General features: G+C 42.9%; 4 protein-coding genes, 1 long non-coding RNA gene and 1 other non-coding gene across 7 annotated transcripts; 3 read left to right on the top strand and 3 right to left on the bottom strand.

Annotated features, from left to right (window-relative positions):
• Nucleotides 1-2,353: 2,353 nt before the first annotated feature.
• LOC117516545 (beta-crystallin A1-like) lies at nt 2,354-5,552 on the bottom strand. Its single transcript, XM_034177421.1, has 6 exons — nt 5,504-5,552; nt 5,068-5,138; nt 3,398-3,516; nt 3,159-3,300; nt 2,938-3,080; nt 2,354-2,839 (listed from the first exon to the last, which is right to left on the bottom strand). Exons 2-6 carry the CDS (start codon nt 5,104-5,106, stop codon nt 2,692-2,694), a joined length of 591 nt encoding a protein of 196 aa, XP_034033312.1. The 5' UTR covers nt 5,107-5,138; nt 5,504-5,552; the 3' UTR covers nt 2,354-2,691.
• Nucleotides 5,553-24,472: 18,920 nt separating this feature from the next.
• LOC117517205 (protein unc-119 homolog A-like) lies at nt 24,473-96,006 on the top strand. Of its 2 annotated transcripts, XM_034178145.1 has the most exons (6): nt 24,473-24,572; nt 24,666-24,904; nt 86,693-86,806; nt 93,248-93,347; nt 94,250-94,422; nt 95,843-96,006. In XM_034178145.1, exons 2-6 carry the CDS (start codon nt 24,781-24,783, stop codon nt 95,953-95,955), a joined length of 624 nt encoding a protein of 207 aa, XP_034034036.1. In that variant the 5' UTR covers nt 24,473-24,572; nt 24,666-24,780; the 3' UTR covers nt 95,956-96,006. The 2 variants fall into 2 exon arrangements, with proteins under 2 accessions (XP_034034036.1, XP_034034035.1); XM_034178144.1 differs by lacking the exon at nt 24,473-24,572 and having other exon boundaries at nt 24,598-24,904.
• Nucleotides 96,007-96,215: 209 nt separating this feature from the next.
• Nucleotides 96,216-115,823, top strand: LOC117517204. The gene is made up of 3 exons (XR_004562679.1): nt 96,216-96,234; nt 106,293-106,298; nt 115,744-115,823. It is a non-coding gene; the product is annotated as an uncharacterized LOC117517204 (long non-coding RNA).
• A 47-nt stretch (nt 115,824-115,870) lies between these two features.
• Nucleotides 115,871-162,526, bottom strand: slc13a2 (solute carrier family 13 member 2). The gene is made up of 12 exons (XM_034178143.1): nt 162,404-162,526; nt 150,255-150,383; nt 146,383-146,519; nt 144,989-145,311; nt 129,392-129,569; nt 129,174-129,296; nt 127,311-127,520; nt 124,186-124,286; nt 123,877-123,992; nt 116,620-116,781; nt 116,399-116,536; nt 115,871-116,035 (listed from the first exon to the last, which is right to left on the bottom strand). Exons 1-12 carry the CDS (start codon nt 162,509-162,511, stop codon nt 115,904-115,906), a joined length of 1,857 nt encoding a protein of 618 aa, XP_034034034.1. The 5' UTR covers nt 162,512-162,526; the 3' UTR covers nt 115,871-115,903.
• Nucleotides 162,527-202,149: 39,623 nt separating this feature from the next.
• On the top strand, nt 202,150-221,812 carry vtnb (vitronectin b). The gene is made up of 8 exons (XM_034178142.1): nt 202,150-202,430; nt 204,919-205,035; nt 211,570-211,779; nt 214,091-214,230; nt 214,492-214,648; nt 220,510-220,668; nt 220,840-221,172; nt 221,330-221,812. The coding sequence occupies exons 1-8, from the start codon at nt 202,370-202,372 to the stop codon at nt 221,464-221,466; spliced, it is 1,314 nt and encodes a 437-aa protein (XP_034034033.1). The 5' UTR covers nt 202,150-202,369; the 3' UTR covers nt 221,467-221,812.
• A 3,313-nt stretch (nt 221,813-225,125) lies between these two features.
• On the bottom strand, nt 225,126-225,199 carry trnat-agu. The gene has a single exon. It is a non-coding gene; the product is annotated as a tRNA-Thr (tRNA).
• Nucleotides 225,200-241,615: the final 16,416 nt, after the last annotated feature.

Raw genomic sequence — 241,615 nt, 5'->3', positions numbered from 1 at the left:
GTTTGTAAGAGTAGAATGGGAGGCAGAGCCTTCAGCTTTCAGGCTCCTCTCCTGTGGAACCAGCTCCCAATTCAGATCAGGGAGACAGACACCCTCTCTACTTTTAAGATTAGGCTTAAAACTTTCCTTTTTGCTAAAGCTTATAGTTAGGGCTGGATCAGGTGACCCTGAACCATCCCTTAGTTATGCTGCTATAGACGTAGACTGCTGGGGGGTTCCCATGATGCACTGTTTCTTTTTCTTTTTGCTCTGTATGCACCACTCTGCATTTAATCATTAGTGATCGATCTCTGCTCCCCTCCACAGCATGTCTTTTTCCTGGTTCTCTCCCTCAGCCCCAACCAGTCCCAGCAGAAGACTGCCCCTCCCTGAGCCTGGTTCTGCTGGAGGTTTCTTCCTGTTAAAAGGGAGTTTTTCCTTCCCACTGTAGCCAAGTGCTTGCTCACAGGGGGTCGTTTTGACTGTTGGGGTTTTACATAATTATTGTATGGCCTTGCCTTACAATATAAAGCGCCTTGGGGCAACTGTTTGTTGTGATTTGGCGCTATATAAAAAAAAATTGATTGATTGATTGATGAGAGAAAATCCAAAATAAATTCAAAGTTGTGCACCCAATTCTTGTTTGTTAGTCATTCATGACATATACTGTACAATCAATCCACTGTGGCAAAAGAACAGTTCAAAAACATAATTAAAAGACCCAAATTACTATGACATTCATGCTCATGACGAATGTATGTAAACTTCAGCCCAAACCTGTATATGACACCTGAATGGATCTGTGTCATTTGAAATTTGACTTAAAATTAGAAAGGTGTTTCTTGTCAGAATCAGAAGCCAAAGGCAGACGGCAGAGTCGACTCTGTCTCTGACCAGTAGCTTGTTCCGGCTGGCAGGCAGTTCTCTGACACGCAACTGAGCTAACACAACTAAAAGCCACTCAAATGTGCAAAATGGATGGGAGAAAAATGCACGGTAGTGATGTCACCCATACAGTGGGACAAAGAATGAATGTCATGTGACATAGAATCTGTTAATCAAATTACAAGGGTATATTTAGGTGTTATATAAAACAGTTCACTGAAACTGAGTTTTTAACCATAATATCAGCCACAAATAATAATAAAAAAATCCCCTTGATTAGGTCCTATTATTGTCATTCCTGCATTGGACTTGTGGCCAGATGACTAATTTTTGTGGCAGGGATCGCGGTGGGATTCAAACAATGGACTGCTCGCACTCGAGACCAAGACTCTACCTGGTAGACTCTACCAGGTCAGCCAAAGGGGAATTCCTCGCTAGCCAAGCTAGCAGGAACATCTTTTCAATCTGGACTTCACCTCGCTACAGACTGATAAGTTATTCGCGCAGGTGCAAACAGAAAATAAAAAGACAAAAATTTCCTGTATATTTGTATTGTCAATTGTGTCAGTAGCATGTCCAAAGCAGAGGGTCACCCCTTTGAGTCTGGTCTGCTTGAGTTTTCTTCCTCAATATCATCAGAGGGAGTTTTTCCTTACCACTGTGGCCTGTGTGCTTGCTCTAGAGCAGGGGTGCCCAAGTTCGGTCCTCAAGATCTACCGTCCTGACACTCTTAGTTGTCTCCCTGCTCCAACACACCTGAATCCAATGAAAGGCTCATTAAAAGCCTGCTAACAAGTCTTTCATTGGATTCAGGTGTGTTGGAGCAGGGAGACAACTAAGAGTGTCAGGACGGTAGATCTCGAGGGCCGAACTTGGGCACCCCTGCTCTAGGGGTTGGTAAGGTTAGACCATACTTGTGCAAAGTGCCTCGAGGCAGCTTTGTTGTGATTTGGTGCTATATAAATGAAATAAATTGAAACTGAAATGAAAAAAACACACACACACACAAAAAAAACCTGGACGCTACACCATCATCTCCCGCAGACGGATGGATGTCAGGAGGAGGGAAAGAGAGCAGCTCTTGTGGCTGATCTTGTTGTCTAGGCTAAGGACAGCATAGACTGTTTCTCTCACCTATGGTTGTTGCACAGTAACACACACACACATGTTCAGTACTTCATGTGGTCCATATTATATTTGTCAGTAAAGGAGGATTTTTTTAAACATGGGTCAAATGACAAAATAGGTAACACAAGTGTGTGTATTTCTAAGTCTCATTCACACATTTTCCCAAGGATTCAGCTGAAACAAAAGACCATTTTGCAGGTTAATCAGACAGTGCCACATGGTGGTAGAGTGTCAGTACAAAAGACGAAGACATCGTTGACCCATCATTTTATGACTCTTTTATTTCTCATTGTCTTTATTCATCGTCTTGAACACAGGCATTCATGGATATCGCAGTAACAGCAAGACCGGTGATCATGTCATTGTAGAAGACAATGACAATGATGATGACAGTGATGCCATCAAAAATCAAGATGAAAAAGACCGAAAACTTTCAGGTTGTTCAAAAATTTGCTGACAAACCAGCTTCATTTATTCTCTCACTTCTGCCATTCCTATTTTCTGTCTTTCATACATCTTTGCTTTTTGTTGTGATGTTTCTTTAAAAATAATAATTAAAACAAAAACTGAGTGAAAAACTGACACCAGAAAGCACCTGAAGTCCGGGAACCGGTTTTGGAGGGGAGAGGGGAAGAGAAGGAAGGATGGAAGTGCAGGAGGAAAGAAGAGGAGGAGAAGAATGAGGGAATCGCTTCCGTCTCAGTGCTGGATCCTCCTGATGGACTGAATCTGGGGAGTTTGGGAGTGGGAGCCAAACTCACGGTAACACTTGTACTCTCCTCCGTGACAGTCACACTCCATGATGTACTGGTGGCCGCGGTAACCGGGGTACTGATAGCACACAAAGCTGCAGGGACAAGCAGGAAAAAAAGCCAAGTCTGTCCGATTGAAAAAATCGGAATATAGGTGGAGGAACTGCAAGAAATGTCATGCTGACAGACTTACGCTCCACTCTGAATATGCATGGATCCGACCTCATTGTTCATCCAGCCCATGGCCTGCAGGGAGGGGTAGTCATCACACAGCTCGAACTGATGGCCCGTCATGTTCTCCATCTCAAAGATGGTCATACGGGAGTCTTTGTGGTTCTGCGACAAGAAGAGATGGGCTTGTCATTTAAGATCTGGTGATGGTGAGGTGAGTTATCTGTTGTATGTGGAACCTACAGCGCACAAGATAGGCCTGAAGGAGATCATCCTCTCAATTCGGTAGGAGTTGCTGCCGCTGTAGGCCTCAAAGCGAGGGTAGTCTCCGTTTTCGAGCACAAACTGCTGGCCGCAGTAGCTGGAGTGCTCATAGCCCACCCAGCTTCAAGCAGAAAAAAGTGAAGGAAAATCACAGTTTAAGTTTAAGAGATGGAAAAATTGAACTTTGACATATGTGAAAATGCTGTCTGAATACATACGCTCCACACTCCACCTTCAGGGAGCGGATGTTTTCCATTCCACACTCCATGATGTTCTGGCAGCAGCTGGTGAACTCCATACGCCTTCCCTGGAAGTACTCCTGATCATACACAGTGATCTGGAAAATAAATGAGAAGAATAATTACATAGAGTACAGTGGAACTCTAGAATTGTCAACATGTTTTTGATATTGTGACGGAATGACTTATTTTTGTGGCAGGGATGGTGGTGGGATTCAAACACCAGATTGCTCGCACTTGAGACCAAGACTCTACCAGGTCAGCCAAAGGGGAATTCCCACGCTAGGCAAGCTAGAAGGAACATCTTTTCAATCCGGACTTCACTTTGCTACAATATTAAGATGCTTCAATGTAAATGTAGGGTTGTAGATTTGATTCCTCGACAGACAGAACAACACTTATCTCACTTGCATTACCGCTACCAATGCACCTTTGAGCAAGGTCCTTACGTTACAATATAAAAAGTTTATTGTCCACAATGTGGAAATTTGCCTTTGGTTTCACCATAAAAATATGTTGTAAAATGCCTTATGTCATCACAGCAAACAACCATAAAAATATATTTAAATAAAAGCTCATACATCCTTTATACATACCTATAAATACGATTAAATATTTAATTAAAACCTAATTCACAGTATCTTTACATGGCAACTCCTGACATGGCAACTACTGGTTATGATGCATCAAATTACATTGAGCATCTGCTTTAGATGGGAGAAAAACAGCCTAGTTTATTTTTATTTTTTTAATATTATTACAAGTAAATTGGCCATAAGGGCAAAGGCCATAACTATAAGTTGATTTGTGGCTGTCAGCCCATCATATTTTCACCAAAAGTTAACTTCTCAAATGCATAAACAGTCGAGACCTTGTCGCACATTTGAGCAGCTTTTGTCGCCATCTAGTGGGCGACGTACATTTCCTACTTGAAACCCAAAATTCTAATAAAAGAAAAGAAAAGAAAAGAAAAGGCTGTTAGATAAATGATAAATGTTAGAAATGCATGGGTTTTTGGCAGACCTCCCAGTATTAATGTATAACAATTTCAATTTTGAGGGTTTTACAGATAGTGAGTTTTAGAATGCAGAATATTTTGCCTCACGGACAACAATTTCTGTTGGCAAACACAACTTACACTTTTGAAAAATGTAATGTTTGGCTTTTTTTCTTCAGTTGTATTTTAGTTTTCTCAGAAGAAACAAATTAATCATCAAGTTACAGCTTAATTTTCAAATTAAAAAAGAAAACAGCTTGATTCTTTGTTCAGTACACAACATAAAGTCAAATAAAAGCACACTGAGATTACTTGAAGAATGTCAAAATCAATTACCCAACAATATAAGAGACGTTTCCAAATAAAGCAAACTTGAGTTTTACTTCAACATTTCCACAGAGAAACCCTTTAGTTTTCCAACTTTTTCAAGTAAACTCAGCATGTTAAAATGTACAGTGCATTCGCAGATAATCACACAACAATAAAATGATTATAAAAGTACAATTAAATAAAATGTCATTTTAAAAAATGCAGGAAAACATCATGTATTTTTCAAGGACAATTGTTTGATTTCTTTATATTAATATATAAATATTACACATTTAGCAGTTCTGCTCGTGCACAGAATGCAGTTAAGTCTGTCAGTCCTCACCTTCCATGGGCCCATGGGCATGGGGTTTGTCAGAGCCATTTTTTTATTATTTTTTTTCCTTTCAGCAGTACCTGTAGAGACAAAGAGTTATCATGTGGTGGAACACAAAAAAACAACACAAAATCTCACTTCACATGTCCAAGTAAGCAACATTTCACTTTTCTGTGAGATGCACTGTTTGTGATGTTTTACACTTTTGGCACAAGGCACATGCTGTCAATCACTCTTAAAGATTATTATACATTTAACCTCAAAGTGTCAAACACCTTTTCCCATTTCTGATCCTGATAAAACAGTTTGAAATTCTCTCAGTAATTTGCATAAACAAGGTGCACCAACTTCACACTGACTGAACTGTTTTGCAATTTGTATAATTGGCCAGTAAAGCAGCCACACACACTTTTGGATTTGGTATTTGTTAACTACTTTGACCTACCCAAACCAGAGAGCTGTGTATCGCAGGGTTCCACTGAATGGTCTGCAGGCACGGCGTGCTTGGGGGTATATATACACGCTCGGGTGTCAGGGGCCAGGGTTAGGCATGCCTGGGTTCCTGTCAGCACTTTGCTTTGGACTCCATTGTTTAGTTGTGTGAGCCACAGAGGTGTTAACACACAGAGCTACACAAAGAGGCCAAGCAGCAACACGGTAGTGATGTTCGATACCGTCGATTTCCTTTCCGATCCGATACTGAGTAAAATTCAGGCTGGTATCGGTGCAAATACACTTAATGTGTGTGATTAAAAAAAAGTAGTGTATTTCAAATCATAGCTTCATAAAGAATTACTTTGTCTTTGCATTCATCAAACATCTTTACAAGATGAGTCTCTGGCAGGTTTTTTCTTCCTGAGAGTTTATATTTTGGGTCAAGAGCTCTCACAAATCCTTGGAAACTTTGTTCTTCTACTATGGACAGGCTGGAGATCCTTTGCAATCATCTTTCCCAGACATCTTGAGAGTTTCGCTGCACTTGGGGAATCATGTTCAAAAGATAGAAGATCACAGGGTAAAACAGATGAGTGTTTAATCTTATTTAGATTCAACTATGTATGTAATCTCTCAAAATAGTGTACAATAAGGGGATACAAACACTCCCTGTTTTATAATACTGGGTGACTCAAACTGAAATTGCCAGTAGAATATTTAATTAAGTAAATAAATGCCACAATAACTGACACCACCGCGTGTCATTTAGACATAACCTCAAAAATTGAGTTACTTTCCACTGTGTTCCTGTTAATGATATACGTTAACTCAAATAACTGAAGTATCAAAAGTATCGATATTGTGATATGAGAATCAATTTTAGAGCATAAAGATCTGGTATCGGCGGTATAGATAGTTCAATATCGATGTGCACATCACTACAACATGGTATTACCCACAGTTCACTGGTAGTAGTGTAACTACCTGTAGCTAGAAGAACCCAAACCTTTAGATCTGTTGATGCTGTAGCTTTTATGGAATTAATTTGTGAAATCTTGTGGACTCCATCAATCTGACAGAATGACTTGATTCAGTCAGTGTGTGTCCTGCTAACTGGAGTAAACAAGCAAGAAAGACTGTAAGAACAAGTGGGATCTTGCTGAGCACATCACTTACAGACCCTCTTTAATATGCAGTATTGCTGGAAAACAACAGTAGCATCAGTGATCAGCAACATGGCTTCATAAATCACATGCAAACAAAAATCATGGCTTCATAAATCACATGCAAACAAAAATCCTCCTTTATGTGTCTCAGACCAAATGGTCCGCCCCTAAAAATTGGTTTGCCCTGCCTCCACTGTGCATGCGTCATTTTGGAGCTCAGCAGCTCGTCTGAGATGGAGTCTCTTCACCCAAAATGATCAAATGGATTAATGGGATTATTAACCATCAGATGACAAAGTAAAACCTCTTAAATCATTCTAAAATCAGTTTTAAGCAGAAACTAGGCTGTTTCAAGCAGAAACGAGGCAATACTCTGTGACACTTGAAATGACCAACGCACAGTGAATACATCAGCTAGCAGCTATTGTAGCTGCAGCGCACTGATTGTTTCCTCTGGCCTTTATGATGAAATAATGCCGAATTTATGTGGAAATGATTGTTGTACAAAAGCTTCAGATATCTGTCGCTGAGATAGATGATGACTGGAGTGCATCAGAAATGAGGTGATAATCTGTATACCGCGGTCGGCGACACCGGCCTGCATACTCTCACCACATGAGCCATTGTTATGCACCAGGATACACTGCACCTGTAGGATTTCATAAAGATACTTAATAACAGTCAGGGAGCTGTTGTTTAGCCTGTAGAGGTCTGTGCGTCCTTCCAGGGATATGCCTCCCCAGACCATCACTGACCCACCACCAAACCGGTCATGCTGAATGATGTTGCATGGAGCATAACATTAATCATGGCATCTCCAGACCCTTTCATGCCTGTCACATGTGCTCAGGTTGAACCTGCTCTCATCTGTGAATGTCACACAGTCTGTTTGTGTTGTTTGGTCAGAGATATTCACACCAGTGGCCTGCTGGAGGTCATATTTTAGGGTTGTGGCAGTGCTGGCAGTGATCAAAGTTATACGCAGTTTTGTCTTTTCTGCATTCTGCCACAAGTAGGTGCTTTTATTTTTACACACCCACAAACAGAGATGTGGTGGAAGACATCAAACGCACTACACTTTTCACTCATGTTAACAGCAACATGACACTTAACCAAACTGACTAAAACCAATTGAACTACAAAAACGCAATGAATCAGTAACACTAATAACACTGTTAAACTAACCAAAACCATAATAACAACATTTAAAACCTCAAACTCCCATGGTGCATTGGAGCACAACATCCATTGTTCACTGTTGTTAGTTAATATCGTTAATTTCTCCAGAAATATTAGTCCTATCAACTTTCCGTTTTCGCAGCATTCATCTTTCACCTAAAATACATAACCATACCAAATGGAAAACATCAGCTCTGCCCAGTTTCTCGGTGATCGAAGCCATACACACACACACACACACACACACAGGTCACTTGCACTTTATATATATATATATATATATATATATATATATATATATATATATATATATATATATATATATATATTTAAAAATTCAGATCTGAGTCAGTACAGATACGTTTTGAGAAAATAACTCAGGTAAACATTATAGGCACTTGAGTAAAAGTGACAAAGTCTTTTATATTAATCAAAAGAAATTTTCTGATATAAAATACAAATATTGTAAACAACAAGTGCAAGTAATTTCTCTTCAGCAATAATTGATACATAGCAGAACAGGGTCGGGTCATCAGTGGGCCGGCGTGCTCTTCTCTCCTTTAGCTGCTCTGAACAATGAACATTTATGAAAGGCTTACTGAGGTCAGCACATTACCCAGACTCCATGTCTGTGGGGTGCACATGTATGTAGGTGTGTGTTTGTCTCATTTCAAGCCCCAAAGTGTGGTTACAAACAGTTTGTGACACATGGACATACTGTCCTACAGACAGAAATGTTTCCTGTGAGTAACTCAAAGTGAATTTATTCAGATCAGAAAATGAAAAAGGATGCCGTGTGTGCACGTGTATGTGTGTTTCTGCTGATTATAGCAGCAGCTCTGAGGTGACAAAGGGAGAGGCAAACTCAGCAGGCTGATGTGAAGAGACTGAAGTGACCATTTAGTCAAAATGCAGTTGGATACCACAAGCTGTAACCTTACAAATCCTCTGTGTATTCTAGATGTGTTAAATTAGCATCAGCGGCACATCATTCCACACAAACACACACACTTAACCACCTCATAATAAGTCACTTTAAATGTTTAATTATCTGGGCCCTTGTCAGTTTAAGAAATGAGGTAGTTTTACTTTCTTCATTGACGCTGTTGCCAGTTGTAATGAGAAAACATTGATCTTTATTCAGAAAAATACTATGTAAATAACAAAATGAATTCTTTTAAAACCACTTGTGATATATCTGTTCTATTTTTGTCTTTATGTCTGTAAGACATAAAGACATGGATGACCTCTAATTTCCTGCTTTTAAACTCAGATAAAACTGAAGTTATTGTACTTGGCCCCACAAATCTTAGAAACATGGTGTCTAACCAGATCCTTACTCTGGATGGCATTACCCTGACCTCTAGTAATACTGTGAGAAATCTTGGAGTCATTTTTGATCAGGATATGTCCTTCAATGCGCATATTAAGCAAATATGTAGGACTACTTTTTTGCATTTGCGCAATATCTCTAAAATTAGAAAGGTCTTGTCTCAGAGTGATGCTGAAAAACTACTTCATGCATTTATTTCTTCTAGGCTGGACTACTGTAATTCATTATTATCAGGTTGTCCTATAAGTTCCCTGAAAAGCCTTCAGTTAATTCAAAATGATGCAGCTAGAGTACTGACGGGGACTAGAAGGAGAGAGCATATCTCACCCATATTGGCCTCTCTTCATTGGCTTCCTGTTAATTCTAGAATACAATTTAAAATTCTTCTTCTTACTTATAAGGTTTTGAATAATCAGGTCCCATCTTATCTTAGGGACCTCATAGTACCATATCACCCCAATAGAGCGCTTCGCTCTCAGACTGCAGGCTTACTTGTAGTTCCTAGGGTTTGTAAAAGTAGAATGGGAGGCAGAGCCTTCAGCTTTCAGGCTCCTCTCCTCTGGAACCAGCTCCCAATTCGGATTAGGGAGACAGACACCCTCTCTACTTTTAAGATTATGCTTAAAACTTTCCTTTTTGAGTTCCCATGATGCACCCAGTGTTTCTTTTTATTCACCTCTTTTTGCTCTGTATGCACCACTCTGCTTTTAATCATTAGTAATTGATCTCTGCTCTCTTCCACAGCATGTATTTTTCCTGATTCTCTCCCCTGAGCCCCAACCAGTCCCAGCAGAAGACTGCCCCTCCCTGAGCCTGGTTCTGCTGGAGGTTTCTTCCTGTTAAAAGGGAGTTTTTCCTTCCCACTGTCGCCAAGTGCTTGCTCATAGGGGGTCGTTTTGACTGATGGGGTTTTTCTGTAATTATTGTATGGCTTTTGCCTTACAATATAAAGCGCCTTGGGGCAACTGTTTGTTGTGATTTGGCGCTATATAAATAAAATAGATTTGATTTGATTTGATTTCCATGTTCAGTCTCAAAGGAAATACACTCGTCTTCTATTGCAGTGAAAGTAGATTGCCTCTAGGGTGCAACATCTTCACAAAAACCTGAGAATCTAAATCAGGGATCACCAACTCTCCTCCTGGAGATCACCTGCACTGCATGCATCCGTCCATCTAAATACTAGTACAAATATTTAGCATATAGTTTGTATCACTTTGTACATAAATCCCAACTATTACTCTTGCATATACAAGAAGTACATGAGCGAGTTGTAGGGACGCATCTCAGACACACTACAACACAGCCATCTTACCTGTCCTCTGGCCCAGGTGTTTACAGATGGCACATAAACTGCAAAAAATTCTATTAAATTTCTATTTTTGCAATGACACAATTTTCTCTCCTTCACTTTTCCATCCTGATGTATATCTGTACAATGCCACAGGTCCTCGGACGATGCTACTGATTTTTATTATATGCCTGCCATTGTTGGGGTTTTTCTGACTGCCTGAAACCCACCCAATAGTTTTATGTGGTGAACGAACTCAATAAGTGACAGGAGACAGACTTAAAAAAACAACAACAAAAAACAGATGTTGTATTGAGAGGTGCCTGCACTGAGAAGAGAGTCAACTAAGGCAGCGCTGGGGTCTTGCAGCAGAGGAATGTCACATGCACCGTCTGCCACAGAAGTGCCCCCATCTTAGGGCTGAGCTGTTGTTATTCCTGCAATCGACCGCCCCCAGGTGGGCGGTCTTGCCCTGCTGTTCTGTATCAGTGGGACTATGTGATTGGCTGCACACTGGTGCATCGGTGTGGTAAGCGGTTGACATGATCGTGTTGTTTGTTCAAGCAGCATATGTTATTTCAAAACTTTGTGATGAACTTGTTTGTGTCAGTGTGATAAGCAATAATGGAACGTTCCATTAGGCACCTCCATGTTTGTCCCAGACAGATATGAAGCACTTGTTTTTATCAGTTAGACTGCATGCAAAGCAGCTAGGTTAAATCCAGTTTATAACATTAAGTGATCTGAGGACATTTGGGTGAGCGTCATGGAACATTCCGACACCATCTTTGAATTTTCCCCAGAGATTCTTTATCTTTGGTTACCAGGCTCCAGATGCATCATGGGATATGTAACGTAGTTGGTTTGCACACAATGGAAGTAGTAGATCACCCTGATTCCATTCAACTACTACTAAATACATACTGTACCTTCGGACATCCTATGGATTGTGATGACGATGTTATACGCAGGTATGCATATTCAAATGTAGCCCATGCGTACGGTACCTGCTGTAACAAAAGCTGGTTCGTCAAGTCTGCTGTTTCCTAACTCTTGATTGGATGAACACACCGGACTGAGCTAATTAGCAGGAGGTGGAGCAGGGAGAGTTGCAAAACATGCCGGGCAAGTGATCTCCAGAAACAGGGTTGGTGACGCCTGATTTAAATGTTATGCTCACACACTGATCGTTGATGTCAAAATAATTGTACGCTCAAAAAGGTGAATGAGATGGACTGTACTTTAGATTTACTTTTTGGTTTCAGTTTATTTCAAATATATGCCTTTTGTAAGTTTTACACGACACCTAAAAAGATCCTTGTTATCTGACAGATTGTATGTCATGTGGCATTGATTATTTGTCCCATTGTATAGGAAAATAGTATGTATAGTAGTATGATTACTAGTATAGTATAGTACAGTATAGTGTGTATGATTTAAAATTTTTGCTTCACTGAGCGACTCCTCTCCCTTTGCTAGCCGCAATCCTTGACACATAAATTTCACAGCATGGTAGGGTTTGTTTGGGTGAATGACAACAATCTCAGCGAGGTGACTGACAGCATAGGTTCTTATAACACACAGAAACAAATCCAGTATGCCATAAGCTGATTAGATGTTTATGCAGTATTTTCCGGGACATCTTGTTGTGGCAGTCTCTCGATGGTGAGGAAGATTATCTCTTGACTGATTCCCGGAAGGGATGGTGGACCCATGGTGAGAGTATACAGGCCAATTTGGATTGACCATGTTGGGTGGAGGTACATTTTGATTATGTTTCTAATAAATGCTTTAACCTCCTACCACCCACCTCATTTTGGCTTGTCAGTATCTCACAAATAAAATAAAAGTGAAATTTCCCATCGATGGGATATACAGGCTTAGAAGGGGTTTTAAATGGGACAATAAATCTGAAAAATCTTCAACTTAAACCTGGCAGTGTAGACCTCACAGCAGTGATTACTGTTCAGTGTAACTTGAATTAAGACTGCATGGTCACCAACAAAGAACATCCGCTCCTCCCCTGCATCTCCCAGTGCCCCCCTCTTTTCTGTCCCCCCAAGCAAGAACATTATGAGCAATCCCATTGTTGCAAAACTGAAAAAAGTCGCCAGATTTGTTGCTAGTCGCTAGATAGTATTTATAGTAGGGAAGGTAAAAAAAAATGTTGCTAACTCTAGTGACAACATTGCTACAATTGTCAACAGTGAGACAAAGGTAGGATGTGAGGATGCAAATTCAAAATTAGGACAGTTAACTTAAGGCTTTTCATGACCCACATTGGTTCATTAATATGCTATTCCTGCACAGCAAAACTTTGAAGCCACAAATACTTAATTAATAGTTTAAAGATTTGATTTTTTTTCTATTAAGTATAATCTCTTTGTAATCACCCATATTTTAACTAGTGACTGCAGTTTATTTACATTTGTTCCTCAGTAACTGTAACAGATTACAATGACATTTATTTCATGATTTAACTCCTACATGTAAGTAGTTACTCCCCAACACTGGTAACAGTTTGATGGAACCTGTAGTGCAAATGGCAAGGTGGGGTCAAAAATCACACTTAACTTTTTCACAAGAGTGAGTCAGTGAAGCATCTATCAAAACTATTCATAGATAACAATGATATCTGTGATTTTCTATATCTAATTCAGAGGAACTACATAAAGCCCCCCCCGACCCACAAAAAAAAGAAAAAAAAAAAAGAAGAAGAAGAAACGGAGCAGGTCACGGCCTCACTACATCTAAAATCTGGGTTTGAAGAACAGGGCTAGCTGCCAGTGCCCCCTTCTTTTCTGTCCCCCCAAGCAAGAACATTATGAGCAATCCCATTGTTGCAAAACTGAAAAAAGTCGCCAGATTTGTTGCTAGTCGCTAGATAGTATTTATAGTAGGGAAGGTAAAAAAAAATGTTGCTAACTCTAGTGACAACATTGCTACAATTGTCAACAGTGAGACAAAGGTAGGATGTGAGGATGCAAATTCAAAATTAGGACAGTTAACTTAAGGCTTTTCATGACCCACATTGGTTCATTAATATGCTATTCCTGCACAGCAAAACTTTGAAGCCACAAATACTTAATTAATAGTTTAAAGATTTGATTTTTTTTCTATTAAGTATAATCTCTTTGTAATCACCCATATTTTAACTAGTGACTGCAGTTTATTTACATTTGTTCCTCAGTAACTGTAACAGATTACAATGACATTTATTTCATGATTTAACTCCTACATGTAAGTAGTTACTCCCCAACACTGGTAACAGTTTGATGGAACCTGTAGTGCAAATGGCAAGGTGGGGTCAAAAATCACACTTAACTTTTTCACAAGAGTGAGTCAGTGAAGCATCTATCAAAACTATTCATAGATAACAATGATATCTGTGATTTTCTATATCTAATTCAGAGGAACTACATAAAGCCCCCCCCGACCCACAAAAAAAAGAAAAAAAAAAAAGAAGAAGAAGAAGAAACGGAGCAGGTCACGGCCTCACTACATCTAAAATCTGGGTTTGAAGAACAGGGCTAGCTGCCAGTGACCACCTTAGTAATATCTGTGCTTCTAATGCCTTAGGTGAAGTTATTTTCAGCCAACTGATTCTGCTCTTTTTCTCTCTGTCCAAGGCACTGACAACACCTTCGACAGATGCTGGCTCTACACCGCAGAGTGCCAGACGGACCTCAGGATGCCCTGCCTGTCACACCAATGATGGGTGAGATGAACATGGATTGAAGAGCTTGACGCAGTGGAAGACGAGCACAAGCAGCATAACAATTACTTTGTTGACCCCAATATGAACCATTTTGATGCATTCAACCTGCAGCTGCAGCCAGCTTATGCTATGCTCTCCCTGGACACCGTCAACCCAGCAGCTGAAACGTCCCTGAGCAAGGTTCTACAAGAAGCTTTCACCACCTTGGCTGCTACCTCCCTGATTCTCTATTTGTTTCCTCCATCCATAATGTTATATTTCCAATATCCTCCTCAAGGTCCTCAGTTCATCTCTCACCTCACCAATCCACAGTCCTCCTACAGCCAGAGCACACACAAGCCCTACAGTCAGGACTTTCTCAAAAGAAAGTGATACAGTGATCTTCACCCACTTTTCCAGCAATTAGCACAGTACCCTCCACCTGTGAGGAGGAGGCAGCTGCTCTTAAAGCTGCTGCAGAGAATGAAACGTGAAAAGCTCAAGAGCTTCAGGGTCAATACAATACATGCCAGGTTTGAAACAGTGGAGTTGTTCTGCACAATATGAGAAGATAGAAGCATCTGGAATGGGACCTGAACCATCCCAGATTTCTGCTACTGTACAAGACTTTTGGAAAGCTATTGCATGGATTGAGAAGTATTCAAATGCCTGTACTCTTTACTCATTTCAGAGAAATCAAACCGTAGCTGTTATCCAAGCAGTTGCTCAGCAGGTAGCAATATTACCTCACAGGAAGAAGATCTGGGGTTTTGGAAAGGCAAAATCCTCTCATTCAATACAAAGTGTGGAACAAAAACAAACTTTATTTCACCAAAAGCTTCATTACTGACATCAATTGGTAAATAATTTATTACGAGTACGTGGCCACCACAGAAAGCAATATTACACTTATTATTGACAAGATAGAAAGAACAACTCAAAATCAACAAGCAGTTAGTTAAATTAACTGCTGAGTTTTATTAAGATTTTGTGCAATGGTGCATTATGGCCATTGTACGTGTTTTACAAAGTACAGATGGGGTAATATTTCAACAAAATCATGGGTATTCTTTGAGATTAGGAAATCATAAATTTGAGAGGAAAAAATTCTAATTTATGAGAAAAAAATTCAGATATTCCCTGAGATCACAAAGTCATAAATTTATGAGAAAACAAGTCATATTTTCTGAGAGTAAAGTTGCAAATTTACAAGATAAACTGAAAACAGTGAAAGGTTTTTTTTTTTATGCCACATAAGCACATTGTGAGCATCAGTAATTCTTTTTCTCAAGTCTACACTGATTTCTTTTGATGCTTTCTCAAATGACAGCTCAAACCCCTACTGAAGGTTTTATACTGTGTATGTTCACTGGAAGACAAGCCTCGGTTTTAACTTGATTTTACAAGCTTTTGAGCATTACAAAGTCAAAGCACATCAATGCACAACAGTGGTTTGTGCTTTAGTTCAACAAAAAGACTGTCAGTTCTTAAGTGGAAAAATCATTTTGACCCTAGTTTTGGGGTTTTGCAAAATAATTTTGTATCTGTGTATAAAAAGTAAAATAATGTAAGCATCCAAAATAGAACCGGGTTGATTAGAAATGCTCAGAAAAGTTTGAAGAAAATTTAAATTTCATAGGGGCAAATAATTGTTGTGTGGGTCGCTGAAGAGGAGGTACTGCTGGCTCACCACCACCGGATGGCGCCCTGCTTGGAGTGCGGGCTTCAAGCACAAGAGGGCGCCAGAACCACTGGGAGTGACAACCGTCAATTATCATCAACACCAGCTGTCACTCATTCATCTCATCATCATCATCACCATAAAGGCCGGGCGGCGACTCCACCTCCTCGCCGAGAAATCGCCTACGATTCAAGGTAAACCTCTTGCTGTAATTATCGCGAATAATAATCTGATCTGTTTTGCAGCTGTTTTTCCTGGTGATATTCCTTATCTGGAATTTTTGGTGTTTTGGTGTGACTGCGACGACTGCGTCTCACATCCCAAAACCAATAAGTGGTAAACCGGAGCTGCACGTGTGTATGATTGGAGGTGGAGGTTCTCCCTCCAAGAAGAATCATTAATCAAGGTTGCTGGGTGTGAGGATTCACACTCACCACCTTCTGTTTCTGTCTGCCAGCAGTACCAGGGCCGACAACGGAGGACAGAGACCACCTGGGGACTCAGGGCTTGGCGGCTTCGGTGTTCTTCAGGCCGTTGGTGGTAGAAGCGGTGTGGGTCCCGGCTCTTCATTCATCCGAGGTCTCCTATCTTCGAGCCTGCCCGCAGTCCTCTTGTGTATGATTGGCAGTACCCTTGTTTATATTACGTTGTGTTCTTGTGCAACATTAAATTGTTACTCCTTCCCTTATCCATTGTCCGTTCATTAGCGCCCCCTGTTGTGGGTCCGTGTTACGACACCTTCCCAACAGGATTTCTCGGCCATTCTTCATGGATCCCGAGGGGCGTCAACCACAGCTTGAACAGCCAATGGGAGAACAGGGAGCGCAGGCGTCAGCAGGAGGCGTGGTAAGTGATCTGCAGCAAATCCTTACCGCTTTCACTGCTCAGTTACAGCTGGTAACTGAGCAAAATGCAAGCCTCAATCAGAGGATGGAGGCTCTCACCGCCAGAGTGGAAGCACGCGAGTCAAGCGTCGCTGCAGTGTCTCCTCCTGCTGGCCCGGGGCCTAATGTAGATGTTCCACTGGCCGTTCAACTACCCCCCCCACCGTCCCCTGAAGCTTACATAAGTCCTCCTGAACCGTACGGAGGCTGTGTGGAAACGTGCGCAGACTTCTTGATGCAGTGTTCGCTCGTTTTTGCACAGCGTCCAGTCATGTACGCAGCAGACGCCACCCGGGTGGCTTATGTAATTAATCTGCTTCGAGGTGAGGCACGCGCTTGGGCTACAGCGCTCTGGGAACAGCAGTCATGGCTTCTGACGTCATACGCTGGGTTTATACGGGAATTCAAACAGGTGTTTGATCATCCCAACAGAGGCGAGACTGCCTCGACCGTGCTGCTGTCACTGAGACAGGGGCGTCGGAGCGCGGCCGATTACGCTGTCGACTTCCGCATCGCGGCTGCGAGGTCGGGTTGGAATGACGTTGCGCTCCGCGCCGCCTTCATAAGCGGACTGTCTCCAGTACTGAAGGAGCATTTACTGGCTAAGGACGAACCGCAGACTTTCGACGGGCTTGTCACTCTGGTTATACGCTTAGACAACCGCTTGACTGAACACCGTCGGGAGCAGGCCGGGGGGCGTGGCCGGGCACAAGCCGTCCCTCTCTCTTCCGGGTCTGACGGGGTGACGTCGTCTTCACGCTCCATTGCCGGTGGGCTCCGTGTGGCAACAGCTCCCCCTGCTGACGAAGCTATGGACACAAGCAGGGCTAAAGTGAGATCAGATATCAAACAAAGGAGACTGGCCCGTGGGGAATGTTTTTACTGTGGCTCATGTGAACACATGTTAAAAGACTGCCCCAAACGGTCAAACACCAACGCCCGTCCATAGAAACTGGGCTAAGGGTGGGCCATAACATGTGCACGGGTAGTTCCTGCAAATCAGCACGAATCCCAGTGGTAATCCTGAGTGGGGATTTAACCCTTCACGCCCCAGCACTGGTGGACACGAGGTCCGAAGGGAATCTGTTGGATAGCAGATGGGCAAAGGAAGTGGGGCTCCCTCTAGTGGCTCTGCCTTCGCCCTTGAAGGTACGGGCACTAGATGGCACTCTACTCCCGCTAATCACACACCGGACCCAGCCTGTGACCCTGGTTGTGTCTGGGAATCATCGGGAGGAGATAGTGTTTTACGTGACACCTTCTACCTCCCGAGTGATTTTGGGTTTTCCTTGGATGGTGAAGCACAATCCCCGGATCGATTGGCCGTCTGGGGTCGTGGTGCAGTGGAGCGAAACCTGCCACCGGGAGTGTTTAGGATCCTCGGTTCCCCCCGGAATCACGGCTAAGGAGGTGGTTAAAACCCCTCCCAATCTGACGGCGGTGCCAGGGGAGTACCATGATCTGGCTGACGTCTTCAGCAAAGATCTGGCGCTCACCCTTCCACCGCACCGACCGTACGATTGTGCCATCGATTTGGTTCTGGGCAGTGAGTTCCCATCCAGTAGGCTGTACAACCTCTCACGTCCGGAACGCGAATCAATGGAAACCTACATCCGGGACTTCTTGGCCGCCGGGTTGATCCGGAACTCCACCTCCCCGATGGGTGCTGGTTTCTTTTTTGTGGGCAAGAAAGACGGCGGACTTCGTCCATGCATCGATTACAGGGGATTGAACGAGATCACGGTTCGCAATCGATACCCATTGCCCCTCTTGGATTCGGTGTTCACACCCCTGCATGGAGCCAAAATATTCACCAAACTCGATCTTAGGAATGCGTACCATCTAGTTCGGATCCGGAAGGGAGACGAATGGAAGACGGCATTTAACACCCCGTTAGGTCATTTTGAGTACCTGGTCATGCCGTTCGGCCTCACTAACGCCCCCGCGACGTTCCAAGCCTTGGTTAATGACGTCTTGCGGGACTTCCTGCACCGGTTTGTCTTCGTGTATCTGGATGATATACTCATCTTTTCCCCGGATCCTGAGACCCATGTCCGACATGTACGTCAGGTCCTACAGCGGTTGTTAGAAAACCGGCTGTTTGTGAAGGGCGAGAAGTGTGAGTTTCACCGCACTTCTCTGTCCTTCTTGGGGTTTATCATCTCCTCCAACTCCGTCGCCCCGGATCCGGCCAAGGTTGCGGCGGTGAGGGATTGGCCCCAACCAAAGAGCCGTAGGAAGCTGCAACAGTTCCTCGGCTTCGCAAACTTCTACAGGAGGTTCATTAAGGGTTACAGTCAGGTTGTTAGCCCCCTGACCGCCCTGACCTCCACTAAAGTCCCATTCACCTGGTCGGACCGGTGCGAGGCCGCGTTTAGGGAGTTGAAACGCCGGTTTTCATCTGCTCCAGTTCTGGTGCAGCCTGATCCTACTCGCCAGTTTGTAGTAGAGGTGGACGCCTCAGACTCAGGAATAGGAGCCGTGCTGTCCCAGAGCGGGGAGTCCGATAAGGTTCTCCATCCTTGTGCCTACTATTCCCGCAGGTTGACCCCCGCTGAACGGAATTATGACGTGGGCAATCGAGAACTCCTCGCAGTGAAGGAGGCTCTAGAAGAGTGGAGACACCTGTTGGAGGGGGCTACGGGGCCTTTCACGGTTTTTACGGACCACCGGAACCTGGAGTACATCCGGACCGCCAAGCGGCTGAACCCCAGGCAAGCCCGCTGGTCCCTGTTCTTTGCGCGCTTTGACTTCCGGATCACCTACCGCCCCGGGACCAAGAATCAACGATCCGATGCATTGTCCCGGGTGCACAAAGAGGAAGCCAAGGCCGGGTTGTCGGACCCCATCGACACCATCCTTCCCGAGTCCACTGTCGTGGCTACCCTCACCTGGGACGTGGAGGAGATCGTCCGGGAGGCCCAGGCAAAGAACCCGGACCCGGGAGACGGTCCGAAGAACAGACTCTACGTCCCACCAGAGGCTAGGGCTGCCGTCTTGGACTTCTGCCACGGATCCAAGCTCTCCTGTCATCCTGGAGTGCGTAGGACCGTGGCAGTAGTCCAGCAGCGCTTCTGGTGGGCGTCACTGGAAGCCGACGTCCGGGACTACGTCCAGGCCTGCACCACCTGTGCCAGGGGCAAGGCGGACCATCGCAAGACCAGGGGTCTCCTCCAACCCCTGCCTGTGCCTCATCGCCCCTGGTCCCACATCGGTCTGGACTTCGTCACGGGCCTCCTGCCGTCCCAGGGCAACACCGCCATACTAAAGATAGTGGACCGGTTCTCCAAGGCGGCCCACTTCGTGGCCCTCCCGAAGCTCCCAACGGCCCAGGAGACGGCAGACCTCCTGGTCCACCACGTCGTGCGTCTGCATGGGATACCGTCAGACATCGTCTCGGATCGTGGTCCCCAGTTTTCCTCGCAGGTCTGGAGGAGTTTTTGTAGGGAACTGGGGGCCACCGTGCGTCTCTCGTCCGGGTACCACCCACAGACGAACGGCCAGGCAGAGCGGGCGAACCAGGAACTTGAACAGGCTCTTCGTTGTGTCACCTCCGCTCACCCGGCGGCCTGGAGTAACCATCTGGCCTGGATCGAGTACGCTCACAACAGCCAAGTATCCTCTGCCACCGGCCTCTCCCCCTTTGAAGCGTGTCTGGGCTACCAGCCCCCGTTGTTCCCACTTGTGGAGGGAGAGGTCGGGGTACCCTCGGTCCAGGCCCACCTGCGGAGGTGCCGCCGGGTGTGGCGGGCCGCCCGCTCTGCCCTGTTGCAGGCCCGGACGAGGGCCAAGGCCCATGCAGACCGTCGGCGTTCCCCGGCCCCTACATACCAACCAGGGCAGGAGGTGTGGCTATCCACCAAAGATATCCCGCTCCAGGTGACATCCCACAAACTCAAGGACCGCTTCATCGGGCCGTTCCCCATCGCCAAGATCCTCAGTCCGGCCTCAGGCCTCAGCTAACACTCCCGGCTTCACTGCGGATCCATCCGGTTTTTCATGTTTCCAAACTCAAGCCATACCACACCTCGCCGCTCTGCACCCCCGGACCCGACCCACCTCCTGCCCGGATCATCGACGGGGAGCCGGCATGGACTGTTCGTCGGCTCCTGGACGTCCGTCGGATGGGTCAGGGTTTTCAGTACTTGGTGGACTGGGAGGGTTACGGACCCGAAGAACGCTCCTGGGTGAAGAGGAGCTTCATCCTGGACCCGGCCCTTCTGGTCGATTTCTACCACCGACACCCGGACAAGCCTGGTCGGGCGCCAGGAGGCGCCCGTTGAGGGGGGGGTCCTGTTGTGTGGGCCGCTGAAGAGGAGGTACTGCTGGCTCACCACCACCGGATGGCGCCCTGCTTGGAGTGCGGGCTTCAAGCACAAGAGGGCGCCAGAACCACTGGGAGTGACAACCGTCAATCATCGTCAACACCAGCTGTCACTCATTCATCTCATCATCATCATCACCATAAAGGCCGGGCGGCGACTCCACCTCCTCGCCGAGAAATCGCCTACGATTCAAGGTAAACCTCTTGCTGTAATTATCGCGAATAATAATCTGATCTGTTTTGCAGCTGTTTTTCCTGGTGATATTCCTTATCTGGAATTTTTGGTGTTTTGGTGTGACTGCGACGACTGCGTCTCACATCCCAAAACCAATAAGTGGTAAACCGGAGCTGCACGTGTGTATGATTGGAGGTGGAGGTTCTCCCTCCAAGAAGAATCATTAATCAAGGTTGCTGGGTGTGAGGATTCACACTCACCACCTTCTGTTTCTGTCTGCCAGCAGTACCAGGGCCGACAACGGAGGACAGAGACCACCTGGGGACTCAGGGCTTGGCGGCTTCGGTGTTCTTCAGGCCGTTGGTGGTAGAAGCGGTGTGGGTCCCGGCTCTTCGTTCATCCGAGGTCTCCTATCTTCGAGCCTGCCCGCAGTCCTCTTGTGTATGATTGGCAGTACCCTTGTTTATATTACGTTGTGTTCTTGTGCAACATTAAATTGTTACTCCTTCCCTTATCCATTGTCCGTTCATTAGCGCCCCCTGTTGTGGGTCCGTGTTACGACACCTTCCCAACAATAATTTTGTCTTTATCTTCATACAAATGATACTATTTGTGCCACAATAAAAAAAAAAGACATTTTGTTGTTTAAACAGCTTTTTTTGAAATATTATTGACGTATTGAAATAGATGAATTCCAATGTTCTGTTAGTGTTGGAATGAAGGAATTGATTTAACTCTACTGTGGTCTTAAAACTGTTTTTGAGTGGGATTATATGCGATCTTCACAGTGTTAATTTAGCACAGCAAAACACTGCGTTTGTTGGAAATAAATTGATAGTTATATAAAAAACCGGTCTCCTCCTCTTCCACCCCTAACCCTGCCCTGTTTAGAGATTATACTCATCTGAGAGGCCACTCCACTATGTTAAAGGTTGTTAGGTCAAGACTGAACGTCAGAAACAATTTTTTTAGCAACACAATTGTCACCTTGTGGAACATTTTAATTCGCCCAGTGTCAATGTTTTTGAAGATAGGTATGATTGGTATTATTGTGGTTTTTAGGTATTGTTATGGTATTTAGGTATTGTTATGTCATGTCATAGGTATTAAAGGCATTGCGCTGCGGTGGTTTGAATCATATTTGTCTAATAGATTACAGTTTGTTCATGTAAATGGGGAATCTTCTTCACAGACTAAAGTTAATTATGGAGTTCCACAAGGTTCTGTGCTAGGACCAATTTTATTCACTTTATACATGCTTCCCTTGGGCAGTATTATTAGACGGTATTGCTTAAATTTTCATTGTTACGCAGATGATACCCAGCTTTATCTATCCATGAAGCCAGAGGATACGCACCAATTAGCTAAACTGCAGGATTGTCTTACAGACATAAAGACATGGATGACCTCTAATTTCCTGCTTTTAAACTCAGATAAAACTGAAGTTATTGTACTTGGCCCCACAAATCTTAGAAGCATGGTGTCTAACCAGATCGTTACTCTGGATGGCATTTCCCTGATCTCTAGTAATACTGTGAGAAATCTTGGAGTTATTTTTGATCAGGATATGTCATTCAAAGCGCATATTAAACAAATATGTAGGACTGCCTTTTTGCATTTACGCAATATCTCTAAAATCAGAAAGGTCTTGTCTCAGAGTGATGCTGAAAAACTAATTCATGCATTTGTTTCCTCTAGGCTGGACTATTGTAATTCATTATTATCAGGTTGTCCTAAAAGTTCCCTAAAAAGCCTTCAGTTGGTTCAGAATGCTGCAGCTAGAGTACTGACGGGGACTAGCAGGAGAGAGCATATCTCACCCGTGTTGGCCTCCCTTCATTGGCTTCCTGTTAATGCTAGAATAGAATTTAAAATTCTTCTTCTTACTTATAAGGTTTTGAATAATCAGGTCCCATCTTATCTTAGGGACCTCATAGTACCATATTACCCCATTAGAGCGCTTCGCTCTCAGACTGCGGGCTTACTTGTAGTTCCTAGGGTTTGTAAGAGTAGAATGGGAGGCAGAGCCTTCAGCTTTCAGGCTCCTCTCCTGTGGAACCAGCTCCCAATTCAGATCAGGGAGACAGATACCCTCTCTACTTTTAAGATTAGGCTTAAAACTTTCCTTTTCGCTAAGGCTTATAGTTAGGGCTGGATCGGGTGACCCTGGACCATCCCTTGGTTATGTTGCTTTAGATGTAGACTGTGTTTCATAATTATTGTATGGCCTTGCCTTGCAATGTGGAGCGCCTTGGGGCAACTGTTTGTTGTGATTTGGCGCTATACAAGAAAAAAGTTGATTGATTGATTGATTATGGTTTTAGCTTTGGTGGTGTGATTGTATGTGGAGGTGGGCGGATCGATCCTAATATCGATACCAACGCTGGTATTGATATTGAACGATTCTTGTGTAAAAAGATCGATACTCAAGCTTTTTTTCTCTCCTGCACGCAGACTGCTGTACACGTAGATTCATCTACTACTCTCATCTACTACTACTCTACGTCTACTCTGTCTGTAAGAGCAGAGCTGCGCTGTGTCACACAACACGGAGCAGTGCACCCTTGTGGTTTGTCAGCCCTCTACCTCAGGAGATTTTGTTTTAAGTTGTGTTGAGTGATGTTTTTTTCAACAAAAATGTTAATTGTGATAATAAAGTATTTTGTTGTCACGTACACTGTTTGGCAAAATTCTATCCTTGGTCTTTTGGATCCTTTGGATCTATGAAGCTTAAGTATAAAAAAGTATCGTATCGATTTTGATATCGGCGATACTGGGCCTGTATTTACTTGGTATCGGATCAATAGCAAAATTCCCGGTATCACCCACTTCTAGTTGTATGGGCTATTGTATCAATTGCATTTTATTTTTTAAGTATTATTTTAACTTTGGATGGATGTTTTATTGTTTTAATAAAATGTTATGTTTGGAATATAATTGGTGTGCGTAAAAACGCATTTAGCGGTTGTGGCGCAGAGTTTGCGCAGAGCCGCTGTGTGTCAGCCGCACAAGGCGCTGCTTGGGGAAGCCGCTGAGACAACTGCTAATCCCCCCCCCCCCCCCCCCCCCCCCCCCCCGACGTTTGTCAACGAACCATCTGCTGCCTCTTTTCAATTTCAGCCCCTCGTACATTATTCCGACACGTCTTCTCTTGGCACTGGTGAATAGCGCCAAAGAGGCGCAGCTGCGCAGAAAAGAGCCCGCTGTCCGCGCACAGCGCCGTCAGTCGATCGGAGCCGCGGAGACAGACTGAGACTGCAGGCTGAAAGAAGAAGAAGAAGGAGCAGCAGCGGATTTAAATTAACAGACAGCGTGCATCCTTCAGCGAGGGAGGGAGGGAAGGAGGAAGGTAACTGTTTTGTATCTTGGAAGCCCTGCTTTGGAGCGGAGGGAGGAGGAGGAGCGGGAGCAGGAAGAGGAGAATGAGCTATTCTTGTACCAGCAGAGGCAACAGCCAAGACCCATCAAGCGCTAAGAAGGCTGTCGGTAATAATCCAAGCGGAAACACCGGAGGCACCGACAGCAGCGACCGAACCGGAGGAGACCAAACCGCCAGGATGAAAGTGAAGAAAGGCTGCAACGCGACCGACGTGGGAGTCCCGGTGACCACAGAGGAGGAACTGCTCGCCAGCGAGGTGATCTCACCGGAGGATGTTCTGGGTTTGCAGAAGATCACGGAGAGTAAGTTCGCAGGGGACAAAAAGACTAATGTGCTGAAATGTTGGAGCTGCTGTGGATGAGTCATCCATCACGTCATTACCGTGTCCCATAAGTCATGTATGGAGGCCCTGTCCAAACACACAGTAACATGACATCATCAGCTGTGCTTTGATGAGGTTGACATCTTAATGACGTCTTATTGGCTCTGTGACCTGTGCAGGTGAGCCTCAGCCTTTGTGTTGATCCTTCTTTATCACTTTGATGTTGTGGATTCAGACTCTTTGACCAGCACAAAATCCCAGATTTTTCTCACAGTTTAATTCATTAATGCTAAAATCTTTTATTGTTACTGTTATTATTATTAAAACATTAATAAAATATTCAGTCACCAGCAATGGTAAGGGCCCCTTCACACATAATGCAAAGTTTGGCTGAACATGGCGAAAGAGTGTGAAATAGTTTGAATTAGCGCATCATGAAACGTCGTGCTGACAGGCAGGCGTGCATGATCCCGGTGCAAGAGTTCATGCACACGATGGTGTCTTTTGTGCAGGAACACAGTGTGAGGTGCACCACATTGCGCCGATTATGTGGAATAAATAAAAAATAAAAACCAGCTGGTACCTGTGGAACCGCATCGCATGCTTATGTGGAAAAAAAACAAAAAACATCCCACCACAGGACTTGAACCCGCACCTTCCAAAAGCTCTGATTGCCAGTCAGAAACTTTACCACTGAGCTGTCCTTTAAAGCTCAGAAAATCTGCCTCATATCAGGAAAGACATAGAAGTATTACAAAAAAAAATTAAAATCACACACCATATAAAAACACCACATTTATCAAGCGAGCAATACAAATATGAGCCGTCTGTTCCTCTGATGATGACCCATGGTCACAGACACACAGTCATGAAATTATCTGAATGATAAGCAGTGTGCTCTGATCATGTCCACATCTGGTCTGGTGCATCCAGTCATCCCACGCACATGTTCTGCCCAACGCATGTCTTTTGGATGGCGCACCGCAGAGCATGCGGAACAGAGCTCACATGGGTGACGAGATGGTCGAATCGGCCGCTGCATGTTCTGATCTGACGGTCTGTTTCAACCTCGCAGGCTGTCAATGTCCGCTCCGTGCATGCGCTCGCTTGCTTTCTGCAGCTTGTTACCACAGCGATATATGTTTTTATTTATGTCCACATAAGTACAGCAATCAGACACACGCATGTCACAGTGGACAGTTGTTAGTCCATGTCTGTCCAAACACAGTAGGTGTTGTCCAGCTGGGATGTCCAAATCCACAGATCCCCACAGCTGCTTCTGTGGGAAGCCACGCCTCCTGTCAGTGGAGCGCACATACCCACATGTCAGTGTGTGTGTTTGCAAAGTCACACTCGTGGGGAACTTAGACAAATTTCACTGAGAGTACGACAGTGATTGTCTGCTGTCTGTTGTCGTGCCAAGAGTGCGAACAGCCACACATTTTCTAAGTGCCAAATGAGAGGTCTGGAATTTGGCCGACACCTGCCACGAGAGGGTTCGATGGGCTCACACAGCACACACTCTGTCTTTCAGCCGCTGGTGTGCGCAGATAGTTGTAGCAACAGGTGTACGAGGTGTTGGAAGCAGCTACGAAATTACACGGTTTGCGTACAATTCCTGCTTCATGCGTACTTAATGTGCTGTTTGACCAAATTTGCACTATGTGTGAAGGGGCCCTTAGAAAGGTTAGCAGCTGAAAAGGGAGACCATAAATTACACCAAATATTTTTAATTCTCACACTCACTCCTTTTCAACCAATTACTCCAATTAAGGGTCGCGGGGGGAGCTGGAGCCTACCCCAGCAGTAATAGGGCGTGAGGTGGTGTGTTCACCCTGGACAGGACGCCAGTCTGTCACAGGGCCACATATAGACAAACAAACACATTCACACCCACACACACACCTACAGACAAGTTAAAGTATCCAATCCACCTAACATGCATGTCTTTGGATGTGGGAGGAAGCCAAAGCACCTGGAGAGAACGGGTGAGTCCACAATGCTTTTAGCACCTTAGACCTTTGACCTCAACAGTTTTTTTAAGAACTCAGCCATTTTATTTCCTGTTAATTACATAATATTTTAATGTTAATTTCCTGTCTTAATGTATTTATAAATTGTTCATGTTCTTATCATATACATACTATTATTGTTATTATTATTATTACTTCTATTTTGTCATTTGATTTTTAAATGGACCACAGTAGAAATATGTTTTTACTTTCTTGTGTCATCCATGTATTTTTATTAATGTAATTACAATTACATTATGCACTTACGTTAAACTTACTAAATAAAATCACACACACACTCAAGCTTTTAATATACGAGGTCTGTTAGAAAAGTATTGTACCTTATTATTTTTTCAAAAACTATATGGATTTGATTCATATGTTTTTACGTCAGCCAAGCTTGAACCTTCGTGTGCATGCGTGAGTTTTTCCACGCCTGTCGGTTGCATCATTCGCCTGTGGGCAGGCTTTGAGTGAGCACTGGTCCACCCCTCTTGTCGTTGTTTCATTGCGAGGAAATGTCGGAATGATTTGGGCTTTTTTTCCATCAGAATGTTTTCAGAAACTGTTAGAGACAGGCAGCTGGAAACCATTCGAAAAATGTATCTGGCTTTCGGTGAAAATTTTATGGGCTTCACAGAGAATAAGGAGTGTTACTACAGCTTTAAGGACAGCCCACAATGGCGCACGGCGCGCCGCGCTCCGAGCCGCCATTGAGAGGCAGAAACCACCACATCATTTCTAAAGGGATGGCTGTGTGGAGCCGGGACTATCATGTGCAATTTCTCTGGTTATCACAAGAGCTGGACATCAGCCATTTTCCGGCAGATTTCACTTTTAACAAGAGATTTTGTCATGGAAAGCCGTGCGGAGGCTTCGCGCATCACGACCGATTTGCTGATGAAGCGAGACAAAGGAACACCTCCGTTTCTGAGTGCCAGAGGACAAGCCCAGCTCTCCACAATTTCTCTTATACTCACTCGACTGGTAAGCACTGAAAGCCGAGATAGGCATGTCCCAACTTGTCCTATCAACGTTCAGTTTTGGCGCCATTCATCCTTGACCCAAAATACATAAGCATATCAAACGGCAAATGTCAGCTCTCCGCAGTTTGTGTGTGATCAAAATTGCACGTATGCACGCACGCACAGCTTTTTGTCTTTTGTGCAATCTGCTGTAAGCAGGTGCTTTTAATTTGACAAATAGAGACGGTGGTGGAAGACATTAAAAGCACTACACATTTCAGTCATGGTACCAACATGACACTTAAGTCACTCATGGTAACAGCAACATAGCACTTAACTAAACTGACCAATTGAACTTCAAACACAATAAATCAATCACACTAACAACACTATTTAACACGAGCCACAATAACAACATTTAAAACCTTAAAACTCTGAACTCCCATGTTGTACTGGAGCACAATGTCCATTGTTTACTGGTTAACTAAAATTGCTTATTCCTCAAAAAATATTTGTCCTATCAGCTTTCCATTTTAGCAGTGTTCATCCTTGACCCAAAATACATAAGCATACCAAACTGCAAATGTCAGGTCTCCCTGGTTTCGCCGTGATCGAAGCCATACCCTCGCATGCACACAGAGGCCATTTGGCTTTTATAATATCCGTAGATGCAAATCATAGTGCTTCAAAATGATGTCTCATGTAGTGCTGTAAGTCTGCCCTAAAATCAGCATATAACCCTTTGAGCAGTTGAAATTCTCTTACCAAATTGATGGTTAACAGAGGGGCATATGGATAACTCACCTTATTTGTGTAATCAATCACAGCTGTACACAGGTATTAAAAAGTCCATATATTGCACAGTGTAGCAGCACAAATGGCGTACCTTTGCTGTGAACCAGCATAAACCTCTTTGTGCATAGCAAGAAGTTTACAACCACTTTGTAAATTTTGTACAAATTCTATTGGAAAACTGATAGAGTAATGGAATGGCTGCGTGGACATTTTCTAATTTATAGTCAAGGAGCTGTGCTAAGGTGGTGTAACTTTGTTGGAAAACACAACGTAAACCCATATCAGTGGCATATCAGTTATCTAAATTGGTGTTCAACATGTTTTTAGATGATGGGGTTGATATGAACGTGCACTGGCACGACCTCTGATCAAATCCAACCTCCAGCTCTTTGGTGCAGTTTGTGTTTTTCTCCTTATTTGTGTGGATATTTTGAGTGTTCCAGCTTCCTCCCACTACTGAAAAAGACACAGAGGGATTTATGGAAAGGTGTGAGAGATTCAGAGTGGCAGTGTGCTGTTAGAGGAAAGATCTACATATTACAGAACTCCTGCCTTATTGGAATTTGAAAATACTCTTGTTTACTGGCTCATCCGGTTAAAGTTTGTAGCCGTCCCCATTTTACCTTTGCTTCATCGCTTCACTGAGGAAAATAACACTGATAACATTCTGTAGCATTCAGTAGAGATGCTTTTTAATTATGGCACACCTTTAAGTCTAATTAAGCCTCTTAGAGAGAACAAGTGTGAAAGAGAACAGCCAGAGAGCTCTTACGTGCACCGGAACATCTCCAGGTATCACCAGCTCTGGTCTTAACGGACTCGTTAGCTAACAGGTGGCCAGCAGGGCATTTGACTATTTAAAGGTCACTTTAATAACTTACTGAAATGCTGTTGTTGTTGTGTTTAACTGATGTGTTTGCTACACATAATTCTAAATGTAAGACGCCACAGACAATGTAACCACTGTTTCATTTTGTTTCTTGCTTTACCCAAATGAAATTTTAACATCCACAGTTCTAAATTTAGAATTATAAATTCAAGACTTTATGAAGAATACTGGGATGTTAGATTAAGAGTGATGGACTGTTCAGCCGAGATAATGATGCTTCTGTGTCTCTGATCTTTAGTAAACCTGTCAGTCTTACACAATAAACAAGTGAAGTATGGTTGAGGTGTGACACAAGTTACAATGTGATTATGACAGCACTGTTTTGTCTTTAACAGAAGGTTGATGGTTCAAACCCAGCTTGTGGCCTTTGTATATGTTTTCATGGTAACAATGCACACTCACACTACTAAATCTAAACAGGGTTCTAAGGCTGCAAAATGTTTCCAAAATTATTTTGTAAATTACACTCAATGTGTTTGAAATCACTAATGGTGTTCCCCAGGGTTCCATTTTTGGACCTATTTTGCTTTCAGTTTTCTTAAATAATTTTAAAACATTAAAGCAAAGGTAAATTTATATGCTGATGACTCAGTGATTTCCAAACATGCTCCCTTCATAGTACAAGCTACACAAGAACATCAGACGGCATTCCAGATTTTAAAAACGGTATTAATAAATTATTATTATTATTATTATTATTATTATTATTATTATTATTATTATTATTATTATTACAGCAATTAATAATACGTTTATAATCTTCTCAAAAACTTTCCTACACTTGCTGGATAATTTTCATATTTTCATGCCCAACATTAAAACTATTTAAAGGGTGCCCTCATATAATTACTTTGGTATTTGGATAGATATCAAGCTAACATTTAATGTGACATGACTGAGTTTTTGACACCATGCAATCATAAGATTTGAGACTACAAGCCATCCAATACCCCGTAACAGTGTTCTCAAAAATAATTTTGATCAGATCATGTGGAAAACCCAAATATCTAACTAAGCTGCATGTTCATGCATGCTTCTGAGTGCCTTTCTCCGTACAGTGGAGCCATGTACCTTTGTGCAGCTAAACATATGGACTCAGATGTGACACATTCAATATCTTTGTATATGCAGACATCACTGAAGCTCTGCGAAAGTTAGACAGTGATATCAACATGGGCTAGCTTGTTAACCCTGATGTGACACGGTCAGAAAAAGTTTATAATCAGCATAACAGTGTAACTTCATCTATATTCATGATGCCAGTCTTCATTTCTTCCACCCATAAGCACACATGGACACTCTTGGTAACAAGTTAGAAAAGGTGTTATTCTGTTTTTGGTTTGGTTAAGGGTGTTATGGATAAGACGCGGATTGAGGAGCGGTCCAGTATCTGACTGAACCCAGCATGAAATAATCAGAAGCAGTTCCAAAAAGAAAACACATTTATTTTCTCCCTTTGTGCTATACATGAAATACTAAATAATTAGAGTTCTGGTGAGGTGAAAAGGCGGCGCGCTCTCTCAGCGTCTCAACAGTCGGAGTCCGAACGTTCAGGATTCAGGAGTTCTGCCAACCCCCCCCCCAGGTGACTTTCCCAGAATGTACTCTGCGAAGGAGGAACAGAGATGAGATTATTCAACACTTATTACTACGAAATATTGTTTAGAGGCAAACTTATCAGCTACACGTTTAGGTCTGGTTTCAAAACTTAGTTCAAAGAGGCTGCTGCTCACAGCTAGTGGAGGATCATTAATCCGCACGCCACTGCCGTGAGGAGCACGCCAAACAATTTCCACCAATAATTACTTATAGCTGCGTATAAACGCCAATTTACATTCACGGATAAACTTTTCAGAATATTCACCTCTGTCGTGTGCTGACAACGTTTGCCTCTCACCCTCGTCCTCCTTCACAGGCGCGATGTCAGACTCTGAAACGGCCCTCAGCGTCCCCACACAGTCGTCACAAGGTCGTATTCTCCGCAATCTTATCCAACTCACTGCTGGTTTAAATGTAGTTCTTCATCACTACATTGGTACCAGCTGGAAGTCCTCAGATCTGCATGTGAACATCACAGGTGTCGTGGATTGTCCTGATAGAGAGCCGTACGAGAATGCAACAGGTGCAGCCAATCATCGTAACAGAGGAGAGAGACTCTTCTGCAGCACATTTTCCTCAGAGAACAGCCCCAAATCACCTGGGAAGGAAAATAAACACAAAACAACCCAACCTTGTCCAGCCAAACCCCCCCAACACACAACAGTACCCCCCCCGTCAACGGGAAGCCTCCCGGCGACCGCACAAACCAGACCCAAAAACAACCCCACACCTCAAAGGCCAAAGCAGGAGGCGGACAGAGATCACAGCAGGCAGCAGAGCCGGGAAATGCAGTAGAAAGGCTGGCCGGCATCAAAACAAAAAAAACATCCCGAAACAAACCCAACACACAAAACACACAAAAAAAGGCCCCCAGCATCCCCCCCAGAGAGTACCACAAACATACCCCAGGGAAGCACACCGGGGTAAACACAAAAGAAAAACACAATACCCAACCCAACACCCCCCCCAGAGGACCGTACCATCAAACCCTGGGGAGGAACAAAAAACACACAAACCCAAAAACCCCAACAAAAACCCCCCAACACACTAGAACACAGGTCAAAGGAAAAAACAAACAACGCCCTCCCCTAACATGTGGAGCCCGACTTCCCCCAGGGGACCTCATCGTCAACCCCAGGAGCAACGACCACAGCAGGAGCCATCCAGGAATCCCCAGGCGTACACGGGAGCCTTAACGTCCTCCAGAGGACCGTCCCATCAAACCCCAGGAGACACCCCCACAACCCAGGAACCCCACCCCAGCCCACCACGGCCGGTCGGCCCCACAGTCAACCTCCCCCCCAGAGGACCGTCCCATCAAACCCCGGGGGGGAAACAGGAGGAAACAAAAACCCCAAACCCCCAGGGATTTCCAAAAACCACCCCAGGAGCAAACAAAAACTACAGAAAGCCCCATTGACCTCCCCAGCACCCCGAAAGACCCTCCAGGTCCGTCGGGAAACACGTTGTGGCAATCGGCACAGGACTACTAAGCCGGAGAAGCCAATAGGAAAAACGCAACCCAGCTCCACCCCCAAGGGCAGGGGAAAACCGGCAAGACGGCCGGTGTCGACCCCCCGACTATACTCCAGCCTACCGGGAGGGGTGGGCAGCGGAAAAGGCGTACGGCACTGATCGGCCCCACCGCTCCGACTGGAGTATATCCCCACTGCCCGACACCTCAGCAATGCCAATGGCGAATGGTCAGAGGCACGCTGAGGCTGGAGAGGAACCGGGAAACAACTAAATCTAAGAAAAGAGCCCTGGACCCCCCCAGGTGTAGAGGTCCTCATGGGAATGCCCAGCAACCAACCTGCACCACCCCACAACACCAAAGACGAATGGCCAGAAGTGTGTGAGGCTGGGGTTAGGGGACAGGGAAATAAAAACCAACAAAATAAAACGACCCATTCTGCTAACAAAAATTAAATAACTATAAACAATAAAAAAAACACACGCTTACCTGAGTCCAAACGAACTCCGACCAGCCAGCCTGTTCACCCCACCAGAACTACCTCAAGTGCTATACACAAAACCTGTTTTACAAAAACTCCCATTTATATCCCACAAAAATGTCCATAAAACACCTGGAGCCATGTTATGATGCTGTCTCCTGACGCTCGTTTCACCGGGGCAATATGGCTGTTCTGACCCTTCCAAGTTGCATTGGCTCGTCCACTAGAGGAGCTAGAGGTCCCGTCGGAGGAGTCTCAGAGGAACGAAGACGAGGCAGTCCGGACTTGTGTCGGGGAAAACCCCGAGACAAAACACCCCGCTCGGACACTCGCTCTCTCTCTCGTCAACGCTCCTTAATCCGATCGTCTAGACGAATAACCAAGGATATTAACTCACGTAAATCCTTCAGTTCGTCACGGACGGCTAGCTCGTCTTTCAGGGAGTCATTCAACCCGTCTACAAACACCCCCCTCAAAGCAGCAGCATTCCAACCAGACTGAGTGGAAAAGATTCAAAAATCCACAGAATAATCAGCTGCGCTTCGTCGCCCCTGTCGGACCACGGCATTTGTTTTCATCTCCAGGTGCTTCTGGACTTTCTCCTGAAATGGAACTGCTTCTGCCGCTGGGTCCATATTGGTTAGGCCGGAGAATTCTGTTATGGATAAGACGCGGATTGAGGAGCGGTCCAGTATCTGACTGAACCCAGCATGAAATAATCAGAAGCAGTTCCAAAAAGAAAACACATTTATTTTCTCCCTTTGTGCTATACATGAAATACTAAATAATTAGAGTTCTGTTGAGGTGAAAAGGCGACGCGCTCTCTCAGCGTCAGTCGGAGTCCGAACGTTCAGGACTCAGGAGTTCCGCCAACACCCCCCCCAGGTGACTTTCCCAGACTGTACTCTGCGAAGGAGGAACAGAGATGAGATTATTCAACACTTATTACTACGAAATATTGTTTAGAGGCAAACTTATCAGCTACACGTTTAGGTCTGGTTTCAAAACTTAGTTCAAAGAGGCTGCTGCTCACAGCTAGTGGAGGATCATTAATCCGCACGCCACTGCCGTGAGGAGCACGCCAAACAATTTCCACCAATAATTACTTATAGCTGCGTATAAACGCCAATTTACATTCACGGATAAACTTTTCAGAATATTCACCTCTGTCGTGTGCTGACAACGTTTGCCTCTCACCCTCGTCCTCCTTCACAGGCGCGATGTCAGACTCTGAAACGGCCCTCAGCGTCCCCACACGGTCGTCACAAGGTCGTATTCTCAGGCAATCTTATCCAACTTACTGCTGGTTTAAATGTAGTTCTTCATCACTACATTGGTACCAGCTGGAAGTCCTCAGATCTGCACGTGAACATCACAGGTGTCGTGGATTGTCCTGATAGAGAGCCACACGAAAATGCAACAGGTGCAGCCAATCATCGTAACAGAGGAGAGAGACTCTTCTGCAGCACATTTTCCTCAGAGAACAGCCCCAAATCACCTGGGAAGGAAAATAAACACAAAACAACCCAACCTTGTCCAGCCAAACCCCCCCAACACACAACAAAGGGTTCCTTATATAAGACGGTGTCCTTTGACAGTTCCTTGTGCATCCCAAAAAATTGCTAGGGATGCAAAACACGTTTCTGTGTAGGCACTCCAAAGTCCCTTGTGCATTTTTTCAGCACTGTAAAGACCGACTATGTTGGTCTCCTATGCCTTCACCGTGCATCCTCTTTACTTCCTCTGTACCTCCTCCATGCGACCACCGGTGACCATGGAGTCTTGTGTGTCCTCTTTGGCTCGTCTGTGCCACACTTTGGTGATCAGTGGCATTCTTTGAGTATGTATTCAGCAGAGCGTCTGCCTTCTAATAGATTCCTGAGTATTTTTTGGGTGACACTGGCATCTGCTTTATGACCATTATGCATCTGGCTCTCTCTCTCTCTCTCTCTCTCTCTCTCTCTCTCTCTCTCTATATATATATATATATATATAGTGTTCAGAATAATAGTAGTGCTATGTGACTAAAAAGATTAATCCAGGTTTTGAGTATATTTCTTATTGTTACATGGGAAACAAGGTACCAGTAGATTCAGTAGATTCTCACAAATCCAACAAGACCAAGCATTCATGATATTGTCAGATCCCGCTTTTTTAGATACACGGCACACGCTCACCCTCCGATGAGTGTGTTTGTGTACAAAACCAGCTCTCCGTCTCTGGGGTCCGACCTTCGTGTCTCCACGGGTATTACCCGGCAGGGCTGCACAAAGGCTGTTCAAGCTGGTGGCGAGGAGATTCGTCTAGCTGCTCACTGCCTCCATCCGGACGTCCACCCCGCTGAAGCTGATCTCGCACCCCGGTCGAATAGCCTCCTCTGGAAAAAGGATACGAACCGGCCACGCCTGTTAACGGCAGCTCTCCTCTTATGGATCAGGGCTCTTGGAATGTTGCTAGATTTTGAATTTAGTGACTCGTACAGCGAGTCCCCAGGATGTGTTATTTTCATTAAAGAACCAGACTAACCTTTTAGAGCCTTTTTGATGTTGTACACCCAATAAACTTTAACTTTTACACCTTAAGAAGCATCAATAATCCAATGTCCGAGCCTTAACACTTTAACTGCATGCTTGGAAATTTATTGCAGGTTTTGCAAGTGCCGACAACATAATCAAAATAGGTTATATGATGATAATTTCACAACAGTAATTCAAATATAATTAGAATAATGATCGGCAGAGATTTTTGTTTTTAATTCAATAATTCTGTCTGATCTTACTTTGACTGGGACTGGATTGACTTCTTAACAATTTTTTCTAGGAGTGAGGGAAGGAGGTTTTTGAGGTTAAAGTCCCCAGCTCGATGAACTCGATTTCCTCTTCATCAGCTGTTAGTCGTTAGCTGACCACGATCCTTGTGTGATGTTGTAATCCTTCAGGAAGTTAATCCACATAAGAGTTTATTCCTTCTTCAATCAACCAAAAGTTGATCTAATCCATTCTGGTATGCTGTGATGTTCCTTGAGAGAGAAATCGTTGAACATTCCCCACTCAGACTTAAGGCCAGTGATTATTCTCCAATGTTCTGCTACTCCGTGACTGGACGGCCTGAGTGGGAGTTGAAAACTCTCTCAAACGATCTTTATGGCTCCAATCCTCTCACTCCACGATTCCAATTGCTGCTCACAAGATGGTCAAGTCTTGTGATTTCCTCGTAGCAGGGGAGAAGTGACAACAGCACCTCTCCCTGGAAGAATAACCCCGTTTTCTGGTGTTTCACAGTTTATATATGTGCTTGACTCTTGTTGTCTTCAGATGATCTTGGTTACCATGGGGACGCTGTTGACTCAAAACCTCCTCCCTTCTCCTTCCGCGTACTGGAAATTTCTGCAGCTGCTTACCAGTAACTTATTGCTCAAGTTCCTCTTTTCTGTTAACACTTCAGCTTTTCTGAGAATTCATTCTTTAAATCATTTCTTTAGAATCACATCAATCATATTCAGTCATTTCATTACAACTCTCTTTCACATAAAAACAATTCATATGATCATATACAAACATTTTCATTCCTTATTATTCATTTCATATTTTACCAACATCTTAATCATTTGATCAGTTGTTTAACATCAGCTTTTCTTGCCCTGCTTGCGACACCTTCTTCACTTCTTCTTTTCCTCTGACTCTGCACTCTTTATGAAAAACAACTCATATAATCATTCATTTCACTTATTTGTAACATACTTTTTCTAATCAACTCTTAATTTTTAACGCATTTATACTCCATTTGATCATACTTGTCATGTTAGAATCATTCTTAGACATATTCCATCGTCTTCACCACTGAGTTCATTCCGTGGGCCTCCCCATTTGTAATGGAAAAGTCCGGTATGACCTCACTTAATTCTGTAAGGTACCAAACACTGTGCAGTTTAATCCAACAGCATGTATATTAATCCCATGGCACGTATTATATTCCAAGATGAAAACAAGCTGAAAGCAAGCTTAAAGTCATCTTTCCTGACATAATGCACACTCTTAAGGCTATGAAATCTATTAGTAAAAAAAGTAGAAAAGGGGGTGTTCACAATAATAGTAGCATCTGTTGTTGATGCTACAAACTCAAAACTATTATGTTCAAACTGCTTTTTTAGCAATCCTGTGAATCACTAAACTAGTATTTAGTTGTATAACCACAGTTTTTCATGATTTCTTCACATCTGCGAGGCATTAATTTTGTTGGTTTGGAACCAAGATTTTGCTCGTTTATTAGTGTGCTTGGGGTCATTGTCTTGTTGAAACACCCATTTCAAGGGCATGTCCTCTTCAGCATAAGGCAACATGACCTCTTCAAGTATTTTGACATATCCAAACTGATCCATGATACCTGGTATGCGATATATAGACCCAACACCATAGTAGGAGAAACATGCCCATATCATGATGCTTGCACCACCATGCTTCACTGTCTTCACTGTGAACTGTGGCTTGAATTCAGAGTATGGGGGTCATCTCACAAACTGTCTGCGGCCCTTGGACCCAAAAAGAACAATTTTACTCTCATCAGTCCACAAAATATTCCTCCATTTCTCTTTAGGCCAGTTGATGTGTTCTTTGGCAAATTGTAACCTCTTATGCACATGTCTTTAATTTAACAGAGGGACTTTGCTGGGGATTCTTGCAAATAAATTAGCTTCACACAGGCGTCTTCTAACTGTCACAGCACTTACAAGTAACTTCAGACTGTCTTTGATCATCCTGGAGCTGATCAATGGGTGAGCTTTTGCCATTCTGGTTATTCTTCTATCAATTTTGATCGTTGTTTTCCTTTTTCTTCCACACATCTCTGTTTTTTTTGTCCATTTTAAAGCATTGGAGATCATTGTAGTTGAACAGCCTATAATTTTTTGCACCTGTGTATAAGTTTTCCCCTCTCCAATCAACTTTTTAATCAAACTACACTGTTCTTCTGAACAATGTCTTGAACGTCCCATTTTCCTCAGGCTTTCAAAGAGAAAAGCATGTTCAACAGGTGCTGGCTTCATCTTTAAATAGGGGACACCTGATTCACACCTGTTTGTTCCACAAAATTAACGAACTCACTGACTGAATGCCACACTACTATTATTATTATACCTGGATGACATTCGTATGATAGCATTTCATGGCTCTGCTCAAGGTTGACTGGCACACTCCTGACCGATTGGTGAGCTCCCGTTGGAATGCCCCTGTTGCCAAAAACCCCGGCTGGTCAGCACCTGTGTGGGCACAGACAACCCCCGGCTCCTCACCGTATTGCACTCTGGGCCGGCTGCAGTTCTGCGCATGAGTCCAGTCACAGTGGCCTTGGTAATTGGAATCGGCTTATGAGCCAATTATCATCATTTGCAAGTACATCCTTGCATTTCCTGAATACTCACTCATGTCGGATTGCACCATTTGCAAGGTCGTCTAACCACGATAACACAGCCATTGTTAGTGTCATTTTCCTCATCACTTTGCGCATTCTTTTATATCCACCCATATAATTGCAAACATGTGGGTGTGTTAATTGATCATCAGTGTGTCTGTGGTGTGCACATCACTCTGATGACTTCATGTTTTCACATTATTTACGGTTTCCCAGCATCACCTCTTCATGTCGGCGGTGGAACAATCGCTGTAAGAACGTGCGTACTCCAGCCAGGATTTTAGTGTGGCGCACCGCACATTTCCATAGTTATTTCACTTTTGATACATCTGAATATTAGCGTTGAGACGGACGAATGCCGTGTTTTTGTGAGTAAGCAGCCTTTGTACATGAGGCCCCTGATGTTTTTGACTTGGTTGCGCCTGTGGATCTTTGTGCGTCTTTGTGTTTAAATCAGGCATGTGGGCAGTGATTCCTGTTTGTCGTCTTAATGTTGTGCTCACCCCACGTAATATCATAATCACTCACCCACGCTGTGCCTTATTTTGGTCTCGGAAACTCTTACTTTCCGAGGTCCCAGCGTCATGCTGGAGGCAAGGAGAGGCGTGTGTGAATCACCACAGCAACGAGGATACACACTTGAATTGCTACAGCAACAAGTAGCTTCTTCCCTTGGTTACAGCATGTTGAGCGGGCGGCTCTGTTCTCCTCCATACTTTCTTCTCCTGTGTTCTTTGCTTTTGTTTACCACATTAGTTGCACAGCTAACGAGTAGACAGCAAAAGTGGTGTCACACGCTTTCTGTATGGATAAAAGGCTGATCTTGAGCTCTTCCCTGAGAAAGCAGCCACTGAAACCTTGCTGTTCTGATTGGTCTGATGCTGTTTCCTCACTGTTTGTGTACATCCCCGAGTGGCTGTAACTGAGTCCCTCCCGTCATTCTGAATCCGACTGCATTTGATTAACATCCTGAGCTATTGTTTGAGCACTGCATTAAGCATAAATGCGTAAAAATCAGGTGTTTCACTTTGTATGGGACTTTTACCTTTTTTTTATATTTCTGGCACACTTTCACATCATGTAAAATTGCCACTAATCATTTTGTGGTCCATCCATCTGGTAATCAAAACAGGCTGCTGAGGTTAATTATGATGGACTTAATCACAGACGGTGCAGGATTTCTGCTCAGTTGACTGCTTTGATCCAGATAGATGTTTTTAACTGAATCTTAATCTCTCTCTGTGTGTGTGTGTGTGTGTGTGTGTGTGTGTGTGTGTGTGTGTGTGTGTGTGTGTGTGTGTGTGTGTGTGTGTGTGTGTGTGTGTGTGTGTGTGTGTGTGTGTGTGTGTGGCCCGTTCCAAACCAGGCAGAGTTATGCAAACTTCCCCAATAGACACCACTGTGGTTACTTTGAGTTTTCTCTTGGTTGGATGTTTTTGCACTAAGTGCTGCTGTGAGAGCCTCAGACTACATTTGATCAGACAAAAATGATAAACCCATACACTATATGTACAACCCCTGGCAAAAATTATGGAATCACCGGCCTCGGAGGATGTTCATTCAGTTGTTTAATTTTGTAGAAAAAAAAGCAGATCACAGACATGACACAAAACTAAAGTCATTTCAAATGGCAACTTTCTGGCTTTAAGAAACACTATAAGAAATCAGGAAAAAAAATTGTGGCAGTCAGTAACGGTTACTTTTTTAGACCAAGCAGAGGGAAAAAAATATGGAATCACTCAATTCAGAGGAAAAAATTATGGAATCATGAAAAACAAAAGAACACTCCAACACATCACTAGTATTTTCTTGCACCACCTCTGGCTTTTATAACAGCTTGCAGTCTCTGAGGCATGGACTTAATGAGTGACAAACAGTACTCTTCATCAATCTGGCTCCAACTGTTGTGAAAGTGTCGTGACACGGACCCACAACAGGGGGCGTTAATGAACGGACAATGGATAAGCCAAAAAGTAACAATTTAATGTTGTGAATCACACAACGATGTACAGACAATAACAATACAGTGACTGTCAATCATACACCAGGTGACGTGTGGGCAGGCTCGACGATAGAAGACGCCTGGCGAGAGAAAAGCCGGATCCACACAGCTTCCACCGCCAACGGAGCTGAAGAACACCGGAGCTGCCAAGCCCTGCGCCCCAGGTGGCCGCTGTCTTCAGCAGTCAGACCCGGTACTGCTGGCAGAGAACAGAGACAGTCCAGATGAGTGTGAGGTCGCACACTCAGTAATCCCACAGTCTGTATTTAGTAAAGGAGGGAGAACCTCCACCTCCAATCACACACTCGTGCAGCTCCTGAGATAACCACTTATCTGGGTGAGGTGTGAGGCGAAGCCGTCGCAGTCCACACCAAACGCCAACTCCGCAGACAGGGTATCCGTCCCAGGAAAACGGCTGCAAAAAGAGATCAGATTAATATTCGAATTTTAGTCAGCAGAGAAAATTACCTGATTGGTAGTTGATTTCTCGGCGGGGAGGTGGAGTTGCAGTCCGGCCTTTATGGTGGTGGTGATGAGTAGTGGATGAGTGACAGCTGGTACGGATGATGAGTGACAGCTGTCACTCCTGGTCGCTCCGACGCCCTCTCGTGCATGAAGCCCGCACTTCAAGCAGGGCGCCATCTTGTGGTGGTGGGCCAGCAGTACCTCCTCTTCAGCGGCCCACACAACACCAACTTTCTCTGATTGCTGTTGCCAGATCAGCTTTGCAGGTTGGAGCCTTGTCATGGACCATTTTCTTCAACTTCCACCAAAGATTTTCAATTGGATTAAGATCCGGACAATTTGCAGGCCATGACATTGACCCTATGTGTCTTTTTGCAAGGAATGTTTTCACAGTTTTTGCTCTATGGCAAGATGCATTATCATCTTGAAAAATGATTTCATCATCCCCAAACATCCTTTCAATTGATGGGATAAGAAAAGTGTCCAAAATATCAACATAAACTTGTGCATTTATTGATGATGTAATGACAGCCATCTCCCCAGTGCCTTTACCTGACATACAGCCCCATATCATCAATGACTGTGGAAATTTACATGTTCTCTTCAGGCAGTCATCTTTATAAATCTCATTGGAACGGCACCAAACAAAAGTTCCAGCATCATCACCTTGCCCAATGCAGATTCGAGATTCATCACTGAATATGACTTTCATCCAGTCATCCACAGTCAATCAATCAATCAATCAATCAATTTTTATATAGCGCCAAATCACAACAAACAGTTGCCCCAAGGCGCTACAATAAGGCAAGGCCATACAATAATTATGTAAAACCCCAACGGTCAAAATGACCCCCTGTGAGCAAGCACTTGGCTACAGTGGGAAGGAAAACTCCCTTTTAACAGGAAGAAACCTCCAGCAGAACCAGGCTCAGGGAGGGGCAGTCCTCTGCTGGGACTGGTTGGGGCTGAGGGAGAGAACCAGGAAAAAGACATGCTGTGGAGGGGAGCAGAGATCGATCACTAATGATTAAATGCAGAGTGGTGCATACAGAGCAAAAAGAGAAAGAAACAGTGCATCATGGGAACCCCCCAGCAGTCTACGTCTATAGCAGCATAACTAAGGGATGGTTCAGGGTCACCTGATCCAGCCCTAACTATAAGCTTTAGCAAAAAGGAAAGTTTTAAGCCTAATCTTAAAAGTAGAGAGGGTGTCTGTCTCCCTGATCTGAATTGGGAGCTGGTTCCACAGGAGAGGAGCCTGAAAGCTGAAGGCTCTGCCTCCCATTCTACTCTTACAAACCCTAGGAACTACAAGTAAGCCTGCAGTCTGAGAGCGAAGCGCTCTATTCCACGATTGCTTTTCCTTAGCCCATTGTAACCTTGTTTTTTTCTGCTTAGGTGTTAATGATGGCTTTCGTTTAGCTTTTCTGTATGCAAATCCCATTTCCTTTAGGCGGTTTCTTACAGTTCGGTCACAGACGTTGACTCCAGTTTCCTCCCATTCGTTCCTCATTTGTTTTGTTGTGCATTTTCGATTTTTGAGACATATTGCTTTAAGTTTTCTGTCTTGACGCTTTGATGTCTTCCTTGGTCTACCAGTATGTTTGCCTTTAACAACCTTCCCATGTTGTTTGTATTTGGTCCAGAGTTTAGACACAGCTGACTGTGAACAACCAACATCTTTTGCAACATTGCATGATGATTTACCCTCTTTTAAGAGTTTGATAATCCTGTCCTTTGTTTCAATTGACATCTCTCGTGTTGGAGCCATGATTCATGTCAGTCCACTTGGTGCAACAGCTCTCCAAGGTGTGATCACTCCTTTTTAGATGCAGACTAACGAGCAGATCTGATTTGATGCAGGTGTTAGTTTTGAGGATGAAAATTTACAGGGTGATTCCATAATTTATTCCTCAGAATTGAGTGATTCCATATTTTTTCCCTCTGCTTGGTCTAAAAAAGTAACCATTACTGACTGCCACAATTTTTTTTCCTGATTTCTTATAGTGTTTCTTAAAGCCAGAAAGTTGCCATTTGAAATGACTTTAGTTTTGTGTCATGTCTGTGATCTGTTTTTTTTCTACAAAATTAAACAACTGAATGAACATCCTCCGAGGCCGGTGATTCCATAATTTTTGCCAGGGATTGTATAAAATGTCTGGACAGATTATCCGTGATGTCACCCATAGATTTTCTGCAGTAGTTCTTTTGAAATTTAAATAGGGCAGCTTTATATCGTACAATCCTTAGAGTGCCTCACTCCATCTAACTCCTGGCAAACCAATAAATGGATAAAAAGGTGTAGTGTGGGCAAGACCTACATGATCTCAGAGGGATGAATGGTCAGATATACGCACCTATCATAAAGTTACCAAGCTAGCTCAGGTTAACTGGCTAGCTTATCTGAATTTGAATGACTGATAAATAAATATTTTTGGAATCTGGCCAGTGGTTCTAATAGTGTTTGGCTTGGGTGAGGATATTAAAAACTATGGTATGCATATGTCTTGCATAATCATGGCACTATCACTGTAGCTACAGTGGGAAAAATAAGTATTTGACCCTCCTGTCAGTTTTGCAGGTTTTCCCACCTACAAAGAATGGAGAGGTCTGTAATTTTTATCGTAGGTACACTTCAACTGTGAGAGACAGAATCTAAAAAAAAAACAATCCAGTAAATCACATTGTATGATTTTTAAATAATTAATTTGCATTTTATTGCATAAAATAAGTATTTGACCCCTTAGAAAAACAGAGCTTAACAATTGGTACAGAAACATTTGTCTGCCATTACAGAGGTCAGATGTTTCCTGTAGTTTTTCACCAGGTTTGCACACACTGCAGCAGGGATTTTGGTCCACTCCTCCATACAGATCTTCTCCAAATCTTTCAGGTTTGGAGTTTCAGCTCCCTCCAAAGATTTTCTATTGAGTTCAGGTCTGGAGACTGGCCAGGCCACTCCAGGACCTTGAAATGCTTCTTACAGAGCCCCTCCTTAGTTGCCCTGGCTGTGTGTTTGGGATCATTGTCATGCTGGAAGACCCAGCCATGACCCATCTTCAATGCTCTTACTGGGGGAAGGAGGTTGTTTGCCAAAATCTCGCAATACATGACCCCATCCATCCTCCCTTCAATACGGTGCAGTCGTCCTGTCCCCTTTGCAGAAGAGCACCCCCAGAGCATGATGTTTTCACCCCCATGCTTCACGGTTGGGACGGTTTTCTTGGGGTTGTTCTCATCCTCTAAACATGGTAAGTGGAGTTGATTCCAAAAAGCTCTATTTTGGTCTCATCTGACCACATGACCTTCTCCCATGCCTCCTCTGGATCATCCAGATGGTCACTGGTGAACTTCAAATGGGCCTGGACATGTGCTGGCTTGAGCAGGGGGACCTTACTGCCCTGCAGGATTTTAAACCATGACAGCATCATGTGTTACTGATGTAATCTTTGTGACTGTGGTCCCACCTCAGATTAAGATTCAGTTAAAAACATCTATCTGGATCAAAGCAGTCAACTGAGCAGAAATCCTGCACCGTCTGTGATTAAGTCCATCATAATTAATCTCAGCAGCCTGTTTTCATGACCAGATGGATGGACCACAAAATGATTAGTGGCAATTTTACATGATGTGAAAGTGTGCCAGAAATATAAAAAAAAAGGTAAAAGTCCGATATAAAGTGAAACACCTGATTTTTACGCATTTATGCTTAATGCAGTGCTCAAACAATAGCTCAGGATGTTAATCAAATGCAGTCTGATTCAGAATGACGGGAGGGACTCAGTTACAGCCACTCGGGGATGTACACAAACAGTGAGGAAACAGCATCAGACCAATCAGAACAGCAAAGTTTCAGTGGCTGCTTTCTCTGCTGTGCAACTAATGTGGTAAACAAAAGCAAAGAACACAGGAGAAGAAAGTATGGAGAACAGAGCCGCCCGCTTTTTCCCTCTGCTTGGTCTAAAAAAGTAACCGTTACTGACTGCCACAATTTTTTTTCCTGATTTCTTATAGTGTTTCTTAAAGCCAGAAAGTTGCCATTTGAAATGACTTTAGTTTTGTGTCATGTCTGTGATCTGCTTTTTTTCTACAAAATTAAACAACTGAATGAACATCCTCCGAGGCCGGTGATTCCATAATTTTTGCCAGGGGTTGTAGATATAGAGACCAAACCCCTTTTTGTAAAAAGATGTAAACTTATTTACTTCTGCTGTAAAGTCTTAGTGCTTCACACATAACATGATTGAAGCCGACTACCGCACAAAGGAGGAATTGCATGCCACTCACGAAAAATCGGAGCTGCCTCAAACGCCTCGTATATCTGTTGGCACAACATTTGCTCACACAAGCGGCCCAAAGACAGCGAATGCCCTGCGCGTGCTCATTTGATCCCTCTCTTGGCAGGTGTCGGCCAAATTCCAGGTGTCACACACGAACATCTAACACCGCTTGCCAGGCACTTAGAAAATGTGGTGCCATTTGCACTGTTAGCATGAAAATAGTGAGCACACAATCACTTTCGAGCTGTCTGTGAAAAGTGGCAAAATGCAACACGAGTGTGGCATCACCTAGCAACACACATGGGTGTAACTGTGCCGACCCCCCCCACACACACAGACGAATGGCGTGTGGAGTGTGTTGTCGAGTTGTCAGAGTCCAGTCACTTCGCCCATATGCTTTGCTGTGGGTATACAGCGCCTGTCAGCTGACCGCAGACTGTCAGCTGGACGTGAGCGTGCACACAAGGTGTCAAATTAAAACCACCAACATCAGACAGATGCAGGACTAACACATAATAATACATACATTAAATTAAAATTACAATCAATCAATCAGTCAACCAACATTTATTTGATTGATTTATTTGATTGATTGATTGATTGAAAATTACAGAACAAAGCAACAGAGTGAGCCTTTTGTTCTGTAAGAGCGTTCTCTCATCGTGCCCTTGTTCTGTGGAAGTCAGGTCCAGTCTTAAAACGCACTTATTTTCCCTTTCATATGGCTAGCATACTGGCATAGTATGTTTCTATGCTTTTTAGTCTTTTAATTCATTTTATTAGGAAACGGAGCGTGCCGCGGCCTCAACTTTATCTAAATTCTGGGTCTTTTTGTGAAGCTTAGGGCTACTGGCCGGCGATTACCTTAGTATTTCTTCTGTTTTTCTTGTTGTTTAATGCTGACAAATTATACTGGGAAGGTGATGGTCTAGTGATTAAGGCGTTGGGCTTGAGACCAGAGGATCCTCGGTTCAAATCCCAGCCTTACCGGGAAATCACTAAGGGCCCTTTGGCAAGGTCTTTAATCCCCTATTGCTCCCAGTGTGTAGTGAGCACCTTGTATGGCAGCACCCTGACATTGGGGTGAATGTGAGGTATTATTTGTAAATCGCTTTGAGCATCTGATGCAGATGGAAAAGCGCTATATAAATGCAGTCCATTTACCATTTATACTGTATTTGTTGTCTTTCTGATGCTTGATTCTGCTTTTTTCTTTTCTCTCTGTTTGAGGTGCGGCTCCATCCAGAGATGGGTGTGGTATCTGTTCCGGAAACCATCCTGTGCACCGGCAACATTTCCTGTATGTTCGTTTTGTGAATTGGTAATTTATGTCTGTAGCATGGCCCAAGCAGAGGGTCACCCCTTTGAGTCTGGTCTGCTTGAGGTTTCTTCCTCAGAGGAAGTTTTTCCTTACCACTGTTGCTCTGGGGGTTGGTAAGGTTAAACATTACTTGTGTGAAGCACCTTGAGGCAACCTTGTTATGATTTGGCACTATATAAATGAAAATAAATGAAATGAAATGTGAGCTGCGAGGTCTGGTGACAGCTGGTCAGATATCTGTGCATGCAAGTCACAGCTCAGGAACACCTGTATTGGCTTGTAGGATATTAAGTCACATAACTACAGCGTGAAGCACGGACATCGGCATGCTGTCCTTGTGTGGAAATAAATTAAAACACGTATTGCTTCAGCTGACCATTGCGGTGCACTGACGCGGCGGTCAGCGCAATATCGTGCCATGCAAAAAAAATCACTCCACAGGACGCCCCCACATTTTGTCAGTTATTGCGGTGCTTTTTTTCACTGTAATTAAAGACTTCTTCATCTTCATCGTCTCGTCTAATTTCTTCTTTTTAAATATGTTTATCTCCTTGTTGATTTTAGGTATTTTATGCTCATGTTATATGACAGCGATGGTAGTGCAGTGGTAAAGTTTCATTCTGTTAATCAGAGCTTTTATAAGTTGCAGGTTCGAATCCCACGGGTGGCATGTATTTTTTATTTGTCTTTTTCTCCACATCAGTGGCGCGATGTGGTTCCACACGTACCAGCTGGTTTTTATTTTGTATTTTTTCCACAGCATCTGCGCGATGTGGTTCCACACGTTCCAGCTGCTCGCACTGTGTTTTTGTATGCGCATGAGTGTGCACGAAACTGTCACCAGTGTGTCGTGCATGCCTGTGCGAGTGTGCGTCCCTCATGACAGCAGGTGGAATGTTTCGTGGTTCCCCATTTCGTGATTGGTTTGTGGATTTTCTTCCGGTTTCTGCGTCTTAAGTGTTATGTGTGAAGGGGCCCTTAGATTTGAACATGGGCTTCAACTGTCTTTTGGAGCAAGCCTTAAGTAGTCATTCAAGAAATTAAAAGTTTTGGCACATGTGCACTGGCTCTGCACAGCTCTCCACAATTTCTCTTATACTCACTCGACTGGTAAGGCAGTCCCAACTTGTCCTCTGACACTCCAAAACGGAGGCGTTCTTTGTCTCGCTCCATCAGCGGCTCCGTCATGACGCGTGAATCTCTTGTTAAAAGTGAAATCTGCCGGAAAATGGCTGATGTCCAGCTCTTGTGATAACCAGAGAAATTGCACACGACGGTCCCGGATCCACACAGCCATCCGTTTAGAAATGATCTGGTGGTTTCTGCCTGTCGATCGCGGCTCGGAGTGTGGCGCGCCGTGCGCCATTGTGGGCCATCCTTAAAGCGGTAGTAACACTCCTTAATCTCTGTGAAGCCCATAAAATTTTCACCGAAAGCCATGTGAATTTTCCGAATGGTTTCCAGCTGCCTGTCTCTAACAGTTTCTGAAAAAAGTCTGATGGAACAAAGCCCAAGGAAATCCTCACAATGAAAAAACGACGAGAGGGGTGGACCAGTGCTCACTCAAAGACTGCCCACAGGCGAATGACGCAACTGACAGGCGTTAAAAAACTCAGGCATGCGCACGAAGGTTCAAGCTTGGCTGACGTAAAAACATATGAATCAAATCCATATATTTTTTGCATAAAATAAAAAGGTCTGTTACTTTTTGGACAGGCCTTGTATATCAGCTATTTCTTTCTGAGATCTGACCACATTTATTTCAGTGCAGGTCTACTTTAAGGTTTACCTGTCAGTACCTCCTAAAATGAACAATTCTCTCAGCAGCAAAATAATCAGGCTGATATCAGAGGGCACAGTGTCAGAAAGAAGATACGTTGTTCTTTTTTCCCAGCGGGTCATCCTCTGGGATGAGTACGCAACCTGTCTGATTTGTACTGTGGAAAGGTAACAAAATGTTAGTGTGGATTGCACTCAATTTTTTAGTGTATCCTTAGAAACATATCACAAAAGAAGAAAACAAAAAGCCAGATGGTGCAATTTCACAAGACTGTCTTCAGAAGTCTTGTCTCTGTGTCCTAGTAGCTCAGATGTCTGCATAGTCTCTGCACTCTTGTAATTGCATTATGTGTTTTCCATGTTTCACTTTGTTATTATAGCTGCTCAGCGTCTACATTTGTGTCTGATAGGTGATCTAGTTTTTGCGCCCCCCCATCCCATATTACCCATCCACTCTAATCCTGCAGTCTAATCCTGTCAACTCCTGCTAAACCTAACTCTGGTATCACACTGCAGTTTTGATTAAAAAGAATGTGTTTAGCTCTATTTAGAACACCACAAAAGCACTATGGATATGACACCAGCTTTTCCAGATGAATCATTCAATCTGGTCTGTGTTTCCCAAAAGCAACATAAGGTGAAAATTATTTTAAACTAAAGATGCGCATTGACAGTTAGATCATTTTAAGTTTGCAATACTTTAGGTAAACGTGGCCCAGGTCACTCAGGGTGATTATGTGTCAGTGCGAGCAGAGCAGATGTTCTTTAATCACTCACCAGTGAGTTTGATCCTTGGTTACGAGAGGAGATCGACCAACATTTGCTGAGAACGTGTGAAGTTTTGACTCCCAGGGTGCAATGTTGAGAAATGTTGGTTTCTCAGAATGCAAAGATGGAGAACCACTCCCTACATTTTCTGGGTTTAACCGCCCCTCGTACCTCTACATATGGAAATGAAAGAGCAAGACAATGAACCTCTCACACTGCTCAGTTGTGAGATACATCTACCTGACTGTAGGAAAAAATCTGGTGACACCATATTGTGATATATTATGATATTCCATGTCAGTTTGTTTGTGTGATGACATTGCAAGGGCCATAAAAGAAAGAATTCTGACTCAGGATGAGACGGAAATGAGTGATCTTCTGTGGTGGCCTCTAATGAGAGTAGCCAAAGGAAGAATAAGAATGAATGAATGTCTGACATTTGAAGTTAAACCTGCTCAGAAAGTCACAGCCTGGTTTTTGTCTCATTGCAATTCCCAACTTTTAAAAATAATTTATAAATCTTTCCTGCTTCTTCTTTTGAAATTATCCCCATTTTTCCATGAGTGGTGTTGCCATGGTTAGAAGTCAGTATCCACCATGTATCTTCTGCCACTTATCCTGTTGAAAATTTGGGGGTACGAGGCAATCCCAGCATGCATTAGGTGAGAGGTGAAGTTGACAGATCAGTAGGCAACAGTTATGAGTAGGCAATGGTTATGAGTCCTCATATGAGAACAGAGACCGATTTCACAGGTAGCAGTGTCAATGTCCCAGGCTTTTAGATTTGCCTTTAAGTTGTCTTTGAGCTGTTTGCACGGCCTGCCAGGTTTAAGTTGGCCCTCTTTCAGCTGACCGTTTTGGAGTATCTTGGGTGTCCTGGAGTCTTTGCCCAGCGCAGCTGGTGCATGACTATCACGCTGTCAATATTGGGCAGTCAACATCTCACCAGGACCACTTGGTTGGAAACCTTGTCTTGTCATTTTATATTCATGACTTTCCTTAGGCATCTTTGCTGAAACTCCTCCAGCAGCTGGATGTGGTGACGGTAAGTTCTCTGGGATTTGCAGCAGAGGGTAGGGTCAGTCTGGACAATTCACTCTATTGACATTTCAAATCCCACAAAATCTCGTAAAACTTCGGAGAGCTTGCCGCTCTGCGAGATGTCATTAACATTGAGAACTGCATTGAGACGGTGTGATCAGGCTGCACTTTAACCATTGCACATGGACAACAGCATTAACATCACAACATAAAACTCTTTTTATATTGTGCTTAAAACTGTCGTGAATATGTTCTCTGGGTTTATAGACATTGTTATTGTGTTTGTTTCATGTAAACATGCGAAAATCTCAGGTTGTTCCTCCGTTATTTTTAACGGGAATTGCTGTGAGCCGTGAACGTTTCCTGTTCATGTAGTTCTGGGGGAAAGTGAAGTTTGCTCTTTAATGTCCTGCTTATTGTCCTTTACAATGCTGTTTGTGCTGTTTTCTCCATAGTAATATATATAAAATATCTGAAATTCGATTTGCGTTTATTAAATTCCTCGTAGGTTAAAAGTAGCAGACACGGATTATTTGGAATATTTGTTGTAGCAAATTTTCATTGTCTAATGCAGCAGTCTCTTATTAACGTGATGAAAGGCATAAAAATTACATTTTAGTAGTATAATATTCATTTGTAATTGTCGTCATGTGGATTCTCTATGTTGTTTTGACTACAGCGACTCTGGGATTATGGGATATCTCAATAGGGCGAATGGCTGTGTAGGTGGCGATTTTGATGGTCAGCTTAATGTCCTTGTGATTAGTCTGTTGATGAGTCTGCCAAAAGCTTGGCTTGATGTGGCAATGTGCTGTTCTGTTTCTGCATCTAGGTATCCCTTGCTGCAGACTGTGCCGCCCAAGTAACAGAACTTATCAACATGCTTGATCTTGAAGGCGGGAGGGGGGGTGGGGAGGCAGGGGATGTAGTACCTGAGTGCTGCAATGGTGTTGCTTGGTACATAGCTTCAGTTTTGCTGAGACTGACTGTCAGACCGAACCGCGTGCAGGAGGTAGCAGATTTGTCCTTTATGAACTGTACGAGCTCTATTAGAAAAGTATCCGACCTTATTATTTTTTTCAAAAACCATATGGATTTGAAACACGTGTGATTACATCAGACATGCTTGAACCCTCGTGGGCATGCGAGAGTTTTTTTCACGCCTGTAGGCTATGTCATTCGCCTGTGGGCAGTCTTTGAGTGAGGAGTGGCCCACCCTCTCGTCGATTTTTTCATTGTTTAGGAATGGCTCAGAGACTGCTGCTTTGTTTGATCAAAATTTTTTCAAAACTGTAAGGCACAACTGAGTGGACACCATTCGATAAATTCAGCTGGTTTTCGGTAAAAATTTTAACGGCTGATGAGAGATTTTGGTCTGGTAGTGTCGCCATAAGGACGGCCCACGGTGCCTGATGGCGATCTGCGCTTCGAGGCGGCAGTGTCTCGCCGTTTCAAGTTGAAAACTTCCACATTTCAGGCTCTTTTGACCCAGTAAGTCGTCAGAGAACAGAGAACTTTCAGAAGAAGTCGGCATGAGGAGTTTATTCAGACATTCCATTGTTAACGGACATTTTGTAATGAAAGAACGTGCAGGCAGAGTCGCATGTCGGGCCGGACCCGACCGCGGGGGGTTGCGACAGGAAAAACCCTCCATTGGAAACCTTAACGGGCAAGTTGGAACATGCCCAAGCTGTTAAACAATTTCTCAGTTACTCACTTGTTGAAAGCCATCAAAAGCCGCCTGAATTTTACAAATGGTTTTCAACACGGAGGTGTTTTTCCTGTCGCGGCGCAGACAGATTCGCCGAGTCGTCACGGAAACGACTCTGCGAATTTGCGCGCACGTCTTTCATTACAAAACGTCCTTAAACAGTGGAATGTCCGCATAAAGTCCTCATGCCGGCCTCTTCTGAATCTTCTCTGTTCTCTCACGACGTCCTGGGTGAATTAAGCCTTAAATTAGGATGTTTTCAGGTCGAAACTGGAAGAGCTGTGTCCCGCTCCGTGGGAAGTCCTTACACCGACAGAAACACCCCATAATCTCTCATCAGCCGTTAAACTTTTCGCCGAAAACCAGCTTAATTTCTCGAATAGTGTCCACTCGGATATTCCTCACAGGTCCATAAAAATTTTTAATAAAGCAACGCGCGCCGTCTCGAGCAGCGTGTGAAACAAAGGAATTCAGCCGAGAGGGCGGGACCACATCTCACTCAAGGCCTGCCCACAGGGAAATGACGTCACCGACACGCGTGAAAAAACTCACGCATGCGCACGAGGGTTCAAGCATGATTGGTGTAATCGCACGTCATTCAAATCCATATAGTTTTTTAAAAAAATAAAAAGGTAGGTACTTTTCTGATAGACCTCGTATGTCCTCGTGTGGGCAACAAATGAACAAGCGATCACTATTATAACTAACATCTGAACTAGATTGAAAAAACGTATGTTTACAATGAACCGGAGACTTGCCGTATTTTCCAAACTATAAGTCACACCTGTCATCTTGAAGAGGGAAAACCATACATAAGCCGCACGTTAATATAAGTAACATGTTTTTTTCTGTATTATCAGATCTGTAATTTGGGATTTTTGTGCATTGTTATCCTGTGGTTTTACTATCGGCATTTATGCATCTATTCAATCATTTCATCCATTTTCTACACCTGCTTACTCCAATCGAGGGCCACAGGGGGGCCGGAGCCTATCCCAGCACTCACTGCTTGAGCTGGGGTATACCCTGGACAGTATGCCAGTCTATCAGAGGACCACATATAGATGGACAACCACATTTAGTGTCATTGCAAAATGTTTTGCATGTGGAGAGAATGTGCACACATTTTATTATATTGTGCGCTTGTTTTATTATATTGTGTGCACGTTTTATTAGAAATGGATGTTGTCAGGGTATATCATCATGGTTTGGGTGCATAAGGATATCTAAAGAACTCCAGCTGCCCAGCATGGCATCATCTGGAGTTTAAGCACATTAAAAAGGATGCTGAGGGCGAAGCGTCTCCCCGTCGTTAGGATGACAATTTAGGTCATATTATGAAGTTCATTTTGAATGAAAGGAAAATGTCCGCACGTTTTATTAATTCAGGGGCTCAAAGGAAATACCATCATTAACACCTAAACAGAAAAAAACAAGGTTACAATGGGCTAAGGAAAAGCAGTCGTGGACTGTGGATGACTGGATGAAAGTCATATTCAGTGATGAATCTCTAATCTGCATTGGACAAGGTGATGATGCTGGAACTTTTGTTTTGTGCCGATCCAATGAGATTTAGAAAGATAACTGCCTGAAGAGAACATGTAAATTTCCAGAGTCATTGATGATATGGGGCTGCATGTCAGGTAAAGGCACTGGGGAGATGGCTGTCATTACATCATCAATAAATGCACAAGTTTACGTTGATATTTTGGACACTTTTCTTATCCCATCAATTGAAAGGATGTTTGGGGATGATGAAATCATTTTTCAAGATGATAATGCATCTTGCCATTGAGCAAAAACTGTGAAAACATTCCTTGCAAAAAGACACATAGGGTCAATGTCATGGCCTGCAAATAGTTCGGATCTTAATCCAATTGAAAATCTTTGGTGAAAGTTGAAGAAAATGGTCCATGACAAGGCTCCAACCTGCAAAGCTGATCTGGCAACAGCAATCAGAGAAAGTTGGAGCCAGATTGATGAAGAGTACTGTTTGTCACTCATTAAGTCCATGCCTCAGAGACTGCAAGCTGTTATAAAAGCCAGAGGTGGTGCAAGAAAATACTAGTGATGTGTTGGAGCGTTCTTTTGTTTTTCATGATTCCATAATTTTTTCCTCAGAATTGAGTGATTCCATATTTTTTTCCCTCTGCTTGGTCTAAAAAAAGTAACCGTTACTGACTGCCACAATTTTTTTCCTGATTTCTTATAGTGTTTCTTAAAGCCAGAAAGTTGCCATTTGAAATGACTTTAGTTTTGTGTCATGTCTGTGATCTGCTTTTTTTCTACAAAATTAAACAACTGAATGAACATCCTCCGAGGCCGGTGATTCCATAATTTTTGCCAGGGGTTGTATATCTATAGCCTGCAGCACAAGTATTTACTGGACTGTACATATCAAATTCTGCAGCGTTAACTCTGGAGCAAGAATCATTCAAAATAGTGTCAAATCAGCTATCATTACACAAATTAACTCTACTGGTGTTGGCCAGCTGGATTTGACACTAATGGAGTTGATATAATACCATGAGAAGTAGAACTGATAATGGACAACAATGAGTCAGCCTACAGGGAGGAGGTCCAGCATCTGATCAACTGGTGCCTCAATAATAACCTGGATCTGAACACTAACTAAACCTAAACAACTGATTGTGGATTTGAAGAAGTCCAAGCACACCATACACTCTGCCCTCTGCGTCAGTGGAGCGGAGGTAGAGAGAGTAGAGAGCTTCAGGTTCCTTTGAGTACACATCTTGGCTGACATCACCTGGTCTGTTAACATCTCCTGTCAGGTGGGGAAGACCCAACAGAGACTTTACTTCCTCAGGAAGTTAAAGCAGGCTCACCTCCCTCATCACCTGCTGATTAACTTTTACCAGGCAGCCATCAAGAGTCTCCTGACCTACAGTATTGTTGCGCAGTGTGGTTCATCAACCGCACTACAGAGGACAAGAAGTACCTGCAGCTAGTGGTGAGAGCAGCAGACCATACTAACCCCCCCCAGAGACATCTACACTGGCCAGATGACATTGCCTGGCAGTGTTTAACAGTGACAATAAAGATCAATTATATTCTATTCTCACTCATTCATCTTCAACCTCTTATCCGGGACCAGGTTGAGGGGTTCTATTCTATTCTGTTCTACTCTATTCTATTAGAACATTTGTGGTACCATCTCTAAAAGATAGATACAGTCTATAAAAATATAAGAGGCTTGGAGTTGGGACCATACAGCCTTGACAAGATTGAGGAAGGATGCCCCCCCAAAAAATCCAGGCTCTAGCAAACATTTGTCCTGAAGGTCCAACAGAACATCAGATAGAAATCTGATGCCTTCAGCTACTTCATCAGGTCCTTATTTGTGATCCTGATGGACCTTTAGAACATTTGGTAGGACATTTGGTAGATCCTGAGCACTGTAATCAAGGTATACACTGATCTTTGCAGATCAGTGGATACCTTGATTGCAGCACTTGAGAAGCTGAGTGAGGATCTGTAGTACCTGTGTTTCCTATTGTTCTACATCAAAATTAAGATTGAAGTACTGAATGATGTCTTGGACTCAGATATCATAAGTGCAGCATTAGCAAAAGTATTGAACTTGCAGAGACATTCACTTAACTCAACAGTGACATTCATGTCTCTGGATCTTCGGCCTTTGATATTAAGGGACACCTGGGAAGAGCTTGTGGAGTTATGAGGTCAATGAACAGAGGTCCAAGCCTTCAGGGTCCTGGTGCTTCCTGTCTTACTGTATGATTGTGAGACTTGGGCGGTAACCAGTGACCTAAGGCAACAACTAGATGTCTTTGGCACCAGGTCTCATTGCAGGATTGTTGGGTACTGCTTGAATGACTTTGCACCAAAGGAGCACTTAGGAAGACTCAGATGAGGAGCATCAGTTGTATTGTGAGGGAATGTGAGTTTTGGCATTATGGAAATGTGGTGCATTTCTCTGTGCACGATCCAACACAGCTTACCCTGGCTGTAGCAAATAGATGGTTGTTTTCTGATTTAGATGGACCAGTTGTGTGCCTGGGTGCATCCAGGCACCAGCGCATGCTCCCAGACCTGACCTGACCTGTTGTACAGCACAATAGTGTGGAACCTGTATGACATAATGTTTATTTACACAAGTGACCTGATTGGTATGTTGGCACAATTACATGTTAAGGCTCAAATCAGCTCAGCTTTATTTTGGTACTAATGTAACACTCCTGAATCTGACCTGGTACTTATAGTCCTGCGCTGCTTTGAGATGAGAGGTCAGTTGGAAAAATGTGCTGCTGCGCTTGCCAGTATTTGACAGGGGCTAAAAGCCAGCTGTGTGTGAGATTGTGTGTGAAGAACAAGTTGAACGCTAAAGCTGTTAACTCATCTAATATGTCTCCAGGCAACAAAAAAAAACCTTCCATCTGATGCAAATGCAGGAACAATGAGTATCAATCACGGGCATTAGACACAAGCATAAAACTTCATAAGGTGCCCTGACACTTGCACAACTTTGATGCGTGCACATCGTTGTGACGATCCCACCAGCTGTGTTCCCAGCTGGACACCGTGCTTTGTTCCACTGGACGCCACGTGTTGTGCGCTGGATGTTGCATATATAAAATAATTTTTCATCACGGTTTAATAGTCTGACAGAAGTTAGACTTCCAGAGCAAGAATTTTAGCTGAGGAAGCTTCTACGATTTGAAGCGAAACGTCCTCGCGTCAAGCAACCCAGTCCAGTCGAAGAGTCAAGCTTCTCTACTATGGAAACCACCTGGACACCTGAGAGCCTACACAGAAACATCACGGATTAATCCTTTTTTTCTCAGAATTGGCTGTTGAAAACGCCTCTCATCGTTTCCAGAATTACAGAGGACTGCCCCAGCAGCAGCTTTTTTTCCTCTCTCTCGTGCGCATAATGAGGTGGAGAACATATTTGGAACCATCTAAAAAGGTATTTATGTAAATGGTAAATGGGCTGCATTTATATAGCACTTTTCCATCTGCATCAGACACTCAAAGCGCTTTACAACCTGACCTGCACCCACAGGAGAGCCCATATTAGCCCAATACTCAAGTCCCTGCATTGGCTCCCTGTCTCGTTTAGGACAAATTATAAAATCCTGGTGCTTACATTTAGAGCTCTGCATGGGCAGGCTCCGGAATACATCAAGGAACTGATCCAACCGTATGTGTCCACCAGGGGCCTGAGGCCCTCCAACCTGAACCTGCTGATGGTTCCATGTACCTGTTTTAAACTCGAGGGGACAGATCTTTTAAAGCCGTGGCGCCGCGCCTTTGGAATGAGCTTCCCTGCTCCCTTTGCTCGATAGACCCGGTCGATGTTTTTAAAAAGCAACTTAAGACTCACCTTTTTAAAATTGCATTTTAGCTTGATTTTCTTTTAAATGTTTGTATGTGTTATTTTGTATTTATTGATTTTATCATGTGAAGCACTTTGTGACCCTGGTCTGTGAAAAGTGCTATATAAATAAAGTTTACTTACCTACTTTCACCCCGATGTGAGGGTGCTGCCATTCAAGGCGCTCACTACACACCAGGAGCAATAGGGGATTAAAGACTTGCCCAAAGACCCTTAGTGATTTTCCAGTCAGGCTTTGAACCGAGGATCTTCTGGTCTCAAGCCCAGTGCCTTAACCACTAGACCATCACCTCCTCCCATTATGTGTCATGCTTATATTGTAATTGCTTGGTAAAACAGTTGCATGTTCATCTCTTGTGAGCAGCTGTAAAAGTATGTTCATGACCAGTGTTGCCACAGTTACTTTGAAAAAGTAATCCAATTACTGATTACTGATTACTCGTTGAAAAAGTAACGTAGTTACTTTACTAATTACTCAATTGTAAAAGTAACTAAGTTAGATTACTAGTTACTTTTTTAGTTACTTTCCCCAGCTGTCGACAACAGCCCTCTGCCACCTCAGCATGACAATGATACTTGTTTTGCCAAAACTCACTTTATAGTCACCCTTTCTTGACTTCAATGAAAATAAATACTTGTTTTATAAAAAGTAAAATAAAGACCTCTTTCTTGACCTCATATAAACCTGTTGACAGCACTGTAACAGTAAAACTTGCAATTTCTAACCTACATCATTTCTAAATGTAACTATTAAATTCTTTCTAACATTTTTCTAACATTTAAATTCTCTCTAAACATTTTACTTGTTGAAATTATTATTATTATAAGTAGTATTAGTAGTTGTAGTAAAAAAAAGGCTTCAAAACTGGACCTTTAATCTAGGGGTGTTGTGGGGGCACATCCTTGCCCCATGCCCCCATTCCATATGGATTCGCCTCTGCTTTGGCGTTTGAGCACAAAGAATGGATAACGTTAATTTATGCAGAAAACATGACCAGATTTACAGGTAAGAAGGTTTTATTGCGTTTTCACATCATGTGGTCCTCAGAAAGAGAGTTTAGGTGCATTTAAGTGGAAACTAGTGTTAGTTGTTGACGCGTCTCGGAGGATCAGCTGTTTTTAACGAGCACATATGGAGCGGCTCAGCTCAGAATTCTAAATAAAGGAGAAAAAAGCATAAAAATGTCTTTGTAAAGCTCAGTGCAGGCGTGCTGTTGTCACCGCGCTTTAAGAGGTGAGGATGAGTCGTAGCTGCTGCAGAAAACCGTGGATGAAAAGCTCACAGCTCGCTTAAAGTGGGCAGTTCAGTCGAACCCCGACCCCCTGCCCACAGACCAAGTTTAATGCTGCTATCGACCCACAATGCAAAAATAATAATAACGCACAGTGACTTGGAGAAGTAACTTTAATCTGATTACTGATTTGGAAAGATTAACGCGTTAGATTACTCATTACTAAAAAAAGTGGTTAGATTAGAGTAACGCGTTACTAAGTAACACGTTACCGGCATCACTGTTCATGACAGATGTAACATCTCATTCTAATCGATCAGACGAGCTGCATTCTGATGCGGTACGCTGACGCAACCACTCGCACTCACACAATGTTTTTTAATTGTTTGCGTAATGTTCATTGAAGTTTACATAATTAATGTGTGATGGAGATTTTGAACATTTCAAAATTTTCTTTGCGCACATGCACAAAGCCGCACACAGGTTACAATAGTTTACAATGAGTTTGAGGCGAGTTTACTCTCATGCACGGCAGAGTGCGTGCAAGTACACAGATCAAAGTCACACAAGTGTCAGGGCACCTTTACTCACCACCTCAAAGATCCTGCCAAATCTGAGGGGATTACTGGTTAAAACTGTGTGTTCTGTACACACACAACTGTGTACATACGTGATTCCCAGCAGGAAGACATATCGAAGGAGGTGCAGTAACACCTGATATTGTCATTTGGAACAAGCAAGAGAAGACAGCAAAAATATTGATGTGACAGTCCCCAATGACTATGGCCTGAATAGAGCTGAAAGGGAGAAAATCACAAAATACCAAGACCTTAAAAATGATCTACGAATAACGTGGTCATTGAAAGAAATTGATATTATACCAGTTGTGGTGGGAGCAACAGGGCTTATGAAGAAGAACCTGAAGAAATATCTTGAGGCAATCTCTGGTCACCCAAGTGCCCATGAGGTGCAGATATCCGCAGTTAAAGGAACAGTTACCATCTTGAAGAGAGCCCTCGGATACAATGCCAGTAATGATTAATGATTAGGATGCAACTGTAGACCCCAGGTTTGGGGCCCATTGCACTCTGTAAAAAAGAAATTGAAGAGAAATTAAAAAAAAGGTGATACATTGTATAAAAAGTACACATAAAGATTTAGCCTCCCTCTGTTCGCCCATAAAACTGCACAGTTATCCCTCACATTCCACACCTGAATGTTTAAAAGGCTCATCATTAAGTTTGTTCTAGATTTTCACTCCAAAGAAAGAGAAAATGGATTGATTCAGAAAACTTGTCATCTTTCCTCTTTTATGAAAGCACAGCTCAGAAACTAAATAACAAAGGAACACAAATGACTTCATAATTAGTCACTCAATTCACTCTGAGTAACTAAAATTATATTAAGTGGTTGCAGTACTTAATTTGTAAAGTGGGAGGTCCCGGAGCGCAGAGGATGGGTGGCTCCGGTGCAGGAAAAAAAAGAAGGGCGGGGTGGGGGCTTGTGAACAATGCTGTGCGTCACACTTAAAATAAACTGCACACCCACACAAACACGTACACACACCTTCACAAATGACACTAACACCCTGCCTTTTCCTCAAAAATTACTACATTTATGTTTGCTGTCTGTCTCTGTACTTTTCTGCCACTTTTGCGCTCTTCTTCATACTTTTCCCTCGTTTCAAAAGTCACCGAACGCACTTTACCGTAATATATGTAACATATAACATACTGTTGGAAAGCACGGGTTCTTGGCTTGCTGTCAGTGTTGAAATTTTTCAGATTGAGGGCTTACATGAAAATTTACGGTAATGAGAATCAGCGGCGCACTAGTGTGAAACTTCCGTGTTTTTCCTCTGTTGTGAAAGTGTAGGAACACGGACCCACAACAGGGGGCGTAAATGAACGGGCAATGGATAAGCCAAAACAGTAACAATTTAATGTTATGACGTGCACAACGGAATACAGACAAAACAGGTTTGAAAAACAGTCAATTATACGTTGAGTGACGTGTGGGCAGGCTCGAGGATAGGAGACGTCTGTCCAGAAAAAGAGCCGGATCCCTCACGGCTTCCACCACCAACGGATCTGAAGAACACCAGAGCTGCCACGTCCTGGGTTCCCAGGTGGCCATCGTCTCCAGCTGTCAGACCTGGTACTGCCGGATAGAGAGAACAGAAACAGTGCAGGTGAGTGTGAGTTCGCACACTCAGTAATTCTTCAGTCTGTGTTCCGTCAGGAGGGAGAACCTCCACCTCCAATAACACACTCGTACAACTCCTGTGAAACCACTTATCTGGTTGGGGTGTGAGGCGAAGCCGTCGCAGTCCACACCAAACGCCAATACAGCAGATAGGAACACGTCACAGGAAAACGTCTGTAAATGAGATCAGACTCTTGTTCAGTTTAAGCAGAGAAATTACCTTTAGGGTAGCTGATTTCTCGGCGGGGAGGTGGAGTTGCAGTCCGGCCTTTATGGTGGTGGTGATGATTAGTGGATGAGTGACAGCTGGTACTGATGATGAGTGACAGCTCTCACTCCCGGTTGCTCCGACGCCCTCTCGTACTTGAAGCCCGCACTTCAAGCAGGGCGCCATCTTGTGGTGCTGGGCCAGCAGTACCTCCTCTTCAGCGACCCACACAACAGGAACCCCACTCAACGGGCGCCTCCTGGCGCCCGACCAGGCTTGTCCGGGTGTCGTCGGTAGAAATCGGCCAGGAGGGCCGGGTCCAGGATGAAGCTCCTCTTCACCCAGGAGCGTTCTTCAGGTCCATACCCCTCCCAGTCCACCAAGTACTGGAACCCCCGGCCCTTCCGACGGGCATCCAGGACCCGGCGCACGGTCCAAGCCGGCTCCCCGTCGATGATCCGGGCAGGAGGCAGCGCCGGTCCAGGGGCACAGAGTGGAGAGGTATGGCAGGGCTTAAGTCTCGACACATGAAAGACGGGGTGAATCTGCAGTGAAGCTGGCAGCTTCAGCTTCACTGCGGCCGGACTGAGGACTTTGAGGATGGTGAAAGGTCCAATGAATCTGTCTTTTAGCTTCTGGGATTCCACCTGCAGGGGGATGTCCTTTGTGGATAGCCAAACCTCCTGCCCGGGCTGGTATGCAGGGGCCGGGGAACGCCGGCGGTCTGTATGGGCCTTGGCCCTCGTACGGGCTTTGAGCAGGGCAGAGCGGGTGGTACGCCACATCCGACAGCACCTCCTCAGATGGGCCTGGACCGAGGGCACCCCGACCTCTCCCTCCACTAGCGGGAACAATGGGGGCTGGTACCCCAAACACACCTCAAACGGGGAGAGGCCGGTAGCAGATGATACTTGACTATTGTGAGCGTACTCGATCCAGGCCAGATGGATGCTCCAGGCCATCGGGTGCGCGGAGGTCATGCAGCGGAGGGCCTGCTCCAAATCCTGGTTCGTCCGCTCTGCCTGTCCGTTCGTCTGAGGATGGTACCCAGACGAGAGACTTACGGTGGCCCCCAGTTGCCTGCAGAAACTCCTCCAGACCTGAGAGGAGAACTGAGGACCATGATCTGAGATGATGTCCGATGGAATCCCATGCAGACGCACGACGTGGTGGACCAGGAGGTCTGCAGTCTCCTGGGCCCTCGGGAGCTTCGGGAGGGCCACGAAGTGGGCCGCTTTGGAGAACCGGTCCACTATCATGAAGATGGTGGTCATGCCCTGGGACCGCGGGAGGCCCGTGATGAAGTCCAGGCCGATGTGAGACCAGGGGCGATGAGGCACGAGCAAAGGCTGGAGGAGGCCTGGGGCCTTATGATGGTCAGCTTTGCCCCTGGCGCAGGTGGTGCAGGCCTGGACGTATTCCCGGACGTCGGCTTCCAGAGATGCCCACCAGAAGCTCAGCTGAACCTCCTCGTGCACCCGGGACAGGGCGTCAGATCATTGGTTCTTCGTCCCGGGGCGATAAGTGATCTGAAAGTCAAAACGCCTGAAGAACAGCGACCAGCGGGCTTGCCTGGGGTTCAGACGCTTGGCGGTCCGAATGTACTCCAGGTTCCGATGGTCCGTGAAAACCGTAAATGGCACCGAAGCTCCCTCCAACAGATGTCTCCACTCCTCAAGAGCCTCCTTCACCACAAGAAGTTCCGATTGCTGACGTCATAGTTCCTTTCAGCCGGGGTCAACCTGCGGGAAAAGTAGGCACATGGGTGGAGAACCTTGTCGGACTCCCCGCTCTGGGATAGCACGGCTCCTATCCCTGAGTCAGAGGCATCCACTTCGACTATAAACTGGTGTTTTGGATCGGGCTGCACCAGAACTGGTGCAGTCGAGAACCGGCGTTTCAACTCCCTAAACGCTTCGCACCGATCCGACCAGGTGAAGGGGACTTTACTGGAGGTCAGGGCTGTCAGGGGGCTAACTACCTGACTGTAGCCCTTGATGAACCTCCGGTAAAAATTCGCAAAACCGAGGAACTGTTGCAGTTTCCTACGGTTTGTTGGTTGGGACCAGTCTCTCACCGCTGCAACCTTGGCCGGATCAGCGGCGACGGAGTTGGAGGAGATTATGAACCCCAGGAAGGACAAAGAAGAGCGGTGGAACTCGCACTTCTTGCCCTTCACAAACAGCCGGTTCTCCAACAACCGCTGCAGGACCTGACGTACATGCTGGACATGGGTCTCAGGATCCGGGGAAAAGATGAGTATATCGTCTAGATATACGAAGACAAACCGATGCAGGAAGTCCTGCAAGACGTCATTAACCAAGGCTTGGAACGTCGCGGGCGCATTGGTGAGGCCGAACGGCATGACCAGGTATTCAAAGTGACCTAACGGGGTGTTAAATGCCGTCTTCCATTCATCTCCCTTCCGGATCCGAACCAGGTGGTACGCATTCCTAAGATCGAGTTTGGTGAATATTTGGGCTCCATGCAGGGGCGTGAACACCGAATCCAACAGGGGCAACGGGTATCGATTGCGAACCGTTATTCCGTTCAGCCCTCTGTAATCGATGCATGGACGGAGTCCGCCGTCCTTCTTACCCACAAAAAAGAAACCTGCACCCATCGGGGAGGTGGAGTTCCGGATCAACCTGGCAGCTAATGAGTCCCGGATGTAGGTCTCCATTGATTCGCTTTCTGGACGTGAGAGGTTGTACAGCCTGCTGGACAGGTACTCAACGCCCGGGATCAAATCAATGGCGCAATCATACGGTCGGTGCGGGGGAAGAGTGAGTGCCAGATCTTTGCTGAAAACGTCAGCAAGATCGTGGTACTCCTCCGGCACCGCCGTCAGATTGGGGGGGACTTTGACCTCCTCATTAGCTGTCACACCAGGCGGAACCGAGGATCCTAAACATTCCCGGTGGCAGGTTTCGCTCCACTGAGCCACAACCCCAGACGGCCAATCAATCCGGGGATTGTGCTTTATCATCCAAGGACAACCCAAAATCACACGGGAGGTGGACGGTGTTACAAAAAACACAATTTCCTCCCTGTGATTACCAGACACAACCAATGTCACGGGCTGTGTCTGGTGTGTGATTAGTGGAAGAAGGGTGCCATCTAGCGCCCGTACCTTCAAAGGTGAAGGTAGAGCCACTAGAGGGAGCCCCACCTCCCTTGCCCATCTGCTGTCCAGCAGATTCCCATCCGACCCCGTGTCTACCAGTGCTGGGGTGTGAATTTACGGATTTACGGGGTTTCCCCACGTGTGTGTTATGGTCCACCCTTAGCCCAGTTTCTAAGGACGGGCGTTGTTGTTTAACCGCTTGGGGCAGTTCCTCTGTAGGTGCTCACTCGAGCCACAGAAAAAACACTCCCTGCGGGCCAGCCTCCGTTGTCTGTTATTTGATTTAACTTTGGCCCTGCTCGTGTCCATAGCTTTGTCAGCAGGGGGAGCTGTTGCCACACGGGAGTCTCTGGCTGTGGAGCGTGGGGACAGCGGCACCCTTTTGGACCCGGAAGAGAGAGGGACGGCTCGTGCCCAGCCACACCCCCCGCCCTGCTCCCGACGATGTTCCTCTAATCGGTTATCTAATCGTATAACCAAATCAACAAGCCTATCCAAATCCCGCGGTTCATCCTTAGCCAGCAGGTGCTCCTTCAGGACCGGAGACAGTCCGTCTACGAAGGCAGCGCGGAGCGCAACGTTATTCCAGCCAGACCTCGCAGCCGTGATGCGGAAGTCGACTGCATACTCCGCTGCACTCCGACGCCCCTGTCTCATTGACAGCAGCACGTTCGAAGCAGTCTCGCCTCTATTGGGGTGATCAAAAACCTGTTTGAACTCCCTCACAAACCCAGTATATGTCATTAGAAGCCATGAATTTTGCTCCCAGAGCGCCGTAGCCCAGGCGCGTGCCTCTCCTCGAAGCAAATTTATTACATAAGCCACCCGGCTGGCATCTGACACGTACATGACGGGACGCTGTGAAAAGACGAGCGAGCACTGCATCAACAAGTCCGCGCACGTCTCGACACAGCCTCCGTACGGCTCCGGAGGGCTTATGTATGCTTCAGGGGACGGTGGGGGGGGTTCGTTGAACGAAGAGAATGTCTGTCTCTGGCACTCGATCAGCAGGAGGAGGTGTTGCAGCAGCGCCCTGAGCATGCGCTTCCACCTGGGCGGTGAGAGCCTCCATCCTCCGATTGAGAATAACGTTCTGCTCGGTAACTAAGTCCAACCGAGCAGTAAAAGCAGTTAAGATTTGCTGCAGCTCACCTAACACGCCTCCTGCTGACGCCTGTGCACCTCGCTCTTCCATTGGCTGTTCAAGCGATGGTTGACGCCCCTCAGGATCCATGACATTGGCCAAGAAATCCTGTTGTGAAAGTGTAGGAACACGGACCCACAACAGGGGGCGTAAATGAACGGGCAATGGATAAGCCAAAACAGTAACAATTTAATGTTATGACGTGCACAATGGAATACAGACAAAACAGGTTTGGAAAAACAGTCAATTATATGTTGAGTGACGTGTGGGCAGGCTCGAGGATAGGAGACGTCCGTCCAGAAAACGAGCCAGATCCCACACGGCTTCCACCACCAACGGATCTGAAGAACACCAGAGCCGCCAAGTCCTGGGTCCCCAGGTGGCCACCGTCTCCAGCTGTCAGACCTGGTACTGCCGGATAGAGAGAACAGAAACAGTGCAGGTGAGTGTGAGTTCGCACACTCAGTAATTCTTCAGTCTGTGTTCCGTCAGGAGGGAGAACCTCCACCTCCAATAACACACTCGTACAGCTCCTGTGAAACCACTTATCTGGTTGGGGTGTGAGGCGAAGCCGTCGCAGTCCACACCAAACGCCAATATAGCATATAGGAACACGTCACAGGAAAACGTCTGTAAATGAGATCAGACTCTTGTTCAGTTTAAGCAGAGAAATTACCTTTAGGGTAGCTGATTTCTCGGCAGAGAGGTGGAGTTGCAGTCCGGCCTTTATGGTGGTGGTGATGATTAGTGGATGAGTAACAGCTGGTACTGATGATGAGTGACAGCTGTCACTCCTGGTTGCTCCGACGCCCTCTCGTACTTGAAGCCCGCACTTCAAGCAGGGCGCCATCTTGTGGTGGTGGGCCAGCAGTACCTCCTCTTCAGCGGCCCACACAACATCCTCTGCATTATGACATCACAGGCTATGTTTACCGTAATACACCATATATCATTGGAAAGCCCTTGGTGTTAGCTTTACAATGCCCTTTGAATCATTCGATTGGACAAACTATGGCAGAGTTACGGTAAAAAAAAATACGCATATGGAAAATATGGCGTGGGCACCATCGCCGTAGATAAAAGGATAAATAGCTGGTGGAGCCAACGTCAGAGGTTCCGGAGCACGCGTCCGAGGTTCTGGAGCTCGCTCCGGCTTGCTCCCCCTCAAATTAAGCCCTGAGTGGTTGGATTGTCACCCTAACAATGCTTGTAATGATTTTATGAACTTATTTTTGTGTGTAATGTTAAAGACGATATTTAAAATCTGAATTTCATCTATTTTATTGCTGAAGTCACCAATACAGATTTCACAGACATTATAACTCAAAAAAGCTAGAGGGCACTCATAGAGTGCATACCTCCATCAAAGCCACCTGTTCTCCACCATAAAATTACCCACTTTCACTTGCATTTAACATCAAGCATCAAGCCTGGTTTCCTAAGAATTTAACATGCTTATAAAATTTATTATAAATTCATTGTAAAATTTCAAGATCAAGATCCATTCAGAAATTTTGGAGCTCATTGTTTACATGTCACTTGCATTCTTCTCAATCCCAGTGTTGCCAACCGAATGGTCCACCCAAAAAAATCTGTCCACCCTGCCTTCACTACACGTGTCATTTCGGAGGGTCAGCAGCATAATTTCTGTGTATCAGCAGTGATTCACTGATTATCGCCTCGTTTCTCCTTAAAACTGCACTCCAGCCATCATCTATCTCGGTGACAGATGTCTGAAGCTTTTGTGCAACAATCATTTCCACATAAATTCAGCATAAGCGTAAAAACAATAGGGTCCTTCGACAAGCTTCGCTGTTTCTTGGACCCTAACTAGCTGCCAACTAAAAGAAAAATAATTTTACTTCGTTTTACTTCATTTGTCTAAATAGTCCCAAAGCATATTGACGCATAAAGAAAGTATAGAACAGTGAATGTTGTGGCACCAACATGCCACCAGAATTTATTTTTTGCACCCTTTTGACATAATTTCCACAAATGAATTTCACTTATGGCTGCTTCACACATAGTACGAAGTTTGGATGGCATTTGGATGAAAACGGCAAAAAAGTGTGAAACAGTTCGAAATCAGTGCACCACGAAACATCGCGCCGATGGGCAGGTGTGCAGGAACCCGGTGCAAGAGTTCGTGCACATGCCGGTGTTTTTCGGGCAGGAACACATAGTGCCAGCTGCGGCACATCATGCCGATTATGTGGAGGAAATATAAAAAACCAACCAGTACGTGTGGGACCACATCGTGCCGCTTATGTGGAATATTAAAAAAAACTAAACAAAATAACAAAAAAACATACGACCCACTGGACATGAACTCACACCTTCCAAAAGCTCTGATTACCAGTCAGAGACTTTGCTACTGAGCTACAGAGCTGTTCTTTGAAAGCTGCGGGAATCTGCCTCATATCAGGAAGGACATGGAAGTATTACAAAAAAATTAAAATCACACACCATATAAAAACACCACATTTATCAAGCGAGCAATACAAATATGATCCGTCTGTTCCTCTGTAAATGACCCATGGTCACAGACATACAGTCATGAAATGCCATGAATGAGAAGCAGTTCGCTCGTCTCATTCATTTCCACATCTGCTGCCGCGTCGCCAACCAGCCGTGCACATGTCTTGTGGACGACGCGCTGCAAGATACCACATCATGTGGAACAGAGCTCATGTGGGTGACGTGACAGTGAGATCACCTGCTGCGTGTTCTGATCTGACGGTCCGTTTCAACCTGAGAGCACCCTGTCTATGTGTGCACCGTGCGCCCGCTCGCTCGCTACAGCACATCGCCACAGTGATATATGTTTTCATTTATGTCAAATTGATAACAGCAAACAGACACACACACGTCAAAGTGGGCACTTGTTTGTCCGTGTTCTTCCAAACACAGTACGTGATGTCCAGCTGGACTGTCCAGATCCACAGATTTCCACAGATGCTTCAGTGGGAGGACACACCTCCTGTCAACTCAGCACACACACCAAAGCCACACTCGTGTGGGACAAATTTCTGTTGGGAAGGCGTCGTGACACGGACCCACAACAGGGGGCGTTAATGAACGGACAGTGGATAAGCCAAAAAGTAACAATTTAATGTTGTGAATCGCACAATGAAATACAGACGACAGAGAATGTGGATCGTCAATCATACACGAGGTGACGTGTGGGCAGGCTCGAAGATAGAAGACGTCTGGCAAGAGAACAGCCGGATCCCACACAGTTTCCACCACCAACGGATCTGAAGAACACCGGAGCCGCTAAGCCCTGCGCCCCAGGTGGCCACTGTCTTCAGCAGTCAGACCCGGTACTGCTGGCAGAAACAGAAACAGTTAATGGTGGGTGTGTGAATACACACCCAGCAATCTTACAGTGCTTAATTCCTCCAGGAGGGAAAACCTCCACCTCCAGATACAGAATCACCCGTGCAGCTCCTGTCAGTCACTTCCCTGGAAGGAGTGAGAGGCGAAGACGTCGCGCTCACACTATCCAACAATCCAGCTTCAGACTGTCACCACAGGAAAACGGCTGCACACAGAACAATATTCAGTCTCAGAAAAATCACAGCAGAGAAGGTTACCTGAATGGTAGCTGATTTCTCGGCGGGGAGGTGGAGTTGCAGTCCGGCTTTTATGGAGGATGTAGTTGATGAGTGACAGCTGGTGTTGATGATGTGTGACAGCTGTCACTCCAGTAGTTCCAACGCCCTCTCGTGCTTGAAGCCCGCACTCCAAGCAGGGCGCCATCTGGTGGTGGTGAGCCAGCAGTACCTCCTTTTCAGCAGCCCACACAACAATTTCTCTGCAAGTGCGAAAGTGATTGTGTGCAGTCTGCTGTCGTACAAAGAGTGCAAGTGGCCACACATTTTCTAAGTGCCATGTGAGCGGTGTTAGATGCTCGTGCGTGTCACCTGAAATTTGACAGGGTGCGATGAGTTTGCACAACGCACATTTTGATCCCTTGTTGCAGTTTGTTGAAGTTGGTGATTTGTGGGCGAGCTTCCTGTTTTCAATAGTGTTTGACCACAGCTGAGTTAACACTGTGGAGAGCAGCATCGAAACAGTTATTAAGCTTGTTGTGGCTAGTTTATTGTCAAAAAAACAGTTTGCATGCAGGACTTTGACTGTTGACTAATTTGACTGATGTCTGTCAAATAATTCAGGTCTACAAATCTTCAGGTTTGCATGATAATTGTTGTGGTGGATGCAGTGATCCGAGGCACCAACTCATGCTCCCAGACGTTACTTGGCCTGACTTGATAAAGTCCAACATATTGTACTTTTTCATTTGAATGATCACAAACATTTGGCCTCAGTCAGTTCATAAACATCTCATAAATTTCTGGTAACTTTTATAGTACGATAGGCAGGAATGTAATGGCATTATTTTTTTTTCATGCACATCATCATATATGTGCTACCACTGTGTTAACTTTCTCAGAAATCCACCAAATGGTTCAGGAGGAGTTCTAATTACAAGGTTCATGGGGACAGACAGATGGATGTACTGAGTGATTCCTATATATCAGTGTTTCTCAAACTTTTTCAGACCAAGGACCACTTAACCAAAAAAATTAAAAATATCTCACAGACCACCTAACTCCCCAAATATCCTAAAACAATAGGTGTGCTTAAAACATCAACAGCATATTCAGAACATCACAAAACAGTTCAAATTCAAATTCTTGGATTGGCGTATGAGCTAATAATGAAACTAATATGTATATCCTACTATCTATTAGATAGTTTGAGAAACACTTTTAAGTTAGAATATGACATTAATTTTAAATGTGATATTTTACGAAGATGCACAGTTAAAGTTAAATGTGTAGGCATCATTCAGTGGCAAAGTGTGGTCTGGTGATGTCTTCAGTTGCTCAGAGAAGTACGTTATAATCAGATACCTGTGTATGTGTGTCCAACAGATTGCATATCCTGTACTACTGACACTGCACATTTTCTGAGAAGTGACAGATGCATAAAAAATAACTTGCCACAATTTTCTTACTTCCTTCTCACTGTCTGATGCACAAACTCAGTCACATGCACATATGAACAAAGTATACTTGAGCACATACAGAAATCAACTGTGCAAAACATAGTGTGTTTTGTACAGTGCTTTACCTAGTTTGTTTCTATGCAGGTCATTATATTCCTCTGACTGCAGTATGCCTCTATTGTCATCTTTAGAAAACAAAGTTGATGCTATTTTTCCAACTGCACATCATTTATGAGCCAGCCGTCTTCATTAAAAAAACATCTACTGTATATCAAACAGCAGAACTTTTTAATATTTTGCTTTGTTTGAATCAGTGCTATCCCAGAAACTAGATATAAGGACCTGAAAAGTCAGTAGATCAATTGATTCCATCTCACCCTATCCTCTGTATCTTCCTCTGTCACAGCAACCACCTGCATGTCCTCCCTCAGCACATCCATAAACCAACTTTTTGGCCTCCCCCTTCTCCTCCTGCCTGGTGGTTCAATCCTCAGCATCCTTCTCCCTATTTACCCTGGGTTCTCGACTGTGTTTAAACCGTCTCAGTGTTGTAGAGTTTGCTTCCAAAAAGTCCTACCTGAGCTGTTCCTCTGATATTTTCATTCCTAATCCTGTTTATTCTTATCACTCCCAAATGAAATCTCAGCATCTTTGTCTCAGACTGTGGTTTGCCATCTGCCTTGAGCGGGATTTGGGCTGAATCGGGCTCGAGCCAGATTGTTTTGTTTTTTTCTGAATCTGTACGGCACAAATTGGTTTGAAACTGAGCTCTTTTGTATCTGGTTCAAATGGGTTGCGCCAGATTTCAGCTAGATTTGAGTGGGATTCACTGCAGTCTGAACACAAATGCTCCTTGAATCTGGCTCGCTCGGGCATTTTGACACCAAACTTCCACACTGCGTCCATGTGGCCACAGTGTCTTCTTCAGTAAAGCACGTAAAGCAAAAAACCTTCTTTTTACGCTGTACCTTATCGCCACACAGAAACGCACACGTGCACACACACACATCCGCGCTTGTTTGGATGTCAATGTCAGAAAATCATCACAGCACTTGTTAAAGCAGAATTTCTGTCATCTGCAGCGACAGGCTGGAGGTTGATGATGTGAGGTGTTGTCATTTGTCAATGATAATGACACGTAGTATATGATAATGACAGTAGTTTACTTATTTGAAACATACAACAGTTTTAGTGTTAAAACAGGAAACTCTGTCTCTTGGCAGCTTAAAAAGTTAACTTTTTGTGAGGTCATAAATTAATTCCTTTCTGAAATATCACAAAAATTCAGCTTTTTAAAACCAGGTGACTCTCTGCACTTAAATAATCCATCTTGCTATCCCTTACTCCTCCTTGTTGAAGTTAAAGCACCCTGTTTGTCCTTGTCACTCCGGTAAGCAGCAACAGTTGAAATCTTTTAACTTTTGATGACAGGTGTCATCATGCGCAGTTCCCGCGGTCACAGCCAGAGGTGTCGGCTGTCTGTTTTCTCTATGCCAACCCCATACACACACTGCCTGAATTTGGCTTGAGCCAGATTGAGTTTGGACACAGATGTAGCATGAGCTGGATTTGAAAAATATGTCTGAACACTATTAGTCTGGAAAGCAATCTTGCTTGAATCTGGCTCAAGATGGATTGCAAGCCCCAATCTGAACAGGGTGTTTGTTAGCACCACCACCTCTCGGGTGTGCAACATAGCTGGTCTCTCTACAGTATTGGCCTTTTGGCAGTCTTGGCAGTCTTTTGACTTTAACCTTTTTCACTTGGAGTTGTCACAGCAGAACCAACATGGATAAGCATTAGTCCTACAGAAATAATTGGTTTAATTTTTGAATGTTAATAGTAGAGAAATACTGTTTGATTTACTGGTTTAAAATGTAATTTTCTGTAAACCACAACAGCTTATACAGGTAAAACTTACAGGTTGCTCTGTAAAGGTATTTATGTATTTTTATTGTATTTTCTTACATAATTATTCTACGGCTGTTGGGTTTTTTTTTTACCATGAAATCAACAGATTTTTTTTTAAACCTTGTGCTCTTCCTTTCAAATGACTCCAACACACTTTTAACACTTTTAACTTTGAACATTCACACTGTTACAACAGTTTGAACCCACATCCAATGGTACCAACTTTATTTCCCTTCCTCTTGGTCTTTTGTACAGACAGTACACCCACACCATATGTCTGCCTTTCTCCTTTTCATCATATCAGCCACTAGTCATACTGCCTTCATTCAAAGTCTCGACTCTCACTTCCACACTGCTGATCTCCTTTTGCCTCTGGACATGTTCTCCACCTCTTCTTCACCAGCACCTTGTTGACCAACAGCACCAGTGATGTTTGTTGTTAACCCGGTGTCGCAGACCGAATGGTCCGCCCCTAAAAATTGGTCCACCCTGCCTCCACTGCGCATGCGTCATTTCGGAGCTCATCTGCTCCTCTGAGACAGAGTCTCTTCACCCAAAGTGATCAAATGGATTAATGGGATTATTAACCATCAGATGACAAAGTGAAACTTCTTAAATCATTCTAAAGTCACTTTTAAGCAGAAACGAGGCGATACTTGGTGATGCTTTGAAATGACCGGCGCACAGTGAACGCATCAGCTAGCATCTCGTGTAGCTGCGGCGCTCTTATCGCTTCCTCTGTCTTTTATGATGAAATAATGCTGAATTTATGTGGAAATGATTGTTGTACAAAAGCTTCAGATATCTGTCGCTGAGATAGATGATGACTGGAGTGCAGTTCGAAGCAGAAACGAGGTGATAATGAGTGAACCACAGCTGATGACGCATGCGCAGTGAAGGCAGGGTGGACCGATGTTTTTAGGGGGGACCGTTCGGTTGGCGACACCGGACCTGGACTGATCCAGTATGGAAATTTGAGTCCTGTGTAACACAACCCCACTCATTGATGTGGTCTTGAGACTGAAACTCCAGCTACACTGGCTTGTGTACCCTGAGAGTTGATAAAAATGTACGGTTTACAACCCTCCTGCTTCTACTCTCCTGATTTATCCAGGCTCGGGACTGACATTCAGAATGTGCTGCTTGTACTGATTCTCATCCAATGTCACACTGCTGCTACTCTTACATCTTAATGAGTATTGATCTTATGGTAGTTGGTAACAATAATAAGTTTTTGGTCTGTATCTGTTGTGTGTTGGGGGGGTGTGGCTGGACATTTTGGTGTTCTTTTCTTTTCTTTGCTCTCCAGGTGGTATGCAAACTGAGTTATTGTCTGTGGAGAAGGTGCTGGCAGAAGAGTCCTTCACCCTCATCAACATGATGTGCAGCACCTGTGGATGGTGCTCACGTGCAACCTTAAAGACTTTCAGCTGAAGCAGATAATGAGATGGCGTTCTGCATTTAAGTCATGTGTGATTCAAGCAGAATTGCTGGGAACTCGACCTTGTGATGTTCGTTTGTGAGACGCTGAGGACCGCGCCTGGGTTTGACACATCGTGCCTGTGAAGGAGGAAGGGTGAGGGACACATGCTGTCAGCACACATCAGAGGTGATTGATTATCTGAATAATTGTTAACAGTAACTTGGTATTTTGTTACGCAGTATATTTGAACTTTGATGAGAGTTGTGCAGCTCGCTTCTCACTGCCGTGGCATGCGGACTGATGATCCTCCACCTGTTGTGAGAAGCTGCTCATTTACATAAAGCTTGAATTCGGACCTGAATGTGTTGCTGATAGTGTGTGCCTTTTGAAGGATATTAGTTGTAGCTGCTGACTTACCTCACCTTTTCTATCCTTCGCAGAGTCGGTTTGTCGTGTCCACCTGGGGGGTGTTTGGCGGTGAACGTGGGTCCAGAAGCGCCGGGCTTCGATCCTTTTGGGCGGTGGAGAGCGTGCTGTCCTTCACTCCGCCAGACCGACGCAGTTTTTGTTTGTACACTTTGTTATGCACCAAAGGGGGAAAATAAATTGTTTTGTTATTGGAACCGCTTTCTGGTTGTTTTAGCGCTGGGTTCCATCAGACGCAGGTCCGCTCCTCAACCCTCGTCGACACATAACAGTATCAATAACATTATGTCACAGTGTAGTGTCGTCATGACGTTTTTACAGCCACTCAGGGGTATAGAGCTCCAAAGTGTGATGTCAGGTTTCTGTGACAAAACTCAAGCTGGTTCTGCTCTTCTTTTTTTTTTTCCAAAATGTTTGTTTTTGTGTTATGAAGACCAGTCTGAACGGAATGTGTGGACTTTTTCATTAAGCATGTCTACAAAATTTAAGACAATTTCAATCAGTTTCAGTCATATTTAATTTCAATTTGTGTTTTTTTCTTGTGTGTGTGTGTGTGTGTGTGTGTGTGTGTGTGTGTGTGTGTGTGTGTGTGTGTGTGTGTGTGTGTGTGTGTGTGTGTGTGTGTGTGTGTGTGTGTGTGTGTGTGATTTAATTTTTTTACTTGCCAATCTGACATTTGACACCAATGACCTTGACTTTCACCCAAATCCAAGTCAGGTTGAAAATCAAATTCCTTGACTTTGAACTTTGGCTAAATTAATTCTCTGGAGGCAGTCTCCATTGGCAGGGCAAGATTGGTAGAAATCAATAGAAGGACCTGAGAGCACCAGGCCAACAACTGACAGACAGACAGACAGACATGACGTCAGCCCCAGTGATTGACCTTTGGCATATTTGACCTTGCTTGGCAGCTGTTGAACCCACCTATATGTGTGCCAAGTTTGGTGAAAATTGGAAAGAAAAATCTAAATTTTGGCCTTTGACTCTAACGGTTGTGACCACCACAAAGATTGACCTTTGGCAAATTTGACCTTGCCTGGTCAGTGTTAGAACCCACCTCCATATGTGTGCCACGTTTGGAACAAATCAGAGTGGAAAAGGTGTATTTTGACCTTTTACCCCAATGGCCATCACCTCAATGATTGAATTTGGTAACATTGATCTTGGATGGGCAATTCCAGAACCCACCTCCATAACATTGATCTTGGATGGGCAATTCCAGAACCCACCTCCATATGTGTGTCAAGTTTGGTAGACATTGTCCTGAAAATAATAATTTTGCCTTTTGACCCCAATGACTTTGACCAAACTGACTAGTTTAAGGGCAGTTCTGGTGTTGACCTTAATCCACATTCTAAGTGTGGTGGGGATGGGGCAAAGAACCTGGCAGGAACGGGGGAGCATACAGACAGAACCTGCTCAAATTATACTGTGATTTGACAACAGTGTGTGTGTTACAGTTACAGATGTGAACGAAGATCACTGCCACCTTTGGCTGAGAGAGTCGTAGAAGTTGCACCTGCCAGGCCGGTGGCATGGGATCAGACAGGAAACAGTTAGTGGGGGCTCTGTGGGGGAACGTTAATGAGCAGTGACATCGCCTGTGATGGCAGGAAGGATTAGAGGAATAAAAATAACTCCTAACAGAGTGTCTGTGCATGTATTTGAATCTGTGTGGCTCAAGTTTCAAGTGAACTTTCAATTTAAAATTCATTTAGAGCTAGTGGGCACTCACAAAATGTATAGTGTCCCACAAGGAAGTGCAGGTGGGGGAGCTTTTTTGCCAAAGTGTTAAAAACTCAGAATTCAGATGCAGATACTGTATAAAAAATTAAATTAAAAATTAAACATGATCCTGGATCTGCATGTGGCTCAAAATCTAGTCTTGATGTTTGGCCAACCGCTGTAAGAAATATTAAAATTTGAGCGCATGTACGATGAGCTTTCAAATTGTTATTTTAAAATATTGTTCAGTGGAGGTGTCCTGATGGCCTCAAATGTTAAGATTGTAGTCATTAGTTCAAGTTGTCCTGTCTGAGTCCTGGACAAAGTTGAGTTATGTTTTCTATTTGCCACATAAATGCTAAAAATGTACAAACAAGTAACATGCTAAATTAGTAATGATTACAGGGCCCTGCAATATGAGTCAACTGCAACTGCAATATGAGTCAGTATGAAGTTTTCCTCACACCTCACCTCACCTGTCATATGATGGTACATCAGAAGTAGTTCCTCCATAACCGTATTATGTACATGCATTTATGTTGTCCCCCAGTAAATGGCAAATACAATCACTCAGACATATCCCATGAACTCTTAATATCTCACAAACAAATGCAACCACATGCACTAAATTCTACTCAGCCTATGTCCATATTTATATTGTCTGCCATACAAAATTAGGGGTTCATATGTACAGTTGTTTGTGAATTGTTGTGTTCACAGACATTCATTTTTAGGGGTCTAAAACCTGCTTTGTATAGTGAATGTACAACCCTAATCCCAATGAAGTTGTGTAAAATGTAAATATGTAAATAAAAACAGAATACAATGATTTGCAAATCCTCTTCAACCTATATTCAGTTGAATACACCACAAAGACAAGATATTTAATGTTCAAACTGATAAACTTTATTGTTTTTGTGAAAATCTTTCCTCATTTTGAAATGGATGCCTGCAACACATTTCATAAAAGCTGGGACAGTGGTATGTTTACCACTGTGTTACATCACCTTTCCTTCTAACAACACTCAATAAGCGTTTGGGAACTGAAGACACTAATTGTTGAAGCTTTGTAGGTGGAATTCTTTCCCATTCTTGCTTGATGTATGACTTCAGTTGTTCAACAGTCCGTGTTCTCCATTGTCATATTTTGCACTTCACACATTTTCAATGGGCGACAGGTCTGGACTGCAGGCAGGCCAGTCTAGTACCCGCACGCTTTTACTGTGAAGCCATGCTGTTTTAACACGTGCAGAATGTGGCTTGGCATTGTCTTGCTGAAATAAGCAGGGACGTCCCTGAAGGCAGCGGCATGTTGTTGATGTATGGCTTTCACTTTGCATGGTAGAGTTTTAACTTGCACTTGTAGCTGTAGTGACAAACTGTGCTAACTGACAATGGTTTTCTGAAGTGTTCCTGAACCCACATGGTAAGATCCCATGATGTTGGTTTTTAATGCAGTGCCGCCTGACTGATCAAAGTTCACGGGCATTCAATGTTGGTTTTCGGCCTTGCCGCTTATGTGTAGAAAGTTCTCCAGATTCTCTGAATCTTCTGATTATATTATGGGCTGTAGATGATAGAATCCCTAAATTCCTTGCAATTGAACGTTGAGAAACATTGTTCTTAAACTGTTGGACAATTTCTTATTGCAGTTGTTCACAAAGTGGTGATCCTCGCCCATCTTTGGCTGTGAACGGCTGAGCCTTTTGGGGATGCTCCTTTTATACCCAATCATGACACTCACCTGTTTCCAATTAGGTGTTCTTTGAGCATTCATCAACTTTCCCAGTCTTTTTTTGCCCCGTCCCAATGTGTCTGTGTCTGCAACACATTTTGAAATGTGTTGCAGACATCCATTTCAAAATGAGCAAATATTTGCACAAAAACAACAAAGTCTATCAGTTTGAACATTAAATATCTCGTCTTTGTGGTGTATTCAATTGAATATAGGTTGAAGAGGATTTGCAAATCATTGTATTCTGTTTTTATTTACATTTTACACAACGTCCAAACTTCATTGGAATTGGGGATGTACCTCAGACATGTTATTAGCAACCCAGTCTCACGGCAAGTCATGATTCAGCAGCATGAAATATACATTAATCTATTGATTCGTGATATTGTGACGAAAAGCACCTCATTTTCGTCACGGCAGCAGGAATTCATTCTAGTTCATTCCGTGATGGCTGCATAAAATTAAAAGTGAAGCAGGGGGGTCATGGTGGTTAGGGTAGGAGGAAATAGTAAGATTAGGTTATGGTTAAGGTTAGGGTTAGATGTAGTAGTAGGGTTAGGAATAGTGAGTTAAAAAAAAATCCCATCACGAAAATGTGGCTCATTTCGTCACAGAAGCATGAAAAAAAAAAAACGTGAGACTGGGCTGTTATTAGTCACTAAAGGAGAGCTTATACTAAATATTTTCTTGTCATGCTTCACTCTAGTACTGTGTTAAATGCCGTTTGTGCACAAGAGTTGGATGTCTAGTAACTTTCTACTTTTAAACTTTGATAAGACTGAAATGATGGTTCTTGGACCAACAAGACATCGGCATCAGTTTGACCAGCTGGCGCTCGGCCTGAGTTTGTGTGTCATACATCATACGGACAAAATGAGGAACCTTGGGGTCATTTTTGATCCCATGTTGTCTTTTGACCTTCACATCAGGGATATTACTAGGACTGCTTTTTTTCATCTGCGAAATATAGCGAGGATCTGCGCCATCCTGTCCATGGCTGATGCTGAGACCCTGATTCATGCTTTTGTTTCTTCAAGACTAGATTATTGTAATGTTCTATTTTCAGGGTTACCACAGTCCAGCATCAGGGGTCTTCAGCTGGTTCAGAACTCTGCCGCCAGACTTCTGACACGTAGCAGAAGGTCTGAACATAACACATGTTAAGGATACCACCCTTCCCCACGTCCGAAAGGACCTGGAAGTGTTCCTTGCGTGTTCATGAATCGTGAGAGACACAAAAACTCAGAATTCAATTTGCAATTATACAGACCTTAAAAGGTTTATTGAAGAATACAGCAGAACAGATCAGAGGATGGTCATCATTCACCAAGTGCAGGGTGGGTTCAATGCAACACACTTTATTATGCAACAACGATACCAACAGGTTGTGTGTTCACCAAAGAACCTCGAATGCTGGAAACACACAGTCTTTATAGGGTTGGTTCAATTCAGTTCAGTCGGGGTGTTATTGTCTTCTGATTGGTTAACCGGGAGAGACCAGGAGGTCATGAGAGGTTTTCCGGAAGTTGGCGGGGGAAAGGTCTTCGAGAAGTGGCATGGGGGAATGTCTGGGGCAAACGGATTGCTGAGTCAGATATCTGGCTGGACAGCCGATCCTAAAACCAGTTTAAACCTGTTGTTGTGTGGGCCGCTGAAGAGGAGGTACTGTTGGCCCACCACCACCAGAGGGCGCCCTGCCCAAAGTGCGGGCTTCGGGCACGAGAGGGCGCTGCCGCATTGCAGAACCAACCGGGAGTGACAGCTGTCACTCATCACCCCTGCCAGCTGTCACTCATCTGCCATCACCACAAAAGCTGGGCAGCATCTCCACCTCACTGCCGAGATATCAGTCTACCTGGAAGGTAAACACTCAGCCGTTGTTTTGTTCCGTACCACATTCTGAACATTTGCAGGCGTACCCATTTGACTGGTCAGCAGCTGGAAGCTGGGAGGAGACGACGCTCTTCGCTCCTCGTATAAGTAGTCTTTCAGGCTCTGCATGTTATTGTTCCTGCATGACTGTGATTAAGAGTTGGAGGTGGAGGTGTTCCCTCCAAGTGGAAAAGAACTGTTTGCTGACTGTTTTGCTGGGTGTGCACACACCCACCATAAACTGTTTTTGCTTCCTGCCAGCAGTACCGATCCGACAGCTGGAGACGGTGGCCACCTGGGGAGATCAGGACTTGGCGTCTCCTGTGTGTTTCCAGATCCGGTGGCGGTGGAAATCGTGTGGGGCCCGGCTCTTCTCTGGACGGTGCTCTCCTATCCTCGAGCCTGCCCACACGCCCCCTTCATGTAATTGACTGTAATTTAAATTCTGTTTCCGTGTGTATTCCGTTGTGCACATTTACAACAGTAAATTGTTATTCTTTGGCTCATCCATTGTCCGGTTCATTTACGCCCCCTGTTGTGGGTCCGTGTCCCTACACTTTCCCAACAGGATATCTCGGCCAATGTCATGGATTCCAAGGGGCGTCAACCATCCGTGGAACAACCAATGGAAGAGCAGGGTGCACAGGCGCCAGCAGGAGGCATGTTAGGTGAGTTGCAGCGCATCTTAACCGCCTTCACTGCTCGGATGGACTTAGTGACCGAGCAGAGCAATATACTCAATCGCAAGATGGAGGCTCTCACCGCGGAGGTGGAGGCGCGCGCACAGGGCGCAGCTGCAGCTCCTCCTCCTGCTGTCCTGGTGCCGCATACAGACGTTCCACTGGTCGTTCAGCGAACCCCCCCCACGGTCCCCTGAAGCATACATAAGTCCCCCAGAACCGTACGGAGGTTGTGTAGAGACGTGCGCAGACTTCTTAATGCAGTGTTCGCTTGTCTTTGCACAGCGTCCCGTCATGTACGCGTCGGACTCGAGCCGGGTGGCTTATGTGGTTAATTTGTTTTGAGGTGAGGCACACGCCTGGGCTACGGCGCTTTGGGAGCAGAATTCACGGCTCCTAACGGTGTATACTGAGTTTGTGAGGGAGTTCAGACTGGTGTTCGATCACCCACATAGAGGCGAGACCGCTTCAACGGTGCTGCTGTCTATGAGACAGGAGCGTCGGAGTGCAGCCGAGTATGCAGTCGACTTCCGCATTGCGGCTGCGAGGTCTGGCTGGAATACTGTTGCACTCCATGCCGCCTTTGTAAACGGACTGTCTCTGGTCCTAAAGGAGCATCTGGTGGCTAAGGACGAGCTGCGGGATTTGGACGGGCTTATTGATCTGGTTATACGTTTAGACAATCGGTTAGAACAACGCCGTCGGGAGCGAGACGAAGGACGTGGCCGGGCACGCGCCGTCCCTCTCCCTTCCGGGTCCGAAAAGGTTCCGCCCACCCCACGCTCCACAGCCTCAGTGCTCCGTGTGGCAACAGCTTCCCCTGCCGACGTTGCTAGGGAGACGAGCAGGGCCAAAGGGAGATCAGATGACAGAATGAGGAGGCTGGCCTGCGGGGAGTGTTTTCTCTGCAGCTCAAAGGAACATATACAGAAAAACTGCCCCAAACGGCCAAACCGACAACACTCTCCTTTAGAGACTGGGCTAAGGGTGGGTCATAACATTCACGTGGGACGTACACGCCTATCTGCACGTCTCCCAGTTACAATCCTGTGTGGGGATCTAACCCTTCAGGCCCCAGCACTGGTGGACACTGGGTCAGAAGGGAATCTGCTGGACAGCAGATGGGCAAGGGAAGTAGGGCTCCCTCTAGTGGCGTTCCCTTCACCATTGACGGTGCGGGCACTAGATGGCACCCTTCTCCCTTTAATCACACACAAGACACTGCCAGTAACTCTGGTAGTGTCTGGGAATCATCGGGAGGAGATTGAGTTTTATGTGACTCCTTCTACCTCCCGCGTGGTTTTGGGCTTCCCGTGGATGATAAAACACAATCCCCGGATTGATTGGTCGTGTGGGGTTGTGGCTCAGTGGAGCGAAACCTGCCACCGGGAGTGTTTAGGATCCTCTGTTCCCCCCGGTGTGACGGCTAATGAGGAGGTTAAAGTCCCCCCCAATCTGACGGCGGTGCCTGAGGAGTACCACGATCTTACTGACGTCTTCAGCAAAGATCTGGCACTCACTTTTCCCCCACACCATCCGTATGATTGCGCCATTGATTTGATCCCGGGCGTTGAGTACCCGTCCAGCAGGCTGTACAGTCTCTCGCGCCCAGAGCTCGAATCAATGGAGACCTACATCCAGGACTCATTAGCTGCCGGGCTGATCCGGAATTCCACCTCCCCGATGGGTGCTGGTTTCTTTTTTGTGGGCAAGAAAGACGGCGGACTCCGTCCATGCATTGATTACAGAGGGCTGAACGAGATTATGGTTCGCAATCGATACCCATTGCCCCTGTTAGATTCAGTGTTCACGCCCCTGCATGGAGCCAAAATCTTCTCAAAGTTGGATCTTAGGAATGCGTACCACCTGGTTTGGATCCGGAAGGGAGACGAATGGAAGACGGCATTTAACGCCCCATTAGGTCATTTTGAGTACCTGGTCATGCCATTCGGGCTCACTAACGCCCCCGCGACGTTCCAAGCGTTGGTAAATGACGTCTTGCGGGACTTCCTGCACCGATTCGTCTTCGTATATCTAGACGATATACTCATCTTTTCCCTGGATCCTGATACACATGTCCAGCATGTACGTCAGGTCCTGCAGCGGTTGTTGGAGAACTGGCTGTTTGTGAAGGGCGAGAAGTGCGAGTTCCACCGCACTTCTTTGTCCTTCCTGGGGTTCATAATCTCCTCCAACTCTGTCACCCCTGATCCGGCCAAGGTTGCGGCAGTGAGAGATTGGCCCCAACCAACAAGCCGTAGGAAGCTACAACAGTTCCTCGGCTTTGCGAACTTCTATAGGAGGTTCATTAAGGGGTACAGTCAGGTGGTTAGCCCCTTGACAGCCCTGACCTCCTCCAAAGTCCCCTTCACCTGGTCAGATCGGTGCGAGGCCGCATTCAGGGTCGACTGCACCGGTTCTGGTGCAGCCCGATCCTAACCGCCAGTTCGTGGTTGAAGTGGACGCCTCTGACTCAGGGATAGGAGCCGTGTTGTCCCAGAGCGGAAAGTCCGACAAGGTTCTCCACCCATGTGCCTATTTTTCACGCAGGTTGACCCCGGCGGAGCGGAACTATGATGTGGGCAATCTGGAACTCCTTGCGGTGAAGGAGGCTCTTGAGGAGTGGAGACATTTGTTGGAGGGAGCTGCGATGCCATTTACGGTTTTCACGGACCACCGGAACCTGGAGTACATCAGGACCGCCAAGCGGCTGAACCCCAGGCAAGCCCGCTGGTCACTGTTCTTCGGGCGTTTTGACTTCCGGATCACCTATCGCCCCGGGACCAAGAATGAAAGATCGGATGCCCTGTCCCGGGTCCATGAAGACGAAGTCAAAACAGAGCTGTCGGATCCGCCGGAATCCATCATTCCTGAGTCCACTATCGTGGCCACCCTCACCTGGGACGTGGAGAAGACCGTCCAGGAGGCCCTGGCATGGAACCCGGATCCAGGAAATGGACCGAAGAACAGCCTCTACGTCCCACCAGAGGCCAGAGCTGCAGTCCTGGACTTCTGCCACGGTTCCAAGCTCTCTTGTCATCCAAGGGTGCGAAGGACCATGGCAGTGGTCCCGCAGCGCTTCTGGTGGGCGTCCATGGAAGCCAACGTCCGGGACTATGTCCAGGCTTGTACCACCTGCGCCAGGGGCAAAGCTGACCATCAACAGGCACAGGGACTCCTCCAGCCGTTACCTGTGCCTCATCGCCCCTGGTCCCACATTGGCCTGGACTTCGTCACGGGCCTCCCATCGTCCCAAGGCATGACCACCATCTTCACGATAGTGGACCGGTTCTCCAAGGTGGCCCACTTCGTGGCCCTCCCGAAGCTCCCTACGGCCCAGGAGACAGCTGACCTCCTGGTCCACCACGTCGTGCGTCTGCATGGGATACCAACTGACATTGTCTCCGATCGTGGTCCCCAGTTCTCCTCTCAAGTCTGGAGGAGTTTCTGCAGAGAACTGGGGGCCACTGTGAGCCTCTCGTCCGGGTATCACCCGCAGACTAACGGACAGGCAGAATGGGTCAACCAAGAAATGGAACAGACCTTACGCTGTGTGACATCCGCACACCCGACGGCCTGGAGTGAACATCTGGCCTGGATCGAGTACGCGCATAACAGCCAGGTGTCCTCTGCCACCGGCCTCTCCCCGTTTGAGGTGTGTCTGGGGTTCCAACCCCCATTGTTTGCCGTGGTGGAGGGAGAGGTCGTTGTGCCCTCGGTCCAGGCCCACCTGTCGAGATGCCGTCGGGTGTGGCGCACCACCCGTTCTGCCCTGTTGAAGGCCCGGATGAGGGCTAAGGCCCATGCAGACCGCCGGCGTTCCCCGGCCCCTGCATACCAGCCCAGGCAGGAAGTGTGGCTATCAACAAAGGACATACCCTTGCAAGTGGACTCCCCGAAATTGAAAGAATGCTTCATTGGTCCCTTCAAGATCCTCAAGATCATCAACCCGGCCGCAGTGAAGCTCCAACTCCCAGCTTCACTGCGGATCCACCCTGTTTTCCATGTGTCCAGACTGAAACCACACCTCACCCCTCTGTGCTCCCGGACCGGCGACGCCTCCTGCCCGGATCATCGACGGGGAGCCGGCTTGGACGGTGCGCCGGCTGCTGGACGTCCGTCGGAAGGGCCGGGGGTTCCAGTACTTGGTGGACTGGGAGGGGTATGGACCCGAAGAACGCTCCTGGGTGAAGAGGAGCTTCATCCTGGACCCGGCCCTCCTGGCCGATTTCTACACCCGACACCCGGACAAGCCTGGTCGGGCGCCAGGAGGCGCCCATTGAGGGGGGGGGGGTCCTGTTGTGTGGGCCGCTGAAGAGGAGGTACTGCTGGCCCACCACCACCAGAGGGCGCCCTGCCCGAAGTGCGGGCTTCGGGCACGATAGGGCACTGCCGCATTGCAGAACCAACCGGGAGTGACAGCTGTCACTCCTCACCCCTGCCAGCTGTCACTCATCTGCCATCACCACAAAAGCTGGGCAGCATCTCCACCTCACTGCCGAGATATCAGTCTACCTGGAAGGTAAACACTCAGCCGTTGTTTTGTGCCGTACCACATTCTGAACATTTGCAGGCGTACCTGTTTGACTGGTCAGCAGCTGGAAGCTGGGAGGAGATGACGCTCTTCGCTCCTCGGATAAGTAGTCTTTCAGGCTCTGCACGTTATTGTTCCTGCGTGACTGTGATTAAGAGTTGGAGGTGGAGGTGTTCCCTCCAAGTGGAAAAGAACTGTTTGCTGACTGTTTTGCTGGGTGTGCATACACCCACCATAAACTGTTTTTGCTTCCTGCCAGCAGTACCAATCCGACAGCTGGAGACGGTGGCCACCTGGGGAGATCAGGACTTGGCGTCTCCTGTGTGTTTACAGATCCGGTGGCGGTGGAAATCATGTGGGGCCCGGCTCTTCTCTGGACGGTGCTCTCCTATCCTCAAGCCTGCCCACACGCCCCCTTCGTGTAATTTTCTGTTTCCGTCTGTATTCCGTTGTACACATTTACAACAGTAAATTGTTATTCTTTGGCTCATCCATTGTCCGGTTCATTTACGCCCCCTGTTGTGGGTCCGTGTCCCTACACTTTCCCAACACCTGTTCAACAGTCCATATATGGAGGTGTCTTCAATTTTAGTGTGCCATTGTACAGACAGCGAGAAACCACAGTTCTAATATCAGCACAGACGAAGGTTTCAGTTCCTACATGTCAGGAGAGTCAAACATTTCCACAGGGAGTCAGCAGAAAAAGGCAGCAATAACACATTTAAACAATTAATAATAATGAAACATTATTCCAATTACATGATAAATCATACAAAGCATTTCCATATGTGTAGTTTAACAAAACTTAAGATCTTTAAACATATTATAGCATAAGCATCATGCTGGCATCAATAATGACTTTATTCAAAGTGGTCAATGCCGGGCTTACCTATAGGAAGCCAACAACACGTCAGTAGTTACACATGGTCAGTACAATTCATCATAAGCACATATTACAATCCTTAATTAAACCATATAATATTGTATCATTTCAAAATCATCATAAATCAATTAAACACCCATCAAAACATAAGCATACACTTTCTCATTTGTTTGGCATCATGTTAAATCCTTTCAGCACATTATAGCAACAATATCACACCATAGCCTTTATTCAATCCATACAGTACCTTGTTCATTAGAACAGCACCTACTTCTAAACATTTGTTACTTTCCAAAATAATGAACACAAAGCATTCTATTAAATGTGATAACTTTTAGCATTGTTAGCATGCAAAGCTAATTACGAGCAAAATAACATATATATCTTCACACACCCATTTTGGAATCTTTACACTGGCTCCCTGTCTCTGTGAGAGCAGATTTTAAGGTTTTGTTACTGATTTATAAGGTTGTACATGGACCGGCACCATCTTATCTGGCTGATCTGGTGGAACTTTACGTGCCGGCCTGGGCTTTGCGGTCGCAGAATGCGGGACTTCTCTGTGTCCCCAGGGTGAAGAAGAAGTCAGCAGGTCAAAGAGACTTTTCTCATCGTGCACCCACCCTGTGGAACAGTCTTCCTGCGACCGTGAGGCAGTCGGAGTCCATGCACATTTTTAAGTCAAGACTGAAAACCTGTTTTTATTCTCTTTCTTATGAATAGTTTTTAATTTTTTTTTTTTATGTTTTATTCTTTTACTTCTGTTTTTAATCATGTATTTTCATTTTTTATTCATTTTTAATTATTTATTTAAATTTTATGTTGAATTGTTTCATGTAAGGCACCTTGGCTTTGCTGTGATTTGGCGCATTATAAGCTAATTAAATTGAATTGAAATTAAAATTGAGTTTGCTGAATTTAAAAATTGTCTTTAGCACAAATTTCAGTGTTCACTTATCTTCATGGATTTTTCAGGTGAAAGGGAACTTCTTCTGTAGGTGTGATGGGTGATAGGATGAATTACTGTGCATTTTGCACTTATATTCTCTCTCTCTCTCGCTCTCTCTCTCACACACACTCTCTCACACTCTCTCTCTCACACTCTCTCACACACTCTCTCTCTCACACTCTCTCTCTCTCACACTCTCTCTCTCACACTCTCTCTCACACTCTCTCTCTCTCTCTCACACACTCTGTCTCTCTCTCTCACACTCTCTCTGTCTCACACACTCTCTCTCTCTCTCTCTCACACTCTCTCTCTCTCTCACACTCTCTCTCTCTCAGATTACCTCTGCAGCCCAGATGAGAATGTTTACAACATCGACTTCACCAGATTCAAGATCAGGGACATGGAGACGGGCACAGTGCTGTTTGAAATCACTAAACCTCCGTCCACAGGCTAGTCAATGAACACTTCATAATTTCTTTAATTCTGCCATTATTCACCAGGAAAATGTATACAGAGGAATTGGTTTGTAGTGCAGCAGATAAGTGAATATCTACTGAGGGATCCTTCAAATGGTGATGCAAGCACCAAATTTGGCACACATACTCCTTAGACATTACTCTTTTAAAAATGCCGAGTGGCCACATGAACTTTTAATAGGCGGCCAAGAAGGGGTCAGTTGAAGAATTACACAGGGATCAAAATTTAAAAATGTTCCAATCATATTGAAAGGTATTCCATAATATGCATATGTCGTGGACATGAATGAGCGAAGCTCGTCAGCATCTCACCATGTCATTTAGGTTCTTCAGACTTTATTTTTAGTAAATGCTTCAGGGGAGCATTAGCATGGCAAAAACCTTTCAGCTTTTTAAGGATTTTTCTTTATTTGCTTCTCACATACTTGGAAAAGCTCCTCGCCATCTGACCATGTCCTTTAGGTCCTTCAGACGTTTTTCAGTAAAATGGTTCTTGGGAGCATGAGCATGACTAAAACATTTTAGCATTTTCCTTATTTTGCTTTTCAGCTTCTGGAGGGGCTCTGCCCCCCATACTCTCCACCTTTTTAAGCATTTTTTTTTTTTGCTTTTCAGCTAACCCCCCTCATTACAGCCCTCTTAACCCTGTGCCACTTTAAGCATTTTTTTAATGTAGATATAAATTAATATTCAAAGATTTCAGCGACTTGACAGTAGGGCTGTACAATATGGCCGAATTATTGTATCTCAGTATTGTCATGTAAATTGTCATGTAAATGTCACTTATATACATGCTGTCCATATTCTTGAGCCACTTAGGACGGTAGGGAGAGTTCCCATGGGCCCCTTTCACATTGGCGTATTGGTAGAGCTGCTCATTGCAGCGTATCATCTACGCTGTGACATGTCAATCATCTGTGTCCAATCAGATTTCAAGAGAGTCCAGTGAAAACCCCGGCCTCCTCTCTAGCTCCACCCATGCCAGGAAGTGTTTGACATTTGAACATCTCCTTTTTCACTGTGACTGATAAATTGGCACTTCCTGTTTGAGTGTGAGCTTGCCACTGAGTTCCCTCGAGATTCCATGGGATCTCGTCTGTCAATCCAGGAAGTGCTTGACATTTGAACATTTCCTGTGTTACTGTGGATTGGAAAATTGGCATTTCCTGTTTAGGATGCCCTGTACCATGAGTGAGCTTCATGCCGCTGCGTGACGCTTCACTCATATTACTTGTCTGATCATAAAAATTCCTAAAAGGTGTAGTTTGGACTATCTGTGAATGAATGTTATGGAGTAATGGGGTAAAAACAGCAAAAACACTGAGAAAGGTCAGTTTCAGTTTGTACAGGGGTCAAAAGGTAAAGTTGCTCCAATTTTGGTAAAAAGTAATGCAAATTGCTGGTTGAGCTAATAGAATTAATAAATGGATTAGTTTTGACTGTGTTGTGTGCTTGGTTTGCAAAGTAAAGGTTAAACAATGTCGGCATCCATTGGATTCTATGACATGTGACATATGGTACCCTGTAACATGATAACTAAGCATGATGCATGATGCAAACGATTCCTTTTTAACACTCAAAAACCCAGCCTTTTCTCCTACCTCCTATTCTGACCGGAGGGTGCCAAATGGCACAGAGTGACTGGCAGTTTGAGCTTTCTGCTCAAGCTTGCATTCTGACTTTGAAAAAGTCCCTGTAAAGCATGCATACAAAAAAAGAACAAAAAATTGAACATTGAAGTGAAATTGAATTGAAGTTTCTGCACCACTTTTTAAAACCCTTGTATTATGTTGTGGGTCAATTTGACCCATTTCAATTTTTGTGTTGGCCAAAGTGCAGGTTATCCTCACTTTTTTCCCATGAAATTTTATGACTTTTCCTCATCTAGGGTCACTTTGATGTGTTGTGGAGTGTCTGCACAGAGTTTGTATACAAAGATGATGTTGCAGGTCATTTTGACCCAGACACAAAGTGGCTGTTCAAATCCAAAATAAATACCTCTCTTTGATCTACTTTATTTTGATTGCCTCTGAATAGCCATTCAGAACCAGGTGTGGTAGAAGAGGGACTTTCTTTTAACTGTTCTTGTCACTGTTTCCATGCCCTTTCTTTGAGAAATACACCAAAAATGAGCTCCAGACAATTTATATCCGAAGAAGTTTTGTCGCAGCTTATGAATTGGGATAGTACTGCAGAGGAAGAGATTTCAGAGATGGAGGATCCTTCAGAGCCAGAGGACAATGCTACTGATGATCCAGATTGTCAATTTTCCCACGATGTGTGTCCCTTCATCAGATGAAAACCAAGAAATGCAACAGTCGTCATCCACACAGGGGACATGGACATCTAAAGACGGTGAAATAAAATGGTCATCATCACCACACCAAAATCGAGGCAGATTGTCATCTTCTAATGTCATCAAAATGACTCCTGGTCCGACAAGATTTGCTGTAACAAGAATTGATGATATTGAATCAGCATTTCAGCTCTTCATATCCCCACCCATAGAGAAGATAATCCTCGACATGATGAACTCGGAGGGGAGGCATGTTTTTCAAGAGAAATGGAAGCCACTGGATCCAATTGACTTGCATGCTTACACTGGAAATCTGGTGTTAGCTGGAGTATACATGTCAAAGGATGAAGCAACTGCAAGTTTATGGAATGAAGAGAATGGAAGGCCAATCTTCCGAGCAACAATGTCTTTGCAGACATTGCACATGATCTCTCGTGTGATCTGATTTGACAACCGTGACACCAGAGCTGGTCGATGAGAGAGAGACAAGCTTCCAGCGATCAGAGATGTCTGAGATAAAATCCTGCCTTTAGTGTATAATCCTGGCCCCAATGTCACTGTCGTTGAGCACCTCGTTGTGTTCAGAGGACGCTGTCCTTTCCGACAGTATATACCAAACAAGCCTGCAAAATATGGCATCAAAATATGGGCAGCCTGTGATGCAAAATCCAGTTATGCATGGAAAGCTATATACTGGAAAGCCACCTGGAGGAGCACCTGAGAAGAATCAGGGAATGCGTGTGGTATTGGAGATGACTGAAGGGCTACAAGGTCATAACATAACATGTGACAACTTCTGTACCTCCTACTGTCTTGAAATTGAACTTCACGAGAGAAAGCTGACTATACTGGAACAGTCAGAAAAAATAAGCCAGAACTTCCTCGTGAGATTCTGATTCATTCTGTCCATCATGTGGGGAAAATGTTGAACATTGAAAATCTGAGAAAAGGGGGCATTCGGCACCACTCTGGTAATTCTAGTGTTAAAACCATATTCACTCAACTAATAATATGCATCACTTTTTACCAAAATTGGAGCAACTTTAACTTTTGACCCCTGTACAAATTGAAATTGACCTTTGTCACCATTCTTGCTGTTTTTACCCCATAACTCCAGAACATTTATTTACAGATAGTCCAAACTACACCTTTTTGGAATCTTTATGATCAGACAAACAATATGGAATACCTTTCAATATGATTGGAGCATTTTTAAATTTTGACCCCTGTGTAATTCTTCGATTGACCCCTTCTTGGCCGCCTATTTAAAGTTCATGTGGCCACTTTTCATTTTTAAAAGAGTAATGTCTAAGGAGTATGTGTGCCAAATTTGGTGCTTGCATCACCATTTGAAGCATTTTTTTCAGTTATCTGCTGCACTATTGTTAAATATATATTCTTAAACACCGGACAAAATCTGTGTAAACAGGTTAATGAAAAAACACTAAACTGACCTGTCAAGACTTTTGCTGATTATTCAGATCATCATATCTCAGACTGATTGAGGAGTGCAAAAAATGTATAAAATTCTGTTTTATCTCATAAAATACAGGTCATCTGGAAAGTATTCACAGCGTGTCATGTTATCCACATTTCTTATGTTACAGCCTTATTACAAAATGAATGAAATAATTTTTTTCCTCAAACTTCTACACACAATACCCAATAATGATATTGTGAAAAAGCTTTTTTAAGATTGTTGCAAATTTATTAAAAATACAAAAACTAAGAAATCACATGTACAGAAGTATTCACAGTTTTTGCCATGAAGCTCAAAACTGAGTTCAGGTGCATCCTGTTTCCACTGATCATCCTTGAGATGTTTGTTCTGCTTAATTTGAGTCCACCTGGGGTAAATTCAGTTGATTGGACAAGATTTGGAAAGACACATACCTGTCTACATACAACCCCTGGCAAAAATTATGGAATCACCGGCCTCGGAGGATGTTCATTCAGTTGTTTAATTTTGTAGAAAAAAAAGCAGATCACAGACATGACACAAAACTAAAGTCATTTCAAATGGCAACTTTCTGGCTTTAAGAAACACTATAAGAAATCAAGAAAAAAAATTGTGGCAGTCAGTAACGGTTACTTTTTTAGAGCAAGCAGAGGGAAAAAAATATGGAATCACTCAATTCTGAGGAAAAAATTATGGAATCATGAAAAACAAAAGAACGGTCCAACACATTACTAGTATTTTGTTGCACCACCTCTGGCTTTTATAACAGCTTGCAGTCTCTGAGGCATGGACTTAATGAGTGACAAACAGTACTCTTCTTCAATCTGGCTCCAACTTTCTCTAATTGCTGTTGCCAGATCAGCTTTGCAGGTTGGAGCCTTGTCATGGACCATTTTCTTCAACTTCCACCAAAGATTTTCAATTGGATTAAGATCCGGACTATTTGCAGGCCATGACATTGACCCTATGTGTCTTTTTGCAAGGTATGTTTTCACAGTTTTTGCTCTATGCCAAGATGCATTATCATCTTGAAAAATGATTTCATCATCCCCAAACATCCTTTCAATTGATGGGATAAGAAAAGTGTCCAAAATATCATCGTAAACTTGTGCATTTATTGATGATGTAATGACAGCCATCTCCCCAGTGCCTTTACCTGACATGCAGCCCCATATCATCAATGACTGGAAATTTACATGTTCTCTTCAGGCAGTCATCTTTATAAATCTCATTGGAACGGCACCAAACAAAAGTTCCAGCATCATCACCTTGCCCAATGCAGATTAGAGATTCATCACTGAATATGACTTTCATCCAGTCATCCACAGTCCGCGATTGCTTTTCCTTAGCCCGTTGGAACCTTGTTTTTTTCTGTTTAGGTGTTAATGATGGCTTTCGTTTAGCTTTTCTGTATGTAAATCCCATTTCCTTTAGGCAGTTTCTTACAGTTCGGTCACAGACGTTGACTCGTTTTCTCCCATTCGTTCTTCATTTGTTTTGTTGTGCATTTTTGATTTTTGAGACATACTGCTTTAAGTTTTCTGTCCTGACGCTTTGACGTCTTCCTTGGTCTACCATTATGTTTGCCTTTAACAACCTTCCCATGTTGTTTGTATTTGGTCCAGAATTTAGACACAGCTGACTGTGAACAACCAACATCTTTTGCAGCATTGCGTGATGATTTACCCTCTTTTAAGAGTTTGATAATCCTCTCCTTTGTTTCAACTGGCATCTCTCATGTTGGAGCCATGATTCATGTCAGTCCACTTGGTGCAACAGCTCTCCAAGGTTTGATCACTCCTTTTTAGATGCAGACTAACGAGCAGATCTGATTTGATGCAGGTATTAGTTTTGGGGATGAAAATTTACAGGGTGATTCCATAATTTATTCCTCAGAAATGAGTGAGTCTATATTTTTTTCCCTCTGCTTGGTCTAAAAAAGTAACCGTAACTAACTGCCACAATTATTTTTCCTGATTTCTTATAGTGTTTCTTAAAGCCAGAAAGTTGCCATTTGAAATGACTTTAGTTTTGTGTCATGTCTGTGATCTGCATTTTTTCTACAAAATTAAACAACTGAATGAACATCCTCCGAGGCCGGTGATTCCATAATTATTGCCAGGGGTTGTATAAGGTCCCACAGTTGACAGTGCATGTCAGAGTACAAACCAAACATGAAGTCAAAGGAATTGTCTGTAGACCTCTGAGACATGATTGTCTCAAGGCACAAATCTGGGGAAGGGTACAGAAACATTTCTGCTGCTTTGAAGGTCCCATTGAGCACAGTGGCAAGCTGTACTCACTAGGAACACCACGTTTAAAGATGTTTGAACATGATTGAAGTTGTTAAGACTACGAACACCTGGAAGTGATGCAGATTTGTTGAATTGGGATGAAATTTTTGAACAGCTCGAAAATTTCACCCCATTGATGACCATAACTACTATGTATACCAAGTTTGTTCAAGATTGACAAAGGATGGATCAAGAAGTTACTGTGATGCTTCAAAACACGCCCCAGTTTGCTATTAGGGATGAAACTGGAAGGAACAGCACTCTGTGGAATAGGGGTATTATTACCATTAGTAAAGTTACTGCAAATGTTTGTGTAAAATTCCTGTTATTATAATCCAGTCAAGAAATTTTGTTCTTTACCTCAGAGAAAGCAGGGGAGAAGAGAGATATTGACACAAATGCTGGCCGCTTTGTACGTTACCAGTTCACCCCCGCGTTTCTTCGATTACGGCAAGTTGGTGCCACGTAAGTATGAAGTATATGTGTGCAAATTTTTGTTTCACCCAACATGCACAAACTGGAAAGCTGCCTTGCGCACGCCAATAGGTCACAACGGAAAATAAACCAATATCTGGATATTAAAAGAACCAGATATTAGGATCCATGGGTATGAAGACAGCCTGGGCTACAGCAATCTGACATTTGACCCCAGTGACCTTGACCTTCACCCACATGGTTAACATCTGGCTGATCTTGCCAAAGCAAATCTGGAATCATCTCAGCGTGTACTGTATTTGTATAAATCAGTTTATAAAACAAATTTCTTGACTTTGACCTTTGACAAAATGAATCTTTTGAGGCCAGTGTTGGGGTCAGCCTACTGTACATTCAAATGCCAAGTTTACACAAACACAGCAAAGGAACCTGGGATGAGTAGGCTAACAAATAGACAGGCATACATGCATGACCTTGACTCCAATGATTGACTTTTGGCAAATTTGAGCTTGCTGGTCAACTCTCAACCACACCTCCATATCTGGGTGATGTTTGGTATACATCAGAGAGAAAAGCTAAAATTTTGACCTTTGACCCAATGACCTTGACCCCAGTGATTGAACATTGATCAATTTGATCTAGACTAGACAATTCCAGAAAAGCTACATATGTATGTGCCAAGGTGGTGGCAAATCCGAGGTGGGGGGGGAGGCTACAGTTTGACATTTAAACCCAAGTTGCCCTTCATCCATGTACCATGTTTGGTGGTAACTGCACAAAAGACGTGAAGAATATGGGAAGAAAAAGACAAGCATTGGCGAAATTACAGTATTGTGTTGTTGTATATTACAGTATTGTTGATGTGCATTTCTCTGACTCTTTGATTTCTTGTGTTTTTCTGTCTCTTTCTCTCTTTGGTATTTTTCCTCCAGTGTTGAGTTCACCGTCGGAGACATGCCAATAGAAAACTTCAGGATGATTGAGAGACATTATTTCAGAGAGAAGTTACTCAAGAGTTTTGACTTTGAGTTTGGTTTCTGCATGCCGAGCAGCAAGAACACCTGTGAACACATCTACGAATTCCCACCTCTGTCTGAGGATATCAGTAAGTTCCCCTCCACACATACAGGAGAAATCAGGTTGCAACCTTTGTGCCTCATTCACCATTTTACAAAAAGATCAGGTGTGTCAGGTGTTTCACGCTCAAACACACAGAGGTCAAAATGGAAAAAAACTGAGTTGCATTAAATGTTGACTAAGTCAGCGTGTTGCACTCAGTATAAAATTTGCTTTCCCACTGAACATGTGGTTCTGAGAGAGGCGACTTGGACTTTTTGCCTCAGCCAGAACCTATCTGCCACTTGTTCAACATGTCTGGAATTGTTGCAGGCAAGAATTTTATCATATGCATGATAGAAATTTGTAGGAGATTATATGTAGCTTGTTTGTGTTGTCATTTCCAAAGCCTAGGTCTTGGCCTTGATGACCATTACTGCTTATTAGTACAGACTGCAAGAAAAACACCTCCGCTCCTCTTTCCATGACAAAAACTCCTGTAACAGTGGAATGTGCCGTTCATTTCCAAACTGGACGCTGTGTTTTATCCGGGACGTCGTCTGACTAGCACAGGAATTGTGAAAAGACGTGGACATCAGCACTTTTTTGGCACATTGAGACAGACGGAGGAATTCCGCGCGTCGCGGCAGTGCCGCATGGCGCAAAGCAACGCCGTGATGAAGCCTCACGGGACATGTTCTGGCATGTCCAGGCACATCCACAATTTCTCGTGTAATGACTCGATGGAAAAACCACCTACAGCTGTCTGAACGCCATCTCAAAGCCGTCCTGTGAGACCAAAATGGAGGTGGTTTTGTCTCGCTCCAGTAGCGAATCCATCGTGACGCGCGAAGCCTTCGCTCGGCTTTCCATGACAAAATCTCTTGTTAAAAGTGAAATCTGCCGGAAAATGGTTGATGTCCAGCTCTTGTGATAACCAGAGAAATGGCACACGATGGTCACAGATCCAGACAGCCATCCGTTTAGAAATGAAATGGTCGTTCAGCTTGTCGATGGCGGCTTCGGAGCACGGCGCGCCCCACAGCCGCTGGGGGCCGTCCTTAAAGCGACAGTAACACTCCTTATTCTCTACCAAGCCCGTAACATTTTCACTGAAAGCCAGATAAATTTTTCTAATGGTTTCCAGCTGCCAGTCTCTAACAGTTTCTGAAAAAAATTCTGATGGGAAAAAAAAACTAAATTATTCCGCCATTTCCTGACAATGAAAATCCGACGAGGGGGCTGGACCACTCCTCACTCAAAGCCTGCTCACAGGCGAATGACGCAACCGACAGGCGTGGAAAAACTCATGTATGCGCACGAGGGTTCAAGCTTGTCTGACGCAATCACACGTGATTCAAATCCATATGGTTTTTGAAAAAAATAATAAGGTCGGATAATTTTCTAATAGACCTCGTATACCAGAATGGCTCATATTCTTCGGTGATGTTTTTTTTCTGTGTTGGCAGTCAGAGAGATGATCCTGCACCCATATGAGACGCAATCTGACAGCTTCTACTTTGTGGACAATAAGTTGGTGATGCACAACAAAGCAGACTACTCCTATAACGGTGGAACATAGAGCCAGCACACGGACTCCACGAGACCCTGACCTGAAGGACATTTAGAGCACACTGGTGTGTCTCCCATAACCAATCCAGTTCTCTCTCTCTCCCCCCCCCCCCCCCCCCCCCCCCCCCCCCCCAGATGAAGGAAAGGGCTCCTGCTCATTTTGCGAGGACACTGTGCATGGAAGTCAGACGGTATGACGATCTGTGTGTGTGTGTGTGTGTGTGTGTGTGTGTGTGTGTGTGTGTGTGTGTGTGTGTGTGTGTGTGTGTGTGTGTGTGTGTGTGCGTGCGTGTGTGCACATACACATGAACACGGAGTAATGGCAGTGTGCGGCCTGATGTGGCACTGTCATCCTGCAGCATCACAATAAATGTGTTTGGTCCAAACCAGGAAGCAGCACCTTTGGAAGATAGCACATGATCCCCCCCCACCCCTAGCCAAGTTGTGTAGTTAAAGGGGGGAACTCTCTTCATCTTGAAATATGTATAGAAATTATTTTTTCATTCCTGTAAATGTTAGAACAAAGTGTGTCTGGCATTGTGTTTTTACAATTTAAAGGGGTTATATTGTGCAGATCTGGTTTGTGTTAAACATTCTCACAGTCCCACAGCTTTGTCACTGTGCCCATTGAACCTACCCTCCAACATGCTAACTTTAAGACTAAATCTGCTTTGTCTGACATACGTATGTGACGAAAGTAAGTCTATATCTGGGAGACGTCTCCACAGACACACCTGACATAAGAGGAACTCACACATCACAAAACCATGTGACTTCTAGACAAACCACATGACAGTCAGCATCTGTACAGACATTGTGTGTCTGAAGGCTTCAATCTCCACTTTTGGTTCAGCAATTCTGTAGCGCATTGGTTATGACAGTCTGGACAAAGAACCTGGATTTTTGGAGTTTTTAAGCTAAGAAAAGTTCTGAAAACGTCAAAACTTGGTATCATACTTTTTCAGGACGTGTATGTTTCCAGTGGTTTTGCATCTTTCAGGAGCTGTCAGACAGATTAGCAACAGCAAATGATTTTTTTTTTTCAGATATTTACAGATCTGTAGCTTCACACGTAACATGTTCCCCAGATTCCCCAACCTTCTGATACGTCAGTTCAATTCAGTTTATCTTTACAGTGTCATATCACAACATCTGTCACCTCAAAGCCCTATGCACAATAAGGTCTAGGCCTTACCCGCCCCACGCACGTTGGCGACAGTGTTACAAAAAAACTCCCTCAATGTTGTTTGATTATAGGAAGAAAGCACAAGCAGACCAGACTCAGTTTTAGATTATTTCCTGACATTCCTGAGCTGTCATGCTTTCTTAGTCCTTAGACAAGACACTTCTTCTGCATTGTCTCAGAGTACTCAGCTGTAAATGGGTATCAGCCTTGGCTGGGGAAGTAACCTTTGTCAGACTGGGGTCTGTTCCATCCAGGGTTTGGCTGGGGGGCGCTCACGGGCTCTCATCCACTGCACACCATGGAATCCAATATGGAAGGACCAGCATTAATGGGGCTCAGGTACCACATAGGGCTTATTTATTCTACCTGACACCAAGCCTAACTTTGAAAGGCTTAAATTCCTATGAATACAATCATAATACTAGCGGAGCGCCGCGCAGTGCCGCACAGAGCTGCAGAGCGAAGCTCGCTCTATGGTAGACGGAGGCACAAACCAGAAATGGCACCAAAAATCTCCCCCAGTGGGGAAAAAGCCACAAACCGTTGTTGTAAAAAGCCACAAACCGACGGTAGATGAACATAGACATTATAAAGAGGAGTAGTTGACGCATTGGTTGCTGAGTTGCAAGAAATTCAGCTGCCATCTTGGACCAGTCGTTGTAGTAATTCTATCACAAGGCACAGTGAAGTAAAGTCAGTTTTAAGCAGAAACGAGGCGATACTCTGTGATGCTTTGACATGACTGACGTGCAGTGAACGCAGCAGCTAGGGTAGCTATGGTGCTCAGATCGCGTCTTTTATGATGAAATAATGCTGAATTTATGTGGAAATGATTGTTGTACAAAAGCTTCAGATATCTGTCGCTGAGCTAGATGATGACTGGAGTGCAGTTTGAAGCAGAAACGAGGTGATAATCCGGGAACCGCAGCTAATGTGCAGTGAAGGCAGGGCGGACCGATTTTTAGGGGGGACCATTCAGTCTGTGACACCGAGACATTGTAGATGTGTCATACATATTAACAGCTCAGCTAATTAACCACTGATCTACCTGCTCTACTTCTTGTACTTCTACATACAGAGCTATTTAAACTCTATCAAGAGTCTTTGTTGGGAGGGTCAGGGAGAAGTCATACCAGAGGAAAGGTTTGTCTTCTGTTTGTTTAAAATGCTGTCATATTGAAGCTGTAAAGTAGTACACCATACCTACAACATTAAGGCTTGGTTGTTAAAACCCATGAAGGTGTGTTATCTGTCTGATAGGTGGCAGCAGTTTCCTGTAAATCTCTTACACATGTTCTGGCTTTGTAAATCCCTATATAAGTATTGGTCAGAGATTTTTAATGAACTATAACCACAGTCTCTCAGTGGGTGTTTGAGGGGTTTTAGCTTTTGTTATTCCACTGACTAGAAAACTAATGTTTCATGATTTTAAATTAACATTGCTCCCCCTTCATATTCACTGAATAAAAGACATCCTTTATTTTCTTAGATGGATAACAATTCAGACTTTTATTGAGAAGGACCTCTAACCCATTTGGGAAACCATAAAGTGCATTCTTTCATCTTGTTAAGACAATGCATTTCCCACTCAGTCCACGCTGAATAAGATTTTTAAGGGTCAGGTGAAGATTAGGCTCAAGTAAGGTTTGGTTAGAATTAGGTTATGGTGATAGTTAGCGTAGGTTAATACAAGCAAAGCGCTGCACAGCAGCTCGAAGCTCGCTCATGATGCAGGGAGTCCCAAACAGAAAAGCCAAATTTTGAGTCCACAGTGAAACAGGAAATGTCAAACACTTCCTGGATCGACACTTCCTAGATTGACAGACAGGAACTCATGTAATCTCGAGGGAACTCAGTGGCAAGTTCACACTGAAACAGGTAGTGCCACATTTTGAGTCCACGGTGAAACAGGAAATGTCAAATGTCAAACACTTCCTGGATCGACACTTCCTGGTTTGACAGACGAGATCTCATGGAATCTTGTGGGAACTCAGTGGCAAGTTCACACTGAAACAGGAAGTGCAGAATTTGGTGTCCACATTGAAACAGTTAATGTCAAATGTTGAACAATTCCTGGCATGGTATGAGCTAGAGCAGAGGCCAGGGTTGCACTGGACCCACCTGAAATCTGATTGGACACAGATGATTGACATGACCCGGCACCGCACGTCTGGATGAATGAAAAGAGCTGCAATTTGAAATCACTGAGTCATACTGACTGCTAGGTTCCTCCTGTCCAGTAGTTGGTGCTGTGTACGGAGACACCCAAAGAAGCTGCGGAGCACCCCAGAAGCTGAAAGGTTTTAGCCATGCTAATGTTCCCCTGAAGCATTTACTCAAAAAAAGTCTGAAGGACCTAAATGACATGGTGAGATGCTGAAGAGCTTCGCTCGTTCATGCCCGCGACATTTGCATATTATTAGGATTTCTGTTATCTCATCTTACTCATTGACATGAATTTTGTGTTTTTCCAGATTTGGAGTATACGTATTCTTGGTAACTGGGGATTTCTGGAGATGATCACTTTTAGGTCAGATGTATCTGTGTAGACGTTACCCCATTCTGGGTCTCCTGCTTGCTTTGTGAAACATGTCCACTGAGACAGTCTGTGATAGTTTCTGGAGGAGCTGAAAATGGGATTTTTTTTTATTTTTCATGCATCGCATTAGTGTCTATGGAGTAGTTTACCTGCTAACTTTGATGTCCGTTTTGAAGACATTGGTAACTTATATTAGCCGGCTGAAAAGGTGAACAATATGACCCCTTTAAATACCATTTTGTGTGTGAGAGTTGGTTTCTGTGTGATTGTCCAGTTGGTGTGAAAATGTTCAAATGCATTAAATTAAACTTTAGTAATAGTGAAGTGTGACTATCCAGGTTACAGTGATAAGATCCCCTTCCAAAACCTGGATGCTCGTTTTGTAGGCAGAAATTTTTAATTTAAATATCAGACTTGTTTGTTTCCTTATTCCTTGATTCCTTTTTTTTCCCCCTCTAGTTGTGTAATCCATGTTGATCGTAAATTGTAGGTTTATTGTCTTATTGTCTCCAGTGTCAACAATAAGGAAACTCGTAAAGCTGATCTGATCTGACCTTATAAATGGACTTTGTCATCCATGTCCCAATCTTCATTTCCAGTCTCATGGTTTAGATTGTAAATGTGTTGAGAGACATTGTGTGTATCCAACTCTTCATAAGATTAAAAAAATATATAAAGGAAAATTAGGATTTTTAAATGTTATTGCTGAACCAAATGAAGGAAGGTGAATGGAGTAAAGTGAAATGCAGCAGATGTGTTGCACTGAGGAATCGTTCCTATAGTCAGGTGACAGGTCCATAATTATTGGGACAATGATGCTTTTTTGTGTAATTTTGCTTCAATACACCATCACAACAGCACTGGCATAAAACAAGATGTGTTTGTAGTGTAGACATTCATGTTTAATTTAACACTTTCAACCAAAATATCACATTATTGATGTAGGAATTACATTTTTAGACACTGCAAGGAAATAGACAGACTATAAGGATTAATTTTCGACATAAATAATCACTTTCACAGCTAGTACAGCTAGTTTGCTTTTGACAAGTCAGGGGATGGATGCATGAACATCTCAAAGTTACTGAATTTGTATTAGACTTTTATTTTAATCAGTAAATAATGAAGTCTGGACTAGGCAATTTTCAAGACCAAGACCTTACAAGACCAATGACGGAAGCCACCAAGACAGCTCTGGAGGAATTATAGACTCCTGTGGTTGTGACTGGATGGAGAGACTGTGCATAGTGCGACTTACCACACCAGTCACAGCTTAATGGTGGAGCAGAGCAAAGAAGGAATTAAACACACACAAAAAACAGATATAATCTAAGAAAATCCTTCTTTGTGCCTGAAAGACTTTCCTGTCTGATCCATTACATTTGGTATCTGAAACTGGAGGAACTGTGCATAAAATTGGCTATAACTCCTGAATGATTATTGATGTATTTTTGTTTCAACACTTAAAACAAAGTTGAGTTGTACATGCACATACTGACTGTTTCAAATCCACAGTGGTTTTGTACAGAAGCATAATTGCAACCAAAAAAAAGTTTCACTGGCCAAATACCAATGGAATTGACTGTACAACTCCCTTTTTTGTTGTTTTTCTTGTAAACGAAATGCAATCTTTTTTTTGTGTTTTGTATCAGTCCTTTTTCTCTTGTTTTCATTGTGTTACCTGTTTTCTGCCTCTTGTATAGTTTCATCTTGTTGTTTTGAACTCTGACACATTCAAGTGACCTGACACCATTGGTCAGTTATGCCACTTTTTTCTGTTTCAACAAGGAAATTTGAGCCGTAACGTGACATGAACGATGACTAGAATCAGAGCTCAAACTATTTTTCATACATTTGTACTTTGTATCTGTGAAAGAAGACTTTATCAAACTGGATGAACCTGCAGTGAACAACTTCCTTACTTGTCTGATGATCTGATGACATGTTTTAGAGATGGCCATCGGGATCGCAGGTCCCACTTTTGTGCAAGGTCTTTGTTTGGTGGATCGGCACAGGTGTCTCCTGCTGTGATGACACAATGGGAATCTGTGCAATTAGTTACGTTACAGTGCATCCGGAAAATATTCACAGCGCTTCACTTTTTCTACATTTTGCTATGTTACAGCCTTATTTAAAAATGGATTAAATTATTTTTTTCTTCAAAATTCTACACACAATACCCCGTAATGACAATGTGAAAAAGTTTTTTTTTTTTTTTAATTTATTAAAAATAAAAAAAACTAAGAAATCGGATGTACATACGTATTCACAGTCTTTGCCATGAAGCTCAAAACTGAGCTCAGGTGCATCCTGTTTCCAGTGATCGTCCTTGAGATGTTTCTGCAGTATAATTGGAGCCCACCTGGGGTAAATTCAGTTGACTGGACATCATTTGGAAAGACACACACCTGTCTACATATTAGGTCCCACAGTTGACAAGCATGAAGTCAAAGGAATCATCTGTAGGCCTCAAAGACAGAATTGTCTCGAGCAGTGTTGTATAAAGTACCGGAAAATCACACTTAAGTAAAAGTACAGACACCCATTAAAAAAATGACTTTGGTAGAAGTTCGAGTCACCAATTGAAATGCTACTCAAGTAAAAGTCTTAGAGTATCTAGTATTTATTGTACTTAAGTATGACAAGTAATGTACAACTAAATGTACTCAAGTATTGAAAGTAAAAGTACAAGTAAATGTTAATAATCAAAAACGGACTGATTTTTTTTTTTATATTACAAAGTTTATCTAGGCTTGTAAATGACTGGCAGTATTAGTCAAAATACTGAAAATTGTGCACATCACACAAAAACACTTCAGAAACAAGGTTTCAAAACCTAAATGAGAGTAGGCTACTCACTAGGTGTTCAAAGGAAACAGTTATTCATTTCTATATGTATTTATTTATTTTCATTGTTACATGGGTTTATCTTTTCTGTTGTGTTTTGTTTCATTAGGTTCTTTTTGTCTCTTTCTCTAAAATTGTATTGTAACATTATTAGTCTATTATTATTGACTATTATTGTCTATAATGTAGACTATTATTGTTGTTGCTATTATGAATATATGAATAAAAATTAATTAAAAAAATTACAATTTGACTCTTTTACGACAACGAACGCTGAGCCATTAATTATACAGAAAACAATCAACACAAACGTGCTGATGCGAACAGCTTAATGCTAACTTTAACATTGAAAACGCCATAGACATGCTAAGGCGTTAGCATCGGTCCCGTTTTTAAGTTCTAAAATACATCTATCAACTGTGTCAGAAGACCAATAACAGATCGGTTTTACATAAAAATATTAAATGTTACTCACAGACATATGCTCTTCACGGTTTTAGTGGGGAAAAATTAGGATAAAGCGAAATTAAACAATGAATCCACGAATCATAGATCGAAGCACTGCTTCGATCTGCGAATCACTGCTTTGATTAGTTCAAGGTTCAAAGCAAAGCCGCGCTGCAGAAAAGTTGATTACAGACCAGCTGCAGGTCTGTAATCAATGTACAGAAATGAGCATTTTCCTGACAAACACCCCCCAAGTGCACAACAGTAAAAAAAAAGCCGACTCGACATGCCTCATGACAAATTGGCCTGACTTTGTTGCAGTCAATAGTTGTTTCTGGGTGAAAACACGACTTTTTCGTGTGTGTGGGGGTTTTTTTGTAAGGAATAACGGCATGGCGCATAGAAAATGTATCGGAGTAGAAGTATGCAATTAACGTCGGAAATGTAGTGAATTAAAAGTGAAAGTAAGCTGAATTTAAAAAACTCAAGTAATTCAATTCAATTCAATTTTATTTATATAGCGCCAAATCACAACAAACAGTTTCCCCAAGGCGCTTTATATTGTAAGGCAAGGCCATACAATAATTACGGAAAAACCCCAACGGTCAAAACGACCCCCTGTGAGCAAGCACTTGGCGACAGTGGGAAGGAAAAACTCCCTTTTAACAGGAAGAAACCTCCAGCAGAACCAGGCTCAGGGAGGGGCAGTCTTCTGCTGGGACTGGTTGGGGCTGAGGGAGAGAACCAGGAAAAAGACATGCTGTGGAGGGGAGCAGAGATCAATCACTAATGATTAAATGCAGAGTGGTGCATACAGAGCAAAAAGAGAAAGAAACACTCAGTGCATTATGGGAACCCCCCAGCAGTCTAAGTCTATAGCAGCATAACTAAGGGATGGTTCAGGGTCACCTGATCCAGCCCTAACTATAAGCTTTAGCAAAAAGGAAAGTTTTAAGCCTAATCTTAAAAGTAGAGAGGGTGTCTGTTTCCCTGATCCGAATTGGGAGCTGGTTCCACAGGAGAGGAGCCTGAAAGCTGAAGGCTCTGCCTCCCATTCTACTCTTACAAACCCTAGGAACTACAAGTAAGCCTGCAGTCTGAGAGCGAAGCACTCTATTGGGGTGATATGGTACTATGAGGTCCCTAAGATAAGAAGGGACCTGATTATTCAAAACCTTATAAGTAAGAAGAAGAATTTTAAATTCTATTCTAGAATTAACAGGAAGCCAATGAAGAGAGGCCAATATGGGTGAGATATGCTCTCTCCTTCTAGTCCCCGTCAGTACTCTAGCTGCAGCATTTTGAATTAACTGAAGGCTTTTCAGGGAACTTTTAGGACAACCTGATAATAATGAATTACAATAGTCCAGTCTAGAGGAAATAAATGCATGAATTAGTTTTTCAGCATCACTCTGAGACAAGACCTTTCTAATTTTAGAGATATTGCAAAAAAGCAGTCTTACATATTTGTTTAATATGCGCTTTGAATGACATATCCTGATCAAAAATGACTCCAAGATTTCTCACAGTATTACTAGAGGTCAGGGTAATGCCATCCAGACTAAGGATCTGGTTAGACACCATGTTTCTAAGATTTGTGGGGCCAAGTACAATAACTTCAGTTTTATCTGAGTTTAAAAGCAGGAAATTAGAGGTCATCCATGTCCTTATGTCTGTAAGACAATCCTGCAGTTTAGCTAATTGGTGTGTGTCCTCTGGCTTCATGGATAGATAAAGCTGGGTATCATCTGCTTAACAATGAAAATTTAAGCAATGCCGTCTAATAATACTGCCTAATGGAAGTATGTATAAAGTGAATAAAATTGGTCCTAGCACAGAACCTTGTGGATCTCCATAATTAACCTTAGTCTGTGAAGAAGATTCCCCATTTACATGAACAAATTGTAATCTATTAGATAAATATGATTCAAACCACCGCAGTGCAGTGCCTTTAATACCTATGGCATGCTCTAATCTCAGTAATAAAATTTTATGGTCAACAGTATCAAAAGCAGCACTGAGGTCTAACAGAACAAGCACAGAGATGAGTCCACTGTCTGAGGCCATAAGAAGATCATTTGTAACCTTCACTAATGCTGTTTCTGTACTATGATGAATTCTAAAACCTGACTGAAACTCTTCAAATAGACCATTCCTCTGCAGATGATCAGTTAGCTGTTTTACAACTACCCTTTCAAGAATTTTTGAGAGAAAAGGAAGGTTGGAGATTGGCCTATAATTAGCTAAGATAGCTGGGTCAAGTGATGGCTTTTTAAGTAATGGTTTAATTACTGCCACCTTAAAAGCCTGTGGTACATAGCCAACTAATAAAGATAGATTGATCATATTTAAGATCGAAGCATTAAATAATGGTAGGTTCTTCCTTGAGCAGCCTGGTAGGAATGGGGTCTAATAGACATGTTGATGGTTTGGATGAAGTAACTAATGAAAATAACTCAGACAGAACAATCTGAGAGAAAGAATCTAACCAAATACCGGCATCACTGAAAGCAGCCAAAGATAATGATGGTTGGGATGGTTACGAGTAATTTTTTCTCTAATAGTTAAAATTTTATTAGCAAAGAAAGTCATGAAGTCATTACTAGTTAAAGTTAAAGGAATACACGGCTCAATAGAGCTCTGACTCTTTGTCAGCCTGGCTACAGTGCTGAAAACCTGGTGTTGTTCTTATTTTCTTCAATTAGTGATGAGTAGTAAGATGTCCTAGCTTTACGGAGGGCTTTTTTATAGAGCAAGAGACTCTTTTTCCAGGCTAAGTGAAGATCTTCTAAATTAGTGAGACGCCATTTCCTCTCCAACTTACGGGAGGGTTTTTTTATAGAGCAAGAGACTCTTTTTCCAGGCTAAGTGAAGATCTTCTAAATTAGTGAGACGCCATTTCCTCTCCAACTTACGGGTTATCTGCTTTAAGCTGCGAGTTTGTGAGTTATACCACGGAGTCAGGCACTTCTGATTTAAAGCTCTCTTTTTCAGAGGAGCTACAGCATCCAAAGTTGTCTTCAATGAGGATGTAAAACTATTGACGAGATACTCTATCTCACTTACAGAGTTTAGGTAGCTACTCTGCACTGTGTTGGTATATGGCATTAGGGAACATAAAGAAGGAAACATATCCTTAAACGTAGTTACAGCGCTTTCTGAAAGACTTCTAGTGTAATGAAACTTATTCCCCACTGCTGGGTAGTCCATCAGAGTAAATGTAAATGTTATTAAGAAATGATCAGACAGAAGGGAGTTTTCAGGGAATACTGTTAAGTCTTCAATTTCCATACCATAAGTCAGAACAAGATCTAAGATATGATTAAAGTGGTGGGTGGACTCATTTACATTTTGAGCAAAGCCAATTGAGTCTAATAATAGATTAAATGCAGTGTTGAGGCTGTCATTCTCAGCATCTGTGTGGATGTTAAAATCGCCCACTATAATTATCTTATCTGAGCTAAGCACTAAGTCAGACAAAAGTTCTGAAAATTCACAGAGAAACTCACAGTAACGACCAGGAGGACGATAGATAACAACAAATAAAACTGGTTTTTGGGACTTCCAATTTGGATAGACAAGACTAAAAGTCAAGCTTTCAAATGAATTAAAGCTCTGTCTGGGTTTTTGATTAATTAATAAGCTGGAATGGAAGATTGCTGCTAATCCTCCGCCTCGGCCCGTGCTACGAGCATTCTGGCAGTTAGTGTGACTCAGGGGTGTTGACTCATTTAAACTAACATATTCATCCTGCTGTAACCAGGTTTCTGTTAGGCAGAATAAATCAATATGTTGATCAATTATTATATCATTTACTAACAGGGACTTAGAAGAGAGAGACCTAATTTTTAATAGACCACATTTAACTGTTTTAGTCTGTAGTGCAGTTGAAGGTGCTATATTATTTTTTCTTTTTGAATTTTTATGCTTAAATAGATTTTTGCTGGTTATTGGTGGTCTGGGAGCAGGCACCGTCTTTACGGGGATGGGGTAATGAGGGGATGGCAGGGGGAGAGAAGCTGCAGAGAGGTGTGTAAGACTACAACTCTGCTTCCTGGTCCCAACCCTGGATAGTCACGGTTTGGAGGATTTAAGAAAATTGGCCAGATTTCTAGAAATGAGAGCTGCTCCATCCAAAGTGGGATGGATGCCGTCTCTCCTAACAAGACCAGGTTTTCCCCAGAAGCTTTGCCAATTATCTATGAAGCCCACCTCATTTTTTGGACACCACTCAGACAGCCAGCAATTCAAGGAGAACATGCGGCTAAACATGTCACTCCCGGTCCGATTGGGGAGGAGCCCAGAGAAAACTACAGAGTCCGACATTGTTTTTGCAAAGTTACACACCGATTCAATGTTAATTTTAGTGACCTCTGATTGGCGTAACCGGGTGTCATTACTAGTTACTACTATCTAGTTAACTAGATCAATCTAACTGCGCAGATTAAACAGCTAACAGATACAGCAAAACAGCAAAACACAGCTGTGCTCCGGAACAGGAAGTGATACAATACCGCAGTGAGAACCAACCACCAGTAGAGGCAAGCAAAGTCTCCCAAAAACGTACTTTTGGGAGACTGGGAGGTAAAGTACAAAGTCTCCCAAAACGTACTTAAGTACAGTAGTGAAGTATTTTTACTTTGTTACTATACAACACTGGTCTTGAGGCACAAATATGGGGAAGGGTACAGAAACATTTCTGCTGCTTTGAAGGTCCAAAATGAGCACAGTGTCCTCTATCATCTGTAAATTGGAAGAAGTTCAGATCCACCAGGACTCTTCCTAGAGTTGGCTGCATGTCTAAACTAAGCAATCGGGGGAGAAGGGTTTTAGTCAGGGAGGTGACCAAGAACCCAATGGTCACTCTGTCAGAGCTCCAGCATTCCTCTGTCGAGAGAGGAGAACCTTCCAGATGGACAACCATCTCTACAGCAGTCTACCAATCAGGCCTGATTGGCCAGACAGAAGCCACTCCTTAGTAAACAGCACATGGTAGCCCACCTGGAGTTTACCAAAAGGCACCTGAAGGACTCTGAGATATGAGAATCAATGTTCTCTGGTATGGTGAGACAAAGATTAAACTGTTTGGCGTGAATGACAGTTGTCATGTTTGGGGGAATCCAGGCACCATCCCTACAGTGACGAGTGGTGGTGGCAGCATCATGCTGTGGGGATGTTTTCAGTGGCAGGAACTGGGAGACTAGTCCATGGATTAAAGTTCTCCATCACCACGACGGATTTCCATCATTTGGAAAATTTAACCACACATACGCATGCGCACGTGGTGTCATGCGAGTTTTGGGGCAGAAATATGATACACTCACTGTCAAAGCAACATCCCATTCTGCGCTAATCAAAGCAGCAGCAATGTCAGCGTGGACTGTGGAGGAGGGGACTGTGTGAATTTTCCTTCCTCTCCGCTCTGTTTACTGCTTGCCATGAGCCACGGTCCTTCTCCTCCCTGTCTTCATAAGAACATTGGCAGACTCTCCCCAAATTGAGCGGGGTGTGGCTTTGCTTTGAACCAATGAAGCATTGATCCGATTCTGCTTCAATGGTTTGTTGTATTACATCGCTTTATCTTAACTTTCCCCTAAAGAGCATATGTCTGTGAGTAATATTTACCTTTTTATATTAAACCGACCTGTTATGGTCTTCTAAAACAGTTGATGTATTTTATAACTTAAAAATGGGACCTATGCTAACGTGTTAGCATGTCTATGGCGTTTTCAATGTTGAAGTTAGCATTAATGCTTCGATCTTAAATATGATCAATCTATCTTTATTAGTTGGCTATGTACCACAGGCTTTTAAGGTGGCAGTAATTAAACCATTACTTAAAAAGCCATCACTTGACCCAGCTATCTTAGCTAATTATAGGCCAATCTCCAACCTTCCTTTTCTCTCAAAAATTCTTGAAAGGGTAGTTGTAAAACAGCTAACTGATCATCTGCAGAGGAATGGTCTATTTGAAGAGTTTCAGTTCGGTTTTAGAATTCATCATAGTACAGAAACAACATTAGTGAAGGTTACAAATGAGCTTCTTATGGCCTCAGACAGTGGACTCATCTCTGTGCTTGTTCTGTTAGACCTCAGTGCTGCTTTTGATACTGTTGACCATAAAATTTTATTACTGAGATTAGAGCATGCCATAGGTATTAAAGGCACTGCGCTGCGGTGGTTTGAATCATATTTATCTAATAGATTACAATTTGTTCATGTAAATGGGGAATCTTCTTCACAGACTAAGGTTAATTATGGAGTTCCACAAGGTTCTGTGCTAGGACCAATTTTATTCACTTTATACATGTTTCCCTTAGGCAGTATTATTAGAATAGAATAGAATAATTCTTTATTGTCCACCGATGTGGAAAATTGTCTTTGGCTCACCAGCACAAAAAAGACAAAAAAAAAACAGTCATAAAACATTCATACAAACACACGAATAAAACAAAAATAAGATACATAAAATACATGGAAGTAAAAGAAGAAATAGAATAAGACCTAGTAAGATAAATAAAACGTACAGTAAGATCTAATAAAATGAAATAAAACAGAAGTAAAGCAGTTCAGGTTTAATTACATTGTTACGCAGATGATACCCAGCTTTATCTATCCATGAAGCCAGAGGACACACACCAATTAGCTAAACTGCAGGATTGTCTTACAGACATAAAGACATGGATGACCTCTAATTTCCTGCTTTTAAACTCAGATAAAACTGAAGTTATTGTACTTGGCCCCACAAATCTTAGAAACATGGTGTCTAACCATATCCTTACTCTGGATGGCATTACCCTGACCTCTAGTAATACTGTGAGAAATCTTAGAGTAATTTTTGATCAGGATATGTCATTCAATGCGCATATTAAACAAATATGTAGGACTGCTTTTTTGCATTTGCGCAATATCTCTAAAATTAGAAAGGTCTTGTCTCAGAGTGATGCTGAAAAACTAATTCATGCATTTATTTCCTCTAGGCTGGACTATTGTAATTCATTATTATCAGGTTGTCCTAAAAGTTCCCTGAAAAGCCTTCAGTTAATTCAAAATGCTGCAGCTAGAGTACTGACGGGGACTAGAAGGCGAGAGCATATTTCACCCATATTGGCCTCTCTTCATTGGCTTCCTGTTAATTCTAGAATAGAATTTAAAATTCTTCTTCTTACTTGTAAGGTTTTGAATAATCAGGTCCCATCTTATCTTAGGGACCTCATAGTACCATATCACCCCATTAGAGCGCTTCGCTCTCAGACTGCAGGCTTACTTGTAGTTCCTATGGTTTGTAAGAGTAGAATGGGAGGCAGAGCCTTCAGCTTTCAGGCTCCTCTCCTGTGGAACCAGCTCCCAGTTCAGATCAGGGAGACAGACACCCTCTCTACTTTTAAGATTAGGCTTAAAACTTTCCGTTTTGCTAAAGCTTATAGTTAGGGCTGGATCAGGTGACCCTGAACCATCCCTTAGTTATGCTGCTATAGACTTAGACTGCTGGGGGGTTCCCATGATGCACTGAGTGTTTCTCTTTTTGCTCTGTATGCACCACTCTGCATTTAATCATTAGTGGTTGATCTCTGCTCCCCTCCACAGCATGTCTTTTTCCTGGTTCTCTCCCTCAGCCCCAACCAGTCCCAGCAGAAGACTGCCCCTCCCTGAGCCTGGTTCTGCTGGAGGTTTCTTCCTGTTAAAAGGGAGTTTTTCCTTCCCACTGTCGCCAAGTGCTTGCTCACAGAGGGTCGTTTTGACCGTTGGGGTTTTTCCGTAATTATTGTATGGCCTTGCCTTACAATATAAAGCGCCTTGGGGCAACTGTTTGTTGTGATTTGGCGCTATATAAATAAAATTGATTTGATTTGATTTGATTAAGCTGTTCGCATCTCAGCACAGTTTGTGTGCATGTTTTCTGTATAATAAGTAATTAATGGCTTAGTGTTTGTTGTTATAAAAGAGTCAAATGTATTATGAATTGTAATTTTTTTATTTTTATTTATATATTAATAATAATCTGACTGTCGCTGATACGACAGTCGGATTCTGTGGAGACTTTTAAAGCCAGGCTGAAGACACATTTGTTATCCCTGTTTTATCATTAGTATTTTATATGATTGTGTCTTTTTTTTATTCATTTTATTTATTTTACTTCTTTTACCTTTGTATGGTTAATTTTTTTTTATTGTGTTTTAATCTCATTTTATTTTATTCTGCTTTTAAATGTTTGTGAAGCGCTTTGAGGTGATTACTCATGATTTGGTGCTATATAAATTAATAAATTATTATATTATTATAATCAGAAGAATAAGAATCAGAATCGCCTTTATTGTTATTATAATTTGCATTACAATGAGATTTGAGTGCAACTCCAAAAAGGTGCTTTCCGTGGTGCGAGTTTTAGCCAAATAAAAGATAGTGAAATTTAACGGTAAATTATTCAGAGTATTTGCACAACTAATATAAACATAAGATAAAATAAAATGAAATGTGGACTAAGTAATGTAAAACAAGAATTATATACAACTGTACAGCGATATAATAGCAACAACAGCAAAAGTAATAATAACTAATATTGCTACAATACAATTTTAGAGAAACAGACAAAAAGAACCTGATAAAACAAAACACAACAGAAAAGGTAAAACCAACTAACAATGAACATAAATAAATAAAATATAGAAATAAATAACTGTTAACTGTGAACAACTAGTGACTCCACTTCATCCCTGTTTTATTTAAGTTTAATGACAATTTGTTTCAGTCAAACATCTAAGCTGTGTTCTTACACAAGAAAAAATAAAATGCAGTAAACTGTACATTTGTGTCTTTTTTCATGAAAATAACTTATTAAAGATCACATATTACACTTTAGTCAGGCCTTTAAAATACTTTTGTGGACTCTTGCTGTAATATGTTGTCAGTGGTTGATATAGTTGCTGTAGGCATCTAAAAACGCTCATAATCGGATGAAACCTGATGGAAATCTCTCTGTGGTGTGTCGTGATGTATGTATGTGCAAAATAAAACAAAACATTACTCGAGGTATGTTTTTGACGAGAATATAACATCATAACTTTATTACAAGCTCAAACGTTGATGTTGTGTGATAAAGGCCTTTTAATAATAACTCACTTCAAGAAATAATGGCAAAACTCACATGTAAGTAAAAAACAAAAAAAAAAAAATGATTAATCAATTACTAAAATAATCGTTAGTTGCAGCCCAAGTTTGTTTTACAAGTGAGAGCATTTTACAGATTAAATGTGAATAAGCCAGTTTTGAGTTTCTCAGTGCGCATGCGTTTCCAAAACTGGTGACAGTGTTACTTTGTGCACAGCAGAACAATGTTGTCAGTTGCTTTAGGCCCTAATTTTGTATTTTATTGACGGTACAGCGACACAGCACCCATTTGGTGTATTCACCGGATTAGAACAGATCAAAATACTACAGAAGACAAAGAATTTTTACTTGACAGTTTGAAGTGAGTTTTCTTTGTTTCAGTGGGCTTCATACCCATTAAAATTCACCAGAATATACCAAATTTGACTTGCTCTTTTAAAACATTTCTGTGGTAGCACCCCCAGACCCCCCATAATCAATAGTGTGTTTTTACTTCACAGATTGAGGTGACTTTTGTTTCAGTGGGCTTCCTACTCATTAAAATTCACCAGAATATACAAAATTTGACTTGCTCTTTTAAAAAATTTGTGGGGGAGATCCCCCAGACCCCCCATAGTCAATACTATGTTTTTACAGATTGAAGTGTTTTATTTGTTTCAGAGGACTTCATACCTGTTAAAATCCACCAGAATACACAACATTTGACTTGGTCTTTAAAAAATGTTCTGGGGGAGCACCCCCAGAATTAAGACTACACCCCACCCCCACCACCCTTTTATGTACCTTTATGTTCAGGTTTTGCATTCTTTTTATGCTTTGTCTGTCTCTCCTTAGAGGCTATTTAGAATAGATTTGTATGCTGTATAATGTGTTTATTGTATTTATTGAGGAAAAAAGAGTGTGTGCTCCCACTATGCCACATTTTAGGGAATTGCTGGCATTGATTTTTGCCAGGAAAAAATTTCTGTCAGATGAAAATTTATTGCTTTAACCCATGGACTAGTCAGGATTGAGGGAAAGATGAATGCAGCAATGAACAGAGACATCCTGGGTGAAAACCTGCTCCAGAGCGCTCTTGACCTCAGACTGAGTGACTGTTCAACTTTCAGCAGGACAATGTCCCTAAGCACACAGCCAAGATGTGAAAGGAGTGGATTCAGGACAACTCTGTGAATGTCCTTGAGTAGCCCAGCCAGAGCCCAGACCTGAATCTGATTGAACATCTCTGGAGAGATCTGAAAATGACGCTCTGCATCCAACCTGATGGAGCTTGAGAGGTGCTGCAAAGAGGAATGAGCAAAACTGCCCAAAGATAGGTGCACCAAGCTTGTGGCATCATATTCAAGAAGACTTGAGGCTATAATTGCCGATAAAGGTGCATCAACAAAGTATTGAGCAAAGGGTGTGAATACTTAAGTACCCGTGAATTCTTAGTTTTTTATTTTTAATAAATTGGTAAAAAAAAAAAAAAACACCTGTTCATGTTGTCATTATGGCGTGTTGTGAGTAGAATTTTGAAGGGAAAATAATAATTTTGGAATAAGTCTGTAAAATTAACAAAATGAGGAAAAAGTGAAGTGTTGTGAATACTTTCCAGAAAGACTAGCTGCCATGTGCTCAGTAGAAAAGTGGTATTAAGTGGGTAGCATTTATTAGAAAACAAAAAGGAGCAGCCAGTCACTGAATTGTGTTGCAGTGGCTGGATTGTCAAACTGAACTTGGCTCAATTTAGCACATTTTTCTTTTTGGCATTATTGACTTGAGTTAAATTGCAGTTAACTCCACCCACTTGTTAACCGTAAATCAGCCCCTCCAGGAAGTTGCCTTGTCGCAGTTGCAGCAATTATTGCAAATTCAGCTAGTCTCTGAATTCTACACAGCCTTGCAATTTTGTCCAGTCACCACAACATTTCTGCATATTTGTACTTTCAGCCATACATGACCAAACTCAATTCCTTGTTTCTGTTTGTGAAGAAACGTGACATGAACATCTCATGTTTACACATAAAAGAGTCATCATTTTGCTACTGCATAACATGCCACGCCATGACAGAGGCCTGTTGTATTCAGATCAATTATGGTATAAAAACAGTCAAGGTGAATTCTATGAAATGAGTTGGGGGAGGTGATGGTGTAGTGGTTAAGGTGTTGGGCTTGAGACCAGAAGATCCTCTGTTCAAATCCCAGCCTGACTGGAAAATCACTAAGGGCCCTTGGGCAAGGACTTTAATCCCCTATTGCTCCCAGTGTGTAGTGAGAGCCTTGTTTGGCAGCACCATCACACTGGGGTGAATGTGAGGCATAATTTGTAAAGTGCTTTGAGCGTCTGATGCAGATGGAAAAGCACTATATAAATCCAGTCCATTAACTATTTGTGTGATTACTGATAATGTTTTAACCACTTTTAATGTATTATGCAAAGGGGAAAAAACAATAATAGTATAATATTTGCAACCATTTTTGTGGCAATTTTGGGAGTTGCTGGCATGTCTGAAGGTTCCACTCATCCATCCAAGATCAATCCAGTCCTGGGGCATATGGGGTCTACATGGGAGCTATTATTCTGTTGGTCAAGCAGATTTTTCAGTACCACTTAAGGAGACTAAACAGCACTCACAAATCAGTCTCAGTATACTGTGGCCAAACGTATGGTCATCCCAGGGTGGTACCTCTACCCAGGTATGGGTCATGAAATCCTGGAGGGACTGATTGTATGTGAAATATTACTGAGAAACACAGACAGAGCAGAGTTTAAGCAGTCCTTTTAAAAACTGCAACTAGCTGCAAAGTTAAAAAAAAAAAAAAAATACATCAGCACAGGCAGAATAAGAAATGTTACAGATAAGCTCCAATTTCTTTTCCAGACTTTTCTTTCCCCCTCGTAGAAGCCTGTCCGATTGTGCACTCACACACAGTGGACTAAATTACACATCAAACTGATTTACAACCTACAGGACATGAAAAAAAATATTAATCTGTTCTTTTTGTTGTTGTTTGTTTTTAAGTTGTTTTTGACACCTCAGACACTGGTGTGACTGATTTAAAAGAAATGAAAATAAAATCAGATTTATGGGACTTTTGAAAATAGAGTCTGGTCTCTTTCAATAATTTGAGTCACAAGCAAATAAAAGTGAGAAACACTTTGGTGACATGATTCTGCTTTATTTTCAGCATACAAAAAAAGCACTTCATGTCATTAAGTGCTGTGCGCTGGAAGCTCTGAGACATCTGCTTTTCTCTTTCCTGGAAATATGTAGTTGTTGCCATCCTCTTTCTGTCACTGATTTGCACAAGGCTCGCACCTCTTTTTTAGTCACCTTTCCCCAAATTATGGATCTTTCCAAATATAGTCACATTTTAAGATCATTTCTGATGCAGATATACAAATGTTCATTTATGACTTTCTATGTTACAGAATAAGATATATGTATTAAGAAAAAAAGAGCATAGAAAAGTGCAGCATAATAACATGCTTTAGATCTGACAAAAAGATCAGAGTAATAAATTAAATTAACTGATACAACTAACTAGTTTTGCTTTATTTACATATCATCTGCAAACAGCATCACTTGGGAAAAAAACTTTCTGTGCATCAGTCAACGCTTACTGTGTCATTGTGATAAATAGAAAAGATTTCATCCAAAGAAATGTATGTAAGGAAGTGACCTCAGTGTAAATTTTTAAAGCAGTGAAGTAACTTTTCACATCAACATGATTTTTGGCACAAGTCTCATTTTCTGACAAATCCTTCATAATTTAAATGGCCTTTTCTTTTTCCCTTCTTTAAACACATTGTGATTCATTGTTTTTCCTCTTTCTTTCGGGCGTAACTTAAGGGTTAGTGTGTGTATCATTGGCCCACAGAGGGAAGTTCTTCATGTCAAACATGACATATCCCCAGGTGTTGACAGCTAAATTAACACACAGGATCCCAACTATGTTCAGCACAAAGCCAGCTTTCACCTGGAAGCACAGAACACATCCAGACAGTCAAATCAATATTTGTGGATATTAATAAGTCACAAATGTCACAAGAATGTCTGAAAATGAACCTCTGGAGCATCAGTGTAGACCAGAAATACGTGACGTCTGCTCATGTTACACTTGAAAACACATTAAAGGGCTTTTTTGCTGTTTGTTTGTTTGTTTTTTTCAGTGATTATTTGGGTTATGGTTAAAGTTTAGGTAAGAGTAAGGGGTATCACGGTTAGGGTAAGTGATATTGTTCCACTGCAAAATAAATAAATAAATCTTTAAAGAGAAAAAAGAGAACTCATGTATACTGATAACACTTTAACATATATAATGTATTTGTGGAAAGCTCACCATGTCGAAGACTCTGAGGTGTCCAAAAGAAAAAGCGATGGCGTTGGGGGGCGTGGCCACAGGCAGCATGAAGGCCAGAGAAGCAGCAATGGTGCAGGGCAGCATCACGTAGAGCGGGTGTATCTTTATGGCTGATGCCTAAGAAACAAAAAAACATACATCACAGTTAACATCACGGAAGCACCATGTAGGCACACCTCCTGTGGGCAAGTTCTTCCTACCATTGAGGCCAGTATGGGCAGAAAGAGGGTGGTGGTGGCTGTGTTACTGGAGCACTCTGTGAATGTGGCCACCAGCAGGCTGAGCAGTATGGAGATGGCAAACGGAGGGATGTTCTTCAGAGGGGCCAAACTCTGCCCCAGCCAATCTGACAGACCCGACTCCTACAAACAGAAATATCATGTGAATGGAGGCAGGAATGTCAGCATTCTAAAACTGGAATTTATGTTTTGTGCAAAGCAGGAATTAGGTTTAATGGTGTACCAATGGTCAATTCACCTGACATGTTCGTCTTTGGACGTAACATCCAGCAGGAACCCATGCAAACCCCACACAGAAAGGGTCAGATCAGAAGCAATCCTGGGACATTCTCTGTGTGAGGCAATGGTGCTAACCACTACGCCATCCTGCTGCCTTCAAGCAAGTAATGAACTTTATCAAATAGATTTGGTCAATAACATTGCATTCTGCTGGTGGAACGCAGCATAATTATTCACTAATTTAAATACCACAGATGGAATAATAATTAAATGTCTGAATTAGTCTGAAATAGGAGACTGCTTTTTCTTTTTTAATTGCCAGTGTGTGAACATGCTCAGTTATGTGGCAGAGTAACTAAACACAAGGCGCATATCTGTAAGTGGATGATTTCATTTCATTTTGCAGTTACTGCCATGAACACACAACATCTTCATTTATATACGGCCATCTACATCAAGTTACCACCAGCTATCAATTGTGCAATTACTCTTAGCAAATCACCTACAAAACTGTCTCCACCCCAACTCTCAAACGTTTAGATTGCCCATCATCATCGACAGTCCATCGATTTCGATGGTGACTGGTTAGTGTGTTCCACTTTACATGGACATTCATGTGCTGTTAGTCCGACTTTCAAACAGCAAGGCCATCTACACTCTCTGCACTGATAGACAGACTGAGTCAGGGCAATGCGTCCTCTGTCATAAGCAATTTTGGTAGTCATGTAGGCACTTGGTCTCAATCGCAGTGACTGACTTTTGGGTGATGCTGTGCCATATACCGTGAGGAAAATAAGTATTTGAACACCCTGCGATTGTGCAAGTTCTCCCACTTAGAAATCATGGAGGGGTCTGAAATTTTCATCTTAGGTGTATGTCCACTGTGAGAGACATAATCTAAAAAAAAATCCGGAAATCACAATGTATGATATTTTAATAATTTATTTGTATGTTACTGCTGCAAATAAGTATTTGAACATCTACCAACCAGCAAGAATTCTGGCTCACACAGACCTGTTAATTTTTCTTTAAGAAGCCCTCTTATTCTGCACTCTTTACCTGTATTAATTGCACCTGTTTGAAATTATCTGTATAAAAGACACCTGTTCACACACTCAGTCAATCACACTCCAACTTGTCCACCATAGCCAAGACCAAAGAGCTGTCTAAGGACACCAGGGACAAAACTGTAAACCTGCACAAGGCTGGGATGGACTACAGGACAACAGGCAAGCAGCTTGTTAGAAGACAACAACTGTTATGATTATTTATTAGAAAGTGGAAGAAACACAAGATGACTGTCAATCTCCCTTGGTCTTGGATTCCATGCATGATCTCACTTTGTGGGGTAAGGATGATTCTGAGAAAGCTCAGAACTACACAGGAGCACCTGGTCAATGACCTGAAGAGAGCTGGGACCACAGTCACAAAGATTACATTAGTAACACATGATGCTGTCATGGTTTAAAATCCTGCAGGGCAGCAAGGTAACCCTGCTCAAGCCAGCATATGTCCAGGCCCGTTTGAAGTTCACCAGTGACCATCTGGATGATCCAGAGGAGGTATGGAGAAGGTCATGTGCTCAGATGAGACCAGAATAGAGCTTTTTGGAATCAACTCCACTTACCATGTTTAGAGGATGGTTGGGAAAACCATCCCAACTGTGAAGCATGGGGGGTGGAAACATCATACTCTGGGGGTGCTCTTCTGCAAAGGGGACAGGATGACTGCACCGTATTGAAGGGCGGATGGACGGAGTCATGTATTGCGAGATTTTGGCAAACAACCTCCTTCCCTCAGTAAGAGCATTGAAGATGGGTCATGGCTGGGTCCAGCATGACAATGACCCCAAACACACAGCCAGGGTAACTAAGGATTGGCTCCGTAAGAAACATTTCAAGGTCCTGGAGTGGCCTGGCCAGTCTCCAGACCTGAACTCAAGAGAAAAATCTTTGGAGGGAGCTGAAACTCCAAACCTGAAAGATCTAGAGAAAATCTGCATGGAGGAGTGGACCAAAATCCCTGCTGCATTGTGTGCAAACCTGGTGAAAAACTACAGGAAAATATTAATACTGATTTTCACAGGTGTTCAAATACTTATTTGCAGCAGTAACATACAAATAAATTATTAATAAAACATACATTGTGATTTCCAGATTTTGTTTTTTTTTAGATTATGTCTCTCTCAGTGAACATGCACCTAAGATGAAAATTTCTGACCCCTCTGTGATTTCTAAGTGGGAGAACGTGCAAAATCGTAGGGTGTTCAAATACTTATTTTCCTCACTGTAGATCTTGTCTCTCCTTGGTCTTCCCGTGTACCAGGGTCGATATGTTGATGTTCTTCATGTTTCAGCTCATTATTATAGCAGAGATTCTGACCACCCTTCTTTTGCCTGTTCGAGGCAAGTTCTCCGTAAAAGACTGCTCAAATCAAATCAAATTTATTAATTTATATAGCGCCAATTCACGATGAAATCGTGTCAAGGCGCTTCACACAACATAAAAAAACAATTAAAAATTTAAAACACAATAAAAAGACAACCATAAAAGAAAGACAACCATAAAAGAATACAAGAATAAAAACACATCATAACACTAATGATAAAACGGAAACAAATGAGTCTTTAAACGTGACTTTAAAGTCTCCACAGTATCCGACTGCCGAATGTGTACCAGGACATCATTCCACAGAGCTGGGGCACGGTAGGAGAAAGCTCTGTGACCGGCAGACTTTTTATTCACCCTGGGAACACACAGAAGTCCTGCACCCTGAGAACGCAGGGCCTGAGCTGGTACATAGGGGCTTACCAGGTCAGCCAGATAGGGAAGTGCAAGTCCATGAACAATTTTATAAACTAATAATACTTTAAAATCCGATCTTGCAGGAACAGGAAGCCAGTGCAGGGACGGCAAAACGGGCGTAATGTGGTCAAACTTTCTGCTTTGTGTCAAAAGTCTGGCACCAGCGTTTTGAACCAGTTGAAGACCCCTAATGCTGGACTGCGGTAAGCCAGAAAATAGAGCATTACAATAGTCCAATCTAGAAGAGACAAATGCATGAATCAAAGTCTCAGCATCAGCCATAGACCGGATGGGACGCCTCTTCGCTATATTTCGCAAATGGAAGAAAGCAGTCTTCGTACTGTCTCTAATGTGGAGATCAAAGGACAACGTAGGATCAAAAATTACTCCAAGGTTCCTTACTTTATCCGTATGATGTATAACACACAAACTTAAGCTAAGTGCTAGCTGATCAAATTGATTCCGATACCTCGCTGGACCAAGAACCATAACTTCAGTCTTATCAGAATTTAAAAGTAGGAAGTTACTAGACATCCAACTTCTTACTGATGCAAGGCAATCTTCCAAAGATTTTATGTGAATGAGATTACCAGCAGTTTGTTGTGAAAGTGTCGTGACACGGACCCACAACAGGGGGCGTTAATGAACGGACAATGGATAAGCCAAAAAGTAACAATTTAATGTTGTGAATCACACAACGATGTACAGACAATAACAATACAGTGACTGTCAATCATACACCAGGTGACGTGTCCGCACTTCAAGCAGGGCACCATCTTGTGGTGGTGGGCCAGCAGTACCTCCTCTTCAGCGGCCCACACAACACAGTTATTGGCATGTACAATTGAGTGTCATCAGCATAGCAATGAAAGGGAATCCCAAAGCGCTGCAGTATATTCCCAAGGGGTGCTACATAAAGGGAAAAAAGCAGGGGGCCTAAAACGGATCCCTGCGGAACCACAAGCTTCATGTCCCTACGATCAGAGGAGGTGCCATTACACAATACACAGTAAGAATGACTGGACAGGTATGACGTCAACCATGCAAGAGCAGTTCCAGTAATCCCAAAGTGATTCTCCAGCCTACTGAGTAAAATATGATGATCCACAGTATCAAACGCAGCACCAAGACTGTAGTGGTATCTGAGTCCATTGCTCGCAAAAGGTCATTCACTACTTTAGTAAGTGCTGTCTCTGTGGAGTGGTATTTTCTAAAAGCAGACTGCAGTGGCTCAAAAAGATTATTCTCAGTGACGTAGTCCACGAGCTGTCGCGAAACCACTTTTTCCAGGATTTTAGAACAAAACGATAGATTTGATATCGGTCTATAATTCTTCAATACATTAGGGTCGAGATTGGATTTCTTAAGTAATGGTTTAATCACTGCAGACTTGAAACATTTAGGAACACATCCAGAAGTTAGTGAGAGATTTCTAATTTACAGCACAGTTGGTCCAAGAATGGGTCACAGGTCCTTAAACAGTTTTGTTGGTATGATCAAGTAAACAGGTTGTGCTTTTAGTAGACGTCATGAGCTTCGTCAGCGTGCCTAGCAAGATACCATCAAAATCTGTATATCTGGGTAACCCCTCAGTGGGCGCATCCACCTCCATAGCAGTATGCAGTGGTTGGACCAAAGCCTGCTGAGATATGCTCAACCTAATATCCTCAATTTTCTTCTCGAAATAGTCCATGAAGTCCTGTGCTGAAAAGTGAAAGTGAATAACAGGTGGCTGTCCATAAATGAGAAATGCTACAGTTTCAAAGAAAAACTTTGAGTTATGCTTGTTTTTATTGATCAAATCAGAATAATAGGCACGCTTTGTAGCCAGTAGTGCCTGCTTATAATCTAAGACAGCATCACACCATGCAAGGTGGAACACCTCTAATTTAGAACTACGCCATTTCTGTTCCAAACCTCGAGCCTTCTGCCTAAGGTCACGCAAGTGAAGCAGCAGGACCTTCGTGGCCGGGACGACGGTGGGGGATCGAACCCACGCGGCTCGCACCAAAAGACCGTTCCTCTACCAGGTCAGCCAAAGGGGAACTCCCCGTTAGCCAAGCTAGCGGGAACGTCTTTTCAATTGGGACCCGGGACTTTCATCCCGCTACACATCTCCCCACCATTTTGACTTCGTCCCGAAGTCACAGGTGCATGTTAGCATACTCTGTGACCCACATCCTGTTCGTGACGCCAGATTGAAGCAGCAGGACCTTTGTGGCAGGGACGACGGTGGGGGATCGAACCCACGCAGCTCGCACCAAAAGACCGTTCCTCTACCAGGTCAGCCAAAGGGGAACTCCCCATTAGCCAAGCTAGCGGGAACGTCTTTTAAATTGGGACCCGAGACTTTCATCCCGCTACACAAGTAACCATTGAACCAAGGCGACTGTGCCTTGGGAAGGCGTGGCCTTAAAAGAGGCGGTGCAACCTTATCCAGTGTAGCCTTGAGCGCTGAAGTCAAGCCATGCGCAAGACTATCCACTGATTGAATATTCTCCAACCCTGAAGCCAAAATTTCAGGCAGTCTGGCTTCAAGTTCAGTTATAGTTGAGGGATTAATGTGTCACCACAGAGATAGACAAGGCTTTCGGTCCACTAAACGCGGCAACATAAATGCACACCTAATAAATGAGTGGTCAGAGACCACCGAGGCAAGAGGCAAAATGTCAATGTTCATGACAGCAAGGCCACGTGTGAGAACCAAATCAAGGGTATTTCCACTAATGTGCGTTGAATCGTGAATGCATTGCTGGAATCCAAACGCATCCACAAGTTCCATAAATGACTTGCAAAGGGGATCAGAGGGCTTATTTATATGAATGTTAAAGTCACCAATAATCAAAATGTTGTCTGCACTAGCTGACAGGCTAGAGATGAATGCACCAAATTCATCTAAGAATTCAGAGTATGGGACAGGAGGCCTATAAACAGTGACAAAATAACATGACTGATTTCCATACTTCTGACCCTGACAATATGTAGCATCATGAGCAGAACGGAGAGTCAGATGCTCAAACGAATTATATTTATGACCCCCAACAGTCAAGAAGGTAAAACCTGGATTTGTAAATAAAAGCAATACCCCCCGCCTTGCTTTGCACCACGAGACATGTGACCAAATGTGTACCCTGGTGGGCAGGCCTCATTCAGAGGAAGAACAGCTGTGGGTTTGAGCCAGGTTTCACATAACCCAATCATGTCCAAGTGATGATCCATAATTAGATCATTGATCAACAGGGATTTTGAGGACAGTGATCTGATGTTAATGAGACCAAAACTGAAGACTTCTGTCGGTTTGACAGACTGACATCTTTGAATAGGCCTGAGTAGCTTAAAATCCACTCCATGTTTTCCATCCAGTGCCCGGAGAGCATCAGAAACCGCTGTTGTCACATCAGGACTACAAGTCCCAGAAGCTGCAGCGTTCTGATGACGTGGACGCCGAGCGCCAATACGCTCAGTTGACCAGATAACCGGCACAGACGACCCACAAACTTTCTCCGAGAGCCTCTGTGGACGCAGCGAGGCTGGTGGAGCAAACCAAGCTCTCTGATAGGGAGAATGTCCCGAGGTATATTGTTGTTGATCAGGCTCCGTAGCTCAGTTGCAGAGTAGCTTAGCATTGCGCTAGCCGAGGGAGTGAAGTGCGGTGTCATACAGCGCAAAAAAGGCACTAAATTATCAAAAATGGTTACAAATGCACACTGAAGGACCAAGAACCACTGGAGAAAAACCAGAGGAGCGGCGAACACACAACGCCAGTCTTGGAAAAGACACTTCAAATGCATCATCCCGGTCCATCCTACTGTCATACTGTCAGTCCATACTGTTTTGGGTAGTCTTTCATCTATCAACCCACTGATGTGCGTTTCCCATCTGAGTTGAAAAGATGTGATTAGTTGTTCCATGCTAACTGTCTTGGCTTGATTTAGCATCTCCAATCAGGTATTCTGTCTTGCTATCTGATATGCATGATTGCTTGTAAATGACGCAGTTGGATTCTTGTCAGCTTTTTGATGTGATGTCTGTAGAGAATCATGGTGTCTGCAGTATAGCAAGAATGTCAGCATGGCTGTGTTGTAAACTTTAATCTTAGTTTGCAACTTGATATCATGACAGGACCATGACATGGATTACCCAAACAATTTAGCACTCGTTATCTTTTTAGTAAATCAGGCCCATGGTGTTTACCTCACTGCCAGCAGCTAGAGCAAATCCTCCTCCCAACAGCAGGATGATGCTCCAGGGCATTTTCTCATGGACCACCTCCCAGGTCAGCAGAGTAGGTGGGGACGTCACCTTCTTACCTGAAACAAGAAGTTTCAACAAGAAGCCATAATTCATTCGAAGGATGTTTCATTTCAGCCGTGTAAACACAATCACCTGCTCTAATGAGCTGAAGAACAAAATGAAGTCTCTTGAACATTTAATAATGCATGGATTATAAGGATTCATGTTCACTTTAATTGTGATTAGTAGGGATTAAAAGCAATATTTCACCTTCAGCAGTGTAACCGTAGCCTCCCCACCTGGGCAGCTTGCAGGGGATTACGAAGAACAGCATTGACATTAAGATAGCAACAGTCCCATCTGTCACAAACCTGAGACACACAAACAAACACATTCTATGAAGAAAACAGTCTTCTGTAAACACAGTTTTGCTTTAAAATGGCTCATATGGCACGTCTGATGTATTTCAAAGATGTCCACATCTGAAGCCTTATTTTTAAAATGCTTTGTAGAGTCACGGCTAAAACAATGTCCACACAAAGGCAGAAAGGTGCATACACATTATTTTAACCAGGTATGTAAACCCATGTGCACGCATACGTCTCCTTTAAAAATCTGTCCTCGTGGAAGTGGACATACACTAGCCTTCTTCCAGTGGCCACATTTTTGCATTAATGGAGGTAGACACTCCCTGAAATCATTTGCATATAAAATCTGTGTTGAAACACATCCATTCTGTCACACAGTGGAGAACACAGAAATGAAAAATAAAAAAGCAAAGAGGAAGTGCAGTTCCACCAAATATGAAACTGAGACAATCTCTTGGGAGGTGGAGAAAACTAAATATGTTTCATTTGGTGGTCTTAGTGACAGTTGTGGATCAGAAACACAACTAATGCAACCACTTTGTGTGAGGCACTAGTGTGACTATTAGCACCACCCATCAACACCACGAATAATTAAATCAAGTAGGACGCTGACCCGTGGGGAACCACAGGTTCTACATGTGTTCATTTGTTTACAATTATGCTACATTTATTAAGTACTGACATAGAAAAATTTCTTGGCTTTTATGAAAGTCTTTAGTGAAGGTTTAATCTGTTTTCAGTTGTGTTCAATTTTCTTAAGTGAATTTTTGTTGCCAGTAAACTTTTCTGAAGCTGCTTAACCAGGACAATATTCCATGTAAATAAAGTATGAATAAGTGAAATTTTATATTTGCACTGACAGTCTTCACATTAGATCTTTTTTTTTTTTTTTTTTTTTTTTTTTTTTTTTGGCCTGTGTGAGACACTGTTGAGACACAATTGTGCTGTTTTGTCCAGAGTATGAACATGTTAATTCTGTGTTTGGGGGTCACATTCATACAGAAAATGTCCAGATTTGATCTGCTGTCTGGGATGTTAGAGGATGGACAGACTGATGAATTCTGTCAAGTGTGCAGCAACCTCACAGGCTTTTATTTTGAAATACAGGCTGTTAGTGTGGAAGTGTGACATAAACAGGCTTGTTGATGTCAAAAATGAGTAATTTTTCAAAAAATATTTTGTCCGATCACCTTGCTGTTTTCACGACTTGAATCCTGATGAAAAAATACATAATTCTACTAAACGAAAGTCACCTCTTTCTGGATTACAATTGATGCTCCGAAGACACAAACACAGACAAACAGAGGCCACTTCCCTAAATAATAATAATAATAAGGGATGGTAAAATTGAGTTTGCACTCAATTACTAACAATGCAATTTTTGATTGATTGTATCATAGCAGCATCTTATTTTTTGTTTTCACTTCAGCATGTCAGGCTTGATTTGCTCTGAAAAAAAAATGTGTGTGCAAAGACTGAAAAATGCACGAGGTGCACACGTTCATTTCCGGTTCATGCATATGAAAAGGTGAACAAACATTTTGTGTGTGTGCACTTCATCATTTATGAATGAGGCCCCAGGTCTCCACTTGCTGACGTGCCCACTGAGCTGGTCTGTGCTCATGTGACACACACACACACACAGATTAACCGCACTGTTTAAAGACAGAGGTGGCATGACAAGCACAAGCTTCTTTTCATTTTGAAGTATCAGGCACAAGAGCTGGCCATTTACAGTCATAATAATAATAATAATAATAATATGGGTGAAGCGACACACAGCAGCGCGACGCTCGCTCATGGTACAGGGAGTCCCAAACAGGAAGTGGCAAATTTTGAGTCCACAGTGACAGAGAAAATGTCAAATGTCAAACACTTCCTGGATTGACAGACAAGATCTCATGTAATCTCACAGGAACTCAGTGGCAAGTTCACACTGAAACAGGAAGTGCCAAATTTTGAGTCCACACTGAAACAAGAAATGTCAATTGTTGAACATTTCTTGGCATGGATGGAGCTAGAGCAGAGGCTGGGGTTTCACTGGACTCCCCTAAAATCTGATTGGACACAGATGATTGACATGTCACGGCACCACACGTCTGGTTGAAAAGAGCTGCATTTTGAAATTAGTGAGTCATATTGACTGCTAGGTTCCTCCTGTCCAGTAGGTAGTGCTGTGTATCACAAAAAGTTCTAATCCATCTTAGTAGAAGAAGTAAAATGTTGCCTCAGATTTGAATTGAACACGTCATTTGAACCGTGGACTAATAATGACACCAATGCTATATTGATGAGTAAATGACCTTATTTCATGCCAGAAATGAGGTCCAGGTTTTAAAAGCGGCATTTCTCCTGTAACTCGGGTTGAGTGAGACACCAGTTACACAACTTTAGATAAATAAATCTAAAGTTATCTTCCTTAAAATCAAACTGAAAGCAAATCTCTACAACTTGATATAAATTAATTAAAAATGTAAAATCCAGCTTCCTGATGAAGTGGTGTAGAGGAGGATTTTCTTAAAAAGCTCATAGTCATATCGTATATCATACTGATATAACAACACTGAGATATAATAATTTGGCCATATTGTACAGCCCTACTGTGAACTAGCTGAAAACTTTTATTAATTCATATCTACATTAAAAAATGCTTAAAGTGGCATAAAAGGGCTCCCACAGAACCTGAAAGGTTTTAGCCATGCTTATGCTCCCTGAAGCATTTGCTCAAAAAAAGTCTGAAGGACCTCAGTGACATGGTGAGATGCTGTAGAGGTTCACTCGTTCATGTCTGCGACATATACATATTATTATTATTATTATTATTATTATTATTATTATTATTATTATTATTAATGTGATGATGATTATTACTCATTTCAATTCATTCTTTATTTGAAAGATGTTTCATATCTGTGTCGGTGTAGTTTTGGAAAGAAAGATGAGATTCTTGGCGCTGCTCAAAACGTGCATACTGTGATCCCCTTTGAGGTATGTAAATCTTATTTAAGAATTGAGAAGCAGACTCACTTTCCTTTGTCATTGAAGAGGAGTGTTGCCCAGCCGTCGATAAAACCCGGATCCCTGGTGAACCACAGGATCACCAGCAGGGTGAAGATGGTCAGCACGGCCCCTTCAGCAAATGACACAGGGCCCAGTTTACGGTATTCCTCCTTCATCACTGCATACGCCTCCTTATCTCTGTCGTTTTTTTCACCACAGCCAAATGTCTTTTTCAGGCTGAGAAGAAAAGTGCAAAGAACAACGATGCTGGGGATTGAACAGTGATACAAAAACAATGTAAAATAACAATGGACTATACTAACACCCAAACTGTGCTAATTCAGTAAGAAGGACTGCTTTGACATCTAGCAGGTGCTCAAAGCACTTTACAATGAAGCCTCACATTTACTTCACCAATCATGGTTGGTGCCCATTTTTACAGCTGGGTGGACTGAGGTAGCACAGGTTTACTGTCTTGTCCAACAAAACTATGCTACCTGCTCTACAAAAGTAAGTAAAATAAAAGCTCTTTTAAAAAAGATTGTGCTCAAAAAGTTAAACAGCATACTTGTGTGCACATTCCCTTATATATGATAACTAGCACATTGCCCGTGGGGATCCATGGGCTCTAGATTGGGTATTGTAAAATAGGTAGCTGATATTTTTCAAGGGTGGTAATAAATTATGCAAGTTTCTGTAATGAGGTGGAATAGTGTGTGAGTCCAGAATGTTTTTAGAATCTTAGACCTCAACAATTTTTAGAAGAAGAACTCAGCCCTTTTATTTCTTGTTAATTACCTATTTTTATGTTAATTTACTGTCTTAATGTATTTATACATTGTTTAGGTTCTTGTTATCATAATACACACTATCATTATTATTATTATTTTATTTTTACTTCTATTTTGTCATTTGGTTTTTAAATGGACCACAATGGAAATAACTGTTTTCACTTTCTTGTGTCATCCTGTATTTTTTTACGTATTATATTATGTACTTACATTGAACTTACTAAATAAATCACACACGTCCTCACACTTTTAATATAAAGATGATTATTGTCCCTTGCTGGAATGACGTGTCAGTCCAGAATGTAATAGCAACATCATTGTTCAGTGTTGTTATCTAATATCCGTATAGTTTCTCCAAAAATATTAGTCCTATCAATGGTCCGTTTTGGCGGTGTCCATCCTTAATACGAAATACATAAGCATACCAAATGTCAGCTCTCCCAGTTTATGCATTATTGAAGTTATATGCACGCACACACACAGAGCTTTTTGTCTTTTCTGCATTCTGCCACAAGCTGGTGCTTTTATTTTTGTCACACCCACAAACAGACGGTGACAGATTACATCAAACGTAGTACAGTTTTCACTCATGGTAACGGCAACATGACACGGATAACTAAAACAGCCAAACCAATTAAACTACAAAAACACAATAACTCAATAACACTAACAACACTGTTAAACTGAACCACAATAACATTTAAAACCCCAAACTGCTGTTTTGCATTGCAGCACAATATCCATTGCTCACTGTTGTTCGCTAATATTGCTAATTTTTCCACAAATATTAGTCCTATCAACTTTGATTTCACATTATTCATCTTTGACCCAAAACACATTAGCATACCAAACGGCAAATGTCACCTCGCCCCAGTTCCTCCGTGATCGAAGCCATACACGCATACAGGCACACAGAGGCCACCTGGCTATTATAATATAGATGATTATTGACAGATAGCATGTCGTTTGTTGAGTGACAGGTATGTACATGTGGAACACATTTCAGTGTTTATTTTATGGGATGTGCATGATAAGCAAAATAACAGTTGGCCCAAATGACTGTAACCACATTTATAGTCTGAGGGTGAGGAGGTCTTACTTGAAGCCCAAGAACATAAACTGAAGCCAAACCCAGGCGATGACCAGCGTCAGCACCATGTTGGGAAAAGCAAAACCAAACCAGCTGGCAAAGTTGATCACACCGCCATTATCAGGAAAGACCCTTCACAGGGAATAAAAGCAACAAAGATTAATTTGCTTTCACACAAAGTATCAGGAATAAAATGTTATATTTGCTTATTTTTATTAATGCCATACTTGTTGATTTGACCTTGAAGGATGAGGTTCGGGGTTGTGCCGGTGAGCGTGGCCGTGCCTCCGATGCTGGCAGAGTAACACACACTCAGGCTCATTCCTTTGGTCAGAAGCTTGTATTTATGCTCTGTCGCTCGTCTCCGTGCCTCCTGGCGTGACTCTGGACTCCATTCATGCTCATCTGGAGCCCGAGGAATTCAGAAACAAGAAAAAAAACTTTGAAATATGTACTCTCTAGTCAGGCATAAATACATTTCTTAAGTAACATCTATCACCAAGAGACCAGGTTATGTATTCCAAATTTTAAAATGTGTCCTGCTTCGACAAGGATGTGCATAAGGGTTAAAAAAGAAAAAAAAAGGGTTTGTATGTTGACTATGAAGTGATGATACCTGATCAGTGAAACTCTCAGTTCTTGTGACAACTAACGGCCTGATTTACTAAGATCCCAGATAAGGAGTGCTAAATTTTGTGGGCAATCCAAACTTTTGTGCATTGGGATAGAGACATGATGTAGACAGTAGTTTTGTCAATTAGGATAACACAAAAATTTGCACAAAATTAAATTCAGTCAGCAACTTGCAGGTATGAACCTTGTGCTTCCTTATGCATGAACTCTGCCACATTACTGAGCATGTTCAAAAATTCTCCAGTTTAAGACATTTAATTATTGTTCCATCCACGCAACCACTCTGTGCCCTGTGTCAGTCTGATCCAGTCAGATCTCAGAAGCTAAACACTGTGGATCCTGGTAGTACTTGGATGGGACACCTCTTCAGAACACCAGGGGCTGTGTGTGTGTTTCTCCGGGTAAAACTGGAGTTGCGTCAGAAAGGGCATCCAACGTAAAACTTGTGCCAAATACCATTGCGGCTCTTGCTGCTGCTGTGATCACCCAGACCAAACGGGAGCCACCGAAAGGACAACAACAACAATTATTGCACATTATTTAAGCAAACTGGTGAATAATTATGCTGCATTCAACCAGTGCAAAGTACAAAGAAAACTTTGCACACAGTTCCCTGCATTCCACGAGCAGAAAGAAATGTAATCATTCACCAGTTTGCTTAAATACTGTGGATGGAACAATAATTAAATGTCTAAAACAGGAATTTTTTGAAAGTGTTAACACAGTGTGTATCCTGTGCACACAGACTCTGATGTGCAACTGTGTGTGGTCCACCTGTTACATGGAGATGTTTATTCTTTAAAGAAGCAATCATAATGACAACCGTTAACGCTTTAAATATGCTTGACATTTACAATGAGCAATTTATTTATTTTTATTTGTTTATTCTGTGCAGCCTCCATGCTGGAACAGCATTATGGAACAAGCTGCCTGTCAAACACAATAAGTTAATGCCAAGGTTTCAAATGTGCATCATTTAGATGCAATCAACACCCACTACGTTTCTTTTTGACCTTGATAAATTGTGTTGCATGTGCAAACCTCACCTATTTACATGTTATCACCAACAATTTTGTGCACTCAGGTGGAAACACCTGAAATTGTATATTCATGAAGGCAAATGTACCAAAATGGATAATACACGCTATTTTGCCCATTTGAAAGGTATAATCCACAGTGCACTTTGTTAGTAAATCAGCATGTATGTTTTGTTGTTGTTGTTTATTTAATTTTTGTTTGTTTGTTGTTTTTTGTTGTGAGTGCTATGGGATTTGCACATATTTTTAACACACCCACACCTTTAGTAAATCAGGCGCATCTGTGTTTTTCTTCTAGGTCCAGCTAGATTGGTGCTGTAAAAGACAATGATTGTTGGTGGTAGCAAGGATCATCAAAAGAGACAAAACGATTGGCATTGCTTTTTTATAGAGTTGTTGCAGAACAGTTTAACTCCCAAGAACATTCATACTGATATGAAGGCTATATTATGGGATGATGTGCCGCATTACACAACAGTGCAGAAATACACAATCCAAGTGTCATTACTGACTAACACCTGGCCCATGCCCATTTTCCTTTGATATCAATTGCACTTGTGCATCTGTGTATTAAAGGGTATGTTTGTTTAAAAATGAAGTATGGTCACATGCAAAGTTATTGCATTCATATCATCAGTCACAAGAAAGCATTCTCACTTTGAACCAAACTTCACTTTGATCAAAATTGTAGCACAGTGATTTTGTGGTAACTTAAGACTGCAGGCTTTACTTAAGCGAGTTCTCGACAAATGTACACTCGCAGGAACTTGAAAGTGAAGTGAATACAAATATAATGATGAAATAAAAGATATAACTAATGGAAAACACACAGCACATAATGGGGCTGAATTCCATTTTCACAGGAGTATGGACATTAAAAATGGTTTGAAATGAACGTCTGTCTGCAGATAACACATCATTAAAACTAGCAACAGCCTGTGCTTTGATACAAAAAAACATTACGAACAATAATCACACTCTCCAGTGTTAACAGAAATGAAGGAAGCACACTGTGGCAATGCACACAACAATGTGTACAACAGCAAAAATTCAATTCAAACAGACTGAACTGCACATACTTTAAAAAGTAGTGCAGGGAAGAGGTTGGAAAGGATGCAATATTGACAATTTCACTGCAAATGTCATGACACTTCCAGTGCTATGTCCCCTTTTTTCTCACACATCAACTTTGAAACCCTTCCACTTATGTCTTTCAATACCACATGTGACGCTCTGATGGTTGGTTTAATGATCTGTTTATAAAATGCCCACAACCACACCCTTAAATAATTGTAAATGGGCTGCATTATAGTAATGCCTCAACACTCACACACCAATATCAGAGTGTTGCCAGGCAAGTCACTCAAACTGCACCCTGGGAACAACTTGAGGATTGTCTGGTTGCAAGCCCACAGCTTTATCCACTTGACCACCACCTCCTAATGTGGGTCATTAAACCCAGTCCTGTTCTACCCGGTGCTTACATTTACTCTCAGAATATGCACTGTCTAGTAGCAATGCTTATTCAGACATGGCACAAATGGATGTGTGCCTGTGTTTTACACTGTGTGCTACAGAACCTGAAGATAGGACCTTAGGAGAGGGAAAGAGAAATCTGAAAGTGACCCAAGGTGTTGATAGCCTACAACTGTCACCACTGAGGAAAAACACTGTTCACCACATGGTGAAGGAAAAAGGAATATTGACGATCAAGAAGATGCAATCAGGTCCATAAGCATTTGGACACTGACAGTTTTTGTTGTTTTTACTCTGAACACCACCACAATAGTTGAAGTGACATTAACAGTAAGTATAATGACTGATTATATCATAATACAAATTATTTTTAAAGTAAAAAATAAACTTTTGCCACAGCATGTCCAGGACCTGTTTAAAATGAGGGACTCCGTGTTGTGTGGGCCGCTGAAGAGGAGGTACTGCTGGCCCACCACCACCAGATGGCGCCCTGCTTGGAGTGCGGACTCCAAGCACGAGAGGGCGTCGCTGGAAGTGACAGCTGTCACCTATCAACACCAGCTGTCACCCATCACCACCACTACAAAGGCCGGACTGCAACTCCACCTCCTCGCCGAGAAATCAACTACCAATCAGGTAATTTTCTCTGCTGACTCAAAACATTGAGTATTAATCTGAAGTTCTTTGCAGCCGTTTTCCTGGTGTGTCCTTATCTGTGGGATTGGCGTTTGGTGTGATCAGCGACGGCTTCGCCTCACACCCCAAACCAGATAAGTGGTGAAACAGGAGCTGCACGAGTGTGTAATTGGAGGTGGAGGTGCTCCCTCCTAACTAAACACTGACTGTGGGATTACTGAGTGTGCGACCTCACACTCATCTGGACTGTCTCTGTTCTCTACCAGCAGTACCGGGTCTGACTGCTGAAGACAGCGGCCACCTGGGGCGCAGGGCTTGGCGGCTCCGGTGTTCTTCAGCTCCATTGGCGGTGGAAGCTGTGTGGATCCGGCTTTTCTCTCGCCAGGCGTCTTCTATCGTCGAGCCTGCCCACACGTCACCTGGTGTATGATTGACAGTCACTGTATTGTTATTGTCTGTACATTGTTGTGTGATTCACAACATTAAATTGTTACCTTTTGGCTATTCCATTGTCCGTTCATTAACGCCCCCTGTTGTGGGTCCGTGTCACGACACTTTCACAACAGGATTTCTCGGCCAGCGTCATGGATCCCGAGGGTCGTCAACCATCGCTTGAACAGCCAATGGAAGAGCGAGGTGCACAGGCGCCAGCAGGAGGCGTGTTGGGTGAGCTGCAGCACATCTTAACCGCCTTTACCGCTCGGTTGGACTTAATTACCGAGCAGAGCAGTGTTCTCAATCGTAGGATGGAGGCTCTCACCGCCCAGGTGGAAGCGCGTGCTCCGGGCGCTGCTGCAGCACCTCCTCCTGCTGACCGTGCGCCAGAAACAGACATTCCGCTGGTCGTTCAACGAACCCCCCCACCTTCCCCTGAAGCATACATAAGTCCTCCGGAGCCGTACGGAGGCTGTGTGGAGACGTGCGCGGACTTCTTGATGCAGTGCTCGCTCGTCTTTTCACAGCGTCCCGTCATGTACGCAGCAGATGCCAGCCGGGTGGCTTATGTGATCAATTTGCTTCGAGGAGAGGCACGCGCCTGGGCTACGGCGCTTTGGGAGCAGAATTCACGGCTCCTAACGGTTTATACTGAGTTTGTGAGGGAGTTCCGACAGGTGTTCGACCACCCTCATAGAGGCGAGACCGCTTCAAGTGTGCTGCTGTCGATACGGCAGGGGCGTCGGAGCGCGGCGAAGTATGCAGTCGACTTCCGCATCGCGGCAGCGCGAGCCGGCTGGAATGCTGTTGCGCTCCGCGCCGCCTTTGTAAACGGACTGTCTCTGGTCCTTAAGGAGCACCTGGTGGTGAAGGACGAGCCGCGGGATTTAGATGGGCTTATCGACCTGGTTATACGGTTAGACAACCGATTAATGGAACACCGACGGGAACGAGACGAGGGGCGTGGCCAGGCACAAGCCGTCCCTCTTCCTCTCGGGTCTGAAAGGAAGCCGACTTCCCCACGCTCCACTGCCAGGGCTCTCCACGTGACAACAGCTCCCCCTGCTGACGTTGCTATGGAAACGAGCAGGGCCAAAAAACGATCAGATCAGAGACAAAGGAGGCTGATCCGTGGAGAGTGTTTTCTCTGCAGCTCTACCGAGCACATACAGAGAGAATGCCCCAAACGGTCAAAACAACAGCACTCGTCCTTAGAGACTGGGCTAAGAGTGGGTCACAACACCCACGTGGGGAAACCCCGACGATCTGCATGAATCCCAGTCACGATCCTGAGTGGGGATCTAACCCTTCACGCCCCAGCACTGGTGGACACGGGGTTGGAGGGGAATCTGCTGGATAGCAGATGGGCAAAGGAGGTTGGGCTCCCTCTGGTGGCCTTGCCGTCACCATTGTCGGTGCGGGCGCTGGATGGCACCTTTCTTCCACTGATCACACACCAGACACAGCCAGTGACATTGGTGGTGTCTGGGAATCACAGGGAGGAGATTGTGTTTTATGTAACACCTTCTACCTCCCGAGTGATTTTGGGTTTTCCATGGGTGTTAAAACACAGTCCCCGGATTGATTGGCTGTCTGGGGTTGTGGTTCAGTGGAGCGAAACCTGCCACCGGGAGTGTTTAGGATCCTCGGTTCCACCCGGTGTGACAGCTAAGGAGGAGGTTTTAGTCCCCCCCAATCTGGCGGCGGTGCCAGTCGAGTACCACGACCTTGCTGACGTCTTCAGCAAGGATCTGGCACTCACGCTGCCCCCGCACCGTCCGTACGATTGTGCCATTGATTTGATACCGGGCGCTGAGTACCCGTCCAGCAGGCTGTACAACCTCTCACGTCCGGAACGCGAATCAATGGAGACCTACATCCGGGACTCGTTAGCTGCCGGGTTGATCCGGAACTCCACCTCCCCGATGGGTGCTGGTTTCTTTTTTGTGGGCAAGAAGGACGGCGGACTCCGTCCATGCATTGATTACAGAGGGCTGAACGAGATCACGGTTCGCAACCGATACCCGTTACCTCTGTTGGATTCAGTGTTCACGCCCCTGCATGAGCCCAAATTTTCACGAAATTGGATCTTAGGAATGCTTATCACCTGGTTCGGATCCGGGAGGGAGACGAGTGGAAGACGGCATTCAACACCCCGTTAGGTCACTTTGAGTACCTGGTCATGCCGTTCGGCCTCACCAATGCGCCCGCGACGTTCCAAGCATTGGTTAATGACGTCTTGCGGGACTTCCTGCATCGGTTTGTCTTCGTATATCTAGACGATATACTCATCTTTTCTCCGGATCCTGAGACCCATGTCAAGCATGTACGTCAGGTCCTACAGCGGTTGTTGGAGAACCGGCTGTTTGTGAAGGGCGAGAAGTATGAGTTCCACCGCACTTGTTTGTCCTTCTTGGGGTGCATCATCTCCTCCAACTCCGTCGCCCCTGATCCGGCCAAGGTTGCGGCGGTGAGAGATTGGCCCCAACCAACGAACCGTAGGAAACTACAACAATTCCTCGGTTTTGCAAATTTCTACCGGAGGTTCATCAAGGGCTACAGTCAGGTAGTTAGCCCCCTGACAGCCCTGACCTCCACAAAAGTCCCCTTCACCTGGTCGGATCGGTGTGAAGCCGCATTTATGGAGTTGAAACGCCGGTTCTCGACTGCACCGGTTCTGGTGCAGCCCGATCCCAAGCGCCAGTTTGTTGTTGAAGTGGATGCCTCTGACTCAGGGATAGGAGCCGTGCTGTCCCAGAGCGGGGAGTCCGACAGGTTCTCCATCCATGTGCCTACTTTTCCCGCAGGTTGACCCCAGCTGAACGGAACTATGACGTCGGCAATCGGGAACTTCTTGCGGTGAAGGAGGCTCTTGAGGAGTGGAGACACCTGTTGGAGCGAGCATCGGTACCATTTACGGTTTTCACGGACCATCGGAGCCTGGAGTACATCCGGACCGCGAAGCGTCTGAACCCCAGGCAAGCCCGCTGGTCGCTGTTCTTCGGGCATTTTGACTTCCGGATCACCTACCGCCCTGGGACTAAGAACCAATGATCTGACGCCCTGTCCCGGGTGCACGAAGAGGAGGTCAAGACCGAGCTGTCAGACCCCCCTGAAACCATCATCCCCGAATCCACTGTCGTGGCCGCCCTTACCTGGGATGTGGAGAAGACCGTCCGGGAAGCCCTGACACGGAGCCCGGACCCGGGGACAGGTCCGAAGAACAAACTGTACATCCCACCAGAAGCCAGGGCTGCGGTCCTTGACTTCTGTCACGGTTCCAAGCTCTCCTGTCACCCAGGGGTGCGAAGGACCGTGGCAGTGATCCGGCAGCACTTCTGGTGGGCGTCTATGGAAGCCGACGTCCGGGAGTATGTCCAGGCCTGCACCACCTGTGCCAGGGGCAAAGCCGACCATCACAAGGCCCAAGGCCTCCTCCAGCCTCTGCCTGTGCCTCGTCGCCCCTGGTCTCATATCGGCCTGGACTTTGTCACGGGCCTCCCGCCGTCCCAGGGCAACACCACCATCTTAACGATAGTGGACCGGTTCTCCAAGGCGGCCCACTTCTTGGCCCTCCCGAAGCTCCCGACAGCCCAGGAGACTGCAGACCTCCTGTTCCACCATGTTGTGCGTCTGCATGGGATTCCATCGGACATAGTCTCGGATCGTGGTCCTCAGTTCTCCTCCCAGGTCTGGAGGAGTTTCTGCAGGGAACTGGGGGCCACCGTCAGTCTCTCGTCTGGGTACCACCCCCAGACGAACGGGCAAGCAGAGCGGATGAACCAGGAACTGGAGCAGGCCCTCCGCTGCGTGACCTCCGCGCACCCGACGGCCTGGAGTGACCATCTGGCCTGGATCAAGTACGCTCATAATAGCCAAGTTTCATCTGCCACCGGCCTCTCCCCGTTTGAGGTGTGTTTGGGGTACCAGCCCCCATTGTTTCCGCTAGTGGAGGGAGAGGTCGGGGTGCCCTCGGTCCAGGCCCATCTGAGGAAGTGCCATCAGGTGTGGCGTACCGCCCGCTCTGCCCTGCTCAGAGCCCGTACGAGGGCTAAGGCCCATGCAGACCGCCGGTGTTCCCCGGCCCCTGCATACCAGCCCGGGAAGGTGGTCTGGTTATCCACAAAGGACATACCTCTACAAACGGAATCCCAGAAGCTTAAGGACAGATTTATAGGACCCTTCACCATCGTGAAGGTCCTCAGTCCAGCCGCAGTGAAGCTGAAGCTGCCAGCTTCACTGCGGATACATCCAGTATTCCACGTCTCCAGACTCAAACCCTGCCACACCTCTCCCCTCTGTGCCCCTGGACCGGCGCCGCCGCCTGCCCGGATCATCGACGGGGAGCCGGCTTGGACTGTGTGCCGACTCCTGGACGTTCGTCGAAAGGGCCGGGGATTCCAGTATTTGGTGGACTGGGAAGGATATGGACCCGAAGAACGCTCCTGGGTGAAGAGGAGCTTCATACTGGACCCGGCCCTCCTGGCCGATTTCTACGCCCGGCACCCGGACGAGCCTGGTCGGGCACCAGGAGGCGCCCGTTGAGGGGGGGGGGTCCTGTTGTGTGGGCCGCTGAAGAGGAGGTACTGCTGGCCCACCACCACCAGATGGCGCCCTGCTTGGAGTGCGGGCTCCAAGTACGAGAGGGCGTCGGAGCCGCTGGAAGTGACAGCTGTCACCTATCAACACCAGCTGTCACCCATCACCACCACTACAAAGGCCGGACTGCAACTCCATCTCCTCGCCGAGAAATCAACTACCAATCAGGTAATTTTCTCTGCTGACTCAAAACATTGAGTATTAATCTGAATTTCTTTGCAGCCGTTTTCCTGGTGTGTCCTTATCTGTGGGATTGGCATTTGGTGTCATCAGCGACGGCTTCGCCTCACACCCCAAACCAGATAAGTGGTGAAACAGGAGCTGCACGAGTGTGTGATTGGAGGTGGAGGTGCTCCCTCCTAACTAAACACTGACTGTGGGATTACTGAGTGTGCGACCTCACACTCATCTGGACTGTCTCTGTTCTCTGCCAGCAGTACCGGGTCTGACTGGTGAAGACAGCGGCCACCTGGGGCGCAGGGCTTGGCGGCTCCGGTGTTCTTCAGCTCCGTTGGCGGTGGAAGCTGTGTGGATCCGGCTTTTCTCTCGCCAGGGGTCTTCTATCGTCGAGCCTGCCCACACGTCACCTGGTGTATGATTGACAGTCACTGTATTGTTATTGTCTGTACATCGTTGTGTGATTCACAACATTAAATTGTTACCTTTTGGCTATTCCATTGTCCGTTCATTAACGCCCCCTGTTGTGGGTCCGTGTCACGACACTTTCACAACACTCCGGTTATAATTTGCGAGGAACGTTGGTATTTCAGTAATCAAAGATTAAGGTACTGTCAGAGTTTGAGTTTTGTTAGTTTGTATTATCAGGGTTTTGGTTTGTTTATTCTGTTGTTGGGATTTTTTCTGCTTGGGTCTGTCTGTCTCTGTTTCTCTTGTCTCTCTCGTCTTTCTCTTGGTTCTTGGTGATGGGAGTTTCTCTCTCTATCTCAGGCCACGCCCTGCTTCTGGTGCTTTCAGTGTGCACCTGTTCCTGATTCACTGATTATCACCTGGGGTTTTATAAGCTCACTGGGTGGTTTTGTCTTTCGCCAGTTTGTCATGCCTTGTGCCCTCATTCCAGCTCTGTACCTGTGTTCTTGTTCCTGTCTGCCTCATAGTGTGCACCTGACCTCCTGCCTGTTGCTTTGACCACACCATTTAGCTTGATGATTTCTGTACTGCTGCTTTTATTGGACTGCCTACTCGTCTACTGACCACTGCTATCCTCTTCAGTAAAGTTTACTAAAAACCAGAGCTGTCTGCTGGAGCTGTGCATTTGTGTCCTACCATTCCTGAACATTCCGCCTGTCAACTCCCTTCCCCTTTCTGTTAAAACCTTTGAATGAAACCTGAAAGTGTACACTTCAAACACGTCTTGATTGTGTCATTTCAGCTTGAGAAATGCTGAACTTCCCCTTTAAGTTAAATAAAGTCACTACATGTGCTAGATTTTAGATCTGCATCATTCTGAGTACGTAAATTGTATTGCAAAAACATTTGGCTTCTTTGCCTTGATCAAAGAGCGCCAGATTTTTTCCAAGTCAAGCTGGAACCTTTGAAGCATTTTGAAGTACATCTGGTTAAATTTACTGAACATTTCCCAACCCTGGATGGGTCAGGGTCCATGTCTTTGACACAGAGATAAGGAGCAAATATATGCAGTAGAAACACATGCCCTCCTTCCAAAGAAATCCAAGCTCATTTTGCCTGCAGGGACTTTTTCTGGAAAGCAAACAGATTTATGTCTACATTCCAAAGGACACAGCCATAAATTAAGCCATATGTCAGCTTGCTGGCACAGGGGTATGAAGGCATGTGGTTGGAAGTTCATATATACCCATCATGATTATGAATGTCATGGTAATTTTGGGCTTTTTTCTTTGAGTACTTTGTTTGAGTTTTATGTTGTATATGAGTGAAATTGTGTTGCATGGCTGTCTAATAAATTCACATTTTAATGATGTATTTGAACTGCTCTTTTGCCAGGGTGGAAGGATTGAACAACATCATTAATGACTTTAAAAAAAATAACAAGAATTGGGTGCACAAGTGTGAATTTATATTGGTCAGTCCAATGAGTGCTGTTAAATATACCTGTTTTATCCTGTAAAAGAGAAACTCCCAGTTGTAGTCAATCATGAACACTCATGATGAGTTAATAGGCCTTGGCCTTGTCACATTAAAAACCATTGTAGAACCTTCAGCACCACTTATTAAACGGTTTAGAAAAACATTCATATATACAGTAGTGTTCAGAATAATAGTAGTGCTATGTGACTAAAAAGATGAATCCAGGTTTTGAGTATATTTCTTATTGTTACATGGGGAAACAAGGTACCAGTAGATTCAGTAGATTCTCACAAATCCAACAAGACCAAGCATTCATGATATGCACACTCTTATGGCTATGAAATTGGGCTATTAGAAAAAAAAAAAAAAAAGTAGAAAAGGGGGTGTTCACAATAACAGTAGCATCTGTTGTTGACGCTACAAACTCAAAACTATTATGTATATATATATATATATATATATATATATATATATATATATATATATATATATATATATGAACTTTACAAAAGAACACTTCAAAGACATCATTAAAAGCCCCAAATTACCATGACATTCATGCCCATAACAGCTGTATGTAAACGTCTGACCATAACTGTGTCAAGACCAGATGCCAAGGAAAGCTGACAAAGTCGACGACACACCCGCCGAGGATCAAACTCTGGTTATTGGCGACTCTGTTTTGCGAAATGTGAAGTTAGCGACACCAGCAACCATAGTCAATTGTCTTCCGGGGGCCAGAGCAGGCGACATTGAAGGAAATTTGAAACTGCTGGCTAAGGCTAAGCGTAAATTTGGTAAGATTGTAATTCACGTCGGCAGTAATGACACCCGGTTACGCCAATCGGAGGTCACTAAAATTAACATTAAATCGGTGTGTAACTTTGCAAAAACAATGTCAGACTCTGTAGTTTTCTCTGGGCCCCTCCCCAATCGGACCGGGAGTGACATGTTTAGCCGCATGTTCTCCTTGAATTGCTGGCTGTCTGAGTGGTGTCCAAAAAATGAGGTGGGCTTCATAGATAATTGGCAAGCTTCTGGGGAAAACCTGGTCTTGTTAGGAGAGACGGCATCCATCCCACTTTGGATGGAGCAGCTCTCATTTCTAGAAATCTGGCCAATTTTCTTAAATCCTCCAAACCGTGACTATCCAGGGTTGGGACCAGGAAGCAGAGTTGTAGTCTTACACACCTCTCTGCAGCTTCTCTCCCCCTGCCATCCCCTCATTACCCCATCCCCGTAGAGACGGTGCCTGCTCCCAGACCACCAATAACCAGCAAAAATCTATTTAAGCATAAAAATTCAAAAGAAAAAATAATATAGCACCTTCAACTGCACCACAGACTAAAACAGTTAAATGTGGTCTATTAAACATTAGGTCTCTCTCTTCTAAGTCCCTGTTAGTAAATGATATAATAATTGATCAACATATTGATTTATTCTGCCTAACAGAAACCTGGTTACAGCAGGATGAATATGTTACTTTAAATGAGTCAACACCCCTGAGTCACACTAACTGTCAGAATGCTCGCAGCACGGGCCGGGGCGGAGGATTAGCAGCAATCTTCCATTCCAGCTTATTAATTAATCAAAAACCCAGACAGAGCTTTAATTCATTTGAAAGCTTGACTCTTAGTCTTGTCCATCCAAATTGGAAGTCCCAAAAACCAGTTTTATTTGTTATTATCTATCGTCCACCTGGTCGTTACTGTGAGTTTCTCTGTGAATTTTCAGACCTTTTGTCTGACTTAGTGCTTAGCTCAGATAAGATAATTATAGTGGGCAATTTTAACATCCACACAGATGCTGAGAATGACAGCCTTAACACTGCATTTAATCTATTATTAGACTCTATTGGCTTTGCTCAAAAAGTAAATGAGTCCACCCACCACTTTAATCATATCTTAGATCTTGTTCTGACTTATGGTATGGAAATAGAAGACTTAACAGTATTCCCTGAAAACTCCCTTTACATTTACTCTGATGGACTACCCAGCAGTGGGGAATAAGTTTCATTACACTAGAAGTCTTTCAGAAAGCACTGTAACTAGGTTTAAGGATATGATTCCTTCTTTATGTTCTCTAATGCCATATACCAACACAGTGCAGAGTAGCTACCTAAACTCTGTAAGTGAGATAGAGTATCTCGTCAATAGTTTTACATCCTCATTGAAGACAATTTTGGATGCTGTAGCTCCTCTAAAAAAGAGAGCTTTAAATCAGAAGTGCCTGACTCCGTGGTATAACTCACAAACTCGTAGCTTAAAGCAGATAACCCGTAAGTTGGAGAGGAAATGGCGTCTCACTAATTTAGAAGATCTTCACTTAGCCTGGAAAAAGAGTCTGTTGCTCTATAAAAAAGCCCTCCGTAAAGCTAGGACATCTTTCTACTCATCACTAATTGAAGAAAATAAGAACAACCCCAGGTTTCTTTTCAGCACTGTAGCCAGGCTGACAAAGAGTCAGAGCTCTATTGAGCTGAGTATTCCATTAACTTTAACTAGTAATGACTTCATGACTTTCTTTGCTAACAAAATTTTAACTATTAGAGAAAAAATTACTCATAACCATCCCAAAGACGTATCGTTATCTTTGGCTGCTTTCAGTGATGCCGGTATTTGGTTAGACTCTTTCTCTCCGATTGTTCTGTCTGAGTTATTTTCATTAGTTACTTCATCCAAACCATCAACATGTTTATTAGACCCCATTCCTACCAGGCTGCTCAAGGAAGCCCTACCATTATTTAATGCTTCGATCTTAAATATGATCAATCTATCTTTGTTAGTTGGCTATGTACCACAGGCTTTTAAGGTGGCAGTAATTAAACCATTACTTAAAAAGCCATCACTTGACCCAGCTATCTTAGCTAATTATAGGCCAATCTCCAACCTTCCTTTTCTCCTCAAAAATTCTTGAAAGGGTAGTTGTAAAACAGCTAACTGATCATCTGCAGAGGAATGGTCTATTTGAAGAGTTTCAGTCAGGTTTTAGAATTCATCATAGTACAGAAACAGCATTAGTGAAGGTTACAAATGATCTTCTTATGGCCTCGGACAGTGGACTCATCTCTGTGCTTGTTCTGTTAGACCTCAGTGCTGCTTTTGATACTGTTGACCATAAAATTTTATTACAGAGATTAGAGCATGCCATAGGTATTAAAGGCACTGCGCTGCAGTGGTTTGAATCATATTTGTCTAATAGATTACAATTTGTTCATGTAAATGGGGAATCTTCTTCACAGACTAAAGTTAATTATGGAGTTCCACAAGGTTCTGTGCTAGGACCAATTTTATTCACTTTATACATGCTTCCCTTAGGCAGTATTATTAGACGGTATTGCTTAAATTTTCATTGTTACGCAGATGATACCCAGCTTTATCTATCCATGAAGCCAGAGGACACACACCAATTAGCTAAACTGCAGGATTGTCTTACAGACATAAAGACATGGATGACCTCTAATTTCCTGCTTTTAAACTCAGATAAAACTGAAGTTATTGTACTTGGCCCCACAAATCTTAGAAACATGGTGTCTAACCAGATCCTTACTCTGGATGGCATTACCCTGACCTCTAGTAATACTGTGAGAAATCTTGGAGTCATTTTTGATCAGGATATGTCATTCAAAGCGCATATTAAACAAATATGTAGGACTGCTTTTTTGCATTTACGCAATATCTCTAAAATCACAAAGGTCTTGTCTCAGAGTGATGCTGAAAAACTAATTCATGCATTTATTTCCTCTAGGCTGGACTATTGTAATTCATTATTATCAGGTTGTCCTAAAAGTTCCCTAAAAAGCCTTCAGTTAATTCAAAATGCTGCAGCTAGAGTACTGACAGGGACTAGAAGGAGAGAGCATATCTCACCCATATTGGCCTCTCTTCATTGGCTTCCTGTTAATTCTAGAATAGAATTTAAAATTCTTCTTCTTACTTATAAGGTTTTGAATAATCAGGTCCCATCTTATCTTAGGGACCTCGTAGTACCATATCACCCCAATAGAGCGCTTCGCCCTCAGACTGCAGGCTTACTTGTAGTTCCTAGGGTTTGTAAGAGTAGAATGGGAGGCAGAGCCTTCAGCTTTCAGGCTCCTCTCCTGTGGAACCAGCTCCCAATTCAGATCAGGGAGACAGACACCCTCTCTACTTTTAAGATTAGGCTTAAAACTTTCCTTTTTGCTAAAGCTTATAGTTAGGGCTGGATCAGGTGACCCTGAACCATCCCTTAGTTATGCTGCTATAGACGTAGACTGCTGGGGGGTTCCCATGATGCACTGTTTCTTTCTCTTTTTGCTCTGTATGCACCACTCTGCATTTAATCATTAGTGATCGATCTCTGCTCCCCTCCACAGCATGTCTTTTTCCTGGTTCTCTCCCTCAGCCCCAACCAGTCCCAGCAGAAGACTGCCCCTCCCTGAGCCTGGTTCTGCTGGAGGTTTCTTCCTGTTAAAAGGGAGTTTTTCCTTCCCACTGTAGCCAAGTGCTTGCTCACAGGGGGTCGTTTTGACCGTTGGGGTTTTACATAATTATTGTATGGCCTTGCCTTACAATATAAAGCGCCTTGGGGCAACTGTTTGTTGTGATTTGGCGCTATATAAAAAAAAAATTGATTGATTGATTGATTGATTGTTTTACTGGAACAATACCCCAGCTCACATGTCAGTGGTTGCTGCTGTGTGCAGATGTGGCCTTCAACTGACAGCAATTTTGGAAAAAGGTGTGTGGACCTAAAAAGAGATGCAGTTTGTGGGAAAAAAAAAAAAAACAATACCTGATCTCCTCACACAATGCCATCATGGTTAACATGATCTTTTCAGCAGGCCCTCACGGCGTTACTTCTATATCTCAGAATATATTTATGTGTTCTATAATACTCATATGTGATTTTAAGCTCCTTATTTTCTATTGTGAGTAAGTTTGTGTTTTCTGACATACGTACACACTGTGGTTGCCATCTGGTTATTCTGTGTCGGGATTTCCGTGGGTTTCTCTTCTGTCGTGATGGTCTCCGTCTGATTTTTCTGAGTCATAATTTCTGTGAGTTTCTCATCGATAACTTCTTGCTTGAGTTGCATGATTTCCAGGGCAAATGTGCGACTGTTCACAGTCGCAACCTGGACCTCTCGTTCATCTGCCTGGGCTTCAGTGGCTTTGAGCTGCTGCAGCACAGCATGGGCGATGGGTAGCATCATGGCTGTAGTAGCCGTGTTACTGATCCACATGGACAAGAAGGACGAGACCATCATGAAGCCTATCATTAACCTGTGAAGAGATAGTCGTGAAGTCAGATCAATAACAAATATTCATATGTTGTCATACTTGGGGTAATGAAATAACCTGTTTAAATTTCCTATTTGAGGATTTTATATATTTTTTCTTAAAATACCACCCAAATATATTAGGGTGGTCCCAAAAAAACCGCCCGGCCTCTGTTTTTTTCTGATGTGCTAGTGACATTTTGACTTATGGACTGGATAAATTAGTTGATTACTTGCAGAATTTGTTACATCGGCCTCAGGACGCATTTTTGAGGCATTCAGCGTCAACATGGACATCCTCATTAAGGATCCCTCAGAATGGGAGGACGACCCGTCATTCCAGTCGTCACAGTCGGTCCTGGATAACATTGCTGCTGTCAATGATTTTGCTGAGCGAGTAGTTGCAGTTATCCAGGATGACAAATCAGATTCTAACGAAGGATGAACAGCAGCGCCATCTGCTGCAAGTTGTTGAGTTGCATCAACGTCAGTTCCCGGAGGAGATGAAAATATGAACCAAACGCTACTCCCCATGACTGTTTGTTTTCACAAAATAGGTGGACAGTGACATGTAATACTTTTTTTTATCTCTCCTGTATGGTCACTTAAAAGAGAAAGGATTGTTGTTTCAGTTTGTATTTCATTTGTGAACAGGTACATTACTATTGCTGGTTTGTGCTAATATCCTCATCTATTGCAATTTCCACCTCGCGCACGGCAGCGGTTAGAATAGTCGTATCGAAATAAAATTTTGCACAAAACATTTTCTCATCAAGATGAACAATTTTGTCAGGAAGCACCTCAAGAAAGTCACATTTTTATTTTTGGCATAATGTAGAGGACCACCCATATAGATAGATAGATAGATAGATAGATAGATAGATAGATAGATAGATAGATAGATAGATAGATAGATAGATAGATAGATAGATAGATAGATAGATAGATAGATAGATAGATAGATAGATAGATAGATAGATAGATAGATAGATAGATAGATAGATAGATTGATTGATTTTCATTCTGATCTTGTTTTTAGGTTTAGTGCCTGTAACCAGAGTTGAAGGTTTCTTACAGAGACGGACGAACACCAACGAGCAGCAAAACTCTCAAAGCGATGCGTTTATGCAGGTTCCAGTGCTCCACTGCAATGGCCACCAACAGGCCACCAATGAAAAGCATGTTGGAGTCTTTCAAATACTCAACACTAACCTGAAACACATCACACAAAGAAAACAACCATGAACAAGCGCAATTGCAGATTTCTGATGTCCACCAATCGGGATCCGGATCACCTCCAAAATTCAGTGGAGTCTTCCATGCCCTAGTGTCTATCTGTGGTCTATTTTTGTAAGAATCCGTGAAGTAGTTTTGACAAAATCCTTCAAAGCCTATATAAAGTGAGTGAAATCTTGATCCAGAATCCAGATCAGGATCACATCCAAAATGTAATGGAGTCTTCCATGGCCTAATATCTACTTGTGGTGAAAATTTCGTTAAAATCCATGCAGTAGTTTTGATGTAATCCTGCTAACAGGCAGACAAACAGGCAGACAGACAGGCAAATAAATAAATGCTGATGATTTTATTAAATCCTTGGCAGGACGTCATTAAAATTTAAACACAAGAACAAAGTATGTGTTCCCCTACCTATTATTCTATTAGATTAAGTCCAATTCTGTCAAAACTCTTTTGGCAGATTGTGTCCTCTGATTTCCTGTGGTGGGCAAAACACACTTATCAGGCAGTGCTCCTGGAGACATTGGAAGCTATCAATGGCACTTCATCTTCATGTGACTCTGTAACATACTACTGGTAAATTTACTTCAGAAAAGTTAAACTAGATCAAAGACTTGACATTACTAGATTGTCAGTGGCGTAAGATAGTTACATTGGGCTATAAAGACAAACCATAGTGTTAATTTGTTACAAAACACACACAAACCAACTCACCCATTCAGTAAACATTGCATTGAGCAAAATCTTCAAATATGTCCAAATTCAATGGACAGTCACCCTGGTCAACCTGTACTGCCCCATGTTGCTCCTCAAGTAAGCCTTACTGAATTTCCTGTTGCTGCTGTCACAGCCTTTAAAAAACAAACAATCAAACAAACAGCTTTTACAGTACATACAGTTTTTTTTTAATTTTTGCTAATTTATTAAAACTTTAAAAAACTAAGAAATCACATGTACATAAGTATTCACACCCTTTGCTCAATACTTTTGGCAGCAATTACAGCCTCAAGTCTTCTTGAATATGATGCCACAAGCTTGGTTCATCTATCTATGGCCAGCTTTGTCCATTCCTCTTTGCAGCACCTCTAAAGCTTCATCAGGTTGGATGGGGAGCGTCGGTGCACAGCCATTTTCAGATCTCTCCAGAGATGTTCAATCAGATTCAGGTCTGGGCTCTGGCTGGGCCACTTAAGGACATTCACAGAGTTGTCCTGAAGCCACTCCTTTGATATCTTGGCTGTGTACTTAGGGTCATTGTCCTACTGAAAGATGAACCGTCGCCCCAGTCTGAGGTCAAGAGCACTCTGGAGCATTCAGGATGTCTGAACATTGCTGCATTCATCTTTCCCTCAACCCTGACTAGTCTCCCAGTTCCTGCCACTGAAAAACATTCCACAGCATGATGCTGCCACCACCATGCTTCACTGTAGGGATGGTGCCTGGTTTCCTCCAAACATGACACCTCGCATTCACGCCAAAGAGCTCAATCTTTGTCTCATCAGACCAGAGAATTTTGTTTCTCATGGTCTGAGAGTCCTTCAGGTATCTTTTGGCAAACTCCAGGTGGGCTGCCATGTGCTGTTTACTAAGGAGTAGCCACTCTACCATACAGGCCTGATGATTGGTGTATTGCTGCAGAGATGGTTTAGTTGTCCTTCTGGATGGTTCTCCTCTCTCCACAGAAGAATGCTGGAGCTCTGAGTGACCACCAGGTTCTTGGTCACCTCCCTGACTAAGGCCCTTCTCAAAGTCAAAGTCAAAGTGAACTTTATTGTCAATCAAGCCATGCAACAGTACATTACACAGAAGACTGAAATTGCATTTCCCCAAACTCCAAATGTGCAGTAACAGAGGCTAAATTAGACATACAACTAAATACAAACTGGGCATGAGACATCACTAGGACATAAAATGCAAATAATATCAGAAACAGAACAACAATCAACATGACATATAGACAACAGTGAGCATACATTTCCAAGGCTGTCATAGTGTTTCAGAAAGTAGTCAGTTGAGGTATGTTACTGGAGTGCAATAGTACTGAGTACAACAATATAGGTGCAATGTGGCAAAAGTGCAGAGTAGCAGCATGGAGGTGAATAAGTTTGTAAACTTTTTGTTTTTTGTGCAAAGGAATGTGCATAAAGTAGTTTAGTCTGTAGTGTGTGTGTGTGTGTGTGTGTGTGTGTGTGTGTGTGTGTGTGTGTGTGTGTGTGTGTGTGTGTGTGTGTGTGTGTGTGTGTGTGTGTGTGTGTGTGGTGGGGGGTTATGGTCTTGCTTTTGGGAGTGAGTTTAGCTGTCTGATGGCCTGAGGGAAAAAGCTGTTGCTGAGTCTGGTGGTCCTGCAGCAGATTAGCGCTTGCCAGATGGTAGGAGGGTAAACAGTTTGTTTGAGGGGTGGGTAGGGGCTTTGATGATGTTGATGGCTCTTCTGTGGCAGCGGGATGGGTACAGGTCCTGTATGGATGGTCGGGCTGATCTTATGATCTTCTCTGCTGTTCTCACCACTTTCTGTAGCGCTTTCTGGTCAGCAACATGGCAGCTGCCATACCAGACTGAGAGACTGCTGGTGAGGATGCTCTCAATGGCACCCCTGTAGAAGGTGGTGAGTGCTGAAGGGGGGAGACTGGCTTTCCTCGTCCCACATTTGCTCAGTTTAGATGGGCAGCCAGCTCTAGGAAGAGTCCTGGTGGATCCAAACTTCTTCCATTTATGGATGATGGAGGCCACTGTGGTTATTGGGACCTTCAAAGCAGCAGAAATGTTTCTGTACCCTTCCCCATATTTGTGCCTGGAGACAATCCTGTCTCAGAGATCTACAGACAATTCCTTTGACTTCATGCTTGGTTTGTGATCTGACATGCACTGTCAACTGTGGGACCTTATATGTAGACAAGTATGTGCCTTTGCAAATCATGTCCAATCAACTGAATTTACCCCAGGTGGACTCCAATTAAGCTGTAGAAACATCTCAAGGATGATCAGTGGAAACAGGATGCACTTGAGCTCAATTTTGAGCTCAGGAGCTGTGATTTCTTATGTACATGTGATTTGTTAGGATTTTTTGTTTGTTTGTTTTTATTTTTTAGTAAATTTGCAAAAATCTAAAAAAAAAAAAAAAAAAAAAAAAAACTTTTTCACATTGTCATTGTGGGATGTTGCATGTAGAATTTTGAGGGGAAAAAAAGTGAATTTCATCAATTTTGGAATAAGGCTATAAGATAACAAAAGGTCCATTCACCAAACCCCACCCCCCATCCCAAACACACACACACACACACACACACACACATACACACACTGCTGCCTATATTTACGCCCCTGTACAATGTCCTCTATTCAAATGAACTGATCACTTTGAAATATTATTTACTGTTTGAAAAGCACTCAAAACACTATGTAAAATAATTGCTTAAAAAAAGTGCTTCACTATTTTAAATCATTTGAAACACTCAGTACAAATCAGTTTCAGAATGTGGTTCAGAATTTCAAAGTGCAAGAAACAAATACAACTGTAGTTTCAGAAAACAATTCTGTTTGAAAAACAAAAACTAGACACCCCCACTAAAAGGAATTTCAAGTTCCACCAATCCATCTTTCTGAACATTAGAAAACCTTTCTTGTCATTAATAAAACTTTACCTTGTGCATTAAATTTAAAGTAAATATGCTGTGTACTTGTAGAATGAAACTCAAAACAGGCACATACCGCTCCACCTTCCATGATGCCCATCATAGGAAACAGGACAACTGGCAACAGCGCAGTCACAGCCAGAGGGAGGCACTCTGTGCACCAGTACAGGGCCATGATGATGATAGCATAACCGCCGCGCGCCACCTGTAAGAGCAAATATACACATTATGAGTTTATGTATGCTCTACATGTACACCCAATGCACACAAAAAAGAAGGACCAGAAATTAACATAACACTAAATTATATAAAAGTAGATACTAATGGAAATATACAAAACTTCACTTTACTGCACCACTGCTTCACCTCAGGGAACTTTAGTGGCTGCTGTCTACTGATGCAGTGTGATACACTGTTGCAAACCCAATTCACTATAAAAGCTGACTTGAGTCTGTTGTCTAAATATCAATGCATCAATTTCTGGTGTACTTGTGTCTTAAAGCTAGAGTGCCAGGAAGCATATTGAAATTGAGACGATTGTTAGAATTTTGACGGGGACCAAAGTAATTTTGTTCGTTAGTGTGAATATAAAGGATACCCAAAATATTAGTCTGAACATGATTAAAATTCGTCCGCATTGAAACAAATTCTGAATTACTGGCACGTGCCAAAAATTCGAAAGCCAGGATGCCACGGGTCACGTGGGGGGTTTCACCGCTAGCTGCAGCAACAGAAGACTGGCGATCGAACTCACAAGGATTTTGCAGCGCTGCTTTTGGACAGGTGAGTTGCCTGGTGACTGGTGTCTGACGGTGTACAGTTATGGTTATTATCTGAGTCTGTTATGATCTGATTATCTGAGTTCAGGCTTGAATTCATCTGCAGGTTTTGATGTTCGCTGGGGCAAAATACCCTATGGATTTCCCTCAAATTATGTATGTTCCCACGAATTAAAAATTCCCCCAAAATTTTAATGGGTTCTAAATATGATCTAGTTTATATATATTAAACTTCAGACTATATTTTATCTATTGAAGATTGCCGGCATTCTAGCTTTAATGGGAATGACAGATTACAACCTGATTAGTTTATTTGATGTTATGTCTAAAGGGCCCCTTCACACATAGTATAAATAAGTACAACTCAGGGCGAATTATGGCAGAACAGCTTGTATGAGTGAACCATGAAAACACTGAGCCGATGGGCAGGCATGAACGATGCCGCTGCGACAGTTTCGTGCGCGCGGGAACACAGCAGCTGCGCAATGTGGTTACACATTGCGCATCTGCTGTGAAAGTAAAAAAACATTAAAAAAAATACATGCCACCCACGGGATTCGAACCTGCAATTTTCAAAAGCTCTGATTGCCAGTCCAAAACTATACCACTGAACTACCATTGCTATCCTGTAAAAATTGTGGGAAAGTGGCTGATATCAAGAAGGACATGGACATATTTAAGAAAAAATAAAACCACATACCATATAAAACACTGCATTTCATTGAGTCCCTCTTAACAAGCGGCAATACAAGTATGATCTGTCTGTTCCTCTGTAGATGAGCCATGGTCACACAGACATACAGTCATGAAATGACATGAATGAGAAGCAGGGCGCTCTTATCATGTCCACGTCTGCTGGTGGCGTGTCCAGCCGGCGCAATTCATGTGCAATTCGACCACATTCGTACTATGTGTGAAGGGGCCCTAAAACATGCCCATAACTAATGAAGTCATCAAATGCACCTTTGCTACACACTTTTGCACTCTGATTACATACTGTGTAAGCAGCAAAAAATGAGTTGGACATGCACCAAATGCACTTACCTTATGAGCTATAGATTGTCAATATAGCTCCTTTAATCTAAAAAAAAAAAAAAATGCCACTGGCCTCATTGGAAAACTCTTTCAGTAAATGTGGAAAGAGGTGTATGTCTCCACCATATAAAATACACACATCAGGTGAAGCCTGATTCTCTGCATAAGAAGGAAAACAACATGATCTGTCTGAAATCTGCACCAATGTGCAGCCATGCTTATAATGGATCTCAGGGTCACATACCGCAGAACGTTACATACTTGCAACAAGAAGGTATGCAGAGAGTGCACGGCTATCACTTAAAACTTCTGGGATTCGAAATGTGTTCCAGACCAAATTCCAAATCAAATCCCGTTTTCTTGGATTCATCTGCTCACCAAGTTTTTGTCAGCATCCTCTCAGATTTTTTGGAATTAAACGTTGCTACATGCCAAACATTCTTCTGAATCTCAGTTCCAGAATATATTCCAAACCTATAAATTCTCATTCCCAACTTGTCACATATTTACACTTGGGCAGCACCCCTTCACACCATTTAGTGATGTGCAGGGAAATACATTCAGAAGAACTATCTACTTGATTTTTGTTTTATCAGGGAACATTCGTCTATGTTTGAGTTAGGGTTATAGTTTTGGTAATGGTTGTGATTGTGGTTATGGTCATGGTTAAGGTTATGGTTATGGTGAAGGCGAGGGTTAGTATTACCAGTTCCATGCGTGTCACTAAGTGATGTGAAGGGCCTAACCAACTCAGCACTTAGTAACGTTCGGTCAAAAAAAAAAAAATGGTTTTGCATGAAAATGTGACAAGTTGGGAGTGAAAAGAATTGTTCATTATCTATCTGCTCACTAAATTTCACTGAAATCTATTCATTACTTTTGGAGTTATTCTGCCAACAAACAAACAAACAAGACAGATAAATCCCAGTGAAAACATTACCTACTTGGTGGTGGAGGTAATAAAGAAGTTTGAAGTTGTATGGCTTATCTAAAGAGTTTCTCTAAAAGGCAATAAAACTTTAGTCATGCACACAGCACTAGTGTGAACCTTTGATCATATTCTTATTGATGCTGCGTTTTCTTGTAAGATAACCTTTTATTCATCCTCATTAAATTCTCATCCAACAGCGTCTGTTAAATTGACCCGACAAAAAAAACAAAAAAAAAACTTAGACAAGACCTCCTTCCAGTCAATATCAAGATGTTTACAGCAACTGGGCTTTTTATGGTCTTTGAACAGCTGCTGTAAACTTCTAACTTTATCACAATGACTGACAACCTTCATGAGTGAAAGTATTTGTTGGGGGGCTTTAGGCACGTACATGCAGAATTATTGTAATGCATTCTTATGCACCATATAAAACTAGTTTTTACGGGTATGTGTAATGATGTAATGATAATGATGTAATGCAGCGAAACTACGTATATTTGATGTGCTAATCTGCAATTTTTTTATTCAAATATGCTTTTAGTCATCTAAAGACTTACATTCACCGCCTCAGGTTGAGAAATGTTTGCAACCATAATGCATGACCACAGGCTGCATGAAAAAGTCAGTTTTATATTTTAAAGCTAAAAGTGATCAACTCAAACAAGTTTGGTTTGAAACATTTACTCTGCATTAAAAAAAAATCTGTCTCCCATGAGTATTTACTTTATTTATTTTGCGCCTCTTTATCATAATTTCTCTTAAAATAATGCTATTTAACAGTTTGCGATAGACAATACCATATATCAGCATCTGTGGCTCTGAAGGAACTCAGAATTCAATTTGAAATGACTACTGATCTTGAAATTATATGTTTACTAGCACGTTGCCCATGGGGATCCACGGGTTCTAGATTGGGTAGTGTTTATAAAATAGGTAGCTGACATTTTTTCAAGGCTGGTAACAAATTAAGCAAAGTTTCTATAATAAGTTGGAATGGTGTGTGAGTCCAGAATGTTTTTAGAACCTTAGACCTTAACAATAGAAGGAGAAAAGAAAAGGAACTCAACCCTTTTATTTTTTGTTAATTATGTTTTTATAATCTTAATTTACTGCCTTAATGTATTTATAAATTGTTTAGGTTCTTGTTATATTATTATCACTATTATTATTTTATTACTTCTGTTTTGTCATTTGATTTTTAAATGGACCACAGTGGAAATACGTGTTTTCACTTTCTTGTGTCATCCATGTATTTGTAGTGCATTTACAATTATATTATGTACTTACATTGAACATACTAAATAAAATCACCTACGCACGCAGTCACACATTTAAGATTCACCGGCCCCTGCTGAAATGGCGTGTGAATCCAGAATGTAGCAACGCCTATTGTTCACTGTTGTTAGCTAATATCCGGAGCTTCTCCAAAATTATTTGTCCTATCAATGTGCCTTTTTGTCAGCTCTCCCCAATTTCTCTGTAATCGAAGTTACACACACGCACGCAGAGCTTTTTGTCTTGTCCGCATTCTGCCGCAAACAGGTGCTTCTATTTTTAGACAGGCAGAAACAGAGACGATGGTGGAAGACATCAAACGCAATATGCTTTTCAGTCATGGTACTGGCAAGATGAAACTTAACTCACTCATGGTAATGGCAACTTGAGACTTAACTGAACAAACTAAACCAACTGAACTAGAAAAGCACAATAAATCATATTATGAACCACAATAACAGCATTTAAAACCCCAAAACCCTGTTTTCATAGCGTTCATGCTCGACCCAAAATACATAAGCATACCAAAAGGCAAATGTCAACTCTCCCCGGTTTCTGTGAGATCAAACCCATACACACGCACGCACACACACACACACACAGATGTTACTTGGCTATTATAATACAGATGCGACACTGGGAAATTATTGTTTGACAGATTAGTTAGGCTGTATTCAAAGACTGATTACTGACAAGCTTAAGTATTATTTATCTGCATTCAGTGGCCTCTTGTACACTTGTTCAACTGTTCATTCAAGCAAATATCTAATCAGTCAATCTTGTGGCAGAAGCTCAATGCATTTATTGATGTAGACGTGGTCAAGAGGACAATAATAATAACTAGGACTGCAAGCAGTCATATACGGGCCCTCGTTCAGCGCGACCGCCTACCAAGGCCAGTGCGTCCCCTTGTGACCAGATGTGGGCATGTGCATACAGGGGCAACCACTCATCACACAGTTCAAATTTCAAGCAAAGCACACAATGCATGAAGGAGTTATGACATGTTGATAGTTCATCCACTAGGGGGCGCAAAGTGTACAAGCAGAGGGACAAGGTGTGGTAAGGGGCTGACCCTCATTACACTTGTGAAGTTTCAGGTCAATCAGGTAAAGCATGAAGGAGTTATGACCAGTTGATTGTTCATCCACTAGGGGCGCTCAGAGCACAAGCAGAGGAGCCAGGTGTGTTCAGGGGCCAACTGTCATCACACATGTGAAGTTTCAAGTCAATCAGGCACAGCATGAAGGAGTTATCATGACTTGATGTTCCATGGCGAAGGGTCAAAATGGCGGCGCCATAGCGGCCACACCCTTCGACATAGAGAAAAGCTTTCGATAACTTTTGATCATCTCTGGATGCTCTGAAAGAAATTTGAAGTGCATTGGACAAAATCCCTAGGAGGAATTCGTTCAAATACAACGTGTGGAAATCACACCAAAATGACACGAAAATTTAAAATGGCCGACTTCCTGTTTGGAGTAGACCCATGGTGCAAGAGACTTTTTTGTACGTCTATGCAAGTCACACATGTGTACCAATTTTCATCTCCCTACTCCAAAAACCCCTATGGTGAGGGGTTTTTGAAAGTTTCAAGGGGGCGCTATTGAGGCATTTTGTCCCGCCCATGGGCAACGCCCCTATGAATTGTAAGAGGTTGTCGTGCTTGACGTGTGTATCAATTTTCATGATATGACAAAATTAAAGCCGTCAAAAGGAAGAACGTAATTTCATGGCAAAGGGTCGATATTCGGCATGCCGCCACACGGACGCCGTTACTAGTAACTTCACAGCAATCGTTGCCTACGTTCACCAACTTGTTCTGCGTGTTTTAGAAGTGGAATGAAGTTGATTGGGTTAACTATGTGACATCAGGACCTGTTAAAGTAAAAATAAGGCATTTCCTGTTACCACCGGGGGAGCTATGGCAGAGGTGGAAAGTTAATATATGCAGACATTCAGGGCGGAGCCCTCATTATGTCCAGCAAGTTTGAAGGATCTATGATTAAGTATGTGGGCGTGACAGCCGTTCGAAGTGAATGGCGTCCTCCGAAAAGTTTTGATAACTTTTGATCACCATGGGGTCATGATGATGTTGACCAAATTGGAAGACAATTGGATGAAATCCCTAGGACAAGTTTGTTCAAATGTAAGTAGTGGAAATGGCCAAAAATGGAAAAAATTACATCAAAATCGAAACTTAAAATCAAAATGGCCAACTTCCTGTCCACATTTCACCATGACGTTAAGAGACTTTTTTGTACGTCCTCGCATGGTAAATATGTGTACCGAATTTCGTGACGCTACAACAAAAATACCTTTATGCGGAGGGTTTTTTGAAAATTTCTAGGGGGCGCTATTTCGCGATTTCATTGCGACCTTGTGCGCAACCCCCAAAATAAAAGAATAAATAAATAAAAGAATAAAAGAATTTCGGATCCGGCCGGAGGATGTTGTAAAGTTTGGTGAGTTTTTGAGCATGGGAAGAGGCCGAAATTTGAATTTTAAAAGTGAGAATAATAATAATAATAATAATAATAATAAAACAGTGCAATTCCAATAGGGTCCTCGTAGGATTTTTTCCTCGGGCCCTAATAATAAGCCCCACATGACCTTTAGTAAGTGTAAGTGAGTATACAAAGTGAATGACTGAATAATAATAATTTATATGGCACTTTAAAAATATATATGTACAAAGCGTTCAACACAATAAAACATCAACAATTCAGTTCAATTTATTTGTACATTGCAAATCACAAAACAAGTCACCCCAAGTTCTGCACAAGTAAAGTCAAGGGTAAACTTGTCCACAAGAACAGCTAAAATTATGTGGGCTGCAAGAAGAGGAGGTACTGCTGGCCCAACACCAGAGGGCACCCTGCCTGAAAGCGGGCTTCAGGCACCAGAGGGCGCAGCCGCCTTCCTGGAACCCTACGGACAGCTGTCATTCATCACACCTCATCAGCTGTCATTCATCACCTTCTCCATAAAAGCCTGGCAGTGACACCACATCCCTGCCGAGATATCGTCTTACCCGACAGGTAACCTTCTCAGCCTTTCTCTGTGCCGTACGCACGTATTGGATGGTAAATTGTTTGCAGTCGTAACCTGCTGTAACTGACAGCTTGGAGCTGGAGTGTTGGAAATTTGGAGGAGTCGGCGATTCCGCTCCTAAATTTCTTAGTGTTTCAGTAGGCACTGCACGAACTTGGTTTTCCTGCTACCTGAGAGTGAAGGACGTGTCACTCCAGAAAGAACTGTGAGTGTGCTGAACTGTTTGCTGGGTGTGCACACACCCACTTGATCTGTCTATGCTTCCTGCCAGCAGTACCCGATCCGACAGCTGGAGGCGGTGGCCACCTGGTGTCTCAGGACTTGGTGGCTCCGGTGTATTGCAGGTCTCCGCTGGCAGTGGAAATCGTGTGGGGCCCGACTCTTCTCTGGACAGGCGTCTCCTATCCTCGAGCCTGCCCACATGTCACCAACTGTTTAATTGACTGTTTTCTAAAGTCGTATCTGTATACCGCTGTGCACATTTCACAACATTAAATTATCTTTTGCATTTCCATTGTCCGTTCCTTTACGCCCCCTGTTGTGGGTCCGTGTCACTACACTTTCCCAACAAAAATATATCAAGCATACATAAAATTTACAGTCCTGTAGATATAATACACATAAAATCAGGCTGCTCAAGGAAGCCCTACCATTAATTAATGCTTCGATCTTAAATATGATCAATCTATCTTTATTAGTTGGCTATGTACCACAGGCTTTTAAGGTGGCAGTAATTAAACCATTACTTAAAAAGCCATCACTTGACCCAGCTATCTTAGCTAATTATAGGCCAATCTCCAACCTTCCTTTTCTCTCAAAAATTCTTGAAAAGGGTAGTTGTAAAACAGCTAACTGATCATCTGCAGAGGAATGGTCTATTTGAAGAGTTTCAGTCAGGTTTTAGAATTCATCATAGTACAGAATAGCATTAGTGAAGGTTACAAATGATCTTCTTATGGCCTCAGACAGTGGACTCATCTCTGTGCTTGTTGCTGCTTTTGATACTGTTGACCATAAAATTTTATTACAGAGTTTAGAGCATGCCATAGGTATTAAAGGCACTGTGCTGCAGTGGTTTGAATCATATTTATCTAATAGATTACAATTTGTTCATGTAAATGGGGAATCTTCTTCACAGACTAAGGTTAATTATGGAGTTCCACAAGGTTCTGTGCTAGGACCAATTTTATTCACTTTATACATGCTTCCCTCAGGCAGTATTATTAGAAAGCATTGCTTAAATTTTCATTGTTACGCAGATGATACCCAGCTTTATCTATCCATGAAGCCAGAGGACACACACCAATTAGTTAAACTGCAGGAATGTCTTACAGACATAAAGACATGGATGACCTCTAATTTCCTGCTTTTAAATTCAGATAAAACTGATGTTATTGTACTTGGCCCCACAAATCTTAGAAACATGGTGTCTAACCAGATCCTTACTCTGGATGGCATTACCCTGACCTCTAGTAATACTGTGAGAAATCTTGGAGTCATTTTGATCAGGATATGTCCTTCAATGCGCATATTAAGCAAATATGTAGGACTGCTTTTTTGCATTTGCACAATATCTCTAAAATTAGAAAGGTCTTGTCTCAGAGTGATGCTGAAAAACTAATTCATGCATTTATTTCCTCTAGGCTGGACTATTGTAATTCATTATTATCAGGTTGTCCTAAAAGTTCCCTGAAAAGCCTTCAGTTAATTCAAAATGCTGCAGCTAGAGTACTGACGGGGACTAGAAGGAGAGAGCATATCTCACCCATATTGGCCTCTCTTCATTGGCTTCCTGTTAATTCCAGTATAGAATTTAAAATTCTTCTTCTTACTTATAAGGTTTTGAATAATCAGGTCCCATCTTATCTTAGGGACCTCATAGTACCATATCACCCCAATAGAGCGTTTCGCTCTCAGACTGCAGGCTTACTTGTAGTTCCTAGGGTTTTTAAGAGTAGAATGGGAGGCAGAGCCTTCAGCTTTCAGGCTCCTCTCCTGTGGAACCAGCTCCCAATTCAGATCAGGGAGACAGACACCCTCTCTACTTTTAAGATTAGGCTTAAAACTTTCCTTTTTGCTAAAGCTTATAGTTAGGGCTGGATCAGGTGACCCTGAACCATCCCTTAGTTATGCTGCTATAGACTTAGACTGCTGGGGGGTTCCCATGATGCACTGAGTGTTTCTTTCTCTTTTTGCTCTGTATGCACCACTCTGCATTTAATCATTAGTGATTGATCTCTGCTCTCTTCCACAGCATGTCTTTTTCCTGATTCTCTCCCCTCAGCCCCAACCAGTCCCAGCAGAAGACTGCCCCTCCCTGAGCCTGGTTCTGCTGGAGGTTTCTTCCTGTTAAAAGGGAGTTTTTCCTTCCAACTGTCACCAAGTGCTTGCTCACAGGGGGTCATTTTGACCGCTGGGGTTTTTCTATAATTATTGTATGGCTTTTACCTTACAATATAAGGCGCCTTGGGGCAACTGTTTGTTGTGATTTGGCGCTATATAAATAAAATTGATTTGATTTGATATAATTAAAACAACAAAAATCGACAAAACTAATGGTAGACAGCACAAAACAGATTTTAAGAATAGCCTGAAAAGACTCAATGGAGGGCTTCCTAATTACAATAAGCACACTGTTCCACCAAGCAGGAGAGTAGTAGGCAAAGGCTCTAAAGCCGAATTACTTCTTTTTTCTGGGGACATGAATCAAGCTCACGTGCTGCACGAGAAAGCACACAAGACTTAACAAATCCAGCAAGACTGGCAGGTGCATGGCCATTGAGAGACTTATATGTTGGTAATAAAACCTTGAAATCTGTCCTTGTAGTCACAGGAAGCCAGTAAAGCCAGAATGAGTGTGATGTGGTTAAATCTGCTTGTTTTTGTCAAAACTCTAGAAACAGCATCTAGTAAAATTCAGTCCAAGTATCAGAATGGGGAAGAAAGATAATTTAAATGACTTTGAAAGGTGCACTGTTGATGCCAAACATACTGGTTTGAGTATTTCACACAATGAGCATATTTCATATCTACAGAAACTGATCTAAAAAAGTAGAAACATCCAGTGAGCAGTGGTTTTCTAGGAGAAAATGCATTGTTGATGCCAGAGGTCAGTCTGAAAAAAAGCAACTCAAATAACCACTCGTTAGAACCAAGATATGCAGGAGAGCATTTATTGAATGCACAACCTCCAAATCTTGAAGCAGGTGGGCTTCAGCAGGAGACACCCACTACCAGAACAGGAAACTGACACTACAGTGGACACCAGCTTACCAAAACAGAACAACAGACGGTTAGAAATACAGTGCCTGATATAATGAGTCTTGAATTCTGTTTTAACATTCAGATAAATATAGTGGAATGGGGCTATGCAGGCATGCAGATGTACATGCCTGTAGGATCGTCCTCACCATCATCTTCTGCTGTAGCTGCTGGCTCAGCCTCTCTGTGCTCTCATCACTTCAGCTTTGATGAAGCTGTGATGACTCTGGTTTTTCATCATCATTTTCACTCCTCACAGGGATGGCAGTGAAACCAAACTTGGTGAGATCTGCCTCCTCCAGCTGCTGAAGCTGCTCTCCCTGCTGATTTATCCACAGCTTCTCTTCTTCTTTAATATCCTGGTCAACACTCAGATTCCATTCCTGGCGTTCAGGGAGAATTTCTTCTTTAATCACCAATAATGGCTGCATGTCTCTTTTGTTCTCTTCTTTTAAATGACACATTTCTTCTTCCTGGTCTGTGATCCTTCCTTCATCAGCAGGTGTTAGCTGTAGTTTCAGCATGTCCCTCAGCTGCTGGACTTCAGACACATTTGTAGAAAGACCTCTTCACAAAGACATTCTATTTTAAAAGCAGTGTTGTCAGTGCCAAAAACAACTCTCCTGTAGATTTATTTCTGGGCATTTAATTTAAAGGTTTTTCCTCAATGATGTAAAATTTGTGTGGTCCCAAGCTTCTCAAATTTTGAATAATGGAGTGTACAGTTGCTCCTGGAGCAATCAAACTTGAGGAGATACAAAAGTTTGCTCCAGAAGCCTTGGTTCAATTCTTTTTTCTTTTTTTTAACTGCTCTTAAATGAAATAAGGCACTCATTCTACATTTAAATTCTTAATTGCAACCAGTGTCTCCCCAAATAATCACAAATAGTGCCAGTTACTCATTGCAAATTTGATCAGTTTTCTGGCATTATAGTATGAGAATCAACTTGACCTTCTATCTGTCTTAACGCACATAAAATCAGATTTACTAAAATCCCAGATAAAAAGTGGCAAGTTGTGTGGACAATCCAACCTTTTGCATGTTGGGGTGGAGACAGTTTTGTGGGTGATTTACTAAAGTAGAATAATTTAAACGCCAAGTCACAAAATATAGACACAATCTGCATTCGCTAAATTGCCTTTTGACCTTCATAAATCATGTTGCATATGAAAACCTCACTATTTGCATGTTTCCTCACTGAATTTTGCATTCTTATATGGACAACCCCCAATTTGCATATTCAAAAAAGACGACAAGCTCAATTCACAATACACGTCATTTTGAACATTTTACATACGCAATCGTCTTTGTATTTGGCAGTGCGTTTTCATACATGTAAACCTTTCATTCAGGCCCACAGCATTTGACAAAATTAATATGTGCACTAGAAAACTGAGAGTTAAACCTTTTAGCTGAAATGTATACAAACCTGTATCAAAAAGTAACTTCTGAGGATCTTAGCAAAAGTGCAAATGAAAGACTTTTTACAAAGAGAATGAAACAGGGCCTGAACTGCACCTTGGGGAACACCACACAACAAAACTACAGCAGAAGAGGAGGTTAAATTGTGATAAATGTATAAAAACCATGAAAACCAAACTATTACTGAGCCAGGTCTATCCACCCACTGCCTCACTCTATCAGTCATTATCAAGTGAAATTTTACCATTTTTGTAATTGACCACTGGAGTATGATAATGAGTAAAAAATAAAAAATAAACAAATAAATAAATTTAATACATTTTAAGAACTCCACAAGTGGTGTAAAGAATGGATGATACACAACCTTGGCTAAGAGTACAGCCAACACAGGCTATACACAGTTTTTCAAAGCAAATTAAATATTCAAATAAATATTTTAAACACACAAAAAGCAGAAACACACTTACCAAGGAGCCGGGGAAGGCAATTGGCAGGGGAAGAAATACGAGTGGAGTGAGGAAAGTAATGATGTAGTTCTTGTGGTTCCACAGCCATTTCAAGATTTCGACAGACATGGCCCCGTCAAAACTGACTCAGAGATAAAAAACTATCCAAAAAAGTATGATCAAGACAAATGGAAAGTACTGAAGTAGTGAAGGAGCAGACAGGTAGGATTAAAGCTGAAGACAGGTGAGCAAAGGCAAAATAGAAGAAAGAGAATAACAGGAAGGTGTTACTCAGAGAACCATTGAGGGAAGAGACTAATGTCGCTGAAATTCACTGCTTTTATCAATGGGAGCAGATGAAACATTAACCCAGGGCTAATCAGATGTTAAATCTTTGCCAGAGAGGGAGATAGACCTGCTTGGAAAGAGAGGGAGGTAAGAAATGTAGGAAAAGCGGAGACGGATCATCAAATGAGAGGAAAGATCGTCAAACAATCAAGCTTATCAAAAAGAAATGTAACTCGCTGATATGTTGCCAAAGGTCAAATGTCTGTGAGGCAAAAGTCAGAAAGAAGCTTAAAAGAATAGTTCACTTGTTTACTTATCTGTGTCCAAACATTGTTGACAGTCGAGTTGCTGAGTGCTCTGCTCGAGAAAATGAAAATGAATTTCCCCCAACTTTATCATTGCTTAGTGTAGCTATTAATGTCTTCTTTAATGACTTACAACACCGCTATTGTTACATCCTTATCCTTATCTTAGCGGTGGCAATAGCTCAGTTGGTAGAGTAAGCCGTCTTATGACCGAAGGGTCATAAATCTGCATAAATCGGCCGTTGTGTCCTTGGGTTTGACACTTAACCCACCTTGCCTGTGTATGAATGAGGTGGTGGTCGGAGGGGCCGTAGGCTCAAAAAAATTCTGAGAGTCGGCACATCTGTTTGGTGCTCTGAGAGCCTGTTGCTCTGGGGTATGTTGAATGAATGAGTATGGTATGAACATCGTCATTTTATCAATCAATCAATCAATTTTTTTTTTATATAGCGCCAAATCACAACAAACAGTTGCCCCAAGGCGCTTTATATTGTAAGGCAAGGCCATACAATAATGATGTAAAACCCCAACGGTCAAAACGACCCCCTGTGAGCAAGCACTTGGCTACAGTGGGAAGGAAAAACTCCCTTTTAACAGGAAGAAACCTCCAGCAGAACCAGGCTCAGGGAGGGGCAGTCTTCTGCTGGGACTGGTTGGGGCTGAGGGAGAGAACCAGGAAAAAGACATGCTGTGGAGGGGAGCAGAGATCGATCACTAATGATTAAATGCAGAGTGGTGCATACAGAGCAAAAAGAGAAAGAAACAGTGCATCATGGGAACCCCCCAGCAGTCTACGTCTATAGCAGCATAACTAAGGGATGGTTCAGGGTCACCTGATCCAGCCCTAACTATAAGCTTTAGCAAAAAGGAAAGTTTTAAGCCTAATCTTAAAAGTAGAGAGGGTGTCTGTCTCCCTGATCTGAATTGGGAGCTGGTTCCACAGGAGAGGAGCCTGAAAGCTGAAGGCTCTGCCTCCCATTCTACTCTTACAAACCCTAGGAACTACAAGTAAGCCTGCAGTCTGAGAGCGAAGCGCTCTATTGGGGTGATATGGTACTACGAGGTCCCTAAGATAAGATGGGACCTGATTATTCAAAACCTTATAAGTAAGAAGAAGAATTTTAAATTCTATTCTAGAATTAACAGGAAGCCAATGAAGAGAGGCCAATATGGGTGAGATATGCTCTCTCCTTCTAGTCCCCGTCAGCACTCTAGCTGCAGCATTTTGAATTAACTGAAGGCTTTTTAGGGAACTTTTAGGACAACCTGATAATAATGAATTACAATAGTCCAGCCTAGAGGAAATAAATGCATGAATTAGTTTTTCAGCATCACTCTGAGACAAGACCTTTCTGATTTTAGAGATATTGCGTAAATGCAAAAAAGCAGTCCTACATATTTGTTTAATATGCGCTTTGAATGACATATCCTGATCAAAAATGACTCCAAGATTTCTCACAGTATTACTAGAGGTCAGGGTAATGCCATCCAGAGTAAGGATCTGGTTAGACACCATGTTTCTAAGATTTGTGGGGCCAAGTACAATAACTTCAGTTTTATCTGAGTTTAAAAGCAGGAAATTAGAGGTCATCCATGTCTTTATGTCTGTAAGACAATCCTGCAGTTTAGCTAATTGGTGTGTGTCGTCTGGCTTCATGGATAGATAAAGCTGGGTATCATCTGCGTAACAATGAAAATTTAAGCAATACCGTCTAATAATACTGCCTAAGGGAAGCATATATAAAGTGAATAAAATTGGTCCTAGCACAGAACCTTGTGGAACTCCATAATTAACTTTAGTCTGTGAAGAAGATTCCCCATTTACATGAACAAATTGTAATCTATTAGACAAATATGATTCAAACCACCGCAGCGCAGTGCCTTTAATACCTATGGCATGCTCTAATCTCTGTAATAAAATTTTATGGTCAACAGTATCAAAAGCAGCACTGAGGTCTAACAGAACAAGCACAGAGATGAGTCCACTGTCCGAGGCCATAAGAAGATCATTTGTAACCTTCACTAATGCTGTTTCTGTACTATGATGAATTCTAAAACCTGACTGAAACTCTTCAAATAGACCATTCCTCTGCAGATGATCAGTTAGCTGTTTTACAACTACCCTTTCAAGAATTTTTGAGAGAAAAGGAAGGTTGGAGATTGGCCTATAATTAGCTAAGATAGCTGGGTCAAGTGATGGCTTTTTAAGTAATGGTTTTAATTACTGCCACCTTAAAAGCCTGTGGTACATAGCCAACTAACAAAGATAGATTGGTCATATTTAAGATCGAAGCATTAAATAATGGTAGGGCTTCCTTGAGCAGCCTGGTAGGAATGGGGTCTAATAAACATGTTGATGGTTTGGATGAAGTAACAAATGAAATAACTCAGACAGAACAATCGGAGAGAAAGAGTCTAACCAAATACCGGCATCACTGAAAGCAGCCAAAGATAACGATACGTCTTTGGGATGGTTATGAGTAATTTTTTCTCTAATAGTTAAAATTTTGTTAGCAAAGAAAGTCATGAACTCATTACTAGTTAAAGTTAATGGAATACTCAGCTCAATAGAGCTCTGACTCTTTGTCAGCCTGGCTACAGTGCTGAAAAGAAACCTGGGGTTGTTCTTATTTTCTTCAATTAGTGATGAGTAGAAAGATGTCCTAGCTTTACGGAGGGCTTTTTTATAGAGCAACAGACTCTTTTTCCAGGCTAAGTGAAGATCTTCTAAATTAGTGAGACGCCATTTCCTCTCCAACTTACGGGTTATCTGCTTTAAGCTACGAGTTTGAGAGTTATACCATGGAGTCAGACACTTCTGATTTAAAGCTCTCTTTTTCAGAGGAGCTACAGCATCCAAAGCTGTCTTCAATGAGGATGTAAAACTATTGACGAGATACTCTATCTCCCTTACAGAGTTTAGGTAGCTATTCTGCACTGTGTTGTTATATGGCATTAGAGAACATAAAGAAGGAATCATATCCTTAAACCTAGTTACAGCGCTTTCTGAAAGACTTCTAGTGTAATGAAACTTATTCCCTACTGCTGGGTAGTCCATCAGAGTAAATGTAAATGTTATTAAAAAATGATCAGACAGAAGGGAGTTTTCAGGGAATACTGTTAAGTCTTCTATTTCCATACCATAAGTCAGAACAAGATCTAAGATATGATTAAGTGGTGGGTGGACTCATTTACTTTTTGAGCAAAGCCAATAGAGTCTAATAATAGATTAAATGCAGTGTTGAGGCTGTCATTCTCAGCATCTGTGTGGATGTTAAAATCGCCCACTATAATTATCTTATCTGAGCTAAGCACTAAGTCAGACAAAAGGTCTGAAAATTCACAGAGAAACTCACAGTAACGACCAGGTGGACGATAGATAATAACAAATAAAACTGGTTTTTGGGACTTCCAATTTGGATGGACAAGACTAAGAGACAAGCTTTCAAATGAATTAAAGCTCTGTCTGGGTTTTTTGATTAATTAATAAGCTGGAATGGAAGATTGCTGCTAATCCACCGCCCCGGCCCGTGCTACGAGCATTCTGACAGTTAGTGTGACTCGGGGGTGTTGACTCATTTAAACTAACATATTCATCCTGCTGTAACCAGGTTTCTGTTAGGCAGAATAAATCAATATGTTGATCAATTATTATATCATTTACCAACAGGGACTTAGAAGAGAGAGACCTAATGTTTAATAGACCACATTTAACTGTTTTAGTCTGTGGTGCAGTAGAAGGTGCTATATTATTTTTTCTTTTTGAATTTTTATGCTTAAATAGATTTTTGCTGGTTATTGGTAGTCTGGGAGCAGGCACCGTCTCTACGGGGATGGGGTAATGAGGGGATGGCAGGGGGAGTGAAGCTGCAGAGAGGTGTGTAAGACTACAACTCTGCTTCCTGGTCCCAACCCTGGATAGTCACGGTTTGGAGGATTTAAGAAATTAGCCAGATTTCTAGAAATGAGAGCTGCTCCATCCAAAGTGGGATGGATGCCGTCTCTCCTAACAAGACCAGGTTTTCCCCAGAAGCTTTGCCAATTATCTATGAAGCCCACCTCATTTTTTGGACACCACTCAGACAGCCAGCAATTCAAGGAGAACATGCGGCTAAACATGTCACTCCCGGTCTGATTGGGGAGGGGCCCAGAGAAAACTACAGAGTCCGACATTGTTTTTGCAAAGTTACACACCGATTTAATGTTAATTTTAGTGACCTCCGATTGGCGTAACCGGGTGTCATTACTGCCGACGTGAATTACAATCTTACCAAATTTACGCTTAGCCTTAACCAGCAGTTTCAAATTTCCTTCAATGTCGCCTGCTCTGGCCCCCGGAAGACAATTGACTATGGTTGCTGGTGTCGCTAACTTCACATTTCTCAAAACAGAGTCGCCAATAACCAGAGTTTGATCCTCGGCGGGTGTGTCGTCGAGTGGGGAAAAACGGTTAGAAATGTGAACGGGTTGGCGGTGTACACGGGGCTTCTGTTTAGGGCTATGCTTCCTCCTCACAGTCACCCAGTCGGCCTGCTTTCCCGGCTGCTCGGGATCTGCCAGGGGGGAACTAACGGCGGCTAAGCTACCTTGGTCCGCACCGACTACAGGGGCCTGGCTAGCTGTAGAATTTTCCACGGTGCGGAGCCGAGTCTCCAATTCGCCCAGCCTGGCCTCCAAAGCTACGAATAAGCTACACTTATTACAAGTACCATTACTGCTAAAGGAGGCCGAGGAATAACTAAACATTTCACACCCAGAGCAGAAAAGTGCGGGAGAGACAGGAGAAGCCGCCATGCTAAATCGGCTAAGAGCTAGTAGCTACGCTAAGCTAGCGGATTCCTAAAAACACGCAAAGTGAATAATGTGTAAATAATTTAGAGGTGATTCAGCAGAAGGAGTGCTTTAGTTAAGGCACGTAAAGATTACACTGGGAAACAAATCGAAATCTAGATAACTAGATCAATCTAACTGCGCAGATTAAACAGCTAACAGATACAGAAAAACACCGCTGTGCTCCGGAACAGGAAGTGATCCGGAGCAATTTTATGAACTTAATGTTCTAAGAAGTGCATGACAGATGGGGGCTGGTCTTTGGCAAGTCCCGGTGAAGTTTTTGAAAGTAGGATACTACCATCTACCTATATGACTGCTACTGTGTAGTATGGCTGCTACTGAGCTAGCATGCATGGACTGAGTATGAGTGCGTTTTTATGCACACACACACCTGAGTTGGTTCATGTCCCGCTGGTGTTGTGCGGATTTGCTTTTGGGCCGGTGAAGGATTCTACTGGTAGCTGCCACGGTGTTCAAACGGGATCCGCGCTGCCGCCTCATTTGTGTCTGTGGCCGTGAGGCGGCTGCATCTCCAGCTTGCAGCTTCGTCTTTCAGAGAAGGAGCGACGGAGAGTATGTGCTAGAGGTGGGCGATACCAGGAATTTTGGTATTGATCCGATACCAAGTAAATACAGGCCCAGTATCGCCGATATCGATAACGATACTTTTTCATATTTAAGCTTCATAGATCCAAAGGATCCAAAAGACCAAGGATAGAATTTCGCCAAACATTGTACGTGACAACAGAATGCTTTATTATCATAATAAACATTTTTGTTAAAAAAAAAAATCACTCAACACAATTTAAAACAAAATCTCCTGAGGTAGAGAGCTGATAAACCACAATACAAGGGTGTGCTGCTCCGTGTTGTGTGACAGCGCAGCTCTGCTCTTACAGACAGAGAATAGACTTTGATGAATCTGTGTGCGCAGCAGTCAGTACGTGCGGAAGAGAAAAAAAAGCTTCAGTATCGATCTTTTTACACGCAGAATGTTCAATATCAATACCAGCATTGGTATCGATATTAGGATCGATCCGCCCACCTCTAGTGTGTGCGTGTGCGCCTGCCTGTTTTCGCCTGTTTGGAAGGCGGATTGTGAAATCTCGAACTGGGTATTGTTTTTTTCTGGTTTAAAGGATGGGGCTCAGAAGACAGATATATCTGGCTATGTATCTGTTAGCACTCTGCTATGCTATATGTTTTTCTTACCGTTGTCATGGAAATGCACTATCACTTCCTAATTCTGCGCTCCGGGTGAGGGGCCAAACAGATCACGTACGGTCTGGAGTCAGTCATCTGCAACAATCAATGTTTACCTCTGACATGGCAAAAGTGAACCATTTAAGCTGTTTCATGATGTTGCAGAGTCATTTTGTCTCACATCATGGATTTCTGAATAACTTAATATGTTTATATAATCATCCCAAACATAGATTGTTATTGCTTTTGTTGTTTTTCATGTCTGGAAATGTACAACCCCAATTCCAATGAAGTTGGAAATTTAAAACAGAATACGATTTGCAAATCCTCTTCAACCTATATTCAATTGAACACACCACAAAGACAAGATATTTAATGTTTAAACTGATCAACTTTATTGTTTTTGTGCAAATATTTGCTCATTTTGAAATGGATGCCTGTAACATGTTTCAAAAAAGCTGGGATTCTTACTTGATGTACGACTTCAGTTGTTCAACAGTCCGGGGTCCCCGTTGTCATATTTGCACTTCATAATGCACCACACATTTTCAATTTTTACTATGAAGCCATGCTGTTGTAACACGTGCAGAATGTGACTTGGCATTGTCTTGCTGAAATAAGCAGAGACGTCCTTGAAAAAGACGTTGCTTGGATGGCAGCATGTGTTGCTCCAAAACCTGGATGTACATGTCAGAATTGATGGTGCCATCACAGATGTGTAAGTTGCCCATGCCATGGGCACTAATACACCCAATTATGAAGAAATACAAACAGTATGACACTCTATGGTAAATCTGTAAGGAGTACACTGTTCTCAAAAACTGAGTGACCACAAGAAGGAGAAGAGTGAGGAAAGCCACCAAGACACCCAGACAACCCAGAAGAAGTTACAGGCTTTTGTGGCTGTAATTGGAGAAATTGTGCATAGTGCAAACTTTCATGATGAAGTGGTATAGAGGAGGATTTTCTGCCACCAAAACATCAAATCTCGACTTGAATGTCAGATGTATCTTCTGGCAAATTGTAGCTGAACTTTCAGGTCTTCTTTTTAAGAAAATCCTCATCTATACCACTTCATCATGAAGCTGTATAACTGGGGATGCAAAATAAAAACATGCAAAATGTGTGAAATACCAAGTGCTCCAATACTTTTGGAGAGCAGTGTGTGTGTGTGTGTGTGTGTGTGTGTGTGTGTGTGTGTGTGTGTGTGTGTGTGTGTGTGTGTGTGTGTGTGTGTGTGTGTGTGTGTGTATATCACATCATCGCTTGGTATTCACAATGTCAAAATGTCTTTTTAGTGTAGTGAGGAGTGGAAACATTACAAAGTGGTAAATGCTTTAGCATCCCAACTTTTTTTGTTTGTCACATTTAAAAATATTTCTTTTGTGATGCAACATATAAACAAGCATCATGTCTGTTAGTGCAAATTCAGACAGAAAGTTGACTGTAGTCTTTATGAAATTCAAAATCAGTGTGATTCTACTGCATTCACTTGTGTTTTAATGTGTAACATCAGATAAACTGGAATGTTTCAGTCTTTAATCAATTGGTTACTTATTAAGACCTAATTTAGCACAGCACGTAATGTCCTCCTTTTGATATGGCCTCCGGAACAATGAAACAAGTTTTGAAATGTTCTGGAGCAACAGTTTGAGTTAGTTTCACTGATTTGTTGAACTGACTTAAGGTTTTGGTAGTTTATCAAGCAGCACATTCTACGAGGTCTGTCAATAAAGTAACGGTCCTTTTTATTTTTTTCAAAAACTATATGGATTTGAATCACATGCGATTACATCAGCCAACCTTGAACCCTCGTGCGCATGCGTGAGTTTTTCCACGCCTGTCGGTTGCGTCATTCGCCTGTGGGCAGGCTTTGAGTGAGCACTGGTCCACCCCTCTCGTCTTTTTTTTCATTGTTCAGGAATGGCTCAGAGACTGCCGCTTTGCTTGATCAAAATTTTTTCAAAAACTGTGAGGCACATCCGAGTGGACACCATTCGAGAAATTCAGCAGGTTTTCGGTGAAAATTTTAACGGCTGATGAGAGATTATGGAGTGTTACTGTCGCTTTAAGGACTCCCCACACAGCTACTTTATTGACAGACCTCGTATCTTCAGTGCATCCGGAAAGTATTCACAGCGCTGCATTAATTTACACATTTTGTTATGCTATAGCTGTTGTGTGTTGGGGGGGTTTGGCTGGACATTTTGGTGTTCTTTTCTTTTCTTTGCTCTCCAGGTGGTATGCAAAATGTTTTTTTGTCTGTGGAGAAGGTGCTGGCAGAAGAGTCCTTCACCCTCATCAGTGTGATATGTAGCACCTGTGGATGATGCTCACGTGCAACCTTAAAGACTTTCAGCTGAGGCAGATAATGAGATGGCGTGAGGGACACATGCTGTCAGCACACATCAGAGGTGATTAATTGTCTGAATAAGTGTTAACAGTAATTTGGTATTTTGTTACACAGTATATGTGAATATTGATGAGAGTTGTGCAGCTCGCTTCTCACGGCCGTGGCGTGCGGACAGATGATCCTCCACCTGTTGTGAGAGGCTGCTCATTTACATAAGGCTTAAATTCAGACCTGAATGTGTTGCTGATAGTGTGTACCTTTGAAGGATATTAGTTGTAGCTGCTGACTTACCCACCTTTTCTATCCTTCACAGAGTCGGTTTGTCGTGTCCACCTGGGGGGTGTTTGGCGGTGAACGTGAGTCCAGAAGCGCCGGGCTTCGATCCCTTTGGGCGCTGGAGAGCGCGCCGTCCTTCACTCCGCCAGACAAACGCGCCTTATGTTTGTACACTGATTTGTTTTTGGAACCGCTTTCTGGTTATTTAGCGCTGGGTTCAGTCAGATGCAGGTCCGCTCCTCAACCCGCGTCGGCACATAACAATAGCCTTATTCCTAAATGGGTGAAATTCCCCCCCCCAAAAAAATTCTACCCACAATACCCCATAATACCCCATCTCAGCTTGCCTCTACTGGTGGTTGGCTCTCACTGCGGTATTGTATCACTTCCTGTTCCGGAGCACAGCGGTGTTTTTCTGTATCTGTTAGCTGTTTAATCTGCGCAGTTAGATTGATCTAGTTATCTAGATTACGATTTGTTTCCCAGTGTAATCTTTACGTGCCTTAACTAAAGCACTCCTTCTGCTGAATCACCTCTAAATTATTTACACATTATTCACTTTGCGTGTTTTTAGGAATCCGCTAGCTTAGCGTAGCTACTAGCTCTTAGCCGATTTAGCATGGCGGCTTCTCCTGTCTCTCCCGCACTTTTCTGCTCTGGGTGTGAAATGTTTAGTTATTCCTCGGCCTCTTTTAGCAGTAACGGTACTTGTAATAAGTGTAGCTTATTCGTAGCTTTGGAGGCCAGGCTGGGCGAATTGGAGACTCGGCTTTGCACCGTGGAAAATTCTACAGCTAGCCAGGCCCCTGTAGTCGGTGCGGACCAAGGTAGCTTAGCCGCCGTTAGTTCCCCCCTGGCAGATCCCGAGCAGCCGGGAAAGCAGGCTGACTGGGTGACTGTGAGGAGGAAGCGTAGCCCTAAACAGAAGCCCCGTGTACACCGCCAACCCGTTCACATCTCTAACCGTTTTTCCCCACTCGACGACACACCCGCCGAGGATCAAACTCTGGTTATTGGCGACTCTGTTTTGAGAAATGTGAAGTTAGCGACACCAGCAACCATAGTCAATTGTCTTCCGGGGGCCAGAGCAGGCGACATTGAAGGAAATTTGAAACTGCTGGTTAAGGCTAAGCGTAAATTTGGTAAGATTGTAATTCACGTCGGCAGTAATGACACCCGGTTACGCCAATCGGAGGTCACTAAAATTAACATTAAATCGGTGTGTAACTTTGCAAAAACAATGTCGGACTCTGTAGTTTTCTCTGGGCCCCTCCCCAATCAGACCGGGAGTGACATGTTTAGCCGCATGTTCTCCTTGAATTGCTGGCTGTCTGAGTGGTGTCCAAAAAATGAGGTGGGCTTCATAGATAATTGGCAAAGCTTCTGGGGAAAACCTGGTCTTGTTAGGAGAGACGGCATCCATCCCACTTTGGATGGAGCAGCTCTCATTTCTAGAAATCTGGCTAATTTTCTTAAATCCTCCAAGCCGTGACTATCCAGGGTTGGGACCAGGAAGCAGAGTTGTAGTCTTACACACCTCTCTGCAGCTTCTCTCCCCCTGCCATCCCCTCATTACCCCATCCCCGTAGAGACGGTGCCTGCTCCCAGACTACCAATAACCAGCAAAAATCTATTTAAGCATAAAAATTCAAAAAGAAAAAATAATATAGCACCTTCAACTGCACCACAGACTAAAACAGTTAAATGTGGTCTATTAAACATTAGGTCTCTCTCTTCTAAGTCCCTGTTGGTAAATGATATAATAATTGATCAACATATTGATTTATTCTGCCTAACAGAAACCTGGTTACAGCAGGATGAATATGTTAGTTTAAATGAGTCAACACCCCCGAGTCACACTAACTGTCAGAATGCTCGTAGCACGGGCCGGGGCGGTGGATTAGCAGCAATCTTCCATTCCAGCTTATTAATTAATCAAAAACCCAGACAGAGCTTTAATTCATTTGAAAGCTTGTCTCTTAGTCTTGTCCATCCAAATTGGAAGTCCCAAAAACCAGTTTTATTTGTTATTATCTATCGTCCACCTGGTCGTTACTGTGAGTTTCTCTGTGAATTTTCAGACCTTTTGTCTGACTTAGTGCTTAGCTCAGATAAGATAATTATAGTGGGCGATTTTAACATCCACACAGATGCTGAGAATGACAGCCTCAACACTGCATTTAATCTATTATTAGACTCTATTGGCTTTGCTCAAAAAGTAAATGAGTCCACCCACCACTTTAATCATATCTTAGATCTTGTTCTGACTTATGGTATGGAAATAGAAGACTTAACAGTATTCCCTGAAAACTCCCTTCTGTCTGATCATTTTTTAATAACATTTACATTTACTCTGATGGACTACCCAGCAGTAGGGAATAAGTTTCATTACACTAGAAGTCTTTCAGAAAGCGCTGTAACTAGGTTTAAGGATATGATTCCTTCTTTATGTTCTCTAATGCCATATAACAACACAGTGCAGAGTAGCTACCTAAACTCTGTAAGGGAGATAGAGTATCTCGTCAATAGTTTTACATCCTCATTGAAGACAACTTTGGATGCTGTAGCTCCTCTGAAAAAGAGAGCTTTAAATCAGAAGTGTCTGACTCCATGGTATAACTCTCAAACTCGTAGCTTAAAGCAGATAACCCGTAAGTTGGAGAGGAAATGGCGTCTCACTAATTTAGAAGATCTTCACTTAGCCTGGAAAAAGAGTCTGTTGCTCTATAAAAAAGCCCTCCGTAAAGCTAGGACATCTTTCTACTCATCACTAATTGAAGAAAATAAGAACAACCCCAGGTTTCTTTTCAGCACTGTAGCCAGGCTGACAAAGAGTCAGCGCTCTATTGAGCTGAGTATTCCATTAACTTTAACTAGTAATGAGTTCATGACTTTCTTTGCTAACAAAATTTTAACTATTAGAGAAAAAATTACTCATAACCATCCCAAAGACGTATCGTTATCTTTGGCTGCTTTCAGTGATGCCGGTATTTGGTTAGACTCTTTCTCTCCGATTGTTCTGTCTGAGTTATTTTCATTAGTTACTTCATCCAAACCATCAACATGTTTATTAGACCCCATTCCTACCAGGCTGCTCAAGGAAGCCCTACCATTATTTAATGCTTCGATCTTAAATATGATCAATCTATCTTTGTTAGTTGGCTATGTACCACAGGCTTTTAAGGTGGCAGTAATTAAACCATTACTTAAAAAGCCATCACTTGACCCAGCTATCTTAGCTAATTATAGGCCAATCTCCAACCTTCCTTTTCTCTCAAAAATTCTTGAAAGGGTAGTTGTAAAACAGCTAACTGATCATCTGCAGAGGAATGGTCTATTTGAAGAGTTTCAGTCAGGTTTTAGAATTCATCATAGTACAGAAACAGCATTAGTGAAGGTTACAAATGATCTTCTTATGGCCTCGGACAGTGGACTCATCTCTGTGCTTGTTCTGTTAGACCTCAGTGCTGCTTTTGATACTGTTGACCATAAAATTTTATTACAGAGATTAGAGCATGCCATAGGTATTAAAGGCACTGCGCTGCGGTGGTTTGAATCATATTTGTCTAATAGATTACAATTTGTTCATGTAAATGGGGAATCTTCTTCACAGACTAAAGTTAATTATGGAGTTCCACAAGGTTCTGTGCTAGGACCAATTTTATTCACTTTATATATGCTTCCCTTAGGCAGTATTATTAGACGGTATTGCTTAAATTTTCATTGTTACGCAGATGATACCCAGCTTTATCTATCCATGAAGCCAGAGGACACACACCAATTAGCTAAACTGCAGGATTGTCTTACAGACATAAAGACATGGATGACCTCTAATTTCCTGCTTTTAAACTCAGATAAAACTGAAGTTATTGTACTTGGCCCCACAAATCTTAGAAACATGGTGTCTAACCAGATCCTTACTCTGGATGGCATTACCCTGACCTCTAGTAATACTGTGAGAAATCTTGGAGTCATTTTTGATCAGGATATGTCATTCAAAGCGCATATTAAACAAATATGTAGGACTGCTTTTTTGCATTTACGCAATATCTCTAAAATCAGAAAGGTCTTGTCTCAGAGTAATGCTGAAAAACTAATTCATGCATTTATTTCCTCTAGGCTGGACTATTGTAATTCATTATTATCAGGTTGTCCTAAAAGTTCCCTAAAAAGCCTTCAGTTAATTCAAAATGCTGCAGCTAGAGTGCTGACGGGGACTAGAAGGAGAGAGCATATCTCACCCATATTGGCCTCTCTTCATTGGCTTCCTGTTAATTCTAGAATAGAATTTAAAATTCTTCTTCTTACTTATAAGGTTTTGAATAATCAGGTCCCATCTTATCTTAGGGACCTCGTAGTACCATATCACCCCAATAGAGCGCTTCGCTCTCAGACTGCAGGCTTACTTGTAGTTCCTAGGGTTTGTAAGAGTAGAATGGGAGGCAGAGCCTTCAGCTTTCAGGCTCCTCTCCTGTGGAACCAGCTCCCAATTCAGATCAGGGAGACAGACACCCTCTCTACTTTTAAGATTAGGCTTAAAACTTTCCTTTTTGCTAAAGCTTATAGTTAGGGCTGGATCAGGTGACCCTGAACCATCCCTTAGTTATGCTGCTATAGACGTAGACTGCTGGGGGGTTCCCATGATGCACTGTTTCTTTCTCTTTTTGCTCTGTATGCACCACTCTGCATTTAATCATTAGTGATCGATCTCTGCTCCCCTCCACAGCATGTCTTTTTCCTGGTTCTCTCCCTCAGCCCCAACCAGTCCCAGCAGAAGACTGCCCCTCCCTGAGCCTGGTTCTGCTGGAGGTTTCTTCCTGTTAAAAGGGAGTTTTTCCTTCCCACTGTAGCCAAGTGCTTGCTCACAGGGGGTCGTTTTGACCGTTGGGGTTTTACATCATTATTGTATGGCCTTGCCTTACAATATAAAGCGCCTTGGGGCAACTGTTTGTTGTGATTTGGCGCTATATAAAAAAAAAATTGATTGATTGATTGATTGATAATGACAGTGTGAAAAAAAGTTTGAGAGTTTTGCAAATTTATTAAAAACAAAAAACTAAGAAATCACATTAGTATTCACAGCCTTTGCCATGTTGCTCAAAACTGAGCTCAGGTACATCCTGTTTCCACTCATCATCCTTGAGATGTTTTTACAACTTAATTGGAGTCCACCTGGGGTAAATTCAGTTGATTAGACATGATTTGGAAAGGCAAAGCGGAATGGGCAAAACTGCCCAAAGATAGGTGCACCAAGCTTGTGGCATCATATTCAAGAAGACTTGAGGCTGTAATTGCTGTCAAAGGTGCATCAATAAAATATTGAGCAAAGGGTGTGAATACTTATGTACGTGTGATTTCTTAGTTTTTTATTTATTTGCAGAAATTTCTAAGAAATGTTTTTTTTGTGTCATTATGTGGTGTTATGAGTAGAATTTTGAGTGGGAAAATGAATGTACTCCATTTTGGAATAAGACTGTAACATAAAATGTAGAAAACCTGAAGCTCTGTGAATACTTTCTGGATGCACTGCATTTGTACAATCTTGGTTTATTTCAATGATGTATCTGTTAAAAATAGTTATGTGGACTAGGGGGGATTTTAAATTAACCAGATAATATGTTCATGGTTTTTGGATGGATTGCATATGTTTTTAATAAGTGTACATGTATGCTGCAGAAAGTGCGATAATTTTTTGTGGTGTAAGCATGTTGTGATTAGGTTTGTGGCTCTGCTCTTTCTCTCTTCCCTCCTTGTTTTACCAGTTGATCTGATTATTGGACACACCTGTGGCAGCTGCAGCACCTGCAATCAATCACTTCTCACAGTATTTCAACCTCTGCTCTTCATTCCGGATTCTTGCTTTTTTGTGTGTGGTAACAGAACTCTCTCTCCAGCATTTTTTTTTCTTCTCAGTTTGTGTCTTGTAGCCCTGTTACTCTTTTTTTGTTTTTTTTGTTGTTGTTGTTTTTTTTTTTTTGTTTTGTTTTTAGTTTGTGTCACCACTAGTGGTGCAGCTTAGCTAAAATTTCCATAAGAATTGTTAATTTTGTCATTTAAAGCACCAAATTTGGCACATGTGTTCTAAGTTAACTAATAGGTCAGGGGTGGCGGCCAAGTGGTTAATGCACTTGGTTTCAGTTCAGAAGGTTCCTGGATCAAATCCCATCCCTGCCACATTTCTCCATGTAATGTGGAGTTGCGTCAGGAAGGGCATCCGGTGTAAAAACCTGTGCCAATTCAACATGCAGATCCACCTTGGATTTGCTGTGGTGACCCCGAGTGCAAACAAGGGAGCAGCCAAAGGGACTTACTACGAGGTCTGTTAGAAAAGTATTGGACCTTTTTATTTTTTGCAAAAACCATATGGATTTGAATCACGTGTGATTGCATCAGCCAAGCTTGAACCTTCGTGCGCATGCATGAGTTTTTTCACGCTTGTCGGTTGCGTTATTCGCCTGTGAGCAGGCTTTGTGTGAGCAGTGGTCCACCGCTCTCATCGGATTTTTATTGCGAATAAATGTCTGAACGATTTGGAGCTTTGCTGCATCAATTTTTTCCAGAAACTGTGAGAGACCTCCAGGTGGACACCATTAGGAAAATTGAGATGGCTTTCAGGGACCATTTTATGGGGATTACACAGATTAAGGAGTGCTCCAGCTGATTTAAAGACCTCCCACAGCGTCTGAGAGCGCGGCGCGCTCCGAGCGCCGATCTACAGGCTGACACCCCGCTGAAACAACCAGATCATTTCCAACATGAAGGCTTTGTTGATTCGGGACATCGTCTGACTTTCACAAAAAGGCAGAAGGCATGGACATCAGCACTTTTTCGGCACATTCCACTGTTACAGGAGTTTTTTTCATGGAAAAAGAAGTGGACGGATGCGCCACCGTGCCGCTCATGGCGCGGGACAAAACCACCTCCGTGTTGGTCTCACAGGACGGCTTTGAGATGGATTTCAGACGGCTGTCTGTGGCTTTTTAGTCGTGTGACTATCTGAGAAATTGTGCATGAGCTGGACATGCCCCAACATGTCCTGTGAGGCTTCATCACGGCATTGCTTTGCGCCATACGGCTCCGCCGCGACGTGCGGAATTCCTCCGCTCCTCTTTCCGTGACAAAAACTCCTGTAACAGTGGAATGTGCCGTTCATTTCTAAACTGGACGCTGTGTTTTATCCGGGACGTCCTCTGACTAGCACAGAAATTGCGGAAGACGTGGACATCAGCACTTTTTCGGCACATTGAGACAGACATGCGGAGGAATTCCGCGCGTCGCGGCAGAGCCGCATGGCGCAAAGCAACGCCGTTGTAGAGTTACAGGATAAAAACGGCAAAAGCAATGACAAAGGTCAATTTCTGTTTGTACAGGGGTCAAAAGATAAAGCTGTTCCAGTTTTGGGAAAAACATGATGCCAATTACTGGATACCTCCACATCTTAAAATAAGTATTAGTTTGGGGTGTAAATTTAAAGCTTTAGTCACAAAATGCGCAATCATTTTACCTATCCGCTGCACTACACCACCTCCACCAAGTCCTGGATATTCTCCCTCCAGACCACAGGCGCCTTTTAATTCTGTGCCTTAACAACCACTCCAGTGAATTCCAACAAAATCCTCCTTCTTAATGAACCTTCCTGCATTTTAATCCACGGCCTTGGTCTCATTTGTGATAAAGGGTTTAGTAGTAGAGGGAGTATTTTTCCTTTTCAAGTCAACCATGTCCTTTGGATGAACACTAGTCCTCACTGCTTACCTACCTATGGGCTCAAGTAGTTGTTTGTGCATGGCAGTGACCACACCCTGGTAAACCACATTGCCTTGTGGACTCAGCTACGTAAGGGTCACACACAGAGAGGGTGTGAGATGGAGTTTGCTTTGCTTCCATCTCAGTGCATGAAAACTTTAAGCTTCCAGCATGGACTGCAGAACAGATGAAGCAATGACTTAATATACCCCACCCCCCAACAAAAAAAAATAAATTTAATGTAGCAAATGACTTTTTTTTTTCTTTTTTTCTAAGAAAAGGCTTCTCAGAAGTATTTCTACCACATTTGGTGCTTGTATCTTCAACTGACTTATTCTTACACTTTTATCTTACACTAACAAAAAGCACACAAACCACTTGGCCACCACTCCTACATCTGCTACACTAACAAACTACATGCAAATTTTAAGCACACATGTTCAGAATTTCCAACAATTCATCCATCATTTGTTTTTAACCATCCAAAACTTAAGTGACACTTGTGAAAGACTGAAAGTAAGTGCCTCCACAAACTGTCTGGCAGGTGGCTGTGGGGTATTACTGTTCATCTTTTGATTGATCGAGTGCATCAAAGTACACCAGATGTAATGTAGTTCATCGCTCGCTCCTTTACTCCATAAGTATTCTGCATTCAAGATGTCATTTTGCTGCTTGTACTGTTTAGTCTATTCCAGTATACAACATAAATACCTTTTTATGAATTGTTCATTCTGTTGATTTGCTACCTAAAACAATATATATTGTAGAGTCCATTTTTCATAATTTGTTGTTGTTAATCCCTAAATATACATTTGTCGTGTTTTCTGATGCCAAGCAGAGACCCTGAAAAATTTATACTCACTTATTCTGCCAAACGTGGTTGAGGTATGTGCACTAAGTCTAATTGTACTCCTGATACAAACTGTTGTAAACAACCTGTAAAAAGTGTGGCATATTTACATCACAGGTTCCCAACATCCCTCGGCCCTGATGTGGCTGTGAGCCATCATGTACTGATTGCTTGTTTTTCTTCAAATATATATATATATATATATATATATATATATATATATATATATATATATATATATATATATATATATATATATATATATATATATTTATTTATTTATTTATTTTTATTTATTTTTTTTATTTATTATTTTTTTTAAATCTTGCACAGTACACGTGTCAAATAATTGTGCACTACACACTTGTTATTTTAACAGCTTTAATGTGTCAGAGGTTAAAATTTAGAATGTTAGTGTCCTGGGTTGATTCCTCCTGTTTAGCCATTCTGGTAAGTGGCTGCTCATATGAGGAAAAATGTAGTAAATTACCAAGTAATATATAAAGTTTTATTTTGACGGTGCAGCTGATAAGAGGTTTGTAAAGTAGTGACGAAAAAGACGCAATAAAATGAATAATACCAAGTCAACACTTAACAGGTGAAGATTGCGACACAGTTCTGTGTGACAGAATTGAGAGAAATGTGTTATGTGTCGGACGCAGCTCGGAGAACCGACCAGCATTTGAAGGACCCAGTATGAAATAAGCAGAGCACGGTACAACGGCTAACTGAATTTAATACATAACAGTGAAAATGTAATAACAGAAAGGTGCGGCCTGGCGTGGTGCGCTCCCAGCAGCGCTAACGGTCCGGAGCCAGAAGCTGTTTCGGACCCAAGGACCCCGCCGACACCCCCCAGGTGGCCGCAACAACCGAGTCTGTGAAAGAAGGAACCATTATGTGAGTCCACACTCTACACACAGAACACTTAAAGGTGTACAAACAGCAAACACTTCCTGGCTTGATTACTGATCAGCTTCCCAACCTGCAGGCATGGAACATCCCGTTCACAAAACTCCACCGCAGTGGAAGCTGATACATGACTAACATACAGCTCAATACAATAAGGTGTGAGGGACACCACATTTACTGACTGTATAACTGTTAGTCACAAAATCCAACGTACCTCAGGAAGTGTGCTGACGAGCGTGAGACCTCACCCCCTCCTCTTTCACAGACCGTGCATCAAACCTGGACATTCTCAGCGTCCGCTGCTGATGAGATGGCTCCCAAGACGACGATCTCACCCGTCTGGTCACAAGGTCGAGTCTCTGGCAAATACACACTGTGCACTCCAGTCTTAAATGCCAACATGCTCCAATCCATCCAGATGCACCTCAGCTGTGAGTCCTGACGAGTCGCAGGTGATCAGGGTGAGGTCCTGACAGCCTCAGCAACACAGCCACTCAGTCCCAAATGCACGCCACCTGGGAGGAAAACAAAAAGACAAACAAACCGGCAGCCAGGCCCCCCCCAGCCATATAACAAAATGTTTTTATTTTCATTGTTTCCTTTCTGTTTTGGTGCCTGTCTGCGTACGCTACCAATTTTGCATTTCTACAACACTGCTGTAATTGACATTTTAGCATACATATTGTTGTGTGTTGGGGGGTTTGGCTGGACATTTTGGTGTTGTTTTCTTTTCTTTGCTCTCCAGGTGGTATGCAAACTGGTTTTTGTCTGTGGAGAAGGTGCTGGAAGAAGAATCCTTCACCCTCATCAACATTATTGGCTGCACCTGTGGAGGATGTTCATGTGCAGGCCTAATGACTCGCAGCACCTGTGGATGATGCTCACGTGCAGACTTAAAGACTTTCAGCTGAAGCAGATAATGAGATGGCGTTCTGCATTTAAGCCATGAGTGATTCAAGCAGAATTGCCGGGAACTCAACCTTGTGATGTTCGTTTGTGAGACGCTGAGGACCGCGCCTGGGTTTGACACATCGTGCCTGTGAAGGAGGACGGGTGAGGGACACATGCTGTCAGCACACATCAGAGGTGATTGATTGTCTGAATATAGTGTTAATAGTAATTTGGTATTTTGTTACGCAGTATATTTGAACATTGATGAGAATTGTGCAGCTCGCTTCTCACGGCCGTGGCGTGCGAACTGATGATCCTCCACCTGTTGTGAGAAGCTGCTCATTACATAAAGCTTAAATTCAGACCTGAATGTGTTGCTGATAGTGTGTGCCTTTGAAGGATATTAGTTGTAGCTGTTGACTTACCTCACCTCTTCTATCCTTCACAGAGTCAGTTTGTCGTGTCCACCTGGGGGGTGTTTGGCGGTGAATGTGAGTCCAGAAGCGCCGGGCTTCGATCCCTTTGGGCGCTGGAGAGCGTGCCGTCCTTCACTCCGCCAGACAAACGCACTTTTATGTTGTACACCGAGTATTGCACAAGAGGGGAAAATAAAATTGTTTTGTTTTTGGAACCGCTTTCTGGTTATTTAGCGCTGGGTTCAGTCAGACGCAGGTCCGCTCCTCAACCCGCGTCGGCACATAACACATATGCGCATATGTTGTGCAGAAACATTGTAATAAAACGTACCTCTAACATTTTATGCAATGTTGCTATTTGTTGATGCCCACTGATACTCTGCTGGTCTTGATTATTTGTTTCACTGTTCTTTAATCATATTTTGTTTTTTATATATTTAACTTCTCGTTATTCCTCAGGCATCTAAAGAGAGCTGCAAACCTCATCTCTGTGCTTTGCAATGTCAAAGATATTCATGTACTCCAACCTTTTATATAAGGAATATAGTATAAGGAATTTGCCTGCTGGGATTTGACTGGAAAACCTTTATAACTGGGGTTAAACTCAGTAATACCTCAAATGTTGAAAGCTGTATTAGTGCATTAAAGGTATGGGTAACCTTCCATGCCCTCACCCAAGGACCCATCATACGTCAGTCAAATGCCTTACCATCACTCCATCTTTGCACTCGGTAAGGAGAAATGGTTCAGACCTTCATGAAGATGTATATATGTTTGGTCATCTTGTGGAACCAGCTGATCACCACCTGGTGATGATGAGTAGGATCAGAGTGCGGGGTGAGCCACCAAACCTACGTGGAAGGCCTAGACATGTGGTGAGGGTTTTCTGGAAATGTTTGATGCAAGAGCCTGTCCAGGCTCACGCCACATCCTGAGGCCGGGGACATGGAAGCGAAGTGGTCCATGTTCAAGGCCTCCAGGCTGCTTTGAGCTGTGACCACATGGTTGTCGGCACTTGTCATTGCGCCAATCCAAGAACCAGCTGGTGGACACCTGCGATAAGGGAAGTCATCAGGTGGAAGGAGGCCCTTCATGTCTGGTTGGTACAGAGGTCTCCTGGAATTAGCGGACAGGTGCCAGCAGGTCAGATGGACCGTAGCCTCAGTGGTGGCTGAGGCAGAAACTCTGGTTTGAGAGGACTTTGGAGAGGTCATGGAGAATGACTTTTGGTGAGCCTCAAAGCCGTTCCTGGCAAACTGTCAGGTGACTCAGGAAAGGGAGGCAGTTCTAAGTCCAGGCTGTGTTCAGCAAGGGAGGAGAACTGCTAAACCAAACTGAGGACACACTCCTCTGAGGCCTAAGAGGAGTTAATCTCAGGATGAGATTCGCTCTGAGATGCTGAGATCTCTGGATGCTGTTGGGCTGTCACAGTTGATGTGCTTATACAATGTTGCATGGAAGTTGGGATAGTACCTCTGGGGTGGCGTTCTCCATCTTTATAGAAGAGGACTGAAGAGTGTGTTTCAATTACAGTAAAACCCGCCTGTCATCCCTTACCAAAAAATAGTACTGATAAGTATATAAAAAGTAAATTGGAAGTATACTTGAAACATACTTGTATGTACTACTTACAAACGGTCTTGGGGCAAGTGAGGTTGGGGTTAGGGATGTAGGGAGATAAAAAAACAACAAAATAAAACGACCCAAAAACCCAAACAGAAAATATCTAAAAACACATAAAAAATAACGATCAAGTGAGCCCAGACGGGCTTCTAACCGCCTAACGTTCACTCCACCAGACACGCCTCTGACTCCCCAAACAAATAATAACCCCTATTCAAAAAAAAAAACCAAAACATTAACCCATACAAGTTTTTTTGTGTGTGTGTGTGTGTGTGTGTTATTTTGCCTGTCTCAGAACACCTGGAGATACGTCACCATTATTTTTCTTGACGCTTATATGTCGGGGCAATACAGTGGTCTCTGCTCGTCCGAGCTGCATGGGCTCGTCAGCAAGAGGAGCCAGAGGTCCCGTTGGAGGAGCCTCAGTGGGGCGAAGAAGAGGCGGCCCAGATCTGTGTCGGGGAAAGCCCCGAGACGAAAAAACCCGCTCTGATGGCCGCCCTCTCTCGCGTCCACGCTCCTTCATCCGATCATCTAGACGAATCACCAACGATATTAGCTCATCTAAATCGTTTGGCTCGTCACAGACTGCCAGCTCGTCTTTTAATGACTCATTTAACCCATCTACAAACACTCCTCATAAAGCTGCGGCAGTCCAACCTGACTGAGCAGAAAAAATCCGGAAGTCCACGGAATACTCCGCCGCACTCCGCCTCCCCTGCCTGAGATTCAGCAACCGTTGGGCAATGGTATTCGTTTTCACCGGATGGTCAAAAACCAGTCGGAACTCCCGGGAGAAATCCTTAAAGGATCCTAACAATGGCGAGTTGTTACTCCACAACGCTGTGACCCAAGCCAAGGCGTCACCTCGGAGCAAATTTGTCACATATGAAACACGGCTCCCATCAGAAGAGAAGGAAGCCGGTCGCTGAGCAAAACCCAGAGAACATTGCATCAAAAACGAAGCACAGGCTTCAACGTCTCCCGCATAAGGCTCCGGATGACAAATAATCGGTTCGGACGCCGAATCTCTGGGTGACGGAGTTATCTGCACCGGTATCGATGGTGCCACAGCTGGAGCAGCAGGAAGCGGAACGGCTTGCGCTGCAAGCTCCGTAACACGGGCGTCTGTTTGTTTAATTTGGTTTGCGAGATGCTGTAATTGCTCCCATATTTTCTCCAAGTGTTCTTGAACTTTTTCGGCGAAAGGAACCGCCTCTGCCGCTGGGTCCATTATGGAATGGCCGGGAACTACTGTTATGTGTCGACGCGGGTTGAGGAGCGGACCTGCGTCTGACGGAACCCAGCGCTAAATAACCAGAAAGCGGTTCCAATAACAGAAACAATTTATTGAGTCACGCTCTGGTGCTAAACAAAGTGTAGAAACTAAAACAGCGTCATTCTGGTGGAGTGAAGGCTGGTACGCTCTCCAGCACCCAAAAGGATCGAAGCCCGGCGCTTCTGGACTCACTTTTACCGCCAAACACCCCCCAGGTGGACACGACAAACCGACTCTCTGCGAAGGATAGAAGAGGTGAGGTAAGTCAGCAGTTACAACCAATATCCTTCAAAAGCAACACATTCAGGTCTGTATTTTAAGCTTTATGCAAATGAGCAGCTTCTCACAACAGGTGGAGGATCACTTGTCCGCACGCCACAGCAGTGAGAAGCGAGCTGCACAATTCTCATCACAATTCAAATCTACTGCGTAACAAAATACCAAGTTACTATCAACAAGTAGTCAAACAATTAATCACCTCTGATGTGTGCTGACAGCATGTGTCCCTCACCCTTCCTGCTTCACAGGCACGATGTGTCAAACCCAGGCGCGGTCCTCAGCGTCTCACAAACGAACATCACAAGGTCGAGTTCCCGGCAATTCTGCTTGAATCACACATGGCTTAAATGCAGAACGCCATCCAATTATCTGCTTCAGCTGAAAGTCTTTAAGGTTGCATGTGAGCACCATTCACAGGTGCTGCACATAATGTTGATGAGGGTGAAGGACTCTTCTGCCAGCACCTTCTCCACAGACAAATCAGTTCTCATACCACCTGGAGAGCAAAGAAAAGAAAAGAACACCAAAATGTCCAGCCACACCCCCCCCAACACACAACAAGAGCAGTCTGGACGTGCCCAGTAACAGAGGTACAAAATGAAGTTCAGCAGTCACCGATTTTGAGGAAAGTGGGTACCACATTTCTGTGATTAAAAGCCCGGCCATTTTTTTTTTTTTCAAACCGTACTCAGACACAGTACTTAAACGAGGCAGAGAGTAATTCAAGGCCGGTGATTAACAAAATGCTACTTGTTGCCTGCACTGTAATGTGGTGATAAGTTTCACACAAATCCCTGAATGTGATGTACCAAATCGCTCCAGCAAGGGCACAGCTGCTTCTGTTTTTTGTATTTCTCGTAGCACTTCCTGTGGAAGCACATACTAGTTTTTTATTTACCTGCTGAGGCACATGATGGTGTTTTCAGTTAATTTATTTATTTCAGACGTGTACATGTAAAAGCATAAGCAGACCAGAGATGAAAAAATAAAAATACATAATGCATTGATTTTATTTATTTCAGACGTGTACCACAGATGGAAAAAATAAAAATACATAATGCTTTCAAAATCGTACATCAAAACAAGTGAATGATGAGCAGATGATGGTGTTTTCAGTTGATTTATTTATTTTAGACATGTACATGTAAAAGCATAAGCAGACCAGAGATGAAAAATAAAAATACAAGTATTTAAAAAATGCTGGCATCTGTATACTATGGTGGCAGCTGCTGCTGTTTTTGTATTTCTCACAGCATTTCTGGTGGTATCTTTATGTGCCGGAGCACATGCTGGTGTTTTTTATATATATAATTGTGTGATTCACATATGAAAAAATAAATATGTAAATAAAATATAAATTAAAAAATATTACAAAAAATATAAATAAAAATACAAAACATTTAACGTTAAAAGTCAGCCTTCAAATCTGGCATAAACTTTATAATTCCTGTTCATCATTTGTGTGCAAAAGTATTCATAGTCCTGTCTTTTTGTGAACGTGAACATGTCAGCTGGAGAACCATCTTCAAAATCACCCTCCCAGTTGTGAAGGTCCTCCAGCATATTTGTTTGGTCCTCTTTGGCCACGGTAAGGACAGCAGGCATTTTCACTTCACTTTCAAATTTTGTCTTGCGACACCAGTCAGCAGCAGCCATGCTGTCTCTCAAAATAATGTTGCCCTGCAGTAAACAACACAAGAAGAACAAAGTGTTGTGTTGTACATTGGTGATTGATCTGATTAGATAGAACATTCATAATCACTTGGGAAGTCTCCCTCAGGGAGATTGAAGTGATTGAAAACTTGAATCGTTAATAGATCATTAACAAATTGATGACATAACTAAGAGGATCTTTATCATATGTACTATTCAACACTTTAAAGAGAAATTTATAATTACAGATAGTGGGATTGTGAAAGCCTTTCAAAATAGATGACAGTATATAACCCATTTTACTTAAATAGTAAATGAAAATTAATGCTTGAAACAAACCACAGCTTTATCAAGTCTTCTTCAAGTAAACTACCATTGTTCACATGATGCAATATTTCCTCATGATAAAGCAAGATTGCATATTTTATGTGAAAGGCTGAATGGCATACATGAGCTTGTTTAAACAACAACAAAAATTCATAATGAAGGTTTAGAATGAATAACATTAAAACAAGATCACATTTGAAAACATTGTGCTTTTTGAAGTTATCTTATTACAGTGGTACAGTGTTGCTATAATGTGTATAAGGTAAAACAAAAAAATGATAATTTTGAATATAGAGTTTAACCCATCAATTACCGACTATTTACTGATATTTCATTCAACAGATCTGTCGGGATTATATTACAAAGTCTGAGTCCAAAAATAATGAAGGTGGGTTCTCAGTGGTTCTGATGAGTTGTTATTGTAAGTAGTAAGTCTCAGGATCTGAGGTCTGTAGGAGAAACATATGTTAACAAGAGCAGTATTAGATTTCTGACATCCACCAAAACGGACCCGGCTCACCTCCAAAATTGAGTGGAATCTTCCATGCCCTAATATCTATCTGTGGTGCAAATTTCATCAAAATCCGTACAGTAGTTTTGACGAAATTCTGCTAAAAGACAGATGAATAAATACATATAGACGCGAATGATTTTTATTACGTCCTTGGCAGACGTAATTAAATAATTCTATTCATAATCAAATAAAATGTACTAGGACGTTGACCTCTGGGGAACCACGGGATCTAGATGTGGTCCTTTGTAGTATACCCGGACAACAGCTGACTTTGGGGGAAAATCTATTTAGTTATGCTACATTTTTTAAGTATTGACATAGAAAAATTGTTTTGTGAATAATGATATTGATTATTTTGCAAATTGTCTGTTGTTATGGCTGACAACTACAACTACTGAGATTTTTTTTATTTGGTATATTATTCACAGTACTTGATGATAACAGCTATTATTGCTGAGAATTATTTGGTGTACTATTTACAGAACTTGAGGATAGACAATGTTCTGTGTTACTAATATATTAGCAGAAATGTTTTGGCTTTTATGAAAGTCTTTATTGAAGGTTTAATCTGTTTCAGTTGTGTTAAATTTTCCAAAATTAACTTTGTTGTCAATAACCTTTTGTGAAGCTGCTTAACCAGGAGAATATTCCATGTATAGAAATTACGAATAATCGAAGTTTTATACGAGGCCTGTGAGAAAAGTATTGGACCTTTTTATTTTTTTCAAAAACTATATGGATTTGAATCACGTGCAATTACATCAGACAAGCTTGAACCCTCGTGGGCATGCTAGAGTTTTTTCACGCCTGTCGGTTACGTCATTCACCTGTGGGCAGGCTTTGAGTGAGGAGTGGTCCACCCCTCCCGTCGGAATTCCTTTGTCTAACAACTTGCTGAGAGACTGGCGCTTTGCTTTATCAAAATTTTTTCAGAACCTGTGAGGCAGATCGAAGTGGACACCATTTGAGAAATTCAGCTGGTTTTCGGTGAAAATTTTAACGGCTGATGAGAGATTATGGAGTGTTACTGTCGCTTTAAGGACTTCCCACGGAGCGGGACGTCGCGCCGCGCTCCGAGGCGCCGTCGTCAGCCTGTTTCGAGCTGAAAACTTCCAAATTTAAGCCTCTGTTGACCCAGGACGTCGTGAGAGAACAGAGAACTTTCAGAAGAGGTCGGGATCAGCAGTTTATCCGGACGGATTGGCGCGTCGGCAGGCAGCTGGCGCGGTGCGCCGCCACAGGATAAACACCTCCGTTGGAAGACTTAAGGACAAGTTGGAACATGTCCAGCTGTTAAACAATTTCTCAGATACTCACTCTACTGAAAGCCATCAAAAGCCGCCTGGTTTTTACAAATGGTTATCAACACGGAGGTGACAGGCGTGAAAAAACTCACGTATGCGCACGAGGGTTCAAGGTTGGCTGATGTAATCGCACGTGATTCAAATCCATATAGTTTTTGAAAAAAATAAAAAGGTACGTTACTTTTCTCACAGACCTCGTATTTGCACTGTGACAATGTTCACATTAGATCATCTCACCCTTTTTCTTTCTTTTTTTGGGGGGGTGTGACACACTGTTCATATACACTGTATATATATATATATATATATATATATATATATATATATATATATATATATATATATATATATACAGCTGAGTTGATCCTTGTCATTTGATTGGTGCTTTGTATGTCACATGACATGGGTTATTCGTTCGATTTACAGTTCAAATTTGGTTCCATACATTTTGTCCCATTGCACACTGTGAACCTTGCCCACACACACACTAGTGGGGATGGTGTTTAGCTAAACATGGCGGCGTTTGTTTAGCTGATGGACGACGATTTGAATAAATTAATTGATGGTGCTAATTTTTCTAACACACACACACAAAAACCAAGTCCACTACGCCATAAGCTGTCTGGAGGCACAAAGAGCTGTTAGGATGAAAACCTGGGCAAATTTCTGATGTGATTTTTTTCGCTGCACTGAGGAAGTACACTGTCTTTGGAAGTTTCATAGACTACATCGTCAGAATTATTTTTGAACTACCCAACTGTTTGACTGAGAACAATTTTGGAGTATTTTTTTCAAGTTCGTGTTGGACTGTTGATGTCAAAGCACCAGTGACTAACACCAAAATATACGTCCCTTTTCTGTTTATAAATTAATATAATATCACACGACAAGGATCTATTTAGCAGTTTATATAAAACAAATAATGAATGCTTTTACATTCTTTCAATGGAACGAATATTTAATTCAGTGAACGCTGGAATCCTGGAATCTTTCACCTCCATGAAATATTTGTACCAATGAACTTAAACATTCCTTATTTGTATACCACTTACCAGAGGTGGGACAAAGTCACCATCAAGTCACTCTCAAGTGATGAATCAGCAAGTCTCAAGTCATAATCACCACCAATTGTTTGCAAGCTGACTTGAGACTTGATGTTGGGAAAGTGTAAGTACACGGACCCATAACAGGGGGCGCAAATGAACGGACAATGGAATAGGTCAAATAACACACTTTACTGTTGTGAAAATGCACAACAAGAACAACAGATTACAATAATGGACAAAGTCAAATTCACACAGGTGTCGTGTGGGCAGGCTCGAAGATAGGAGACGCCTCTCCAAAGTAGAACCGGAACCACACGGTTTCCTCCGCCACCAGACCCCGGGAATACTGGAGCCGCCAAGTCCCGAACTCCCAGGTGGCCACTGCCTCCGCGTGTCGGACCTCGTACTGCTGGCGAGGAACAAAGGACAATTAAAGGAGGGCGCGTTCGCACCCAGGAATCCGAACGGCAGGTAAGTTACCTCCACCTCTCGTTGGAAAATACTCTCAGAGCAATGCACAAAAGTCACAAAGATCACTGTTAAACAGTCAGCTGAGCACGTTACCTTCTCGGTAGAAACGATATCTCGGCAAAGAGGTGGAGACGTCGTCCTGCTGATATACTCCTGCCGATCAGATGATTGGTAACAGCTGTTGCAGGTAATGCGTGACAGCTGTCACCCTGGCTGCTCCTGTGAGGCGGCTGCGCCCTCTGGTGCCTGGAGCCCGCACTCCAGACAGGGCGCCCTCTGGTGGTGGGCCAGCAGTACCTCCTCTTCTGGCGGCCCACACAACAGGACCCCCCCCTCAACGGGCGCCTCCTGTCCGGGTCGCGGCGGTAGAAATCGGCCAGGAGGGCCGGGTCCAGGATGAAGCTCCTCTTCACCCAGGAGCGTTCTTCAGGTCCGTACCCCTCCCAGTCCACCAAATACTGGAAGCCCCGGCCCATCCTATGGACATCTAAGAGCCGGCGCACAGCCCAAGCCGGCTCGCCATCGATGATCCGGGCAGGAGGTGGTGCCGGACCGGGAGTACAGAGGGGTGAGGTGTGATGGGGCTTGATCCGGGACACGTGGAAAACGGGATGGATCCGCAGTGAGGCCGGAAGCTGAAGCCTCACTGCGGCTGGACTGATGACCTTGATGATTTTGAACGGACCGATATACCGGTCCTGCAGCTTAGGGGAGTCCACTTGAAGAGGTATGTCCTTGGTAGACAACCACACTGCCTGCCCTGGCCGGTACGTAGGGGCCGGGGTCCGCCGACGGTCTGCATGGGCCTTTGTCCTCATCCGGGCCCTCAGCAAGGCAGAACGGGCGGCACGCCACACCCGACGGCACTTCCGTAGGTGGGCCTGGACCGAGGGCACACCGACCTCTCCCTCAACCACCGGAAACAAAGGAGGTTGGTACCCCAGACATACCTCGAAAGGGGAGAGGCCGGTGGCTGAAGACACCTGGCTGTTATGGGCATACTCGATCCAGGCCAGATGGGTACTCCAGGCCGCCAGGTGCACGGCTGTCATGCAATGCAGGGCCTGCTCCATCTCCTGATTGGCCCGTTCTGCTTGCCCGTTGGTCTGGGGATGATACCCGGATGAGAGACTCACCGTGGCCCCCAGTTCCCGGCAGAAGCTCCTCCAGACGTGCGAGGAGAACTGGGGGCCACGATCGGAGACGATGTCTGTTGGGATCCCATGCAGCCGGACGACGTGGTGAACCAGGAGGTCCGCTGTCTCCTGGGCCGTCGGGAGCTTCGGGAGGGCCACGAAGTGGGCCGCCTTGGAGAATCGGTCCACTATCGTGAGGATGGTGGTGTTGCCCTGGGACGGCGGGAGGCCCGTGACAAAATCCAGGCCGATGTGGGACCAGGGGCGATGGGGCACGGGCAGCGGCTGGAGCAGTCCCGAAGCCCTGCGATGGTCAGCCTTGCCCCTGGCGCAGGTGGTGCAGGCCTGGATATAGTCCCGGACGTCGGCCTCTAGGGACACCCACCAGAAGCGCTGCTGGACAACTGCCATGGTTCTTCGCACCCCTGGATGACAGGAGAGCATAGAGCCGTGACAGAAGTCCAAGACTGCAGCCCTAGCTTCTGGTGGGACGTAGAGTCTGTTCTTCGGCCCAGTTCCGGGGTCCGGGCTTCATGCCAGGGCCTCCCGGACGGTTCTCTCTACGTCCCAGGTGAGGGTGGCCACGATAGTGGACTCCGGGATGATGGGTTCCGGTGGATCCGACAACTCCGTTTTGACTTCATCTTCATGTACCCGGGACAAGGCATCCGATTTCTGGTTCTTGGTCCCGGGACGGTAGGTGATCCGGAAGTCAAAACGGCCGAAGAACAGTGACCAGCGGGCTTGCCTGGGGTTCAGCTGCTTGGCGGTCCTGATATACTCCAGGTTCCGGTGGTCAGTGAAAACCGTGAATGGCACGGACGTTCCCTCCAACAGGTGTCTCCACTCTTCAAGGGCCTCTTTCACTGCAAGGAGTTCTCGATTGCCGACGTCATAGTTCCGTTCGGCCGGGGTCAACCTGCGGGAAAAATAGGCACACGGGTGAAGGACCTTATCGGTCTTCCCGCTCTGGGAAAGCACAGCTCCTATCCCTGAGTCCGAGGCGTCCACTTCAACCACTAACTGGCGACTAGGATCGGGCTGCACCAGAACGGGTGCAGACGAGAAGCGCCGTTTCAACTCCTTGAACGCGGCATCGCAACGATCCGACCAGGTGAAGGGGACTTTTGGTGAGGTCAGGGCTGTCAGAGGGCTAACTACCTGACTGTAGCCCTTAATGAACCTCCTGTAGAAATTTGCAAAGCCGAGGAACTGTTGCAGCTTCCTACGGCTAGTGGGTTGGGGCCAGTCTCTCACCGCCGCAACCTTGGCCGGATCAGGAGCGACGGAGTTGGGGGAGATGATAAACCCCAGGAAGGACAAAGATGTGCGGTGGAACTCACACTTCTCGCCCTTCACAAACAGCCGGTTCTCCAACAACCGCTGCAGGACCTGACGTACATGCCGGACATGAGTCTCAGGATCCGGAGAAAAGATGAGTATATCGTCTAGATATACGAAGACGAATCGGTGCAGGAAATCCCGCAAGACATCATTAACCAATGCTTGGAACGTCGCGGGGGCGTTTGTGAGGCCGAACGGCATGACCAGGTACTCAAAGTGACCTAACGGGGTGTTAAATGCCGTCTTCCACTCGTCTCCCTTCTGGATCCAAACCAGGTGGTACGCATTTCTAAGGTCTAGCTTCGTTAATATTTGGGCTCCATGCAGGGGCGTGAACACTGAATCCAACAAGGGCAATGGGTATCGGTTACGAACCGTGATTTCGTTCAGCCCCCGGTAATCAATGCATGGACGTAGTCCGCCATCCTTTTTTCCCACAAAAAAGAAACCTGTACCCATCGGGGAAGTGGAATTCCGGATCAACCCGGCAGCTAAAGAGTCCCGGATGTAGGTCTCCATTGATTCGCACTCAGGTCGTGAGAGGTTGTACAGCCTGCTGGACGGGAACTCAACGCCTGGAACCAAATCAATGGCACAATCATACAGACGGTGGGGGGGAAGGGTGAGCGCCAGATCCTTACTGAACACATCCACAAGGTCATGGTACTCCACCGGCACCGTCCCTAGATTGGGCGGGACTCTGACCTCCTCCTTAGCCTGGGAACCGGGAGGAACCGAGGAACCTAAACATACCCGATGGCAGGTCTCGCTCCACTGAACCACTACCCCGGACGGCCAATCGATCCGGGGATTGTGTTTTAACATCCAGGGGAACCCTAAAATCACACGGGAGGTAGTAGGAGTCACAAAAAACTCGATCTCCTCCCGGTGATTTCCTGACACCACCAGAGTTACAGGTGGTGTCTTATGTGTGATTATAGGGAGTAGGGAGCCATCTAGTGCCCGCACCTGCACAGGAGAGGTAAGCGCCACCAGAGGGAGCCCTATCTCCCGGGCCCATCTGCTGTCCAACAGATTCCCTTCAGAGCCTGTGTCCACCAGTGCTGGGGCCTTCAGGGTTAAATCCTCATAAAGGATTGTAACTGGGAGTCGTGTGGCAATGTGGGTGTGTCCCACGTGAATGTCTCGGCCCACCCCTAGCCCAGTCTCTAGGGGCGGGCGTTGGTGTTTAACCGCTCGGGGCAGTCTCTTACCTGGTGCTCTATCGAGCCACAAACAAAACACGCTCCGCGGGCCAGCCTCCTCTGTCTATCTGGCGCCCTAAATGTGGCCCTGCTCGTGTCCATAGCTTCGTCAGCAGGGGGAGCTGTAACCACACGGAGCGTAGGGGCCGTGGAGCGTGGGGAGGGCTGGACGCGGTCGGAACCGGAAGGGAGAGGGACGGCGCGTGCCCGGCCACGCCCTTCGTCTCGTTCCCGACGGCGTTCTTCTAACCGATTGTCTAATCGTATAACTAGATCAATAAGCCCATCTAAATCTCGCGGTTCGTCCTTAGCCACCAGGTGCTCCTTTAGGACCAACGACAGTCCGTTTACAAAGGCAGCGCGGAGGGCAGTGCTATTCCAGCCGGACCTCGCAGCCGCGATGCGGAAGTCGACTGCATAGGCAGCTGCGCTCCGGCGCCCCTGTCTCATTGACAGCAGCATGGCTGAAGCAGTCTCTCCTCTATTTGGGTGATCGAACACTGTTCTGAACTCCCTCACAAACCCATCATATGTCAGAAGGAGCCGTGAATTCTGCTCCCAGAGCGCTGTAGCCCAAGCGCGTGCCTCACCGCGAAGCAGGTTTATTACATAAGCTATCTTGCTAGCATCAGTCGCGTACATGACAGGACGTTGTGCGAAGACGAGCGAACACTGCATAAGGAAGTCCGCGCACGTCTCCACACAACCTCCGTACGGCTCTGGAGGGCTTATGTATGCTTCCGGGGAAGGTGGGAGGGGGCGTTGAACGACCTATGGAACGTCACTGTTACGCACAGGGTCGACAGGAGGGAGAGCCGCAGCAGCGCCCTGAGGGCGTGCTTCCACCTGTGCGGCGAGAGCCTCCACCCTGCGGTTAAGGAGGACGTTCTGCTCGGTCATTAAATCCAACCGAGCCGTGAAAGCGGTGAGGATCCGCTGCAACTCACCGACCATTCCTCCTGCGGACGCCTGTGCGCCCTGTTCTTCCATTGGCCGTTCAACAGCCGGTTGACGCCCCTCGGGATCCATGACGTTGGTCGAGATATCCTGTTGGGAAAGTGTAAGTACACGGACCCACAACAGGGGGCGCAAATGAAGGGACAATGGAATAGGTCAAATAACACTTTACTGTTGTGAAAATGCACAACAAGAACAACAGATTACAATAATGGACAAAGTCAAATTCACACAGGTGTCGTGTGGGCAGGCTCGAAGATAGGAGACGCCTCTCCAAAGTAGAACCGGAACCACACGGTTTCCTCCGCCACCAGACCCCGGGAATACTGGAGCCGCCAAGTCCCGAACTCCCAGGTGGCCACTGCCTCCGCGTGTCGGACCTGGTACTGCTGGCGAGGAACAAAGGACAATTAAAGGAGGGCGCGTTCGCACCCAGGAATCCGAACGGCAGGTAAGTTACCTCCACCTCTCGTTGGAAAATACTCTCAGAGCAATGCACAAAAGTCACAAAGATCACTGTTAAACAGTCAGCTGAGCACGTTACCTTCTCGGTAGAAACGATATCTCGGCAAAGAGGTGGAGACCTGCTGATATACTCCTGCCGATCAGATCAATCAATCAATCAATCAATTTTTTTATATAGCGCCAAATCACAACAAACAGTTGCCCCAAGGCGCTTTATATTGTAAGGCAAGGCCATACAATAATTATGTAAAACCCCAACGGTCAAAACGACCCCCTGTGAGCAAGCACTTGGCTACAGTGTGAAGGAAAAACTCCCTTTTAACAGGAAGAAACCTCCAGCAGAACCAGGCTCAGGGAGGGGCAGTCTTCTGCTGGGACTGGTTGGGGCTGAGGGAGAGAACCAGGAAAAAGACATGCTGTGGAGGGAAGCAGAGATCGATCACTAATGATTAAATGCAGAGTGGTGCATACAGAGCAAAAAGAGAAAGAAACAGTGCATCATGGGAACCCCCCAGCAGTCTACGTCTATAGCAGCATAACTAAGGGATGGTTTAGGGTCACCTGATCCAGCCCTAACTATAAGCTTTAGCAAAAAGGAAAGTTTTAAGCCTAATCTTAAAAGTAGAGAGGGTGTCTGTCTCCCTGATCTGAATTGGGAGCTGGTTCCACAGGAGAGGAGCCTGAAAGCTGAAGGCTCTGCCTCCCATTCTACTCTTACAAACCCTAGGAACTACAAGTAAGCCTGCAGTCTGAGAGCGAAGCGCTCTATTGGGGTGATATGGTACTACGAGGTCCCTAAGATAAGATGGGACCTGATTATTCAAAACCTTATAAGTAAGAAGAAGAATTTTAATTCTATTCTAGAATTAACAGGAAGCCAATGAAGAGAGGCCAATATGGGTGAGATATGCTCTCTCCTTCTAGTCCCCGTCAGTACTCTAGCTGCAGCATTTTGAATTAACTGAAGGCTTTTTAGGGAACTTTTAGGACAACCTGATAATAATGAATTACAATAGTCCAGCCTAGAGGAAATAAATGCATGAATTAGTTTTTCAGCATCACTCTGAGACAAGACCTTTCTGATTTTAGAGATATTGCGTAAATGCAAAAAAGCAGTCCTACATATTTGTTTAATATGCGCTTTGAATGACATATCCTGATCAAAAATGACTCCAAGATTTCTCACAGTATTACTAGAGGTCAGGGTAATGCCATCCAGAGTAAGGAATTTTATGGTCAACAGTATCAAAAGCAGCACTGAGGTCTAACAGAACAAGCACAGAGATGAGTCCACTGTCCGAGGCCATAAGAAGATCATTTGTAACCTTCACTAATGCTGTTTCTGTACTATGATGAATTCTAAAACCTGACTGAAACTCTTCAAATAGACCATTCCTCTGCAGATGATCAGTTAGCTGTTTTACAACTACCCTTTCAAGAATTTTTGAGAGAAAAGGAAGGTTGGAGATTGGCCTATAATTAGCTAAGATAGCTGGGTCAAGTGATGGCTTTTTAAGTAATGGTTTAATTACTGCCACCTTAAAAGCCTGTGGTACATAGCCAACTAACAAAGATAGATTGATCATATTTAAGATCGAAGCATTAAATAATGGTAGGGCTTCCTTGAGCAGCCTGGTAGGAATGGGGTCTAATAAACATGTTGATGGTTTGGATGAAGTAACTAATGAAAATAACTCAGACAGAACAATCGGAGAGAAAGAGTCTAACCAAATACCGGCATCACTGAAAGCAGCCAAAGATAACGATACGTCTTTGGGATGTTATGAGTAATTTTTTCTCTAATAGTTAAAATTTTGTTAGCAAAGAAAGTCATGAAGTCATTACTAGTTAAAGTTAATGGAATATTCAGCTCAATAGAGCTCTGACTCTTTGTCAGCCTGGCTACAGTGCTGAAAAGAAACCTGGGGTTGTTCTTATTTACTTCAATTAGTGATGAGTAGAAAGATGTCCTAGCTTTACGGTGGGCTTTTTTTAGAGCAACAGACTCTTTTTCCAGGCTAAGTGAAGATCTTCTAAATTAGTGAGACGCCATTTCCTCTCCAACTTACGGGTTATCTGCTTTAAGCTACGAGTTTGTGAGTTATACCACGGAGTCAGACACTTCTGATTTAAAGCTCTCTTTTTCAGAGGAGCTACAGCATCCAAAGTTGTCTTCAATGAGGATGTAAAACTATTGACGAGATACTCTATCTCCCTTACAGAGTTTAGGTAGCTACTCTGCACTGTGTTGGTATATGGCATTAGAGAACATAAAGAAGGAATCATATCCTTAAACCTAGTTACAGCGCTTTCTGAAAGACTTCTAATGTAATGAAACTTATTCCCCACTGCTGGGTAGTCCATCAGAGTAAATGTAAATGTTATTAAGAAATGATCAGACAGAAGGGAGTTTTCAGGGAATACTGTTAAGTCTTCTATTTCCATACCATAAGTCAGAACAAGATCTAAGATATGATTAAAGTGGTGGGTGGACTCATTTACTTTTTGAGCAAAGCCAATAGAGTCTAATAATAGATTAAATGCAGTGTTGAGGCTGTCATTCTCAGCATCTGTGTGGATGTTAAAATCGCCCACTATAATTATCTTATCTGAGCTAAGCACTAAGTCAGACAAAAGGTCTGAAAATTCACAGAGAAACTCACAGTAACGACCAGGTGGACGATAGATAATAACAAATAAAACTGGTTTTTGGGACTTCCAATTTGGATGGACAAGACTAAGAGACAAGCTTTCAAATGAATTAAAGCTCTGTCTGGGTTTTTGATTAATTAATAAGCTGGAATGGAAGATTGCTGCTAATCCTCCGCCTCGGCCCGTGCTACGAGCATTCTGACAGTTAGTGTGACTCGGGGGTGTTGACTCATTTAAACTAACATATTCATCCTGCTGTAACCAGGTTTCTGTAAGGCAGAATAAATCAATATGTTGATCAATTATTATATCATTTACCAACAGGGACTTAGAAGAGAGAGACCTAATGTTTAATAGACCACATTTAACTGTTTTAGTCTGTGGTGCAGTTGAAGGTGCTATATTATTTTTTCTTTTTGAATTTTTATGCTTAAATAGATTTTTGCTGGTTATTGGTGGTCTGGGAGCAGGCACCGTCTCTACGGGGATGGGGTAATGAGGGGATGGCAGGGGGAGAGAAGCTGCAGAGAGGTGTGTAAGACTACAACTCTGCTTCCTGGTCCCAACCCTGGATAGTCACAGTTTGGAGGATTTAAGAAAATTGGCCAGATTTCTAGAAATGAGAGCTGCTCCATCCAAAGTGGGATGGATGCCGTCTCTCCTAACAAGACCAGGTTTTCCCCAGAAGATTTGCCAATTATCTATGAAGCCCACCTCATTTTTTGGACACCACTCAGACAGCCAGCAATTCAAGGAGAACATGCGGCTAAACATGTCACTCCCGGTCTGATTGGGGAGGAGCCCAGAGAAAACTACAGAGTCCGACATTGTTTTTGCAAAGTTACACACCGATTTAATGTTAATTTTAGTGACCTCCGATTGGCGTAACCGAGTGTCATTACTGCCGACGTGAATTACAATCTTACCAAATTTACGCTTAGCCTTAGCCAGCAGTTTCAAATTTCCTTCAATGTCGCCTGCTCTGGCCCCCGGAAGACAATTGACTATGGTTGCTGGTGTCGCTAACTTCACATTTCTCAAAACAGAGTCGCCAATAACCAGAGTTTGATCCTCGGCGGGTGTATCGTCGAGTGGGGAAAAACGGTTAGAGATGTTAGAGATGTGAACGGGTTGGCGGTGTACACAGGGCTTCTGTTTAGGGCTACGCTTCCTCCTCACAGTCACCCAGTCAGCCTGCTTTCGTATGATTGGTAACAGCTGTTGCAGGTAATGCGTGACAGCTGTCACCATGGCTGCTCCTGTGAGGCGGCTGCGCCCTCTGGTGCCTGGAGCCCGCACTCCAGACAGGGCGCCCTCTGGTGGTGGGCCAGCAGTACCTCCTCTTCTGGCGGCCCACACAACACTTGACTTGGGACTTGCAGATTAATAACTTGACTTTGACTTTATCCCACCACTGCCACTTACTGTGCAATTTTGGTACTATACAATTCGTGCTATTGCACGCTTACACGAGCAGTGACAGCAGTTAGCTTAAAAACAAACATGGCAGCAGCTGCTCATTCTTCGCCTCATTGAATGGAACAGCCATCCTTCACCTCATGAAATATTCTTGTCATTGTACTTATAAACATTCACTATTTGAGGGCAAAACTGAAATAAATTGTTGTTGTTAAATAAAATGGAATATGTACAGCAAGGGGAAATTAGTAGTATTTGTAAAATTGTGTATCCAGCTATGGACATATACAGTATAGAAAGCAATCTGCCTCAAACTAAAAATGTATCATTTATCAATAAATAAATGCATAAAGATTAACCTGTGTAGGATTTTTCAACATTTACAAATGAATTATTTATTTTCTATTATTACAAATACATGATGTATTTTAGATTATTTTTGCAACACAGATGAATTTTGATTTAAATGTTTAAAACATTATTAACTTGAATCTTAATTTAATCATTGCTAAAATTCTCAGCCTAAATTCAAAGTTTAATTAGAACTTGTGCAAAGCAACTGTAGACACTTTATTTATTGATTTTATTTATTTTTATTATTGAACCTGATTTCTTTTTCCAATTAATAAGCTAAGACTATCACTTTTATGAAATCTGATACCTTCAAATTTGATTTATTTTATTTGTATAGCGCCAAATCACAACCTAGGTCACCCCGAGGTGCCTCACAAGGGTCTAGCCTTACCAACTCCCCTGAGCAAACACGTAGGCAACAGTGGTAAGAAAAAAACTCCCTCTGGAGAGTTTTGAGGGGGAAAAAAAAGCCTCAGGGGAAACGACCAACTGCTTCATACTAACAACAATGAACATCAGATTAAGAGTGCTAGAAAGAATTTTCAAGCATGCAAAACAAGACTAGAAAATAAAACAAAGTCAGGTCCTAGTCCATCAGCAGTTGTCATCCAAAATCTTGTTCAGACAGAGGACGACCAAAAAGGGTCCAATCCAAAAAGACCTGATTTTCCAAACACAGTAAGCTTAAAATATTTATGTACATTATATACAATGGATAAAAGCAGCACATCCCCAAATTTAAGAAGCTGGAACTGATTAAAGTATGTGATCTCTACAACTGATTATTAAAAAAGTTGAGTGTTCTGTAAATCTACACATCAGCTTAATAATTTCTGAATGAGACACTTCATTTGTGGAAAAGCATGGAGCTCTTGTATTGTGTAACAGATGTCAAAGGTCACATGGCTGACTGATGTGATGTCACTATAGTCTCCTCAAAGCTGCACAGGGACTGTTTGCAGTGGCTGAAGCTTTTCCTCCTAGTGGTTGTCATCTCTCCATGGTGCCTAATCCAAATTTCAACTTCTGTCAGTCTGTTATAAATCCAAAATAATTTGTTCAGTTTAACACATGGCTTTGGTCATCAAGGCCAGACTGTGCAGAATGCTGCCTGTTTGTGTTATGGTTGTTTACCCAGCAGAGAAATCAATAGTGGGGTGGGATCTGTCCTGATTACAGTCAGCTTCTGTTATACAAGACTCTATCCTATATATAGTACAACACAAACCAACCCAAAGTGCAACTTTGCACATTGTCTCAAATTTTAATTAATTTAGAATTTATTGGTTATTTGTATTTCAAAAAGATTTTTTCACAGCAAACTTTTGATGTGTCACACAAGTAAATGCACATGTGTAAATAATATTCATATTAAAAATGACTGATTTCCATTTAGATGGAACCAGTTCGCAGCAGGTCGTTTTCATGCCGGCTCATCGTCACGGCTCAACAAAATTGGACACGAACAATCAGGAGCATTATTAGTCATGCCTGTAGGGTTTTCTTTTTCATATTTGTCCTATTAACAAAAAATTTGGAAATACCTTGCTAAAATTTGATGTCAAATTTGCAAAACAAGTGTCACAACAACAGTCAGTAAATTCTCTGCATCAACGCTCACAGGAAAGTTCAGAACAGAAAGCAGACACCGCCGCTCAATGATTATCTGACAAACACAGCCTGACCAATCAGGACAGCACAAACCCTGAGGTCAATGGCTTCAAAAGGGGGAAAAAATCTATCATCTGTACCCCAAAGTGGGCCAGTCAGCTCCAACTCGAGTTCACTGGTGTGAAGAAGCAGACGTGTGTGTGCTTCTCTTCTGAGCCTTTGTTCTGCCTTCTCAGTTTGTAGCTTTTAAAGTGGAAGGTTTTAGGTGAGACAAAATGAAAGCAGCAGGTCTGCTGGGACTCATCCTGCTGTCAGTCACCACCTTCGCCGCAGAAGGTAGGTATCCCACTTACATTACACCAAATTAAAGTCCGCAAATACAAATGATTCCTAATAAGATCAGCATAATGTTACTCTTTAAAATTCCAAAACTTTCAGAAATTTGAAAACGACACACTATTCTTAAACTATTGGAGTTGGAGGGGGAGTGTTTGTTTGTTTTTAAGAAAAGATGAGGCATGAAATATTTTCTCTCCAGGGATAAAACTATTGCTTTCCAGTAGTGTTTTTGGAAAATCACAAAGCAAATTGATTACAGCTTCACTCTATTTTTGATGTAACACGTTTCACTGCACACTTCCAATTTGTTTCACTTCTTAGTTTTGATTATCATCATTTTAAGAGGTCGAAATTATTCTGACTGGTGCTGCACATCACTGTTTTTTAATATCTCCACATTAGGGCTCTAAAACAATTGTATCAATCAAAACCTGCAGGACCTGACAATCTTGAGCCTTTCTTTTTGAGGTCAACTGCAGATTTTATAGCAGAGCCTCTATGTCATATTTTTAATTTAACTATTTTCCAAAATAGGATTCCGAAAATATGGAAGTCACCTTATGTTTTTCCCCCGCTGAAAGGTGGTGACCCCTCCTTGGTTAACAATTATAGGCCAATCTCAAATTATGTGTTCTTTCTAAAGTTCTAGAAAAGCTGGTCAGTGAACAACTCAAAAACTTTTTAAATGATCATTGTCTCCTTTCACAAAACCAGTCAGGTTTTTGAAAATAGCACAGTACAATAACTGCTGCTGTTAAAGTGGTAAACGACATTATAGAGGCACTAGATGGTTAAAAATACTGCATAGCTCTTTTTATAGATTTGTCAAAGGCATTTGATACAGTCGATCATGCTGTCCTGGTAGATAGACTCCACAAGATTGGGTTATCTAACCGGGCCTTTAACTGGTTCTCCAATTATTTATCAGAGAATGCAGTGTGTTCAGGCTGCCGGGTCTTTTTCTTCTTTCCTCCCCGTGCAAAAGGGAGTACCTCAAGGCTCTATACTGGGGCCTTTTTTTGTTTACAATTTATGTAAATAATCTTTGCGATGATTTGTCTGATGCTGCATCACATTTTTATGCTGATGACACTGTAATTTACTGTTTCGCTTCCTCAGCCTTAAAATCACTCGAGTTGTTGCAGTCGGCCTTTGTCACTGTTCAGCTCTGTTTGAAACAGCTTAAGTTGGTGCTGAATGCAGACAAATCAAAGACTATGCTGTTTTCAAATGGCAAGCAGCTTCCATTTCCCCTTCCTACTGTAAGTTGTCAACCATTTATGGAGCAGAAATTGAAACAGTCACATCTTATAAATACTTGGGCATCTTAATTGATGAGAACTTCTCTTTTAAATCGCATATTGATAAACTTTTTTTAAACTGAAATTGAAACTGGGTTTCTTTTTTAGAAATAAATCATGTTTTTTGTTGCAAGCTAGAAAAAAACTGATCACCACAGTCTTTCTGCCCTTGTTGGACTATGGAGACTTGCTTTTTATGAATGCTCATCAGTTTTTATTGAAACTGGATGCTGTATACCATTGTGCATTACATTTTATTACTGGCTGCAGTTATCGTGTACATCACTGCTCATTATATGCCACTGCACATTGTTCATCCTTGTCTGTTTGTAGACGCTTTCATTGGCTGATTTTTATCTATAGATGTATTCTTGGACTTCTGCCTTCATATTTGTGTTCATATATGTGTAGAAACCTCAGCACTTATGGCCTGCGCTCTCAGGACGTTATACTGATGCAGGTCCCAAGAGTCAGAACTAAATTGGGCAAAAAGGCTTTTAAAGTTGCTGCCCCGTCCACATGGAACATTTTGCAGAAGGACCTCAAATTGACACATCTTGTAACTCTGGGAGAATTTAAAACAATCATAAAGGACAGAGAGTTAAGGACAATTGGACTGTGTAATTGCGTTTTATAACTATGTATTGCAATTCTGTTTTTCAAATGTGTGTGTTTTGTGTTTGATGGAACTACTTTGCTTTTGTGTTGCCATCTTGGCCAGGTCACTCTTGATCTGTGTGTGTGTGTGTGTGTGTGTGTATATATATATATATATATATATATATATATATATATATATATATATATATATATATATATATATTCTAAATAAGGAACTGCTGTCTCAATGAGAAAAAATGTCAGTTTGCATAGATTTTTTTTAAGTTATTTCAACTTTCAATTGAGCTAATGCTACAAGACTTCTCCAGTTAAACCGAAGTAATTTTTAGTTAAATTGAAATAACTTTTAAAAAATCTATGTAAATTGTTACATCACTTTCTCTCATTGAGACAACGATCATTTTTTTTTTTTTAGAGTGCACATGCTATTCATTGAAGTTGGAAGCAATGCCTTTGCGTGTTGCATTTTCTTCAAATATACAGGCATACACACATGCAGCCGCAGTACAGCTACTTCTTTAAATCCTGCATCAGTGCATCTTGTTTCAAACTGCCACATGCAGAGTCCTGCGTGAGTCGCTGCGGTACCTTCAACCCACTGAAGAAATGTCAGTGTGACTCCAAGTGTTTGTACTACGGGAGCTGCTGTGGAGACTTTGACACTGTGTGCCCCAAGAAAAGTGAGTATAATAAATATTAGGTTGGGAATGCTTTTTTTTTTCTTCTTCACATCATCTGAGCTTATAAATATCTTTCAGTGACAGCTCCGGATGTTTTTGTTTTTTTTTCCTGATGGAGTTTGGTGGGGCATAAAGCAGAATGTGTAGTGAATGTACAAATATCCATCCATCCATCCATCTTCTACTGCTTAGTCCAATTAAGGGTCGCAGGGGGCTGGAGCCTATCCCAGCAGTCATAGAGCGCAAGGCGGGGTACACCCAGGACAGAACGCCAGTCTGTCGCAGGGCCACAAATAGACAAACAAACACAGACACACCCACACACACACCTACAGACAATTTTAAAGATTCCAATCCACCTAACCCGCATGTCTTTGGATGTGGGAGGAAACCAGAGCACCCGGAGGAAACCCACGCAAACACGGGGAGAACATGCAAACTCCACACAGAAAGGCCACGGGAATTGAACCCACAACCTTCTCGCTGTGAGGCAACAGTGCTAACCACTAAGCCACCGCGCTGCCCTGTACAAATATCTATTTTAATAAAAATTGTATATATGTTAGTCATTCATAAATACAATACACAACTGATGCAAATTCTGACAATTTGGGAAAACCTACAGAAAGCCCAGAAGACAGTATAGAGGCTGTGGCACTACCTCCCCGGTTTCCAATTTCATTATCTTCTTGTTCCTGGACAGAGCTGTTTAACAAGGAAATGAATCATTTTAATCATGCTAACTTTCCATTGCAAATGCAGTAATAGAATAAAAATAAATCTTGCACTATGCCAGTGGTAAGAACTTACTCAGTTGTGCAGTCCACCAACAATATCACATGGATGTGATGAAAACTGGGAAGCAAATCACTCAAAGAATGTTGATGGTCATGAGAAACTGAAGCTAAAAATAGGATTTTGAATTTTTTTAAAAAAGAAAATTTACTGCTCACTATACTGGCATAGTGAAAGGGGGCATCAGGCTCCACCCATAGGCCCCCAATGACACACCAGCTTGTGGAAGACTGAGGATTGTGTAACTGCTCATACAAGCAGGAGTTCGTACTGTTGCATTTTGCTCTGTACTTGCCAGCTCCACTTATATGAAATAGAAGACAAAGAGATTTGCGCTCACATTGTGCACGAGGAAAGTTTTTATCTTTATGATGGTCCATAAGAAACAGGGTGTTTACACAGGCTGCACTCCTCTGCAAAAAAGAGTGAGAATGGCAAAAACATGTACCCAAGGATGCACACAAAGTAAAAATGTGTACCTGAGTTCACTATGAAACATGCATTTCCTTTCCAATCAACCAATATTAAATGAGTCATATTGTGAAAAAACCTGGTATTTCTGCAACTAAAAATGAAGAATTGTTTGGTTTTATTTTAAATGTAATTACCTGAGAATCAAAACCATACTCAAAAATTGTCATGTTTTGGCCCTAATCCAGCTCTGTCATTTTTTTCCCTGTCCTCGTCTTTTCCACTTCTTTGACCCTCAGTTATGATTTTCTATTTATTTTGTAGTTTGTTTTTGTTGTCTGTTTATTCTGCATGTTCGGTTTATCATACTTCAGTCTTGTCTCTGTTTAGTTTACGTTTAATAGGTGTTCTATTTGTGGTAGTTTTTTCTTCAGTTGTGATTTTCCTTTTTTTTATCATTAGTCGTATCCTCTATTATCACTATTGCCACACATGAGTTCTGTTCTAGTTTAGTCTGTCTTCTCTTGTTGTTGTCACTATAGATTTCTGTTACACTTCAGCCACCTGTCAAGTTCTGTTCTAGTTCTTATTCAGTCTTTTATTTTTCTGTTACTTACATTTGTGTCTGAGTTCCTTTAACGTTTTGATTTTCTGTATCTTTATTTCTTTGGGATTTGTCTTCTGTTGAGAATTACTGTCACGTTTCTGTTTCTGCAGCCTGTGTCACTCCACGCTTGTCTCCTGTCTCACCTTTGTCTTGTACAGCCACGCCTTCTTTTCTCCACCTGCTCCACATCACATCTTGATTTCCCTCAGTACGAGGTCTGTGAGAAAAGTATCCGACCTTTTTATTTTATGCAAAAAATATATGGATTTGATTCATATGTTTTTACGTCAGCCCAGCTTGAACCTTCGTGCGCATGCGTGAGTTTTTTCACGCCTGTTGGTTGCGTCATTCGCCTGTGGGCAGGCTTTGAGTGAGCACTGCTCCACCCCTCTCGTCGTTGTTTCATTGCGAGGAAATGTCGGAATGATTTGGGCTTTTTTTCCATCAGAATTTTTTCAGAAATTGTTAGAGACAGGCAGCTGGAAACCATTCGAAAAATTCACATGGCTTTCGGTGAAAATTTTATGGGCTTCACAGAGATTAAGGAGTGTTACTACAGCTTTAAGGACAGCCCACAATGGCGCACGGCGTGCCGCGCTCCGAGCCGCGATCGAAAGGCTGAAACAACCATTTCATTTCTAAATGGATGGCTGTATGGATCCGGGACCGTCGTGTGCAATTTCTCTGGTTCCAGCAGATTTCACTTTTAACAAGAGATTTTGTCATGGAGGAGGCTTCGCGTGTCACGACGGATTCGCTGATGGAGCGAGACAAAGAACACCTCCGTTTTGGAGTGTCAGAGGACAAGTTGGGACATGCCTATCTCGGCTTTCAATGGCTTACCAGTCGAGTGAGTATAAGAGAACTTGAGGAGAGCTGGGCATGTCCCAACTTGTCCTCTGACGCTCCAAAACGGAGGCATCCTTTGTCTCGCTCCATCAGCGAATCCGTCGTGACACGCGAAGCCTCCTCCATGACAAAATCTCTTCTTAAAAGTGAAATCTGCCAGAAAATGGCTGATGTCCAGCTCTTGTGATAACCAGAGAAATTGCACACGATGGTCCCGGCTCCACACAGCCATCCGTTTAGAAATGAAATGGTCGTTTCAGCCTGTTGATCACGGCGCGCCGTGCACCATTGTGGGCCATCTTTAAAGTGGTAGTAACACTCCTTAATCTCTGTGAAGCCCATAAAATTTTCACCGAAAGCCATGTGAATTTTCCGAATGGTTTCCAGCTGCCTGTCTCTAACAGTTTCTGAAAAAATTCTGATGGAAAAAAAGCCCAAATCATTCCGCCGTTTCCTCGCAATGAAAAAACGACGAGGGGGGTGGACCAGTGCTCACTCAAAGCCTGCCCACAGGTGAATGACGCAACCAACAGGCGTGAAAAAACTCACGCATGCGCACGAAGGTTCAAGCTTGGCTGACATAAAAACATACGAATCAAATCCATATATTTTTTGCATAAAATAAAAAGGTCTGATACTTTTCTCACAGACCTCGTATTTATGCGTCATGTTTTTCTCTGTTCCTTGCTCGTTTGTTGTGCTCTTGCCCTCGTTCTAAGCCAGAGGTGGGCAATTATGTGCCATGAAGAACCAAGACACTGCAGGTTTCACTTTCTACCAGTCACCTCGGCAGGTGATCTCATTGATGATCAGGTGTTTATGTTCAGGGGAGAAGCTCATCAGGTAACCCACCGGCTGAGGTGATTGATTGTAAGGAAATCCTGCACTGTCTTGGCCCTCGGTGCCCACCCCTTTGCTCTGCATTTTTTTTTTTGTGCCCGACTCTCTTGTCTTAGCCTACGCCAGTGAACCTGCTTCTCTGTGTCTGATACTCACTCGTTGTTTGACCACGTCCCCACCCCACGACCATCTGTACCTCCGCCTGTACTGATTGACTCCCTGTGTATCAAAATGAGCCTGTTTGTTGGATAAAGCCTTTTTTTTAAACCCACATCTAAGTCATGCATTTGTGTCCATCCACCAACCATGCCTCACCACCTCAGTTCCTGACAAAAATATATAATTATAATATATTTGTTGAATTAATACTGAATAATGACCTGTCTAAATTTTCAAACTGACTTTAAACAGCTCAATATTTCATAAAACAATGTATGAATTTATTACAAACTTAAGCACTGCGCTGCGGTGGTTTGAATCATATTTGTCTAATAGATTACAATTTGTTCATGTAAATGGGGAATCTTCTTCACAGACTAAAGTTAATTATGGAGTTCCTCAAGGTTCTGTGCTAGGACCAATTTTATTCACTTTATACATGCTTCCCTTAGGCAGTATTACTAGACGGTATTGCTTAAATTTTCATTGTTACGCAGATGATACCCAGCTTTATCTATCCATGAAGCCAGAGGACACACACCAATTAGCTAAACTGCAGGATTGTCTTACAGACATAAAGACATGGATGACCTCTAATTTCCTGCTTTTAAACTCAGATAAAACTGAAGTTATTGTACTTGGCCCCACAAATCTTAGAAACATGGTGTCTAACCAGATCCTTACTCTGGATGGCATTACCCTGACCTCTAGTAATACTGTGAGAAATCTTGGAGTCATTTTTGATCAGGATATGTCATTCAAAGCGCATATTAAACAAATATGTAGGACTGCTTTTTTGCATTTACGCAATATCTCTAAAATCAGAAAGGTCTTGTCTCAGAGTGATGCTGAAAAAACTAATTCATGCATTTATTTCCTCTAGGCTGGACTATTGTAATTCATTATTATCAGGTTGTCCTAAAAGTTCCCTAAAAAGCCTTCAGTTAATTCAAAATGCTGCAGCTAGAGTACTGACGGGGACTAGAAGGAGAGAGCATATCTCACCCATATTGGCCTCTCTTCATTGGCTTCCTGTTAATTCTAGAATAGAATTTAAAATTCTTCTTCTTACTTATAAGGTTTTGAATAATCAGGTCCCATCTTATCTTAGGGACCTCGTAGTACCATATCACCCCAATAGAGCGTTTCGTTCTCAGACTGCAGGCTTACTTGTAGTTCCTAGGGTTTGTAAGAGTAGAATGGGAGGCAGAGCCTTCAGCTTTCAGGCTCCTCTCCTGTGGAACCAGCTCCCAATTCAGATCAGGGAGACAGACACCCTCTCTACTTTTAAGATTAGGCTTAAAACTTTCCTTTTTGCTAAAGCTTATAGTTAGGGCTGGATCAGGTGACCCTGAACCATCCCTTAGTTATGCTGCTATAGACGTAGACTGCTGGGGGGTTCCCATGATGCACTGTTTCTTTCTCTTTTTGCTCTGTATGCACCACTCTGCATTTAATCATTAGTGATCGATCTCTGCTCCCCTCCACAGCATGTCTTTTTCCTGGTTCTCTCCCTCAGCCCCAACCAGTCCCAGCAGAAGGGAGTTTTTCCTTCCCACTGTAGCCAAGTGCTTGCTCACAGGGGGTCGTTTTGACCGTTGGGGTTTTACATAATTATTGTATGGCCTTGCCTTACAATATAAAGCGCCTTGGGGCAACTGTTTGTTGTGATTTGGCGCTATATAAAAAAATTGATTGATTGATTGATTAATTGTATCTGTGCTCCTTTCAGTACTTGACAGAAAAGGCATGTACAGTTTTTGAAGTAACCATTAAATGCACAGCTCAGATTAATGTCTTCACCACATCACCAGTCTTTGGCATCACTCAATGCAAGAAGGGTATAAAAATGCATTATTATACGGCTGCGATGCTGCGCCCACTCTGACTGACTGGCTGATATTTTCCCATATATGATCAGTTACCATGACAACCAGTCTGAACGCGTATCCCATTCATTACAAACCAGAAAGCTAGAAAAACCAAGTCAGACATGAACATACTCCATAAATATCTAAATATAACAGCCATATAATAGATGAATATTAACTTTGCTTGGTTGGTTAATAATCCTTTAATATATAATATCAAACAAGATGACAAATCAACCTGAAGGGATTTAAAAAGTCACAGACAAAAATAAAATTGTAGAGAAGAATAAACAGAAGCCACAAAAGCTGGAGTTTTAAACCTAACCAGACCTCTCCTACTGAGAGGCAGACTGCTACAGGCTAGTGACTAAACAATAGCTCTAATTAGCAACTATTGTGCTCTAGTTAGCACCCTCCTAATGACAGGGCAGCTGTCCCTCCTAATGATGGGACGGACGCCTTTCCTGATGGCTCCCTTGACGACTCTCCTGATGACGTGAATGACTCATTACCATGAACAAAAGACTGAAACTGCTTTGACCTGAGTACCCCATTGTAAACAGGGGATAAAGCATGTCTCAGACCCCCTCCCCGGTTAAGGCTGGGTTTCAACTGTTTCACATAGAATGCCTCCTTGACACCTCTCTCAAACCATTTCTTCTCTCTGGCTAAGATTTTAACTTCCTTGTCCTCAAACATGTGGTTAGTCTCTTTAAGGTGGAGATGAACTGCAGACTGAGGTCCACTGGCACCCTCTCTGCGGTGTTGGTATAGTCTTTTGTGTAAAGATTGCTTAGTCTCACCTATGTAGTGTTTGTTAACGTTTTCCTGGCATCTGATAGAATACACTACATTGCTCTGTTTGTAACTAGGGATCCTGTCCTTAGGGTGAACTAATTTCTGTCTCAAGGTGTTAACCGGTTTAAAGTAAACTGGGATTTTGTGCTGTCTGAAGATTCTCTGTAGTTTTTCCCATTTCCTGTGACAAACTTCTGTCCTCAGTTGCTCGTGGAGATACGTTCGAGGAACCTGAAGAAATCATAATGACACCACTCTCAACTAATGTGTATACAACCACAGCAGCCACCACCACGCCATCACCAACAGCAGCTGCCACCACACCATCCATCGACCCCGTGGCAGCACCCTGCAGCGGCCATCCTTTTGACGCTTTCTTACAACTGAAGAACGGGTCAATTTATGCGTTCAGAGGTAGGCTTAAGAATACAGACTTCTCGGAATATATTTTTCTGGTTCAGATCAATTGTCAAGCATTCATACATTACCCTTTATTCATCATTATTTTTGTGTTTTTGCCATTGAAATCATTGTGTAATTTCCACCCAGTTTTTTTTTTTTTTTTTTTAGTGCTGTAACCAGGGTTCATAAGGTCAACATGTTTGTAACACACTGAATATAATACAGTCCTTAAACTGAAATTACTCCTTAACATTTCCCTATTTTTTCTATGTGTACTTGACTAATTACTTTAAAGAACAAGTTCACTACCTTTGTCATATCAAAATGCTGTAACAAATCAAGCATCTGAGTTTGAAGGATTTTGGTCGTTCTTAGCAGAGCAGCAATGAACAAAGTAACAAACTTAGAAATGGTAATAATAATAAGAAGAAGAAACTTTATTTATATAGCACCTTTCACATATAAAAATCACAAAGTGCTTCACAAAAGGTAGACAAAATACACAACCATGTTAAAAAGCAGTGTTTAAGAGAACAATCAACTTAAAGCTTGACTAAACAAATGTCTTCTGCTGCCTTTTTAAAAGAATCAACAGAGACGGTCACATACATTTTCATTTCAAATTGTTCTAAAAGTTTACTTTTTAGTACCAATTGAAGTTCGGGGTGTCAGTAACCATTTCAGTCAGAATGGACAATGATCTGATCATTTTGGGGAATATGGGTACGCATGGAGGGATATACATGTTCTAGTAAATCTCTCATAACTTCTGAAATTATGGTCCAACTTGGACATACCATATAAAACATCAGTAGTTTAATAATAATTTATTATTATTAAATTTGATCATTGTCCACTAAAATTGTGACCCTATGCTTCAATTTCATACCAAAAAGTAAAATTTGACATCAATATGACTGCAGGTTCAGACATCCCACTATATCAGGGGCGGGCATCGAGGGCCGAGACACTGCAGGTTTTCCATGCAACCATTCACATCAGCAGGTGGGTTGCTGATGAGCTTCTCCTCTGAACATAAACACCTGGTTGTCAATGAAATCACCTGCTGAGACACCTGATCATTAATGAAATCATCTGCTGAGGTGACTGGCTGCACGGAAAACCTGCAGTGTCTCGGCCCTTTATGGCACATGATTGCCCACCCCTGCACTATATGAACAGCAAAACTGTTTCATGAACAGAACAATCACTTCACTTTTAGAGTACAGATGGTGAAATACAGAGAAGGCCAGAAGGAGTTACTCTGCATTTGTGGATTTAGAAAACACTTATGACATGATGACAAGAGAGTAGCTGTGGTGTGGAATTCTGGAGTGGCAGAGAAGTATGTGAAGGTGGCACAGGATATGTGTGAGGACAGGGTGCCAAAGGTGTGCAGTAGCAAAAAAAAAAAAAAAAATCCAGTCAGAAGTAAAGCAGAGCTGCGTCATTGTCCCTACCCTGTCCATCATCTTTGTGGCAACAATCCTGATCAAGGACTAGGTGCCACCATTAATTGACATCATGTACAGAATGAAAGGAAAGCTCTTCACCCTGAGCTGACTGAGAGCCAAGAAGAGAAAAAGTTTTTTACATGGGTGATTTTACTGTGTACATGAATGAGAGTTAGCATGGTGGAATGGTGAGGTTGCAAGGAGTAACTGTGATGCTGGTGGAAGAGTTCAAATACTTCTGGTGAACTGTTCAAAGTAGTGGAGACTGTGGTAGAGGCGTGAAGAAGAGTGCAGGCAGGGTGGAGTAGGTGGAGACGACTGGCAGGAGTATCTGCAAGAGTGAGACACGAAGTTCACCACACAATAGTGAGCAGAGTGATAAAGAGGTTAAAAGCAGTGGTACAAAAAAAAGACTGGAGGCAGAGCCAGTAGAGCAGAAGATGCTGTGAGTTATTTATTTATTTTTCTGTGGGCGTGATGACAATGGACAGGATTTGGAATGAGTATATCAGAGGTACAGGGCAGGTAAGACAGTTTGGAGACAAACTCAGGCATGTTTGAGATAGTTTGGACATGTGCAGAGGAGGAACACAGGATATATTGAGAGAAGGATGCTGAGGATGGAGCCACCAAGCAGGAGCAGGAGGGAGGCCAAAGAGGAGGTTTATGGATACAGTGAGGGAGGACATACAAGTGGTTTATGTGAACGAGGAAGATGCAGAGGACAGGGTGAGATGGAAAATGATCTGCTTGGTGACCCCTAACTGAAGCAGAAGAAACTGAACTGTCCAGCCAGTTACAAAATCTTCTCGGTCTCCCCAGTGTTTCATTGTATTTATGGTGTCTTGCCATGTTTTTGTTTCAACCAGGTGCCTATTTTTTTGAGTTGGATGACAAAGCCATCCTTCCTGGTTACCCCAAACTCACTGAGGATGTGTGGGGAATTTCTGGACCCATTGACGCTGCTTTCACACGCATCAACTGCCAGGGAAAAACCTACATCTTCAAGGTTGTGTTCCCCTGTTTATCTTAATAATTTGAGATGCTTCCTTTGGCCAGTATCAAAATGTAGGTGAAAACACCTGCAATACATTTTTGGAACTGAAGCACAGTTTTCAAAGAACAATGAATGAATAATAAGCAACATGGAAATACAGCAGGTCATCCAGAGAAATTATGTAGTAAAATAAGAAGATATAATCTGTGTGCATTACTTGTACTTGAATTGTTTTGTCTCAGCTCTTTTTGGAATTTTTTTTTTCTGTTTCAGGGCAACAAATACTGGAGATTTGAGGGTGATGTCTTGGATGCAGACTATCCGCGTGAAATTTCTGTTGGTTTTCAAAACATACCAAATGCTGTTGATGCAGCATTTGCTATACCAGCACCAAGTCATCGCGGCAAGGAAAAAGCCTACTTTTTCAAAGGTATGTTTGCAGAAATATTTGAGCATTTCATGGTTTCAGTTTTGAAAGGTGCTTTGTGACTGAAATGGAATGAGAAGGATTTTGGCTCTGAGACTCATCATCATCATCATCATCATAATAATAATAATAATAAGCAGGTAATGACTGAAAGAATGAGTTAGTGAATGAATAAAATAAAACATTCTTTAGCCTATCCTTTCACTTAGATTGCATAATGCAGAAAGCACAGTTAAATTACTTTGACAGTATCATGAGCCCAAAATTTCAAGCATAAATGTATATTTAAAAATTTTGCAACAAGCAGCAAGAAATTATATATAATACATCCCTTTCAGCACTGAATGATTTTTATAGGACTACAATGGCCATAAAACACACATGCACACTTATGATTTCACAGTTTCTATTGCACTCATATGTGGCCTTGCATGCAAGGTTATTGTTTTGTCATATTTGAATGAAATAACTCACTTTTTAAAATTTGCTTTGACCAAACTTAGTGGAATGATTGAGTCAGCGAAAAGCAAAGGGATTTGAATTTGAGAAGATATATATATATATATATATATATATATATATATATATATATATATATATATATATATATATATATATATATATATATACACTCAACAAAAATATAAATGCAACACTTTTGGTTTTGCTCCCATTTTGTATGAGATGAACTCAAAGATCTAAAACTTTTTCCACATACACAATATCACCATTTCCTTCAAATATTGTTCACAAACCAGTCTAAATCTGTGATAGTGAGCACTTCTCCTTTGCTGAGATAATCCATCCCACCTCACAGGTGTGCCATATCAAGATGCTGATTAGACACCATGATTAGTGCACAGGTGTGCCTTAGACTGTCCACAATAAAAGGCCACTCTGAAAGGTGCAGTTTTGTTTTATTGGGGGGGATACCAGTCAGTATCTGGTGTGACCACCATTTGCCTCATGCAGTGCAACACATCTCCTTCGCATAGAGTTGATCAGGTTGTCAATTGTGGCCTGTGGAATGTTGGTCCACTCCTCTTCAATGGCTGTGCGAAGTTGCTGGATATTGGCAGGAACTGGTACACGCTGTCGTATACGCCGGTCCAGAGCATCCCAAACATGCTCAATGGGTGACATGTCCGGTGAGTATGCCGGCCATGCAAGAATTGAGACATTTTCAGCTTCCAAGAATTGTGTACAGATCCTTGCAACATGGGGCCGTGCATTATCCTGCTGCAACATGAGGTGATGTTCTTGGATGTATGGCACAACAATGGGCCTCAGGATCTCGTCACGGTATCTCTGTGCATTCAAAATGCCATCAATAAAATGCACCTGTGTTCTTTGTCCATAACAGACGCCTGCCCATACCATAACACCACCACCACCATGGGCCACTCGATCCACAACATTGACATCAGAAAACCGCTCACCCACACGACGCCAAACACGCTGTCTGCCATCTGCCCTGAACAGTGTGAACCGGGATTCATCCGCGAAGAGAACACCTCTCCAACGTGCCAAACACCAGCAAATGTGAGCATTTGCCCACTCGAGTCGGTTACGACGACGAACTGGAGTCAGGTCGAGACCCCGATGAGGACGACGAGCATGCAGATGAGCTTCCCTGAGACGGTTTCTGACAGTTTGTGCAGAAATTCTTTGGTTATGCAAACCGATTGTTTCAGCAGCTGTCCGAGTGGCTGGTCTCAGACGATCTTGGAGGTGAACATGCTGGATGTGGAGGTCCTGGGCTGGTGTGGTTACACGTGGTCTGCGGTTGTGAGGCTGGTTGGATGTACTGCCAAATTCTCTGAAACGCCTTTGGAGACAGCTTATGGTAGAGAAATGAACATTCAATACACGAGCAACATGTCTGGTTGACATTCCTGCTGTCAGCATGACAATTGCACGCTCCCTCAAATCTTGTGACATCTGTGGCATTGTGCTGTGTGATAAAACTGCACCTTTCAGAGTGGCCTTTTATTGTGGGCAGTCTAAGGCACACCTGTGCACTAATCATGGTGTCTAATCAGCATCTTGATATGGCACACCTGTGAGGTGGGATGGATTATCTCAGCAAAGGAGAAGTGCTCACTATCACAGATTTAGACTGGTTTGTGAACAATATTTGAGGGAAATGGTGATATTGTGTATGTGGAAAAAGTTTTAGATCTTTGAGTACATCTCATACAAAATGGGAGCAAAACCAAAAGTGTTGCGTTTATATTTTTGTTGAGTGTATATATATATATATATAAATGAATGAATGAATGAATGAATGAGTTCAGTGGTACGAATATTTACGTATGGAACCAAATTTGCACTCTAAATGCAATGCAACACAAATGGGATGAATTAATCCATGTCATGTGACATACAAAGCACCAATCAAATGACAAGGATCCACTCAGCCCTTTATGTATTTATCAGATACTATATATAGTATTCTGAAATATTAACACCAGGAAATGGTTTTACTGGGAAATATTGGTGTTTATCTCATTTCAGGAAACCTAAAGTTTGTTCTGCAAGACATTAAAGTCCAGGAAAAATGCCACAGTTGACCCTAATTCAGCGAACAAAAATCGTCGAGTTCTGTGCAACGCATCCTAAGGGCTGACTTGCATCTCTTGCCATACAAAATTCAGTCTCAGAAAACTAACTCCCCAGCAAATGGCAAGGAGACTTGAATTTGTTAGCTGGTTTTCCTGAAAACTGGAGACTTGTTTCTTAGAAAACTTGTGAAAGATAAAGGGTTAACGCATCAAAAAGGAAACACTGAACTGAAAACTTACATGCGTCGGCCACATGGTCATGCAGAAAATGTCTGATATTGGTTTTTCTGTGCTGTCAAAATACTTTTGCGTCCATTTATTTTGAGACACCATATATATATTAAACCGGGAGCTGACATAGCCCCACCCACCCCCACCCCCCTCCACACAAACACAACAAAATGCCACTTGATTTTTTTTTCCCAACCTCTATAATGTCCTTCGTGGAAATTTGAGTGGTAACAGGAAAATAACTCATTTTCGATGTTCACCTAAAGGTTAAAAGTTACTCGTGTGTGCTGTACGTGGGCCGAATTTTTGCACTTTCTCACCTTCTTTAAATACCTATACATATAATAACCATATCCATCTATATATTTCTAAAAAGCCCATTTTCTCTACATTACTATGATACCCTTCTTATTTCTGTAACATAAAATGGCACTTCTCTACAGTACAGCTGGCTTACAGTACAACCATATACACAACCCTTACCTGGACCAAAAAATGCCCAAAAATTTTATGAATAGTTTTTTGTAATAAAACTGAAGTATCAGGGCCTAGATTAAGCACTAATATTACAACTACAAATCATTAGCTTTCATTTGAGACCAAAACTATGGTGAAAGGCGAAGTATTGACTGAATGATGGACTACTGACTTGGATGCTATTTGCCTTGTGTTGAACACGTTCACGGCACATTTCATATACAGTAAAATTTACTAAGAAAATGCATTTACCTTCTCGGTGATATGTCCAAAGCTATAACGTTTTGCAATGTTTTACTCCTAGACAATTCTAGAATGATGATTCATATGTCGTATTGACTACTGGTGGCCATCAATGAATATTTTAGATTTTCAACATTTTCAAGTCAAATGTTATTGCGTCATATTTCATTGTGTCTTAGAATTAAATTGTTATACAGATTCCTTTCAACATATATGAGACACAATGTTCAAATTGTTTCAGACAACTTGAGCAGTTAAATCTAGTTGAAAGAAATGTCCAAATCTTATCATATCATAGTCTTATGGGCTTGACATGTTCATTCATAGTCAGTGTCGCTGTCTGTGACATCAGCATCATCGGAATCATTGCTTTCACTTTCTGTATCACTGTCATAGTGAGATGGCTCATTGTCTTCTTGCTGGCTACAAAAGTCCTGTAGGTTTTCTGGTTGACTTTCTTCTTCGTACCACAGTGGATGGAGACTGTCATCTGCCGTCACCCATCCATGAACCTGAGCTGGAGATGGAACAGTGGGATTTGCAATGTCTGCACTCTTCCACACAGCCACCTGATAGTTAGCTCTTCATATGTGCTGTGTTGGGGTCTTAGGACAAGGAGGCAGAGCAGATATATCTATATTGCCAGGGACTGACTTTCCCTGCTTGATGCACAACTTGTTGGAAGTTAAAATATTAGGCAGAGAGAAGAAATGGTTTGAGAGAGGGGTCAAGGAGGCATTCTATGTGAAACGTTTGAAACCCAGCCTTAACTGGGGAGGGGGTCTGAGACACACTTTATCCCCTGTTTACAATGGGGTACTCAGGTCAAAGGAGTTTCAGTCTTTTGTTCATGGTAATGAGTCATTCACGTCATCAAGGGAGCCATCAGAAAGGCATCCATCCCATCATTAGAGGGACAGCTGTCCTGCCATTAGGTATGCTAACTACAGCACAATAGTTGCTAATTAGAGCTATTGTTTAGTCACTAGCCTATAGCAGTCTGCCTCTCAGTAGGAGGGGTCTGGTTAGGTTTAAAACTCCAGCTTTTGTTGGCTTCTGTTTTATTCTTCTCTACAAGAGTCAGACAGAAGTCAGACTTCCAGAGCAAGAATTTTAGCTGAGGAAGCTTCTGCGATTTGAAGCGAAACGTCCTCGCGTCAAGCAACCCAGTCCAGTCGAAGATTCAAGCTTCTCTACTATGGAAACCACCTGGACAACTGAGAGCCTACACAGATTCACTTTTACATGTTATAAATTGCCTGGAAAATTGGTCAAACTTGAAAACTGACTGAATGTGTTTGTCTAAAAATGCCACCTGTTGTGTGGGCCGCCAGAAGAGGAGGAACTGCTGGCCCACCACCAGAGGGCGCCCTGTCTGGAGTGCGGGCTCCAGGCACCAGAGGGCGCAGCCGCCTCACAGGAGCAGCCAGGGTGACAGCTGGACAACGTCTCCACCTCTTTGCCGAGATATCGCTTTACCTGGAAGGTAACGTTCTCAGCTGACTGTGAGATCTTTCGACAGTAACCTTTTGTGACCTTTGTGCATAGTATAGCAGACTCTTTTTCCAACGAGAGGTGGAGGTAGTTTTCCTGCCGTGTGGATTGCTGGGTGCATACGCGCCCACATTTCATTGTTTTTGTTCCTCGCCAGCAGTACCAGGTCCGACACGCGGAGGCAGTGGCCACCTGGGAGTTCGGGACTTGGCGGCTCCAGTATTCCCGGGGTCTGGTGGCGGAGGAAATCGTGTGGTTCCGGTTCTGCTTTGGACAGACGTCTTCTATCTTCGAGCCTGCCCACACGACACCTTTTGTGATTTGGCTTTTTGTCTATTGTGTAATCTGTTGTGTTTGTTGTGCCCATTCACAACAGTAAAGTGTTGTTATTTGACTTCCTCCATTGTCCGTTCATTTGCGCCCCCTGTTGTGGGTCCGTGTACCTACACTTTTCCAACACCACCCCTGTGATATAGTCCATCTATAGATGGAGATATACTTATATAAAGATAACTAGCTATAAAAGTGAACTAATACATTAATTTAATTATATCATACACTCCAAACAATGAATACTGTATATGTATCTCCAGATCAATTAAACTGAATTCTATTGCATGGATGTACTTTGAGTTTTAGCCATATGTATTTATTGGATGGAAATCGTGTACAAAACTAAACTGAGTTCATCCTATAAGTCTTTTTTTTTAAGCATGTCATACACTCAATCATAATGCCAGTAAAAATTCTAGATGCTTGATTTATAATTATTGTTGTTTGATTAAAAATTCAAATCACATCCTGCAAGTTGTGAAGTCTTCATCTTTTCTTTTTTCTTTTTTTTTTGTCATACAGGGGACAAGTATTACCAGTATGAGTTCAGACATCAGCCCTCACATGAAGAGTGCGTGCACATGAGTGCGTCCTCTCCGTCTGTGCTGTTCACCCAGTACACAGACCTGTTCTGTGATCAGACATGGGAGGATCTCTTTACAAAGCTCTTTGGAGACTCCTGTAAGGGTCAAATGCCTCTTTTCTTTTTCTTTTTTTCTTTTTTTTTTTTTTTGTGCATTCACTTGCATATGTTTATGTCTCCAATTAGTTCTTGCTGTCATTGCAGTCTGCAGCAGGACGTCCACTGACACCAAAAAGCTGTTTCTCACTTCATTCTTCTTTCTCACTCAGTCAGCAGTCTTCCAAAGATGCCTCGCTTAATCAGCAGGGACTGGGTGGGCATCAGGCCTCCTGTGGATGCTGCCATGGTGGGACAAGTCTTCCTCACCCCTAAACCCACTCCATCACCTCCTGCGCCAGCGAGGAGGCCGAGCAACCGCCGGAAGAAGCCAGGCAACAGGAGAGGACAGCAACAAAGGCAGAGTCGCCAGGCATTCTTGGAGGATTTATTTGGTTATGGTTACATGTTTGGAGACTACAGCGACTTCAGTGACATCACTGATGAAAGCACCGCGCCGCAGCAAGAACGCACACCTGTTCAAAATGTCTACTTTTTTAAGAGAGGTAAACTATGTGCATGTGAGGTCCAACCATTAAGCCTCACCTTTTTGTTATGAGACAAACTTTATAAGAGGCCTCACTCTGCCAAAAACCCTTGGAAAAAAAAAATGAATCCCCTTAACTTTGTTTTTTGTTTTTTTTTTCTTTCTGATGTTGACAGATAAATACTTCAGGGTGGATTTGCAGACAAAAAGTGTGGCCTTTGCCAACCCTCCTTACCCACGATCCATTGCAAAGTACTGGCTGGGCTGCAAGCAGGAAGACTCAGCTGACACATCGAAGGCAGAGAAGAAATAAGTAGACTGACATGGAAACAATGGAGATATTTATTTATGCTTTATCTCCAACACAGTCATTACACTCTAATGAACCTGTATTAATTAATAGATTTTGTTATGTTAGCTTGTAGGAATTCTTCCGTACATGATAAAAAAATGGTGTTTTTAATTTCATCCCATATTTAGGATGAAATTCTGCATTCATTAATAAATGCAAGAATACAGTGTTTATGAGCCTTTTATAATATTGTCCTTGCCTGAATTGCACAGAGACACACACAGAACTTCTGAAGCTAAGCACAACTCCTGTAACTTAATAATGATAGGAATATTAATCAGTGTTATCATCCCTTAAACAACTCAACAATAAATGTTCTTCATAACTGTGAATGTGAGTGATTATTCTGCCACATACTGTAACTGTGGTATCAGAGTTTTATTGATATCCCTAATTACGTATATAAACGGCTCCATTCCTTTTGAAACGGTGCTGATGAACATGTTCCTCTCATTCAGTTCAGACATGGTCAGCAGGCCTGAGTCACTATAGATAGATATTCACTTTACAAAAATATAAACACAACACTTGTTTTTGCTCCCATTTTTCATGAGGTGAACTCAAAGATCTAAAACATTTTCTATATAAATAAAAGACCTATTTCTCTTAAATATTGTTCACAAATCTGTCTACATCTGTGTCAGTGAGCACTTCTCCTTTGCTGAGATAATCCATTCCGCTTCACAGGTGTGGCACATCAAGATGCTGATTAGACAGCATGACTATTGCACAGGTGTGCCTTAGGTTGGCCACAAAAAAAGGCCACTCTGAACCTGTTTTGCTTTATTGGGGGGAGGGGGAGTCAGAAAACCAGTCAGTATCTGGTGTTAACCACCATTTGCCTCAGAGTTGATCAGCAGCCAGATGCCATTGAATGTGAGCATCTGCCCACTCAAGTCAGTTACAATGATGAACTACAGTCAGGTCAAGACCCTGATGAGGACGACGAGCATGCAGATGAGCTTTTCTGAGATGTTTTCTGACAGTTTGTGCAGATATTCTTTGGTTCTGCAAACAGATTGTTGCAGCAGCTGTCCAGGTGGCTGATCTTAGATGATCTTGGGTGAACATCTTGTCCAGGGTGAACATGCTGGATCTGGAGGTCCTGAGCTGGTGTGGTTATACGTGGTCTGCAGTTGTGAGGCCGTTGTTGGATGCACTGCCAAATTCTCTGAAATGCCTTTCGAGATGGCTTAGGGTAGAGAAATGAACTTTCAATTCACGGACAACAGCTCTGGTGGACATTCCTGCAGTCAGTATGCTAACTGCACAATCCCTCAAAACTTGCGACATCTGTGGTGTTGAGCTGTGTGATTAAAATCACACAGCTCAATAAACAATTAAACCATGTATATAGTGACTCAATAGATAGATAGGCATCAACCTTGTGGGAGTAACAAAGAACGTTCAAAATAATGGCTACCCTATCATTAGCTAAGTCATTAAAAAAACTGTCTTGTTTTAAAACTTGTCCTGTTTTGAGCCGAAAAATCACTGATGCACAGCAGAGGGGAAACACTTTTCCTACAATCTGTCATTGCTTTCCTCCTATGAAGTGCTTCCTTGGTGTTTTCTGCTGCGCATCATTTATTTTTAGCATGCACAAGCATCATGGGTACCAGTTATGTGTGTGTGTGTGTGTGTGTGTGTGTGTGTGTGTGTGTGTGTGTGTGTGTGTGTGTGTGTGTGTGTGTGTGTGTGTGTGTGTGTGTGTGTGTGTGTGTGTGTGTGTGTGTGTGTGTGTGTAAAAAAACAAAAACTTTTACTCTAATATTCCAAGCCCAAACACTTTGTACTGGATAGATAAATAAGTGATATTATACAGGTGATTAATATACAGTGCCGTGAAACGGTTAGTGCACCCTTGAGCTTTTTCATGTTTGACTCTTTTATAACATAAAAAAAACCAAAGCAAAAATAGGCATCTTCTGTAAAATGATGTCCTTTAAACTAACAATAAAAAGTAATCTACGCATCATGAATTAGAGGAAATAAAAATCTAAAAGCCAAAATGATGGTGTGAATAAGTAAGTGCCCCCTTTAACACACATAAACCTCCACTTTAACATCCAGTCTTCTTCAGACAAGTCAGGGGATGATACATGAACATTTTCAAGACAGTGGTTACGTCTTGGACTTAATTTACATTTAAAAAAAAAAAGAAGATATTTGCACTGGAATTTTATTTTTCTACATTTTTAAATGGTTTTATGTTGTTTTTATACTGTTGCAAGTTAAGCAGGAGTTCTGTAAATCCAAAAAGAGAGGTTTTATGTTTTGCATTGACAAAATGAGACCAATTTCAGTACTGAGTGTCTCGGTATATAAAGTTATTATAGATATATCTGGTTAAATGGTTGAAGCCATTGCATTTCCATATGATTACGGTGTTAGACTGCTGACCCCAGGAAGCCTTATCAGTCCATGACCTACCTATTCACCCAGAGGCACAGAGACTAAAGACCTAAGATGGACTGCTTTTTACTCAAGGCCAAAATATTGCCATCGGGTATTGCGAAGACTTTGTCTGCCCGTCTGTCTGTGCTCGGCATAAGTCCACCCCATTACTGCCAGAGTCTTCAAATTCATAGGGAACATTCTTGGGACACAAACTTTGGACAAGTTTAAAGACATCTAACTTTGACCTATTTTAAGAGGTCAAAAAGTCAGTCTGTTTCCTATTTTATGCTCATACGGACAAGGGTATTGCGTTATATTTCATTTAAATTGACTGTTTGTTTGTTTGTTTGTATATATTCTTGTAAATTTTGTAAAAACCTTATAACTGTTAGAATGGCCTTAGCAGTGGGCCACCCCTCTTGAGTCTGGTCTGCTTGAGGTTTGAGATATACTTTATACTTTATTGATCTCACAGTGGAGAAATTATGTTTACACTCTAGTTACTTCAGACAGCAAATTAGTCCACAATTATTACTTGTCTGAGGTTTCTTCCTCATTGTCACCAGAGGGAATTTTTCCTGACCACTGTCTCCTGTGTGTTTGCTCAGGGCAGTTGGTAAGGTTAAACCTTACTCATGGGAAGCGCCTTGAATCAGCTTTGTCATTTGGTGCTGTAAATAAAATAAATAAAATAAATTCAGTCTCCAATGTAAAGCATTAATAAAACTTAAAGTAATAGGGGGCCTTTTGTAGAAAATAGAAGAAAATCTGATTTTGTTAGGTGTGTGTACTTCTTGTCTCTTTGTGTCTTTGTTCACACAATTATTTAATTGCATTGTGTGTCACCACTGAGCTAATGCTGCTTTATCGGCTTCAATATTTAAAGGAATGTAATGAAGGTGGTCAATGAAATGGTTCATTTGTAAGTCTTAGACACAAGACTCCAGTCAGCATACAAATATTCTTAGATTTTACATTCTAAAACCCCTTCTATGTTTATTAAACATTTGATTATATTGTGTCCTTTTATGTCTGATTTGTTGCTGAGCATTCTTATTTTCCTATTGCAACATTTTTGATTCATATAGTTCTGTTGCAAAATTCCTATTCTGACCTTGAAGTGTACTTTTAAACACAATCATGGATCTTTGGAAAGAAAACATTTCGTTTTATGGCTGACAAAATTGTTGAAGTTTCGATAAAAACTTCAGTTTCTTAAAAGGCACCGCTGGGATTCGAACCCAGGATCTCCTGTTTACTAGACAGGCGCTTTAACCAACTAAGCCACGGCACCATCTGACGGTACTTTTTCGAAAATACTCCTTAAGAAAGAGCTTCACACTGCAGTGAGAATAACGTTAACTTTTTTAATAGAAGGTTATATTATTTGTGGTTTTTGCTTATTTGTGGTTTTTGCTTTTTTGTAAATAAAAACACGGGCATTCTAAGTTGTTTGTACATTTATTTATCTCGATGCAGGCTGTTCAATAAAGTTTTCACAATAAATACTCTATTTGCTTATTTACTTTAATATTAAATATGTGACGAACTTCTATCATACAGCTATGAATACATTATTTTAACCCATAACATAATCGATTATTGCAGCATACATTTCGCTGTCGGACAGATTAAAATCACGCAAGTCTGTGAAACTCAAATCGGACAGATCATCCAAAGACTCGGCGGTGCTTTGTCGCCCCTCGCTGGAGAAGCTCCGGTACTGCAGCGCACCCTGCGCGGCCTCCGAGGGGTCAGGGCGCCCGGGTGGATCGCAGCGGCTTCCCAGGGGCAGAGCTCCTGTTGCGTTTTCCAAGAATGTCTTAAAGTCTTCCGGGAATTCGCCTTCTTCAAGCGAAATCTCTGGAAACGCGTCGTTATAAAAACCAAAACACTCCGGATTTTGCTCATAATGTCCTTGGGAGAATCCAGGTAAAGCAGGCACGGAGCGGGATGTGGCCAAATCAGCGTTCACAGGGGATGTGGGTGCGTGCAGGGACATGGTTTGGTTCCCCACGATGGCCGAGACTTCAGTTGACTGTGGCACATATGGATCAGGAGAGCCTGGGGCAGCAACCAGGCGGAATGGAGGCCGGCTGGAATTTGGTGCATAAAGGAACTGTGAATAATGAGAGTCTGTGAGAGATCTGGGAGTCTCTCTGCGTGGTTTCTTGCTCTTGAAGTAGCGCGCACGTCGATTCTGGAACCACACCTGCAAAAGAATGAACAAGGATTACGATACAGTCACCATTTGTAACAGTTTATCCAAAAATGACGCACGTATCTGACCTGAATCTTAGATTCTGGTAATCCGGTGATAGAGGCTAGCGACTCCTTTATTTTAATATTTGGGTACTGTGTGAAGGAGAAGGCCTTCTCCAGCTCGCTTAGCTGCGCCTTGCTGAAAGTTGTGCGCTTCCGTCGTCGCTGCGTTTCCGTGGATGTCTTCTGGAAAGCTGCAAAGAGAGAACACACATTTATACGGTTGTTAACATTCTTGAATTGTGCCAAAATACTTGTCCTCAACAAAATATTGAAAACACCAACTCACCCTTATTGGAATCCTGCGCGTAAAAGCCGTTGTTGTTCAGATCCATGCGTGCAGCGAGCCGATCGTTGCACGAGTAAAACGTGCACAAATCAGGGACATTAGTGCCGCTAAAATCTACCTGGAATGACATCCCGGTTGTCTCGCACCCGTGCAGAAGGTCTCCTGAGCCCGTCGGTGACACCTGAATTTGAGACCCTGCGCTTTTTATACTTAAAAGACCCCCCAAAGCTACTCCCCCGCCCCCTCCTCCCCCTTGCGCGTCCCTGCAGACAACGATGTGTCTTTACAAACGCGTGTCTTTGATGTGTTTACGCACCTATTCAGTGCTGTCTGAAAAGGTGTCTGTTTGATCCCCAAAGACCTATTAAATGCGCGTTTACGCACACGCAGCTTGCCCCAACATGCACGTATGGTATTTTTGGTCGCTCAATGATCTCATTATTAAAACTTGCATTTATAATTTAACATGTTTGTAGTGGGAAATGAAGACTGGCACATTTGTTAATTTAATGGTGACGCACATCAATATTTAAGGATTTCATAAAAAAAATAAAAAAAAATATGTGCACCGGCCTCACATCAGTTACTCTTTTTTGACACATTGTTGGATATGTGGCTTCAGTCTGCCGCACATCCTCCTCCGCCTCCTGGTGTGCGTCAAAAAAAAAAAAAAAAAAAAAAAAAAAATCCAGCGTGCGTGGCTGGAAGTGTATTGAAGAGACGGCGGCGGCGTTCTGTCAGCTATAATGTGTGGAGGTGACAAACCAGGCTACTTTTTCTCCTTCCTGGTCGTCTACGTTTCCAACGATCCACACATCAAAACAAAAAAATAAAAAAAGAAAAAGCCGGATAACCGGTTCCCAGACTGCGCCAGACACGCAGGTGCAAGAGGGGAAAAGAGTGTTAAAACGTTCCAAATCCATTGCAGAATATTTTATTTAATTTAGCTTAATCTTTAATATAATGCAGAGCACGGTCAAGTAGAGATGAACGGCTAAAATCAGGTTAATAATGAGACAAATAAAGCCTGATGAGTGATTAACGGCACAATGCGCCGTGACGCTTTAATCCCATCATAACAGCACGCGCGCTGTTCGCTTTCACGTGACTCGCATAAAAACAACAACGCATCGATACTTGTTAGAGGTCATCGAAACCAGGTCGCTCACGTGCTCCCCCGAGCCATGATGTGACCTTTGACCTCTGCCACGAAGAAAAGGTCTATCAACACAGATTTACGTGCGTCTCTGAACTTCAACCTCGAGGTTCTTTGAAACGTTTCTGACTTAATCACGCAGCAGATTGATCCAATTCATTTTAAAGTTATTCATGAAGTCGACTCAAAACTAAAAGACTGAGGTAACAAAAATAATTCACTAGGTGGCAGTAATGGGTTGTGTGACAAATGCTGTTAATTTGAGAATAAAATTCATAAATATAGTAAATATTTTACACGCCCTGTGATAGACTGGCGTCCTGTCCAGGGTGTACCCCGCCTCACACCCTGTGACTGCTGGGTTACCCTTAATTGGAGTAAGCGGGTATAGAAAATGGATGGATGGAAATATACACAAGTACTGTGTTTAAGGTGTGTGTGTGTGTGTGTGTGTGTGTGTGTGTGTGTGTGTGTGTGTGTGTGTGTGTGTGTGTGTGTGTGTGTGTGTGTGTGTGTGTGTGTGTGTGTGTGTGTGTGTGTGTGTGTGTGTGTGTGATCATTAGGTTGCAATGAGCTTTCTGTGTTGTAAGTTATATGTACAAGCAAATATGTTTTCTCATAAAGTTTGTGTGCGTTCCCTCCAGGTGCTCTGGCTTCCTCTCACATCCAGTCATGCAGGTTAGTTGGACTGGAAACTTTAAATTGTCCATAGGTGTGTGTGCAGGTATGAATGTGTTTGTTTGTCTATATGTGGCCTCACGACATACTGGAGTCCTGTCCAGGGTGTACCCCGCCTCACACCCTGTGACTGCTCAAACAGACTCCATCCTCCCCCAAAATCTTCCACCCGGACTGGAGTAAGCAGGTATAGAAAATAGATGGATGCATGCACATACACACATCCTCCTTCAGATGACGTTAAAAGGAAAGTAAAATATTTGTTATGGAACTGAAACATCGTGTTCGTTCTGGCAGAAGACTCACAATTCAGCATCCAACTGAATCCAGCCTTGCATGCTAAACCTAAGCAGCTGTCAGACATTAACATACCTCAGCCAATACAGTGCAGGCTCCACCGTTACTCACCTTTCTGTTTGCAGCTTGCAACCCGAAGTTCTCTCCACCACCCCCAGTTGGTCCCTGTCTGCCACAGGAGATGGGCTCTGCTAAATTTAGTATGTGCACATAGACTGTAAAGATCTCTTTTTTTAAAATATTTTTTGCACTCTACTTTATACAGTTCTTTTACAGCTGGCGTGTCCAACCAGTCGATCGCGATCAATAGGTCGATCGCATGAAAAAATAAAAAAAATCTGGGCTCATCAAGAGGATTTAGTGCTGCTATAACAGACTGGTGCAGAAGGTGGCAGCAATGAACCAATAAGAATGCCGGTTGCCGTTAAACACCAAACAGAGAGCGAAAACTTATTTTCATTCAGAATGGAAGGAGGATTATTTTTTCGTTTATTTGAATGTCAGATCCATCTGGCTTATCTGCAATGTAAATGTGGCTTTATCGAAGAAAGGAAATTTGGAGCAGCATTTCAAAATGAGACACAAATTTCCCCACTAAATCACCTCTGCACGCCCAAAAAGTCCAGGAATTGAAAGGTTAACAAGCAGCAAAACATTGAAAATGAGAGCCTCACACTGAAACATGACAATGAGCTTAAATCCAGAGCAACACCCGACATGAATGTCCAATTCTGGAATTTAATGCAGAAAGAGAAGTACTCCAACCTCAGACAAACTTCACAGAATTTGACTGTGCTTTTTGGATCAACATATTTATGAGAGTCTGCCTTTTCACATATGAAAATCATCAAGTTAAAATACAGATCGCCCATGACTGACCTTGCAGCCTGCTTACGACTGACACTCAGCTCCTACTGTCTGAACTATGAGAGAGTAGCTGCCTCCTATCACTGCCAGAAGTCCCACTAAGGTAGGGAACAACTTTGACTTAAGCATTGTATAATTTGGGTTGTTTGTTGTTATGTTGTTACGGGCCAGTCCTAGGCCTACTTGTGCTTATTCTTTGCACCATGCACATTTACTTCAGTAATGTATTATTATTGTTAAAACTTTATCTTTGTGCTAGAAAACTGAGTTATTATATTGGTGCACAATATTTCTATGGTTTTCAATATAGCTTGGTAGGTCTTGATACACTTTAAAAGTAGATCTTGGCTCAAAAAAGGCTGGGTACCCCTGATTTATATGGCGTCATTACAGAAAAGGTAAAAACTTACTGTGAGGCTGCTGCTGAAAGCTGTTAGAAGCTGCAGGGCGAGTTATATTTTTGCTCGTGCTGATGTACCCACATGCTCTACTGTAAGAAGAAATTTGATGTGCAGATACGCAGAGCATCAAAATCTGTAAATGACATTAGTTTGGCTTTGGTTAACCCTGCACTGAACTCTGTCAGGTTTGACTCAAGGATGTGGAATCACTGGCATTGTGTTTATATGTTGATTGATCACTGTGGTGTACTTTTTACCATTTGTATATTTTATTACTCGAGGCCAAAATATGGGCATTGGGTATCTCAAAGGCCTTGCATCCATCCATCTGTCTATCTGTCTGTCTGTCTGTCTGTGTTCAGCATAAGTCCAGTCCTATTACTCCCAGGGTCTTCAAATTCACAGGGAACATTCTTGGGACACAGACCTTGGACAAATTTAATGATTGCTAAACTTGACTTACTTTAACAGGTCAAAGGTCACATTGTCTTTCCTATTGTTATGCTCATGGCCGACGGCATGAATCAGGCAAATTCCCTTTTTTTTTTTTTGGTGGTAGGGGGACACGGGTCGGGATTCTGGGAAGTAGAGAGGCACCGTGATGTCACTGGCTCATCTCTCTCTGGCCACTAATCCAACATGGCGGAATCCGCTGCCTTTCTATGTAAGTCTGTTTCTCATTATGTAAAAGCTAGAGAGAAATAAACATTTCTTTTTTTTTTTTCAACTTTATTTATTGAATATTTTTAAATTGAACCCAACATATAGCACAAAACAGTTTAAACATTAATTCAGTTTACAAAAATTGCTACATGTCAAAACCCACCCAGCCACCTCCCCCTCTAAAAGCCAAATAGACACCCATCACAAAAAAAAAAAAAAAAACATAAATTCTAATCATCCTCCAAAATGTATACAATATTCAGTGAGTCGATATATTGTAAAAAAAAGGATCCCAGGTGTTATGGAAAGTTTTAACAGAGCCATTAATTGAAAACCTCAGCTTCTCTAATTTAAGGTTGTAAAGTACTTCGCAAATCCAGCGGACATGTGAAGGGGCATGGGGCAATTTCCAATTCAAAAGAATCAGCCTCCAGGCCAGAAGCGTAGTGAACGCCAGGGCCCGTTTAAGTGCTTTTGGCAGGCCTGAAATAGGGGGAATACCAAATATTGCTGAAATGGAATTTGGGGTAATAGTGCAGTGATAGGCCCTACTCAGCACATCAAAAATGTATGTCCAAAATGGTCCCAGCTTGGAACATAGCCAAAGCATATGTGTGTGATTTGCTGGTGTCATATTGCATTTGTCACAAGTATCGCTCACAGAGTGAAACATTTTTGCCAATCTCGCCTTTGTATAGTGAATCCTAAAAAAGACCTTGCATTGCATCAATCTATGACGGGAACAAATAGATGATGCAGAAATAAACATTTCTAAAACTGAAAATGCTGTTTTCATTACCTGATAACACTTCTGGAGTGATTTACAAGACATCTCACAGACCTCAGCGTGCATGCACATCACACGCAGTCAAAGGTAACTTCCTGTCTCCTCAAAACCTTATGTATGCACACAGGCAGGCTCTCCTGCAGATGCCAGGAGGGTGTGATGGTCTAGTGGTTAAGCATTGGGTTCAATACCCAGCCAGATCAGAAAGTCATGAAGGGCCCTTGGGCAACATCCTTAATCTCCAACTCGCTCCCAGTGTGTAGCGAGTGCCTTGCATGGCAGCAACCTGACATCTCTGTGTGTGAATGGGTGAATGTGAGGCATCATTCTAAAGTGCTTTGAGCTTCTGATGCAGATGAAAATGCACTATATAAATGCAGTCCATTTGCCATTAAAAGGTACATGCTCATACGACCGATAGCTGTGGACCCCATAAGCTGTGTCCATAATAAGATTTGAACTGAAACAACAGCCAACAACTCCAGCTTCATGCTGATTGTACGGTGTTTAAGGCAGTTAGATCTACAAAAATTTGGACATTGATCCAACTTGTTTCAGCTGTCACAAAATATTTTAAACACAAATTATGAAGATGAGGTCAAAGTTCAGTCTGTCATCATCTTTATGTCAAAATGTATCCGATCTGAATTGTAACACTTTTATCAAAGAGATTCCCTATTTCTTATGTGTCCAAAAGTAAGCGGCCAAGCTAACTTGATCATGAATGTGTTAGTGAAGGTCCTTCATCACACAGGTAGGAGCTCCGCAGGGGTGCGTCAGCTCACCATTCCTGTTTACTTTGTACACTAACTACTATGTTAAGCTCTGGGCCTGATCAGTATGTGGTGAAGTTCTCTGATGATACTGTCATTTTGGGTCTACTTTCCAGGTCACTTGATGTATCTTCCCACATGGCCGCTGTGAATGATTTTGTGGCTTGGTGTGACAACCATAAACTCCAGATTAACACGAACAAGATGGTGGAGATGATGCTGGATCCCAGATCAGCCAGTGACCATAGTCCTGTTATATAGATAGTAGTCATAAACAACCTCACAATTAAACAGGTGACCTCTTACAAATATCTTGGTGTTCACATTGACAGTAACCTAAGCTGGCAGACACAGGTTACCTCTGTCAGTGCCAGAATTCATCAACGTCTGTACTTTCTGCACAGACTCTGTTTCTTCGGGGTCTGCGAGAATATTATGTTAATCTTCTACAGAGCTACAACTGAGTCCATTTTTTCGCTATGGTATCACCGACTGGTTTGGGAATCTTCCAGTTAAGTTGAAAGTGCAGATCCATGCCTTTATAAAAACATCAGGTAAGATCATGGGCCACAATCTGATCGAGCAACCATTACACAAACAAAAAACATCTTAATGGACAGCTCACATGTTCTGCATTCAGAGTATATCTTGTTAAACTCGGGGAAGAGATATCGTGTTCCTTTGTGCAAATGTAACTGGTACAAACCTTCATTTGTTCCATTGTCCATTAAGCTTAATAATGAACAAGCTTAAATTGCACTTTGTTATAGGATAGATCTTGTACATTTTCCAGTGGAATGGCAAGTTGTTAATGGCTGTGTGGTTTTAGTAGTTGATAGTGGGTTGATTACAGTGATTTTATTTCTTCTTCCCTAGGTTTAAGGTTATTTATGCTATTTTATTGTTGGTTGTATTTATTCTGTGGGTATCACTGTTGTAATGTTGGTACCGTTTATTGTTTGTGCAGTTGAGCCCCCTCATGCACCAAGCTAAATTTCTCCGAATATATATATATATATATATATATAGTGTGGAACTCTGAGACATGACCAGGATTGTTTCGAGATCAGGCCTCCGAAGCTGTTTCACCATAAGTGAAATGCTGACTTGGCTAATGCAGAACATCCATGAGAATATTTCATTTATTTCATCACAAAAAAATATGCATTGCCTTCACACTCTGCTTAGATTCATTGTCCACCTGCACTCTGAATGAATTTTCAAGTTCAGAAATCATCCTGCTGCTTGTGTCAACACTTACATCACCATGAATAAAAGTAAATAGTTCCACTAGCAGTCACATCCATCCGTCCATCCATCCATTATCTCAAGCCATTTGTTGCATCATGATGGGAGTGGAGCCTATCACAACGGTCATTGGGTAAGAGATATGGGCTGTCACAGTCAATCGTAGGGCCGACCCGTATCACATAATACAGTCTCATATAAAAGTCTTGGAATGACAAAGCTAACTGCAGTTGATTTTGGTATTCCCTGTACATTCTGTAAAAGCCTGAAACAAGCAAAATTAAATATATGGTGGTGTCAAATTTTGTGTTACCTCAGCAGTGACATTCGGCCATCAGAACTGTTGAGAGTTGAGAGCTTCATTTATTTCTACAGTGGCATTCATGTCTCTTGGAGGTCCGCCTTTGAGATCAAGAGACATCTGGGGAGATCTTATGGCATCGTGACATCCCTGGTTACTTCCAATTTAGAAAAGATTGAGGTGATGGATGGTCATTGGTACTGTGAGACACAGACACCAGTATGATCTGTGAACATTTTCATTTCAAACGTGCCATTAATCATAGTAACATGAGCAGGCACTATGCAGGCAGCGCAAGCTCGCTCATGGTACAGGGGATCCCAAACAGGAAGTGCCAAATTTTCAGTCCAGTGAAACAGGAAATGTCATATGTTGAACATTTCCTGGATTGACAGTAGAGGAGATCTTGTGGGAATTCAGTGGCAAGTTGACACTGAAACAGGAAGTGCCAAAATTTGAGCCCACAGTGAAACAGGAAATGTCAAATGTTGAACATTTCCTGGAGCTACAGCAGAGGATATTAACCTGTTTTTCATTATGTTGTTTATACTCTGTAAGGTTTTTGTGTAACTTTTATTTGCCTCAATTAAAAAAAATAAAATAAATAAAAAAGAGGAGATTTCGGATGAATAGAGGAGATCTCACGGGAATTCAGTGTGCACAGTCGACACTGAAACAGGAAATGCTAAATGTTGAGTTGACATTGAATCCGAGAATGCTAAAATGAAAGGCAGTGCGCAAATTGGCAGCACATGAGGTCAGTCGGTGACTATTCGGTGTGTAAATTGCATGAAGGTTTTTAGTCATGCTAATGCTCCCCAGAAGCATTTACTGAAAAAAAGTCTGAAGGACCTAGATTAGATGGTGAGGACTTTCCAGGCATGTGAGTTGCAAATAAAGAAAAATGCTTAAAATGGCTGGGGGTTAAGAGGACTGTAGTTGGAGGGTCTGGTGGGCTTAGCCCCCTAGAAGCTGAAGGTTTTTAGCCATGCTAATGCTCCCCAGAAGCATTTACTGAAAAAAGTCTGAAGGACCTAAATGACATGCTAAAGAGCTTAGCTTGTTCATGTCCATGACATATACATATTAAAGTTAAAAATGTCAGCATTATCTTTGTTCCCATATTGTCCTTTGAGTAACACATTAGAGAGATTAGTAAGAATGCCTTTTTTCATTTGTGGAATACAGCAAAGCTTCAGCCTATTTTGTCTATGACTATGCAGACATTTCTGTCTTGTTGCTCACAAATATCAGGTCTTCAATTGGTTCAGAATGCTCCTGCTTAAGCTTTGAAGCTGCAGGAGAAGAAAATTTGACTATAATACCCTCGTTTCAACCTTATTTCATTGGTTTTCTGTTGATAATATGCAAAATTCTAAATGGACTAGTGCCCTTTATCTGGTATATGCTTATAATATGTACCAGCCCATGCATCGCATAATCAGAATGTAGGATTACTTTGCGGTCCCAATAAGTCAACGGATTGCAAAGCTTTTACATATCGTGTATCATTTCTATGGAACAGTCTACCAAATGATTCTGTTGAGTCCTTTGAATCCAGGCTAAAGACTCGTATACTGCAATTATTAATACAAGCTCATGGTACAGGAAGTGCCAATTTTTGAGTCCACAGTGAAACAGGAAATGTCAAACACTTCCTGGATTGACTAATGAGATCCCATGGAATCTTGCGGGAACGCAGTGGCAAGTTCACACTGAAACAGGAAGTGCCAAATTTTGAGTCCACAGTGAAACGGGCAATGTCAAATGTTGAACACTTCCTGGCATGGGTGGAGCTAGAGCGGAGGCCAGGGTTGCACTGGACTCCCTGAAATCTGATTGGACACAGATGGTTGACATGTCACAGCATTGCACGTCTGGTTGAAAAGAGCTGCATTTTGAAATCAGTGTCACACTGACTGCTAGGTTCCTAATGTCCAGTAGTTGGTGCTGTGTACCACAAAAGGTTCTAATCCACCTTAGTAGAAAAAGAAAAGTGTTTGCCTCAGATTTGAACTGAACACATCGTTTTAACCATGGACTAATAATGACGCCAGTTATATTGGTGAGTAAACAACCATATGCTATGCCAGAAATGAGGTCCAGGTTGTTAAAAGTGGTATTTCTCCTTTAATTTGGGTTGTCTTATATATGTATGTGTCTCCAGTGATTTTTAAACGAGCAGGCAGCTGTTGATTAAATAACCTCTTAATTTTGCTGTCTGAAGGACTTAAATAACCTCTTAATTTTTCTCTGAGTGACACCAGCATGATGCATTTCACTTAAAAATACACATGCCACAGAGTGTTTCTCAACGGTACTCAAAAGTATTGGAACACTTGGCATTTCACACATTTTAATTTGTTTGTGCCATTTCAAATACAAATAAATAAATAAATCCTTAAACTCCTTAAACTCAAACTGAAAGCAAATCTCTACAACTTGATATAAATTAATTAAAAATATAAAATCCAGCTTCCTGATGAAGTGGTGTAGAGAAGGATTTTCTTAAAAAGAAGATCCAATAGTTCAGCTACAATATGCCAGAAAGTACTTCTGAGATGCAAGCATAGATTTGATGTTTTGTTGAAACAAACTTTTATATTTCTTCATAATTTATGTAAATAAACTCCAAGACATATTAAGTGACTTGGAAATGTTCATGTTTCCATCCACTGACTTGTCTGGCAAAAAAATGATTATTGTTTACAGGTATTATCAAGGTTTACAGATTTGCTTTCAGTTTGAGTTTGAGGAAGATAATTTTAGAAATTTTTATTCTTTATATTTTTTGTATTTATTGTATTTGAAATGATAAACAAATTAAAATGTGTGAAATAAGTGTTTCAATACTCTCAATATGACAATATTGAGATATGATAATTTGGCCATATTGTACAGCCCTACTGTCAACTAGCTGAAAAGTTTGAATATTAAATTACATCTACATTTAAAAAATGCTTAAAGTGGCAGGGGGTTAAGAGGGCTGTAATGGGTGGGGTCTGTGGGGTGGAGCCCCCACCAGAAGCTGAAAGGCAAAAGAAAAACGCTTAAAGGTGGGGGGGGGTCTGTGGGTGCGGAACTCCCCCAGAAGCCGAAAGGTTTTAGCCATGCTAATGCTCCCCTGAAACATTTACTCAAAAAAAGTCTGAAGGACCTAAATGACATGGTGAGATGCTGAAGAGCTTCGCTCATTTATGTCCGGGACATATACATATTATAAATATTAAAAATTATTTATGTTAAGACTTATTTTTAAGTTTTTCTTAAATAGAGTACAAATGAAAATGTCTTAATTAAATCCTTTGAATATATATATTATCCTAAACTGCACATCAGCAAAGCAATGAGCAGGTTATTGTTTTTAATGGCGTGCATGTGTCTGTCTGTGTATCTATGTGCCTCTGGACAAGACAACTCAAACGGCTAGATGGATTTCCTTCAACTGTAGTGGTAAAATTACTTGGAAAGATATCCTTGAGGTGCCCCTCCCTGAGCCTGGTTCTGCTGGAGGTTTCTTCCTGTTAAAAGGGAGTTTTTCCTCCCCACTGTAGCCAAGTGCTTGCTCACAGGGGGTCGTTTTGACCGTTGGGGTTTTACATAATTATTGTATGGCCTTGCCTTACAATATAAAGCGCCTTGGGGCAACTGTTTGTTGTGATTTGGCGCTATATAAAAAAATTGATTGATTGATTGATTGATTGATTAGGTTTTGGAGTACCAGTAATTTAGTCAAAAATCAAGGATAAGGAACACATTTTTCCCATTTATCTCAACAACCAAAAAGCCTAGATGGATGATCTAAAGGATACATTGTTCAACAAAATTAATTAGTATGAATGACTTCATAATGAGATCATACATAGTATAAAACATTGCAATACAATACAATGGTGTGTAAAGTGCTAAGTGTGGCTGTCTTTTTTCCCCCTGCACACTCGTGCATTTTGCTGTCTAACAGCACCATCTCATTTTGAATCTGTGGGTTGCTGTGCAGCTCAAACTGTATTCCGGATGTCTCCGTTAAAAAAAAAAAAATTAACAATACGCAAATTGTGCTTGTCTGTGTCTGAATGCCTCGGTTTGTCCCTCACAAACTCAGGTGTGCACACAGAAAATCTGTGTCCACACTCCTCTCCAAGAAATCAGGGTTGACGCTCAGGTGTGAATGACGCTCTTCCCTCTTCTCCCTCACTGACTACCTTGCTCCTTCCTTCACAATACACAAACACCATTCCTCAGCTTGCTGTTTGATGTGGAAACTTCATCCACATTTCCTGTCAACCTCAGGGATTTTTGGGCCTGTGCCACGTGCTGTCAGAGGTGAGAGGCTTAATCCTCGTCTGTGCTGCCCATACTGTGAGGCTCTTGTGTATCTGAGATGTAGAGACAGAGTGCGACTCGGGCTTATAGCGGCTGGATAAAAGATTGGCAGCCTCTTTGGAGAGAGTGCAGAAATCAAGGTAGTACACATGCAATCAAATAAAATGATACATAGAAGAAATTGAAATGTGTCAGAACTGTGCACAGCTAACAGGTCATTGTGCCTAAAGTCCATCTCTGGATGGAATGTGCAGAACACCTCCTAATGCATAGTAGAAAACTAGAAGGCTTAAACGTCATCAGCAGAAAAAGAGGATGTATAGTGGCCCACATCATTTACAGCAGTCTATTCATAATGTAAAGCACCACACGGTGGCTGCATGGCTGTGTTTTTAGTTGAAATGCACAAAATGCATCACCTTATACTCATTTGTGGCAGTTTGGTATTAGCTTGAAAGTGTGTGGATGCACATACACAGTTTAAGAACTAAACTTTAAAAAAAAAATCACAGAGGGTTATCATTTGATAAGTAATTACAAATACACTCAACAAGGATCTCAATGGACCGGTAGCAAGTAGGTAGCTCAAGGAATAAGGAGCTGGCCTGCCATTGTGCAGACCTGAGTTTGAATCCTGCTTGTGCAAAGTGTGTGTGTGTGTGTGTGTGTGTGTGTGTGTGTGTGTGTGTGTGTGTGTGTGTGTGTGTGTGTGTGTGTGTGTGTGTGTGTGTGTGTGTGTGTGTGTGTGTGTGTGTGTGTGTGTGTGTGTGTGTGTGTGTTCGTGTCCGTGTCCTTGGACAAGACACTTAATCTGGATTGATGTGCAGCCCAGTGGGGAGTGATAGACTCTCACCCACTTAATGGCATGGCTACCAGTCTGCTGGGCCTATAAGGACATAGGAGTATCTACAGTTGTATGCAAAAGTTTGGGCACCCCTGATAAATTTCATGATTTTCCTTTTATAAATCATTGGTTGTCTGGATCAAAAAATTCAGTTAAATATATCATATAGCAGACGAACACACTGGTATTTGAGAAGTGAAATGAAGTTTCTTTACAGAAAGTGTGCAATAATTCTTCTTCTTTGTCTATTGGCTGTTCCCGTTAGGGGTCGCCACAGCAGATCAGTCGTTTCCATCTCACCCTGTCCTCTGTATCTTCCTCTGTCACACCAACCACCTGCATGTCCTCCCTCAGCACATCCATCTTCTCCTCCCGCTGTTTGTGGAAACATTCTCCTCCTCTTCTTCGTCATCTTCTCCCATGTAGCCTAATTTCCACCGGCACCCTGTTGGGCAACAGCACCGGTGGCGGACGTTGTTAACCCGGGCCTCGACCGATCCAGTATGGAAATTCAATTCTTAGTCTGCATAGTTGGGTTGGCTTGTTTTACGCCAGATGCCCTTCCTGACGCAGCCCTTCTCATTTATTCAGGCTTGAGACCAGCACTCAGAATGTACTGGCTGCACACCCCATGTGGCTGAGTTAAAGTGCACAATAATTATTTAAACAAAATTGGGCAGGTGCATAAATTTGGGCACCCTTGTCATTTTATTGATTTTAATACATTTAGCACTAATTATTGGAACACAAAATTGGTTTGGTAAGCTCAGTGACTCTTGACCTCCTTACACAGGTGAATCCAATCATGAGAAAGGGTATTTAAGGTGGCCAGATGTTTCCCCTTTTTGCATCTCTTCTAATGAGTGGCAACATGGGAGCCTCTAAACAACTCTCAAATGACCTGAAAACAGATTGTTCAACATCATGGTTTAGGGGAAGGATACAAAAAGCTATCTCAGAGATTTCAGCTGTCAGTTTCCACTGTGAGGAAATCCATTTTGAGGAAAAGAAAAACCAGACACAGTACTATTTAAGGCCCGAAGTGGCAGGCCAAGAAAAATCTCAGATAAGCTGAAGCAAAGGATGGTGAGAACAATCATAGTCAACCCACAGACCTGCTCCAAAGACCTACAACATGATGTTCCTGCAGATAGTGTCTCTGTGCATCGTTCAGCTATACAGCACACTTTGCACAGAGATGCTGTATGATGCTGTAATGCAGAGGAAGCCTTTTCTGTGTACATGCCACAAACAGAGTCACTTGAGGTATGTTAAAGCACGTTTGGACAAGCCAGTTATTTTGGAATAAGGTGCTGTGGACTGATGAAACTAAAATTGAGTTATTGGACATAACAAGGGGTGGTATGCATGGCTGAAAAAGAACACAGCATTCCAAGAAAAACACTTGCTACCTACAGTAAAATTTGGAGGTGGTTCCATCATGCTGTGTGGCCAGTGCAGGTACTGGGAATCTTGTTAAAGTTGAGGGTCACATGGATTCCAGTAAATATCAGCAGATTCTTGAGAACAATGTTCATGAATCAGTGACAAATTTGAAGTTGCGCCGGGGCTGGATCTTTCAACAAGACAACGACCCTAAACAGTGCTCAAAATCTATTAAGGCATTCATGCAGAGGAACAAGTACAATGTTCTGGAATGGCCATCTCAGTCCCCAGACCTAAATATTATTGAAAATCTGTGGTATGATTTTTAAGCGGGCTGTCCATGCTCAGAAACCAACAAACCTGAGATGTTTTGTAAAGAAGAATGGTCCAAAATACCTTCATCCAGAATCCAGACTCTCATTGGAAGGTATAGGAAGCATTTAGAGGCTGTTATTTCTGCAAAAGGAGGATCTAATAACTATTGGTGTTTTTTTGTTGTTGTTGTTTTTTGTTTTTTGTCAGGGTTCCCAAATTTATACACTTGCCTAATTTTGTTTAAAGAATTATTGCATACTTTCTGTAAATCCTATACACTTCATTTCACTTCTCAAATATCAGTGTGTTTGTCTGCTATATGACATATTTAACTGAAATTGCTGAACCAAACAACCAATGATTTATGAAGAAAAATCATGGAAATCATCAGGGGTGCCCAGACCTTTGCATACAACTGTATTTTTGTGCGTACATCCCTTTCTGGGTTTTAATGTACGCCATGTTTCAGTAGGAAATCCACGCAAGCCTTTGTACATGAGGCCCCTGGTGTTGCACGCAATCCTTGTTTCCATTCGAGAGAGAGAGAGAGAGAGAGAGAGAGAGAGAGGTATCATCCTTACAGACTGGAAGAAAGAACTTGTTGTTCCTGCCAGGTAAGGAAAGGGTGATCACCTAGACTGCAACAAGAGGGGTACAAAACTACTTGCCACGCTGGGCATGGTTCATGGAGGGGATGTTTGCAACAGGATTCAGCGCCACTTGTTTGGTGCATTGTGACCATAGCAGTCTGGTTCCACACCAAGAAACCAATAATCAAGCATATCCAATATTATTCTATGCAGGTGTGAGTATTGTCAGGATTTCTTTGGTGGCTATTTTGATTTTTGCAAAGCCTTTGATTTACAGATTATTCTGCTCCATGGGACATCCTGAGAATCCACAGGACCTTCAATATGTTGCTGAACATCATGAGTGGTGTGTGTGTGTGTGTGAAGGCACAGTCTGACTTTTCCCTGGTGAATTATGTTGTTCATCAAAGATGTGTGAAGGATTTTGATTAAAGCCAAGGAGTCTGGCTACTCAGAAGCCTTTGTGGCTAAGGTTCACTTGACTTCACTTTGCAGAAGATGATGTGATCTTTGCAGAATCAATGGATGTC

The sequence above is a fragment of the Thalassophryne amazonica genome, chromosome 9 (assembly GCF_902500255.1).
Source record: "Thalassophryne amazonica chromosome 9, fThaAma1.1, whole genome shotgun sequence".
NCBI lineage: Eukaryota > Metazoa > Chordata > Actinopteri > Batrachoidiformes > Batrachoididae > Thalassophryne > Thalassophryne amazonica.
Note: the sequence above shows the minus strand (reverse complement) of the source record. Positions and strands in the feature narration are given on the sequence as shown.

Coding starts and splice junctions, on each gene's coding strand:
- slc13a2 (XM_034178143.1), bottom strand. CDS start 162,511: ATGTCTGTCGAAATCTTGAAATGGCTGTGGAACCACAAGAACTACATC. Junction 150,384..162,403: donor TTGCCTTCCCCGGCTCCTTG/GTAAGTGTGTTT, acceptor TTGCTCTTACAG/GTGGCGCGCGGCGGTTATGC. Junction 127,521..129,173: donor TTTATGTTCTTGGGCTTCAA/GTAAGACCTCCT, acceptor TTTTCTTCTCAG/CCTGAAAAAGACATTTGGCT.
- LOC117517205 (XM_034178144.1), top strand. CDS start 24,646: ATGAGCTATTCTTGTACCAGCAGAGGCAACAGCCAAGACCCATCAAGC. Junction 24,905..86,692: donor TTTGCAGAAGATCACGGAGA/GTAAGTTCGCAG, acceptor TCTCTCTCTCAG/ATTACCTCTGCAGCCCAGAT. Junction 86,807..93,247: donor CACTAAACCTCCGTCCACAG/GCTAGTCAATGA, acceptor TCTTTACCTCAG/AGAAAGCAGGGGAGAAGAGA.
- vtnb (XM_034178142.1), top strand. CDS start 202,370: ATGAAAGCAGCAGGTCTGCTGGGACTCATCCTGCTGTCAGTCACCACC. Junction 211,780..214,090: donor GTCAATTTATGCGTTCAGAG/GTAGGCTTAAGA, acceptor TGTTTCAACCAG/GTGCCTATTTTTTTGAGTTG. Junction 214,231..214,491: donor GAAAAACCTACATCTTCAAG/GTTGTGTTCCCC, acceptor TTTCTGTTTCAG/GGCAACAAATACTGGAGATT.
- LOC117516545 (XM_034177421.1), bottom strand. CDS start 5,106: ATGGCTCTGACAAACCCCATGCCCATGGGCCCATGGAAG. Junction 3,517..5,067: donor TGCCCATGGGCCCATGGAAG/GTGAGGACTGAC, acceptor TTTATTTTCCAG/ATCACTGTGTATGATCAGGA. Junction 3,081..3,158: donor TCAGGCCTATCTTGTGCGCT/GTAGGTTCCACA, acceptor TTCTTGTCGCAG/AACCACAAAGACTCCCGTAT.